The sequence below is a fragment of the Amblyraja radiata genome, chromosome 28 (genome assembly GCF_010909765.2).
Source record: "Amblyraja radiata isolate CabotCenter1 chromosome 28, sAmbRad1.1.pri, whole genome shotgun sequence".
Taxonomy (NCBI): Eukaryota; Metazoa; Chordata; class Chondrichthyes; order Rajiformes; family Rajidae; genus Amblyraja; species Amblyraja radiata.
The window spans coordinates 24922229-25210586 of NC_045983.1; the positions used below are offsets into that span (position 1 = coordinate 24922229).

At 41.7% G+C, this 288358-nt stretch overlaps 3 protein-coding genes across 6 annotated transcripts; 1 reads left to right on the plus strand and 2 right to left on the minus strand.

The window, feature by feature from the left end:
* The first annotated feature begins 5638 nt into the window (after positions 1 to 5638).
* Positions 5639 to 35122, plus strand: LOC116989172 (eosinophil peroxidase-like). The gene is made up of 13 exons (XM_033046397.1): positions 5639 to 5655; positions 6104 to 6276; positions 9991 to 10123; positions 11433 to 11562; positions 14318 to 14524; positions 19445 to 19787; positions 20412 to 20572; positions 21717 to 21975; positions 24728 to 24898; positions 25199 to 25436; positions 30301 to 30506; positions 33498 to 33659; positions 33811 to 35122. The coding sequence occupies exons 1-13, from the start codon at positions 5639 to 5641 to the stop codon at positions 33930 to 33932; spliced, it is 2322 nt and encodes a 773-aa protein (XP_032902288.1). The 3' UTR covers positions 33933 to 35122.
* A 1628-nt stretch (positions 35123 to 36750) lies between these two features.
* On the minus strand, positions 36751 to 73055 carry LOC116989007 (eosinophil peroxidase-like). 3 transcript variants are annotated; one of them, XM_033046120.1, is made up of 15 exons: positions 72991 to 73055; positions 60324 to 60467; positions 58918 to 59011; positions 56977 to 57152; positions 55069 to 55201; positions 52882 to 53011; positions 51706 to 51912; positions 49666 to 50014; positions 47674 to 47834; positions 45094 to 45352; positions 44384 to 44554; positions 41361 to 41598; positions 40598 to 40803; positions 38647 to 38808; positions 36751 to 37143 (listed from the first exon to the last, which is right to left on the minus strand). In XM_033046120.1, exons 2-15 carry the CDS (start codon positions 60394 to 60396, stop codon positions 37121 to 37123), a joined length of 2382 nt encoding a protein of 793 aa, XP_032902011.1. In that variant the 5' UTR covers positions 60397 to 60467; positions 72991 to 73055; the 3' UTR covers positions 36751 to 37120. The 3 variants fall into 3 exon arrangements, with proteins under 3 accessions (XP_032902011.1, XP_032902012.1, XP_032902013.1); XM_033046121.1 differs by having other exon boundaries at positions 72907 to 73016; XM_033046122.1 differs by lacking the exon at positions 72991 to 73055 and adding an exon at positions 72643 to 72773.
* A 5665-nt stretch (positions 73056 to 78720) lies between these two features.
* tspoap1 (TSPO associated protein 1) lies at positions 78721 to 224730 on the minus strand. 2 transcript variants are annotated; one of them, XM_033046124.1, is made up of 32 exons: positions 224037 to 224730; positions 184165 to 184272; positions 183601 to 183729; positions 173558 to 173734; positions 168742 to 168876; positions 160978 to 161052; positions 155969 to 156052; positions 154898 to 154987; positions 150514 to 150636; positions 149438 to 149542; positions 148278 to 148328; positions 144611 to 144643; positions 139472 to 139676; positions 136592 to 136851; positions 133588 to 133697; positions 132913 to 133022; positions 131896 to 132768; positions 129109 to 129260; positions 127732 to 128181; positions 125345 to 125761; positions 121920 to 122093; positions 115926 to 117254; positions 112052 to 112175; positions 111379 to 111393; positions 110621 to 110817; positions 100772 to 100940; positions 97047 to 97115; positions 96824 to 96859; positions 91546 to 91649; positions 88083 to 88154; positions 84748 to 84882; positions 78721 to 79214 (listed from the first exon to the last, which is right to left on the minus strand). In XM_033046124.1, the coding sequence occupies exons 1-32, from the start codon at positions 224190 to 224192 to the stop codon at positions 79032 to 79034; spliced, it is 6450 nt and encodes a 2149-aa protein (XP_032902015.1). In that variant the 5' UTR covers positions 224193 to 224730; the 3' UTR covers positions 78721 to 79031. The 2 variants fall into 2 exon arrangements, with proteins under 2 accessions (XP_032902015.1, XP_032902016.1); XM_033046125.1 differs by lacking the exon at positions 111379 to 111393 and having other exon boundaries at positions 115926 to 117257; positions 224037 to 224729.
* Between the last annotated feature and the right edge of the window lie 63628 nt (positions 224731 to 288358).

The window sequence follows — 288358 nt, forward strand, 5'->3', positions numbered from 1 at the left end:
CCCTCTTGGGCCTTTCACTTTCCTCTATATTAATTATGTGACACTTATCTTGAAGCCATCGGCACATTTATTAAAATTATAAGAATTAAGATAGTTTACATCATTTGTGAAAGATTTGAAGAACATGAAACCTCAAGTAAATCCCCTGGTGATTTCTCCCTGGTTACAGACTTATTTATTAATCATTAATTAAATAGCCGTGAAATCAACATTGTCTCATAACTACTCGTTTCTATAATAAGGAAAGAAAGTAAATTGCATTTTTTGAAACGTGTCAGTGTCAGATAATAAAATTTCTAATCTATTAAATAAGATTACACTCGTACTTTGTTCGGCCACTTCATAAGTTTGTAAGTACTAGCAGCAGAATTAAGTCATTCAACCCATCAAGTTTACTCTGCCATTCATATAACCATATAACCATATAACAATTACAGCACGGAAACAGGCCATCTCGGCCCTACAAGTCCGTGCCGAACAATTATTTTCCCTTAGTCCCACCTGCCTGCACTCATACCATAACCCTCCATTCCCTTCTCATCCATATGCCTATCCAATTTATTTTTAAATGATACCAACAAACCTGCCTCCACCACTTCCACTGGAAGCTCATTCCACAATTCAATCATGGCTGATCTATCTTTCCCTCTCAACCGCATTCTCCTGCCTTCTCCCCTTAACCCCCGACACCCAAACTAATCAAGAATCTGTCAATCTCCACCTTAAAAATATCCATTGACTTGGCCTCCACAACTGTCTGTGGCAATGAATTCTATAGATTCACCACCCTCTGACTATAGAAATTCCTCCTCATCTCCTTTCTAAAGGTATGTCCTTTTATTCTGAGATTAAGGCCTGTGGTCCAAGACTCTCCCACTAGTGGAAACGTCCTCTCCACTTTCACTCGATCCAGGCCTTACACAATTCGGTAAGTTTCAATGAGATCCTCCCTCATTACTGGGATCATTCTCGTAAACCTCCTCTGGATCCTCTCCAACGCCAGCACATCCTTCCTCAGTTATGGGATCCAAAACTGCTCATAATATTCCAAATGAGGTTTGACCAGTGCCTTATAAAGCTTCAGGGTATCATCCTTGGTTTTATATTCTAGCTTTCTCAAAATAAATGCTAGCATTGCATTCGCCTTCCTTACTACTGATTCGACTTGCAAAATAACATTTTGGGAATCCTACATCAGCACTCCCAAGTCCCTTTGCAATTTCCAATTTCTGAATTCTCTCCCTTTATTCCTTTATTCCTGCTACCGAAATGCATGACTTCACACCTTACTATGCTGTATTCCATCTGCCATTTCTCAGCCCACTCTCCCGACCTGTCCAAGTCTTTCTGGACATTACCTGCCCCTCCACCTATCTTCATATCATCTGCAAACATGGCCACAAACCTTTCAATTCCCTCATCGAAATTGTTGATATGTCCATACCATGATGAGTAGCGGCCCCAGCACCGATCTCTGTGGAACACTGCTAGTCGCAGGCAGCCAACTAGAACAAGCCCCCTTTATTGCCACTCTTGGCCTTCTGCCATGCTATCCATGGTAGCATCTTCCCTCTGATACCATGGGCTCTCCTCTCCTTTAGCAGCCTCACTTCCACACAAACCAAACATTTGGTTCCCTGGGCATGTATAGGTGCTGCTCTCACACCAGAGATCCAATCAAGCATGGAACTCAATTAATTTCAAAAAATAGATCTGGACTCTTTCAACAGTAATTTCCACAATGGCCCATGTGCCATTCCTGTGCCTTGAAGCCACTTCTTTGCCGATTCCATATTTTTGTAGATCTCAGTAACCATTTAAGAAACTTTCTGTCCTTGTTAAATTTCAGCGAGCTTGAAATCCTCAATGTTTAGAGCATCAAAGGATAGCAGGATAGATAACAAGAACTCATCCAGACATCATAGGTTGAAGGTCTCGGGTGGAAGGATTTAATGAATACTAGACCAAGTGCAGACCCGTTGGGTCTGTATCCCCAACGGCGTTTGCGGGGGGGAAGGGGGGGGGGGGGCTGCGGCATCACACTCACATTAACCACCCCCCAAACACACAGGTGGGGGGAGGGGGATGAGAAGAGGGGAGGGAGGGGAGAGGAGGAGGAGGAAACGGGACAGATTTGGGAGGGAAAGGAGAGCGGAGTAGGGGGTGAGAGAGGGGGATGGGGAGAGAGATGTGGGGGAGATGGGGAGGGAGGGGAGGAGGGAGGGAGGGGGAGAGGGGTGGGGGGAGAGAGGGGAAAGAGTGGGGAGGGAGAGTGGAGGGGGAAGGGGGAGAGGTGGAAGAGTGGGGAGAGAGGAGGAGAGGGGTAGGGGGAGTGATGGAAGTGGGACAGAGGGGTAGGAGGAAGGGGGCGGGTGGAGAGAGGGAAGGGGGTGGGGTAGAGAGGGAAGGGGGGTGGGGGAGAGAGGGATGGGTGAGAGAGGGAGAGGGGTGAGGAGAGGGAAACATAGAAACATAGAAATTAAGTGCAGGAGTAGGCCATTCGGCCCTTCGAGGCTGCACAACCATTCAATATGATCATGGCTGTTCATCCAACTCAGTATCCTGTACCTGCCTTCTCTCCACACCCCCTGATCCCTTTAGCCACAAGGGCCACATCTAACTCCCTCTTAAATATAGCCAATGAACTGGCCTCAACTACCTTCTGTGCCAGTGAATTCCAGAGATTCACCACTCTCTGTGTGAAAAATGTTTTTCTCATCTCGGTCATAAAAGATTTACCCCTTATCCTTAAACTGTGACCCCTTGTTCTGGACTTCCCCAACATCTGGAACAATCTTCCTGCATCTAGCCTGTCCAACCCCTTAAGAATTTTGTAAGTTTCTATAAGATACCCCCTCAATCTTCTAAAATCTAGCGAGTACAAGCCGAGTCTATCCAGTCTTTATTCATATGAAAGTCCTGACATCCCAGGAATCAGTCTGGTGAACCTTCTCTGTACTCCCTCTATGGCAAGAATGTCTTTGAGCATTGGGCATTGTGACATCACACGATGGAACGTTCACCAGGGGCTGGGGCTGGGGCTGCTTCTATGGGTGAGAAGCCAGATTTTTTTTAAATATTGGGGGGGGGGGGGGGGGGGGAGAAGGATTTTATTTAAAATGTGTACATAAACACGATGAAATGTGATCATTCTATCCAGTCTTTATTCATATGAAAGTACTGACATCCCAGGAATCAGTCTGGTGAACCTTCTCTGTACTCCCTCTATGGCAAGAATGTCTTTGAGCATTGGGCATTGTGACATCACACGATGGAACGTTCACCAGGGGCTGGGGCTCCTGCAAAGGCATATGTAAATGGATCCATTCCGATTGGACATATGTGAACATTGGGCATTGTGACATCACACAATGGAACGTTCACCATGCGCTGGGGCTCCTGCAAAGGCATATGTAAATGGATCCATTCCAATTGGACATCTGTGAGCATCGGGCATTGTGACAACACACGATGGAACGTTCACCAGGGGCTAGGGCCGGGGCTACTTCTATGGGTGAGAAGCCAGTTTATTTTTAAATATTGGGGGGGGGGGGGGGGCGGGGGGAGAAGGATTTGATTAAAAACGTGTACTTAAACACGACGAAATGTAATGAGGAGCGGATACTTAGAAAGAAAAGAGAAATCTCTACCGAAATGGAAAAGATGTCAGCGATTCTGCGTCTGGTTTCGGAGTTGCAGGGAATCAAAGGAAGAAAGGCAGCCGGCAGCCGGACGGACGGACGCCGGCAGGCACACAGTTTTATATAATAACTAGACCAAGTGCAGACCCGTTGGGTCTGTTTCCCCAATGGCGTTTGCGGGGGGGGGGGGAGTGGGGGCTGCGGCATCAAACTCACATTAACCACCCCCAAACACACAGGTGGGGGGAGGGGGGGTGAGAAGAGGGGAGGGAGGGGAGAGGAGGAGGAGGAAACCGGACAGATTTGGGAGGGAAAGGAGAGCGGGGTAGGGGGTGAGAGAGGGGGATGGGGAGAGAGATGTGGGGGAGGGGGAGGATGGGGAGGTAGGGGAGGAGGGAGGGAGGGGGAGATGGGTGGGGGAAGAGAGGGGAAAGAGTGGGGAGGGAGAGTGGAGGGGGAAGGGGGAGAGGTGGAAGAGTGGGGAGGGAGGAGGAGAGGGGTAGGGGGAGTGATGGATGGGTGGGAGAGGGGTAGGAGGAAGGGGGTGGGTGGAGAGAGGGAAGGGGGTGGGGTAGAGAGGGAAGGGGGGTGGGGGAGCGAGGGATGGGTGGGAGAGGGAGAGGGGTGAGGAGAGGGAAACATAGAAACATAGAAATTAAGTGTAGGAGTAGGCCATTCGACCCTTCGAGCCTGCACCACCATTCAATATGATCATGGCTGATCATCCAACTCAGTATCCTGTACCTGCCTTCTCTCCATACCCCCTGATCCCTTTAGCCACAAGGGCCACATCTAACTCCCTCTTAAATATAGCCAATGAACTGGCCTCAACTACCTTCTGTGGCAGAGAATTCCAGAGATTCACCACTCTCTGTGTGAAAAATGTTTTTCTCATCTCTGTCCTAAAGGATTTCCCCCTTATCTTTAAACTGTGACCCCTTGTTCTGGACTTCCCCAACATCTGGAACAATCTTCCTGCATCTAGCCTGTCCAACCCCTTAAGAATTTTGTACGTTTCTATAAGATCCGCCCTCAATCTTCTAAATTCTAGCATGTACAAGCCGAGTCTATCCAGTCTTTCTTCATATGAAAGTCCTGACATCCCAGGAATCAGTCTGGTGAACCTTCTCTGTACTCCCTCTATGGCAACAATGTCTTTGACCATTGGGCATTGTGACATCACACGATGGAACGTTCACCAGGTGCTGGTGCTCCTGCAAAGGCATATGTAAATGAATCCATTCCGATTGGACATATGTAAACATCGGGCATTGTGACATCACACGATGGAACGTTCACCAGGGGCTGGGGCTGGGGCTGCTTCTATGGGTGAGATGCCAGTTTTTTTTTTTGAAATATTGGGGGGGGGGGGGGGGGGGGGGGGGTGGAGAAGGATTTGATTAAAAATGTGTACATAAACACGGCAAAATGTAATCAGGAGTGGATACTTTGAAAGAAAAGTGAAATCTCTACCGAAATGGAAAAGATCTCGGCGATTCTGCGTCTGGTTTCAGCGTAGCAAGGAATCAAAGGAAGAAAGGCGGCCGGCGGCCGGCAGCCGGACGGACGCCGGACGTCGGCAGCCACACAGTTTTAAAGATAGATAGATATTGCAACAAGTGAGTTGGACAAACTATGTGGATATTCATGGTTGCTAAGCCCCAATTTGTCAAAGTACCTCACAAGACTAAGTAGTTGAGGAAGATACTATGACAGCATTTAAAGGACACTTGGACAGATACATAGATAGGAAAGGTTTAGAGGGATATTTGCCAAATTTGGGCAAATGGCATTAGCTTAGATGAGGCATCTCGGTCGAAAGAGATGGGCCAAAGGGTTTGTTTCCCTGTTGTATATCCCAATGGTCTGTGGCTCTAAGTAAAAACTAGGGAGAGAGTGAAGATTGAAAAACAGTTCCAGTAGAAGACATTTTACAAGATGTGATCCTAGTACAGTTAAATTTAGATAATCCAGTACCCAACCATTTGGAAATCCAGATGATTTGGCTCACCAGGTAATATTTCCCACGTTCTTCCGACTCGCCAGCCCCCTGCTTCCAACACGCCCTACTGACTCACCGAGGTACCAGTTGCCATGCTCCCATTTAACTATCTGGGGCCCCATTTTCCAAGCTCTTTTCAAACTGATCAGGGTCCTAGGAAACTTGCTGAATTCGCTGAGAAATGTATTATATAACATTGTAACCTTAAAAAGTGAATTCAAAATATAGTCCAAATATCTGGCAGTTTGGCACTACTAAAGTCCCAAGAATGCCAGATTATTTGAAATCTTACTGAATAATAACATTGTTGTAAAACAGCTTTGTTCATTCTGATCAATTACAATAATCTCGCAGAGACAGAGGGCTTTTGAAAAGATTGAGTAATCACAAAGCACGAGGTTGTTCAATGTATTCATTGCTATCCTGCAGTCCATCTGATTGTTCTTTTCTATTTTCGTAGCAGAAGAAGCAATACTAACACATCGTCAGCACATTCTCATCTTCTGACTTTCTTCAAGCAGTTTACAGCAAAGAACAAGATTGAGGTGCAAAATGCTGAGAATGTGCAGATTTCACTGAGGCCCAAACAACACTGGGTTCATGTGCCCAGTCAATGGGAAATCAATATAACAGGTCAGTTTAAAATTGAATCAAGTATGTAACAAATAGGAGCATCAATGGGCCACCTACCCCTTCAACATTTTCAAAGAACACAATGACTGAGGCCCCTTGGCTGAATCAATATATTCTCAGTGAATACATTTCTCAGTTCTACGTAGCCTACTTATTCTCAAACAGTGCCCACTGGTCCTAGACTCCTCAGTCAGGGGAAACATTCTCCACACATCTGGATAGTTGAGCCCTTTAAGAATCTCACAAGCTTCAATGAGATCTCAAACTCTTCTAAGCTATACATAATACCATCCCAGTCTTCTCAATCTATCCTCATATGGAAAATGCACCATCTTTGGAAATGAACTCCTAGTGGCAAGTACATCATTTCCTGGATAAGGGGATTGAAGCGACCCACTGTACTCCAGGTCTGGTCTCTCCATGATGTGTACAATTGCAATAAGACTTCCTTACTCCGATGGTGCTCCAATTCTCTCACTGTAAAGGCTAGTATACAACTTGGCCTAATTACTTTGCTACTCATGCACATTGGTATTCTGTAATATGTGTACAAGCACATCCAAGTACCATTAAAAAGCTACACTAACCAATCTTTCACCATTTAATGGAAACCTTTCTTATTTTTGTTATGTGCACCAAAGTGAAATGGCTGAGGAGCAGATCTCTAGGTGATGTTTCAAGTCAGGACCCTTAAACAATGGTCCCACATTTACCCTCACTAAACTTTTTCTTTCTACCACCTATTAAAGTTCTGGCAGTCTGCTTTAAATGTTTCTCACCAATTTATGCTCATATTCTACCTTTATCAATGTCAGGTCATTTCTCAGGCCTACCGCTTTTTCTGGAAACTAAAGCATCATTTGAGTTAGAACATTAAGTTTTCTGATAAGCCATGGATAATTAGTTATCCTTTTGGGTGTTGTGCCTTAAAGGATTTTCTTTTCAACGTATGAATTATTTTTTTAGATATGGGTAATTTTCTGTCTCCTCTCATGCCTTTCAATGCATTCTCCCTATTAAACACACCCGACACTTCTCACATGCAATCATAGTGTCCATTGTTTAGATCTAAGACACTAGATGCTCATTGAATTACATCACTTTCAAACTCAATGTAAAATTCTATCACATTATTGTCACTCTCCACCAAAGGCCTCGTGATAACAAGATTATCAATCAACCATTTTCATTGCACAAAACAAGATATAAAATAACCTTTATCCTCGTTGATGCCTCAAATATTGATTTTGAAATGTGTCTCAAATACATTGCATGAATTCATCTTCCACCATATTCCATGAAATTTGATTTGTTCAGTCTGTGTGTAGTCGGTCGTCCATGATCATTGTATTACCCGGTAACAGGCAGCTCTAATCTCTTGATCTATACTAGTCCAATATTACAGTTACTATTTGGAAGCCTATAAATAACACCTACCTATATTTCCTGACCTTTGCAACATCTTAGTTTGACCCAAATTTATCTAATGCTATATCATGATAGCTCTTGCCATGATCATTCCTCACCACTGCACTAATCTTCTATTTTGTTAATCATACTACAACACATAGCTTCCTCATCATTTTTACTTATCACATAGCTTCCTATCATTTTTGTCTTTTCTTCCTAACTATAAAATACCCTGGAATATTTAGCACTCAGCGTTGTTGACACGTCTTGAATAATATATTCCCGCTATTTGTGGAGGAAATTAATTTGCCTTGTTGAAAATGAGGTGAACATTCAGGTACAATATGCTTTTAATGAACTGTAAATTTTCATTTTTCTCTACTGTAACCTGGTTGTGCTGTTCAACTATTTTTGACACCTATTAATTTTACTAGCTACTTTTCTAACTTCACCTTCCTGTTTTATCTTTATCCTTTCTCAATACCCTGTGAGGTTTCCATTGGCTGTCAGACTAGTTTAAACCGACTACAATAGTAACAGCACAATCTTCCTTTCTCTACACATTAGCCCAAGGCGTAATCCTGAGATCACAAGGAGGTCCTACTTTTTAAAATGTTTCCTAGGTCTGTAAATTCTGTCTACATAATCTCATTCCCTTTTCTACCTGTTTAGTTGGTACTAATGTGAACCAGGACCTCACACAACCTTTTCAGAGTGCTCTGTAACTTATGGCGAGACACACGTTCAGAATAAAGTGATCGTTATTGGCAGATACAGAGTCACACACTCGCGCGCTGAGAGTGAGGACTAACTGGGTCCTTGCAGTTGCAGTCTAGCACACCCATGACGCATGACGTAATCTTCCCGCCAAAGCAGTCACGTGCCCGTTCCAGTTCTACTAAAGAGGGTTCGGTCAATAAATGGCCTAACCACCAGATGGCGCCACAAACTTTTCATTGACATCCTTGATCTTGGCACTAGGGGACCAACGTCTACCACAGAAATGCATCAGTCACTATCCCTGACTGTTGAATGCCCGATTACTATTGATCTCTCACTTCCATTTCACTTCCCACAGCTCACCCCTCACCCCGGCCATGACATTGAGCCATTTTCAGTACCACATTCAAGGCATGGATAGGAAGGGTTTAGAGGGCTATGGGCCAATGTACATAAACAAACTTAGCCTGGTATGCCAACTTGGTCGGTATGGACAAGGTGGACCCAAGGGCTTGTTTCCGTGCTCTACAGCTCTTTGGCTCTGACTATACACCTCCAATGAACCATCACCCCCAAAAGAAAACATCTGTTAGAGAGTGAGGTTGACTCAGAGGACTGCAGCACCATTAGCCTGCTTCTCCATTAGCTGTCATCCAAAGCCTCTCTGCCTGCTCTTGGTTCAGCTGCAATGTGACCACTTCCCTCAATAGACTATTCATGAAGTTCTCAGCCTCACAGATGCACCAAATTGAGTACCGCCACTTCTCCAAGCCCCATGCAGATCTCAAACTGCTGCAGCTGGAGACACTTCTTGCATGTGCAGGTGGCTGGACCACTGGAAATGTCTGGGACATCCCATCTGTTTGTGGAGGTATATTCCACCCAGTCAGTTGCCCTGTCATACCTCACCCTCATTAATGACCAATGCACTTTCAACACATCAGAAAAGACGTCACAACCTGCCTGATTTGCACCAGTGTAACCCACCTCTTAAGACTGTTAGACTCCAAGGACCACTGTGTACAAGCAAGACACTGGGTATCTCAATGAGTTGGAGCTCAACTGTAATAGATATTGATGGAAAGTTATCTTGTTATTCTGGTATGCCTCAATTTTCTAAATTATTTACCTGCCAATTGAACCCAGGAAAGATTTCCTTTCTTCTGGAAATACTGTATATTCTGTTATTCTAAATCTGAGATTGTGGATTAAATCCATACCATAGGCTTAGAAAAAATGATAGAATGGGAATTAAATCAGGCATTAATTTGGGTTTTGTAGACTGAGTGATTAAACCTAGAAACAAATTTCAAAAGATAAATATTCCAAAGAAAGGGTTCAGCATGAATGATGGTCACATTATAGGTACATTCGCTAGTTTTATGATGGGCAAGCAACAAAATAATATCTACACAACCAGAACCAATTTGCAACCTTAACCTTCATGGAAATGTGATGAATCTGTCATGAATTCACTAAATATGTCATTCAGCATTGATACTTATGGTAAACATAAATCCATTATCAGTCTCAATAAAATATTATATTTCCAGACTCTTCCACTCATGAGAATTTGTTCTTTAGATCGTCTAACTGTCAGTGAGCTGGACAGGATGATACATGCAGCAAAGAGTTCAAGAGTTGTCCAGCCTTCTGTCTGTGAAACTGGCTGCTGGTCCAACCGATACAGAGCTATCAATTCCATGTGCAACAACAGGTAACGTTAAAGTGATCTTCACTCAATTATGGAATGAGATAATTACATCTTTCTAAAGAAATGAGGAAACCAGCTACGTATATGAATTATACAATTATGTAGGCTACATTAAAATGGAGTCAAATGAAAAAAACTATTTTTAATCCATTAGTTACATAATCTACAGAAACTACATGGCCAGTAACCATAAAACTTCTGCACCCAATGACAACCTGCATTCAAATTGCTACGTTAGTATTGTAATATGTTCCAAGGTCCTTCTCAGAAGGTACCAAATTACCAAACAAACTTTGATACCCAGGCTTTTAAGGAGATAATAAGATGTAACCAAAGACTTGTTCAAGAAACTGAACCTTCAGGAAGAGTTGGAGGCAACAAAAGCAGCTGTAGATACTGGTGGAGGAGAGGGGGAGGACATTTGAGTTCCACAGATATCCAGAATTGGAGCACAGAGGGTGAAGCTGTTGAGGGAGTGGAAAACTAGATTAAATTGTACTGTGATCAAGCAGAAGTCAACCAAGACAGCTATAGTAGAAGAGGGAAATCTCACCCACTTGCTCAATCTCCCATCCACCAAAGTAGAATCAAGCATGTATAGGGCTGAACCTCCGAGGTCTAATGGAACCACACTCAAAAATATCATCCTAGAATCACCCGAACATCACTGAATAATGAGATTACTATAAAACATACTTACTAGCCATCTCTGCTATGTAAATCTCCATATATCATGATGACGTCCTGATGCGCAAGTCAGCCCGTGTGGTGGGCAAGTTCACATTATTTTCTAAAGGCCACACAATCTACAGTTAACAAGGTATACCAAGCCGTCTGAAAATTCAGGGAAATGCCTGAGGTTTTTAAAATCAGATTATAAATATGTTGGGACTTCCTAACTTGCTGAAAGAGTCTGACAGAAGCTCAAGATTACACGTGACAATTAAATGAAGGAGTTAATGATCTGGCTTGCTACAGGACAGGTAACCTGCCCTCGAAACAGCTCAACGACATTATTCGTCAAATGGGGAAAGGTATTGTACGGACCCCAAACTCACTTAATTTCAGATAATACATAGATGTGCAGATCTGGCTGTTTGCTGGAGATATTATTTGCAGTTCGACAATATCCATTACCCTTTGACTCCATTCACAAGAAAGAGAAAAGTGCAACGGGAAGGATTCCCAATGACATCTTTGGAAATTAATTTAACAAGGCATGAAAATAATTTCTGACTTCATTTTACATGTATAATGACTGCAGGTGTAGAAATTGTGGTCAAAATGATATTTCCCTTCTGCTCACTTCCAGGAGGACTCCGTATCTGGGAATACCCAACATGCCATTTACTCGTTGGCTTCCAGCTGAATATGAAGATGGATTTTCCCTTCCAAAAGGCTGGATACAGGGGAAACTTTACCTGGGATTCCCTCTGCCACCGGTAATTATTGGCACTCAATTATTTCCTCTGGTAGTTTGTTCCATATATCCACCATCGTCTATGTGAATAATTTGTCCCTTGAGGTCATCCAAACTCTTTCTACTCTTCCATTAAACCTATGCCCCCTAGTTCTTTATTTCCCACTCAAGGAAAAAAAACTCTGTGCATTCACCCTGTCTATTACCCTCATGATTTTTACACCTATCAGATCACCCCTAAGCCTCCTGCGCTCCAGGAAAGAAAGGTAGTTCAATAAGGAAACAGTGTTCGCATAACATTGTCTCGATTTTAAATCCTGTGAACTGTTAATATGAACAAATAAATGGCTCTATGTGTTTGAAGCTGGTGTAATTGCCAGATTTCCCAGGGATAGCGGCCCAACACTTTGTTCGTTGGCTGGTATTGCTCATATGAACAGTCATGGGAAACAAAGGGCTTTTGGCACCAGAATACACAGAATTTATGATTTAAGATAAATGGTGATGGTGTGAGTGCTTTCTGTCCAGGTAGTCCTCACACATTACCTGCAATATTAAATATACAATACCGCACACCTACAGCATGCAGAATTCACTTCCGAGTTCCTCTCAATTTAGAATTTTATATAACAAAATTTAAATTAAAATGTTTCTCATTGTGTAAGTTTGATTTAGGTGGTACAGATAGACCAAGATTTCTTTAAATTAAATCGATTCTCGTTCATATAATCAATATCAGGTATTAAGATATATAAGACATAATCTTAAAATCTAAATAATTGGTGGTTAATCTATGTTATATACTTAGTGTTTTATCTGTTTATGACCAAATAATATTGGATGTTGTACCTAAAAATCAATGCTGCAACAACAGAGGGACTGTTCGATGCTCAAACTCTGATGTTATTGACTGTGCCTCTGAGGCCAAGGAAAATGGCAGCCACTGTGCTTTTCACTGTTGGACCAGTTCCCCAAAAGTTACAAAAATGAAATCTTGTGAGGTTGAAGATATTTGTAAACACTCCAGGTTTTTCAGTCATTAGTCAAACAGAAGTCCAGATATTTGACTGTAACCACTATACTTGCTCTCCACAGAGGGCCACTGCTACAAAGACGGCTCTAAGTCATTTTTCAAATGAACTGAAACAGTGCCATTGCAACTGTGAGGTTAAAGGTCTAATTGTGTCTGTAACCGGAAAGTGGCCTTTACAACCCATGCATGAACAGAAATGTTTTTCTTTCATCTAAGGAGCTGCCAGAGGAAGCTGTAGAAGCAGAATCAATTACGACTTTCGAAAGCATTTGGACAGATATATGGATAGGAGGGGTTTGGAAGGATATGCAGCCAATGTAGATAAATGGGTCTAGCGCAGAATGGCAACATGGTTGACATGAACACGCGAAGCCAAAGAGCATTTTTCACTACTTTATTGCTCTATGAATCCAACTCTCAGTCAGAAATCTGAAACAATGTTAGCCTCAATATTATCAAGTGATTATTTTCTAAAATCAATTTCAGGTTGGTGATTTATCTTCATGTGGAATTGTTAATGCAAATCAATAAATATAGAAAACCATTTAGGTCAGTATGCATTTAGTGCCAGTGCTTTTCATCTGTAAGTTAATTGTTTGGGTGACCAGTAATTTTCATCCGTGATTTGGGAGAGGGATGGAGCACTGGTGGAAAGATATAAATAAAATGGCAAATTAACATGTGAATTTAGCATTATAAACTTGGTCAAATAAATAAAATTTAAAACGATTAAAATCAAGGGGCAAAATGATACATTTTAACAGGGACTGACCCACGCAGAAGAACATTATCCCAGTGAAATCCCACAAAGTGCTGAAATAACTCAGCGGGACAGGCAGCATCTCTGGAGAGAAGGAATGGCTGCCTGTCCTGAGTTACTCCAGCATTTTGTGTCTATCTTCAGTGTAAACCAGCATCTGTGATGAATCCACTGTGTCTGTGGTACAGTGCACTGCTGATGTGGGTATTTGGACCACAATACTATTAGATTTTCCCTCTACAGAGAAATTCCTTTAATGCATGTTAGAGAAACTGGGAATTAATCAGGAATCAAAACAAAGAGACAACATTAAAAACCTGGAGAAATGTTGAAACTAATAATATATGTCTGAAAAAAGCACTGAGAATAGCTAAGGACAAACTGCACCCCCTCCACACACACATCTGGTTCCCCTGCCATCAGGCAAGATATACCGTAGCATCAAAGCTCGGACTACCAGACTGCTAAACAGCATCCTGCCACAGGCTGTGAGGCTGCTAAACAGTCACTCCACCTGATTCACTGACAATTTAATAACTCTGGCACTGGCCACTCAAATCAGCTGCCCTGGATATTTTAATGACAGTTTTTACTGTATTTTAATGTTGCTGTTTTACCTGCTTTTAACTATTTATTACTGTTTCATCAGGGACTGGATTGTTTTTATTGGTTTATTATGTGTGAAATGTTTAAGATTTATGTGCGATGCTCCGGTATTCCCTGGGAAACATCTTCTCATTTTGCACTGTACAATTGTTGCTTTGCAAGATGACAATAAAGGTTGATTGATTGATAAATCCATTCCCAAATAATGTTTTGTGGAATATATATATATATATATATATAATATATAATATATAATATAATGAACAATTTGTAATCAGTACTTGATATATCCTTATATATATATATATATATATATATATATAAGAGGATATATCAAATACTGATTACAAATTGTTCATTATTCTGATTCATCTTCAGGTCAGAGAAGTTTCCAACAAGATCCTGAAAGCATCCATTGAAAACATCGTTTCAGATTCTGAAAGAAGTCGATTATTTGCACAATGGGGCCAGTGGATTAGTCATGACATAAGTTTAACTCAACCATCCAACAATATCCAGGCCTTCAGCAATGGCATCAACTGTGCGACTTCATGTGTTCAGAAAGCTCCTTGTTTCCCCATTAAGGTACAGAATTTATTTTCCATTATAGACAGCTGAATCCAAACAGGCGGCAGAGACTCGGATTCGATCCTGACTACGGGTGACGTCTGTGTGGGATTTGTACATTCTCCCTGTGACCACGTGGGTTTTCTCCAGGTGCTCCATCTTCCATCCACATTCCAAAGACGTGCTCGTCTGTAGGTTAATTTTCGTTTACAGCTTGCCCCTAGTTTGAAGGGAGTGGATGCGACAGTGAGATAACATAGAAATAGTATACAGGTGATCGATGATCGACGTGACCAGGTGGGTCGAAGGGCCTGCTTCAATGCTGTATCTCCAAACTTAGATAAGCAAACATGTTCTTAAGTGGAACATGTAGGAATTTCATTTAGTTCCACTACAATGCTTTCCAGTCTAATTAATGTTAGCTGTCCTAATTCTTACAAAATATAATGGTACAATGTGCCAAAATAATTTGCAGCAGCAATTAGAAAGATCCTGAAAGCTCCTAGTGCAGAATTCAAGCCCACCCTTGGACAAGTCATGTTAGTCTCTTGTATCTATTTTCTTGTCTTCTTCTCCAGTTGTTTCTTCATGTTGAAGAAGTGAGCATGTTGAAAGATTATACAAGAGAGTGCCGTGCTAGAACATGAATTTAAAAAAAAAACAGACTGATGGAAGAACTCAGTGGGTCGAGTGGCATCAATAGAGGCCAAGAGATGATTGTAGTATCGGGTCAAGATCCCCGCATCAGGAGCGTAGAGGGGAGATTGCCAGTACAGTATATAGAAGTGAGAGGGAGGGGTGAGGCAGAGACTGGAGGGTGATCAGTGGAATCAACTGAGGTGGGAAGGTGGGGGAGGAGGAGAGATGATAGCTAGATGGAGCCAGTGGGGATCTTGAGATGGTGGCTGGTTGTTGTTAGGAGAAACAAGTTAAGGGAGGGATGCTGAGCAGAGCAAGGCAGAGCAAGTAAGAATGTTAACCACAACCGAAGGACGTGCATTTCCCCATTGATAAATGAAATATTAATCTGGGTGCATTTAACACTGCCAGTGGTGGTATGTTTACCTACTGAATTGGCAGGTATGCCAGCATTGAACAAAGCAAGCTGTGATCTGTTCCTGAATGCACTCCAAGTCAAATTCCACAGCTGCTGGGTACATCATCCTTTGTTCTGCTTACCACACAAATTGATTGGACGTTCCAAACACTGGCGAGTTGCCCGAGGTACGTGATCGCATGTCTTCGGAATTCCGCGGTTTCTTCCAGTGCGCTGCCAGGCACAATCTCCCAACAGGTGGTTGCGTGAAGCCCTGTACACAACCATGCCTGATAGAAGCATCACAGAACTCTGAGAAAGTACTTTGGCAACGGTGTTTTGCATTCAATAGACAGATTGTGCAAAAATTATACTGTAACATTTCCAATGTTTCCTTCGAATCTACCTCCACCAAAGGACAAAGGACAAAGGACATTTATTGTCACGTCCACCAATTGGTGCAGTGAAATTTGAGTTACCATGCAGCACACAAATAAGATAAACACAACACTATAGAATTTAACATAAAACATAAAACATCCCCCACAGCAGAATCAACGTTTCCCACTGTGAGGGATGGCAACAGAGTTCAGTCCTCTTGTTCACCCATGGTCAGGGCCAATTGAGGCCTCCGCAGTCGCCGCAAGGGCGGCCCAATGTTTCAGGCCCTCTCGCTATGATGGTGAAATTCCGACGACGGAACGGAAGAACACTCTCAGTGGCTTGGAGTTTCCGAATCGGCTGCTTCATACCAGAGACCATGGCTTCCGAGCTGGGCGGAGCTCCAACACTGGCGATCCTCAGCGATGTTAGAGTCAGCGCCGCCCGGGGCTGGAAGCACCGCAGACCACAGCTCCACGGTGTTAAAGTCGGCAGGCCCTCCGGAGCTCCACAGGGCGATCACGGAAAGGCATCGCCCGCTCCACGATAGAATTCGGTGCTGCGCCACCGCTGAAGCTCTGACCGGTCTCCGGCAGGAAAGGCCGCGCCAATCCAGATGGTAGACCACGAGGAGGGGCCGAAGGTGCGGCTCGGAGAAAAGAAGCATCCTCGACCAGGTAGTGACTGAGAAAAACAATTTCCCCCTTCCTCACCCCCCACCCCACACATAAAAAAGACTAAAAGACCTCCAAAAGCAAACTTTTAAACTAAAAATAACAAAAAGGATGAAAGGACAGACAGCTGCTAGCGAGGCTGCCACACTCGATGGTGCCACCACTTGCGCATGGTGCAAGATGGCGCCACTTGCACCATCACTCCTGGCAGCACGTTCGAGGCGCCCACCCACTGTGTAAAATAAAACTTTTCCTGCACATCTCCTTTAAGCTTTGCCCCCTTCACCTTAAACCCATGCCCTCTAGTCTTTGACATTTCCCCCCTAGAAAAAGGATTCTGACTATCTACTCTATCTGTGCCTCTCATAATTTTATGTGCCTCTTAACATCCTGTATATTAAATATCATAGATATGTACAATGCTCAGTCTATTGATCCAGAGCTTCACCTAATGTGAATCAATCCCATAAACCTGGAGGCAATTTAAAAAAAAACCTCAGCTGAATAACTGAGCCCAGACATTTAGGCTAAACCTTTGCAGGAATGTGTGGGAAGGAACTGCAGATGCTGTTTATACACCGAAGATGGACACAAAATGCTGGAGTAACTCAGCGGGGCTGAAGAAGGGTCTCGACCCAAAACATCGCCCATTCCTTCTCTCCAGAGACGCTGCCTGTCCCGCTGAGTTTACTCCAGCATTTTGTGTGAACCTGGCTCTGATGGTCAGAGGCCCTGATGCGCCCCCTGCAGATCAGCTCGCTCAGCTGCAAGCTGCGTGGTGGATCAGATCCGGGAGCATCTACTTACTTGGATACTCGGAGCTCAGCGCTCCAACGCTCCTGGATGCTGCTTGTGGATCAAGCGAATTCACTCCCTCGCCCTTCCCTACTCCAATAGTTTCAATAAGGGAAACCCAGAGGTATCAGTTGAAGATATGCTCCTTTGTGATTAATTTAATTTGGAGCCGCCATACATTCTGATGAATTGTTGATAGAAAAATTAAATCAATCTTTGAAATCTTTGTATTTTCCAGAGCCTGTTTATTCTTAATAGAAATCTCATTATGATCCTCTTTCACATAACGATGACACCGTGTATACATTTGGGGAATCCAATGCTTACATTGGAAGAATATCCAGGTCACAGGACTTAAAACTGTTTTGGGAAAGCCAGGAAACTGGGTGACGAGAATAGGGTCCCTCCATCAGTTGTTCCAACCCATGGAGTCTTCATCTGTTATATTAGAAACATAGAAACATAGAAAATTGGTGCAGAGGTAGGCCATTCGGCCCTTCGAGCCAGCACCTCCATTCAATATGATCATGGCTGATCATCCAAAATTATTACCCTATTCCTGCTTTGTCCCCATATCCCTTGCTTCAATTAGCTCTAAGAACTATAACTAACTCTCTTAAAAATATCCAGTGAATTGGCCTCCACTGCCTTCTGTGGCAGAGAATTCCGCAGATTCACAACTGTCTGGATGAAAACGTTTTTCCTCCTCTCAGTCCCAAATGGCCTACCCCTTATTCTTAAACTGTGACCACTGGTTCTGGCCTCCCCCAACATCGGGAACATTTTTTCTGCATCTACCCTGTTCAATCCCTTAAGAACTCATAGAGCAGTGAAGTGGGGTCGCTATGTAGTTACAGGCAGTCGAGGGCAGCCATAGGCAATCTCCAACGATCCATTCTTTCATCATATGTCAGTCCTGCCATCCCGGGAATTAACCTGGTGAACCTATGCTGCACTCACTCAGTAGCAAGAATGTATTTCCTCAAATTAGGAGACCAAAACTGCACACAATACTCCAAGTTAGATCTCACCAGGACCCTGTACAACTGCAGTAGGACCTCCTTGTTCCTATACTCAAATTCTTTCGCTTTGAAGCCCAACATGCCATTTGCTTTCTACTCTGCCTGCTGTACCTGCATGCTTATTTTCAGTGACTGATGTACAAGGATACCCAGGTCTCAATGCAACTCCCCTTTTCCTAATCTGACACTTCAGATAATAATCTGCCTTCTTGTTCTTGCCACCAAAGTGGATAACCTCACATTTATCCACTTTTATCCACATTATACTGCAACCTCACATGTATCCACATTTTACTGCATTATATTAAAAACATTTATTGCTGTGATAATTTGCCCCTGGTAGCTCTTGATATTGGCAATGGAAGGAATGAATAACCATGTAAAAATAAAGTGACCTTAAGGGCAATACCTAAAGTGCAAAGTCATATGTCCTTTAACTTGCACGTGTATTAATGCTGTCTCATCTTGCAGCTGCTATCTTGGACCTTGAGCGAATAGTGCCTGACAAAATTATACAGTTAATGTTCTCCTTCTTGCATCCATTCCCCGCCTTTACTGCTCCCTCAAACATTGTGAAATTCCTTAAATGTTAATATACTCAGTCCTAGGGCGACCACTCCGTGTATTTTCCACCATCCACAGACGGTAAATCAATATGCACTGTGGCCACTTTGAGATTAAAAAATCAGAACAATTGCAAATTAATGCAGGTGTACACTGATAGGTGTCAGATGACAAGCACAAATTCTAGCCACACATGAGAGAAACACCCATCTTAAGATGCTGTTTGAAAAAATGTCCGATTTAATTTAAATGTGAATCATTTCTGTGCACAGGGCTCTGTCCTATAATTAACTCTAATTCTCTTCCCACAGATGCACCTGACCTACTTTGTATTCCAGCATTTTGTTATTATTTTAAATTGTACATTAAAATCATTCCAGACACTTCAATGGTCAACAGCTCATGTATTCATTAAACTGCTCCTCTACCCCGATCTATCACCCCTTCCCTTGTTGTTCATCCTCAGGTAACTTGTGGTGACCTTCAGGCTACAGACACTCGACAGTGCCTTCCATTCACCCGTTCGGCTCTCACATGCCGCTTGGGATTTGGGAACAGGAATGGATGTGAGCAGATCAATGAACACACAGCTTACATCGACGCCTGCAATGTTTACGGCAGCACAGAAAACCAGGCAAAGAAGCTCAGAAATTTCACCAATGATCTGGGCTTGCTGAAAGTCAACCCTACCTTTTCAGACCACAACCTGCAGTATTTGCCTTTCAGAAATGTTAGCCAGACAAATGTTTGTCCAATGGCCTACAACAAGTACTTATGTCCCAGTATTAATATTCCCTGCATGCAAGCTGGTAAGAAATTTTTGATGGTGATATAGAATAAATATAAGAGCATGGTGTCCTGGTGTTCAGGTCAAACTATTGAATATCATGTACACTGTTCCCTGAGCCATCATTAAGCCTGCTAAAGGGCCTGTCCCACTTTCACGACCTAAGTCACGACCTCTGCCGAGTTTGTCCTTGACTCATACTCGCAGCATGGTCGTCACGAGGTCGTAGGAGGTTGTAGGTAGGTCGTAGCAGGTCGTGATGCTAGTCATAGGTAGTCGTGGCATCAAGTAGGTCGGGGCGTTTTTTCAACATGATGAAAAATGTCCACGAGTAAAAAAGGTTGTGAATTAGGTCGTGAAAGTGGGACAGGGCCTTAACATGAATACTGCACATTTAGACCACTGGATCAAATCTGAGAACCTCTGCCTTTCTGATCAATCAGGCCATTTACCTGGTATACATTCCTCGAACCACCTCTGCTTTAACTAGTTATTTAGAAATTCATTTTGCCTTATTTGTTCACTCCTATTTGGTAATTTCAGATCCTCGGACTATTAATCATAGCATAAATTCAATCTCACCCATACATTTTGACCTCACGTTTTTATACTTGTGTAAATAATGCAATGATCCCATCAATCCTAGGCGATGGCCGAGCAAATGAAAATTTGGGACTGTTGGCATTCCATACAATATTTCTACGGGAACATAATCGTTTAGCGAGGGAGCTGAAGAGACTGAATCCACACTGGAGTGGAGAAACCATCTATCAGGAGGCGAGGAAAATCATTGGAGCTTTTCATCAGGTGAAGGCAAATTGGAGCATAACTGGAAATGATGAGAGGTTTTGTCAACCAGGTTTCCAAAGTTCATTCAGTTCTGGACTTTTCTAACCTGTCTGGAGCTACCATAGATTAATTGATAAAGATTGACTTCCAGGATCATTCCTGTTATATCATGTAATCACCAGGATGGAGAAAGAGAAAAAGCAAACCTTTATCCATCTAACAGTTTCTGTATTACTGTATTTCCTGTGTGATTGTAAATGTGGGACTGTACACATGTGTCCATCTGCACCTCTTTGCATGTGTCTAAGCAGTTCCTTATCACACCTTTCAATAGTGACTTTGCATCCATATGATAGAATTACGTAACTTTATGGATGCTGGGAGATTGGGTTGGGGAGCATTGATATAACTCTGGCTGGAGGTGACAATAAAAGCACGAATGAAGGTTCTATTATTGAGTAGACGAGGCAAGGACAGAGGCAGACTGTGTGAAATATAATATTTCCTTATAATTGGCAGAATGTGGAATCGGAAATCCAGCTCTGGTTAAGATATACATATTACTGATTATATTTCATCCGAGCCAGTAACTGGGACGGCGAATGGAACCTGTGGCAAAGCTACCAGGTTTGTGATGGGTTCAAAGAAGATTGTTTGGATTAGCTGAAAGAAAAGCTGGTGACATTCCTGTTACATCCCTGTACCCAAGTCAAGTCAAGTCAAGTTTATTCGTCACATACACATACGAGATGTGCAGTGAAATGAAAAGTGGAAATGCTCGCGAACTTTGTGCAAAAAGACAAACAAACAAACTACAAACAGAATGGAACAGAATCACATATCCCAGTCCATGCTCCTGCAGAGGAAGTCTATTTCAGAAAGTAGAGTAATGGAATGACAATCAGAAAAGAAAGTGAGAGAAATATTTAAAAAGCCATTTGGACAGATTCATGTATAGGAAATGTTTAGAGGGATATGGCAAACTCAGGCAGGTGGGAGTAACACAGATCTTGTTTGTTGTGGGCAAGTTGGGCCAAAGGTCTGTTTCTATACTGTCTGACTCCATGACTAAATAGTGGAGGAGAATTAAGGAGTGTGAATCAACAATTAAAACGATATATAATAAATGTTTAATAATTACTTTCTGCTTTTTCTCCAACAGATTATAACCTACAGGGATTATATTCCGCGAGTAATTGGAAAGCATGCAACAAGGAAGTACTTATCCGAATATCAAGGCTACAATGAATCTGCCGATCCCAGACTTGCTAATGTTTTTGCTACAGCTGCCATGCGCTTTGGGCATGTTACTGTGCAACCAATGGTGAAACGTTTCAATGAAATATACCAGGAGGACCCAAAATATCCCAGCAAATTCCTGCACAATACTTACTTTACTCCGAGGAATCTAATCGAGGAAGGTCTTTAATATTATTATTCCACGTGCAAATAACAGCAGCCAAGTTAAATTATTGTTGCATTTATGTGTTCAGTAATTGTGTCAGAGTGGGATTGATCATAGAACAGCTTTCTAAGTTATGCTTCTAAATTCCCAAACAGGTATAAATAAGATCAACTACAGGAACATTGCTTTTGTACTTTCACATCAATGGCCTAGGTCTACCACGAGTTAGATGCAGAGGTTGTCTCTGCCATGTCCCATCAAATACTCATTATTGAGATAAAGAATGAATAAGGGCAGCCGTAAGGGTGGCATGTGGCACAGCAGTAGAGTTGCTGCCTCACAGCGCCAGAGACCCCGGTTCGATCCTGACCATGGGTGCTATGTGTACAGAGTTTGTATGTTCTCCCTGTGAGTACCTGGGTTTTCCACGGGTGCTCCGGTTTCTTCCCACACTCCAAAGATGTACAGGTTTGCAGGTTAATTCGCTTGGGTAAAGATTGTAAATTGTTCCTAGTGTGTGAGATAGTGCTAGTGTACGGGGATCGCTGGTGGGCCGAAGGGCCTGTTTTCGCACTAGATCTCTAAACTAATGAATCTGAAATGCCTGTAGGAAAGTGCATGATCAAGAACAAGTCTGTGTCATAATGGATGATTGCTCTAATTTTAGTAGAAGGTGTTGTTTTTACCTTGTTTGGGGATGTGTTTACCTTGTGTTGGGACAAAAGATGGAAATTAGCTACTGGCTACAATCTTGCATATTACATGCAAATGTTTATTAATATGCACTGTCCCTAATAAAAATCAATTCAATTCAAATTCAGTTATAACTATACACAATATAGTTAGGTTCACATTCAAATGTACATTTCCTTCACATGCACTAAGTAGCCTTCTCTCACGAACTACATCAAACAACTATTTTTGGCTTAATATCTAAATGTACTGCCTTAATCGGAATGTACTTTACACACAAAACTTCTGTAGCAAGTAATTACATTTCTTTATCGTTTGTCCTGTAAGCTTAAGATATATCCCCTTAATTTAATGTAAGTAGATATTCTGAACGTATTTTCATATTTGATATCTAATACCCTTGAAATCAGATGGAGAATATTTGATTTTTAATGATGGCACTATTGCAGGAAGTCCATTGAGCTCCAGGCTGCAATGGGAAATGTTGAGTGTACGTCTATCTCATCGAATCATAGAAAAGTTATAGCTGAGGGAAGGCAATTTGGCCCATCATGATACTCACTCGTCTTCAACGGAACATGTGTCCTGTTCCATTCCATCCTTTCTCCATAGCTTTATACAGTTTTCCCCATCATACCTTTATCTATTTTTTTCTTATAAACCACAATAAAACCTGTCTCCATCACATCCACTGGCAGTGCATTCCAGATTTCAACCATACACTGCATTAAAATGGTATTCTTAATTGTCTTCCCCTTTAATTTATACCTGTAACTCCAAATCCACAATTGCTCCACCTATCCATTATCCCACTATTTAATCCAACTGGATGACATGAGTTCTGAATTTTGTTGCTACACCTATTATGTGGCACCTTATCAACAGCATATCACCTCGACTTCATCACCCTTATTGGCGCTATCTCATAAGTTCATAAGTGATAGGATCAGAATTAGGCCATTTGGCCCATCAAGTCTACTCCACCATTCAAATTATGGCTGATCTGTCTCTCTTTCCTAACTCCATTCTCCTGCCTTCTCCCCATAACACCTGACACCCATACTAATCAAGAATCTATCTATATCTGCCTTAAAAATATCCATTGACTCGACCTCCACAGCCTCCATAGAAACATAGAAGCATAGAAAATAGGTGCAGGAGGAGGCCATTTGGTCCTTCGAGCCTGCAATGCCATTCATTGTGATCATGGCTGATCATCCGCAATCAGTAACCCGTGCCTGCCTTCTCCCCATATCCCCTGATTCTACTAGCCCCTAGAGCTCTATCTAACTCTCTTTCAAATTCATCCAGTGAATTGGCCTCTACTGCCTTCTGTGGCAGAGAATTCCACAAATTCACAACTCTCAGGGTGAAAACGTCTGTCCTAATCCTGTCCTAGATCAATAATTCTCATCTCAGTTTTAAATGGCCTCCCCTTTATTCTTAGACTGTGGCCCTGGTTCTGGACCCCTCCATCTGCGTCTAGCTTGTCCAGTCCTTTTATAATTTTATACATCTCTATAAGATACCCTCTCATCCTTCTAAATTCCAGTGAATACAAGCCCAGTCTTTCCAATCTTTCCAACTATCTGCCATTAACATATGACAGTTCAAGAACCTCCGCGATGGAGACAGGTAACAATCTTTCCATCTGCGATATCTATCAAAATGCCCCATCAAATATCCCTGGGGGACTATTAATCCTGTCCTAGATCAATAATTCTTAAAGCTTTTCTACCACTGAGTTTAAGTGATTGGGCTATAAACTTCAATTTATCCTTATTCCTATTTTGTACAAGGGGGTAACATTTGGGGGTAACGAGGGAGTAACAAGGAGGTAACAAATCACACAAAAGTTTAATTAGTACACACTTGATTTCCTTCTGTACCTCATCTCATTATCCTAGGAAGTCTCCCATACTCTCTTGGTGACTTACCTACAATGATTTAGTTACATTTTTCTAATAACTCTGTCCCATTTAAAAAAAATAAAAATCTGATTTACAATCCCATTTTCATTTAAATTTAATCAGGCATTAAATGTAAACAAAATATAACTGTTTGTTGTTGTTTAGGAGGTATTGATCCAATAATCCGCGGTTTATTTGGTTACCCGGCCAAATTGCAGACCCAAGATGCAATGATGACAGATGAGCTGAGGGAGAAGCTGGTTATATCAGAGCATCAGATGAATCTGGACCTATCTGCCATTAACATACAGCGATCCAGGGACCATGGGCTCCAAGGTAATAGAAGATGATTTCAGTGAAGGTCCTGACTTACTGATTCAGCTCCTTCAGCTTAATCGGTCATTAGGTGTCCGTGACTATTTTGCCACTCCGTGACTTATGCAATCCATTTGTTAAAAAAAATAGATGATGAATCATACAGGATGTTATATTACACAGACTCGATTTGTAATTTCTGAAATCCTCAGATTGCACAATTGTTGATGCTTTTTATTTTCTTGCACTTATTATCTTTTTTTTTGTTTATCTTAACTGATGAGGAAAAAATTAACCTCCATCTCCCAACCCCAAATCCAGGTTACAATGCATGGCGAAAGTTCTGTGGACTATCTGATCCCCGTGGTCTCTTTGATCTTTCATTCATCCTCAAGAATATGGAACTTGCATCTAATCTCCTCGAATTATATGGAACGCCAGAGAACATTGACGTGTGGGTCGGGGGAATCTCTGAACCCTTTGTGGAAGGTGGCAGGGTGGGCCCATTGTTTGGCTGCTTGATAGGACGACAGTTCAAGAACCTCCGCGATGGAGACAGGTAACAAATGCATTGAGATTTTCATAACAAACCTGTTGTGGAAACTGGCTCACCTGAATCTATCCAATCCAATGACTCGATCGGCTATACAGGTCCACCACTGATTTTCTGGCACCCTTGGTTCCAGCGCATTGGTGTATTGCCTGCTTTGCTGGACCAACAGAGGCCTTAGGGGGCCCACAATGTCATCCGCGGACGTCGGCTATGGGAACAGATCTGCCAGCTCCGGCCGGGTCAAGTCCAGAGCCCCAGCATCCAACTCACCGACTGGCCGCGGAAGTCCTGATGAGGTTGGGATCGGTCACCTCACCCAGCCTAGGTGCCACAAAATCAGGGTGACTTCCAGAGAGGGGGTTTTAAAGTGCGCTCTTGTAATTTTGTCCGGATTAAAGAAGGTGCTAGCTCACATTACTGGAAAACCGGTGGTGGTCCTGCAATTTTACTTCACTCATCTTATTCACAATAAAGATGAGCACAATACAGTTTTAAACAGTATTAAACACAATACAGGTCACTCTTACTGCAGTAGGCAAAAACAAGTATGCAAGATAGAAGAAACTACAGGAAAGTAAGAGGGAGTAAGGAGGGTGTTATGTAAAATTGGGGAATTTAATGTTGATACCATTGGATTGTAAGAAGAAACTGCAGATGCTGGTTTAAACCGAAGATAGACACAAAAAGCTGGAGTAACTCAGCAGGACAGGCAGCATCTCTGGAGAGAAGGAATGGGTCAAGTTTCGGTTCGAGAATGGTCTCGTTCCTCCCGTTTGCATGTGGCCTGGCAATGGAGGAGGCCCAAGACAGAAAGGTCATTATGGGGATATCTCTTCCTCTTTCTTCACAGTTCTTTGGCGACATAAATCCTTGTTCGCAAGGCTTTTCCCATACCCTTTTTCTAGGAGCAATGTTCTAATCCCGAGAAAACAAGTACATAGCAATGCAAGAGGTGGTGCGTAAGGTTCTGCTTCAGGGTTCCTGAGGTAGGAATAGGGTTGTGCAGGTCAGTTTTCAAAACCTGGTGGTTGTCGGAAAGGAGCCTGTTTCTGAACCTGATGGTATTAGACTTCAGAATTCTGTACCTCCTGCCCGATGGTGGCAGCAAGAAAAGGTGTGGCCCAGATGGTGGGGATCCTTGATGGTAGATGCTGCCTTTTTGAGGCAGTGCCTCCGGATGCCTTTGAGGGGAGGGAGAGCTGTTCCCATGATGGACCAGATTAAATGCAACCCTCTCTGCAGCTTCTTGCATTCCAGTGCATTGGAAATGGTGTAGCAGGCCATTATACAACCAGTCAGGATACTCTCTACAGTGTCACCTGGTGACATGCCAAATTTCTTTAAACTTCTAAGAAAGTTGAGATGCTGCCACATCTTCTTCATGATTACATCAATGAGCTGAGCCCGGGGCAGGTTACCTGAGATGTTAAAGCCCAGCAGTTTGAAGGTGACAATTCTCTTCACCACCAAAGAAAACTGGAATGTGGTCTCCTGACTTTCCCCTGAAGGCAACAATTAGTGCCTTGGTTTAGGTGAAGCTGCACGTTGTGAAGCGGCTCCACTTAACCGGGTTTTTGTGGTCTAATGTGGCATTTCTGCAGACTAGCTGGCCTTCAGAATGATTCAATTAAGAACTCAGGCAATTCATTAACCTAAAGATATTTTTTCCTAAGATTCATAGCCGGGGAAAGATTGTCTACATCAGGGAAAGATTGTCCACATATTGAAACAAACCCTGATTTGAAAATCTTTAATACCTTTGCATTTTTTTAAATAAAAGGCATGTTGGAATTCCTAACATAGATCTTGTGTAGAGGCATATTGGTGCTTCTTTCCAAAATAGAAAACCTCAAAACCCACTGCAAGTTCCAAGGGTGTTGAAACATTGGGAGCCCGTCAACATCTAGGATACAATGTGGCAATTTCTTGTGCAATGTGTGAATACATGGGGGAGTTTAGCAATCAATGGAAGACCACCAAATATAATTTGGTTTCTTTGCAGATCAGCTAGGGAAATTGGTATGTGAATGTGCTGGATCCATATTAGGCCTGGGAGAATATAATCACAATCACAATAATACTTTATTAGCCAAATGTGTTTTGCAGCATACGAGAAATTTCATCTGCCAAGTCAGTCATACAAATAAAAAGCAACGGAACACACAAAATACGCTTTAACATAAACATCCACCACAGTGACTCCTCCACATTCCTCACTATGATGGAAGGCGAAAAAAAAGTTCAAATCGCTTCCCTTCTTTCCTCTCCCGCCTCGAGCCCTCCGTTGACAGCACGATCTTGACTCCTGTAGCCAGCAGCGTTTTAGCCCTCCGCATCGGGGCGATCAGCTCCTGCATCGGGGGGATGTCAGCTACCCCGCGTCGGGGCTGGTGATCGAATCCCGCGTCGGGGCTGGTCAAGCCTCTGCGTCATTGGAGCTCCCGACTAGCCTCTCCCGAGACTACGAGCTCCCGATGTAAAGTCCACAGGCTGCGGTTGGAGCGATCCCAGGCAAGGGATCGACTCCGATGTTAAGTCCACGCCCTGCGGTGGGGCCAAAATACAGTCCGAGGAGGCCTCCAGCTCCATCGATGGTAGGCCGCAGAGCGACCGAAGATGCGACCCGGAAAATAATCGCATCTCCGGCAAGGTAAGGAACTGAAAAAAAAAATCCCCCTCCCCCCACATAAAACAAACCAGAGAACATTTACAAGACTTTTAAAATGCACTAAAAAAATTTTTAAAAGGCGAACAAACAGACTGACTGTTGGCGGGGCTGCCAGTCGTGTGGCGCCCTTGGTGGTACTGGCTCTTCCTTGTAATTGGATACACTTTACAAAAACAACTCTTCTCCCCTTTTGCTTCAGGCATTAAACAAGTCTGTGTTTTCAACATGTGACTTTATCTCTGGGTTTGCATGAGTAAGTTTGGTCAACATTTCCTTTCCTGATTTGCAGAAGCTCGTTATTGACGCAACCTGGATAATTGCAACAAGCCAGCTTCCTGCCCATGTCATCTCAATTTATAGTATCATCATTGTTTATTTGTAACAGGTTGCAGCCTGTAATGATAATAGAAACAGGAGTCACTTGTCTTCCCCATATAATCCTGATGATTCTAGCCTTTTAAATTTAAATTTTGTTGCCCGTATCTACACAGTGCAGTGTTCCTAGGGCATTCTGTAGAGTTTTCCACTGACTTGTTGACTCCGCTGAACCAACTGCGAGGGCAATGACAGGACAGCTGTGGACATACAACCACAGGAGCGTGCCTCATAGATCCTGGTCTCGTGTTGTGAATCATTTGCTCTGTTACATGTAGGATTTTTCACAGCTCTGTTCTAATCTTTTTATCTTTGTGTGGTAGATTCAAATCAACATATCAAGCCCTCTATATTTTTTCCAATGAACTACTTGATTTGTTAATAGACAATAGACAATAGGTGCAGGAGTAGGCCATTTGGCCCTTCTAGCCAGCACCTTCATTCAATTTGATCATGGCTGATCATCCCCAATCAGTACCCCGTTCCTGCCTTCTCCCCATAATTCATGACTCCGCTATCTTTAAGAGCCCTATCTTGCCCTCTCTTGAAAGTATCCAGAGAACCGGCCTCCACTGCCCTCTGAAGCAGAGAATTCCAGAGAAACAACTCTCTGTGTGAAAAAGTGTTTCCTTGTCTCCATTCTAACTGGCTTGCCCCTTATTCTTAAACTGTGGCCCCTGGTTCTGGACTCCCCCAACATCGGGAATATGTTTCCTGCCTCCAGCGTGTCCAAACCCTTAATAATCTTATAACTTTCAATAAGATATCCGCTCATCCTTCTAAATTCCAGAGTATACATGCCCAGCCGCTCCATTCTCTCAGCATATGACAGTCTTTGCTCTCTTTCGTGCTAATGGATCACCACCAATCCAGTATATCTTTTGCGGCTAGTTTCTAGAGCTACTTTTCTCCCTAACCTTTGACCACCTCCACCATTCGTATGCACCTTTTTCCAAGAACAAGGTGACTCTCTGCCAACTGCACCTTTTCGGTTTCCTGCCTCAATCAACGAGGTACGTCATAGCGTTGTCTTGCCAACAGCATGCCACTAACTATCAAATCTTGGCTACTGCCTCACCATTTTGCTGGAAGCTGATCCACTAAAACCTGATCCAATAATTTGAATTGAAATGCGATTATTTTCCGGATCATATCTCCGGTCGCTCTGCGGCCTACCATCGATAGATAGATTAAATAATGACATTGATTTTTACTCTGTATCTCCCGCCACAATTGCTGCCTGACCTGCTGGGTATTTCAAGCATTTTCAATTTTTATGTATGCACTGATCCAGATTTAGATCTGCCTGAGAGATGGAGAATGTGAAATGATTTGGAGATTCTTACGTCGCATGTAGTTGAAAGACTAACCCTGACAAAGCCAAGCCCCAGCAAAGCCTGGTCTCAGATAGTTGTTATCCCAGCACATTCCCCAAAACCTGTAGCACAATGGCTCAGCTATTTTAAGGTCTGATGTATAAGTTTGGACTTTTGGAATATTTTAAACCATAGAAATTTCTTTTAACTACATATAATACAATATATTTATTTTCAGTCCACCTAATGCCATTTTGCGTCCATGCACCAGAATGGAGAAGACCAGTTCTCAATATTATCTTTAACTTAAGAAAGTCAAACAGGCTATCACAGTAACGTCTCAAAAGTCTCACACATATGAATAACATAGGTTGGTGAAATTATTTAGGGAGACACAGTAGACAGAGCTCCACTAGGAAAATATCAGTTGTATTGGGATCCATAAGGGATAAATGTTGGCCTAAATCTTCTCACTTCCTAATATCAGTCTCGGTATTTCTTTGTTTTTTAGATTCTGGTGGAAAAACAAAGGAGTTTTTACTGCTAAGCAACAGCAAGCTCTTCAACAGGTCTCATTCTCTGCCTTCATCTGTGATAATACCAGGATTGAAAATGTTCCTAGGGATGTACTTACATTCAGACCATACCCGGAAGCTTTTGTCAGGTGTGATCACATACCACGGGTAGACCTGAGTGCCTGGAGAGAAATGGTTGATGGTATGTTGCTATTAAACCTTCAGTTAGTTCAGATGTTTGGTTTGAGTTATGCTGGCAGTGGAACCCCGTGTTCACCCTATTTATGCCCTAGACATAAATAATAAAAAAGACAGTAACAAATAAATAAGTAAATATAAAGATAGAAATAAGCCCTATTTTTGCCCCAGACACTAGACAGTGCATAAGTATTGTGTCTGGCGCTCACTGAAAGATTGGCAGAGCTTATTCTGTCAAGCTTACTATGCCACTGGACTCTACGTGGAGTCCTATGGCAGGGCTCTATGTTGTGTTCATTTCCGGTGTTTCACTGCAAAATTGTTTCTCAGGTTCCTCGCCAGTTCAGACTCAGTGTTGAAACTTGATGAGGTCATCGGTTTAAATGGGGATTGTTAGATAAAACGGCAGAAGGTAGTTGGGAAAATAAGTTATTTCACTTGATTTTAAATTTATTTTGCCAACTTGATCTTTACTTTCTAACTTATTATTTCAATGTGAATGGTTCTTAATTATCGCTAAATGTCATGGCCATTTAAAAATTGTTAAAATCTCTTCCAACTCTAACAGTAGGGAAAGCACATCTCTGGCTTTGTCTGTGGTCAGAGACAGGAGCTTCCCGTCAATGGTCTAACCATTCCCTGGAGGACATCATTGGACTCCACTGGGCAGAGAGCCAATCTGACAGCCTTCCGCATCCAGCCCATGGTCAGTGCAATCATGCGGTGACCACAGGCACCAAGTCTAGGTTGGCACAGTCATTCTTGTCCTAAAACGAAGCAAATGACCGATGTGGTCAAATGGTGATGGCTCTCAACGTTGAAGTAAATTCTGATTCTGACCTCTTGATGACACAAAGCTGGGTGGCAGAGCAGCGAGGAGGATGCTACAAAGCTGCAGGGTGACTTGGATAGGTTGGGTGAGTGGGCTGATGTGTGGCAGATGCAGTATAATGTGGATAAATGTGAAGTTATCCACTTTGGTGGCAAGAACAAGAAGGCAGATTATTTACTGAATGTTATCAGATTAGGAAAAGGGGAGGTACAATGAGACCTGGGTGTCCTTGTACATCAGTCACTGAAAGTAAGCATGCAAGTAGAGCAAAATGTTCCAGATATTGGGGAGTCCAGAACCAGGGGTCACAGTTTAAGAATAAGCGGTAGGTCATTTAGGACTAAGATGAGGAAAAACCTTTTCACCCAGCGCGTTGTAAATCTGTGGAATTCTCTGCCACAAAGGGCAGTGGAGGCTAATTCATTGGATGTACTCAATGAGTTAGATATAGCTCTAAGAGCTAATGAAATTAAGGGATATGGGGAGAAAGCAGGAACGGGGTACTGATTTTGGATGATCAGCCATGATCATATTGAATGGCGGTGCTGGCTCGAGGGGCCAAATGGCCTACTCCTGCACCTATTTTCTATGGTTCTATGTTTCTTGATTATCCCCAGTTTTTAATGCTGCACTATAAGCTTTGTTTTGAAATTGCTTCCCTAATTCTCTCTATCTCTCTTTCCTCCTGTAAACACTCATTTAAATTAACTTCTTTGATGAAGCATTTGCCTATCCGTCCAATTGTTTCCTTTGCTAATCTTCTGTCTTTCACGATGTTAAACTCACTTGTTCAACTTCAATATTTACACAACTTTTCTGAAGTGTTCTTTCTTACATTTAGAACATTCAGTCACTTTCCAGATCACTTTTCAAAACTTTAATTTAAGTGGTTGATATGTAACTGAAATACTTTAAACTACTATTCAATTCTATACTTCAGATGATTCCAACAACAATGCTGACAAAATCAGTTAAATGGATTAGGTTCTAAGATATTATCTAGCTGAGTACTATGTAAAAAAAAATCAGCATTTTATTCTACTTTATAAATTATCAGTAGTATTTAACTTTAATCCTGTTCCTTTTCACTCTGTATATAAACATCTTCTCAAGTCTGAGGTAATCTGTCAAAGACCCACGAAACACTTTACTTGTTGTCTTCTTTGTATCTCTGCCTTCTTTGTCAGCTCATTGGAATTAATGATATATCACTTCCACTTTATTCTCTGTATTTCTCAGTGCCCAATTAATGCATTCTGTAACCTGCAGAGTCTGTGGTGCAGCAAATGTGTAACAGAGTGAGTTGGAGATAATTTTGGAGTTGGCATAATGTTTCAACCATCTATGTCGGGTACCTATGTGCTCAGGATGAAAGGACGAGATTCTCAGAGCCACCAAGATAGACTCTTCTCCACTTTAAATAGTCACGGGTCAATATCACAGTCAGTGATAATATCACAGTTTTTTTCAAGGAAGATATAGGATTATACTTAACTAATTTATTCTATCCACTTCATAATCTCTGCTATGACAGATCTTGGAGCAGAGTGTCTGTTTTGTGAGCCTGGTGTCAGGCATACAAATAAGATGGACTGTCCAAGAGACCCAGCCATATGTAATTAAGCCTCAGCCACACTAACCTTGGTTCACATGGTCTGCCAGTAGATTTGTAAGATTTTGCTGAGACAGTATCAGTGATTCTTCCAGTGCTTTGAAGTGACTGTTGTGTTTTATGTCTCAGAAACATAAAGGAAGGCACAGATAACAGCTGCCTTGCAGCTCGGGAGCCTTCAGTTGAGGTTGAGACCCCAGTCTCACACACTCTTCTACTCAAGTAGCTCAGGTTGCATTGAGGCACTGTGAGGCAATTGTGGAATTCATCACCAGTGGCTGCCTTTGTTCTTTCTGCACTGACAGCCACTTACACTTATTTTCCAGAATCACCTACATCTAAACTGGAAAAAACTACTATTTAATTTCAGTCAGTCTTATTGATAGTCAAAGGAGAGAGTTCCTGTTAAATATTCAACAGCAGTTCAGATTATATTGATGTAAAGTCCATATGATAAGGACAGTGCTTATAATTTGACAAATGCTTGTTCAGCTATTCCTTGTAACTCTAAACCTCTCTTTAATAACAGCTTCTGTTTCTTTTCTTTACAGGAACCTCTTGTGGAGCCATCCCTTTGGTCTCTCATGCCCATTTTTCAGTCTGCGAATCCTTGGTCACATACACCTGCCGATCTGGATTCGAACTGGTGGGAGGAGACACAATAAAATGCCTGAGAAATGGACTGTGGCACTCTGCACCGCCTACTTGTACTGGTAAGACCAAACACCCACTGGGGAAGGAAATATATGTAATCTTGCATTCTGCAATAAATTCTCTGTCACGTCACGATAAACGTTAAGTATCTTTAGCATGTAACAAATTTGATAGGCATAACCATGGTCATATTAAAAAATATATTTTCAGAACTTCCTGGAAACCTGGACAAAATACAAAAAGAAGATGAAAATGAACCTGGCTCAGCAGAATTGGACCAGGTTACAGACTTTGTTGACGGTTCAGGAGATAGTCATTGGGCTGCAGTCTAACGCCACATGTATTCAGCCTGGCAGAAATGAAATAAGGGGGGTGGAAACTGGATTAAAGCTCAGGGTTTCCTGGACGAAGATGAAATTTATCACTCGTTATTGCAAATACAAACTCAGGTGCTGAGGTGCAGTACATGTCTAAAAAGACAGGAATTTCCCACACTCTATCTGTAGTAGGTTGATCATTAGCAGTCCACTCAGTCACCAGTTCAAAATCTTTTGATTCCAGATCTGGTATTTTATGTTCATTTGATCCAGTGATATGAGTAACACTGACAAGGCAGCAAATATTGTGCATGGTAGTTGCTGGGAGAGGATGGTTGGCCTTTCTGGAACCTCTGCCTACTATGGTATGCTACCAATCACCCAATTATAATTTTAGTTAATCTCATGATTTTCACCCAGAGATATTGAAGAGACTGTTTACACCAGTGAGTTGTATGAATAAATGGGAGATTGGAATTCTGGTGATCTCAAGGTAATGCTGCTGATAGCTTTCTGGGATATGTTGGTTGCCTGTTCCCTGTAATTTCACTACAATAAAACCACCAGGAAGTTAAGACTCAGTTCTTCCCAACCTATTACTCCAACACTTGCAGAGAGTTGATTCCAAACATTTAGTGTCCAGTACAGAGTGCTATATAAAATGTATTCTCTGAATGTGGTTACTTCCTCTATGAAATTAACCCCCCCTGAACTCAACAAGAACACTTTAAAGCAGATGATGAGATTCATGAGGCATCAAACTCAGTTAGAGCAGGATAGATGAATTGGAGCTATTATACAAGGCACTTCATGTAATAGTCATAAATGCAGCATTTTCAGTTGTTTCTATGTGGATGATATATCAAACTGAAGCTGCATCATTCTAATTAAAACTGAGCTCTGTTCTTGTGTCTCCTATGCCGTGTTCCCTCCTCCATCAATGAAACTCCTGCTGTTTGTGAGAACTGGCTCAACGAGACTTGCATGCCTCATTTGCCCTCATAGTCATGACGCAAGTTCAATAACATGTAATCTGCTGTTGTCTAATGCATGTAATCGTATTTGTAATTTGATTAATTAATCTATTCTTACTCTGCATTAAAGTTGTTCCAAGCTAATGCTCTGCCTTTTTAACTATGACGATAAAATTCCATTGTCATTATCTCTGCTTGTCAACGCTATAAAGTGAAGCAGCATTAAACAATATATTGAATGATGGAGTGGAAGTGTTCCTGGCATGATGACGCACTCATTCTGATAGCTAAGGTAGCATACTCCCTTTCATTCCTTTCTTCATTTCACAAATTTTAAGGTGCCACACCTGACAATTTCCCATAGAGGTTTTGCACCATAGTTGCAGTGATTCTGGACTGCCTCACAAGCTGACTTGGTGCAATGTTTAATGAAAAGCTTGTTCAATGGAAGTTAAAGCTATTGTTTTTGTTTTTTAAGGAAGTCCAACCAAGCAGAAAGAGCGCTGCACAATTAGTAAAAAAATTGTTTTCATTATCTTGGATTTAATGATGCTTAATGGGCCTGTCCCACTGAGGCGATTTTTCAGCGACTGTCAAGTTGCCAGCAGTCACCTGAAAAGCCGGGAACTGGAACGGCGATTGTCAGAGTGGAACACACACACACACACACACACACACATAAACACATCGCTTCCTTCATCAGCCCGTGTGAATTTTTTAGACAGCGCTCCCCCCGCTTGCCCTGTCTAAAAAAAAATCACACGGTGCAAAGCCAAGGTGATATACAGACACACACCGTGATAAACAGGAAGGTTGCCGCTGTAAAAAGGCGGCTAAAACACAGTGTACGGTAAGTCCTTTAAAAGAGGGGGGGAGAAGGAGGGAGAAGGAGTGGTGACAACTTTTAAGAAGCCAGAGATACACGACTGTGAAGCTCGGCGGACATTTAACATTACCGGTCGCTTATCCTTAATTCTGAAAACTACAGCTTACCTTTTTTTCCCCAAAGAGCCAATGTCTCTGATCAGATGTGAAGATGGCCTGATTGTCCATGTCTCATGTCCATTGTAAAGGTACATCCTTTTAATCTGGTCTCTGGTCCTAGACTCTTCCACCACTGGAAACATCCTCTCCTCATCCATTCTATCTTGGCCTTTCCATGGTTAGGTAGTAATGTAATTCAATGCCAAGGATTGTTTTTTTGGACTCTCTCTTGTTGGAAATGTTATTGCCTAACTCTTCTGTTACTTTCCACTATCAACCTCTGCCTGAATGTAGTTTTGCTCTTGCTGCATGCAGGCAGAGGGAGCTTCATTTGGCAAGATTTGAAAATGGAATTGAACATTATGTAACCATCAATGAACATCTTCACATCTGTCCTTAAAATGATGCTGCTGAAGATAGTTGGGCCCAAATTCACTGCTGCGAGGAACGCATGCAGTGAGTCCTGGGACTAGGATGACTGGGAATAGGATGATAATGGAGGAAGCTCCGTTAGTGTGAGGTTTGACTCCAATCATTGGAGTGTTTTCTCTATGCTGCCCATTTATCAGGTCATCTTCACACCATCTTCTCTGCAATGGAACTGATGTTGCTCTTAATTAGCAATGTATTCATTTCACATCCATGCAAAGTATCATATTTCATTTACCAAGGTGCCTTGTTGTGGCTGCAGGGTGTATCATCTACAAAATGCACTGCAGATATTAGCCCTGGCTACTCTGAAGCCACCTCTCATACCTGCAACCTCTATCATTAAACACTCGACTTAATCTACCCTTTAACCCCTGACCCTCATCCTTCTCCACATCAACAGTCTCATCCAGTTAGAACTTTTCAAAGTCAAACTATTCATACCATCAGTGAAGACAGGGTTTTTATTGGGCTAATTCCACAACAGAATTACATTGCATCTCAGAAGCATAATCAGATGTGAATTAATTTGTTAATTCTTGATTCGGTATCAGTGAGAACATTAATACATTCTAGAATTTTACAATTCTGTTAACATAAATAATCATTTCATCTTATTTCCACCTAAAGCCTACGCGCGTCAGCAATGCTTAAGTTGAAGTTGTACTATAAACGTCATGAGGTGGGGTTGGAGGTGTTTGGATTGGTTGTGTGACATTGTCTTCCAACCCTAATCATACTCACAGGGATTGGGAACAGGAGATGTTGCCATTCTTAATTAGCAATGTATTCTTTTGAAATACAACCAAAGAAGTATCATATTTCATTTGTCAATGAGCCTGCAGGATAAAATGATTTAAAGCAAGTTAGAATGAGCTGTATCCATATAGTTGTTACAAAAGAGTTGGCTTCTCTCTTAATTTCTCATATTCACGTACAACATTGAAGGATCTATTCAGCCCATCAACCCCATGTCAGCTATTAAACTAACCCATCAGTCATATTCCCCCACATGTTTCCCTGTAATCTATTCTCTTTAACATGTCAATTAAATCCCCACTTATTCAGCTGCTAATTTTCCAGCACTAGGAGCAGTTTAAAATACCCAATTAACCAACCAACCTGCTCATCTTGAGATAGACACAAAAAACTGGAGTAACTCAACAGGTCAGACAGCATCTCTGGAGAAAAGGAATAGGTGACGTTTCAGGTCGAGACCCTTCTTCACAGTCTGAAGAAGGGTCTTGACCCGAAACGACACCTGTTCCTTTTCTCCAGAGATGCTGTCTGACCCGCTGAGTTACTCCAGCTTTTTGTGTCTATCTTCGGTTGAAACCAGCATCTGCAGTTCCTTCCTACACATATCTCCTGCTCAACTATGGGATGTGGGAGGAGTGTGCCAAGGAGAACATGCAAACACCTCACATACTTCACCGGGAGGTCAGGACTGAATACGGATCTTTGGGATTATGAGGCAGTAGTATTAGAGTCATACAGCATAGAAACATGCCCTTTGGCCTAACTCGCCCATGTCAACATAGATGCCTATCTGAGCCGATCTCATTATTCTGTGTTTGGCTATATCCTTCTGTACCTTTCCTATCCCATGGTATATGGGACTAGGGGAGAATACGTGTTCGGCACGGACTAGAAGGGTCGAGATGGCCTGTTTCCGTGCTGTAATTGTTATATGGTTATATGGTTATATGGTACCTGTTCATTTATTCCTGGTTGTAGACAGGAGAGTAATGGAGATACTCTATAACATCTCCACAGAGAGTATAAGGAATATCAAGAAGAGCTTGAAGGAATACCATTGATGAAGTTTTGCCCTATGGCTGATCAATAGTCTGACATGACAACATTATATGATGATATATGTGCCAAGTTACAGAAGTAAAAAGGTGGAGGACATACCAATATTTAAGAAATAAAATTGGAAAATAAATGTTTTGCTGATCACTTGTTTTACTTTTAAGAAGGAACTGCAGATGCTGAAAAATCGAAAGTAGACAAAAATGCTGGAGAAACTCAGCGGGTGAGGCAGCATCTATGGAGCTCCATAGATCCATAAGCTCCATAGATGCTGCCTCACCCGCTGAGTTTCTCCAGCATTTTTGTCTACTTGGTTTATTTTGTTGTGTCTGTATCTTAATACCACCCACAGTGAGGAAGCTGCAGTGATTATAGTAAATCTTTGAAGAAAATTAAATATATGAAGCTGCCTAGCAGATATGTTGTATTTCTGACATTTTAACATCGGATGACTAAAGTCATTAAATAGACACCAAAGACAACATCCCATGGTTAGTATCCGACTGATGCCTGGGTTCCAGCCCTACCTGTGCAGCCGGGTGGAGCTGGGTCCCACTGTCCATCACTCACACACATTATTGTATCCGCTCCCACCAGCATGTATCCGCACTCACAGGTGTATCTGATTGAGGATTTACAGATCGTGAAATGGGCATGAGCCACAATGGGGACGGATCCACAGGGAATCACTGCAAGAAGAAAATGTCATTCTTACATTCATGAAGATAACACCAAGGTACTGAAATTCTAGGGTTTTAGTGGTTTTGAACTTCTTCTTCTTGCATATGACGTGCTCAGCCTAAAGTTGTAGGACAACTTGTTCTATTTGATCTTATTTGATTGTACACGCCAGGTTGATTGCATTTGTCGAAACAGGGTGGACCACGTGAAGGCTGCAATCTCCATCCCCAGTGGTTTTGATCAACGAGGAAGGACAAAATAGGACTTTGGCCACAAAATGAATGAAGAAAGTGTTTATTAAAGGACATGAGAGTGGGAGATGATTCAGCTCATCATATCTCACTTGCTCTTGAAAACTGACTATCCAATTAATCTCACTCTCCTGCTCTGTCCTTATAGTGCTGCAATTTTCTCACCATCATCGACCTGGATCCCATTTATTGTATCTGCCAGTTCAACCAGTGCATCCCAGGTGACAACTCATCTATCAACAAAAATCGCTTCCCATATCTGGGTCTTTTGACAATTATCTCTCCTGGCACCAGTAATTGTGCTTCCTTTGGCACTCCAAGGAGAGCCACCCCGGTTCTAGATCTCTGGTACCGCTCTACAAAATCTTTTCTTTGCTCTCTCTCAGGGGTTGACTTCCTTCCAAAGGTGTGGTGCCCAGAATTGGCATGATGCTTAAATTGCAACTTATTCGCTAAAATAATCATTTATATTGCCAACGGGCTCAAGAGGATTGTGATCAAATTTGAGAAAGAGTGTTAGTGGAAATGAGCTGTAACTTGCTGGATTTTATGGGAGAATAACTTAATTGTCAAGCAGCTAATAGATGGCAGACACCTCTTATCATCACATCACATAAGCTTGCTCTATTCTAAGCGTTGGCCCTGTTACCAGATCAATGGTGAGCTCGGAACAGCTCCTGGCTTTAGCTCATGACCTTCAGATTGATACACAATCAGGGCACCTAAAGGTCTGAAGTAGGGACCTGATCCGAAACATCAGACCTATCCATTTTCTCCAGAGATGCTGCCTGACCTGCTGAGTTACTGCAGTACTTTGTGTATATCTTCACCTAATGGTCAAACTGTTTGATCAGGAGAAAGGACCAGAGGAAAACAGCATCAGTGGTGCCAGAGACAGCATTGGGCCTAAGGATTACTCCAATAATTACCTTGCACGATAAAAAATATTCTTAAGCTTAGTGTATTGTTGACTTCTTCAAAGTTGCATCTTCACATCTCGTCTAATTTCCATCAAATATCTAGTAGGCTCCAACATAAACCCAATTTATATATTGGGCATCATAGACACAAAATGCAGGAGTAACTCAGTGGGACAGGCAGCATCTCTGGAGAGAAAGAATGGGTGACATTTCGAGTCAAAACCCTTCTTCAGACCTCAGTCTGCAGAAGGGTCTCGACCCAAAACATCACCCATTCCTTCTCTCCTAAGATGCTGCCTGTCCCACTGAGTTACTCCTGCATTTTGTGTCCATCTTTGGTTTAAACCAGCATCTGCTGTTCCTTCCTACACATTATATATTGATCACCTTTGCAAAGACATCCATTCATCGTTCTATTGGATGCTGTCTAATTATCATCTGAATCAATGTATTTCTCGCTTTTCGGGTGACCTTGGCAAGGCTCTTTAACCCAGTACTCATGTCACTGTGTCCAGCAAGACTTCTCCAAAGTGCTCTCACACCTCTAATTGGTATAAACATAACACAGCACACGTTTAGCTCAGAAAGACTGAGAAAAACATTGTTCTATCCCAAGGATACTGTACCTTCCACATTCTCCTTCCAAGCACTCAGATCTACTCTTGAAATCTGCGTGCAACTCACATATCCTTTTGGATAGGACCTAAACCTAAATGCATCACGAGGGACTTCTTCAATCCTGGTGTTATCACAGATGACTCTGGAGAGTGAGACTTGCTTCAGAGCTTTTTGTTGATCGATGGTAAAAACTCCTTGGTGTTCCCACCAGAATCTAAAGAACAAAAGAAGGAATATAGTGGCAGGCATTTCTGAGATTCATTTGTCAATACAGTTTATAGGGAGACAGTTCTCAGCAATGCCCAATGGGCATTTTCAGTTGAATGCCAGAGAAATTGTAGCTGCTCAATATCTAGTTGCTCAATATCTTCTCCTCCTCCTATTTCAAAAAGCGTTAAATTTAATTAAATCAAAAATTGTACAAACTCATCTGAAACAGCAGAAGATGGCACCCAAGTCAGGCAACTCTGTGCTCATTACAGAAGTGGATCTGCAATCACATATTACAATAGCTCAACTCTTTACTCTGCTGTACACTGTGGATGGCTCGATTGTAATCATGTATATTTTTTCTGCTGACTGGTTAGTAGGCAACAAAAGCTTTCCACTGTACGTGACAATAAATTAAACTAAACTAAACTAACAAACTAGAAGAGTTTTAAGGCTTCAACATTGAGCTCAATAATTCTGACCAGAGATCTATTTCCCCTTTGTGAAGAAATGATGGATATGATTCAATCTTCGATCGTGTCTTGAACTGTGATCTCTTACCTGTCTCCATCTCTCAGGTTTTTGAACTGCTGCCCTGCCAAGCAGGCAAGCAACGGACCCAACCTTCCACCTCTCACTGATGGCTCTGACACTCCCCCTAGCCATGGCTCGATGTTCTCTGCAGTTCCATACAGCTTGAACAGGTCCCTTGCCAGACGAGAATTTCTGAGGATTGCTGTGAGATCCTTTACATTCTTGGGCTCAGCGAGACCACAGAACCTCCTCCAAGCATTATAGCCTGTGTTTATTGGTGAGAAGGGAAACAAAGAGTACTATTTGGATTTTACTTGATGTCCTTTTCTTTTGACTACTCCTTCTATGCCAAGCCCCTAACACTCCCACTCCCAGATCCAATAATGAACGAGTCCCAGCGGATTGGCTGCTCAATGACCATTCGTTCTTGGCAGAGAAATTTCCAGTTTGCACCATGGTCAGAAACAAAAGTGTTCCCTCTGTACTTCATAATCAATGACATGTCCACTACCATTACCCCTACCACAGTAGTCCAGAACACTACTGAGAAAGCAGTAGACTGAGGACTAGATCTGATATGTGACTGGACAGCTACATGGCATATAAGAATATCTCATATATTGTATGGGGAGATGAATATAAACATATGTAGAAGATGGATACAAGGTGGTGGAGTAACTCAATGGGTCAGGCAGCATCTCTGAAGAAAGAGCATAGGTGACGTTTTGGGTCAGAATTCTTCTTCAGACTGAAAGTAAAAGGGAGAGAACTGAAGGTAGGAAAAGGCCAGAACAAATCATAAACCAACAGTTCCTTTCTACACATAAACATATGGAGTTTCTGCTTCAGTTATTTGGGGATTGGTGATTCCACTTCTGGAGTATTGTGTGCAACATTTTTTCATTACGTCAGGAAAGATGTAACTACATTGGAAGTAATTTCGAGAAAGTTTACTAAACTAAGAATAGATGGATTATCTTATGATTAAAGATTTGATAGGCAATGATCCAACCAGAGTCTCTCACAACCACCTACACTAGGGGTACTTTATAGTAACCAGCATGGTTTTGTGAAGGGGAAGTCCTGTTTAACGAATCTGCTTGAATTCTTTGAGGAAGTAACAACCCGGGTGGATAAAGGGGAACCGGTGGATGTGGTATACTTGGACTTCCAAAAGGCTTTTGACAAGGTGCCACATAAGAGACTATTGCTAAAAATAAAAAATTATGGGATTGGGGGTAATATATTAGCATGGGTAGAGGATTGGCTAACAAATAGGAAGCAGAGAGTGGGGATAAATGGTTCATACTCGGGATGGCAACCGGTAACTAGCGGGGTTCCGCAAGGGTCGGTGCTGGGACCCCAGTTGTTCACAATTTATATAAATGATTTGGAGGAGGGAACCAAGTGTAATATATCAAAATTTGCGGACGATACAAAAATGGGAGGAAAAGTAGGGGATGAGGAGGATAGGAAGAGTCTGCAAAAGGATATAGATAAGCTAGGTGAGTGGGCAACAACTTGGCAGATGAAATTTAATACTAATAAATGTGAAGTCATTCACTTTGGGAAAAAAAATGATAGGGCAAGTTATTTTCTAAATGAGGAGGAGCTGCGTTGTAATGCAACGCAAAGGGATCTAGGGGTATTAGTACATGAATCACTAAAAGTTAGTATGCAGGTGCAGCAAGCAATCAGGAAGGCCAATGGAGTTTTGGCCTTTATTGCTAGGGGGATTGAGTATAAAAACACGGAGGTCTTGCTGCAGCTGTACACAGTATTAGTGAGACCACATTTGGAATACTGTGTACAGTTCTGGGGTCCATACTTAAGAAAGGATGTACTAGCCCTGGAGGCAGTGCAGCGAAGGTTTACAAGATTAATTCCTGCAATGAGGGGATTGACATATGAGGAAAGGTTAAGTAGGCTGGAACTCTACTCTTTGGAGTTTAGAAGAATGAGAGGCGATCTCATTGAAACATATAAGATCGTGAGGGGCCTTGATCGGGTGGATGCACCGAGGATGTTCCCAATGATCGGGGAAACTAGAACTAGGGGACATAGTTGCAGAATAAGGGGGGGCTCTTTTAAAACTGAGATGAGGAAGAACTTCTTCACCCAGAGGGTGGTTAATTTATGGAATTCACTGCCCCAGGGAGCAGTGGAAGCAGAAACGTTAAATATATTTAAGTCTAAAATAGATGTTTTTTTAGCTGCCAAGGGGATAAGGGGCTACGGGGAGAGGGCAGGGATATGGACCTAGGTATGGTTAGTATAGTAGACCTGAGTGATCTCCTGGACAAGTGTCGATCGCCTGGATTGGGGTCGGATAGGAATTTCCCGGATTTTTTTCCCGAATTGGACCTGGGTTTTTATCCGTTTTTTTGCCTCCCCCAGGAGATCACGCGGTTCTTGGGGTGGAGAGGGGTGATAGCGGTATAAAGGGGAGGGTAGTGTCTTGTGTTCTGTGTCTTGTGTCTACTGTTTGTGGGTAAGTGTGTCTGTTTAGTGTTCAGCCATGAGCGAATGGCGGTGCGGGCTCGACGGACCTGGTGGTCTACTCTCGCACCTACTTTCTATGTTTCTATGTTAACCAATTAACCTTCCAACCAGTGTGTAGGAAAGACCTGTGGATGCTGGTTTAAATCAAAGGTAGACACAAAATGCTGGAGTAACTCAGCGGGACAGGCAGCATCTCTGGAGAGAAGGAAAGGGTGATGTTTTGGGTTGAGACCCTTCTTCAGACTCAGTCTGAAGAAGGGTCTCGAGCCAAAACATCACTCATTCCTTCTCACCAAAGATGCTACCCGTCCCGCTGAGTTACTCCAGCATTTTGTGTTAACCTTCCAACCGAGACAATTTTGGGAAGTCGGAGGAAACTAGAGCAATTGGGAAAATCCTACATCCAAACTCTACACAGACAGAACTGGAAGTCAGCATTATTAGTTTGCTGTAGTTGTAAGGCATCAGCATTGCCTCCATGTATGTAGGTATATCAGAGAAGACCATGTGTTCACATGTGCGTGGACAAGTTCCTCATCTCTCAGTACCTGGGAGCCCATGATCCCGGGACCGTTGCAGGTTTAATGAGGCCAGGTCCAGTGGCAGCCGATTCGTCAACTCAAACAGGTGTTGGCGCAATTCATCCACTATCATTCGATTTTGCTTCTGCCTTTTGGCTGGATTGGCCAGTAATCCGCGAAGAATTGGTTCAATTCCACCTGGCAGAGTAAAATATAACTATGAACATGCGAGTTGAGAGGCGGAGTAGGCCACTTGGTTCTTCAAGCCCACTCAAAGAGATCATGGATGATCTGATTATCAGGCCACTCCGTATTCCTGCCCATCTGCGCCTCCAACTCTCCATCTCGCTAATGCTCCAAATATGTCTTGCATGTGTGTAATGCCCCTGTCCCACTTAGGAAACCTGAACGGAAACCTCTGGAGACTTTGCGCCACACCCAAGGTTTCCGTGCGGTTCCCGGAGGTTTTTGTCAGTCTCCCTATCTGCTTCCATTACCTGCAACCTCCGGCAACCACCTGCAACCTCCAGGAACCGCACGGAAACCTTGGGTGGGGCGCAAAGTCTCCAGAGGTTTCCGTTCAGGTTTCCTAAGTGCGACAGGGGCATAAGGCTCAACACATCTCAAATGCATCTTCAATTGCTTCACGTACATTGATGCTCTTATAGAAAAAGTGCTATTACACTCTATAGTGAAAATCTGTAGAGAATTTATAATGATATTGAAATATTACTTACCCTGATGCACAATTCTCCAGGGAGAGAAGAAGGAACTGCGCAGGGGTATGTTTGGATATTGTGGGTGTTCCTGATAGTTTTCGTTGAAGCGATGGACCAGTGGCTGAATGGTGACGTGTGCATACCGAAAACAAGCTGTGGCAAAAACGTTGGCAATTCTGGGATCAATGGAATAATTGTAACCAACATAAGGTGGGAGAAATTTCCGCATTGCTGCTGGACCAATAAGTTTAGGGATGTAGTCTCGAAAGGTTATAATCTGCCAGAGACAAGATGGTAAGAGAAATGGAAAGGAAATTCAGAGAATTTGGGATTTCAGACAATAGCAGAACACTGAATTTGTGCAAAGTTAATAACAACTTGTTATACTTGATATTATGAACAATTACCACAATTCCAATTATAGGTCTTCAACCTGAAATGTTAAATCTGATTCTTCCACTACAGCTGCCACCTGACAAGCTCATATTACTGTTTACATTTGTCATTTGTAGCACTTGAAGGTCTTTTACTTTCCATTTAACGCAAAGATCATTGGTGTCAACAGTCCAGGAAAGGCCAATGGTAAAACATCTTTTTTTTTTAAATCAATGGAAAATTAGAATTCTCCAAGGTTTTAGAATATCTGCACTTTACCTTTTTTCACAACATTCTGCCTTTTTCTTGGAACTTATGGGCCTGTCCCACTTAGGCGACTACAGGCGACTGGGCCGTCGTTACATGGTCGCCGAGGTGTCACCCGTCTTGTCTCCTCAGTCGTCCAAAGAGTGGTACCTTTTTTCTGGTCGCCGCTGGATTTTGGAATGCTCAAAACTTTTTGGTGACAGTCGCCGCCCGTGGGCTTGACGTCAATGATCGTAGCCTGACGTAGGTGCTGTCGCCAGGATGACGTAGGTTGTCGCCAGGTGATGTAGGTTATCGCCGGTGCTGACTTTGGTGAATTCCATTGGCGACTACCTACGTCAACCTACGTCAACCGGCGACAGGTACCGGCGACTGAATTGTCTTAAGTTGACTTCAGTTGGCGCCAACAGGGTCGTACCTTGTCGTTGCTTGTCGTGGGTGGACGTAAGTTGTCGTAAGTGTGGTCATAGTTGGACATCCTAATGGGTTGCCAGTTGTCGGTAGCTTGCCGTAGCTTGACGCCGACTAGGTGGTAGGTTGTTGTAGACTTTGTTAGCATTGTCGTCAGGGGATCCTGTCGCCGGTTTTTCGGCGACCTGCTACGACTATGACTGTCGCTGGCAGTCGCCAAAAAAATCGCTGAAGTGGGACAGGCCCATTACTAACCCAAGAAGTAATATGTGTCAACAAAGGGTGAATCAGTTAATGATTCACAGCTCCAGGGATTGGGATTCAATCTTGACCTCAGCGCAATCTGTGTGGAATTTGCGCTGGAATTCTCGCCCTGATCAGCTGGACTTCTCAGGTGCTTCTGTTTCCTCCATAGCTAAAGATGTGCTGGTAGATGCATTGATTTTTGTAAATTTCCTCTTAGTGTAGTAAAAAGAATCAAAGGGCAGCTGAAGGGCATTTGTGAGAGGGAATAAGATGCAGTGAAATAAGGACAAAGAGAATGATCCTAATAGGAAAACTCCTCTGGGAGCTATAAGGCTTCCTTCTGTCTCATTATAAGGATAAGATTTAATGAATTATGTGAAAAGGTTGAGATTTTAACTTCAATGACTCTTGCCTCTGAAGTAAATGGATTATCACCATGTCATTTCCACTTCAGTGAATTATGCATGTCCATTTTAACCCATTCTATCAGTTGGCAGAAATGAGTTGGAATGTTAGGTGGCTGCTAAAATGAGGCAGGATACAATATAAGAAATATTCACATTATTTTCCAGCCGTACCCAATCACAACACTCTGGTGTAGTTTATTGAGTTGCTGCCTCATAGTGCCAGAGACCCAGGTTCAATCCTGACCTTGGGAGCTATCTGTGTGTAGTTTGGACCTTCTCCCTAAGACTGCATAGGTTTTATCAGAGTGCTCCAGCTTCTTCCCAGATCCCAAAGGGGTGCAAGTTGGTTGGTTAATGGTCATTGGAAATGACCCCAAGTGTGCAGGTGAGCAGTAATATCTGGGGAGAGCTGTCAGCAATGTAGGGCGGATTTTAAAAATAGGATTAATGAGGAATTAGTAAAAATGGTCGGTGTGGACTCTTTAGACTTTAGAGAAATAGCGAGGAAACAGGCCTTTCGGCCCACCGAGTCTGTACTGATCAATGATCACCCCGTACACTAACACTATCACTTTAGGAACAATTTTTACAACTTGCCGAAGTCAATTAACCTACAAACCTGTACGTCTTTGGAGTGTTGAAGGAAACCACTGCACCCGGTGAAAACCCATGCCTTCATAGGGAGAACGTACAAACTCCATACAGACAGCACTGTAGTCAGGGTCAAAGTCGGGTCTCTGGCGCTGTAAGGCAGCAGCTTTACCGACCGCTACGTCACTGTGCTGTCCTAGGTGACTCGGTGGGCTAAAGTATATGTTTCTGTCCTCAATCTCTCTATGACTTCATGATTCGATTCTTACAACATGCATCTCTTAGTAGAACGATATTTTACTTGATGAAATGCTCCCATGATTTTCCTCGCCTCCTGGTACGTTGTTTCACCACTCCAGTGTGGGTTCAGTCTCTTCAGCTCTCTTGCCAAGCGATTATGTTCCCGTAGAAACAACACATGAAAAGATAAGAGCCCCAGGTGCTCATTCACACGTCCATCTCCTGTAGGCCCAAGATAATTATTACATTGATTGCAATTTCGCATTATAGAAGAAAATATCAACATTTTCTCAGTTACATTTCAGCCCTAGATTGTAATTGGTTCTCATCATCCTTGCACAGTTTTCATTCTGATGTTCACTTCCACCTTCATCTGGAATAGAGTCATAGGGTCATGCAGCATGGAAACAGGCCCTTCGGCCCAACTCATCCTTGCCGACCAAGGTGTCCCCTTCTAAGCTAGTCCCATTTGCCTGCGTTTGGACCATATCCCTCTCAATCTTTCCTATCATTGTACCTGCCCAAGTTTCTTTTAAAGAAAATAAAAACTTCTGTGAGATGAACCAACACAATTTGGTCAACAAAATGTCAATATCAGAGATATGTATATTGACCCTCCCTAACACCAGAACGATCAAGCATATTTAGGTATAGTGCTGAAGGAGTTTCATCAATTGGGAATAATCAAATTGGAAAGTGTATCAAGTTCATGACAAGGTATTCTCAATAAATAAACATGATGAAAAAGTCAGGAGATTTTTTAAAGCTTCCTATAGGAATTCAGATTTACCTGTTGGCAGCAAGAGACAATACAATTTTAACCAGAGGTTCCTTTAACAATTTCTAGCCGAGATTGAATTAGATGAGAATTTTTTTTAATAAAATTGCCATAGTTTGGCTAAGTGTGGAGGAGGGACTCCTAGGAAAGTGCCTCCTGAGAAGATAGGTGTGATCAATTAATTCAGAGGATGTATAAACATTTCTTGTGGGGCACTCAGGAACATCATACCAAAGGACTTTCCAAATTAACTTATATGGCCTCCTCACATCTTTCCTGCATCAGCTTAAAAAACCATTGCTCACTCAAGCCACATATTAATACTGTAACAATGTCATTGGACTCAGCTCTGCTTGCTGTAGAAAAATGACAGGTCAATGGTTGGATCCAGATGGAAAATCAGAATAAATTGATTGGCCAGGTATGTACATATACAAGGAGTTTGACTTGGTGCTTTGCTCTCACGTGGTAAATCACAATACACAGCAGACGATTTAAAAAAAATTATACTTAAATGTAAAAGTAAAGTGCAAGAGTAAAAAGGGGCAGCTTTGCTATATGCTGCATGGCTATGCGGTTACCAATTTTAACTGGTTCCTCACTGGGTTTATGTGAGGATAATTATTTATTCCTGGTAATGAATTCCATTATTTTACTCAGTGCTGAAGATAAACCATTTGTCCCTGTCTTGCTGAATGAAGCTTTTTTTTGGAAATCAGGACCATATTAACCAGTTTCAAACTTGCTGCTAACGCCCCAGCATCCACTGTCTCCTTCACACTGATTCCAGACAAATCTCCTAACCTCTAGATCCCAACATAAATGAGCATTGGCTTCCATCCATTGCTGGGAATGTATTTATTTTGAGCCTCTGTATAGGACTTTAATGGTTTATGTTGACAAATTAATTCTGCTTCATTTATTTCCCTTTTGAGTTTTGTATGTCATTCACTTCTACCTGATTCAGTGAATCAAATGAGCAATTCTTTATTAATAGAAGAATTTATCTTGTGAAGTCACTCTGGGTGTTTACTTGAAGCCATAGATTCAACACAATGATACAACATGGAAATAAGCTGATCAGTTCCTTGGATATCTCCCACTTTCTTGAAAAGGGTATCCAGTTAGTATATTTTGGAGATATGGGCGGAAACCCACATTATCATGGGGAGATCATGCAAACTCTGTGCTGATAATTTTAATTACAAATATAAGATGATCCACAAAGAAGGAATGTTCTACTTTCAATAGCATGATGTGCATTGGAAGTCTCACCTGCCATGAAGCAAGGAACTCCAGTGCTGTTGGGATTCATAGTACATGGGTTCTCTAGCTCACCACTGCTGAATGGTAAGTACTCCAGCCCATTGTCCGAGTAGTTTTGGTTAATCATCAGCATTCCCAGATCAGTGGTATGGTTTCGGATTCGATTTGCAACAAATCTGACGCTCCCGTACACCATACTGGAATCGATAAAGGCTGTTACAGCATTTAGTTGTTCCCGAACGTGATTGTGAAAGTGTCCAAAGGATGAGCCCAGATCACCGATGCCACATACAGGAGCTGATCGCAAGAAAGGCATGCAGCCGACACTGCTATTGAACCTGTAGTCATTCCTAGGTATCTATTAATGACAGCAATAAAACCAATTTCAGACATCTGAGCATACACATGCTAATTCACAAGATAAATCAGCATCTCTGATAGATAAAGCTTCCTCACTCAGAAACACTTGCACGCATGCGCACACTTCAACTGAAATAAATCACTTTCCAAAAATTCAATGTTGCTATCAGTGGACATTTAACATAACCTCCTGGTGCATTACATTTGTAGGTCTGTCCAGGAATCCCCATGAATTTAAGATTCATCTCTTAAAAACTGCCTGCATGCCAACAGGACAAAAAGCACTGTGACTTAAAATAGTCTTGCTTTTTAAAAAAAATCAATTTTGTGTGTTAGTAATAAAAATCCCAAAGATGTGAGACAGGCTGAATGATTACTTGTGGAGCAAGGAGGTTTTAGAGGGTTCCTATGTTCAATTCTTCAAGGATATAACTAAACAGATTTGGAAATCTTCACAATCATGAGGAGATATGTGGCAAAGTTCAGGACAGCGATCTAAGGTTAGCTGCTTAATTTGAGTGTGAAGCATAATATAGTTTAAATGCAACATTGGTATCTGTGGATAGCTCTCCTGTCAGGTATCACTGATAATCTTAAAGGCGACAAGGAACAGGGTGGTATTTTGTTCAGCAAGGGCTGCCAGTAACAGTAACAATGCAATCATTTTAGATGACTAAATTATCTATAGACATTAACGGTCAAATTCTCAGCAACTAGTTAAATGAGGTCAGCCAATTTATGTCAGGTTATATTCAAGTTTGCTCTGATTCATCTTCTAACACAAAATGACTAGCAAAAAACATAGAGGATATACAGAAGAGGCCAATATAGTCTGAGAGCGTATCCTTCTCGACCATCTCCAGTCACTAGTGCTTTCAGAAATACAGAACTACTGATCTGTAATCATTAGAGTGAATGTTAACATCAACATCCAATTTAAAGCTGTGGGTGTTTACTGTGTATATTTCAATTACAAAACGAGACCTTATGGGTTCATAGTGGCGACATGTAATCCTGAATATTAGCAATGTCCTTATGTCAGCAGAAACAACTCACATTTATACAGAGCACTGAGAAGCATGTGAACATATCAGAACAAAATGGATACATGATCAAAGATGAAAGTAGTGGTGACAAAAAAGTTAGATAAAAGAGGCAAATGTTCAGAATGGATTTTAAGGAGAATAGATTTGTGGGAAATAGTGGGCTTTTGGGTGGAAATTCTAGTGCAGAGGAGCTAATCAATGAAATAATTGGTCTTTAATGGTTGGATGAAGGGAAGGAGCTTGCAGAAGAAGCTCGAGGAATGCAGAAATCATGGATTGGGGTATTGAAAAGATAAAGGAGGTTGCAATGGCATGAACGAATTTGAACACAGGAAAGTTGAAGTTGTAGGTAAGACAATCCTACATTTGTGTGGGGTGAAGCAGTAGTTTAGAATAACATGGAACTAAGGTTTGCACTATTTGTTGAGGAGAAACATTGTTGTTGACTTTAAAAGATCGGAGGAGAAAATAATTTCTCAAAAGTTTTGATATGTCAGCTATCTTCATGCTAATAGAAATGTATTGCATTATTGCTGAAAGCTAGGCTATTTTTAAAATAATTTCTTTGTCAATATCTAAGGAATTGGTTAAAACTCTACTGTGCTTATTCCACCTCTGTATATCAAGAATAAAGTATTCTGACCCTGATGGGAAAACATGGACTTCTCCGTGCACATGTTTTATCACAATGAATGCCTTCGTTGAAAGTTTGGATGCTGCCTGATTGAGGGGCTAAGTCCAGGTCATGATCAAGCCATTGGCCCCATTGCACAAAGATGTGAGCATAGTCCTGGTCCAGGGGTATCATCTGGTTGGCCACCTGCAGAATTTTATTCGATACTCTTCGCACCTGAAAAATAAAAATGGAAATAAAATATAAAACCATGTTAGAGCTTGTGTTTGGAAAAATGATTCTTGGCTCCTTAGAGAGTATCAGAATCTACCAATATAAAATCTTCATTACTGTATCTCGAGTCACGAGGGCTTTTGTTATTAATATAAGGCTTCCAGCTGCTAGGAGAAAAATAACATTAGGCCAGTCAGGTCAGACCCAGTCTTTAGTGATCCATTAACCATTCAATGGGTCTTACACTGTTGTCCCAAGGCCAGTGTACTTCATGGAATACCTGTGCGGAAGATGCTAAACTGAAGCAAAGGACAATCTTGAGCTTGAGAGCCCTATTACCTTGCTCCCACCTCTCCCATTGCCACATTTAGTGTGTGAATCTCTTTCGGGTTGACAGTGATTCTTCCCTATGCAAAGATCACAATAACTGGAGAAGCTGGGTGCCTGATCTGCTGCGTCCTCGTCTGATTCATGAGCCTTCGGTCACATCTTTATCTTACTTGTGACAGGAATGCACTATTAACACTCGTGCTGACTTATTCTTCAAATATTATAGATTTTCCTCTTCAATGTATCAGTGATATGAGTGTGTATCAGGTATGCCATTGGAGAACAAAAGCCAGAGGAAATACATATGACAGTTACGTTCCCCAGAACTGGATGCAGTGATGGATGCAGTGATGGGACTGAAAGCTGGAAAGGAAGAAGTCTACCGTCCCAGTATACGGACAGTATAATCCAGCATGCGCAGTTCCTTCCTACACAAGGAAGAGGTTTCATTCATTAGGGATTCTTGTTTTCAATTGCTTAACTTAAGCCTCTTTTTATATATTGTGCCACCTGGCTCTCCAAAACTGGAAATGTGGGAAATGATTTTTCCTTTGATTGCTAAGAGTGATATTGTGAGAGGGCGTGAGTGAAAAGAAATTCTGCGCTGACCCTAATTATCCATCTGAAGAATAACTTGCTTACCAGCGGCAGACGAAATCCTGAATATAACGTCCTTCTGTTCCAGCCCTTTGGAAGTGAAAACCCATCCTCATATTGAGCTGGGAGCCAGCGGGCAAACGCACCATTAGCTGCTCCCAGACGAGGATTCTTCCTAGAAAATTGACAAAATAAAACAGGTGAATGTATTTAATCTTATTTTTTCAAATTCTGTCTGTCTCTATGAGTCACAAGTGATAGGAGCAGAATCAGGCCATTTGGCCCATCATGTCTACTCTGCCATTCAATCACGGCTGATCTATCCCTCCCTCTCAACCCCATTATCCTGCCTTCTCCCCATAACCCCTGACACACGTGCGAATCAAGAATCTATCTATCTCGAACTTAAAAATATCCATTGACGGCCTCAACATCCTCCTGTAGCAATGAATTCCACAGATTTGACACCCTCCAACTAAAAAAATTCCTCCTCCTTCCTAAAGGAACGTCTTTTTCATTCTGAGATTATGGCCTTTGGTCCTTGGCTCTCCCACTTGTGGAAATATCCTCTCCACATCCACTCTATCCAATTAGTACAGGACTGTCTGTCTTTCCAATCTATTATTGATGGCCCAATAATACTATTCTCCAAACTCTACAGTCCCTCAGGGCTGTCTTTCTAACTCTCTACCTATCCCCATTCTGACATAGTACTATCTTCCACTCCCATGATATAGATATAGACCTGTTCTTCTAAGGGCCAACACATATTTTTAAGATTAACCTTCTAATTCCCACTGACCTTGCAACCAGCATGGGATCACGCACTCACTGCCCTGAATAATCTGATGCTGACTCTTTCACATGCAGTTTTATCAATTCCTGCCTCAGGGAAAGACCCTCTTCCTCAGTGGGTGCCAGGAAACAGACAATACAAAGAGATAACAACTCAGACAAGTATACAATCGTGCACCAAATTCAGTACTGACAGTGAGCCACAGGGCTGCGCTGGTATAGATGGCTACCATATGCCTTTGCCAAATCTCAGTGTGTCTGGTAGTTTCACACATGTGGATGGTACCACAGTTGTGTAAAACACAAATTAATATCTAAAGCCTTAAGAGTTCAACTCATAATTGCCTCTTCATTGCACCTCCATATGCACAAACTTCTTATCATTCCTCATCAGACTAACTCCAGGTGTGAGTGTGGCACGATACCAAGTGAAAATACTGTCTTGTGGGATTGAGCTCCATTATCAGGCTAGAGTTTGTCCCAGAGCCAGCTAGGAATCCTGTTCATTACCAGGTGAGAATGGAATCCCGTCCCAGAGAGAAGTGCAGCCTAATGATGGGTTCAGTGCTGGGTACAGTGCCAAACAGGGGTATGCATGAGAGCTTGGTAATTGTAGTTTAGCTCCAGATCACCTACTATGCTTATCATTTCACTGTAGGATATCCAATATTCTGAAATTAATCCAACAAAGAGATATCTTCATCAAATGTAATGGTTGGGTTCAACGACACTTTTGATATTTCAGTGATTAATGAGTTTTGGCGTTGAATTTTGTCCCTAATGAAAAATTCATCAACTTTGTATTGTAATTACTGGCTGTCAACAACAGTTCTCACTTTCTGGCTGTGAACAACAGTTCTATTTGATAATTGTTTGAATTGATTGAAAGATACAGCATAGAAAGAGGCTCTTCAGTCCACTGAGTCCACGCCGACTATCAATAACTTGTTCACCCAAGTTCTGTGTTATCCCACTTTTCCATCCGCTCCCTACACGCTGGGAGTAATTTACATAGGCCAATTAACGTACATCCTCCTCGTCTTTGGGATGTGGAGGCAACCAGAGTACCCGGAGGAAACCCGTACAGTCACAGGGAGAACATGCAAACTCCACACATTCAGCACCCATAGTCAGGATCGAACCCAGGTATCTGGTGCTAGGATGCTGCAACTCTACCAGCTGTGCCACTGTGCTGTTCTTGCACTGTTGTGCCACATCATCAATATGGTCACCAATTTAAGGGTTGTGTAATGCAACTGACTGCTCTGTAGACTGCAATGTTTACATAAATTCCTGCAACAATGTGTGACAATCCATGGATTCAACCAGGCGTTTTGAACCTTCTGCTTGTGGCTCAGGTATAACTCAACAACAGGCTTTGCTAGAGGATAAGAACTCAGCGAGCGCATGTACTTTACAAGCGTTTTTAGTGCCTACCTGTTGTTGCACTGAGAGTTGATGGTCCTATATCTGTTTGACCAACAGTCACCCCCACAAACTGTGGGCAGGGATGGAGCTGAGCAGCCAGTGATCCTCGAGATGGTGTCCATATCTGTCTGCGTTAATAGATCTGCACAACACACAAGGGAGAACACTGTAAACACTGAAAGATGGTCCACTTCAAGGTCCCAATGCTCCAAATGGTGCAGTTTCATCGTGTATGTCAAATGATGTGTAAGATCGTAAGATCATTAGTGATAGGAGTAGAATTAGGCCTTTCGGCCCATCAAGTCTACTTCGCCATTCAATCATGGCTGATCTATCTCTCCCTCCTAACCCCATTCTCCTGCCTTCTCTCCATAACCTCTGACACCCGTACTAATCAAGAATGTCTCTGCCTTAAGTATATCCACTAACTTTGTCTCCACAGCCTTCTGTGGCAATATGTACAAGAGAGTACATTTATTTCCAAACAAAGGTGTATTCCACAGCTCAAGTTTCAGTTGAGATCATTATAAAGCTAGGTTTGGGGATTATCTATTAGGTAAGTAGAATCTTTCCAGGGGACAAATTCAAAGAGTGAAACATTTTTATACTATGCAACACCAATTACAAATTCACAAATTTCAAGTCTCTGACTGAATTAAAATGTAATGGGAAAGCAGAAGCCTGCAGGTTCATTCATTAAACGAGACTGTGCTTACCAGTTTCATTGGGTCAATATTCGTGTAGTTGAGTTCTTTGTAAAATATTTTCCTTGATATACAATCCCATCACTACTTCACTACCACATCCTGACATCACTGTGTCTTTTCGGCCTCTTCTATAATGCTCTGCCATCCGACCCAAACTCAGATCAATTGCCAGCCTCTCATGCCCCCATGACTGCATGATTAATTGTGCCTGCCAACTGAATCACATTTGGGCTCCTGATACCCTCTCCCATACAATCATTGCCACAGAGGGCTGTGGAGGCCAAGTCAGTGGATAATTTTAAGGCAGAGATGGACACATTCTTGATTAGAATGGGTATCAAGGGTTATGGGGAGAAGGCAGTAAAATGGGATTAGAAGGCAGAGATTGACCATGATTGAATGGCAGAGTGGACTCGATGGGCTGAATGGCCTAATTTTGTAACGTGAACTTGTGAACCACTCATCTCTCAGTATCGCATCATCTGATGCTATCACTTCCCCAAAGTGGAGCTAGTGGAGGAAAGACATATTTGCTCACACAGGCCAAACAATGTCTTTGTATTCATACTTGATAGAATGTCCCTGCCAGAATACCCTTCACAAAACTGGACTGGACTTGTCTGGCCTATTAATGCCTATTTATTCGGCCTTTTTTCCACCTTAAATGACTTTCAAAGATTTTTTTTTTTTTTTAATCTGAAAAGAAAAGATAGTTTTCCTGACCAGGGGGCAGTTGCTACTATTAGTTTAGAGATAACGCGTGGAAACTGGCCCTTCGGCCTCCCGAGTCCGCACACAAACCAACGATCACCGAGCACACTACCACTATCCTATACACACAAGGGAAAATTAATTTTTTTTAGAAAGCCAATTAACCTACACACCTGTACGTTTTTGGAGTGTGGGAGGAAACTGGAGCACCCGGAGAAAACCCACGCAGGTCACGAAGAGAACGTACTAACTCCGTACAAACAACGCCTGTAGTCAGGATCGAACCTGGGTCTCTGGCACTGTAAGGCAGTAACTCTACCGCTGCGCCACCATGCCGCACGATGAAATAACGTGTGCTAGTGTAGATATCAGCAGTATTTGTATGCAACAACTAGAAGATGAGTTCAGTGATGCCTGCCATTCTGAACTATCTCCTGGAGCAATAACAAGTGCAAGCCCATCATTGCTCTCCTGTGAGCCTGGCACTTTTCTAACTCACCTGTTATATTGAGCCGGTTTTTGTAGAAGCCCTTGACATTGTGCTGGATGAGCTTTAGTGCAGTTTCCATGTACTCTGCAGACCGCACCGCAGTTCTAGTTTCTCCCATAGGCTGCTTAAAATAGGCCAGCAGGTCAGCTGAAGTCAGGGCCCCTTTTGCCAGTTTAACCTTGTGGCTGAATAAAGTAACAGTTTTCAGATAAAGCAAAATTGTATAAGAGATAACCAGAAATCTTCATTTCTGTGACATTTTTTATGAAGAGTAACTTTCCAAGATCTTTCACATAGGCACAAAGAACAAATGAAAAGATAAGGGATTGAGAATCAGCAGACAAATAGGAAAGACATTAGGCCCAACATTAGAAAGTTCCGATCATCTCCCCAACCCCTTGCAACAACCAATTTAATTTTGAGATACAATGTGGAAACACCGAGTCTGCACCGACCAGTGATCCTCGCACTTTAAAATTACCCTCCAAACACTAGAGACAATTCACAACTATACCAAGTCAATTAACCTACAAACCTGTACGTCTTTGGAGTGTGGGAGGAAACTGAAGATCTCGGAGAAAACCCACGCGGTCAAGGGGAGAACATACAAACACCATACAGACAGCACCCGTAGTCGGGTTCGAACCCAGGTCTCTGGCGCTGCAAGCGTTGTAAGGCAGCAACCCTACTGTTGTGGCACCGTGCCGCCCTTATTAAATTGTTTATTAAATAATTCCAAGAAATTCATCAAGTTTATTCTATGGTTTTAGTACAAAGATATCAGTCCTTAAGCTGCCACATATAAGTTTTAACCTGCATAACGTTACTTATTTTCAATTCATCCCATAATGTCTGAGCTACTTTTCCCAATTCCCAATTTGGTCAATTTTGATTCCACCAGAAAGTTGACAAAATGATATTGAGCTTATATATTGGATGTGACTTGGAAAAAATAATGCTTCCAACATTGAATTCCTGCTGCACTGCTGAAAGTTTCACTCCAGCCTGACCTTGATAGAGAATGCATAACTGATGAAATTCAGCAAATAAAAAATTGCAGAAATTAAATAACAGGACAGAAGGAATCAAATGTAGGACAGAGGAATCAGATACAGCACTAAATTATACGGATGATCAGATCCAGATGATCACAGATTCAAAAGGCAATGAAATGGTGAGGAAATATTACATTGGTAAAGATTCATCTACATTGTGGGTGATTCCAGGTCGTAAGCCATCCATCCCAAAAATCCTCTTGTCCCTTGACCATTTTAAAGTTGCCTTTTTCCTCCTCACGCAGTTTTTCAGCCGTATTATCTGATTTCTTCTTGTTCAGCCATGATACCTTTTGCGCACCCATGTCAGAGTTAAAGTTCTCCTGAAATCAGACTAAATTTCTAGGGTAGACACACAAAGTTGAAGTAATTCAGCGGGACAGGCAGCATCTCTGGAGAGAGGGAATGGGTGACGTTTCGGGTTGAGACCCTTCTTCAGACTAAATCGTGCTGCATCTCTCAATGCCACTGCGGGTTTCAGCATCGTGGCACTCGGGTGCATGGCGCAATCCAGCGGTGGGTTTGACCGAATCCATGCTCTCCAGAGATGCTGCCTGACCTATTGACTTACTCCAGCAATTTGTGTCCTTTATCATTGCACAAGTGTTGATTGAAGGAAATGTTTGTCAATTTCACTGGCCTCCACAGTGTAACTAGCAGCCTGTTCTTAGAGAGACATTGGTGACCAATTACTGTGGGACACTCAGTCCACTATAACCTATATCCATTATAAGAGGTCCATAACAACAAGGGTTTACTATAATTCTCATTACAAAACTCCCTTTTTCATCTGGATCCAAGAGTGTTGGACTTATCTGATACAAATAAATATTAAACCAGTGTGCATGGTGCAGCTGCCTCCTGTATGAAGTTTACTTTTGAGGTAATTACTTACTCATCTCTGCTTTCTTTGTATGCTCTGTCCACCATTTTGATCGCTTGCTGTACAGCATTGTGAACAACCAAATTGCCTCGGACTTCCCCAGAACCTGTGCATTCAATAGGAATAGAGAAAGACACAGAGTGCTGAAGTAGCTCAGTTAACACAGGTTATGGAGAAATGTGATGATCGAGATTGTGGCAGACCTCCTATTGCAGGTGAATAAGGAATGGAGCCCAAAGGCACACCACAGCAGTTGGGTGAAATAAAAGGTGAAGCAGGATGCAACAGAACATACAGTGATACATCAGTTCAATCAGGAACTCTTTCCCAGTTTAGTTTAGTGTAGTTTAAAGATCCAACATGGAAACAGGCCCTTCGGCCCACCGAATCCGCGCCGACCAGCGATCCTCGCGCATTAACACAACCCTACACTCACTAGGGACAATTTACAATTTTACCAAGCAAATTAACCTACAAAATTGTGCGCCTTTGGAGTGTGGGAGGAAACCAGAGTTTCCAGGGAAAACCCACTCAAGTAACAGAGTGAACGTACAAACTTCATACGGACAGCGCCTGTAGTCAAGATCGAACCCGCGTCTCTGGCACTGTAAGGCAGCAACCATACCATTGCACCACCGTGCCACACTGCTTTTGGCAAATATGATGAGCAAGGCTTAGTGTAAACGAGGGATGGAGACCAAGAGTGTACTGCTGACTGAATGATGCCAGTTCAGCAGCAGACAGCATGTTATCTATGACAAGGTTGGGATCAGCAATTAAACTATTTCTGGAGCAGATATTGGGAGCAAGAATATTCCTGTGCATTCATTCCACTCTTTGATAAACTAATTTATTTTGAATTCCCTTTTGAATTTATTAGTGGGTGACTAATATTAATGACTTATTATTTTTCTACCTTCTCCCTGTCAAACAACTTTGTAAATGCTGAGAACTCGTTGAGTTACCTCTTTGCTATCTTTTTGCTGGTGAGAATGTCAGCCTTTCCAAATAAATGTATCCTCTCAGTTTAGGGACCTTCATCTGGGGTGGGGTGTGGTCTTGTTGATTACCTCCAGATTATTATTTTTTAATCATGTAGACGCCAGGTCTAAGTGAGTAATATAATACTTCAGAACAATCCAAAGACAACGTAGTATGTTTTTAATGCAGCCAGACTGCACTTTGAACTTGTGCTGTCTAGAGACCATGTGCAATATGTCAAAGTGTCAATAAAAATGTACAAATGCTGAATTGTAAGTACAACATCGCTGCTTCCTCCGGTTTTATCGTACGGGCATTAGTACCAGGAGAGCATTTTCATGTGGATTCAATTCAAGAAGTTTGCTTCAAGAGATAATTTCAGAGAAGAGTCTTTGGTGTTATCAGGCACATTGGAGGGTTCAGATTCAATTTCTCACCTGCATTTATTTCATCAGTCTGAAGCACAAAAAGTGCAGTCAGGAACATGTTCAGAATCCACAAAGGCACCATTCTGAAAACATTCAGCAAATGAATCTAGCTGTCAATGCAGAGATGGTAGAAGATGGATGTGATCCATTTTACTGCAAACGGAGAAAGAAAAAGTTATTTAATGACCGTATCAGCCCAGATGCTGCTGCAAGCAAGGTTTTTATTGAACCTGATTGCAGGTTGCCAAAAATTACAGCGGGATCTGGACCAATTGGGGTAAGTAGGCTGGGAAATGGCAAGTGGTATTCATTTAAGATAAATGATTCATTTAAAGGGAAAATCAAAAAAGGGTATGAGTTTCACAATGAACCTTAGGGACCTAGGATGTGTTACAAAACAAAGGAACGGAGTTGTACAAGTGGTTAAGAAGACATTTGGCACACTCAGTTTTTACCAGTCAGGGCATGGGACTGAGTATGGGAGTTGGGACATTATGTTGCAGTTATACAAAATGTTGGTGGCTGGTGTACAAATATTGCTATCCTGTTACAGGAGAAAATTAAAATTAATAAGTGTGCAAAGAAGATTTATAATAATGTTGGCAGCACTTGAGGGTCTGAGTTATTGACAGAGTGAACAAGCAATGATTTTATTCCCTGTAGGAAAAGTGTGACAGAGGTGTAACCTTATAGAGGTTTATGGGATTATGAGGGGCATAGATAAGTGAACAAGGTAGTGTGCCTTAGTGACTACTCTCCAGTGGCTCTATTATCCACCATCATGAAGTGCTGCAAGAGGCTGGTCATGGAACACATCATCTACAGCCTTCCAGACTGCCATGATCCACAACAATTCACCCATTGCGATAACAGATCTGGTGCAGAGATCATCTCCTTGGTCCTAAATTCCTGGGCCAAGGAATTTGAAATTGGATCCTTGACCTCCGGACCCATATGTCATGATGAGTAAGGATAAGTGACAAAACATTCTCCGTAATAATTCTCAACCCCAATGCCCCACAAGACTGTATTCTCTGCCCATTAGTGTACTCACCGTACACTCTTGACTGCGTGGTCAAATTCTGCTCTAATTCCACTTACACATTTGCAGATGGCACCAACATACTGGGCTGGATCACAAACAATGTCAATACAGAGTACAGGAAGGAGAGTTAGGAATTTAGAAGCATGGTGTCAAGACGACAACCCTCAATGTCAGCAAAATGAAGGAGCTGGTTATCGACTGCGGAAAGCATGATGGAGTGCATTTGGACGTTGATTACCTACAGATCATTTATGGTGGACAGCAGTTATGGTGCTGAGTGGAGTGGATAAGGAGTTTCAAGTTCTTAGGCATAAATATCTTCAATAATTTATCCTGGGCAACCACATTGACACTGTGGCTAAGAAAACACATCACACCTCTACTTCCTCAGAAGATGAAGGAAATTAGACATGTCTCCAATGACTCTTCCCAATATCTACGGATGCACCAAAGAAAACATTCCAAATGCTGGAATCTTACCTGAAAAATAAACCGCTGGTGAGTCAGGCAGCATCTGTGGAGGAAAATGGACAGATAACCCGAAATGTTGCTGCCCATTTCCCTCCACAGATGCTGCCTGACTCGCTGACTTCCTCCAGCTGTCCTTTTGTTACTCTAGATTTCAATCTCATTCGTGACCAGGAAACTGTAACTATATTTGACCTACAACAAAATGTTATCCGGTCACAACATAATTCCAGTACACCTCTCTCAACCATACTGCTCTTTGTCGAATTTTAGTTAAATTAAAACAGGGCAAATATAAATGCCTGTAAGAACATTTTTAGCTGTAAAGATAAAGGCAACTGTAATAATGCAAATCAGCTAGTTCTTAATGAAATACTCTGGCAGAGGCAATAATACATAGTACAACACAGGAGCAGGTCCTCCAGCCCACAATATCCATGCCTAAAGATGATGCCAAATTAAACAAATCTCCTCTACCTGTATGTGATCCATACCCCTCCATTCCCTGCATATTCTTGTGCCTGTAAAAAAGCCCCGAGGGTAAATGTCCCCTTTGTATCTGCCTCCACCACCACTTCTGCCAGTGCACTCCAGTCATCCATCTATGTAAAAAACCTGCCCAGCACATCTTCTTTAAACATTACCCCTCTTATCTTAAAGCTATGCCCTTTAGTCGTTGACATTGGGAAAAATGTTCTGATTGGCTTCCCTACCTGCGCCTCTCATAATCTTATAAACGTCCATCAGGCCGCCCCTCAACATCCGACACTCCAGAAAAAACGACCCAAGTTTGTCCAACTTCCCCCTATAGCTAATCCCTTCGAATGCAGACAGCATAAGAAACATAGAAAATACAGTTGGTGCAGGAGGAGGCCATTTGGCCCTTCGAGCCAGCATTACCATTCATTGTGATCATGGCTGATCATCCACAATCAGTAACCCGTGCCTGCCTTCTCCCCATATCACTTGGTTCCACTAGCCCCTAATGCTCTATCTAACTCTCTTTTAAATTCATCCAGTTAATTGGCCTCCACTGCCCTCCGTGGCAGAGAATTACACAAATTCAACTCTCTGGGTGAAAAGGTTTTTTCTCATCTCAGTTTTAAATGGCCTCCCCTTTATTGTTTGGCTGTGGCCCCTGGTTCTGGACTCCCCCAACATTGGGAGCATTGGGTAAACCTCTTGTGCCCCCACTCCAAAGTCTCCACATCCTTCTTGTAATGTGGTGACCAGAATTTCAGACAGTACCTGAAGTGCAGTTGATCCAATGTCCTATAAAGCTGCAACCTGACTTCCTGACTCATAATCAGGGCACTGACCGCTGAAGGCAAGTACCGCAATTGGCAAAATCGAGATAAAGCGACACTGCACCGAAAGACCAAATATAAACTAAAACTAACCAAGACATCCCTCTATTTAACTAACCAACCAAGTGGTAGCTGTGTGGAATGAGCTTCCAGTGAAGGTGGTGGAGGCAGGTTCGTTTTTATCATTTAAAAATAAATTGGATAGTTATATGGATGGGAAAGGAATGGAGGGTTATGGTCTGAGCGCAGGTATATGGGACTAGGGGAGATTATGTGTTCGGCACGGACTAGAAGGGTCGAGATGGCCTGTTTCCGTGCTGTAATTGTTATATGGTTATATATGGTTAAGACAACATTTCACCACTTCTGAAGAGACATGGAGACTGTGTCTACATCTGCCAGTCACTGTGGTAACTCCCATATATTTAGAGTGGAATGAAGGGTAAAGTCAAATTCAACAATTTACTTTTCACATCGAAGTTCATGGCCTGAATTTGGCAGCTTGATTTCAGCTGCTGTGACCATTCCTTTCAATGGTAATAAATGATCTACAGACGTTCCCAGTCTTAAGCCAGGGTCATGTCCTGTGGACCCTTGCGCAAGTCAGAGGTTACGCAAGTCAGAAACGCAAGTGCTACCGCGCACGCGTAAATTTACTGTTCATTGGGGAGAACACGTGAAGTTGGTCTTCAGATGGGAAGATGGGAGTTACGACATGAAAAGGTTTTGGGAGTATCCACGCAGGGACAACATGGGAACTGCGACACAGAGACCACGTGGGAGCTCTGATGTGGAGACCACATGGGAGCATCCAATGAGAAAAATCGACTGGCATGCGACAGCAGCAGCGCACTGCTACTGAGATTACCGAGACACACAACTTGGAAATAAAGAAGTGGACTTAAAGAATTTCTCATGCAAATAAATTGCCTATTATAAATCAGAGATTTCTGTACTAAAGGAAAGAGATAAATTTTCTGTTATGCTAAACAAAACAAGTCCACATGAAATGTCAATATAACTAGAAAATTTATAAAATTCAAATACTGTAGTCACACAAATAAAATACACATAATGCTGGGGTAAAATATTCTTACTCACCTCGTACAAGTTACAGACTCACTGGGAGTGTTGTTCTCACTCATCCCCCTATTTAATGGCAGGGCCACTCCCAAAGAAATCGTGGATGGATGCCCCTTCAGTGGCCACTCAAGTTTCAAATGTAGCAGTGGTGTTAAATCTACTCAATATAGGTGCGGCAGATTTACTTTAATCTAGTATTTAGTGTGAACACATCCAAAGGTTGACAAAACATCAAGAATGAAAGCCAAATGGTGGAGGTAGTACCAGCCCTGAAGACTATAATTACTGAATGGATTCCATGGCCTGCATTTTCTCCCACTTCATCAATGGTCGGAGCTCAATCTGGTGCGGTCATGCCCAAATCAATTTGGTAAAAAGGATTGTGTAATAGTATAAAGCAGGAAAAATCAATTGCCTGTGTGGCTTCTCTCTTGGTTTCAAATAGGCTGCACATTCACTGTCACATACATTACATTATTGCACAAAGTCAACATCTATTCCAATATGTTTCCTCCCATTTTGTTGGAAGGCTTGCAAATTTAAATTATTTACCATATGTTTGTAATGATGCCCTACAATAAGCTACAAAACGATGGTGGTTTGCTGTGTACAAAATTGTCCATGATAGCAATTGGAAATAAGAATGACAAATATAAAGTGAAATCCACCCCAATAGCAAACTATTTACCGATTTATAATGCACTCTGCTTGAAATGCTATGAAATTGATTTTGGTGGCCTGCACTCTGCTAGAAATGCAATTAAATTGAATTTGGTGGCCTGCACTCTGCTTGAAATGCAATTCCAAGGAATTGCCGTGAGTGAACTGCCAGCCCACCAGCCCTGAGTGACTGATCTGCCAACCCACCAGCCCTGAGTGACTGAGCTGCCAGCCCACCAGGCCTGAATGACCGAGTTGCCAGCCCACCAGGCCTGAGTGACTGAGCTGCCAGCCTACCAGGCCTGAGTGACTGAACTGCCAGCCCACCAGGCCTGAGTGACTGAACTGCCAGCTCAAGAATCCATTTGGCCCACAATGTCCATACTAGCCCTCTGGAATCCAGTCCCTTCATCCCACAACACCCATACTAGCGCTCCAGAAAGCCCCCATTGGTCACCAATATTGGAATTGGTGGAGAGGTGGAATATTGCGTTGGGGGCCAGCCCTCCTGGGTGAACATGGGACCCAACGGGTCCCACTTAGTGTAGTAAATGTATAAATGCATGCTTGAGTGTTGGAGATAGATTGTGCATGGGTATTTATGCCTGTTATGGCATGTGGATCATTACTAACGGGTTTGCACATATGATAGCTGTGTAGATGAGGTGAGATGTATATGAGTCTTTATGGTTATATTATTTCATGATTATGTCTCAATTATAGGGCATTCAGATCTAATTCCAAATCTTGCTGGAATACATGTATCATCTCTTTCATCTCCAAAATAAGTCAAGAGTGCTTTATTGTCACATGTCCCGAAACAGACATTGCAGCAGCCCAGTAGATATGTAAACATAGGACACTGAGAATAATTACCTGAAATTAGTGGTGGAACAACGTAAATGTTGAACTAGAAATACCAAAAGCGCTCTATTGAACTCAATGCTCTCTAGAAAGTTGTGATGACTTAAGAGAAAGTAGAAGGTGCTGTTCCTCAGGCACACATCAGAGTTAGAAGTCTGGTGCAATTGGCAAAAGTTGGTGGGTTAAGGGATGGGAGATGGTGATTGCAGAAATGGGAATATGAATCCTGAGATCAGGCTTTGTTGGACGTTGATTTCAAGAGTGGACTGGTTAGTTAGACAATCTGAAGATCTCCCCGAATCAAGCTTCCTTCACTTGAACATTATGCACTCAGTATGGAGTTACAGAGTTATAGCATTTGCTTTAATCAATGGTTTCAGCCATTTTTGACATCATTTTTATTGTGTAAGGGTTGTGGATCGTTGTGCGAGTCAGCATGTGTGAATTGTTAGCTGAGTTGGTGTCTGAATCCATGTATCAAACAGAGACCGGTTTCTGGTGGGTTTTGATCATTGCGTGAATCGGCTTTCGTAGATCCTTCAGTGAACTGATGTCCAATGATATTGGGTGAGTCTGTGTTTGTTGATAATTAGGTGATCTAGTGTTTGTGGATGAGGGGTTTCACATTTGTAAATTGTTGGCCATCGACACCTCTTGATCAAATGTCTCAAAAGAGATTTTTGCTCAAATCACATAATAAATAGTTATGGAGGATGGTGGAGTTGTGGAATTTACGAGTGTCTGGATGTGGGCGCAACAGTTCCAATGCTGCTCTGGCCCAATCTATTTGCCACCAGATAACATGGCCCATTGATAAACTTCCCTGCTGTGAGTGAGATCTATAGATACCTTGGTTGGATCTGTCCATCTTACAAATAAGGTGTCCACAGCTTTATAAGAAAATAAAGCTACTCGACACTCAAACATCCCTCCGTCAGGAATACCTGTAAATGGTGCATGTGGAAAGTGAATTGCAAACAATTGAAACAGGACATTAAAGGACCTGTTCCACTTGGCAATTTTTTCGGCGACTGCTGGCATCATTGACTAACGTATCAGGTCACTGGAAAAATTTGCGGCGTAATGCGGCGTGACGCGCCTGCGACGCAGCGTGATGATGTAATGTCGCAACATTTTTTTGTAGCCGCTGGATTTTTAAATGTTCAAAATCTTTTGGCGACACTGATATGACAACGGCAGTCGCCGAAAAAATCGCCAAGTGGGACAGGCCCTTAAAGAGGTTACTCACCTAACCAAATGACAGGCTTAGCTTATCATACTTAATCATTCCAATTTTCAGGAGTCCCCTGTCAGATATGTTAGATCCCCATTGAAGAGAGAGTAAGTTGTAACTGCTGACATGTTCAGAGAGATAGACCTGTAATTGCAGCGGCATTAGGAGAGCCAAACTTGTAACTCCTAACCATCTTTAGCGAGTTCCAAAGGCAGAGCCATTTGTACATAGGTTGGAGTTCATGGATCAGTTTTTAGGCTTCATTGTTCCAATTGGATACACAAAAGAAACAAGATGAGAAAACACTGGGTTGGACTAAGTGTCAAGAGGCATTTCTTTAATAATGGGAGATCAACAACTGAAGCAGTTTGCAGAATGGCTGGGTGGTTTCATGACAGAAACATTATCTGACCTGACAGGGAGCAAAGAATCTTGGATACCATTAGTCACACAGAAAATTCATTAGCACAATGCATAACTTTTCATTATTTGATCAATCTTGTCAAAGAAGCTTGCATTTCTCATCTGGCTCTGACCTGCTTGAGTAATCTCCTGCTTTCTAATTACAGAGTTGGCTGGATGGTTATGGAACTTGTTGCCGAGCATGATAAATTGATGGGAATCTAAATTACTCCCTCGAGATAAATGGGACTTCTTTCATAGCAGTTTTGCCTCACCTTTACATTCCTTGTTGCAAAGTCTTATGACATGCAAAACACCAAACATCTACTTCAAAAATTCACACAATCCAGGTTATTATACCTAACATGATGCCAAAGCTCCTCAAAAGCCATCTCAGAGGATTGTCATTACTCTGAAGGAGCGCAAATGATCAGATTGCACCTAAATTATCAGTTTGACAAGATGAGGAATTATGAGATCTGTGTTGAACATAGTTGTGATTGCTTCAGCACTCACATGCTGCCTCTCACCATCATGTATGATGAGCATATCCCTTGTGTCTCCTTCACGAATGGTGTTTAATCACCCACATTCATATATGACTTGGTGTCGTAGGGCTGCACAGTTTCAGTCTAATCCATTGGTTGTGAATACAGTTGTACAAGTCATTGGCAAGGCCCCACTTGGAGTGTTGTGTTCAGTTTTGGTCACCTTACCTTAGGAAAGATGCCATTAAACTGGATAGGGTGCGGAAAAAAAAATAGAAGGATGTCGCCAGCACTTGAGGGCCTGATATATAGGGAGAGGTTTGGGCAGGCTAAGACGTTATTCCTCAGAGTGCAGGAGGCCGAGGGGTGATCTTATAGAGGTGTGTAAAATCATAAGGGGAATAGATTGGGTAAATGCACAAAATCTTTTACCCAGGTTGGGAGAATCAAGAACTAGAGAACATAGGCTTAAGGTGAGTGGGGAAAGATTTAATAGGAACCTGTGGGGCACAGAGGGTGGTGGGTGCATGGAACAAGCTACCTGGGGAAGTAGTTGAAGTAGGTACAATAGCAACATTTAAAAGACATTTGGATAGGTACATGGATCGGAAAGGAAAGGTTTATAGGGATATTGACCAAACACAGGCAAATGGGACGAGCATAGATGTGGCATCTTGGTCAGCATGGATGAGATGCGCTGAAGAGCCTGTTTCCACGCTGTTTGATTCTAACTCAATGGGGCAACAATGATTCATCAGCTATAGGTGGATGATAGATAGTAATCAGTAGGAAGTTTCCTTGTCCATTTTTGGCCTTGTTGCCACAGAACCTCATGGGGTCTGGAGACAACATTGAGGATTCCAATAAATAACCCTTCCGCCCTGAACACCATTATGCGGCTACCTATGGTGGACCAGTGTTGGTGATGGAGGATGGAGGTGATGGGTCTGGTACATTCTCTGTAAATTACGATTCTGTGAGTATATTTATGTCAAGATGTTGCTGGATTAGCTGTGGGACAGATCTCCCTCTCTGGACAACAAGTGCTTATGAGAAGGGCTTTTCCTATATATTGACTGGGCTGGAACTGACTTTGCTGTGTTCACATTCAGTGCGTAGATGGGTGCCAGATGGTGCATCTGGTTTTAATCTTTCTCTGAACACAGCTGTAATGGTCCAGCTGGTTGACTTCTGGAACTGCCTCAAGAACATTTAAAAGTTAACCACATTGATCTGGAGTCTTACATAGGCCAGACGATTCATGATGAGACACATCCTCCTCTGAAGGTCACTGCTGAAGCAGAGGGCTTCTTATGATAATCTGATACTTTTTTCAGATCATTACAAAAAAGACTAGTCGTTGTTTTTCCAAATTCCAGATAATTAACTGAATTTAAGTTCCACAGCTGCCGTGGATTTGAACTTGGATTGCTGCATTGTTATTCCAACTCCCTGGCAATTTACTTGCTTGTAATTTAGGCCAGTGGGAATTTGGGTCTATTTTACTAACTTCCATATAAGCACGTGCCTCATGCTGTGCATGAAAGCAGATGGTGAGCATGGCAATAACGGCTAAGAATCTTGTCGATATCTCTTCACTATAGAGCATTAATCTGAATACACACTTTGAGCATAGTTACATACCAAACCTTAATGCAAAGCAATCACTAAATCATTGCAGCACAGTGAGAGGCAATGTGTCTATTGAATTCCAGATCATGATGGGGATTGAATGAGAAACTATTTCCTGGTCTGCCAATGTTTTTGATAAGCCTTTAAGTTCATGTCCTCTTCTTTTCAACCTATCAGCTAACTGTTTGGTTATCACTTTTTGTAGTCCCTTCATGACTTTTAACATCTCTATTATAGTCATCTCTCAACAATCTGATGTTATAGGAAAGATATTGTCAAGCTTGAAAATGTGCAGAGAAGATTTACGAGGATGTTGCCAGGACTAGAGGGTCTTAGCTATAGCGAGAGGTGAGTAGGCTGGGTTTCTATTCCTTGGAGTGGTATAAAATTATGAGAGGAACAGATCAGGAAGATGCACAGAATCTCTTGCCCAGAGTAGGGGAATCAAGGACCAGAGGACATAGGTTCAAGGTGAAGGGGAAAATATTTAATAGGAATCTGAGGGATAACCTTTTCACACATAGGTTGGTGGGTGTATAGAACAAGCTGCCAGATGAGGTCGTTGAGGCTGGGACTATCCCAACGTTTAAGAAACAGGTACATGGATAGAACAGGTTTGGAGGGATATGGACAAAATTCAGGCAGGTGGGACTAATGTAGTTGGGACATGTTGGCCAGTGTGAGCAAGTTGGGCCGAAGGGCCAGTTTCCACACTGTATCACCCTATGACTTTAATCTTTGCTCCAAGAAAACATTTGCAAATTTCTTCATTCATGTAACTGAAATCCCTCCTTGCCAGGAACAATCAACGATATCTTTTTGCTTCCTCACTTAGGCCTGCATTCCTTTTTGTGCACTGACAAGAAATGAATGTAATCCTTTGTACCTGGGGCCAAATCAGCATTTTATAAAGATTCAATAGAGCTTTCGTAACCTCTGCCACTGTATATTATCCTGAATGTTTTTTTAATTGTTTCTCAATTGTCCAACCATATCCGATAATTTATGTACATATATTTCCGGTTTTCTTGCATTCTTTTAGAACGGCATCCTTTACATCAATTGTTTTTCCTTGTACTTCCTTCTGTGGCATTGTTAAATTCCAATTGCCTTGTTCAATTGCTTTGCATATTTCAGCAGTCTAAACTTCCTCGAAATTTATTGCAATTTTCCCCACAGATTACCACACTTCTATCTGCTGTGGCAATTTTTGAATTGGTACGCTTTACACCCAAAGGGTCCAAAGTATTAAAATATATCAAGAGCAGCTGTGGTCATAATACAGACTTTTCTCTAGCCATATATACAGTTGATTTCATATCCATGCTGACACCAACTCTCTTATTGCAAAGGCTTCAGTTCTGCCGATGTGGCTCTTAATCAAAATTAAGCTAATTGCTGGAAATGTCATATAAAAGGACTATATAAATTTAAATAACATTTATGAAACTGGAGAAGTTTAATCACCTCATCTTGTCTGAGCCGACTTCAATCCAACCTAACCAACCCCCTCCCCCACTCCAGCATTGGGTCGACAGCCTTGCAGGTCATGAAGTCCCCAAAAAATACATCCAACCACTTTTTACATTGAATGAAAGTTTTTCCCCTTTGCTAGGGGGAACAGATATGCTAACCTCAGCATAGCTAATACCCACAGATTCTTTAAAGAAACCACATCCAATCCAGATCCCTTTGATGAGCAATGTATTTGCAAGCCCAAGATTCCCAAGACTGTTATCAATGAAATACGTGGCAGCCTAGAGGAAGACAACATTAATCCTGTTTCCCCTCAATCTCTGATGTTCTAGAGAAAAGTAAGGCACCAGTGTTACTTGATACACTATTCTACTGCTTCACACCCGTTTACACTCCCAATTTACGTGCCCAATTTATGGGGTAACAGCTATGCTATTTTTGCCAAAATAAAGCTGCAGTAAGGAAATTGGACCCTGAATATTCACATGGAGTAATACTGTGCCACGTACACTGAAGAAATAGAGTTCCTCAGAGCTTATTCACAGGGTAATGGTTGTGTGTCATGCAGAACACAGACATTTACCCTTTTGCTTTCCATATATCTTACAACATTTGAGTTGAATATTTACTAGTTTCCCAAGTTGATGATTTTTCTGGATCTTGTTTCACTGATTTCCTACAGGATGTTTCCGCTGTTAAAGAATTAAAGGATGTTCCTTTGGGAAGGAGATGAGGAGGAATGTCTTTAGTCAGAGGGTGGTGAAGCTGTGGAAGTTATTGCCACAGAAGGTTGTGGAGGCCAAGTCAATGGATATTTTTAAGGCAGAGCTAGATAGATTCTTGATTAGTACAGGTGTCAGGGGTTACTGTGGGAGATGGCAGGAGAATGGGGTTAGGAGGGAGGGATAGATCATCTATGATTGAATAGGCTTGATGGGCCGAATTATGAACTTACAGCATCTTACTCATGCCCATTTTTCAAGCAGGAGCTTATATAATGAGTACCTGCAACATCCCAATGGACCAAGCATAATTCTTTCTAAGCTCAACATGTATATACAGGATTTTCTATATTGCTTACTTGCCATGGCCAGTATGTTTGTTAGCTGTAAACAATGGGAGATGTCAGTGGAGAGAAGGAATATATTTTAAAATGAAGCATTGCAATGTTGGGCACTAATATATCAATGGGAAGGGCCTGTTGATGTGGTAAGGACACAGAACCTTTGTTCAAGTTACAATTATTAGCATCAATGCCTGAACAAATAATCAGTACCCTGTGGCAGTTTATTCTGAAACTAGCAATTTTAATTAGCTGGTGAATCTAAAGTTACAAAACCGGAACCATTCTTTTGCAAAATAATTTAATGTAATTTATGATGTAAGAATTCTATATTAAAAACAAAATTTTTATCATTATAGGTACATTTAGAAAATACTAGACCAAGTTTGGACTCGTTGGGCCCCGTCCCCAAACGCAATATTCCACCACTGACTCATAGCCCCCAACTGTGCAGGCGCGGCTGACGGGTTCCCGTTGTGATGCCAGAGATCCCCATTGTGACGCGAGTCACGGCAACCCTCCCCCAACTGCGCAAGCGCCATTATAGGTACATTTAGAAAATGTTTCATTGGTTGGTATTATTTTATTGATCATTAACTTACTGACCTTACAGCCAACAGGGTTAGACAACTTCATTCTTTAGTGAAATGGGCCCTTTGATGACAGAGCCACTATCATAAGCAGTCCAGGGTAATGTGTAACCCATTCTCACAAGCAATCCATCTACAGCTAGAATTCTCTGCCTGTGCCTGAATTCTCTGCCTGAAAACCAGTTCTGTCATGTGATCTGAATACTGAACACTCTAGTGCAAGACTTCAAATAAATTATGAATACAGACCAAGTACACAATATTTGTCTAGGAACCATACCTCTAAAAATAAACACTAGACGTAATTCTAAGAACACTCCAACCCACATTCATAGAGGGATCCTTATTTTTAGAATAAACTCACGTGGATCAAGGTCAATCCAGAAAATCTGTACGAAGCATATACCTGAATATGTCATCGGTCCCATTTCCACAGCGAATGTAACTGAGCTGAATGGTCTAGAAATAAATGAATCTAAACGTGAATTAATCAGGTCCCACAGATTATAATCAAGTAAAATTAAATTGGATATATGATACACATATTGCATTAGGTTGTTCTCGTGCTTTGAATTTGTCGAACGTCAGACAAGAGAAAATCATGTTTGCAATCGTGCAGTGATGCATGATTTATTAGATTATGAAGAATGCCGGTAATTAAATTTATTATTAACCTAGATATCATTGTAAAAGGGATTCAAGAACAGCGCATAATATAAAACAGGCAATGAAAAACGGGAAAAGTTCATTGTAAGTCCAGGGCTTTTTAAAAAATGTGCGTAACCAGAGGGAAGGTTGGACAGGCAAAGGATAGAGTTTTTGCTTGGATGAAGGCAAGGTGCTCTAGGAGTACTTTGCATCTACATTCACCATGGAGCAGGGCTCTGATGGAAGTATATAAAACATGAGAGGCACAGGTAGGGAAGACAGTCAGAACTGTCAGTCAGGTGTAAATGTCATAGACTACGGGGTAGAGTTTTAAGGTGAGAGGGGCAAAGTTTACATGGCTTTTTACACAGAGGGTGGTGTGTGCCTGGAATGGCAGGGTCGATAGTAGCATTTAAGAGGCTTTTAAACAGGTGCATGGATATGGGAATAGAGGGATATGGATCATGTGCAGGCAGATGAGATTAGTTTATCCTTGCAACATGTTCAGCACAGATATTGGACATCAATGTGGGGATTACTAACATGTTAGGGCAGCTTGAGATCAAGAAGGATGCGGTGTTCTGTCTCTAGAAGAGCACAGATAAATCAGTGGTACACAAAAATGCTGGAGAAACTCAGCGGATGCAGCAGCATCTATGGAGTGAAAGAAATAGGTGACGTTTCGGGCCGAAACTCTTCTTCAGACTGATGGTGGGTGGGGGGGGGAGAAGGAAGGAAAAAGGGAGGAGGAGGAGCCCGAGGGCGGCGGGGGATGGGAGGAGACAGCTCGAGGGTTAAGGAAGGGGAGGAGACAGCAAGGGCTAGCAAAATTAGGAGAATTCAATGTTCATGCCATCCGGACGTAAGCAACCCAGGCGGAATATGAGGTGCTGTTCCTCCAATTTCCGGTGTTGCTCACTCTGACAATGGAGGAGACCCAGGACAGAGAGGTCGGATTGGGAATGGGAGGGGGAGTTGAAGTGCTGAGCCACCGGGAATTCAGGTAGGTTATTGCGGACTGAGCGGAGGTGTTCGGCGAAACGATCGCCCAACCTTGAAGAAGGGTTTCGGCCCGAAACTTCACCTATTTCTTTCGCTCCATAGATGCTGCTGCACCCGCTGAGTTTCTCCAGCATTTTTGTGTACCTTCGATCTTCCAGCATCTGCAGTTCCTTCTTTAACACAGATAAATCAGTGCCTGATGGGATCTATCCCGGGTTATTGAGATAGGCAAGAGAGAAAACTGTAAGGGCTTGAAGAAGACCTCTGTATCTTTTCTAGCCACAGGCAAGGTCTCGAGGGACTGGAAAGGAGCCAATGTTGGTCTTTCGTTTTAGAAGGGAAATAGGGAAAATCCAGGTAATGAAAGGCTGGCGAGCCTCATATCTGTGGTAAGGAAAGTATTGAAACGACTTCCTAGGATATAGGTTTACTCTCATTTGGAAGAGAACGGGCTAATTAGGGTCAGTCAGCATGGCTTTGCTCATAGCAAGTTATGTCTTACAAACTTGTTCGCATTTTATGAGGCGACAAAGGTGATCAATGAAGATAGGGCAGTAGACGTTGTCTATCTGGATTTTAATAAGGCATTTGATAAAGTCCCTAAGGGGTGGTTGATCCAGAAGGTTAAGATGCATGGGATAGGTGATGATTTGGTTCTTTGGATTCAGAACTGGCTTATTCGTAGGAAATAGAGGATTGTTCATGAGTTCATAAGTGATAAGAGCAGACGTTTCAGGTCGAGAAAGTCTGAAGAAGGATCTCAAACCAAAACATCACCCATCACCCAGGCTTGTGCTGGCCAAGCTGAAAAACTCTCACAAACCCCTTGCTGGACCCTCTGCAGTTTGCATATCGGGCCAATAGATCTGTGGATGACGCAGTCAACCTGGGCCTGCACTTCATCCTCCAGCACCTAGACCGCCAGGGGACCTATGCGAGGATTTTGTTTGTTGATTTTAGCTCTGCATTCAACACCATTGTGCCAGAGCTACTACACTCCAAACTTTCCGAGTTAACTGTGCCTGAACCCCTCTGTCGGTGGATCACCAGCTTCCTGACAGACAGGAAGCAGCATGTGAGGCTGGGAAAGCACATCTCGGACCCGCAAACACTCAGCATAGGAGCACCGCAAGGCTGCGTACTCTCCCCTCTCCTCTACTCTCTCTACACCAACGACTGCACCTCCACAGACACCTCTGTCAAGCTTCTCAAGTTTGCGAACGACACAATCCTGATTGGACTGATCCAGGATGGGGAGGAATCTACCTACAGACAGGAAGTGTCACAGCTGGTGTCCTGGTGCCGTAGCAACAACCTAGAGCTCAATGCTCTTAAGACAGTGGAATTGATTGTAGACTTTAGGAGAGCTCCCCCTCCCCTCACCCCACTCACCATCAACAACACCACAGTCACATCTGTGGAGTCTTTTAAGTTCCTGGGAACCATCATCTCCAAGGACCTTAAGTGGGGTCTACCATCGACTCCACAGTCAAAAAGGCACAACAGAGGATGTACTTCCTGCGGCAGCTGAAGAAGCACAATCTGCTACAGGCAATGATGGTCCAATTCTACACGGCCATCATATAGTCTGTTCTCACCTTCTCCATCATGGTCTGGTTTGGCTCAGCCACCAAGCACGACACCTGGAGGCTGCAGCGAATCGTCCGATCAGCAGAGAAGGTTATTGGCTGCAACCTTCCCTCCATTGATGAACTGTAGGGCCAGGAAGCGAGCGGGCAAGATCATCTCTGACCCCTCTCACCCTGGCCACAAACTCTTTGAATCACTTCCGTCTGGAAGGCGACTCCGGACTGTCAAAGCTGCCACAGTCAGACATAAAAACAGTTTTTATCCACGAGTAGTTGCTCTACTCAACAGCCAAAAATCTGTAGCCTCCCTTTGATCTGGTATTTTGTTGGTTCACATGCTTGATCAATGGTGTTTTATCATTAATGTTTTATTATTATTAATGTTCAGTGTTTCCTGAGTCATTCGTAACTGTCATGTTGTTACTTACTTACTTACTTACTTAATGTTTCAGGTTTGGCATCCTTTGGTTTTCTCTCTTTCCCTGTTCTGATGAAGGGTCTCTGACCTTAAACATTAACTATTCCTCCTTTGGATGGATGCTGCTTAACCTGCTGAGTGCTGCCAGCATTATCTGTGTTTTTAATATTAAACATTTTATATAACTTGTTTTGATTAGAACAGTGGTTGCCAAACATTTCTTTAAAAGATGAAACAAAAAGGCTTGTAACTGCTGAGTTTTTGATAATTCAAAAGCAAAACATGGAAATTCTGTGGACTGCAATAGTTGCTTAGTCATTGTATTAGATCTTATCCTGTAGTTTGAGTCAGTCAAGCACAGATAATAAAAGCTTTCATGTTCCAGCTGCAGCTCTTATAGTACATCCTGTAATCATTGCACAAATTCCCACCTATCCCACCCACCCCACTTACCATGTCACCCCCACCATCCTCGTACTATCCATTGTCTTAGCTCATTGCCCAAGTTGTTCATTGTGCTGCCTGCACATCCTCACTATCCTCTGAAGAAGGGTTTCGGCCCGAAACGTCGCCCATTTCCTTCGCTCCATAGATGCTGCTGCACCCGCTGAGTTTCCCCAGCTATTTTGTGTACCCTCACTATCCTTACCTGATAAAGTCTGCAGCAATACAAAATAAATCATTGTACAATGGCAGTTACTGTGAAAATAGACTTTATTTCAGTAAAAACATTTCTATATAGAAATAAAGGTAAAGGTTTGACTGTAAGAACTTAGGCTCTGCTCACCACTACACTCCATGCAGAGCAGTCAGACACAATCCCGATGACACATGCAAAACAAGACGTGGAAATATTTACAAATGTCAAAATCAATCATATAAACTCTTCTTTACAAAATCGTTTGATTGTATCTTATAAAGCCACGTGCTATAATTTAAACATGATGGCTTATCTTTAACGTATGAAAATAAGTTCTATTTTATGTCTGACAGCTGCTTAGAAGCCTGGAACACAAAGCAGGTATGTTTCCCAACTCAGGGTGTCAGCTCAACACTGGCAGGGTATTGCGATTGGCATCTGAATTTCTGTTTTCACACTCAGTAATTCATTAAGTTATCTTTCTTGAATAAGGCAGAGGTTAAACCTTCCCGTTGCCTGTGCATAGGCATGTAATGGATCAGATCTCAAATCTGTGGGCAGTTGTGTCAATAGATGTGATCTACCCGTTCTGCACCCAGCCCGATCGTTGGAAATCTCTGCAATGTTCACAGAACTTCAGGATCTGGTGTCAGATGAAGAACAATGAGTTTTCATGTTACTTGTCCATCTAAATTTGCTTTTCATTCCTGATTATTTTTTTTAATGTGTTTTCTTGAGTGACAAAGCAAACAGTAGAACTGCAGTCCAGATTGTAAACCCCTGTGCTGCACTTGTTCCAGTTTGGATTTGGTAAATAGTGGCAAGCCAAGAATAATCCTAATTATGTGAACACTGAAGAAAGGACATAAGTAAACTGAACACAGCATGAAATTCAGAGATATGCTAAGTAGCAAAGACTTATCTGATAACCAACATGAGATTACCAGTCAAGTACATTGCTGTTGTTATTGTTAACACAACTAATCAGTGGGGCCTTAGCACATCTCTGGTTATGTGCTCGAGACTCCACAGCCTGCCTGACTATTATAACAAACTGAGAGATTTATACCACTGCAAAGCTAAACAATACTGCCACATAGTTAATTGAAGAAAATGTTCTGGGTTGTTAAACAGTCACAGATACATCAATGGATGAAAGTTATTAGTCACTTGTCTTCTTACAGTTATAGATGAGAAGATGTGGATATTTCCAGCAGGTTACAAAATTCATTGATTGCAGTCATTACCGTCTGTGGAAAGGCATTCTCTTCTATCAGTCACTGTGGCTACTGCTCAGCAAGTAATCAGGACAAATTATAAGTGTTGGCCAAGTAATTGGCCAATTGCAATATTACAATTAATGGAGAAATGAATTTTAAAAAGGCAGAAAGGAGGGTGGGGGTTTCTCCAGAGTTTCACAGCAGGAACAATGTTCTGCATGTTTGGATATAATCTCTCTTCAATGGTGACAATTTGCTGAGCGCGTTGTACACATCAAAAGCTTATCATCATGACTTCAGAATTAAGGGACAGAAGTTTAGGGGTAACATGAGGGGGAGCTTCTTTACTCAGAGAGTGGTAGCGGTGTGGAATGAGCTTCCAGTGGAAGTGGTGGCGGCAGGTTCGTTGGTATCATTTAAAAATAAATTGGATAGGCATATGGATGAGAAGGGAATGGAGGGTTATGGTATGAGTGCAGGCAGATGGGACTAAGGGAAAAAAGTGTTCGGCACGGACTTGTAGGGCCGAGATGGCCTGTTTCCGTGCTGTAATTGTTATATGGTTATATGGTTATATCATCCGGATGATCTTCACTCTGGTCTTACATGGGAGCTCCTTTGATTTACTGGAAGTTGGATGGAAAATTTTCCTCTACTTATTCCAACTGAGTGTTGTTTACTTTCAGTGGTAATCACCCATTCACTAAATCCCAGATCTGATATAGAATTCCACTGTGGTTGGATCCAACTTGCACTATTGTTTGTATCCTAGGTAGAACTTAATCCATTTTGGTGGAACACAGATTGTTCTCTTCGGGATTCTAGATGAGTTACTCATGTTTACTGAATCACGTGGGAGTTTCACACTTTTAATGGATTCCAGGTGAATTATTCTCTTTTACTGGATCCCAATCTTTTGAATAGTTTCTTTCCTTTTGAAAAAAATCCCTTTTTTTTCTTGCTGTTGGAATTCTCGTTGTATCCGTGATTGTCCAAACACCCTGCTGTTACGTTGGGATGGATGTTCAATGTTCCGACACGATTTGAATCCTCTTCCTCGTCCAAGCTCAGCTGATTAAGAAAATTTTAAAAAGTCATTGATATATTGCTGTAAACAGCATAGAAATATTTCACATCCACTGTGATCTTAAGACACACAAAAAACCCACAGCCAACCTCGGCCAAATTATCGTACAGGTGAATGTGCCCAGTGTCAACAGTCACACTGCTTCTTAAATGATCAAATCCTGGAAATCTTACCACAGTCACCACTGTGTCATTCAAGATTGTTCTTCCAAATAAAAATCTTCACAAAGAATAGCTGATTGGCATTTATACAGCTGGTTAACACATTGCTCAGAATCATAAGGGCTTCCTAATCAAAAACTAATTATTCTTACCTGAGAATATATTGCTACTAAATTATATACTGCAGTGTCCCCACATACAGCAGATAGTATTGAACAGTTGATTTCTCTATAATAGCTGTGATTGAAGTGCCTCATGCGATAACAGAATTATCTGCACTTCAAAATAAGCCTGGCATCACTGCTATCAACTTGAAATATAAGCACCATGACTCTGAGTAACAGAGAATGGTTTGATTTTATTCCTGAGCATCACCCAAATGAATCATCTGGCCCACAGAGGGATTTTTGCCAGTTATTACTTCTGTCAAGTGCATGTGCATAATTTGTTGAAGATTACTAGAAACAGAACAAGAGCATTTAGTTTTAAATCTTGAAAACTTAGGGTCTCAACAAGGACATCTGCAGTGCACAGCATAAACATTGCTGATCATAGAGGGGGCTTCATAAGTTATTGCTCCCATCTGCATTAAGTTACACATGCCAAACTGCTTGGATGATTTTCAATTAATAATATTTACCTAGAATTTGCAAATGAACATTACAAAATCATTTATGGTGGATATGGAATTAATTTTATCCTATTGCCCTAAATATTTTATTTACGTTAATTTTAATTTATTTTATAAATTAATTTAAACATAAGAAACTCTTCTAAAATCATTTTTCATATTGATCCTATTGATCATATGATCAGATTTTATATGATCATATAGAGTTAGGAGGGAGAGTTAGATCAGACATGATTGAACGGCGGAGTCGACGATGGGCCAAATGGCCTAATTCTGCTCCTATCACTAATGACCTATGACTTTATGATCTCTGTCGTGTGAAAGTGTCTCAATGCTGAATGCACATCATTTGTCTTCCATTGTCAATTAAACTTACTCCGCTTTTTCCGTCTCCGTCTCTACCTCCCTGTCACTGTGAAATGAAAACTGTTTTGCATCAGTTAAATTGCAGACAATACAATCCCCTCCAGTGCCACTTACACCACTGCCACACACACACACACACACACACACACGTGCACAAACAAATACTGTCCATTGACGTGAATTCACTGCCATCAAAATAATGATGTTTAAAAGCCGCCAGTGTTGGAGGAACGGAGACCTGGGATTGTATAATTTTGATTTACCTTGAATGAAGCGGCATATTAATCATTTAGCATGTCCATTTTTGTTTATTCTTATTTGCAGTTCACTTGTCATGGCACAAATGCAAACAATGGGCCAAACAAGAAGACAGTTGGAATGGGCATAAAAATGACATATGGTGTTAACAGTTGGCCACACACCAGTCGTGTAAATATTGCTTTGTATTGTGTACACCACAAATATGAGATAACAAATGGCATAGATGTAATCCAAGATAGATGTAGCCAATCTACTGGGTGGCAAACATACTCAAGGTAATGAAATTAGTCATTATGATGATTTAACTAGGCCATTACTGTTCCAATATACAACCACCCAAGATGAGCCAGATGGATCATGTTCTGCACAATAACATTCTGATAATTCAGCATCCTTGGATATCTGGACTTTTGGATATTAGCACACTTATAATTTGCTTTTTTTAAAATCAGGTTACAGGGTGGTATAATTTTATCAGTGAACTGGGTGAGTATAAAGAATACCCAGAAAAAAAGCAGAGTGAATTTAAAGAACGCGCAGGAAACGGGCCCCGGGTTTATTGAAAGGGAACGTGGGAAACCAAACCAGATGAGCTAGATCCTGAATTATCAGGATTTCCAAATCAATTGGATACCGCATTATTGGAATTTACTATAGTCGTTTATGCTCCAGTGACTAGGAAAACAGACACTACCATGTACTTTGTGATGCTATTTTTTCCTTCTGACTAGACATGAAAATATTTGCTTGGAAAATGTAATATTTACTTGTTTTTCTTTTTTATGAATGTATCATTAAACATCATGTGTGAACCTTAAGTATAGACGAAGGTCTATCTGATGGCATGATAACTGTGCATCACGATCACTTGACGCTACTTATTATTGAAAAACTATAGGCTGAAGATTGTTAGGCAATGGCAGCTAAAGCATGCTAAGCAAACAAGGAGGTATGAGCAAGGAACAATCAACCTACAAATCAACCTATTTCACAAATAAGAGACATCAACTATAAGCAACCAGATATAAGTGAACATACTGTGGCTCTCAGCCCTTCCGTGACATATGCCAGCTACTGTCACAGTCCAATTTTCCCACCTTCAGCAGATCGTACCTTTCCTAGATCTCTGGGTGGCACGTTAATAAAGCGGCAAAATTAAGAGAAAATTGCATGTAAAAGTTGAATACATGCCGCCCCCTCCTCTGATGCTGCTCTGATCCCTATCGCCGGCAGCCAGACCAGGACAGGCCAATCCTCAGCATGATTGAGGATGTGTCCAGTTAGCAGATATTTGGAGTGGCCCACCGAATCTCACCAGTCTACTCCTTATAAACCCACGTGTTGCAGCCAAAGAGGAAAAAGGGAGGGAGGGAGGGAGAGGGGAGGGAGGGAGAGGGTGGGAGGGAGAGGGTGGGAGGGAGAGGGTGGGAGGGAGGGAGAGAGTGGGAGGAAGGGAGAGAGTGGGAGGGAGAGAGAGGGTTGGAGGGAGAGAGAGGGTGTAAAGGAGATATTGGGTGGGAGAAGGAGGAAGATCTTAGTGGCCAAGAGTGAGCTAACTGGACAAGCCTGAGACCACCAGTGCATCCTCTTCAAGGCAGAGACTGAGCCGTCGGGCCAAACCTGAGGCAACCAGTATCTCTTCTTCAAAGTAAGAGTGGACTACAGGGACAAGTCTGAGTGTCACGCCTCCTCCTTTAAGATCAGGATTGAGCTGCCAGTATAAGCCCGACAAGGCAAGAGTGAACAGCAGGGACAAGCCTGAGATCATCGTGCTTCCTCCTTCAACACAAGGAATGGGTGACCTCTTCTGGTTGAGACTTGTCTGAAGAAGGGTCTCGACCCGAAAGGTCACCCATTCCTTCTCTCCAGAGATGCTGCTTGTTCCGCTGAGTTACTCCAGCATTTTGTGTCTACCTGCGAGTTCCACTAATTTTTGCACAAGATTCCAGCATTTGTAGTTTCTTGTGTTTCCAAACCAGCTATCCTTATCTGGTCTGGTGTGACCCTAATTGCATCAAAGAGGTTGAATTGTAACTTCCCCCTCAGTTTAAGGGGAATTAAAGATGGACAATAAACACCGGCATAGTCAGACATATTCACATCCCAAGACTAAAAAGAAATACAGAAAAAGCACCTATTTTGATGGAAATCACGATTAAACCTAATATAAAGATAGGTCTTATTGCAGCTAATTCAAGCGTGAGTGACACAGCCAAGCATATCTACTATGCCATTAGTTATCCAACGTGACTATAGGTGTGATGCACTATGAAGACCTACATTTACAAACAGTGCAAAGGACAAAAGGTAAAAGAGCATAGTATGGGCAAACCTGCCAAAAGCCTCCTGTAAGCTGTTGTCAATTATGTTTTTAATTCTTTTTCTATGAATTGCAAATGGAATCCAAATCTTTCAGTTAATTTCCCATAATACGGAATGTCTTTATTCTGGCTAGATAATAAATGCTTGAGGGTTAAATAACTTTGTATCTCACATTAATATATTATACATTTGCTGAGTGACACCACCTCTCAGTTTCTCTCTGGCAGTGGGAGGTGGATGAGATTAGGATATTGTTGGGAGAGCTGAACCGAATCTGTCAACTTGAAGTGCTCAGGCTGAAGAAATACCTCCTCATCTCCATTCTAAAGGTACGTCCTTTAATTCTGAGTCCGTCACCTCAGGTCTTAGACTCTGCCAGTACTGGAAACATCCTCTCCACATCCACTTCATCCGGACATTATGGATAGTTACATTACCCCAAGAGTAGGTTCATGTTACGAATTGCTAATGTCTCCAATTATGAAGGAGCATGGCCGTTTTACTATTTATGAATGTTTCCTGAGGTTGGGTCTGCCTCCTGTAACTCAGTCCTTTGCACTGGCCTTGTGCTCCCTGCAGAAATGCAGATCCATCCAGTGTGCATACTGTGATGCAAATGACAGTATTTGAAAGTAGCAGCAGTATCTTCAGTAACACACACTTACAAGCCTTCTGGCCGCTAATTACCGCTTGAAATGAACAGCCTTCCTCTGTTGCCATGGAAAAAGGTAGAGAAAAATAATTATAAATAAAAGAAAGTGAAAAAAATGAACAAAAAAAAATTTAAATAATAATTAGCTGCTCCAATCAGGCCTCCAACAGTATGTAGCTCAGCTACAATGAACTGTACTACTGCAGCATGTGAATATTAACAGAAAGATTCATATTGGAGGGTTCTGCATTAAACCCTTTAAAATTACTCATATTTACAATCCAGGGTTATTTAAACGACAATTAAAAGGGAAAAGTATATGTTATATATCTGTTACGTAATAAAATGGAGCACGATAAAAGTTTCCAAATGCAACGCATTTGTCGGCAACACTGTTGGAATAAAATTATATACGACTTAAAGGCCTAGGAACAACTATGATAATAAATGAACGGTAACTCACCTTTAGAATCACATGAGAGAGGAAAAAAGGCTTTCAAAGAATATGTCACTCACAAAAGAGATCGAAAGGCAATTATTGATATAAGGAAAATATACATCAAAATATTTCACAAGGAAAATTTTAGATTATATTTTAAAATTGAAGATTAGATTACAAACTTTAGGTAATTGAGCCACTTAAATTATATTCACACCCTACAAATAGCAGAACGAATAATCAAAATACAAGTATAACCAGAATAATGTCTTCTTTAAGGAAACACAAAGTTTGCCTGACCCGCTGAGTTACTCCAGCACTTTGTTTTGATTCCAGCATCTTCATTTCCTTGTCTCTCCCTTCAATTATCAGTTGGCCACACTCACTCTATTTAACCCTTCTCTTTCACTTTTGCCTTCTCTCGCGTCATATAACTTCATTTCAAACAATTCCCATGACCTTCTTTAGTTCTCTCCGACTGCTCCTTCTCTCATCATTTAATATTTCCCTTCTTTCGCTCTTTTATCATTCTTTGACTACTTTTATGTCATTAATCCTGTCTTACCTGAAAAGTGCCCTTGTCTTGACTTCTTGCACAATTTCTACAAGTTTGGCATAAACATTGGATGCATATTCCAGAATTTCACAACAGGAGAATACACAACAGAGGATCTCTTTGTCTCACCTGTTTTTCCTTCTGAACTGCATTCTGAGGAAGCCTTAGCTGGGCATTCCCCATAGTTGTGTCCACTGTCTCCTCTGCACTGATCAGCTCCAGGAAGTTGGATGGTGCTAGTCCATATACTCCATTCAGGTCACCCTGACATGCAAAAAACAGAACCTGTCACCTATAGCTCTGCCAAATAAATCATCGTCTGACTGAATAGTGAAAAAAATTAAATAAAAATTGCAATAAGTGCAAATTAAGGATTACAATAAAAGGAAAAACAATGTCGTAAAATCTGCTTTGTCCAAACTGTCATCAAGAAGTAATTCTATTTACATTTTTTGTTATTCCCTCATTTTTCTAATATTGGAGTTTTGGAAGAAGTTGTTTTTAGTTCAATTACTTTATTGATGGCTTAATACATTGAAACATAAGTAGTAGTCTGAAGAAGGGTTTCGACCCGAAACATCATTCCTTTTCTCAAGAGATGCTGTCTGACCGGCTGAGTTACTCCAACTTTTTGTGTTTATCTTAGGTTTAAACCAGCATCTGCTGTTCTTTCCTACACTAGTAGTTCCAGTAATTTGGGATAAATTAAAATAAATAGACAAATCAATTTGTCTCTATGTGGATAGTGAGACTCTGTGGTTTATAATCAACTGATGAAAGAGGCCAAAACCCCTTCTCTGAAATTTCAAGCTGGGCCTGTACTTTAGACTATTTTACTTCAACTATGGATCAGGACCTTAATTTGCAAAAAACCTTCCTTATTGATTAGACCAGAGGCACATTGTATTTAGAATCCTTTACTTCTTGTTCATGCATCACTGCTTTCTCAAGGTTAATACTGTATCCTGAACTACAAAGTGTGAAAGCATTGATTTTAAAAATGGGATTGGCTCAATAGATCATCTGCTAAAAACTGCAAGTGTTACTGACTTTGCCAGAAATTCATTAATGTGAGAGTGGTTGAGGAAAAGAACATATGATGATGAAATTGACCCACAGACAGAGCTTGGGCAGAATAATGGGTACTTTCCCTAATGAAAAGAAGGTTTAGGACGACATAGGAGTTTGATGCTGTAGATATACAAAGGACACTGGAACCTATGTGCTTATTTAAAAACATTTATTCATGGGTAGTGGACAACACAAGGCATGCACTATATTTATTGCTCTTCATTATCCTTATGAAAGTTATGGTGGTCCAAGTTCATGAATCTGGCAGGCCCTCTGTTGAACATATTCCCACTGTGCTACTTGATGAGGGAATTCCATGATTTTGACCTTATGAAGATATCATTTCAGAAGTGATCTGAGGGAAATTTGCAGATATTGGTTTCCATATGCCAAATGTCGAGTTCTACTGGTGGTGGGATTAAATATTGATTCAGATGGATGGATATTAATCAAGTAGGCTGCTTCATTCTCACTGGCATCAGATACCTCATTAAAATTTATGGAATAATGAAAGGCATTGATAGAGTGGACGTGGAAAGTCCAGGTGGGAAAGTCCAGGACCAGAGGTCATAGGCTCAGAATTAAAGGGCGCTTTTTTAGAAAGGAGGTGAGGAGGAACTTCTTTAGTCAGAGGGCTGTGGAGGCCAAGTCAGTGGATATTTTTAAGGCAGAGAGACAAATTCTTGATTAGAACAGGGTGTTGAGGGTTATGGGGAGAAGGCAGGAAAATGGGATTAGGAGGCAGAGATCAGCTATGATTGAATGGTGGAGTAGACTCGATGGGCAGAATGACCTAATTCTACTCCTATAACATTAACTGGTGATACATTCACCCAGGAAATATAGTCCGTGCTTTATGAATGCTAGAAAAGATGTGAGGTTTAATCAAAGTAGTTATTGGTCAGCCTCTTGACCTATTGTTGAAATATTTGTGAGTTGTACATTGGTTGATATTATTCTTCATGCATGGATTAAAAAGTGATCGACAGACAAGAAAGATAGAATGGGAATAAGAGATTGGAACAATTGGCCTTATATTCACTAGAGTTTAGAAGATTGAGAGTGGACTTGCTTGAAACTTATAAATTCCTGACTGGTGCAGACAAACTAGATCAGGAAGGATGTTTCTGATGGTGAGGAAGCAAGAACTCAGCGTCACTGCTAAGAGGTACATTTAGAACTAAAATTAGGGGAAATCTCTTCAACCAGAGAGTGATAAACCCGTAGCATTCCCGACCACAGAAGGAAGTTGATGTCAAATTTATTAAATACAGTCAAGAAGGAGTAGGATATATTTTTAATGGCTGAAAAGAAAGCAGGATCATAGTTACTGTGTTTGGATGATCAACCATAATCAAACTGAATGGCAATGCAAGATCGAAGGGCCAAATGGCCTGCACTTACCCCAATATTCTACTTTTCTATGTTTCTGTGCAAAAGTCCTTCTGGAGAATTGTGAGAAAATTAAGTTCATGATTTCCCAGGAGACACCATTGTTGTCTTTCTATGGATAACTATGTCTTCCCAGCATATCAATGAATTGAAAGGATAATTGCCTTACATCTTTCATCCTTTGAGCCACCATCCCTCCACCTAATCTGCAATGCACTGATCCCTAACCCCCTCCTCTCCGTCTGCCACAAATCCAGAATTCCCCAAAGATCTTGATCAACAACCCCGCCCCCTCCCCCCACCTCTGCTCTCACCCACCCCTTATTCCTGAGGCTGATCCTCAACATGATTCCCATTCACCATTTGTCCCAACCCACCAAGCCCACTCTCTCAATCTTGAAAAGGTCTATTCTGCCACTCCATTTGATGCACACCTCTTGTTCCCAATCCCTCCCACCCTATTTAATAATTCCTCCTTCTCTGCCTCAAGGCATAGTTCTCTGCCTCAAGGCATAGTTCCCAATCTCTCCCTCTCTGCACATCGCCCTCATCCTCTGACCCCTCCCCTGATCCCCCATCCAAGGTGCAGACTACATATTTTCCATCACTCTATGTCTCTTCTTCCTTCTCCAACTAATTTCCGTGTTCCTCCTATCTTTCCCTACAAACCAGAGTACAGGCCTCAAATTCTCTCTCCCCTGTCCAATCACAACAGGCTTTGATGACTTGTATTATCATGGCCCTAGTCACACTAACATAGGGTCCTGAAAAACCTCTCCCTTTCCCAACACAAATCTCTGATACTTCTCTCATCACATCACAAGACTCCAAAGCCACTCCACCCTTACTTATGGCCCTTCATCCGGCCAAAGCATGGCTTTGTTACAGATTAGCAGGTAGTACGTTATAAATTCTGAAGTGAATGTTTACATTCCACTTAAGCACCTCCACTATATTTTTACTAGAATGTTTTGATCATAGATACACTTCCGGAAACTCACATAATAGAAACCGTCCTCATCCATGTCCCCGTAAACAGCAATGATATCACCAGCACTGAAAGTCAGCTCAGCCTGTTAAAGAAGGAAAGCAAGGATTAAATCGAGCAATTCTAATTTCAATTCTAGCTTTGGGTAAAGCACTCTCAGCCTTTTCAACCTCTTTGGCCTATTTTGGATGAGAATAGATTAAATTTGTCAATGTTCACAATATTGATGGTACGTATTTAGTACAAAATGCTAAATACCATTCAGGCCATATAATTGAGTAAAAGAGGCTGGAAGCCATTTGATTAACCAATCTTCAGAGTTATAAGAAAAAAGAAGGGTTTGCAAGCAAGTCTGGAAAGTTGTATGCAACTGTTATTGGTCCAATTTTAAAGATCAAGGTGGAGACTAAGAATTATGTTAAGAATTTATAGTGTTCTTGGAATTACTCCTGGCAACTTGGTGCCAGCAATTGATCTGGGGCGATACGTGCTTTTCATAAGTTTACATAGAAACATAGAAAATAGGTGCAGGAGTAGGCCATTCGGCCCGTCGAGCCTGCACCGCCATTCAATATGATCATGGCTGATCATCCAACTCAGTATCCTGTACCTGCCTTCTCTCCATATCCCCTGATCCCTTTAGCCACAAGGGCCACATCTAACTCCCTCTTAAATATAGCCAATGAACTGGCCTCAACTACATTATGTGGCAGAGAATTCCAGAGATTCACCTCTCTCTGTGTGAAAAATGTTTTTCTCATCTCGGTCCTAAAAGATTTCCCTCTTATCCTTAAACTGTGACCCCTTGTCCTGGACTTCCCCAACATCGGGAACAATCTTCCTGCATCTAGCCTGTCCAACCCCTTAGTTTAGTTTAGTTTAGTTTAGTTTAGTTTAGAAAAAAAAAAAAAAAAGTTTAGATATACAGCATAAACCATGCACACCTTTGGAATGTGGGAGGAAACAGGAACGCAGGGAAACAGGGAGAATATGCAAAGTCCTCACAGACAGCACTTGACGTCGGGATGACATCCGTGTCTCTGTGAAGCAGCAGCTCTACTGGCAGTCCTGCCCCTTGGAGCTAGCAATTGATCAGGAGGGAAAATTAGTATTTCATGACACCATGATTTGGTTGATATTAGTTGCAACATCGTGGCATAGCAGTAGAGCTATTGCCTTACAGAACCAGAGACCCAGGATTGATTCTGACTATGGGTGCTTGTCTATACGGAGTTTGTATGTTATCCCCGTGACCTACGTAGGTTTTCTCCAAGATCTCCTCCCACACTCCAAAGATGTACAGGTTTGCAAGTTAGTTGATTCGGTATAATTGTAAATTGTCCCTAGTGTGTGTAGGATAGTGTAAGTGTGCGGGAATCGTTGCTGGCAGTGCGGACCATGTGGGCCATGTGGGCCAGTTTCCCATGCTGTATCTCTAAAAAAACAGCACGTCAAACAGCTGGAGAAAATCCATTTAAAACGGTTCCGAAATCTGGGACAGGAATGGTATAACAGTAAAGGGACTACAACAGGAAAGGATCACTGGTAAATGTGGGATTGAAATGGATTCATCTGAAGGTAGCTTTTCAGATGAGGTCAGTGAGGGCAGAATGAAAAATAGTGCGGAAATGGGAGTAGAATTGCTTCAGGAAAACCCAGAGACAACTGAGATGCCAGGTCTTCTAACTGAACTCAATTGTACTGATTAATTTTGGGTTAGAGGTTTTTCAGTGCCCTCCATAATGTTTATTTATTTATTTATTTGCCTCTGGATTCCACAATTTGAGATTTGTAATAGAAAAAAATCATATGTGGTTAAAGCGCACATTGTCAGATTTTAATAAAGGCCATTTTTATACATTTTGGTTTCATGAATGATGGGTCTTTGTCCCAAATATTATGGAGGGCACTGTACATGGCTCTGGTGCACAAAATGCTATTTATTTACATGCATGATCGGTTTTGAGTAATATTTTCTGACTTAGTACAATTGAGTTCAGTAAGAAGATCAAACCTCTCAATTGGCTTGGGTTTTTCCCCAAACAAATCCCATTTCATCACCATCTCTTACCGACAAAATCTACTTGAAAAACTACCTGTCATCCACAAATGAAAATAGGTGCTCAGTATGCATAATAAATACTGAGGAAGGTCAACACTAAGACATAAGGTTACCTCTGTGGTACAGTCAACAGGATGGATAAATTAAACATTTCATCAGTAATGGGAGAAAGGACAATCTACTCATTAAGTTGGCGTGCTTCAGTGAAGTTCGATGTGGGAGTAACCAGTAGGAACATTGTACCCAGTTCACTGATGCAGTGTAGGAGTTGGATTAATTACATAGTCAGCAAGTGACTACATTTTCAATACAAATGCTTTAACTGCATTGTCCTGCTATTATCAACATTTCTGTTCTCAATCACATCGCTCTTCTTATTCATTCATCACTCAATTTATTGATAGAGCTGCTGAAATTCACTCTAATCCTCAGGCCACATAATACATGTGTCTTCTAGTATCACCAGAAACATTGTATCTTACCCTTAAATATTCATTTTTATGGGCCCGTTAATTACCTTGCCCCTTATGGGAGAGTTAAACATTCAAGGGAAAGGGAATGAACTGAAGACCGATCACCGCATGTACCCCAGCACATATTTGCAAATAAGGTTATCCATGAGATACAAAAACTCCCTTTCTGTTGCAAATGTTGGGGGAAGGAGCTTGCAGACAGCGAAAAATACACGTATTTCCTGTGTGTGTGTGTGTGTTTTGCTGACAATTAGAAGGTTCTGTGAAAAGACTGTGCAGGATGATTCTCAATACTGCTTGTTTACTAAAAGTAAATTAAATCTCTTTCATTCGTCTTTGTGCTTTTGAGTAATTTAAATGGCATTTTGGTTCAGAAGAGTCCCATTACTCAAATTAATGGGGATACAATGCAGACAATAGTATTATGTTTTTTTATAATGGCGTGAACATATTTGAGATGCATCATCGCTCAAATTCCGTAGTGTTTTGTAACCAGGAATTGCAGGTGAGAATTAGGTCTCCCATGAAGACCCTACCCCTCCCACAAAAAATTCAGTTATTGTATTAAATCATATGAGCGATCCTCTATATAACCTTGCCACTCTAACATTCATGTCACTGTATTTCATACATGTTGTGTTTCAAGTATATATTAAATGCCATGGTGAACTTCCCAAAGGAGATATATGAAGAGCCTGAGTAATATTCGGTGAACTCTCCCAAAGGAGATATATGAAGAGCCTGAGTAATATTCCTATCTTCCATGTCCAGGAGGCAACTACTGTAAATCTGCTCGATTGTGGACATAAGTAAAGAAGGCCATTGGTACGATTGTGGACATAAGTAAGAAGGCCATTGGTTTTCTGCCTGAGTTTAATACACTTAACCGGCTAAGTTCCCATCCCTGACAAATGTACAACATGGGCTCAGATGTATATTACCTCAATATCCACATTAGGAGAGCTTTCCCTGGGATCGTAATCAAAAACAGCCATCATCCTTTTCATCGGCAAGTTCTGCAGTACGCCGCTAGGTCGATTCCATTCTGTAACAAAAAGTGAGTTTTGTGTTGAATATCATACACACAATTAGTCAAACAAGCCTTACAACCAAAGTTGATATGGAAAAGAAAATCAAACATTGGGAAAGAGATTTGTTTTAATTTCTATATTGAATACTAATATTGGGAGAATTCTTTATACCTCTGCACAAATATACATAACATATGGCATTTGTGGATTCACAATAAATTCTGGCATAGCTAACAACACCTGGATCATAAGGTCATAAACGATAGGAACAGAATTAGGCCATTTGGCCCATCACATCTACTCCGCCATTCAATCATGGCTGATCTATCTCTCTCCCCTAACCCCATTCCCCTGCCTTCTCCCCATAACCCCTGACACCCATACTAATCAATCTTAAAAATAATAAATATGAATGTTCAAGTGTGGTTCAAAATAGCTGTACAAGACATATTGTGTTCAATCTTGTTCTCCCTGTTATAGGAAAGAGAAGATTTATGAGGATCCAGAACTCAAAAGCATGAGTTATAGGGAGAGGTTGTGCAGGCTAGAACTTTATTTCTTGCTTAGCAATAGGCAGAGGGGTAAACAGACAGATGCTTTTTTCCCCATGGTAGGGGAATCAAAGATTAGAGGGCAAAGGAACCTATTTCCCTGCTCGATTACTCTAAAACACTTGCCACACAAGAACCATATAGGATGTCAGAATCATTTTTGATGAGCAAAACTGAATTCACTGAAATTACTTCAGAAAAATAAGTGGCTTATAAATGATTCAATGAACAAGTGTTTAAAATAGAATGATACAAATTGCTTGCATTAATGAGATGCCTAGTAACTTTTGGGTTTGACGATGAGGATAGAACTCACAGCACTGTGAAGACCCTTCTGTTTATTTATATTACATGAAAATTAAGTGTCATGTTCAAAAAACATCAGTCCAATTATACCGCATTAACATTCAAACTTCCTGGCAGGATACATCATTTGCTTATTTTTTAATTTGATACATCTTGACAGGATCACTCTGGATAACTAAATTATGATTTAACTAAAGTTCTAGGCAGTCACTATTATAAAACAGCTACTCGTATTGAAACCAGTTGTGTACATGTATTGGAATAACTGCAGTCTTTTTACTTATTATGAGTGGAGTTTCAATTATAGAGTTAAATAGCATGGAAACAGACTCATGAGCCCATGCCAACCAAGGAGCTAGTCCCATTTGTCTGTATTTGGCAAATAATCCATCTCAATCTTTCCTAACCGTGTACTTGTCCAAATGTCTGTTAAATGTAACTATGTCTGTCTCTTCCATTTCCTTGCACCCATCATCTTCTGTGTGAAAATGTTGCCTCAGGTCCCCTCACCTTAAAATATATCTCTTGTTTTAGACTCCACTACCTTGGGTTAAAACTGCAGCCATCCACCTTAAAAGAATAGCTCGGGAAAATATAGGTCCCCTTAAAAATCAGCAACAAGAGATGGGGGAAAGATTACATTTATATTTTCATCCACTTTTACAGAGAAGTTCATGGAAGCTAAGGAATTGAGGCACAGGTTGTGCTCTCAGGTCATATACTAATTATTAAAGAGAAGGTATTGGTGATTTTAAAGCGCATTTAGTTGGATAAATCCCCAGGGCCTGACCAAGTGCACCCTCAGATTGTGCGTGAAGCTAGGGAAGAAATTGGAGAAGTCCATGCATATTTGAACAATCTTTAACCGCAGGTGTAGTTCCAGAAAAATGGAGGGTGACTAATGTTGTATTGTTATTTAAGAAAGGCATGAAAGGACAAGCCATGGAACTACATGGCTTCCGTGAGCCTGCCATGATGGGAAAGTTGTTGGATGGGATTCATAGGGACAGGATCTATCAGCATTTGGATAGGCATGGACTGATTAGGGATGGTCAACTTGGCTCTGTGATGGAAAACATTTTTTAAAGAGGGCACCAAGAGAATTGATGAGGGTAGGGAAGTGGACAATGCCTATATGGACTTTAGTAAGACCTTTAACAAGTAGGCCAGTCTATGAAATTCCAGGTAAGCTGCGAATTGGATTCAATATTGGCTCAGAAGGGGGATTCAATCTGTATTTGTAGTGCGTTGTTTTCCTGATTTGGAGGCTTGTGATCAGAAGAGTGTTGTAGTAGCCAGCGGCAGGTCTCCTGCTGTTTGTTAAATAAATTCATGATTTCGTTTAAGAAAGAACTGCAGATGCTGGTAAAATCGAAGGTAAACACAAAATGCTGGAGTAACTAAGCGGGTGAGGCAGCATCTCTGGAGAGAAGGAATGGGCGACGTTTCGGGTCGAGACCCTTCTTCAGACTGATGTCAGGGAGGGGGCGGGATGAAGATGGAATGTACGTGGAGACAATAAGACTAGTGGGAGAACTGGGAAGGGGAAGGCGAAGGGGATGGAGAGAGAAAGCAAGGGCTATCTGAAGTTAGAGAAGTCAATGTTCATAGCGCTGGGGTGTAAGTTACCCAAGCGAAATATGAGGTGCTGTTCCTCCAATTTGTGCTGGGCCTCACTCTGGCAATGGGGGAGGCCCAGGACAGAAAGGTCAGATTGGGAATGGGAGGGGGAGGTGAAGTGCCGGGCCACCGGGAGATCAGCTAGGTTAAGAAGGACTGAGCGGAGGTGTTCAGCGAAACGATCGCCGAGCCTGCGCTTGCTCTCGCCGATGTAGAGAAATTGACACCTGGAACAGCGGATACAGTAGATGAGGTTGGAGGAGGTGCAAGTGAACCTCTGCCTCACCTGGAAAGACTGTCGGGGTTCTTGGATGGAGTCAATGGGGGAGGTAAAGAGACAGGTGTTGCATCTCCTGCGGTTGCACGGGAAAGTACCTGGGGAGGGGGTGGTTTGGTCTCTGTGGAAAGCAGAAAGGGGTGGAGATGGGAAGATGTGGCCAATATTGGGATCCAATTGGAGGTGACGAAAGTGTTGGAGGATTAGATGCTGTATGCGACAGCTGATGAGGTGGAAGGTGAGGACAAGGGGTACTCTGTCCTTGTTACGAATGGGGGGAGAGGGAGTAAGAGCGGAGCTGCGGGATATCGAGGAGACCCTAATGAGAGCCTTATCTATAATGGAAGAGGGGAACCCCTGTTCCCTAAAGAATGAGGACACCTCCGATGCCCTGGTATGGAACACCTCATCCTGGGCACAGATGCGGTGTAGACGGAGGAATTGGGAGTAGGGGATAGAGTCTTTACAGGAAGCAGGGTGGGAAGAAGTGCAATCAAGATAGCTATGGGAGTCGGTAGGTTTGCAGTAGATGTCGGTCAATAGTCTGTTTCCTGTGATGGAGACGGTAGATCGAGAAACGGTCGGGAGATGTCGGAGATGGTCCAAGTGAATTTGAGTGCAGGATGGAAATTAGTGGTGAAGTTGATGAAGTCAGTGAGTTCTACATGGGTGCAGGAGGTAGCATCAATGCAGTCGTCAATGTAGCAGAGGTAGAGTTCGGGGATAGGGCCAGTGTATGCCTGGAACAGGTATTGTTCGATGTACCCTACAAAGAGGCAGGCATAGCTAGGGCCCATGCGAGTGCTCATGCCTTGGACTTGAATGAAGTGGGAGGAGTCGAAGGAGAAGTTGCTGAGGGTAAGGATCAGCTCTGCTAGGCGGAGGAGAGTATTGGTGAATGGAAATTGGATGGTTCTGCGGTCGAGGAAGAATCGGAGGGCTTTAAGACCCACTTGGTGGGGTCTGGAGGTGGAGAGTGACTGGACATCTATAGTAAAGATGAGGGAGTGGGGGCCTGGAAAACTGAAGTTATTGAGGAGACGAAGAGCGTGTGAGGTGTCTTGGACATAGGTAGGGAGGGATTGGACCACAGGGGATAGGATGGTTCGAGGTAAGTGGAAATTAATTCGGTGGGGCATGAACAAGCAGAAACAACGGGTTTGCCAGGACAGTTCTGTTTGTGGATTTTGGGGAGAAGATGAAATCGGGCCGTGCGGGGCAGGGAAACGATAAGATTGGAGGCTTTAGGGGGCAGAGAGCCGGAAGTGATGGTCAGTGATGGTGCTTGAGATTAAGGCCTGGTGCTCGACTGTGGAGTCATGGTCCAACGCTAAGTAGGAGGAGGTGTCTGAGAATTGTCGCCAGGCCTCAGTCCGGTAGAGGTCAGCCCTCCAGACTACCACGGCACATCCCTTGTCAAGCCCGTAATCAAACCCGCCGTCAAGGGAGGTGCCGACCCGAAACGTCGCCCATGACTTGGTTTAGTTTAGTTTAAAGATATTGCGTGGAAACATGCCCTTCGGCCCACTGAGTCTGTGCTGACCAGCGATCCCCGCACACTAAAGCTATCCTACACACACTAGGGAGAAGTAACAATTATACCAAGTGAATTAAACTAAAACCCTGTATGTCTTTGGGAGTGTGGGAGGAAACCAGAGATCCCAGAGAAAACCCATACAGGTACAAACTCTGTAGACAAGCACCTGTAGTCAGGATTGAACCAGATCACTGACGCTGTGAGGCAGCAACTCTAACGCTGCGCCACTATGTTGCCTCTCAAAATGTAGTTAATATTCTTTGTAAATGTACAGATGACATCCAAATTGGTGGTACAGTGCTTATGGCACTTTGCTGCATCAAGCCAGGCAAGACTTGCACAGTAAATGGTAAAGCCCTGGAGAGCCTTCATAGAACAGAAAGATCTAGGAGTACAGGTGCTTGGTCCCTGAAAATTGCCTGAAAAATCATCCCTCAACCCCTTACGTTTCAGAGAAAACAGTCCCAGCCTATTCTATCTTCCCTATTATATCAAGGTCTTCAATCCAGGTAACATCTTTGCAATTTTTTTTCTGCACCCTCTGGTACCTTTGTTCTCTCTATTCAATCATGCTGTCCAGGACCCTGTCATTCACTGTGTATGTCCTGGTTTAAGTTCCCAACATGCATCCCATTGCACTTGTCTTGAGTTAAATTCTATTTCATTATCACTCCGTTGCTTTGCTCACTTTCCTTATTGACAGAGATCCTGTTGCAGTCTTAGATGAACCTCTTCACTGTCCTCTATCCCACCAATTGTGGTGTCATCTGCAAAGTTACTAATGTTGCTTCCTACATTCTCATCCAAATAGTTAATAAGTATGACAAACAGTGGACTCTGCACTGATCTATTTGTTATCGATTGACAAAGTAGAACATGAGAGAAGATTTTACTGACCTCGCTGCCGAGCTTCCTTCCACGTGTTGGAATGCACTGAAAGAGCAGAAATTATTTAGTTGACCCTTTTCTTTCATGTAGTACACATGTACTATATACATTCACACACTCAGTACTACATGTATTAGACAGCAAAAAGAAAGAAGCAATTACTGTACGACACCGACATAGAAAAACTTTAAATGGAAGAAGCAACAAAAGTTAAGCATGATGCGAGACAGACCTTTTTTGGATCGCCTTGGCTTCAAAGGAGGGGCAGAGCGGCGTGGCGGCTGAGAGAGCATGTGGCTGCCTTCATACAGCAAAGGGCGAGAGAAAAAAAAAAGAGGAAATAAAGCAGCACAAAGGAAGCTGAGACAGACAGAGCAAAATCATATCAGGTTAGTAAATCAGAGACCAGTGGGTCTGGCAAGCAGCACTGTCGGGTCTGGGCGATTCCCACAGGCTGAGGCAAGCCTAGCAGAGTGCAGATGGCGTGTATGAGCCCCACCATTGAGGCTTGTGGAGGCAAAGAGTAAAATGGAGCACAGTAACGTTTACAGGTTGGCCAACCACAGATTCCAGTGGCAGAGTTCCATTTCTGATGCCACTAGGTGAATAGCTGTAGATCAAGGGTTCCCAACCCGGGGTAAATTTACCCCCGGAGGTAAATTTCACCAACCCAGGGGGGTAAATTTGGTGATTCTGGATTTGTACATATTTTTTCGCATTGACTGACTGTGTTTAGTTCTGGTATACCGTATAATTCTGTTCATCCTTAGTTGTTCATAAATATGTGAAATAACATTGTTATGTACTATTAAAGTTGCCAGGGACAAAAAAGGTTGGGAACCCCTGCTCTAGATCATCAGTCGGGCACCCACAGGCTTCAAAAATTAAAAACAGGCTATTCTACGTCTTTTCAAAAATAGAGCTATACTTTTCTTGGAATTGAAAGATGGATACGTGCTTACTAGTTATTAAATTTTTAGTAATGCATTCTTCCCATAATTTATTTTACTGCAGGTAGCTGCAGGTATTTATTTTACCTGCATCAATACCTGCAGCTAACCTCCTGCTCTGCTCTGATCCGTTTCATTGCCTTGACCTTAATCTGCTCCAAACCCCTCCACCCCCCCCCCCCCACCCCCGCCTCCATCTTCATTCTAGCACCTTCATCATTTCAACCCATCTTGCCACTGCATTGACTTGCACAGAATCTGCAGCACAGAAGGGCATTTGATCCAGTTTGTTAATGTCAGAGTTCATATTTCTCAAGATGGTCTTCCCTTTTTAAGAGTCTCATTCAATCCTGCCCACCACTGGTCTACATTTACTTTTCCACTAAAATCTGGGTACTGCTAGAATGACCGGCATTCACTTGCTCTCGTGAAGTTGATGGCGATCTGCTGACTTGACGATTGCAGTTGTTGAGGATAAGTCCACGGATCTATTACATAGGCCATTCCAGCATTTAGGTTCCGTATTACGTACCAATTGTTTGTTGAAGGATGCTCAGCTGGGGTTTCACTGGCTTATGGCCGTATTCTTGGTTTCAACATGATTTTAAGTGTTGAATTCTAGAGGCAATAAGCGAGTGACTGCCCTTGACATCAAGTGAATATTTTAGCGTGACATCAAGGAGTACCAATAACAGTGGGGTCAATGGGTATCAAAGGTAAAATACTCCACTGGTTGAAATTATAACTTGCATAAAAATGATGAGTCTGGTTGGTAGTTCATCATCTCATCTCCAGGACCACCACCTACTCAGGGCAATAAAAGCTGATTGAGAGAATTGTGGCAATAACGGACTATTTTTGTTTGTCCTAGAACATACCTGGGCAATATCAACATTGATGGGTAGATGCCAGTGCTGTAGTTGAATTGGAATAGTTTGGGTGGATGCAGCTTGCCCTGGAGCCGAGTCTTCATCACGCCAGCTGAGATCAAGTTGGGTCCTTCAGCCTTTGCTGCATCTTGTGCCTCAGCCATTTTTTGATATCAAATGATACGGATGGCACTAACTTTTCAGGGTAAGGTTTTACAATTAAAGAAGCATTTTCAATGGAGTCAGCAGCATGCTTTACAGTGGTTTACAACCAGTTGTTTCAAAATTATTTTTAGTTAATGGAAATTGAAAATTAAATTGCAGGGATCCATGCAGGAAGCTATGGGTACTTCCGCCTAGAGCAGGGCGCCACGGAGGCACAGCAGTAGATTTCTGCCTTACAGCGCCAGTAGATCTGGGTTCGATCCTGACTATGGGTGCTGTCTGTATGGAGTTTGTATGTTCTCCCCGTGACCATGCGGGTTTTCTCCGAGATCTTCGGTTTCCACATTCCAAAGATGTACAGATTTGTAGGTTAATTGGCTTGGTTTTAGTGTAAATTGTTCCTAGTATGTGTAAGATAGTGTTAATATGCGGGGATCGCTGGTTGGGGCAGACTCGGTTGTCTGAAGGGCCTATTTCAGCACTGTATCTCTAAACTAAATGCTTCAGCCTTGTCTTTGGCACTCTTTGTGCTTGAGTTCACCACAATTAACAATGAAGCTGTTCATGGATCTAAGTCCACTGCTAGTGGGCACTGGAAAGGGAAACGGACAATGAAGTTTAGCATCAATAGAGCCTGAAATACATGGGTGTAGCTCAAACGTATGCAAGCTAAATATAAGATCAGGTCACTCATAATTCAAAACAAGATATGGTTCCCAATACAATTTGGACAAGGATATAGTCCATGTTCAAAACTACTTTTTGTCCACTTTGTGTTTTAGTACTTCAGAATAGTGGTTTAAAACATGTCATAAATGCCAAGGAAACCATTGCTAACAAGCTGTCAAGCTGATTGCAACAGTTTGTAAGCTTTAAAACAAGATTCTGATGAAGGCTGAAAATAATTAGAGCATTACCAGCTGTGATCTGGAGCCCCATTGAAGACTGGCGCAATGCCACCTTATTTAGGGAACTCCAAACCAAGCAGTGGGTATGTACTGGACACATGTGCAGGTCTGATACTAATGTCTCATTTCATCAACAAAGATTACCATCTTCTAACTGGGTATCTATATTACTACAAGCAGCTACTGATTAAACAGGTCATGTATTAGAACTTGGTTATTATGGATAATAGTGTCTCTGACATTTGCATACTGGAGGAGCCATTAATTTTCCAGTCAGCACAGATGCAAATAATTTGAACAAGCACAATTTTCAATTAGGGCACACCTGTTACTGATATGCCAGCAATTCAGAATTTATATATTTAGTTAGGTTTAGTTGAGAACTGCTAATATGCTTGAAGCTCATATTTCTTCCTGGATGACATCACAATACAGATATTCCTTGATTTATGATTTCTATTTATAACTTTGTGCTGAATAACTCTATTTTCCTCTCTTATGGATATCAAGCTAGTCTCCAAATACCCATAAAGCATTTTGCCTAGCCTTTACGATTTATGATTTTTTTTTTCATGAAATAGTTTCAAGAACATAAGCTTTTCATTGACCAAGGAATACCTGCTTACCTAATTCTCTCATTCTAAACCATGCCCAATTATGCTTCCACTCTCAAAACAATAAACATACATTCACTTTCAAAATACCCATTTGACAACATCTTCCGATTACATTGAACCCAGCTAATCCTCTTTCTCAATCTATACAATAATATCTATTGCGGCATTAATTTAAAAAAAACACTAATCTTGTGTAGAGTGCTAACCAAATTGTTGTATAAGAACATTATCGTATCATCCTCTGGGTGGAAAAAAAAATCACCTTAGTCCGGAAAGACATTTGTTTTGAGACTATAACATACAGTCACCCACTCAAGGAAAATATTATTCCGACCTCTACTCTCCCAGATTCTGTGCTTAGTATTTTACACCAAATATTCCATCTGCGCTCTTTGAAACCCAAAGGTAATAAAATGAAGAAGCACCATCACTGCAATGCATCACTCACTCAGCTTCTCCATGGATGTACTGGGGGCCAGGTAACCCCGCAGTAACAGCTGCTCCATCACATCATCATCATCCACCTGGATTTCTGAGACCATGTTACATGGTACAAAGCCGGTCTGGCCATTTGCCTCTCCACGGTAAAACCCATCAGCATCCTTATCACCATATACCTGTAAAGAGATTATTCAGAATGGAGATCCATATCTCAGTCTCACGTCAGGATTAACACACTATTGCTGCTCCTTTCCACCGTGGGGTCCTGAGTCTCCCCTCAGGACGCCATGATCCCATTTCGCATAATAGAGGAGAGATACCCAGACAGAATATTTCCACAATTCTTCCTCATGTTTTTCAGTAGCAAAGATGCTCTCATAGAGTAGCAACTTTATCCCTTGTCTTTGCATCTATTTCATTTGTGAACTCTCCTTAGTACTGGTGCTTATAATCAAGAAGGGAAGGGCACTACACAGAAGGTTTTTCCACCAGGTGGCGCCGCGAGCCGGCAGCCTCACCAGCAGCGTATTTATCCTTTCGACTTTTTTTGTTTTTTAATATGCCTAAATGTATGTCTAACTGTATGTTTAGTGTGGTGGATGGTGGGGGGGGAATAGGGGGAAATCGTTTTTTTAGTCACTTACCTCGACGGAGATGGGACTTTTCTCTTTGTCACATCTTCGCCCCGCTCGCAGCCTAACAACTGGTTTGGTGCGGCCTTTCTCGGAGACCGGCCCAGAGCTTCAGTAGCAGGCGCGCCGGACTTACCATCGCGGAGTGGGGCAATCCCTTGCCGGGGATCGCCAGAAGAAATGCTCTGACCGCCGGCCTGCAGACTATAACATCGCGAAGCCGTTGTCTCCGGTAAGAAACTGGGCGATTCGGGAACTCCGAGTGTGTGTTCTGATCCGTCCCGACGTCGGAGTTTCGATCATCCGGACGAGAGGGCTTGTACATCGGGCCGTCCGTAGTGGCTACTACGGAGGGTTCATGGCCCCGACAACGGTGAAGAAAGGAGGAAGATTGATTGAACGTTATTGCCTTCCATCACAGGGGGCGCCGTCCAGTCGGGTATGGCTGCCCTGCCTGCAGCTGTCCATCCTTTCATTTCTTTTTTTAATTTTTAGTACGTTAAAATGTGTTTTTGGAGGTCTATTCTTTTTATGTGTGGGGGGTTGGGGGGGAAGGGGAAAACTGGATTTCTCAGTCCCTACCTGGTCGGAGAGGCGGCTTTCCTCCGAGCAGCAACTTCCACCTGTCCTCGCGGCCTACCATCGGGGCCTGGAGCGGCGTTTCTGAGGGGACCGGCCAGAAGCTTGGCTTCGGCGGCGGCGCAGCACTGGAGTGCTATCGCGGAGCGGGCGATGCCTTGCCCGGGTCGCCACGCTGGAGCTCCGTATGCTGAGACCTGCGATGAAACATCGCGGAGCTGCGGGACTGTGGAGCGGCCAGCTGCGCTGACTTTAACATCGGGAGCCTGGGATCTCTCGCCAGGATCGCCAGTGGTGGAGCTCCGTCCAGCAAGGCCTGTCGGCTTCGGAAGCCACGGTCTCCGGTAAGGAAGCGGCCGTTCCAGGCATCCCAAGCCGCTGAGAGGGGTCTCCCGACGCCGGAGTACCATCACTCAGCGAGAAGGGCCTGAAACATCAGCCCCGTAGCGGCGACTGCGGAGGCCTCAATAGGCCCAACTATGGGTAGACAAGGGGATGGAGACTGGACTTTGTGCCTTCCCTCACAGTGGGAACCATTGTGGGGGGATGTTTTTATGTTTTATGTTAAATTCTCCTTAATGTTGTGTTGCAATGGCAACTTGAATTTCACTACACCAATTGGTGTATGTGACAATAAATGAACCTTTGAACCTTTGAACCATAGTGAAGAATGTTGATTCCTCTGTGGTGGATGTTTATGTTAAATTCTATTGTGTATTGTGCTCTTTTTGATTGTATGGCTGCATGGTAACTCATTTCACTGTACCTGAATTGGTGCATGTGACAAATAAATGTGAACTTGAACTTGAAGAACTTAGTCAATGACCCAAGGATTACTTGATTTGTAGGCCAAATTCCAACACCTAACGATTTGGAAAGGATGAAGATTTCAAACTTTAGATAATGTTTTATGGTTTTCTCACAGGTAAATTCCCTAATGCAGTAATAGAAGTGTTTACTCTTTTACTCTCAATCACATGTTACACAGAGATAAAGTTATTTGCCAAAATTTTTAAACAAAGCCTAGAGCACACTAAAAATAAGATAAATCCATTTTTGTTTAAGTTTTTAAAACAAATTTTCTTTTAAATGGCTTCAAAAGGTGAACCGGTTGCTTAAACCTCAAGGTTACAAAGAACGTGGGTGAGAAAATTATAGATCTTTATCCATAATCTTCCAAAGTTCTCTTGATTCAAGAAATGTCCTGTGCAATACAAAATTTTATCTGTAACTCCATTGTTTAAGACAGCTGAAACTGTACATTATACGTTTTTATAAATACTTTTGAAGTTGGTGTCTGGAAGTTTAAATTATAAACTGAACGACTCGGCACATAAAAGATATTTGTGCTGGTTATGAGAATCAACATAGATTTTACTTCGGAGTCACGTGAGTGACTACGTGAAGAACCCCGCCACGACGCATGCGTGTCATATCGCTTCACGCTTGCGAAACGTCAGGCGGGGGGAAGCGTTCCCCCGCAGCGGTAAGTTTGAAACCGCGACCTGCAGGTAAGAAATTTACTCTGCGGTAGTTTTGTTCCCGCGCTGTTTTTTCACAGGGGGGGAAGCTGGACAAAATAGTGTCCACAAGTGTTGCGAGTGAAGCTGGCTGGGGAGGACCGCGAAGTTGCGGGAGCCAGCAGCAGCTGAAGGCACAAGCCCCGTAAGGGATCAGCTGTGCCGACTTTTGGTCCCGCGCCGGCCAGAACACCACGGCCGGGCGGGAGACTATTCAGAATGGGGCCGTCGACTTTTGGACAAGTCAAAAACGGCAGGAGACGGGGTGGAACGACGTTCCCCCATAGCGACAATTTAAACCTGGACCTGCAGATAAGAGCTGCGGTCTTTTTGTGTTTTTACCATGCTGATTACAGGTGGAGAAACCAACGGGCTGCGACAAAGCTGGTGGGCTAGATGGGATCAGCTGTGCCCGATGTCGCCTCCGCACCGGCCAGATCCACTCCACGGAAGGGCAGTAAGGACAAAGCTGGTGAGGGAGGACCGCGGAGCAGCGGGCAGCCAGCAGCAGCCAGCGGCACTCGGATCACCGATAGTGGGATCAGCTGTGCCCGATGTCGCCTCCGCACCGGCCAGATCCACGCAGCTGGGCGGTAAGGCTAGACACAAAAACACACAAGGTCGTGGACTCAGAGGAGTCCGACTTTGAACAACCGCAGGCGGCCAGCGCCCGAGAGCGCTGGAGCCGGATGAAGCGGTGTGTTGGAGCATTTGCTCCAACGTGACAGACTCCGGGAGATGGAGTCGGGTCACTGTGGGCCCTATGATAAACCCACAGCAGTACGTCTTGAAGGGCTGCACAGTGCTTCTACCTCATCAGAGGGGAGCACTGCGGGTCAGTTCTGGGCTGACCTGGAAGACGGGTCCGCAGAAGGAAAGACAAGTGTGCAAGGGGTGCAGGAACAAGAGAACCTACTGGAACCCACTACAGCCAAAGACAGCACCCCACGCAGCCACCAGCAGAACTGGTGAAAGCTCGAAGGCCCGGTACTCAAAACATGAGTCTTTTTTAGGCCATGGCCCAGGCCGGCCTTCTTGGAAGATGCGGGGACCTCCAACGCTAACCAAACCGAAAATCCAGACACCAGCACAACAACAACAGCGAAGAACCTACAAAAAGAAGTAAACCTGCCACTGGTAACTATGGAGGTAGGTGGCTCTGGTTCCCTACAAAATACAGGGAGCATGGAGGTGGGGTGGGAGATTACGCTCTTTTCTGAAGGCATGGAGCATGTTAACAGCCGATACTTACATCTTAAGCAGTATCCAGGGATATACAATAGAGTTTATACACAAGTACAGCCCTCCAGTTCAACATATACTGAACCGAATGTTCGTGCCTTCTGATAAAGAAAAATCAAAAGCGCAAGCTGAACTGGAGCGGCTTTACATAAAAGGTGTAATTGAGAAAACTCAACACGAACCATTAGAATTCGTGTCCAATATATTTATCAAAAACAAAAAAGATGGTGGTTGTCGCATCATCATAGATCTGACAAAATGGATACCTTTGTTACTGCTAAACAATTAATTTCCAAAGGTTACTTCATGGCCAGCATCGATTTAAAAGATGCTTACTATTCAGTGCCTATATGAGGTGAACACAGATGTTACTTAAAATTCAACTGGATGGGACAACTCTGGCAGTATAAAGCACTGCCAAATGGTTTATCATCAGCCCCAGGCAGTTCACAAAAATTTTGAAACCAGCCCTAGCGTCTCTACGGAAACGTAAACACATGGTCATGGCATATTTAGATGACATACTCATTGTGGGCAAAACTTTGGAATTGGCCAAACAAACTGTAACAGCCACAAAACAGTTATTTGAAAAACTGGGATTTATTATCCATCCAGTTAAATCTAAACTAACGCCTTCCACTACTATGGACTATTTGGGGTTTCACCATTGACTCAGTTTACATGTCGGTGACTCTGCCTAAGGGAAAGGCTAGAGATTTAATAGAGGCTTGCAATAACCTCATTGACATCAGCAAACCATCCATCAGATTGGTAGCAAAAGTAATTGGCAAAATGGTGGCTGCCTTTCCAGCACACAATTTGGACCTCTACATTACCAAAACTTACAGAGAGCAAAAATACAAGCACTCTAAATTAATGCAGGTCACTTTGACAGACCTATGAAACTACCAATCAAGCTAAAATGGAACTAAAATGGTGGATAGATAACATCTGGCTTTGTTCCAATCCAATCATTGTCAGTAACCCTTCCATGGTACTACAAACTGATGCCAGTGCACTTGGGTGGGGAGCCACCAATACCATCACCAGCTGTGGAGGTAGATGAACTGCTCAGGAGGCATCATTATTACTCACACTGGGCATAAACTACCTGGAAATGTTGGGTGCATTACATGGCCTAAAGTCATATTGTACTCGGTCATATCACCAGCATGTTAGACTACAGATAGACAATACCACCGTGGTAGCATACATTAACCACATGGGTGGAAACAAATTGACATCATGTGACAATCTGGCTAATACAATTTGGCAATGGTGTATCCAGAGAGATATTTGGATATCAGCCACTTACCTACCAGGAAGACTAAATTTAGTGGCAGACACCAGGTCACGCAAATTTAATAAAAACACCGAATGGATGTTGAATAAAAAAGTATTTGCTGATATTACAGCAAAATATGGAACACCAGATATCGATCTATTCGCATCCAGACTTAACCACCAGTTATCAAATTATGTTTCATGGGAACCAGACCCTGGGGCAGCGGCGACAGATGCATTTTCGCTGCATTGGGGGGGGGGGGGGGGGGGGAATTGTTTATTTACGCATTCCCTCCTTTCTGCCTCATCAATCGGGTATTAAGGAAAATACAACAAGACTCTGCGTCTGGTATTGGTAGTACCCGATTGGCCTACTCAACCATGGTTCCCAGTGGTATTAAACATGGTATTAGAACCATGTATCACCATCCCACATAGACCAGATTTATTGCTACATCCCGTAACAAGGGATAGCCACCCATGCCATAAACATTTGAACTTATTAATTTGTAGAGTTATAAAAACACCTCTACTACAACTGGGACTGACGGACCGAACAGTGAACATGATCTCGGCGGCCCAAAGACAGTCAACCAAAAAACAGTATCTGGTCTATATCAGGAAGTGGGCGATGCACTGCCATAAAAACAACATCACCTACAGAGACATGAACATCCCGTCTCTTCTGGAATATCTGGCAGGCCTCCACTATGATGAGGGGCTCAGTTACAGTGCCATCAACTGCGCCAGAAGTGCCCTATCGACTTACCTATGGCAGGGGACAGAGCGTTACTCTGTTGGGACTCACCCACTGGTAACAAAACTTATGAGGGGAATTTTAATACTAATCCCCCAAGAACCAGGTACTCCCAAATATGGGATGTAATTATTATCCTGAAGATGCTCAGGAATTGGTCTCCAGCAACAGCTCTGTCCCTACACAGACTGACATTAAAAACAGTCATGCTAATGGCATTGGTCACGGCACAAAGGGTACAGTCACTGCATAAACTAAGACTGGACAACATGACTTCCTCAACAGAAAATATTACGTTTCATATCTATGAGTTAGTAAGCAGAACAGACAGGGATCAGCAGGCCTCAATATACAATTTAGGTCATACCCAACAGATGACCGTCTGTGTATAGTAAGACATCTGTCGTTATACATGGAGAAAACGAAAATCCTAAGAGGCAATGAGAAGGCACTTTTTGGTCAGCCACTAGCAACCACACAAAAGAGTGACGGTCCAGACCATCTCAAGATGGCTGAAACAGGTGCTAACACAGGCTGGGGTGGATATTAATATTTTAAATCTCATTCCACCAGGGCTGCAGCTACATCGGCAACGATACAGTTGGATGTACCAATGGACCAAATCCTCAAGGCAGCAGGATGGTCTGGGGGAAAAAACATTCCAATTATTTTACAATAAACCAGTAATGAAACCTGGAACGTTTGCAGAAACAATTTTAAGTTCTGTAAATTAATTTAAACCCATAAAAAGGGGTTATAATTTTGTGTTAACCAATTTTAATGATTTCAATGTCGAATTCATGTCCAAATTATGTTAACACAATTCCTCCTACAGTCATCAAGGCAGACGTGATGCATGGACTCGTTTCCACGGCATGAAATCACAGAGCTTTAAAATCTTCACGTAGTCACTCACGTGACTCCGAAGTAAAATAGTAAGATTAAACGAGAACTTCCCAGTTTGAAGTTTGATCTGTATTTTATGAGGATTTACGATGAGGGATTACGTGCCCTCCGCTCCCACCCTTGATCATATACTTAACTGGTATCTCTTCTCTAATCTTACTATGTTTAGTCATTACAGTTATCTGTGATTTCACACCGCTGCTTTGAAGAATGACACGCATGCGTCCTGGCGGGGTTCTACACGTAATCCCTCATCGTAACCTCATAAAATACAGATCAAACTTCAAACTGGTAAGTTCTCGTTTAATCTTACTATTCATCATCAATAGGTCACTTTGTTTGGGACAAAGACCCATCAAGACCCATCATTTATTTATTTGCCTCTGTACTCTGTACAATTTGAGATTTATAATAACAAAAAAATGTGGTTAAAGTGCACATTGTCAGATTTTAATAAAGGCCATTTTTATACATTTTGGTTTCACCATGTAGAAATGACAGCAGTCCCCCCCATTTCATAGTCCCCCCCCCCCCCCCATTTCAGGGCACCATAATGTTTGGCACACAGCAATGTCATGTAAATGAAAGTAGTCATGTTCAGTATTTTGTTGCATATCCTTTGCGTGGAATGAATGCTTGAAGTCTGCGATTCATGGACATCACCAGTTGCTGGGTGTCTTCTCTGGTGATGCTCTGCCAGGCCTGTATTGCAGCCATCTTTAGCTTATGCTTGTTTTGGGGGCTAGTCCCCTACAGTTTTCTCTTCAGCATATAAAAGGAATGCTCAATTGGGTTCAGATCGGGTGATTGATTTGGCCACTCAAGAATTTATCATTTTTTAGCTTTGAAAAACTCCTTTGTTGCTTTAGCAGTATGTTTGGGATCATTAGGTACACAAAAAAGCTGGAGAAACTCAGCAGGTGCAGCAGCATCTATGGAGCGAAGGATTGTTTGAGATCAATGTTTGGGATCATTGTCTTGCTGTAGAATGAACCGCCCGCCAATGAGTTTTGAAGAATTTCTTTGAACTTGAGCAGATAGGATGTGTCAATACACTTCAGAATTCATTATGCTACTACCATCTGCAGTTGCATCATCAATAAAGATAAGTGAGCCAGTACATTCAGCAGCCATACATGCCCAGGCCATAACACCCCCACCACCGTGTTTCACAGATGAGGTGGTATGCTTTGGGTCTTGGGCAGTTCCTTCTCTCCTCCATACTTTGCTCTTGCCATCACTCTGACATGTTAATCTTCGTCTCATCTGTCCAGAAGACGTTTTTCTAGAACTGTGGTTGCTCTTTTAAGTACTTCTTGGCAAACTGTAACCCGGACATCCTATTTTTGCAGCTAACCAGTGGTTTGCATCTTGCGGTGAAACCTCTGTATTTCTGTTCATGAAGTGGTCAGTGGTCATTGACAAATCCACACCTGACTCCTGAAGAGTGTTTCTGATCTGTCGGACAGGTGTTTGGGCATTTTTCTTATTATTGAGAGAATTCTTCTATCATCAGCTGTGGAGGTCTTCCTTGGCCTGCCAGTCCCTTTGAAATTAGTAAACTCACCAGTGCTCTCTTTCTTCTTAATGATGTTCCAAACTAGTTGACTTTGGTAAGCTTAAAGTTTGGCTGATGTCTCTAACAGTTTTATTCTTGTTTCTCAGTCTCATAATGGCTTCTTTGACTTTCATTGGTACAACTTTGGTACTCGTGTTGATAAACAGCAACAAAACATTCCAAAGGTGATGGAAAGACTGGAGGAAAGACTAGGTGCTGAGCGCTCTCAGATCTGCATTAAGGAGGCAATTACCCACACCTGTGAAGCCATGTGACCCAAACATTATGGTGCTCTGAAATGGGGGGGGGCTAGTATGTATAAACACTGCTGTAATTTCCACATGGTGAAACCAAAATGTATAAAAATGGCCTTTAATAAAATCTGACAATGTGCACTTTAACCACACGTGATTTTTTCTATTAGAAATCTCAAATTGTGGAGTACAGAGGCAAATAAATAAATGATGGGTCTTTGTACCTAACATTAGGGAGGGCATAGTAACTTGCAAATTAAAATCAAAATAACCGCAGATGTTGGCAATCTAAAGTGAAAACAGACAATGCCAGGAATAGTTAACACATCAGGCTGCATCTGTAGGATGAGAAGCAGATGAATGTTTCAGGTTGAAAACCCTTTCTCACAATTGGGAAGAAGGGTCGACCGGAAACGTCACCTATTCCTTCTCTCCAGAGATGTTGCCTGTCCCACTGAGTTACTCCAGCATTTTGTGTCTATAGTAGCGGAAAGAAGTTCATTAACCTGCAATATTTATTTCCACAATTTAAACAGAAGATTCCTTTAGAAATCTGCAGCATGGTGGCACAGCGGTCGAGTTGCTGCCTTAAGGCAGTTACAACGCCAGAGACCAGTATACGATCCTGACTTGGGGTGCTCTCTGTATGGAGTTTGTACGTTCTCCCCATGACTGCGTGGGTTTACTCCAAGATCTTCGGTTTCCTCCCACACTCCAAAGACTTACAGGCTTGTAGGTTAATTGGTTTGGTATAAATGTAAAAATTGTCCCTAGGATATTATTAATGTGTGGGGATCGCTGGTCAATAAGGATTCTGTGGGCCGAAGGGCCTGTTTCCGTGCTGCATCTCTCTAACTAAATGATTACATTTTTAACCCCCCTCGTTTGAAACTGAGTTGCCTGTTAAGGCATATGAACATTAATTCTAATCATCACAATTGACTGATATAGAGATAAATAACTGCAGTAGTTAGCTTATGGTTGATAATCAAAAGTGACTACTAACCCCTCCAGAATTTGTTAAAAGCTGTAATATTATAATCCAATTTCTCAGTTTTCTTTCTTTCTCTGTTCCTCGGGAAGGAAGCAAGATTAGAAATGATGATTGGATGCCATGTACTCACCTTTAGGATCTGGCCTTCTTTAAATGCCAACTCCTCCTCTGCAGCATCCGGGTTCGGTGACATCGTTGCAGGATCATAATCAAACAAAGCCACAAAGATGCGAACAAGTACACCATCCACCATTCCCTTTGGATCTATATCCTTGAATCCATCTAGGATTGAACTCTCTTGACTTCTGGAAGTCTCTGCACGTAAAGCTGAAATCAAAGGATTGAAAATGAGGAGCTGACTGACCTTATCAAGATTACTTTAGTCTAATCACATATTATCTAATTTCTCTGCAGAAATCAAACATGTCAGAGAGTATCACACAGCAGACACCCATGCTACTGGCTCTAATGCCAATACTTGTTCAACATCTTATTACTATTCCCTGCCCTAAATGAAATGCACCAGCTGCGGTGGTGTGGGTTGTGTTAATCAGCATCTGCAGTTCCTTGTTTCTGCTCTATCTGTGATACTTGTTTCAAATAACGTTCTTGCATGATCCATCACGGTTATGTGTGATATATAAGGACGCACCTTGGCATCTGAGCAAGGTAATTTTGACAACACCTTTCTCCTTTGTGATCTCCATCACATGAACAGTAAATGGCATTGGAAGACCATCAATGTTACGTAGCATGACATCCTGGTTTGGATGTATGTTGCAATGTCAATATCTGACAATTCTCTATCCATTAGAGGAATGTCTGTGACGCACGCTCAAAAAAGATATCCCAAGGGAAACTAAGAAGGGGCAGTAGAAGTAGCCTTACCAGTGCTGCCAATATCTGGGAGCAAATTAAAATAATGGAAATCAGCTGTTTCTTAGCATATAAAAACTACATTTAATTTTAAATATCCTCCATCTAATCACTCTCTAACTGTAACTATTGTTTAAGAAAGAACTGCAGATGTGGGAAAAATCAAAGGTAGACTAAAAAATTGTCTGCCTTCTACTCTAACTATAATAGGGCCTGTCTGTTTTTTTAAGAGGTGTTATGTTTATTATATTGTCTTCGGAGATGGTGAATAGTTGTTTTCTTCAATTTTCCCTCAATGTCATTCCTGTACCATGGAAACAAAAGCTGGATGCAGCACATCTATATTTACACTAAAGTTTTAAATTAATTCATTTGCACGCTGATTTTTATATTATATGCACCTTACTATTATGGTAACCAGATCCACTGGTTATTCTTGTTTTTATCGGAATAATGATGATATTGTTATTACAGTTGAATCTTCAAGGCCTATCATGGCCCTTTACCCTGTGCAATTCAGAAGACCTCATCTTCTGATCCTCTGACTTTTTCTTCTTTGTAATATCCCACAATGAATAATCTACGCCAGTATTTAACACTCTTTTCTGAAGGAAATACACGCCACGAGACTGTTGATCTAATTTTGATATGTTGAAAGCTGCTATGAAGAAGGGCAAATACATACCTTTGGAAACGAACGACTCCCCTCTACCGAGCCTAAGGGAGGAGCTATTTTGGGGGTTTAAAGCTCGTACTGCAGGTGAGTCAGGAGCACAATGAGAGCCTGAATCTAAATCTACCACAAAGTCCTGCAAAACAGAAAAGAAAGATCAAAGCCAGAGTATCTGAGGAATGAAATATTAGACATATATGCTAACTTTCCAATCTTTTATACACATACCTGAATACTAGTGTGCCTACTATACTCCAGCATTCTGGCACCTGCAAAATCACCAACTTTCATCGCAATTTCTCACACATCAATAAACTCACAGACTCTGGCATTCCAGTAAACTCACTGAATCTCTTGCACTCTCTCCTACGCAAAGAAAGCTCTACAATATTGTACCCACACAAGTAAAATAAACCAATGCAACCCAATAAACTCATACCAAATGCACACTAGAAAATTCTCCAGTCATTTGGATACTAACACACAGATTTCTGCTGATTCCCCACAAATTGCAGTTTCTCTGTACATCTATTCTCTGCTTTTAAATATAGAATTATTGTGATTTTCATATACACGCCGTATTGGCCAAATGGTGCTGTAAAGTAACACCTTCCCTTTAAAATGCTTAATGAGTATCAAAACATTAGTGAGATGTTTATGTCGTTGGAAGTTCTAGGAGTGAATCGGAGTCATTGAGGGCCTGCATGTGAAATGGAATATTTTCTTCCCCTATGAGCCAGTATTAGTGGTAGATTTCTCTGTCACATTATCACCCACATAGACCAAATTTCCAGAAGGTCCAAATTTCTACCCTGAAGCAGCACCCTTACATGTTCTATATAGCTCAGATTGCATGAAGCATCAAATAAACAATAATTAAAATTGTGTAGTTTAATGGAACCAAACTTTCCTGTATTCACACCGTTAAGAGTGAGTTGGCATGATAAACATCACGGATTAAGATTCTACAAACACAGTGGTGGAATAAAGCCTAAGCTTCAAGCTTTACTTTAATGAATCTCCATGCCTAACTCTGAACTGGAGCAATGTATGGTGATAACTTGAGGTGCTGAATGATCCTACAGATAGCAACAGCCAACATGGTGAATGTCCCACGAGTTCATCTAAATTTGGTTGTGCAGATACATAGAGGAGGGTTATCAAGGATATTGGAAGAGTTTGCAACCGTTTGAATCATACAGTAAATCTATCATACTGGTAATGGCCAATGTGGTAAATGGTGCACAAATCCAAGTCCAAGTCCAAGTTAGTTTATTGTCATGTGTCCCTGTATAGGACAATGAAATTCTTGCTTTGCTTAAGCACACAGAAAATAGTAGGCATTTACTACAAAGGGGAATCAGGGGAAATTGCAGAGAAATATGCACATTTTTCTCATTATTCAGGTTGTTCACCCTCTGGAAGGTAACCATCTGTACATGAGTGTCTGGGAATTTTTTTTTGTCAATTATATACATTTGTTAATTCAACAAGTTCTTTGCCCATCTCAGTTAGATCACCTTTTGCTATGACTCAGAAGTATGACTGGAACATTAAACCTAATATTAAATATTATATCTGTTACACTAAAACCAATGTCAAAACATTAACATGGAAACAGTTCTGGTTTATACGAAGCTCCTTAGCATATTTTGATTCCCATGACTGCTGTCTCTGGACCAAGTTTTCAGTAACAATCCTACTGAACTACATTTTATTGGACACCAGGTACTCTGGAAAGCCAATGATTGTTGTGATATAAACATGCAAAAGATTTTATTTACTAGGTCACTCAAAAACACTTAATAAATCTCATTGGTATTTGATGGCCTTGCCTTTTTTAATCTCTGTAAGAATTAGTCCGGCACATAACGGAATTGAGATGAGAACACCTCAGAATACAGAAATCTCTACAGAATACCTAGGATCTGAATGAACAAATATCCAATTAGGATGAATGATTGTGAAGTAAAAAAGTGCAAGGTGTGAACCAGCAAGTATAAATTTACATGTGTGAGTTTAATGTAAAAGCTGATATGAAAAAAAAAGTTTACAGAGAGAGAGAAAAAGGGACCAAGGTGTAAAAAATATATTTAATCAATGAATTTTCATTGTGAAAACTATAAACAATAATTAAAATGTAAGGGGAAATTCCGTGCTTGTATTAGTTAATTTTCAGTGTCAAAAAAATGAAAATTGAAGAACATCAAATGTTGACTTCAAATATCTTGAATTTACATGGTGAATTAATTTTAATATGATATATATATGATTTGGAAAGTGTGAACAAAAACTCTCAAAAAGACTTGTTTTCCTAGACGAATTGTAACGGGCCCTGTCCCACTTGGGCGTCATTTGTGCGTCACGCAGATGGCGTGCGAAGATTTTGTACATCCCAAAATCCTGGGTCGCCGCGCACGACCGCGCGTCACTGCCTACGTCACCATGCACCATGTGCGCGTCACAACTCGTGCCTCGTGACGTGTAACTGATGTCGCGTAAATGACGCGCAAATAACGCCCTAGTGGGACAGGCCCTTAAAGGTATTGTAATGTATTAAAAAAAACAGATTTATCAAATACATTTAACGAATCTCCATGAATGATACTTTTCAATTCAACTTAAAGGGCAAGATCACATGAATCTATTTTCAAAAGCTGACATCAGATGCATTGGTTCCATGAGAAACATTATACCCTGTTCTTAATTATGCATCAGCTTTTGCCTGAAGTCACTGCATCATTTGGATTTTCAGCGAGTGTTTGATAAAATGCCAAACAAAATGTCATTACACTAGTCATGACATTGGGGATAATTTATTTACATGGATAGAAGTAATCTAATAGAAAACATAGTCAGGATTTTCAGTGTGGCAAAGTATAGAATGGAGGTACAAATAGGATCAGTGCTGAGTCTCAACAACTTATAATCTATGCAAATAACATTGATGAAGGGACGCAAAGATTTGTTGTGGTCAAATTTGTTGACAGGTGAGGAAGCAGGTTGTGAGGGAGACATTGAGTAAACCAAGAGTGGCTGATGAAGAATGGATTGGCTTGGTCAAATAGAGAGGTAATAAATGCAAGGAAGAGAGCTTGAGTAGCAACCCAGATATGTAATAAAAACAGAAAACCCTTGAAACACCGAGAAGATCTTGTAGCATCTGTGAAAAGAAAAAATGTTAATGTTCATATGAATCCTTCATCATATGTGCTGACTTCGTGATTCAATGTGATACCAAGGTTGCTTACACTGATTCTGTGCAAGACAGGTGTTACAGAGAATCATGTTTCCAGATGTGAAACTGAATAGAACCACATGACCTGCAAGTTGTGTTAAATGAGGTTTCATAAACTAGCTATTAAATGTAGCTGAAATTCAAGTGTCATTTATGATCGGCAGACTGTTTATCATCACTCATAATCTGCTAACATCGAAACATGCATTGAATTAAATGGGTACCTTGAAGTTCCACTTCATGTTCTGATAAATTCAAAAGATATGCTGCATCCAATGCCAAAATAATCAATGACAAATAATTTTGTAACACTCTCAACTTGATTGAGAGGCTCAATTTTATTTGAGCCTTTCATTGAATTTATCGGTTGGCTAATGGATGCTGATGGTACACAAAAATGCTGGAGAAACTCAGCGGGTGCAGCAGCATCTATGGAGCGAAGGAAATAGGCAACGTTTCGGGCCGAAACCCTTCTTCAGATTGATGCTAATGGATGCTGATGCTGGGAGGACGTGCATGTTGCCCCCACTCCAAGGCAAAATGGAAAATGTACATCACTGACATAATGCATGAAGCACACAGGTGGTCAAACACTCTGACAGCCACAAAAAACAAAATAAGTAAATGAACAGTGAGATAAACACACACCGGTGTACATGCTGAATCCACATATTCTGTTCTTGTCCTTGCCCTTGTTCTGCCCAAGTCATAAGTCTCCATTTTCAAAGCCTCCAACTTTTTCTCCTCTGTAATTTTTCCCTTTAGTCTCCCTTGAGCACGATGCAGCTGATTCCTCGGGAGAGTGGCTTTATCTCTCCTTTTTTGACAATGGGGAGATTTAGTATAGCCAGAGTTCAAATCAAAAACTTCATATTTAACCGATGCTTGACTTTGATCATTTGAGTGGGTAGAACCATACTGGCTGCATTGACTACACTCATCTTCATTGTGTTTCTGGCCACCATGCGACCAACCTGATTTCATTTGGTCCAGATGAATAATATTTGAACAGAAATGCACGTTAGGAGATGGTATTTCTTCCTCCTCTTCAGTGCCATACTCTATGTCTATTTCTAGTTCTTTATGTGACGCCTGGTACATGTTGTTGTAATGAGTGCTCCCAGTAACTGGTACATTGAACTTTTCGGGAGTCATAGAAGTAATCTGAGTTCGAGATTGCATTTGCAATAAAGATGATGGATCAACGACAGTCATATCTAAAATATCCCTGTGGCTTTCCTCTGATTGTGATTTATCTGGAGTGCTTTCTAGGACATGGTCATCAATGGTGCTTTTATGTGTGTATTCTGAAGTCTTCCTTTTCCAATCCGGGGATCTGATACATTCCTTGGAATGTCTATTATGAAACTTGTAACTGGCCTCTTCACACCATTCCTTTTTCTTGAAATTGCTCCTAGGGTAGCGAGTGTGTTTTTCACTTGGTTCCTGCTTGTTACGCTGATCATATGTATTGTTAAACAGTAAGTCTTCCTCCCTGTCCATGAATTCCAGCTCACTTTGAGCACCATTCAAACCTGTGGCACCCTCCTCTAGATTTGTGCTTTCATGCAAATTTATTTTGGAGACTGGCTGTTTCTCCATTTCTTTATTTTTGGTTTCAAGATTTGAGACTTGATCTCTTGGACTCTGGTCATTAGAACTAGTTTGCATACAGTTAAATATCTGATCCTCTACGTGTACTTCATCCTGAGAGCAGTTGGAGGCCTCTATTCCTTGCTTTTGATTTTGAGTGCAATCTTGAGTCCTGCCAGAAATGGTTTCCTTGTCCTCCTCCTCCTCCTCTTCCTTCTTCTCTTCCACCATCTCCTTCTCTTCCTTTTTCTCCTCCTGCTCATCCTCCTCTTCTTTGGTTACTTCAGGAATGCTGAATAGTTTCTTACTGCAATGTTTCTGCAAAGGAAGTTCTAGAATTTTCTCCAAAAACTCCTCATCGCTATCAGTTTCATACTGTTCAGGCTGCTGAGACATGGTTAATGCGTACAGTGGTTCAGTGCATGCGAGGACGGAATGGGGAGGGGGAAAAGGGAAAAGGGAAAAAAAAAATTGAAAATTGAAACAAGATCAACTCAAAGCACAGCAAACCAACAGGAACACAAAGAACAGCCTAAAGTAAAGCACCAAAAATTATAACAATGTGAGAAACAGCTTCAAATACAAAGCCGTGCATATTACAACTCTGAAAAAAAAAATCATATCACAATAAACTCAAATACTCTAATTCACAAAATGCAATTGTTCACTAAAAGCAGTGATGGTCTACTGAATTACTCATGATGGGTGCTTGTAACATTCAAAACCGTAACACATTTTTTTAAATGGAAAACTATTTGGGGCCTGATGTACTGCGCACAGTTTTGGCTTCTTTTCTAAGAAAGGATATAGTTGCTAAAGAGGGAGATCAGAAAATATTCTCTCAACTCTTTCCAGAGATGGTGGGTTCCCCACGAGGAGAGGGTGTATGGATTGGAACTGTCCCCCAGAGTTTTGAAGAACAAGGGGAGATTTTATTGAGATTTACACAATTCTTAAAGATGTAAGGAAAACTTCTCCCATGGCTGAAGAGTCCACAGCCAGGGGCAGAGTTTGAGAATACATTTCCTCAACCTTAACATGGACTGTCCTCAAGACATCTCCATTAACTGTCCTAAGTTCCCCAGTATTCATGTCTTCCTCCACCTTGTCCATCTCCTGAGGCTCCACACAGAGATGAATGCATTGTAGAGCCCCCTCCATATTGCCTGAAGAAATCTTTCTGAACACATTTGACAAATTCCCCCCCATATAAGCTCTTGGTACTAAGACAGTTGCAATCGCTGGCCTGCTGCCTATAACATCCTGAAGCCTCAATGTGCAGAGCTTCTAGCAGCAGGCATGGAGCGGAATTTACCATCGCGCAGCGGGCCGATCCCTTGCTGGGGATCGCCGGAGAAGAGCTCCGACTGCCGGCCTGCGGCCTATAACATTCTGAAGCCACGGTCTCTGGTAAGGAAGTGGCTGACGGGAACTCTGAGAGTGTGTTCGATCTGTCCCGACATCGGAGCTTCGATCATCCCGACGAGAGGGCTTGCACATCGGGCAGTCCGTAGCGGCGGCTACGGAGGGTCAAGGCCCCCGACCACAGGTGAACAAAGGAGGAAGATTGACTGAACTTTATTGCCTTCCATCACTGCGAAGAATGCTGCAGTGAATGTTTATGTTAAATTCTATTGTGTATTGTGTTCTTTTTAATTGTATGGCTGCATGGTATCTCACTTCACTGTACCTTAATTGGTGCATGCGACAAATAAATGTGAACCTTGAATCTATAATGAGAAAGTTAAAATCTCCTACTAAGACAACCTTAATAGTCTTGCAGCTACCTGCAATCTCCTGGCATATTTGTTCTTCTCCCATTGACTATTTGGAGGCCTAGAGTACACTCCCATCAAGATGATCATCTCCTTTTTTATTGCTCATGGAACGAGCTGTCAGTAATTATTTCTCTCACTACTACCATGACATTCTCCTTAATCAATAAAGCAACAGCCCCTCCTCTGTTTCCCCCACCTTTATCTCTTCTGTACCACCCGTACCCAGGAACGTTAAACTGCCGGTCTCATCCCTCTCTTAGTCAGGTTTCCGTAACAGCTACAAGTTCCAGTCGCACTGTTTTTGTGAGCAAGCTATACCTAGGTGATTTTTCTTATTGTCAAGTTGACTGCAGCGTTGTTAATTCACTCCAATAGCTCTGCTCGAGGTGCAGCTAGTTCTGAAGCGCAGATCTTCAGTACCACAGCTGACTTGTAGTCTGGTCCTGTATCTTTTGTTGTATTCAGAACTCTCAGCCATTTTTTGATATCGTGTAGAGGGATTTAAATTGGCTACAGACTTTCATCTGTGCTAGTGGGGATTTCATGAAGAGATTGAGAATAATCCATCCATTTGCCACTTTTGGCTCAACATGGTTGTGAGCAACTCAGCCTTTCCTTTGGCAATCGCATGCCCAGCCAAGTGTTGCTTAATTGTCCACCGCTATTCATGACTGGAGATTATAGACTGCAGAGCTTTGATCTGATCTGTGGTGAAATCACCTGGCTGTCGATTGGCATGTTGGTTTTGCTGTGTTGCAAGCATGTTGCCCAGTTTTACAGTCCGAGTAGCTGGTACCTGCTATGCATGATACAGCTCATGTCATGCCCTTCTGCACTTCTCACTGAACAGTAGCTGATCCCCTGCCTTGAAAGTTATAGCAGAGTAACGGCGAGCCAGGTAAGTGGTTACAGATTGTGGTGGGGTACATTTTTGTTGCCGCTGATGACCCACAACAGAACATTATTGCCCAGTTTTTAACAGCTAGATCTGCCTCAGTTTGTCCCATGTAGCTCTTTGTAATAAAACACAATACACTATATTCTCAATGTGATGACAATACTTTGTACCTATAAGGGCTGTACAGTGGTCACTTCTACAAATGCAGTCACGGACAGATAGATTGGTGACATTAGGGCAAGTAGGTACATCCATCTTGTTAGTTCACTCATTCCCTGATACAAACCTGGTCTGGTATCCATATCCTTCAGGACACAGCCAACTCAGTCTGCAATGGTGCTACCAAACCACTCTCGTTGATGAGTAGAGTACATTCTGTGCCCTTGCTACTTTTAGACCTTGTTCAACATGGAGTAGCACTGATTCATCATGTGAGGTAGGATGATAGGTGGGAATCAGAAGCAACTCTCCTTGTGCACATTTGACCTGGTGCCAAGGGTGTCAGAGTCTATGTTCAGGACTCCAAAATGTATTCCCTCCTATCTTTATACTGTTACAAATATAAATTCCCTCCTATCTTTGTACTGATACAAATACAGTCCCAATGTAAACAAATCATTTGTATCATGAGTGAACATGCAGGGCCAGGTCAGTAACTATTTGAAGAGTCAAATGTTTATTTAGAAAGAGTAATTCCATTCATAAAGGCAGAAGAGTTCCAGTATCCCAGTAGCATACTGCTTCTTTGTCCACCACATCTCCGTTCAATCTGATTTTCCAAACCCACTAGAATAATAAGGTAAGTTGTGATTACAATATTAGTTTCTTATGCAGTTTAATAAATCAGTTATAAAACTGAAACTTACAATTGGCTACACAAATGCAGTTGATACCTTTATTTAATCTAAATTATCTTGATATACGTGGTAAATAAAAGTATGAAAAATAATGACTGGACTGGAAAAGGTAGAAAGCCAGAGTCTGTTTCAATGGTGGAGTGTTTAAGCTAAGAGGGCATAGGAAGGAGATTCAAAGAGGATTTGAAGTGTATATTTTTCAAACAAAGGCTATTTGAAATGGAATTGGCTGCCTGAGGTGGTGGTGGAGGCAGGAACAGTAACACCATTTTAGAGGCATCTGGATAAGTACTTGAATGAGTGGTATATAGGGATATGGAATTAATGCAAGCAAGTAGGATCAGTATAGATATGCATGATGGTCGGCACAGATGCGGTGGGCTGAAGGGTCTGTTTCTTTGCTGGACAACTCTTTGACTCAATATGCCCTGGGATCGTGACATCCTGTTCTCAAGTTAGTTCCGCATGGAGCTGTTCCCATTTGTCTGCATTTTCACTGCAATCACTAAACTGAGAAGCAGCCAACTACATATTATTGACTGAAGTAGAATACCTGCCCTGCCCAGCTATAAAAAGCTTATTTCTTTCCATTCCTGGGTCGTTCCCTGCTGCCACCAAAAGTCAACATAAAGCGAGTCTTGTCCAATTAATTGATCAATCGGTAACATCAGAGGAAAGATAGAGGCCAGGAACACTTGTCTATTGATACCGTGTCACCTTCTGAAATAAGCAACCTTATTGTTGGTAACAACACCTGAGGATTTTTGATTATATCAACAAACACATAAGTTATTGGATTGTCCACAACAAAGCAACTATTTATTACTTGGGGACAAAACACACTTTTTGTGTCATGAATGCCAAGTGTTCACGATATCGGACTGAAGTTGGGCTCTATTCTGCTAAAATCAGATAACAATAATGAGAAAAGATAGTTCTCCGGATCAGTGAGCTACACTGTTCCTTGCAGTTTGGTTTGCGGAATCAGCGATGTGCTAGAAGGAGTAGTCTACCAGGCCAGTGAATACCACTGTTCCTGCACATTTCATTCACAGAGCTGATGAACACCATTGTTCCTGCTGGTTCCATCCACACCACTCTTCCTGCAGGTTCCGAACACTGGTTTAGTGAGCATCACACTTCCTGCAGCTTTTGTTTACAGGGTTAGTGACTACCACTGTTCCTGCAGGTTTAATCCACTGAGCCACTGAACATTACAGCAATGTCTAAACATGTTTCCATGAATGTGCAACCATATTTGGGTGAGGATTATCTGTCAGAACGCAGTGATTCATGCATTTTGCTACATTCCAATAGTGCACTGTTTCTCATATGCACTCAACTGAGACTTATCTATACTTAGCCCCAGGAGAGATGTCAGAAAATTGAAGAAAGAGAAGTAACAATATGCTATTTAGAAATTACAAACTTCAATCTGAGGTCCCTCAGTTATCTTTGCATAAGCCTTTCTCATGTAACAGTAAATGCAAAACGTTAATGTCCAAATAGATGGTACCTTCAGTGAGTTCTCTCTGTTTAAGTTGTTTTCATGGTTCTGTAGATCGTCATTGGCTTGAGAGTCTGATCCCAGGTCTTCTTCATCTTCTTCCATGATATCGGAGAGGTCTGAGCCACGACTATTGTCTGGAGGATAATCCTCATTTTCATGGTTGTCAGCTTTAACGACGTGCTAGTTTAAAAAAAAAGATGTGAACGCACAAAATGTAGCAAGGTTCATTCAGTTGGGAAATTCGATGAGAACAGTGTGTCTGGTGTGCAGCTCAAGGAATGCACAACTCATTCCCTACATTTATTGTAGCTTCTTTCCTTCACAACTTAGCGTCTCAGAGTTTTGACAGAAAGGACAAAACACCGTTACAGCGAACTTAGCTTTTCTTCTTACTCCCAGGCATGTGGTAGGATTGTCCTACCACATGCCTGGATAAGGGGGAGAAGAGTGGAGCATGGAGAAGGGAGGAAGAGGGGGGGAAAGGAAGAAGGGGGGGAAGAGGGGAGGGGAGACGGGTAGGGGGGAGTGGAGAAGGAGGGATGGGGGCGGGAGGGGGGGAAGAGGGGAGAGGGGAGTTCAGTCTACACTCACTGAATCCATCCCTGTGAAATGTTATAGAGATGGTGATCGGACCTGGAAGCGGACCAATACATCTATAAATAAAACTGAACGACTCAGACATCTTTTCATTTGCACAATTGATGTTATTGTATTAATTTTAATATATTAATGTTTAAAGTCCATGCATTGAAGGAAGAATATTTTACAACCCATCTGTGGTCCCTAACCCCAACCCTAATCCAAACCCTAACCGGCCGTCACCCACAGGACAGCATAATCAGCGTGTGACAGGGCGCACGACGTGATGAGACACCCAAAAGTCGCCCCAGGATTTTGAACATTCCATAATCCTGGGGCGACAGGGAAGCACCGTGCATTACCATGCGTCGTGCGTGTGTCATCACGCGTCACGACCCGACCATGACGCGACAACCTCTTTTTAGGCTGTCGCTTAAATGTCGCCCAAATTTTTAATTTTGATAGAAATATAGGCTACAAGTCTGGGCCACCTGATGTGCACCAAGGGCATGTGGCCCAAAATAAGCAAAACACAGGTTGCAGGTGTACAGCATGGCGGTGATCCAGATAGTCAATGAAATTTCTACTACCTTAAGAACTTCCACACAATACAAAAGGTGGATAGTAGTACAGTACTAAGTTAAACTTTCGATCCTTATAGACATCTTCCATCATTTAAATAATTTCACTCACCTCTTTTTCTATATAGATAACTTTCTGCATTCAAATATTTGGGAAATTAATTTCTGCAAAAGGAAGCCTCTAAAGATAAACACCCGGTTTTCTCAGAATTACTTTCACCACCATTTACTGCAAGGAAGGCTTCTAACTTATTTTACAGGTGCAAAGCACTTTTCATTCATGTACTTGTCACACATGGACTCAAATGCATAGAACAAAATGTGATCACACCAATAGAAGGTGCACAAAAAAGCTGGAGAAACTCAGCAGGTGCAGCAGCATCTATGGAGCAAAGGAAATAGGCAACGTTTCGGGCCGAAACCCTTTTTCAGAATGTTTCGGCCCGAAACGTTCCCTATTTCCTTTGCTCCATAGATGCTGCTGCACCCGCTGAGTTTCTCCAGCTTTTTTGTGTACCTTCGATTTTCCAGCATCTGCAGTTCCTTCTTAATCACACCAACAGACTTGTCTTCTCTTTCCCCCCCAAGGAAAGAAGAGCTGAAAACAAGTATCATAAAAGAATAGACACAAAAAGCTGGAGTAACTCAGCAGGACAGGCAACATCTCTGGAGAGAAGGAATACCGTAGGCGACATTTCGGGAAAATAATAATTGTTTGAAGATTATCACAAAGAAGTCAGAATACACATCACTGAAAACGTAGAATCCACATCCACTGAAATATATAAATAGCAGAGCCTACAGAAGGTTGAGGTCTGTGGCCATTAGAAGTCTTCTCATTGTAAGTTTCTTCAGAAAATTATTTTTTTATGAGCGTAAAGGAATTCTTTGAGAGCAAAGGACAAACTGGCCTAGATTAGAAAGGATTTGAAAGGACAAAAACAATTGCATTCACCCAGTTTTAAATGGACACTGTCATTCTTCAACATCATCACTTCCTCTTCAAACCACACAATTCAAACATATTCTATTCTTTGTGTATAATTACAAACTGAAGACATCGTTCATCACATAACACATGAGAAGTCCTGATACCACTTTACATCCTATTCCTGATCCATGATTCTAGATATATAATCAATCTCTCCTTCTGCTAACTTTAAACTGCATTCCCATACCGGACATATTTTTATTCTGGAGAACATTCCTTGCTGTTGACAGGCTGCAGAACTGAGATCTTGAGTTCATCATACAGTGAAAGACGGACAATATTTGCTATTCCATTTTAAGATATGGCTTGCTGGAACAACATGCATCATATTATCAACACACACATTCTGCTAGTGCTGTAGTTTAGTTTTGTTTGGAGGTACAACGCGGAAACAGGACCTTCGGCCTACCGAACCCACGCCGACCAACACTCACCCATACACTAGTTCTGTCCTACACACTAGGGGAATTTACAAAAGCCAATTAACCTACAAACCTGCATGTCTTTCGAATGTGGGAGGAAACCGGAGCACCCGGAGAAAACCCACGCAGTCACAGGGAGAACGTGCAAACTCCATACAGACAGCGCCCATAGTCAGGATCAAACCCGGGTCTCTGGTGCAGTAAGGCAGCAACCCTATTGCTGCACTACTGTACTGAAGAAAAGGTGAAGAAGGGTGCCGACCCAAAATGTTGCCTATCTATTCCCTCCATTGATGCTACCTGCCTTGCTGAGTTACTCCAGTACTTTGTGTTTTGCACACATTCTGCCATCCAGTTTGTCATCTGCACTGTTTCAAACGTATTTAAAATCTACTACAGTTGTGGAGCTATGGTGCAGGACACATTGTGAATCGTGTTGATGTCAAATAGCTTAGCCAAACTCATTTTCATTTTATTCCTTGTGATCTGGTCTGTGTTTGGACAGGTTTCAGGTTGAGAGGACATGATTCAAGGGTAACTTATTTCCATGGCTACTTGAAAGCAGAATAAATCATAGGATTCTCATGTCACAAGAGGAGACAATTTATTTGTTCTATTCAGTCGATAAAGGATGACAACCTAATATACTAATTTCATTGTTTCACCCATATTGAAGTTTTCTTTTGATTAGTCAGGCCTGGATGTGTAAATGAGCCCTAAGATGACAGGAAATGTTGAACATGAATACTTCATAGTCCACTCTCATTTCACCTACCTTTCTAGCTCAATACAACTGGAACTCTCAGATAAATAACAGCAATTGTTGCTAGTAGGTTTGTAATATAATTCTGTACATACCAGATGGTTTACCTCAGATCCAAGCTGGCCCTCTTCAATCATCTTTTCATCCACAGAAACATGTATTTTTTCCTCCTTTAATTCGATATCTGACAGAAATTCCTCAATGGATGGAACCCTAATATTAGTCGGGGAAACATCACATTCTATCTCTTCTTTGCACTCCTGGGTTCTATTGATTGGTGCTTGTACAGTTCTTATCTCCATCATCTGATCCCTGGGATCACTTTCCAAATGGTTCCAATTAGAATCTTCCTTAATGTCAATATTTTCCTTCTGCTCCAAGTCCTCAAGGAACTCCTCAATAAAGGCGACAGACCTCTTTAGTTGAGCATTTTCCAAATGGTCTGTGACTTCTTTCAAGTGTTCTTCATCTTTGTTCTCTTTACTGTAATCGAATAAACCCGCAGCACCTGCCTGCAAAATAATGAATCGATTGTGTTAACTCACACCTATTTCTAATGCTTATTAGATAATATTCAATGTCACAATAAATAAAATAACAGAATTTTATGGGAAGCAAGCAATTAATCCCAGTTTTGAAAGTGGTTATTCATAGAGTTCAGATCAAGACCCAATGGCGAAAAAAAAGGAGTGAATAAAGTTTGAATATCAGTTAATTCTAGCTATTGAGGGAGTGCAGCGTAGGTTCAACTGGTTAATTCCCGGGATGGCGGGGCTAACATACGATGAAAGAATGGATCGACTGGGCTTATATTCACTGGAACTGAAAGGATGAGAGGGAATCTTAACCATATAACCATATAACAATTACAGCACGGAAACAGGCCATCTCGGCCCTTCTAGTCTGTGCCGAATACGTATTCTCCCCTAGTCCCATCTACCTGCACTCAGACCATAACCCTCCATTCCTTTCCCGTCCATATAACTATCCAATTTATTTTTAAATGATAAAATCGAACCTGCCTCCACCACCTTCACTGGAAGCTCATTCCACACAGCTACCACTCTCTGAGTAAAGAAGTTCCCCCTCATGTTACCCCTAAACTTCTCCCTTAATTCTCAAGTCATGTCCTCTTGTTTGAATCTTCCCTACTCTCAGTGGGAAAAGCTTATCCACGTCAACTCTGTCTATCCCTCTCATCATTTTAAAGACCTCTATCAAGTCCCCCCTTAACCTTCTGCTCTCCAAAGAATAAAGACCTAACTTGTTCACCCTTTCTCTGTAACTTAGTTGCTGAAACCCAGGCAACATTCTAGTAAATCTCCTCTGTACTCTCTCTATTTTGTTGACATCCTTCCTATAATTAGGCGACCAAAATTGTACACCATACTCCAGAATTGGCCTCACCAATGCCTTGTACAATTTTAACATTACATCCCAACTTCTATACTCAATGCTCTGATTTATAAAGGCCAGCACACCAAAAGCTTTCTTTACCACCCTATCTACATGAGATTCCACCTTCAGGGAACTGTGCACAGTTATTCCCAGATCCCTCTGTTCAACTGCATTCTTCAATTCCCTACCATTTACCATGTACGTCCTATTTTGATTTGTCCTGCCAAGATGTAGCACCTCACACTTATCAGCATTAAACTCCATCTGCCATCTTTCAGCCCACTCTTCCAACTGGCATAAATCTCTCTGTAGACTTTGAAAATCTACTTCATTATCCACAACACCACCTATCTTAGTATCATCTGCATACTTACTAATCCAATTTACCACACCATCATCCAGATCATTGATGTACATGACAAACAACAGTGGACCCAACACAGATCCCTGTGGCACCCCACTAGTCACTGGCCTCCAACCTGACAAACAGCCATCCACCATTACTCTCTGGCATCTCCCATTCAGCCACTGTTGAATCCATCTTGCTACTCCACCATTAATACCCAACAATTGAACCTTCTTAACCAACCTTCCATGAGGAACCTTGTCAAAGGCCTTACTGAAGTCCATATATACAACATCCACTGCTTTACCCTCATCAATACTGAGGCAAGCCTCTTATCAAGCCAGAAAGCAAAACAATTTGCCTCCTAAACCGGCTAGAAGAAACAGATTAGCAGCCATGTTGCAGAAAGCAAGCTTCTTTGTCTCATTCTTCATAAACCAGGGGGAAATACACAGACCAGGGTTTGGATAAAGTAATCTTTCACCCAAACTAGTACTTTAAAATGTCAACACCCAGATCAGTTGGCTAAAATAGCTACTGCTCCAAGTTAAGTAACTGAGACCAAAGCAATCAGAGGTAGTGGAACTGTTCATACATTTTTTTATTTTTTTTAACTACTTTCTATTAACAGAATACTGTAAAACGGCAAATAATGCACAAATTGTTTCAATGAAGTAATTAATTGAGATATAAAGCTCCCTATAGTCCAGCACACAGCTGCTCTTAAGTGGAACTTACCTTCAAATTTTCTGTCATTTTGATGTCTTCTTGGACACATGCTGGCTCTTCAATGTTTGGCTTTGTATCATCCACCTGACTTAAAGTATTAAATTCAGATGGGGTGTTTTCCTGTTGATTTCCATTACAGCTTGTGGCACTGTCCATAGTCAGAGCCTGGTCACAAGTTATCCCAGACAGAGATTCGTCACTGAAATCTACGTTGGGTAATTCATTACTGAGGGGAACATTTATGTCAGGATGGGGACATTTCTCAGGGGCAGTTTGTAATGGCATAGAGTGCGAAGGAAATGTAAACAGTGCTCGAGGAATTTTGATGGGGTTGGAGTCTATTGATTCACCATAAGGGGACATGGTACGGACAGCGAGTTCCGTAGACACCTGCAGAAGCTGAATCTGGCTGGGTCTGGCGAGCACGCTACCAGCTGTGGGGGACATCACTTCAATAATCTGAGAAGAAATCAAAGAAAGTTTTATTGTCCTGAGAAACCCAGCCTAAGTTATACCAAAACCCTTCTACTATTCCATTAATGAAAGTCAATGAGTAATGCAGAAAGTTTTCAATGAGTGGTACAAATGATAAAAATTTCTTATGATTGGCCATAAAACTGACAGATTTACTCGTCAAATACAGGCAAACTTTCCAGGTGATCTTTCTGTTTTTATTTTACAGCATGCTGTGCATGAGCATGCTCTATTTCATACAGCACAGCATTCACCTGGTGCCAATTAATGCAGCATCCGAAGAAATGCATTCTGACATTTCTACAGAATTGAAGAGTAATTTTCAATCATGGGGAAGTCTGCTTCAAATTACATAGCCACAAATTTGTCATCAAATCCACAGTCATTGCAGAAATGTAAGCAGTGGGAAAAGTGCAAGGGCAATTGTGATATTTGAATAGGAAGTAAAATGGGACCATGATTAATGTCGAGAAAAACTTTAAACTAATATTCTTCCTGCCCCAAGTTATGCTGCATTTGGTCAAATTAGCAATTGAAGAATAATGTTTTAATGTTTTCCTTGCTGTCACTTGTTCAAGAGCTATCAATGAAAACTCCACTCCACAACACACCTGGCAAGATGTTATGTGGAAACTAAGTTCACATACTAAAATTGCAATTGTCAGCACTGTCATTGCACGTTTGCAGCTAGTGTTCACCATGACATAGTGAGATAATAAGGAGTTGTACCCCGAAGATAGGAACATTCTGTATTGTTTTCTCACAAATATTTATTTCCATTGTACAACATAGAGAGTTGACATTGAGGATTTTGGGACTCTGAGAATGGCAGACAGAAACATAATGATACAAAACCAATGTTGAGATAGTTACCTACAGTATATAGAGCCAACCAAGAAATGTAAAGTTTACCTTTTGTCCATCAGCATAGACAGCATATCCAGTGACTCTCACACCATTGGAAGTCCCAGCAGCATCTATGGTGACTGGTAGCCAACTGATTATCACAACATCCTGGGTGGGGCCAGCTTCTATCTGAACATCCAGTGGGGCATCAGGAGGACCTACATCAGCAAGTGAAGTAGGTTGGATTGGTGCATACACCATTCAACAGGTACACATTTACATCTGCACAAATCGACACAGACAGGCTGGACCTGCACTAACTTGCATAAACGGGCATGCATCTATATCATTTAGCACAATCAAACTGTAATCCACATAAACTGAATTTAAAATATGCCATGTCAAATCTGTCCTATGCCTCCTTAAAAGAACTACATTCTGCTTAGCAGGATATCCTTTGATAAAACCATGGGTAATTCAGCTAATATCATATTTTTCTAAGTGCTTTGTTATCACATCCTTACCGGATTCCAACACTTCGCTGACAACTGATTGTAGGTTAACTGGCCTTCGTACATTTCTCTCTCTATCCTTCTTACAATGTGTGTGTTACATTGACGTTTTCCTATCTGAAACCTTTTCAGAATCGAAGAATCAAACAACAAGTCCAATATCTCAGCTGCAACGCTATTAGAATCATAGGATGAAGGCCAACTAGTTCAGGGTATTTGTCCATACCTTAGTTCCATTAGTTTGGTATTAATTGTTTTACATTTATTTTCTCTTTATGATAGCTCGATAATCATGTATTACATTGTGTGCCTTCTCCCAAGGAGATAAATAAAACCATTTAATGTATTTGTCATTTCCTGATTCCGTATTATTAATTCTCTTATCTCACCTTTAAATGAACCAATGCTTAGTCTTGCTACTGTCTTCTTCTATACATACTTGTAGATGCTCGTACCACTTTCCTTTAAGTTCTATGCTAGTTTATACATATTCTATTTTATCCTCATCAAGTGTTTAGCCTACTTTCTACAATTCTTGCAATCCTCGTAACGTCTACCATTATTTGCAAATGTAGAAACTTTTCTTTCAATCTAATACTATCCCTAAATTCTTTAATTGCCATGAGATGATGGAATGTTTATTTCTCAATGGAATGCATACTTGAGAATTAATCATTGCTGTAAATGCCTGTGCGGCTAATCTACCATTAATCTGCTAATATTACAATGTTACAAAATTTTGAGATTTTAAAAATCAAGTCTGCAATTTATCTCATCAGATAAAGCATAAAAAGAAGTTTAATTTGACACCTAATTCACTTTCATATCTCAAGTATTTAAAAGGTTATGGCCATTTTCATACTCGGAAATTAGCATCTTGTTCCCTATTGATTTTCTATGGACATAACAAAAAAGCTGTGATCGTGGACAGTCAAAAGCCCATAACTTTCTTAAAAATTAAGAGAACTGAATGAAATTTTCAGTTATCATAGATTGAAGCATTCTGAAACAAATATAAAATAATCTTACTTGGATGACCTGAAATTAAAGCATATAATTAGTTAGTTACCCAATTGTAGCTAATTTCAGACTTCAATTACTAGATCTAAACATCTATCCATTTCTTAATAAATGATTAACATTTTTAAATAGCCTAAGTGTCCAAATAATATTCACAAATAATTCACAATAAAACATGATTTTTAAATCTCATTTACATTAATTTATAGGCCAAATGGAAGGAATTTAGTGTTCAATTGCTGTAAATTAAAGTCCATTTAAATCAGCTTTCTAGTGGGATCCTGTGAACGCGCTGGTTTAGAACGTTCACATTGCGCTAGATTTGTGCCCTCAAATGCCCAGAAAAATACTGCGGGATATAATGGGGCCCAAATTAGCTACTCGCAACATTAAACTTTGTATAAAGGGATCTTAAGAAGCCCTTTTTAACGTAAAAATAAACAGCCTACCTTCCGTTTCCCCCTGTATGAGATCCGACCTGTTGTCGGCGGTCGGGGGTTTAGAGGTTATTTTTTAACCTACTATAACAAGTAAAGAAAGCCCTTAAAACTAAAAATAGCTCCAGCTACGGAATCTTCCAGCGATTTTTCGTTAATAATTGACTAGGCTGAAAAACCTCGATTTGAACAGCCTAGGGAAAATCGCGTTTTAAACCCGCCCCCCTCTAAACGGCGCCAAAATCGCGCACACGGGCTGGGACAGATTTTCAGCGACGCTTCAGGTAGGCTTTGCAACATACCTACTAATATGAACTCAAAACTGGTCCAGCACGCCATGACCTGAATTGTGCCCAGAAAATTCTGCGCTCCGATCATTTCTGTCTCCGCTAACACCCAATGGCTCCCGCTCTCACTGTACATTGATTTTGCTCTCCATGAACATTTTGCTTCCAAATATTTCTAGAATCCTCCATTCTGCTTCCCAGTTGACTGCATATTTTCTTCCTCTACTTCAGCCACTACATTTCTGCAATTCCACTTCAAAGTATCCACCAAATCTTAAATCTTTAATAATACTATCAATTTCCAAGCTCATGCTTAAGATCTTCTCCCCTGACTCAATCATTGAGTTTAACTGTGTAGGAAGGAACTGCAGATGCCGGATTAAACCGAAGATTGACACAAAATGCTGCAGTAACTCAGCGGGACAGGCAGCATCTCCAGAGAGAAGGAATGGGTCATGTCACCCATTCCTTCGTTCCAAAGATGCTGCCTGTACCGCTGAGTAACTCCAGCATTTTGTGTCTATGTTGAGTTTAACTTCCGCATATGTACAATAGAATATGTTTCTATTTAAATTCACAACTCATTACATTACTGACCTGCTGCCAAAGTTGCAAACTGTGTGTACACACATTTGAGTTGTCTTCGGTCTGGTGGCAGCTCCCATGGCATCTGATGTGGTCTGGCCTCCACTTTCACCTTGTACTTCATGTTCGGCCTTATGTTCATGAGTGCGCATGAGTAACACCCTGCCTTTACCACTTCGTACTCTTCCTCATTGAGGAAAATAGCATGGCTATAATTACTGTTGCTTGGCAACCAAGAAATGTCCGCTGAGGTTGCAGTGATACAATGGATTTTCAATTGTATTGGGGCAACACAGACATCTTTCCCCACGAGCATGCTGCTACATATTTCATCCGAGTTCCCTTTGTCTGTTACACACTGCACACAGATCCGGTAAGCTTTAGCATTAAGGTCCAGTCTCTCTATTACAGCTTTGGTCTGTGCACCAAAGTTTACATTCATCCGTAATTCTTTATCCACATAGATATTATAGCTGTATATTGTACCCCAGCCACCTGGAACGAGAGGGGGCTCCCAGCTAATAATGATACTTTTGGCAAGTTGTTTAATCAATTTCATTTTCCTGGGGTAAGGCATCACATCTTCATTATATTCAGCAATTTCGTCTGCATTCAGTTCAAAGCCATTGCTTACATGGCTCTCTGGCTTAATCTGTGAGTCATGCAGAGTGAGATCTTCATGGGGGCTGGAAGTCTCTGACATTTCAATGCTGTTCTTCTGTAGTGGGAGGCTCTGCTCACTACCACTGTGGAAACTCATCTCCTGGAATGAACTGTGAGACAAATCATTGGTTTCTGGAGGATGAAACGTCAACATGTCCTCATCAGATACGCGCTCAATGAAGTTGGAAGGAACCAATCCTCTTCTCCCATCCATTAGCTCTCCTGAAAATAAATCCAGACTACATTTTAGTAAAATCTAAAGCTTCATTTTGTTTTCACAGCTGGTCAGTCTGATACCAACCACTGGATAAAATCATCTCAACCCCCACAAATAATACACTTGCATAGTGTTAGCACCAGTCATACCTTCGTAGAATCCATCATCATCCATGTCTCCAAATACGTAGATATATTCTCCTGCTGTTAATGGCAGTTCTGCCTCTGGGTTTTCATTGGGCCCATCAAAGGGATTGTAACTGAAAGAGAGATACACAATTCAGAAAAAGTTATAGTTAAACTCACAGATGTGACACAATAATCCCAGGCACAGAAATGTCTCCAATCAGAACTGTATTTATTATTTCACAGAGGCTGGGATTCGGCCTAAAGATTAACTGCTCAAAATCAGAAATGGGTAGAATTAAAGGGATTAATGGAGAAAGATTTAAAGGGAACATAGAGGCAAGCTTTTCACACAGAAGGTGACAGGTATTTGAAAGGAGCTGCCTGGGAAAGTAGTAGATGTAGATATAATTACAATGTTCAAAATATATTTGGACAAGTACATGGATAGGAAACGTTTAGAGGGATAAGAGCCAAATGCAGGCAAATGGGATTAGCTCAGGAAGACACTTTCGTCAGATGGTTGAGTTGGGTTGGAGGTCCTCTGGGATGACTTCCTTTCACATATTTCCACCAAGTAGAAAATGCATATACATCCAATTTAGCATTAGGTCAAAAACTAAATACTTCCTTAGTTATCAAGGAATGTCATTGCAAATGATTCACAAGAAGGATGGAGCAAAAATTACAGCAATTTACCTGTACCGAGCAATGAACACCTTCAATTTTGCAGTGACTCTGCTCTCAGGCTCGGGAATGGAGGAGACATTATCAATGTCCAACTCCTCCACTTCACTGGCCGTATCTACCTGTAATTAATAAGTAACACACAATTACATAACGGTAGCTTCCCTTCGACCAATATGAAGAGCGACCAGTATATGTTCTTATTTTAATTCTTCATCCTGAGGCATCAAATGATTTTTCAACATAAGGAATATTTAGTGGTTATGGATTTATAATAAATAGTTTGTGTTTATCCTATTGAGAATCAGCTTCACTTAATACCTATATTAACCCAATATTAGTTCATTAGCGTGTAAAAAGGAACTGCAGATGCTGGTTTAAACCGAATATAGACAGAAAAAGCTGGAGTAACACAGCGGGACAGGCAGCATCTCTGGAGAGAAGGAATGGGTGACATTTCGGGTCGAGACCCTTCTTCAGACTTATTTATCCATTAGTTCCTAACTGAGCAGTCAGTACCTGAAGTCAAATATTCATTCATATCAAACTCATTCATGGCTAATAAGATACAACTCAGCCTTCTTTGCTGAGCAGTATCTCCCATTCAGCAGCTAGATCATTTTCAGTGATTAGCTTTATATTCGCTTTTAGTAGTTTTAAGTGACTTTTTTGTAAGTTTCTATTACCAAAAAAACAAGGTGTTGCATCTTTAATGGAGACAAAAGACACCGTAGATGTTGGAATCTTGAATGCAACACAAAGGGCTGGAGGAACTCAGCAGATCAGACAGAAAGATCTGATTGTGATTTAGCATAAAACTTATAAGGTCATAAGTGATAGGAGTAGAATTAGCCCATATGGCCCCATCAAGTCTACATTCAATCATGGCTGATCTATCTCTCCCTCCTAACCCCAATTTAGAACAGTACAACACACAAATGGGTCATTCGGCCCACAATGATTGTGCCGAATATGATGCCAAGTTAAACTCATCTCATCTGCGTGCCAATCTAGAAGCCTGTGAAACACCACCATCGTATCTGCCTCCACCATCACCCCTGGGCAGAGCATTCCAGGTCCCCACCAACTACTGTGTAAAAACCTGACTCACAAATCGATATAATTAAAAGTCTCATCTTGACCACTTCCTGTCTGCGTTTTATAATGATTTTTAGAAAAAACGCTACCAAATATCGCTATGATTTTTGGCCATATTACTCACAGTCCTCCTCTGCTGAGCAGGCCCAGAGGATTTTTCCCATCGATGAAAAATAAAAAAGTTATGAGTGTTAAAAAAAACCTTGAGATCCTCTCTGCTGTCAATCACTGCGATGAAAGTAACGCCCCTTGCGGGGCCGGGGGGGGGGGGGGGGGGGGGGGGGGGGGGGGGGCAGGACTATAAAACCACGGATCCCTATACGTGACTCAGTCACTCTGCAAGATCGCGAGGGAGAGGCCACGACCCTCATTCTAAGCTGTGAATCAATTGAACTGTGAGTCTGCAATGTACTTGCAATAAATGATATGTTAGCCCTTAATGACAATGCCATGAGTTGTTTGGACTGCTGCACTGCCAATGCTTGAAGCAGCAATGCTTTATTAGGTCCGACTGTGTTTAGAAGGAATAAATGCTTTATTAGGTCCGACTGTGTTTGGTTCAAAAGTCCCGCTCATTTCGTGACTTCCGCTTAGTGGACAGGTCGCGCTGATTGCGTAATTTCCGGTGAGTGCAGAGGTCGCGCTGATGGCGTAATTTCCGGTAAGTGCAGAGGTCACACTGATTGCGGAAGTGCCGCTGACTGCGGAAGCACCAAAGTGGAGAGGCCGTGCTCAGCCATGTGAGTATTGAAGAAAGTTTACTGCCATATATATGGTGTGAGAGTCAGTGAGTGTGTGTGTATGTGTTTGTGAGTGTATGTGTGTGTGAGTGTGTGCGCGAGTATGAGTGTCTGTCTGTGTACGTGTGTGCGTGTGTCTGTGTGTCTGTGTGTGTTTGTGTGTTTGTGTGCGTGTGACCACAATGTCCATACTAGCCCTCTGGAAAAGTCCCTTCGGCCCACAACACCCATGCTAGCTCTCCAGAAAGCCCCCCACCCCCACTGGCCAGCAATATTGGAATTGGTGGAGGGGTGGAATATTGCTTTGGGGGACCTGCCCTCCCGTGTGAAGCTGGAACCCAACAGGTCCCACTTAGTCTAGTTTACATTAAACTTTTCTCTTCTCACCTTATAGCTATGCTCTCTAGTGTTGGACATTTCTACTTTGGGAAAAAGTTTCTGACTGTTTACCCTACCCATGCCCCTCATAATTTTATATACTTTTATCAAGTCTCACCTCAACCTCCAACATTCTGGAGAAAACAGTAAAAGTCTATCCAACATCTCCCTATGTAGCTGAAACCCTCTAATCCAGGCAGCATTCTGGTAAATCATTTCTGCACCCTCTCCAAAGCCACCACATCTTTTCGGTAATGGGGCGACCAAATCTGCATCCAAAATTCTGCCCATCATCAAACATGGCTGAGTTGTCTAATTGTCTAATTCAGCCAGAAACAGTGGCAGAGACTTGGAAAGAAATTGTTAGAGCGCATGAAATTTGTTGGTGCAGATCTATCAATGTTTACACCATTTAAAACTGAATTGTACTCATGCTGCCTAACAGCAAAGAGCAAATATGGACAGATTCCAAATAGAATCACCACAGAAGTAGGCGGTGATCAGGCTTCTTATTTTCCTTAAGACAGAATGTCATACTGGTCCTTAATTGCCTTCCCTCACAGTGGGAACGTTGATTCCGCTGTGTGGGATGTTTATTGTGTATTGTGTTCTTTTTATCGTGTATTGTGTTATTTTTATTGTATGGCTGTATGGTAACTCAAATCTCACTGTACCAATTAGTGCATGTGACAATAAATGTAACTTGAACTTGAACTTAAAATGAAAGCAAATACTTAGAATTTGAGTGAACCAAAAGTCAGTCTGTGAAATAAGTAAACCAATCAATTAATTTCACTAACCTCTGGAGTTGTACAAGACTTTGGGCTGCTTTGTGATAATTCTGTTTTGGGAGTCTCTTTGCTAGAGCTCTGGTTTGATTCTGGTTGTATCTTGCTGCTGATGGTGCCAACTTCTGTTGCGATCTCTTCCTCTTTCTGGGAGACAGTGACTGACTGAACCTGCGGCTCATCGGGAACCTGCTCTTCCTCCTGTTCTTCCTCCTTCTCATCCTGAGGTGGACTTGGAGACTCACAAACTGATGGGGGAATTTCTTCTGCAACTAAAAGAAAAGAAAATTCTCATGATGGAGCATAGGTCTCTGACGCAGTGAGGCAGCAGCTCTACCTGCTGCGCCACTGTACTGCCCATAAAAAGCAGTGGGGTTGCCCAGTGCAGTATTAATCCTGGTGGCAGTGCATTATAAGAAGTTGTATTGGAAGCTATAATAAAACAGAAAATAATGAAACATATGCAGATATGAGTGCAGTTTCTTGACTAAAGCCATTTTATAGTTCTTCAAGTAAATAACAGGCCATTTCACAATAAACGTGAAAGATTTCATCAAAACTCCTGATCTCATGCAACTGGTCAATGGTGGGAAGGCATGAAATAGAACTATAAAGCAAGGTTCAGAGACACACTGAAAGGCGGTAATAAACAGAAGTGGTAAAGAGTGACTAGCAAGGTATCACAGCATTATTCCTTAGGTTTCTGTCATTTATGAACAATACAGATAATATGGTTTATATGCTATAGGATTGGGAGAGATTATAGAAACAAGCAAGGTTTTTAGAAATTGCGAGGAGTTTTAAATAAATGGCCATCGGCTGAAATGCAATACAAAGATTGCCATATTGGCTGGGAAGACAAGCCAAAAATGGCCAATTGTTACTGAATGTGAATGACATAATCAGTCAAAGATAGAGAAGATGGAGTTAACCAGAATGATTCCTCAGATGGTGGATTTGTCAGACAAGAAGAAATTAGGCAGGCTGGACCTATATTGTCCTGTGTTTACAAGAATGATTGGTGAAATATACGGAGTTGTGACATTGCTTCACAGGGTGGATTTTTCCCTTGGATAAGGTATTTGTAACCAGCTTTTTTTTTTATTTAGTATGTTTAAAAGTTTGTTTTTAATGTTTCTTTGTGTGTTATGTGTGGGGGGTGGTGTGGGGGGGTAAGGGGGAAACCGTTTCGGCCGCCTCTTCCATGGAGAGGCGACTTTTTCAGGTCGCCTCCCCCGTGGCCTAACAGCAAGGATCGGCGCGGACTTTCCCGGAGACGCGCCCGGAGCTTCAGCGGCGGGCGCAGCGTGGACTCTCGGCGATGAGCGGGTGAGACCTCGCTGGAGGGGAGCGCTCCGTTACGCTGGCCCGCGGCAGCCGGCAGCCTGAAGCCGCGGTCTGCAGAACTCCAGCTGGTGCGGCGTCTACAGCCCGGGATCTCACGTGGAGGACCCGGGGGAAGAAGAAGCTTTCACTGCCGGCCCGCGGCCATCTTCTACCGCGGGTGCGGCATGGACTTCCATCTCCCCTGGAGGGGAGCTTCGACCGCCGGCCCTGCAGACTGCGGTGCTTCCGGCTGCGGCACGGCAGGTACTTTAAAACTTTGTCCGCCGGCCTGCGGCCTACACCAGCCTGAAGCCGCGGTCTCTGGTTGGGAAGAGCCGATCCTGGACTCACCTTGACTTTGACTTTGTCCCTTATCATCTGGACGCCCGCAGCAACGGCTGTGGAGGGTGGTGGTCCCGACCACGGGGGAAAATGGAGGAGGACTGGCCAAGCTCTGTGCCTTCCACCACGGTGATGAATGCTGTGGTGGATGTTTGTGTAAAATTTTTATTGTGGTTGTTCTTTATTATTGTACCGCTGCTGGCAACCCAAATACCACCGACCTTGGTTGTGTGGCAATTAAATTATTTCAATTTCAATTACACGCTCAAAATAAAGGGTCAGCTACAGTATTCAGGCCATCAGAAGAAAGTTCTTCACTCAGGAGATATTGAACAGATAGAATTCCCTATCCAAATCAACTGTGAAGTAACGTTATAGAGTATATTAAAGGCTGAGATGAATAGTTTTGAGATTTTTAAGAGAATCAAGGGGTATGGGTTACTGCAAGAAAGTTGAATAAAGGGCCGAATGACCAATTCTTGTGTTTTATTCCAAATATTCTTATGAGACAACCCTGGTTAAAAAAAAACATGAATTTTAATTGCAATGCAATTGATCTTTACCCTGATAATGACAATCAGCTTATTCTTTCATTGCATCTAATCCAATTTAATGTTCTAATCATCTCAATAAAGCTATTAGATAATTATAGCTGCAAGAATGCATAAAGCATCATGCAAGTGCTACTATATTCCTCTGCCCTGGAAGAAGGAAATTGCTAGACTACAGAAAATAACTCAAGTTTCGTCAAAGAAGTACAATATTCTTAATAGCTCCTATGAACCATTCAAATCAGAGAAGGATATTTGGAATGGTATTGAGGATCTCAAGAACATGCATTAGCAGCACACAGGAGCCCTTTGTAAGCTGAAAAAGGATGACACCACTTCAGAAACCACCATCTGCCCACCCCATCAGGCATCTACTACCCCATTCGTGGAAGAGTTTTCAGTTTTCACATTTGCCTCATTACGCACCGCAAACCACAATCCAGCTGAAATCACAATCTGCCTGGAAATGTTGAACTTCAAATGTGAAAATTCAGACGGGAGGCACTTGATACAACTTGTACAATATTGTTGTCCGTCAAGATCAAGTGGGATTTGTCAAGTTCCTGTGCCTGAGATCAGATTGTAGTTCTGCATTTCAAAGGAAAATAACTTGATACCTCATATATTTTCTGCCCTATGGTTTGTAAGCCTGATCCCTTTCTCACTCTGTTACCTTTTTCCACTGAGGGTGGTTCCACTCCATTTAGGAGCTGAGGTTGGCTGTGGAAGATCAATCCAGATGTATCTGAGTTAACAAGCGTGTTCGTTAATAGATCAATGTTTCCAGTTTGTAGTCGGAAATGCTCCAATTCCTGGGAGAGAACACTAAATTGCGAGCTTTGACTCCGACATTTCTCCTCGAGATCTCGTACCTTTGCCTGGTGGAAGAGATAACAACGATTAAGCTCAATGTATAGAAGTTCTAAAGTGCAATTTCCAGTCTAATCTTATGCTGCATCACTATAGTTATAAATCTGGAATTTGTCTTACTTGGTTCTTAGCACTGCTGAGTATATATGCCATAGGCGGCTGTGAAGGCTAAATCATTGGGTATTTTTAAGGCAGAAATTTGATAGATTGTTGTTGGTAAGGGTGTCAAGGGTTATGGGGAGAGAGAGGAGAAAATAGATCAACTGTGATTGAATGGCGGAGTAGACTCAATGGGCCGAATGGCCTAATGCTGCTCCTATGACTTATGAACTATATAAGGTCTTACAGAGATATGCATATATTGCATTGTACACATAACATGGAGGAATTGAAAGTAAATGAGTTTTGATAGTTACATCCCCTTTGTTCTACCTGACCATCTGGAAGATACAAATAGAAATTAAGCTATAGGTTTCTTTAAATAGTATATTTCAGGACCTTGGGATTCCTCTAATTTTTGTTATAGCCAGTTAAGTACTTACTACTTTAAAGTAGGCAAAAACATCCAGTTTGTGAATGCCATGAGCCAATGAGATGCAATTGGATAAACAGCAGATAGCTCTTTTAATAACAATCAATGAGAGACAAGTATTGGGCAGGACTCCAAGGAGAAGCGTCTACAGGTCTTTTTACATTCATCTGGGTGGGGGCACTAATATCCACGGAACATCTTATCAAAAAGATTCTCTGAGAATGGAACCATCCCTGAGCATTGGGTGTCTCTGGTCTCAGGAGTGAGATTTAAGCCTCTCTGATTCAGATAGATATTCCTCCTAAGCCAAAGGTTGTTTTCCTGATTTGTATGGCACAAAATAAAAATCACAGTCAGTTCGACTCAATGTCCTCCTGAAATGAAGAACTCTTGCAATAGACCTTATTGGGTTGGTTTGTGTGATGAGTCCATTTGATTGTGACTCAGTCCTTCATTTTGAGTCATCGAGCATCTTTGATTTGTGATGCAGCTGGCCACATTGCCCATGGCCTATACATAAATTGTTCAAATAAATGCAATATCTTCAGGGAAAATCAAACTTGGAACTACTTCTCCAGAATGAGTTATGAGGCATTTATTCACTACACTTACACCTGTATAATGGGGTTGTGCCAGGTGCATTGATGTTATCAGCCGTTTACAATGTGATTTAGATGTTATTATGGATGTTTTGCGAAGTATTTTAGAATGGGGAGGGTGGTGGTGCCCACAAATTTTCTATCATGTTATGGACATTGGTATCAAGTTGAATGTAAAGTGGGTCATCATCAGTGTCCGTCATTGAAGGGATTAATGCTGCAGCATTCATGATAACTGTGCAGTAGGTACAGGATCATAAAACAGAATGGTATTCTGCAGCCAGGTATACAAGGGCCACTATTATGGTGGAGAGTGGACTAAAGCAAAGGTTCCTGGATGCATGTCCCTAAGTTCTCCCAGCCAGGTTTCAGACTATTCATCTTAATTTTAATTTTGTGGTTAATTTTAATTAGATGACAACTATATGTGAGAGTTCCATCTAGTTTGATGTCTTGATATATGGGTGAGGGTCATAAATAAAGTATCAGAAAGAGATTTAAATACATTTCCTAGCATCCATCTTGAACGGATGAAAATCTACATAATGCTAATCAAGATTGGGCCAAAGATAGCGGGCCAGGAAATAGCTTTCCAAAACATTCAACTTGCTATTAGCTTCTAAGACCATGGGTCCAGGTGTCAGCAGTCCAATGTTGACAGCATTAATAAGCTTCCAGGATCTAGTGTAAGACATTATCACTGTGTTGATGTTATAAAAAAAAAAGGCTGGGGCAAGCGCTGCCTCCTGAGGCGATCTATAGCCGAGTGTATGTATTCTTCAGGTCCTACATCAAGACAGACACACAGCTTATCAGTGCATCTGAATTCCTGTGGACAAAATGGATATTGTACGGTAACTTTTGGGATTATTGTTTTTCCTAATGAGAGCAATGACTTTAGGCTGGCTGATTATTTTAATGTCAAGGGTGCTGGAAGCAAATTTGACAAGTCATGCTCTTCCAGATTATTGAACAGTTTTGAGCAAATATCATTGGCCCCTGGTAGACTCTCCACAATTGGCACTCATCAGAACCACCATCACCATTTCATACGTGAACAACGTTCTGCATGTAACGTGAGGGATGGCTTTCTGCAGAGAAAGCTTAAGCAGCTTATTCAATCTATATTTGGTTTTGGTAGAAGTATCTTTGAGCTGGGTAGGGGTTTGGTTACATTGTTGTAATTATTTTTGGATTCACAAAAGATGATTCTGAAGCTGAACTAACCAAGCCAGTTTTCTTTCTGACTAACGTTTTCACGGGGTTGGTTATTTCTCATTCTGACCTTTCTGCCTATTGTTGTTCACATTGCTATTGATAACTAGGACTATTATTGCAGTGAAAAATTATCACAATGTAAATAAATGGGAATATTAAATCAATACAGAAATGCTAACAGTTAAGTGACAGCTTCCTATTGTGCACATATCAGACTTACAAGGCCTTCTACGCCCGCACCTCCAGACTCAGGAACAGCTTCATTCCCAGAGCTATAGCTGCTCTGAACCGGCCCTGCTGAGTGCCCCCCACCCCCATGGACTTTCTCCCTTGGGTGGTCACGTCACACAGACACATCTGTACTTTAGTCTGTTTGAACTGTTTTGACTGTTTTAATGTTCTTTTACAAACCATGTTCTCGGTAAACTTTTATTAGTTATTTAAGTTATGACATCGGATGGAAGCTGCATACCAAATCTCGTTGCACTTATGTGCAATGACAATAAAATATATTATAATAATTATAATTATTATTATTATTATTATTATTATATCTCCATTATTCTGTGTACAATATTCCACTTCTGCAATTTAGATGCCAGCAGAAATGTTTAATTGTCATATTTTCTAATTGTAAACAATTCTGAGTTTATCATGTACAATACATACAGAAAATATGTAGTGTATATATTTTCCTTGCTAGAGCTCTCACTTAACGCGCGTGGGTTTAACAGTTGTATTTGCCAATAAAGATCATTTTATTCACAACTCGTGAATTACTACAACATCACAAATAGAGAAATTATCCCATACTTTCAAAGGAGGGCCACAGCATTGTAGTAATGACTTGCATTATGAACGGTGTACAAAATGGGACAATGGGATTATAGAAACTGGTGTCCCATCATATTTCACAATGCATTGTCAAGTGGATCATATCAAAGTAATTATTGGTGCACACAATAGTTAAATGGAGAAGCAATAGTCAGTCTGATACCACGTACAATGGTAAATGAAAAGATTAATTTGTCTGGTTTTTCAGCGTTAGTTAGGAAAAGAATGCTGACGAGGGCGTTGAAAGTATTCCCTTTGCTTTAATAATATTGCAGCATTTTTACATCTGCCTCAGTCATTAATTAGACTAGCTGGTGAGACCTTGCTTTATCTTCTCTGATAAGCAATGTCACCAGCAACGCTGTATTCTTATGGCAAGGCACAACCTGTCAGCCTACATGATTTTCATAAGTTCTGATGTAAAGTATAAGTCTGCAACCTTCTGACTTTGAGCAAAATATTGTACCATTTGAGCCAAGTTGACAAACAGCTCTAGAGACAATAGATAATAGGTGCAGGAGTAGGCCATTCGGCCCTTCGAGCGAGCACCGCCCTTCAATGTGATCGTGGCTGATCGTGGCTGATCATCCCCAAACAGTACCCCATTCCTGCCTTCTCCATATATCCCCTGACTCCGCTATCTTTAAGAGCCCTATCTAGCTCTCTCTTGAAAGTATCCAGAGAACCGGCCTCCACTGAGGCAGAAAATTCCACAGACTCACAACTCTGTGTGAAAAACTTTCCTCATCTCTGTTCTAAATGGCTTACCCCTTATTCTTAAACTGAGGCCCCTGGTTCTGGACTCCCCCTACGTGTTCCTGCCTGGCGTGTCCAAACCCTTAATAATCTTATATGTTTCAATAAGATTGCCTCTCATCCTTCTAAATTCCAGAGAAATTACAAGCCCAGCAGTTCCATTCTCTCAGCATATGACAGTCCCGCCATCCCGGGAATTAACCTTGTAAACCTACGCTGCACTCCCTGAATAGCAAGAATGTACTTCCTCAAATTAGAGGACCAAAACTGCACACAATACTCCAGGTGTGATCTCACAGGGGCCCTGTACAACTGCAGAAGGACCTCTTTGCTCCTATACTCAACTCCTCTTGTTATGAAGGCCAACATGCCATTCGCTTTCTTCACTGCCTGCTGTACCTGCCTGCTTAAGAAACCATACTGTTATGTACTAGAAGATACATGGCTCAATATATGATCTCCCAGTTATATCAATAGCAGGGAGAGACACCGACTACTTTTAATAAAGATAATATTAAGAAACCAATCAATATAATACTCCTTTGGGTTGTTGGCTTCTACAGCATGAATCACTGATGATTACTATCGAATAGAAAAAATAGCAATTATTTAAAAGGGAGAGATAATGACTTGCATTCAGTAGACTATAAATTACAATTTTGCTTTAAAATAGTTAAAGGTTAAATATTATAGAACCAAACAGATTTATATAATTGCGTTTCTCATTTTGTAAGTGCAGTGATTCAAACTGAAAAGGTGCACATTCAGGTAAGCAATTATATAATGCATTTATTACATGGAAAGCCACAGAAAATGTTTCAAACACAAACACACAGGTCTACATGCTAAATAAATGGGAGTGGCGGTGGTAGTTGTACCTGCATGCAGTCCAATGTATTCTTTAGCAGGAGAAAATGGAAGACCGTTAAATAAAAGCATGCTTCGAAGCATTAGTCAAAGTCAATCCAATAAATTTCACACATCAATCAATCTAAAAATATACCAGCTCTCGCTGCAAAACTAGGTAGGTCAACGCCTATAATTTAATAGAAATTAATGATCAGTATTGTAAAGAATGATAAAATCTAACTATTTAAGTTAAACAATTTTGTCTCCAATGCATCTTTAAAACAATTATTCATAAAACAGTTCCATCTTAAATAGAGTTGGCCAGAGATTAGTAATAGCTTGCTGCCAGTCCTGCCTGTTTTTATATATTCAGAGGTAGTCACATTTCACAGAAATCGGGCACTCAAGATTTGAATGAGTGAAAGGATGTCATTGACCCTCACTAACCCTTGCTGCTTCTGATATTAAGATAAGAGGTTGAAGATTCCATTATTATAGCCTATCATGTTTCTGGTGCCAACAATGGATTTAAATTTAATGCCTAGTTCATGCCCCTGCAATTTATAGTTCTTCAAATGCTTATCCATGAACCTTTTAAATGTAGTAAGGGTTTCTCCCTCCATTATCCTATCAGGCAGTGAATTTTCAGAACTTCACACCCAATAAAATACTGTTCCCTCAATTTTACGTTCACATTGCTATTGATTATCTTTAGGTTTATGCTGTCTTATTCCAAAGCCTTCTGCCAAGGAAGTAGGTCATTTCTATTCATCCTTTCTAGCTGTCTCACAAGTTAATGCATCTTAATTAAATTTTCCTCAGATTCATTTCTCCAAAGAAAAATCTTCAGCTCAGACAATGTCTGCATCATAAAGTTCCAGCCAGGGCAGCATTCTTGTGAATCCTTTGTGCACCCTTTCTGATGGTTTCATGTCCTTTCTATCAGATGGTAACCAGAATCCTACACTATAAAAACTGTGGCCTAATAATGTCCCATAATGTTCTACTACCAATGTATTCTAGATGTCAGCCAGAAAAAGCTATTTTCCTGTCGCCCTTCTTAACTGCCTTAAATATATGTCCTGCTACGTATTTTACCCTTCTCATATGCAATACATCAATTATCTTGATTGAATTCCTTGTGCCATTTCCATGTACATCTAACTAATCCTTTTATATATTTATCAACCTATAAAGTTCTTTTTTATTATTGTTCACATTTTATTATTGTCCAATTTTTGTATCTTTAGCAAACCTCTTAATTGAGGTGTTTACATTAACATATGTCATAAAAAGCAAGAGGCCTGGAAGTGAGCCCTGCAGAATCCCAATGCATATAGCCTGCCAGTCATTAAAATTCCTGACCACCACCTGCCATTAAAATTCCTGACAACCATCGAACCTAGCTTCAATCCAGCTTCACAACTTCCCCTGGAGTTCTTGGGATTTTATTTTCTTGACCATTCTGCCCCTGGGATCTTCTCCAATGGCTTACTAAATTCATGGATACGTCTACCATTTTGTTTTAACAGTTGTTCACATGATGTGTGGGTGTCACAGATAATGTGATTTTTTTACGAACCATCCCTAATTACCCCTGCTTCAGAATCAACCACTTTGGAAGGTCTGATACAAGGACAATAAGGAAGTCAGGTGTCTTTTCATAAGAATACCAATGATGGTTGTTTTAGACATTCCATTGTGCTTAGAAGTGGTGAATTCCTGATTTATTCAATTTTAAAAATATATAGATTCCCCAGCTTCCATTATATAATTCAAATTCGTCTCAGGATCTTTGATCGATAACCTTCGCTACCATTTCAGGAATGTAACCAGTACACCATTATCCCTGTGCTCTAAATTCATAGCCACTCTACATATTTCCTCAAAGAATAAAAACAATGTAGACAGACAAAATCTTCCCTTAACAAATCCATGTTGACTGTCCTTGATTAAATTGCCTCTGATTATTGGAAAGGGTGCAGACCAAGGATATGTGGGCTTAAATTCTAAGGAGAGTCTGAATAGGCTAGGACTTTTATCTTTGGAGTGTAGGAAGCTGCTGGTTAACCTTATTGATATGTACAAAATCATGAGGGGCATGGACAACATTTTTCCCCAGAGTAGAGGGTTCTAAAACCAGATGGCATCGGCCTAAGATAAAAGGGTAGAGAGTTAAGAGGGACCTCATGGATACATTTTCCACTAAGAGTGTAGTCCATATCTGGAACAAGCTGCCAGAGGAAGCTGTCGAAGCTAATACAATTACAACTTATCAAAAGACATTTAGACAAATTATATGGATAGGGTTTGGAGCAATATGGGTGAAATGCAGGCAAATGGGACTGGCCAAGGAAGTCAACTTGGACAAGGTAGGTTGAAGAACCTATTCCTATGCTGCGACTCTATCTCGATATATGCCTTCTCTCAGAAATATTTACAACAATTTTCTCATAGATGTCATGCTCACTGCCCTGTAGTTACTGTACTTGCTCTTTCCCTTGCTCCTTTTTTTATGCAAACTGTGCCACATCAGTAACCTGCCAATTCCCATAAGCAGAATGAATTTTCAAAAATGACAGCCAGAGCTTATCCTATTTCTTTTCTTTTTTTCCCCAACATCATTATTTAGTGGTTGAAAATGCAACCAAACCTGCATGCTTATATTCACTGTCTGAAAACGTTGATAATTAAATGATTATTAATATCTAACAATGTTATTAACAAATCTCTGAGGTAATTTTTACAGTCATCATAGCTGACTAGAATATTTCATAATGCTTGCTTATATTCATTTTCACAATCTAAACAATGGATTAAATGGAGACTATAAAACCATATTAAATAAATTGTGAGCAAAAAATGGCTGGTAAAGGTGAACCAAAATTGGACAATGTCAAAATGTCTAGTGGTGCTATTCTATGATCAAATGCACTGAAATGGGGGCAAGATTTGAACGAGGATTCATGACATACGGTTTTTAAAAACACAGTTAATTAGTAGGTGTCATACAGACACTATTTAAACAGCATATCACGGCAAACAATCTGCAGAAACTGCATGGCCTACTGATAAAGTCCAGACTATCCTTGATCGGTCTTTGCTGGCTTTACCTTGCACTAAACGTTATTCCCTTATCATGTATCTAAACAATGTAAATGGTCAATTGTAATCATATATTGTCTTTCTGTTGACTGGTTAGCACGCAAGAAAAGCTTTTCACTGTACCTCAGTACACAATAAACTAAACTGAAACTGAAGACCCTTGTGGATTGTCCCAGCAGTAACAGACCCGAATGTCATTCCGCTATCATAGATCAGAAACTCAGATACTTAGATATTAAAATCACTGTCCTGAGTGCGGCCAACAGGTAGGATGTGGCCTGTTTAAAGAACAAGGCATTTGATGCACGTCAGAAAAAAAGTGTAAGACAGAAGAGGAATGCCCTCTACATAGAAGGACATTCACCATTAAGAATGAGCTAGTCAGGTGTCTCAGTAACCCCTGTGTAGAGAAAGTAAATCTCATGACCCCGTGGCTCACTTTAAACCAAAACAACGTGCCAGGATCATTAGTCAGAGGGGATAAGCCTGCAAACAACAAGGTCATTCATATGGTGTTGCAGGCAAGGCCATTAGTCTCCATTGATCCTGAGTGCAACAACAAACCCAATGAAGAGATGAGAGCAAGACCTGAAATGAGCACTGGAGAATAGTCAAATGCCCAAGTATGGATTTAACTTTCCAGTGCCAGGTTTGAAGGCATGCTCTGCATTCAGGTTAATATTAATGACAGGAGAAAGAAACAGTTGTTCACTTACCTCCAGTAACTGGACCATCCCTTCATGCTCCTTCTTTGCATCAAACTGGGCCTTAATTTTTTTTAAAACAACAATTAATTGAATTGTGCAATATTGTTTGAGAATTATTTACATAGAAGGAAATTATTCTGTGGGATTGTTTGGTCTGCTATTTTTAGGTTTTGAGTTTTAAGTTGCTTTAAACAGTATATTGGTAATTACTTTGTTGAGAGAGGGAATAAAACTACAGAGCACATGCTAGAGATTGAAATTACACTGGGTATCTGCCAATAGCACAGTTGACTTGATGGGTTAAGTTGTGTTAGAACATGTAATGAACCTGGACTGTGCTTGAAACTGTAACACCCTTGTTACAAGCAATAGGTAACCAAGCCTACACATCCTTGACATGAACACCAAGGTACATACAGTCCCAATAGGCAAACAATTTTGACGCATGCAATATTTGAAAGCAACTCGCATAGATATTTTGTCGAAGTGAAAATATTCAAATGCAACCAATATTTTAACAAGGAGTTTTATTACGGAAGGATATATTGTCTGTCGGACATGGAGTTCATCTTATGATTCAATTAATGTGCTATCAACTGATTTTCTTACAATTACTGTACAGCAAAATCTACTCATTCTGAACATTTAAATTCATTTGCAATAGCATGGACTGGAGGTGTAATTGAGGAAAATAGTGGAATGCAAACGTCCTACGGTCTGTTTGTAGTTACACTGCAAAAGATTGCTGTGGAATGGAGTCAAACGCGTCATTGTCAAGGGCACCGTCATGGTTGAGGAATTTTCAAAGAATTCCTTAAATGGGTGCTGACTGCTTATCTGTCCTCGAAGTTTTCACATCTACTCTTTTTTTCCTCCAGAGGGAAACCTTTGTGCATTTGCACTACACAGAAGAAAAAAAAGCTACACATGGTTCATGTCATCTAAGTTCTTATCTGTAACTGCTACAAAAGACATCTGTGTGAACACCGGTTGCGTGAGGACAGGATAGGGTCAGTTGCGATGACACATAGTGGTTATGTTAACAATCAATGATTGCACAGTAGCCCAAGACCAGGTGCAGATGACTGTGTTTCCAAGAGTTACACAAATCCGGTTTAAAAGCATATGACTTAAACAAAGGAAAGAAAAAACAAACACTATTTTCCTACCTGTTGCAGTCGTTCAACCTCATTCTGTTTGGCTTGCAGAATGGTCAGTGCTCCGTCATGTTCTAACTGCAGCTGGTGCCTACGTTCTGCCACCTCTCGCATGTGCTGCACAAAGAAACATTAATGATATCCCATCCGACTACGTAAGTGCTTCTCCTCAATACTAGGCCTGTCTTACTGAAGTTAACTTGCCCACTAAATGGGGACACCTCTAGACCAGGATAGGCTGCAGTTTCCTATATAGAGCGAGCTTTTTGAAAGCATGATGTTCTTTGCTAAAATCCGACAGCATTTTACTAGGGCCCAGCTAGAAATACGTTAACTTCTACGAGTGATTTGCTTGAATCAGGGCAAGATTGGAAACTGATCTCATATACCACCTATTCAATACCAAAACTTCCCACCAGTGCCAAATTTGCAGGTCTATTTCATCAATTCTAAATACCTTCCTCTGCAGTTTTATAATACTCTTAGTCTAGCTTTACAATCCCAGATGTGTTTATGATACACCCGCTACATACAATCGTAGGGGCGGCACGGTGGCACAGCGGTAGAGTTGCTGCCTTACAGCACTTTCAGCACCAGAGACCCGGGTTCGATCCCGACAATGGGTGCTGTCTGTAAGGAGTTTGCACGTTCTCCCCGTGACTGCGTGGGTTTTCTCCGAGATCTTCGGTTTCCTCCCACACTGCAAAGACGCACAGGTTTGCAGGTTAATTGGCTTGGTATAAATGTAAATTGTTTCTAGTGTGTGTAGGATAGTGTTAATATGCAGGGATCGCTGGTCCCGCAGTCTCGGTGGGCTGAAGGGCCTGTTTCCGCGCTGTCCCTAAACTAAACTAAACTAAACAATGAAGCAGTTAATGACATTTTCGGATTACACCTCTGCTGAAAATGCAGTTCCTGCACTTCAGGTTTGCTGGGACACTTGGCTTTACTTCTTTCTTTCTTTATGAAGGTCAGGACATGAGCAAAGAATCCTGAAAGTTATCTTACATACGCAATCTCCCACTGGATGTATATCCACATTCACTAATGTCTTACTCCTATATCTATGGTTCTACCAGAGGTCTCACCTTCAGGACTTGCTCTAGATTCTCCAGCTTGGCTTGGAGTCGCTGATTCTCCTTCAGAACTGAATCTCGTTCTGCTGTCACTACTGAGAGTCTCTCTCTCAGGTCATTGTTCTGAGCTTTAATCTGCAGCAGATACAGGCAATTCATTACATTCAGAAAAGGAATGAGAAACACAAAGTATTATGTCTCACAACTGTGTGAGAGCAACAATGAACTTGTCATAGAATCATGGAAGTCATAGTGTGGAAACCCACGCCGACCAACATGCCTCATCTACACTGGTCCCATCTGCCTGCGCTTGGCCCATATCTCTCTAAACCTATCCTATCCCTGTACCTGTCAAAATGTTTTTTAAGCATTTTGATAGTATCTGCCTCAACTACCTCCTCTGGCAGCTGGGTTCCATATACCCACTACCCTCTGTGTAAAAATGTTGCCCCTCAGGTTCTTATTAAATTTATCACTTTTAACCTATGTCCTCTGGCTCTTGATTCGCCTACTCTGGGTTGACAATTTCAAATTTCCCTCTGCTTGCTTTGGCGTAGGTATCTTCTGAGTGCAGGACAGTTAAAGATCTAGTCAAATTTGACTGAAATTTTAAATGATTGGAAAATTCATGGTAATATCATCAACTAATCCCCCCCCCCCCTCTTCTTGGTAGTGCCTTAAACCCAGACCTTTTTCATTGTTAGCTGCACAGCAATTAGCTGAACAAATACAATGAGATATTGGTTCTTGTGATATTTTAATTAAATCACGTAGTTTCCTGGTTATCTCGGCGGGGTGATGCTAGTTGCCCTCAGTCTTCAATGGATTTGTGAAGGGGAGATCTTGCCTGACAAATGTGCTGGAATTCTTTGAAGAATAGCAGGACAGACAAAGGAGAGTTAGTAGAAACATAGAAACATAAAAAATAGGTGCAGGAGTAGGCCATTCGGCCCTTCGAGCCTGCACCGCCATTCAATATGATCATGGCTGATCATCCAACTCAGTATCTTGTACCTGCCTTCTCTCCATACCCCCTGATCCCTTTAGCCACAAGGGCCACATCTAACTCCCTCTTAAATATAGCCAATGAACTGGCCTCAACTACCTTCTGTGGCAGAGAATTCCAGAGATTCACCACTCTCTATGTGAAAAATGTTTTCCTCATCTCGGTCCTAAAAGATTTCCCCCTTATCCTTAAACTGTGACCCCTTGTTCTGGACTTCCCCAACATCGGGAATAATCTTCCTGCGTCTAGTCTGTCCAACCCCTTAAGAATTTTGTACGTTTCTATAAGATCCCCCCTCAATCTTCTAAATTATAGCGAGTACAAGCCGAGTCTATCCAGTCTTTCTTCATATGAAAGTCCTGACATCCCAGGAATCAGTCTGGTGAACCTTCTCTGTACTCCCTCTATGGCAAGAATGTATTTCCTCAGATTAGGAGACCAAAACTGTACGCAATACTCTAGGTGTGGTCTCACCAAGACCCGGTACAACTGCAGTAGAACCTCCCTGCTCCTATACTCAAATCCTTTTGCTATGAATGCTAACATAACCTTCGCTTTCTTCACTGCCTGCTGCACCTGCATGCCTACTTTCAATGACTGGTATACCATGACACCCAGGTCTCGTTACATCTCCCCCTTTCCTAATCGGCCACCATTCAGATAATAGTCTACTTTCCTGTTTTTGCCACCAAAGTGGATAACCTCACATTTATCCACATTATACTGCATCTGCCATGCATTTGCCCACTCACCCAGCCTATCCAAGTCACCTTGCAGCCTCCTAGCATCCTCCTCACAGCTAACACTGCCCCCCAGCTTCGTGTCATCCGCAAACTTGGAGATGTTGCATTCAATTCCCTCGTCCAAATCATTAATATATCGTAAATAGCTGGGGTCCCAGCACTGAGCCTTGCAGTACCCCACTAGTCACTGCCTGCCATTGTGAAAAGGACCCGTTTACTCCTACTCTTTGCTTCCTGTCTGCCAGCCAGTTCTCTATCCACATCAATACTGAACCCCCAATACCATGTGCTTTAAGTTTGTATACTAATCTCTTATGTGGGACCTTGTCGAAAGCCTTCTGAAAGTCCAGATATAACACATCCACTGGTTCTCCCTTATCCACTCTACTAGTTACATCCTCGAAAAATTCTATAAGACTCGTCAGACATGATTTACCTTTCATAAATCCATGCTGACTTTGTCCAATGATTTCACCACTTTCCAAATGTGCTGCTATCCCATCTTTAATAACTGATTCTAGCAGTTTCCCCACTACCGATGTTAGACTAACTGGTCTGTAATTCACCGTTTTCTCTCTCCCTCCCTTTTAAAAAAAAGTGGGGTTACATTAGCTACCCTCCAATCCTCAGGAACTACTCCAGAATCTAAAGAGTTTTGAAAAATTATCACTAATGCATCCACTATTTCTGGGGCTACTTCCTTAAGTACTCTGGGATGCAGCCTATCTGGCCCTGGGGATTTATCGGCCTTTAATCCATTCAATTTACCTAACACCACTTCCCGGCTAACCTGGATTTCACTCAGTTCCTCCATCTCATTTGACCCCCGGTCCCCTGCTATTTCCGGCAGATTATTTATGTCTTCCTTAGTGAAGACAGAACCAAAGTAATTATTCAATTGGTCTGCCATGTCCTTGTTCCCCATGATCAATTCACCTGTTTCTGACTGCAAGGGACCTACATTTGGTTTAACTAATCTTTTTCTCTTCACATATCTATAAAAACGTTTGCAGTCAGTTTTTATGTTCCCTGCCAGTTTTCTTTCATAATCTATTTTCCCTTTCCTAATTAAGCCCTTCGCCCTCATCTGCTGGACTCTGAATTTCTCCCAGTCCTCTGGTAGGCTGCTTTTTCTGGCTAATTTGTATGCTTGTTTACCAAGATTTTCAGAAAGCCTGTGACAAGGTGCCACATGGGATGCTGCTACGGAAGATGAGAGCCCATGGTATCAAAGGGCAGATACTAGCATGGATATCAGGTTGGCTGAATGGTGAAAGGTAAAGAGTGGCAATAAAGGGGGCTTTTTCCGGTTGGTTGCCAGTGACTAGCGAAGTTCCATAGGGCTCGGTGCTTGGGCCGCTGCTCTTCACGTTGTATATTAATGATTTGGTGGCGAGGATTGAAGGCTTTGTGGCCAAGTTTGCAGATGATACAAAATAGGTGATGGGGAAGGTAGAGAAAGCAGGGATTCTGCAGAAGGATTTGGACAGGTTGGGAGAGTAGGCAGAGAAATGGCAGATGGAATATAGTGTAGCAAAATGTGGAGTCATGCATTTTGGAATAAAGGTGTAGATTATTTTCTAAATGGGGAGAGAATCCAGAATTGGAGGTGCAAAAGGACTTGGGAGTGCTGGTGCAGGATTTCCAAATGGTTAATCTGCAAGTCGAATCGGTAGTAAAGAATGCAAATGCAAAGCTAGCATTTATTTCGAGAGGACGTATACAAAAACAGGGATGTAATGCTGTGGCTCTGTAGGGCGCTGGTCAGGCCGCATTTGGAATATTGTGAACAATTGTGGACACCGTATCTGAAGAAGGGTGTACTGGCTCTGGAGAGTGACCAGATGAGGTTTACAAGAATGATTCCAGGAATGAGTGCGTTAACATATGATGAACATTTGATGACACTGGGCCTATACTCACTGGAGTTTAGAAGAATGAGGGGATCCTCATTGAAATGTACAGAATAGTGAAAGGCTTGGATAAAGTGGATGTGGAGAGGATATTTCAATTAGTGGGAGAGTTTAGGACTGGAGGTCATAGTCTCAGAATTAAAGGACATTCTTTCAGGAAGAAGATGAGGAGGAATTTCTTTATTCAGAGGGTGGTGACTGTAGAATTATTTGTCACAGAAGGCTGTGGAGGCAAAGTCAATGGATATATTTAAGGCAGAGATAGATAGATTCTTGATTAGTACGGGTGTCAGAGATTATGGGGAAAAGGCAGGAGAATGGGGTTAGGAGGGAGAGATAGATCAGCCATGATTGAATGGCGGAGTAGACTTGAATGGCCTAATTCTGCTCCTATTACCTATGATCTTATGAAGGGAACAGTCTAAAATCAGACAGTTTTCCATCTCCTATCACTGTTTTGTGCCCTTTACAGGAACCTGCATGCAAATGAACATTGAAAAATGGCATTAAGTGTTACTGATGAATGACTCCCAAGGAGGCAGGTTGGTGCCGTTCTTAAGCATTGGATGGGAGACTAAAACATTTTTTCTAATTTTGGCTGAATGCGGAGTATGCAACATTATGGCACAGGCGTAGACTAGTCCCATTGAAGGTAAACCCTATGTTACATATCAGTGTACTGCGACATATTGGTGGACAAGCAAACTCAATGCATTGAATAGAGACAAAGTCACCTTATCAGTCTCCTGTGCCTGTTGGGTGAGTCTAATTGTCTCTTCAGTTAGCCGTGCATTCTCACTCCAGACTTGCTTCAGCTCATTCTCCTGTAAGTAAAAGTATCAAACACCCTGACGAGGACAGTACAAACCATGCTATTTCAGCTGCTATAAACCTTCAATCTGTTTCCAAGCATTAACTCTCAAAGGGTTAAATGGTATTAAGCACGGATTTCCATATCACACTAACGCATTCTCATATGATATTCACTGTTATATTTTATATTAATTTTCCGGTTTTAACAGTCACAATGCACAATTCCAGGAATCAGAAGAACGCCATATATCCTTATGTGTAAGAAGGAACTGCAGATGCTGATTTAAACCAAAGATAGACACAACCTCATCTACTGTATCCGTTGTTCAAGTTGTGGACTCTTATACATCGGCGTGACCAAATGCAGACTGGGCAATTATTTCGCTCAGCCCGCCTGAACCTACCTGATCTCCCGGTTGCTGAGCACTTTAATTCTCCTTCCCATTCCTACACAGACCTTTCTCTTCCTAGGTCTCCTCCATTGTCAGAGTGAGGCTAAACGCAAATTGGAGGAACAGCATCGCATATTTCGCTTGGGCAGCTTACAGCCCAGTGGGATGAATATTGATTTCTCTCACCAGGTAGCCCTGACATTCCCTCTCTCTCTATCCCTCCCCCACCCAAGTCGCACAAGCTTCTCATTTTCAAACAGCTAACAATGGCCTGTTTCCTTTATCATCGTTACTTTTTTGCACATCTTTCATTCATTGTTCTTTATCTCTCCAAGGCAAATTCCTTGTATGTGTACATATTTGGCTAATAAAACGTATTCAATTTATTCAAAAATGTATTCAATCTCCGTCTATATCTCTCGTTTCCCTTATCCCTAACCAGTCTGAAGAAGGGTCTCGACCCAAATCTTCACCCATTCCTTCTCTCTAGAGATGTTGTCTGTCCCACTAAGTTACTCCGGCTTTTTGTGTCTATCTTCGCCATATATATCTTTACACTGCTTCATATTTATATATTAAAATAATTAGGTGCCCACATACCAAATCCTGACATATCCGCTGCCGTTTCTTTATTTCTTGCTCATGGCTTTCACATTCTTTCCGCTTTTTACATAATTCGGTTACCTGTGGAAAGTAAACAAGATCTAGTTAGGACTCTCGATAGAAGGGGGCATTTATTTTACAATTATAACTAGTCGAAAACCTAGACCCGACAAAGACGTTTTCTTACAAAACAATTTACCTCTCTAAAGATCAAGCCATAATTATGGTGCAGGTATTCAGATCCCTTAAGGGTTGACTAAAAGACAGAGATTCTCTATCTATGTAGTAGACTCTGTATTTTTGTTCAATCACTTCAGATGTTTCCTGAAATATTGTTGATAAATGACTAGCTAAACTGGTTCGTTAACAGCAGTGGGAAGTGATCCTGTTGCCCAGCTGAGGATCTTTTCCACTCAGTTCTGGATTAATTTCCAAGTTAATGGGCTGGACACTATTTAAATACCGGTACTTAGAATGCCAGAGGTCCGCTGGCTACATCTTTACCGGGGTCAGGACATTTAAAACTTTCTACATGTTGCAGGCCAGGAATACTGCAGGCATTCAGTATCTGTTCCAGATTGTCCTGAGTTGAGCATAGATACATCTGACCCTTCTATTTTATGCCATCCACAGTTGACACTTCTAGACTTGGATAGTAATTTCAAGTAAGATTTTTATTTTTGCTGTTTCACTTCATATTTCTGTCATTTGTATTTATGTTTAATCTTATTTAAGATTTAAAAATATTCTAGATTAATAAAAGGCATTTTAACAGAGACATTTAGAGACAGTTGAATAAGTCTCAGTCAGCAGAAGACCATCAGGGTGGTCTGGGACGGGATGCTCTGGTCGCTATTTATGGACAATCCATTAGCAGGATGGTTGCAGCAGTGAGGCCTCAAGGATTTAGGGAGCTGGAGAACTGCAAATGACAAGCGTGATTATGGGCATCTTATTCAGGGCAACTTCTCACAAAAGATACATTTGATATATTTTTCCACGTTCAAAGGAATGCAACCCGCTTTTACTGCATCCTTCACACATTCAGACACATTGGCCGATTCCAGCTTGGTGATGATTGATATGTTTAGTTTAGTGATGCAACCTGCATGGCTCATTATTGACGCACAGTTTGTCTATAAATCTTGGTGGTTCACGATAGAAACTGTTTGAACACAGCAAGTTCAGGACTTCCATACATGTGTAACCACATTTACTCGCCATTAGTTACAAGCAAAGGTTTCAAATAGCCGCTACTCTACTGGAGACCAGCTCCACCTACCTACCTATAAGTGTTGGTGACGTAACCAGGTGGGTGCTGAGGGTTATGAGTCTTGTTAACAAGGGAGGGTGGGAGAGGGATGGAAAATGGATGAACAAATGGAGAGACCCTGGGTGGACTGGTGCGAGTAGAATAGGAACACAAGGGGAGTGGGTTACCTGAAATTGAAAAATGTAATGCTCATGCCATTAAGCTTTAGGCTATCCAAGTGGAATATGAGACACTGTTCTAGTTTGCATTATGCCTTGCTATGGCAGTGGAGAAGCCCAAGTACAGGCCTAGGTGTGTAGGAATGAGAAGGGGGATTTAAAATGCATGCAACTGGAAACTTAGCAATAAACTTGAGGTAGGCGCAGAAAGACCAGATAAGCTTGAAATTAAAACTGAAAATACTGCAAATACTCAGCAGGTCTGGCTGCATCAGTGAGAATAGAAACAGATCTAATGTTTCAGGTCGAAAACCTTTCATCAGAACTAACTCTATTTCTCTTCCCACAGATTTTAGATTTTCAATATCTGCAGGATTTATTTTGATATTTACTCAGAAAAATTGCATGTTTTGTAGGTCTTTCTAAGTGTGGAACACCAGTAGAAATACCAAGGTTTCAGGAAAAGAGTTCAAAATAAAATGTAGAAAATTTGACCCAAGGATAAATATTAGCAAGAACACATTATGGGTTTGTAAGGGCAGGTGTTTTTTTGGGTTTTTTTTTTAACTCTCACCATGGTATCTTTTATGTCCATCTAACAGAGCAAATGGCCTTTAGTTTAGCTCCCCCTCAAAAAAACAGTGTAACACATCCTCCAACATTATACTAGAATATTAACTTAAATTCTTCTGTGCAAGCTCCTAGAATGAAGAACCATCTGACTGTGACTAACTGAGCCACATCTGACACTTTCTGTTATAACACATTAATGTAATAAAGCCTAAAGCCCTCTGGAATTATGCTATAATGGAGTCATTCACTGATTTGGCATGCCCCTGTAACTTGTTAACTGAACAAATTATAGTAGGTTCACCACCAAAGTAACTATACGCAAAATAAAACTTGCAAACATAAAGCACTAAACAACTTTGAATCTTCAAATTCAATCAGTTTTGACGTGATTTTATTTTATTAAGATATAAAACACAAATTTTCAATAAACAAAAGTTTTCCAAGTGATTATCTTGCAACAAACAGTGATATACAGTGCCCTCCATAATGTTTGGAACAGACCCATCATTTATTTATTTGCCTCGGTTCTCCACAATTTGTGATTGTAACAGAACAAATTCACATGTGGTTAAAGTGCACATTGTCAGATTTTATTAAAGGCAATGTTTATACATTTTGGTTTCACCATGTAGAAATTACAGCTGTGTTTATATATAGTCCCCCCATTTCAGGGCACCATAATGTTTGGCACACATGGCTTCAAAGGTGTTTGTAATTGCTCAAGTGTGTTTAATTGCCTCCTTAATGCATGTATAAGAGAGCTCTCAGCACCTTGTCTTTCCTCCAGTCTTTCCATCACCTTTGGAAACTTTTATTACTGTTTATCAACACGAGTACCAAAGTTGTACCAATGAAAGACACAGAAGCCATTATGAGATTGAGAAACAAGAATAAAACTGTTAGAGACATCAGCCAAACCTTAGGCTTACCAAAATCAACTGTTTGGAACATCATTAAGAAGAAAGAGAGCACTGGTGAGCTTACTAATCACAAAGGGACAGGCAGGCCAAGGAAGACCTCCACAGCTAATGACAGAAGAATTCTCTCTATAATAAAGAAACCCTGTGCAACAGATCAGAAACACTCTTCAGGAACCAGGTGGGGATTTGTCAATGACTACTGTCCGCAAAAGACTTCATGAACAGAAATAGAGGCTACACTGCAAGATGCAAGCCACTGGTTAGCCGCAAAAATAGGATGGCCAGGTTACAGTTTGCCAAGAAGTACTTAAAAGACCAACCACAGTTCTGGAAAAAGGTCTTGTGGACAGATGAGACGAGGATTAATTTGTATAAAAGTGATGGCAAGAACAAAATATGGAGGAGAGAAGGAACTGCCCAAGATCCAAAGTATACCACCTCATTTGTGAAACACGGTGGTGGGGGTGTTATGGCCTGGGCATGTAAAAGCACAGGATGTGAATTTCTCAAGTTGGTTCCAAGAGCTGTTTCATCAAACGGTAATGGAGGAGAGGCAACTTCTTCAAATGTCGCTGTCCTACCAGTTTAACATCCACAAATACCAACTGATGCAAAGGCCCATCAAGACTGAGAGCCCAGGAAAAATCAATCGTGAATACAGGACATTTTCAATTAAAGCAGATAAATTAGAAGCACACAGCAGAATCTTTGGCATTTGAAAGGATACATCTTATAGATTTCAAAAGAAAATGTTGTACTTTGGCTCTGACTCTTCATTGCATTTGAGAAGTGAATTTTCCAAGATGACAATGTGCATCTAAGAAATTAATTTTCTTTATCTGAAATGTTTATGAAAAAAATGAAGGCAGATACTGAGGCGATTGAAGGCACGTACCAAGGAGGCTCAAAATATTTGTATTCTGTAAAAGATTACAACTAATTAGTTCAGTTTAACGTTATCAGAATTATAAACGTCTGCTGATTTTATAGACTGGCAGGATGTGCCAAATAAATTAACTTGTTAAAGATGCTGGATCATTAAGTGGTAGTTGGATATTACTTCAAGCAAGGCATTATGTGAAAAGCTACAACCGCTGTCAGACGTAGATGCTGACAAGATGAGGCTGCGTATAGATGTTTAAGCCATTACAGAAAATCTGCCAATAAAACAATCACTGAAAATAAATCCCAGTCTTTTTGCAATTTATGTCACTGTTGAATACCATAGCTGTGTTTTAGAAAATGCAAATTGTTTGAAGTTGGGCTGTATGGCCTCCTTGCATGTTGCAAAAATAATATGGGAAAAAATGAGTCATGGATTAAACTGTAAACCATTCTGGCTGCCAAACATATCGAGGATTATCAACCAGGTGTATAACTTAGAACATCCTGTGGTAAATATTTGCACTTGGAAGTGATTGTTTAAAAAAAAAATAAAGCTGGGCAAGCAGAATATTTCCCAAAGCTTTCCATTGCATCAACTGAAAAGTTAATTAACTAACATTAGAAATTTCCCTCCCTCCAATGTATTGCCCACACAGTTGGTGGGCTGAAGCATCCTAAGTCTTTCAGGATCCTAAAGAAATCATCTGATTTTCATTAATATATAAGCATAAATGATGATTATTGCAATCAATGAGATTAATGGCTATAAGTAGTTACTCAGCTCATCTTGGCTGTGTTGATGCCACAAAACAGCTACAAATTGCCCTATTTTTCAAAATCTTTAATTAAGTTCCAACAATGAAATATCTACGCCGAAGCCAGTCCATCTGCTGGTGCAAGCACACGGCACATTAAGAGAAATAACACAGCAGAACAAAGCCCATTTGCTGTGCCAATAACGTTACGGGGATCATGGTCTTATGTTGTCCTTTCCCGAGATCGATTTTATACACCAGTTGTCCCAACAGAATCAGTGTTCTTAATTGTCCATCGCCAGATATAACAAGTAAAATGTCTTGAGTTTTCTCTTAAATTATGTATAATTAATTTCACCCAAACTGAATTCATCAGATGCCTAACCCACTTGTGGTGCTGATCTGAGCATGGGGCCAGAGGTTGTACAACAGATTCACTTGCCTCCGTGGTCTTGGAGAATTCTGTTGTATCTTGCAGGGATAGCAATGGATGCACTGATGATATTTCAGCTGTGGGCTGTCAAATAATTCGAAAAAAAATGACAGTCAATATATGGATCAGTGTCATCACAATTTATGTAAAATTTGTTTTCAAATTGATCATTTATGTTCATGCTCATGGAAGCCTAAAAACTTCTCTTTTTATAGAGGTAATTTGTTTCATATATATTTTCCCTGGATTCCAATGCAGACTCCAATAGCATATTGTTCTTCCTCCACTCCAATAATGTTCAGAATGACTGAAGCACTATATTGTTCAGTGCTTTCATCTCACCAATTCAAACATCCATTTTCTTTCAAAAAATAAAACAAAAATAAAAGATAAAATTGTGGAGGAGAAATCGTGCATATAATAGTGCACAGAAAAGCACTATGTGTTTAATATTTACAAAGGTTTTATTAATCGTTTTCAACTAAGCAGCTCCTATAGGGATAGATAAGACACAAAAACCTGGAGTAGCTCAGCGGGACAGGCAGCATCTCTGGAGAGAAGGAATGGGTGACGTTTCAGGTCGAGACCCTTCTTCAGACTGGTTAGGGATAAGGGAAACGAGAGATATAGACGGTGATTGAATACATTTTTGAATAAATTGAATACATTTTATTAGCCAAATATGTAGACATACAAGGAATTTGCCTTGGAGAGTTAAAGAACAATGAATGAATGACAGGCAAAAAAAGTAACGATGATAAATGAAACAGGCCATTGCAAGCTGTTTGTAGGGTGAAAATGAGAAGCTAGTGCGACTAGGGGGTGGGGAGGGATAGAGAGAGAGGGAATGCTGGGGCTACCTGAAGTGAGAGAAATCAAAATTCATACCACTGGGCTGTATGCTGCCCAAGCGAAATATAGGGATAGCCTGTGTAGACTTGATGAATACAGTCTGAATGATGAATGAGTCTGAAGAAGGGCATCTACCCGAAACGTCACCCATTCCTTCTCTCCAGTGATGCTGCCTGTCCCGCTGAGTTACTCCAGTATTTTGTTCAAGAAGGAACTGCAGATGCTGGAAGATCGAAGGTATACAAAAATGCTGGAGAAACTCTGCAGGTGCAGCAGCATCTTTGGAGCGAAGGAAATAGGCAACTCCAGTAGTTTGTCTACCTTTGATGAATACCGTAATCTGTTTCAGCACAAGAACATTTCATGATTCTGCAACTGTGGTAAGTATATATGAGGAGATTTCAGCAAGGTTTTAAGTCTTAATATACGGTTGTTTGGTGAATGTGTTAATCAACATGGCAGCTATTCTTTTGAGATGAGGGACTGGTACACCTCCATGTCCAAAATACAAGTGTTTGTCATGGAACTGAAGCCACTTCTACCACGAGTAACTTAAAGCCTGATAGACCTGAAAATGATTTGGGAGAATAGAGGAAAATTAGATCTTCTTGATATATGGTCCCTTTTTATGAGATGTAATTACTGTAAACATTCAGTTGCCTGGTTATGCAACACAGCAGAGTTCTGTCAACCTGTCTTTAATTTGAAACGTGAATTTATCTTCCTCTCTCTGCTGAAGCTGTCTGAGTTACTGAGTCTACTAATTTACCATTTTCATTACAGAAAGGGTATGAATATGTAAATAGTGTACTCAATCAGTCTCTCAGAGAGACATACGTGAGGGCAGGCAAAAATGCCTGCAAAGAAATTAAAACCTCTCTTGGATTTTTACAATGAATTTTGATTTGGATGACGGCATTAACGGAGAATTTCAGAGTTTACTTCATTGTGAGTGATGCGATTACATCATCGGTCTTAAAAACTCAGTCAGTGTACCATACAAATCCTGCCTTGCACAAAGGGCATCCAAAGGAGCCAGGTGTTGAGATGTATAAAATAAGAAAGACTAAGATTAGGAATTATTCAGAAGGTTAGGCAGCATCTGTGGAGGGATAAAATAGAGGTTAAAATTCAAGCAGATGATCTTTCATCAGACAAAGAATCATGCAACTGTGTTAAGATCCTTCCATTCTCTTCCATCTGTTGAGACCACTGGAGATGATACAGGAAAACATTAGGTACAGGGCTCACTGAGGCACCAATTGAATGTCTTGTTTCTGTTTCCACGGTGCTCCTGTGCTCCACTGAAGGAGGAGGGTTTGGAGAAATTAGATTATTTTTTAAATCATTAAAAAGCTTGAGGATAGTTCTTCTATCTAAAAAGAACTGGATCTGAGATTACTAAACACACAATAAAGATTGGATCTGTGGATCTGAAAGTCGAGGTTCCAACAGCAGATGGGTGTGCTGCTTCCTGGGTCCAGGAGTTCAGATGTGATTACGATGTTGTAGGCAGAGCTACAATCAATAAATACGAGTCTAATGTAGGAGTCCTTGTTGTCTAGGTGTTCCAGAAATGAGTTTAGGGCCAGGTAGATGGTGTCTGCTTGAACCTGTTGTGATGGTAAGCAAACTGCAGTGGATCAAGACTGGTTGAGGAGCTGGTGTTTATGTACGCCATCATCAGTCTTTGATGCAGTACACAATGGTGGATGGAGCAAAAGGGAGAATGTGATGGTGTTCATACAGGAAGCTGGATGAGGACTCTGTCAAGATAACTGAGTGCTTCATTTTCTGCATTTGCAATGGATAAGTCAACGTGGATAAAGAAGAAAAAATAAATTGTAGTGCCGAGTACATTTTACAAATAATGCATAACCAATGGGCCTTGAGTTAAGAAATTCATGAAAACCAATTGGTGGATCCTCCACCTTACTTTGAACATGGATGCTCACATTTGTAATCCTGCAATTGTCTGAAGTTCCTCTGATATTTAAGGATGATTAGAGGCTTGTGTTTGGAAACTGGTGTCAAGTTAGCAAAAGGGGAAGTACAACAGGATCTGGGGGTTTTTGTTCATCAGTCAATGGAAGTAAGCATGCAGGTACAGCAGGCAGTGGAGAAAGCGAATGGCATATTGGCCTTTATAACAAGAGGAGTTGAGTATAGGAGCAAAGAGGTCCTTCTGCAGTTGTATAGGGCCCTAGTGAGACCACACCTGGAGTATTGTGTGCAGTTTTAGTCCCCTAATTTGAGGAAGGACATTCTTGCTATTGGGGGAGTGTAGTGTAGGTTTACAAGGTTAATTCCCGGGATGGCGGGACTGTCATATGCTGAGAGAATGAAGCGACTGGGCTTGTAATCGCTGGAGTTTAGAAGGGGATCTTATTGAAACATATAAGATTATTAAGGGTTTAGACACACTAGAGGCAAGAAACAAGTTCTTTATGTTGGGGAAGTCCAGAACCAATATAAGAATAAGGGGCAAGCCATTTAGAATGGAGACGAGGAAACACTTTTTTTCACAGAGGTGTAAGTGTGGAATTCTCTGCCTCAGAGGGCGGTGGAGGCCGGTTCTCTGGATACTTTCAAGAGAGAGCTAGATAGCGCTCATAAAGATAGTGGAGTCAGGGTATATGGGGAGAAGGCAGGAATGGAGTAATGATTGGGGATGATCAGCCATGATTACATTGAATAGCTGGCTCGTAGGGCCGAATGGCCTACTCCTACACCTATTGTCTACAACGATATCTTCTCAGTCCCTTATAATACTCCCTCTACACGTCACTATTGAGCCAAATTCAGGTCTAATTCGATCTACAAGTTTGCAGATGACACCACTGTGGTGGGCCAGATCACAAATAATGAGACAGAGCTCTGGGATTCGCAAGCGGAATGGTTAGACTGGGAAGAGCTGAAGTAATTTGGCATGTCACCAATGACAATTAAAATCTTGCAGCCCAGTTCATCACACAAGCCAGTCCACCCACCGTTAACTCCATCTACCACCACCCCCCCCCCCCCCCCCTCCGTCCCCCCCCCTCCGTCCCCCACCTACCCGGTCATTTTTTCTCCTCGCTACTTCCATCCGGCAAATATATAAAAGCGTGGCTCACCAGTCTTCCCTTATTATCTGGCTTCTGAACGGTCCTTCCAAAAGCCAGGGTCCTGTCCAATTTACCTCTACCTCATCGCGGACATTGGACTTTGTCTTTGGAACTGATGCTCTAACAATGCTTATTCTGCATTCTGTAACTTCACCTTTGCTCCAGCTATTGTACTTGTTTGACGATTGTATTTATGTATAGTACTATCTGATCTGTTTGGATAGCATGCAAAACAAAGCTTTGCAATGTACCTCAGTAAACATGACAATAATAAACCTAAACATAGTAGAGTACTAAAAGTATGGTCATGCTATAAGTCTATACTTTTCTATGATCAACATAGTTATGTACAACAAGTTAAACCATAACTGATGCTGAACAGGATATTCTCAGCAAATTGTGGGATAAGATAAACAATTCAAACTGATTGAACTGCTTTCTGCAGTTATAGAAAAATTCTAATCTGTACTTGCTAAATCCATCTTTGCTTTATTGGTACTTGTACCAAAAAGGTTTATTTACAATATGCTTGTCGAATTGGTACACCAACTTGTTTCTCGTTTCCGATAATAGGTACAGAACATTGTTTACTCAGATTCCATCTGCTTCATGAAATATTAATGCAGGTATTAATTTTAGATAGTGAATTTATATCCGAGTATTTTTGCTGAGCTCAGAGCTGCACAATGTTTGGCTGCTGTGATCCAGGTAAACCAACAATGACCCGAGGATGCAGAATAAGGATGAATAGGCACAAACTGCTCTTAGGGGATACCTGACCCTGGCTCAGATAAATAACTAACATACAGTAGATTCCGGCCCCAGACTCAGATATGTGACGATCCCAATGGATAACCAAACCTCACACATAAATTGCTCCTCCCAATAAACATTAGCTCAGATTTATACTGCATTGAATAGCAGATAATGCAGGGGCTATAAAAAAAAATAAGCCGACTGATGTCCTTACAGAAACCCAGAATAATTTGAATAAAATAATATTAAGTAAATAAGCCAAATGTTTATTTCCAGCATTTCACCCTCTTTCGCCATTATTTAATGGTGAGGCCTATCTATGATGCTTGCTGCTGACAACAACATTATCACCTTAGATAGACACAAAAAGCTGGAGTAACACACCGGGACAGGCGGCATCTCTGGAGAGAAGGAATGGGTGACGTTTCAGTTTGAGACCCTTCTTCAGACATTCTTAAACGTTATAACCTTACACCAATTCCGATGTACACGCAATTGTCAGGCGTAGAGCAGCATTGTAAACCAAAACCAGAACACATCTACTGTAATTGAGCAAACAATAAACCTCTATATAACACTGTCCCTGGGAGACATGCATGCAGGGTGCACAACACAATGGTCATAGCCAGTTTTTATGCAAACTCTTTATGGGAGTCATAAGTAGTAAGTGCAGTCAGAGCAAGTAATACAATCAATCAGAAACATATTAAATATTAAAATGTTCCAGTTCTGTAATGGAGAGGCAGCAAGCCAGAAGTTAAAATATTCTCAGCAAGCTCTAGAGGAATCAGGCCCAAACTATTTCAACCCTCTCCATAATAAAATCCTTCTGTAATTTTAACACCATTGGAAAGAAAATGTTGAATATTACCGTCTTGTTCTGCGTGATTGAAGCTGGATGAACGCAGAGCCTGTGCTGACGACGCTGTACCCAACCAGGCAAAGCCCCAGCTGCTACCAAGCAACAGCTAAAGGATTTATAGGACAGTCTCACTGTCACAGATGGAGAGTGAAGTGTCATTTAAGCATTCAACAGGAAGACCCAGCCCATTTACTATCTTAAGGAGAAATGAGGATTAGATTTACTGTTACAGTTTTCTACAGAAGAGCAGATAGGAGATCAGCAGGTGATGCAGATACTGCAGTAATAATGGATAAATTGATCCAAACCTCCCCTTCCATTTCTGATCATGGTTGTGCCTAAATCCATATAACTGTCTTATCAGGTATCATCACTGCTTCCAGCCCTGCTGCAAACTCTCCTGCATTTGCCGATTGGGAGGGGGAGCATGTGCAAATCATGATTGATCAGTTAAAAGTAATATTTTAATATAAATCGTAAATTGCAGAGGAGTGCTGCCCAAATGAAATCATTTAAAATTTCAATTTATGTGATTTTTTAATCCATAAAAATGTTCAAGGCACTTCACGAATGTAATCAAACAAACCATACTGCGCAAAAGCGGGAAGTTGGTCAAGGATTCATCAAATGCTGAGTTACAGAGGTAGGTTTTAAGGACAGTCTTAATTAAAGAGTGGTGGAGAGTTCAGGGAGGAAATTCACTGGGGCAAAGATCGTTGAAAGCACTGCAGGAAATGGTGCTACAGATAGTTGGAAGCACTACATCAAATGGTGCAGCAGAGTACTGGGTCATGGTTCTGGCAGTGGCAAGCGGAGTGGTAGAATGGAAAATAGCCCAAAAAAAAAGTGCATTAGGGAGAGATGTTAAATTGACCTATTTGGCATTAAATTTTTAATTAAATTTTAGATGGTTGATTACGACTTGGGTTACACTGTAGGTCATTTGCAGATTCCATTCTCAGACTGGAAGTAGGAATTCGGCTCCATGTGGAAGGATAATGGATGCCGAATTGGGATGTAGATGGGAAATGGGCTGCAGCTACAGTGACTCAACATAAAACGACAGCTGTGTTTGAGGTGGTTTCATAGTAAGTATGAATGGCAGATTAGCACTAGCTGCAAGTGCGGGACTAACAATGATTCGCTATGATTTTGTTAAATCTGTACAGCCTGGTTAGTTATGATATTGAGTCGCAGGTGGAAGAAAATATGATCTAATAAGTACGAGACAATAAGTTGTTTATGAGGATGTTGTCAGGACTCAAGGGTCTGAGCTATAGGGAGAGCTTGAGTAGGATGGGACTATTCTTTGGAGTGCAGGAGGACGAGGGGTGATCTTATTGAGGTGCATAAAATCATGAGAGGAATAAATAGGGAAGTTGCGCTGTCTCTTGCCCAGAGTAGGGGAATCAAGGACATAGGTTTAAGGTGAAGGGGAAAAGATTTAATAGGAATCTGAGGGGTAACTTTTTCACACAAAGGGTTGTGGGTGTATGGAACGAGCTGCCAGAGGAGGTAGTTTGAGGCAGGGACTATCGCAACCTTTAAGAAACAGTTAGACAGACCCATGGATTGGACAGGTTTGAAGGGATATAGGTCAAACGCAGGCAGGTGGGACTAGTTGGGCAGAAGGGCCTGTATCACTCTGTGACTCCAAGTACTTTTCTTAGTCTGCAGGTCTCAGTGTTTTTAAGGCTATGTTCCCCTCGATGGTACCACTTGGTCAAACTCTCCTGCAATGTCCAAAAACGTACAATATCATCTGCATCCCTGCAGGAGATGATCTTGGTGTTCCTGAAACTGGTGCAGGCTCACCGGACAGGTTTCCCAACGGGTTGGGCCCCTTCAACTGTTTTGTTTCAGTTTCTTTGATGCTCTCAACTTCACAGACATTTCTAGGAATGGTGTTTTGGGTGGTGGAGGTTGCTTGGTCTTACTGAAGAAGATTGCACTCAACTGCTCTCGCTATGGTTTGTTCCGGTTTTTCCAGTCAGTAATTTTGTGTGTGGGGGGGATGAGGTGCGGAATGGTGAATGCATGGGGAGAGAAGAATAGGAGATGAAAAAAACAGGGTTACAGTTTGTACAAGATAGGAAAGAGAGTTGGTGAGATACTGCTGCTTGATCACACAGGCCAAAAAGAAAGTAAGACTGTTTCAATGAGAGGTGAACATTATGACATGTGTTTTTTACTCACTGTCCCTTGGCCCCTCAAGTGCAAAGATCCTTGCAGAGACACCACAGATAACTGTCTCTGCAGTCGCAATACTTCCTTCTGAGATTCCCTCAACACTCGCTCAAAGTCACTCTGCTTTAACTGATCTGGAGCCCCCTGTGAAGACACAAGCATAGAAAAGGTGCTCAGATTCATTCTGGGAGTTTAGACCTTGAAATGGGAAGTCAAAAATTTAATAAACGTGAACACACATTTTTCGATTGCTTATTATTTAAGATTTTTTCTTAGAAACTACTATTTATTTTTTTTAGTTTAGAGATACAGCATGGAAACAGACCCCTTGAGCCACCAACTCCACTTTGACCATCAATCACCCATTCACATTCATTCCATATCATCACATTTGTCATCCCCCCTCTACACACTAGGGGCAATTTACAGAGGCCAATTCACCTACAAACCAGCACACTTTCGGGATGTGGGAGGAAACTGGAGCACCCGGAAGAAACCCACATGGTCACAGGGAAAATGTGTAAACTCCACACGGACAGCACCTATGGTCAGGATTGAACCAGGCTCTCTGGCGCTGTGAGGCAGCAGATCTACCAGCGATGCCACTGAGTCATCTATGTACAGAGTAACCTAAATTGTCCAGATTTGGTGGAAGACAGTTGGCCTTAGAGAAGTGTCAATGCTTTTCACTGTCAGCATTTACTATTCTCAGAACATTAACTCACACAAAAATAAATCTGGCGGAAACTGCAATCCAGCAAAAAAAATGGAAAACACTGAAATAATACTCAGCAGGTCGGGCCACATCTGTGGAATGGGAAATAAATGTAACACTTCAGGTCATAGATCATCCGGAAGAATTGGAGGAGCTGGCAGTCAGTACAGGTCCAGGGTAAGGAGGCCGAATATCAACTGCAGGCAAGGAGGTGAGGAGGTGAGAAGTAGGGGGAATCTGCAAACACAAGGTGGCTGACAACACCAAAGAGAAACTTAATATTAGGAAAAAGGAACATGACACAGACACCACAAATAAACAGGACATACGATTAAACCTACTAATTGTATCACCTACATTGTCAACCAAGGTTTCCTCGTCTTGGTGGCACAGGTTGTAACCCTGAGATTATAGTCCTTGAGATTTTGCTTTGTAACCTTCTGCCTAATTCACTCTAGTCACATCTCTCTTGCCTAAGTGATTAGTGCCAACGTGGATCATGATCTCTGGCTGCTTTCAAAATGCCCTGCACTCTTTCAGACACATCCTTGATACTTTCACACACCACCTTGTAGTTTTGCTTGTCTCCACAGACATGCTAGTCTGTGCCCCTGACTACAGAGTTCCTTATCACTACCTTACATCTAGACTTTGACTTGCATCTAGACCTTCCTTACTATACAATAGTCAGTCGTGGTGCCAATGATCCAGCTGCTGCTGCTGCCTTTCCCCCAGAAGCCATCTCCCCCAACCATACCCAAAACAGTATACTTGTTAGAAAGGCTAATAGCCATAGGATATTCCTGCACCATGTGCCTTCCTCTCCTGGCAGTTGCCCAACTATCTGGCCTAACCTGCGATGTGTCCACCTCACTGAAAACCTATCTATATAACACAGTTTCTATGCCCTTCAGTAAGTCCAACTGCTGCTCCATGCACTGTGAGAGGAGTTGCAGTTGGATACACTTCCACCAAATGTAGTCATCTTGGCCACTTGGCTTTTCTCTCTCTCCCATATTTCACAAGAGGTGAATACCATTTGCTGACTGCCATTTCCACCTCTGAAGTTTGTATTGGGTTATAAGAAATAAAAATACCTCACCCTAACTTACCATACGTTGACAGTGTGGAACCTCATCAGAACCAGGATGACTGACTTCCATGAACCACAATATCTTTCTTTAGGGATGTATGACTAAAAACATTGGCATGTTTTGCTTTTGATGCTTAGTCAAGATACTGTCTCGATGGCAAAGGCAGTCCTTCTCACATCTTTGGAATTTAGCTCTTTAGTCCATGTTTAGACCAAAGCTGTGATGAGGTCTGGAGCCAACTGGTCCTCGAGAAACCCATACTGGACACCTCTGTGTAGATTATGGGTTGGGAAGTGCCCTTTAACATCACTGTCAATGAAAGCTTCCATCGCTTAGCTGATGACTGAGAATAGACTGACTGCGAGGTAATTAGCCAGAATAGATTATTTGTTAACCAGACATATGTGGGCACTTTTCTATATTCACACGTAGATGCCAGTGTTGCTTCTTTACTGGGACAACCTATAAATTCAATAAAGAATAAAGAAATCTGCTGATCTGCAGTATTGAATGAGAAATTAATCTTTGCAGTGGTTCAGGCAAATGGTATTTAAGGGGCAGCTCGATAGAGACACTGGGACAAAGCAATAGAATGATGCAAGATGAAGTGAGATAGCAGGAGGTACTTATGGAAGCCAAATACTTATTTTTCAACCTCAATAAATTCTATCTCATTCTGCACCCGGTGAGTGCTCTTCGGTAATAATGCCTCCATCCAGCAGAGGGTGGTTTATAACCACTAATGATTAGGCAGTGGAAAACCTGCAAAGGAATGATGCTGACACAAGGGATTGCAGATGCAGGGATCTGCAGCAAATAACAAAGTGCCAGAGGAACTCAGCGGATCAGGCAGCATCTGTGGAGGCAAAGGGACGGTTAATTTTTTTGGAAGATGGACTCAAAGTGCTAGAGTAACTCAGTAGGCGAGGCAGCATCTCTGGAGAAAATGGATGGCTGACATTTTGGGTCAGAATCCTTCTTCAGATTCCAGAGATGCTGCCTGATCTGCTGAGTTACTCCAGCACTTTGTGTCTATCTTCGGTGTATACCAGCGTCTGCAGTTCCCTCCTACACATTAATTTTGTTGGGTCAAGTCCCTACTTTAGGACAGTGTGTAGAAGAAAAATAGCCAGATTAAAGACATGAGAGAGAGGGGTCAAACAAGAGAGTTGTGAATCAAGAGTGTTTAATTGTCACATGTACGACAACGGAACAATGATATTCTTAATTGCTGCAGATTAACAGGTTTGTAAACACAATAACACAGATAATATATAATAATCAAAAGTACAATAAATTAATAACCATAATACAAAGGGAACACACTCTACCACACATTTCATGAAGTCGGTAACAACAGTGGTGTATTCATAAGAGTTACTCAAATGGAATACGAGGTGAGGTGTTGTTAGCTAGCCTACAACCCAATCGTATGAACATTGAATGTTCCAATTTCAGGTAACACACACCCACTGTATTCCTTTCCCACTGCTACTGGTCCATCTAGGTTCCCTCTCCCATTGTTCACTTTTTCCATTCTGTCCTCACCCACCATGATCTAGATGAGTTACTCTTCCCACCTGGCTCCATCCGCTTAGCACCTAGACCCACCTATCTCCCCACCAACCCGTCTCATCCCTCCCTCTCGCCTCTTTATATTGGTGATCTTAGAAACATAGAAACATAGAAAATAGGTGCAGGAGTAGGCCATTCGGCCCTTCGAAACTGCACCACCATTCAATATGATCATAGCTGATCATCCAACTCAGTATCCTGTACCTGCTTTCTCTCCATACCCCCTGATCCCTTTAGCCACAAGGGCCACATCTAACTCCCTCTTAAATATAGCCAATGAACTGGCCTCAACTACATTCTGTGGCAGAGAATTCCAGAGATTCACCACTCTCTGTGTAAAAAATGTTTTTCTCATCTCAGTCCTAAAAGATTTCCCCTTTATCCTTAAACTGTGACCCCTTGTTCTGGACTTCCCCAACATCGGGAACAATCTTCCTGCATCTAGCCTGTCCAACCCCTTAAGAATTTTGTAAGTTTCTATAAGATCCCCACTCAATCTTCTAAATTCTAGCAAATACAAGCCGAGTCTATCCAGTCTTTCTTCATATGAAAGTCCTGACATCCCAGGAATCAGTCTGGTGAACCTTCTCTGTACTCCCTCTATGGCAAGAATGTCCTTCCTCAGATTAGGAGACCAAAACTGTACGCAATACTCCAGGTGTGGTCTCACCAAGACCCTGTACAGTTGCAGTAGAACCTCCCTGCTCCTATACTCAAATCATTTTGCTATCTTGCCTCTACACTCTCAGTCATGATGCATCATTTACACATGAAACGTCGACCATCCCTTTGCGTCCACAGATGTTGCTCGACCCACTGAGTTCCTCCAGCAGTTTGTTTTTTGAAAGCAATGATTTTGCTACTTCAAGGAGCTTCAGATGTACAACATATCTGAGCATATAATTTCAAATGGAACTTCAGAAGCATTGAATTCAGAAGCATTGAAAACTAACATTTAAATTTGTGAAATACCTGTATTAATTTTCTATTATGTTAAAATTACTTGACATCTCCCCGTGACTTCTTTTTGTGCACATGTAATTGGGACATTACTCCTATAGTAGTATTTCCTCTACATCAAATAGTATTAGAAAGAGGTTTACATTTCAAATAATGTTGACATCAAATGATTCAGGCCTTTATTATCAATCTGTCTCTACAGTAAATCTACCTCACATTGTCTTTCATTCGTTATTGAATTGTGTTTATTGTATGTTTAATGCAGTAGGGGTGCTGCAAATACAATGAAAACAAACTCTACGGGCATGCATAAACATCTTACAAGTGGACTCCAGTTATCTTCTGAACAAAATTCACATGTCTAAAATTTGTGGCCTGTTTATTAAAGATACCGCAGAAAGTAATTTCATCTTCAACAAAACTGAAGGACAAGAATTCATCATGGAAAAGCAGCATTCCAAAGCACAAATTTTATTTTTACCGTTGATGGTCCCAGTTTTGCATGAAGGTCACGACATTCTTGCCTCAATTCTTCTATCTCTTTGTCTTTAGCAAGGATAATGTCAGCATGTTCGGAGAGATCTTTGGCACATTGTCTGGCAAAGGCTTTCTTGTAATGTTCCAAACTGTAGCCTTTAACTGGAGCAGGAGAGTTTACCTGAATGAAAAGATAAATGAGATGGTTAAGACACAAAAAGATCAGGGATTGGTTGCATAATGAGGGCAGGTCGGCATTAATTGATTTGTGTCTCAATTGTGCACATTTTTCCATGATTTATCAGCCTGACTTTAATTAGAAATGTGGCCCATTTTAACAGCTGTCCATCGCTCCTGCAGTTTCCCATTGAAAGTACCAATAATCAGCTTTGTGATCTCTAACTTTGATGAATTATTACATTCTGTAATTATACATTGGGAAGATTAACACCAGAATGTTTGGTCCACAATGAAAACATGAATAATTTTATCCATCTCCCTTACTATCGTTACAATATGAACAAGACTGCTCACACCAGGGATGTCTTGTTCAAAGAAACAACTGCCTAACAATGGTTAAAGCCACCTCTCCTCATCCTCTGGTGTTGAAACTCCATCCTATTGCAGTGTCAATTGAAGACTCAACTACGATTCAATGATTCTTTATATCACATGGACAGTGAAACGCTTTGTTTTGTATACAACCTGGTAAAATCATGTAGCAGACCTCACCTAAGCATTACACCAGTGTCATCACGTTTTGATCGGCGAGACCAAGCGCAGGCTCAGCAATTGTTTCACTGAACACCTCCGCTCAGTCAGTTTAGGCCTGCGTGATTAACGGTTGCTGAACACTTTAACTCCCCCTCCTATTCACACACTGACCTTTCTGTCCTCGGCTTCCCGTGGGCAGCCTTCAATCCAGCATTATTAATATTGATTTCTCTAACTTCAAGTAACTCTTGCTTTCCCTCTCTCTCCGTCCCTCCCCATCCTAGTTCTCCGACATGTTTCACTGTCCCCCTTATTAAATTTTACTGCTTTTATGCCTCCTTGTCACCTTCCCCTCAGCTATCAATGGACCATTCTACATTTCCTTAGCATCGTCTGCTTTGATCTGGGTTTCCACACCTTACCCTTCCATATGTTTATGTCGCCCTCTCCCCTAACTCTCAGTCTAAAGAAGGGTCTCAGCCCAAAATGTCATCCATTCCTTCTCTCCAGAGCTGCTGCCTGTCCCACTAAGTTACTCCAGCATTTTGTGTCTACCTTCGGTTTAAACCTGCATCTGCAGTTCCTTCCTACACTATCTGTTGACATGTCCTCCCATTCAGATTTATTTGCCTATTGATAAGGTGGACATACAAAATTCTAACATCACTTTCATATCACCTTTAATGTAATAGCGGTCTTTGGCCATCTGAATGACACAATCTCATACCTTGGACATGCCTCATGGTCTATCAGAGAGCAGAGATTCCTGTCTCCTGTATGGTTCTGATCATTGACTACCTATGCAAGCATCTCTACCAATGCACCAGAGAGCTCCAGCAATGCACTGCAAAATCCTCCCACATGCACTGGCAGGTTAACTGAATAAAACCCAAGTGAACTCTCCAAAGCCATAAAGTGCTGGAGTAACTTAGCAAATCAGCAGCTGAATTACTCCAGCACTTTGTGTTTGTTTTTGTAAACCAGCATCTGCAGTTCCTTGTTTCTCCAAGGGCAAGGCATACTGGGTGGGGTATGTTATTTGTAAACCTAAAATCACAATCACAAACATTTCATTCTGAGGTCCAAAAAGACCACAGATAATGAGCTGGGCAGAGGAAATTATTCAGGAATGTTCTATGAGCCTCCATGAAAAAGTGTAACATCTTCAACCACTTAAGGGAACCCTGGTGTGCGACTGAACAAAATAAGGAAGGAGCACTCAAGATAGCATTGAGAATCATGTCTATTTGTCTGGAACACAAACACACTCACATAAACGGGTGAACAGCACCTCACAAATCACCCCACCTGCCTAAAGGGGCTGTCCCACTGCGGCGACCTAACCTGTGAGTTTAGACGAGTTTGCCCTCGACTCAAACTCGCAGCAAGGTCGACACGAGGTCCTAGGAGGTCTTAGGAGGTCACTGGAACTCTCCTCCATGCTCGAGGGAAGTTCCCAAATACTCACGGCCTCGGCTAGGTCACGGAAAAATTTTCAGCATGTTGAAAAAATTTCCACGAGTAAAAATTGGTCGGCATGGTTCTTTTGAGCTCGTAGTGCAGTGCAGTGGAGTGGGGTCACTATGTAGTTACAGGCAATCGAGGGCAGCTATGGGCAATCTCCTTCGCTGACCGGGCATTTTAATTGGCTCATTGGAGTTTTCAGGACCAAGGAAAACCGAAAAAGGTAAAATGCCTGCTAAACTTTATTATACCTTAAAAATGCCTCCACTCCATATAACCATATAACAATTACAGCACGGAAACAGGCCATCTCGGCCCTACAAGCCCGTGCCGAACAACTTTTTTCCCTTAGTCCCACCTGCCTGCACTCATACCATAACCCTCCATTCCCTTCTCATCCATATGCCTATCCAATTTATTTTTAAATGATACCAACGAACCTGCCGCCACCACTTCCACTGGAAGCTCATTCCACACCGCTACCACTCTCTGAGTAAAGAAGTTCCCCCTCATGTTACCCCTAAACTTCTGTCCCTTAATTCTGAAGTCATGTCCACTCCTTCTCCCTCCCCCCACCCCCCCTCCCCTTCTCTCCCCTTCCCTCTCCTTCTCTCTCCTTCTCTCTCCCCTTCTCATCCCCCCCCCCCCCCCCCCACGCTCTCTAAAGGACTTACCGTACACTGTGCAGCTGTCTTTAACCTTCCTCTTCATCGCGGGTCTGAATTTCAAACAGCGCTCCCCCGCTTTCCCTGGCCCCCGCCTTTGCGATGTGTTTGTGTGTGTGCGGTCGGTCGATCCAGCTTGCGGTTTCAATGCTGATGGTCGATCCAGCTTGAGGTTTTCCAGGCGAGTGCCCTCGAACTTGAAGGTCGAAGACACTCTTCTTAACTCGCGGATTAGGTCGCCGCAGTGGGACAGCCCCTACCTCCTGTCCCGTCAGTGACAGAGTCTGCAGTTCCCACATTGGCCACCTCAGGACCCCACAGAATTGGAGTGGAAGCAAGCCACACTCAACACTGATGTACTGTCTAAGAGAGGTAGATGCAGCCTGATTTATCAGCCTGATGGTTGGATAGGTACTATTAAACACTATTGATGAGTTCAGCAGCACCAAAATACTAATTCTTTAAGGAGAATTGGGGCGCATTCTAACACGGAAGCAGCCGACGGCAGCATATAACGGTTGGTACACTGTGTGGTAAACAGTGCAGACTCGTTAGTCTATCAATATTTGCTGTCACAATTTGAGAGTTTTCTGTTAAACTCTTCTACTGGATCTGTTGCTATGCTTCCCAAATGTGTTAGTTCTGTTATTAATTATAAATTCCATTGTTGGATTATCATTATTAAAAATTACCGAGATCATGCAGTAGTTTTCCATGTCTATCTATAAATTGTGTTGCAATGTGTGTTACTGACCTTGTTAAAAGCAAAATAAAATATACAGGTTGATTCGGGACAGGAGACAGTATTATCTGTTCAGACTTGGATCAAAGCTTGATGTTTTGATTTTCAACCAAGAAGGCACAAGCAAGGCTCAGCAGGTTTACTGGAAAGCAATCTGCTCCTTTGAAACAATTTATTCCTGCTTCCTGTCCTGTGGCTCTCCCTCCACTCAACATCGTATACACCTCTCTTTCATCCTTCAATGCTCCAGATAAGCCAGGTGCTCCTCAATCTGCTGCTGCTTTATTTCAAATTCAGTTAGCATAAAGCAAAATTGCCCTTTCAAAAGCTCTAATGTGGCACAATACTGAAGGGAAAGCTGTGGTAACCTGCTAATGCCTTAAGGACAGAGCTGCTGGGTTATGCCAGTCGCAGTAAGTGAGGGAACTAACATGTGGGATCAGCAGACTTGACCTCCTCCTCATTGTCCATGGTATCGGTAGGAGCGACCATCGCACAATTCTAGTGAGGACACAATCTATCGTCCTCCATCACATTATGTAGCAATATCATCCTGCCTGATTGATTGCAAGTCCAACAAATCTCAAGAATCTCAACAATAGCCTGAACAAATAACATGCTTGTCTGGCACCTGATACATTGCCTTATATTTTAATTTCCTCCACCTCAATCCCTCAGCGTTGCAGTATGTATTGTCTATAAAATCCACTACATTTACTAGCCTAGCCTCCTCCAACAGCACCTTAATATGTAACCACCACCACCACCAAGAAGGACAGGGATAAAAGTCGCATGAGAACACCACCCTCCAAGTCATTCACCTTCCAGATATGGAAATAGAAAATAAACAGGAAGGATCAAAGTGAATCAATATAAAACAATTAAAAGCAACATGTTGCAAATTGTGCACACGGTTGAATTGCAATTCAGATGTCTGCTGGGGCTTCAGTGCCCAATATTACATAAGCCTTGGGAATTTACTCTGTTGATCACTGATTATAGTGGATGTACTTCACGGACTCATGGTGATCCCAAAGCAGAAATTTCAAACCAATTGCATTTATGATCAACCATAGTATTAATTACAAATAGATTAATCACTAATTAGAAAACTATGCACTCTCTCACTGAATTCACTCATAAGTGAAATTATGGAGAGACAATGCTGAGAAAGGAAAAAAATTGTTTGAGGACTATCCAATCTAATTAAACGTTTAATTTTTTTGAGGAGAGTGGCGCATGTTGATGCAGTCTACGTGGATTTTAGCTGAGCTTTTGATCGGGTCTCACATGGCAAGCCGATCAAGAAAATAAAAGTTTGTGGGATCCATGGGAGAATGGCAACTTGAATATGAAAGTAACTTCTAGTTAAGTGAAATATGGTTTTTTTAATGTATGTAAAGCTTTCACTAATGAGGATTTGTGGTTCCAGAAAGTTCTGTACTTAATCCCTTACTTTGCATAATATATAAAAGTTTGAGACTTGAATGTAGATGACATATTAAATTTTCAGATAATAAAATGATTAGCATTGTGGTTGACAGTGGGGAATCTGCAAGAATATAGAGATGATCTGGTCAGTTAAGGAGAAAAATAACACAAATGGTGGTAAAAAGAAGGTGAAACAAAACAAGTGATTTTACAATAAGTTGGAGAAAACTGAATGGTATAGCGAAACTAAGGGGCTTTGGAGTGCAAGTTCCTAGATCCTAAAAGGGTACAGGATGGGTCATTCAGATGATTAAAAAGGAATAGGGACCGCATTGCTTTATTAGCTATAGCACAGAAAATAAGAACTAGGAGGTTAAGCTGCCATTATGTGCAACGCTAGTTACACCTTAGCAAGCAAACTGTGTACAGTATTGGTCACCAGTGAGGTTCTGTAAGGTTCTGTACTCGGTTCGCATATAAATGATTTAGGCTCAAAAATGAAAGATACGAATGCATTAGAAAGGTGCAGATCTATTATATAGAGATGTCAATAACGATTTATAAAACAAGGGACATTTTAACTGAGGTGTACAGGGCCTAGGTAGAATAAACAGGAGGACCATCAATACAAATGTAAACAACCAGGGATTCTAGAAATCTTAACACTATTTGGATTTGTACCATTTTATGTGACTCATAAACTAATTTACCATTTCTTCAGGAGTTACATTTTTAAAGGAATGGATCTTTCAGAATATATTATGCTCATTTAACATTCATATTTAATCCATGCTCTCCAATATTTTTATAACAAATAAAAGTAATCGTAGAGTAATTGAGTCAGAGAATCATAATCATGCAGCATGTAAACAGGCCCTTCAGCCTATCTCATCCATGCTTACCAAGATGCTAGTCTACATTCCTCTAAATCTTTCCTATCCATGTATCTGTCGAAGCACTTTTTAAATGTTGTTACCGTACCTGTCTCATCTACCTCCTCTGGCAGCTCATTCCAGCCTCTAATTGAAAAGATTGCCCCTGAGGTCCCCAGTAAATCTTTCCCCTCACACCTAAAACCTATATCCGCTGGTTCTTGATTCCCCTACATTGGGGAAAAGACTGTTCATTCACCATGTCAATTCCCCTCATTATTTTATACAGCTCTACATAATCACCCCTTAGCCTCTTAAACTTCTATGAATAAAGCCCTAACTTGCTATATTTATCCCTGTAGTTCAGGGATCGACCTCAGAGCTCCAACCACGGGAGCCTGCAGACTTTAACATCGTGGAGCTCATGCTCCTTGGTTAGAGACTAACTTCGGGAGCTCCAAGCTGCAGGAGCTTCGACCGCCCCAATGGTGGATGGTTTGATTGGCCCGACCATGGGAGAGTAAAGAGGGATGAAGATTAGACTTTATTGTCTTCCATCACAGTGAGGAATGTGGGGAATCTGCTGTGGTGGATGTTTAAGCAAACTTTTATGTAGTTGTGTGTCGTTTAGCTTTTTTCTGTATGGCTGTATGGTAAATCGAATATCACTGTTCCTTAATTGGCACACGTGACAATAAAAGACCTTGGAACCTTTGAAATTCTGGAGTAACTCAACTGGTCAGACAGCATCTCTGGAGAAAAGGAATAGGTGACATTTTGGGTCAGAACCCTTCTTCCGGAACCTTTATACCATCAGCAAGTTGTTCTCTGCCTCCAAATTTCAATCCATTAAAGGTAAAATTGTGGTGGAGCTTCCTTATGTGTCAAATAATTGCTGAGTTAAGTATATCATTTATAAAAATTGTTTTTTCAGCAAAAAATTGAGATTCAAGAAATAAACCTGTCATGTAGCTTTGATGTATTGACCGCTACTTGTATCACTGATGCAACTTTTATACAGATCAACATACCTTACACATGGAAAATATGTTGAAACAAGAAAGGAAATAAAAAGATTGGTACAAAAGAAGGATTTTTAGATTAAGAATGGGAGAAAAAGAGCTGAAGGGGTTTAGAGAAACAGCTGCCAGTCGTAGCTGTGAGCACTAAATAGATCATATCTCTGACATCTTCAATCACTGGATTGAGTGGTAACCTCTTCATTTGTACGGTGCACAGGAAAACCATTCATGTAAGAACAATCCTATTAAAATTGACCAGATGTGCTCAGCATAGCCTGTTCTTTAAAACTAAGAATGGTGCCCTATTCCTGCTGAAGCAGCTGGTCGAGGCAAGGAATTATTTTTTTGTCATTCTGATTGAGCGACCAGGTAACTAGACTGAGAAATGAATGAATGAATGCATGAAACCATTGAACTGTACATAGTACTTGTCATTAAGCACATCTGGTGAAGCTCCGACTTATCCTTCACAAAAATGTAAACATGCAGCCAAAACAAGCAAAATAAAATGGAAAATACAAATGCTGGTCAAATGCCACAGGTCTGAAAGGTCTTCCTCATTATTGGTGTGCTACACTGCTACCATTTGTAAATGTTTATTACTTTTAATGAAAACAGTTTCTCAATGGCGACGTCATTAGACCAGAACCAACTCTACAATCCTTCGATGTGGTACAAAAGTAAAAATATTGATTTATTAAAATACATTCACCTTTTTTTCTTTTATTAAAGAACAAAGGAAAGCAACAAAGGATTATAATAAGGCAGCTATTCATAAGATAAGATAAGATAAGATAACCTTTAATGTCATTCAGACCGAAGTCTGAACGAAATTGAAGCAGTCATACATACAATACAATACAATAAAAAACAACAATAAACACATATTAACATCCACCACAGTGAGTCCACCCAACATCTCCTCACTGTGATGGAGGCAAAAGTCTTAGGTCTCCAGTCTCTTCCCTCCTCTTCTCCCTCTGCGCTGAGGCGATACCCCCCGGGCGATGTTAAAACCTGTCCCGCGGCTCAAACACCGCGGCCCGGGGTGGTCGAAGCTGCCGCCCACCAGTCCTGCTGACGCAGCCGCTGGCCCGCGGCCGAACCCCGGACTCAGGCCACCACCGCCAGAACACCGTCCAAGCCACCGGAGCACCGTTCCAGCCCTGAGCCGGATCGCCCTCACGTGAGTACTGCCACCGTCTCAGCCTCGCGCCAGGCCCCCTACCGGGCGCCGCTCCTCCCTCGTGCTGGGCACCCGGGAACCGGGCGCCGCTCCTCCTCGGGCTGGCCCCCCGACCGGGCGGCGCTCCTCCATCGGCTTGGCGCCCCGACCGGTCTCTTCTCCTCCCTCGTCTTGGCGCCCCGACCCGGGACGTTCCTTCCTCCTTCTTTCCCCCGCCGCCGCTCCTCTCTCGCCTCTGTCCCCCCGACTGTCTCCCTCGTCCTCCCTCTGGCTGGGCAGCCCCGACTGGGCAACCGCTCCTCCCTCGGGCTGGGCCGCCCCGACTGGGCGCCGCTTCTCCCTCGGGCTAGGAGCGCCGTACCTCCCCGAGCTCGGCCACTCCGACGGGAGCACCATTCCTTCCTCGGGCCGGCCGTCCTCACGGGAGCGTCACAGTCCCTCACGGAAGCCCTGTTCCAGCCCCGAGCCGGGCCGCCCTCACGAGAGCAAGCTCAGGGCGAGTCCTGGCGGGCTCTGCCTCCTGAGCCTCGAGGTCGCCAGCTCCGCGATTAGGCCTCAGCGCAGACGGAGGCAGAGAAGGGGAATACGACAAAAAGTCGCATTCCCCCGCAGGGAGAGACAGCAAGCCCCGTTTCAACCCCCCCCCCCCCCAAAACAGAAACTAAAAACCAAAACTAGACTAACCAAAACGAAAATAAACAACACAAAAAACACAAAACAAACAGGACTACACAAAACAAGCAGCACACCATGGGCCCTAATTAAATATAATTAATTAATGAAACAAAGGGGCTTTGGGGGTTCATCCATAGATCCCTGTAAGTGGTAAAACGAGAAGATGGAGTAGCAAAGAAGGAATACGTTTTCCTTCAAAGATTCAGGCACAGAATTAAAAGATGGGATGTGAAGTTGCAACTTTACAATGCACTGGTTATATCACACTTGGAGTATTATGTGCAATTCTGGTCTCCACATAATAGAAAGGACCTGTAGATTCACCAGGATTGGAGGACTTTTGTTATAGGGAGAGATTGGATAGGCCAAGTTTGTTTTGCTTGGAGCAAAGAAGGCCGAGGCGTGACCTGACAGAGTTGTATAAAATTATAAGGTATCACAGGGCAGATAGTCAGAATCTTTATCGAAAATAAGAGGGCACAGGTTTAAGGTGAGAAGAAGATGTTTTAAAGCTGATTTGAGGGGGAAATTGTTATTGCAGAATGTTTGATATCTGAAACTCACTGCCAGTGGAAATGGTGGAGTCAGATACAATCATTACATTTAAGAGAATTTCAGGAAGGCACTTAAATAAGCACGGCATAGAAGGATATGGACCTAAATATGGGCAAAGAGGTTGGCTTGGATGTGATGGGCCAAAGTGTCCACTTCTGCACTGCACACCTTGTTGACTCTGTGACCATATTATATTCTTGTATTTGCAATTGAGATCTTTCACGACTGGGACAACACTACCTCCACCATGTAATTAAGAGGAAAGACAGGGAAATCTATGTCCTGAGAAATTTAAGTTTGTGGGGTTGCAGTAAAGAAATTCTAAAATCTGCTTTGAGCCCTGAGTTAAATCTCTCTTCTCCAGAAGCTGCCTGACCCACTGAGTTACTCCAGATTTTTGTGTAAGAAGGAACTGCAGATGCTGGTTTAAACCGAAGATAGACACAAAAAGCTGGAGTAACTCAGCGGGACAGGCAGCATCTCTGAATGCTGAGTTACTCCAGCTTTTTGTGCCTGTCTTTGATTTGAACCAGCATTTGCAGTTACTCCCTACACTTCTTAAATCTGATGTTATTATGGTGCCGCATGTGCACTATAAAATATCATGGTTCAAAATGTTGAAAGCAGCATAACAAATACAATGGAAATAACCTAACAATTTTGATTTATAACTTTACTTAAGTGCTCTATCAAACTAATTCATTGCAACTGATAGACTCACTACTCTGAGGTTCGCCTCTTGCAGTTTCCGGGCTCGCTCCTCCAAACGTCGAGCAATGTTTGCCAGCTCAGCATTCTTCCTTTTCAGTCTCTTCACTTTCTCTTCAGTCTCTGGAGAGCTGCTTTTCCGCTGAACAAGAAAACATGTTTTAAGGCGATTACTCTCTACCTTGCTATCCTCCCAGCTGTAAGTAAAGATTAACCAAAACCGAACACCCTCTACAGCACCCCAGTGAGAGGTCCTTCTAATGTGCTAGCATAACAAGATATTGAACCATAACTTGAATGGGATTAATTGTCACTAATAGGGTTAAGTACCGAGATTCAAAAGTGAAAGCGGCTGAGATAGATAAAGACGAAGGATAGAGAAAATGGAAAAAGCATGGACGAGAAGAGATAGGGGAAAATGGGAAATAAAAACGTGGAGAGAGAATGATTAAACAGCAGAGAAAAAGATGTAATGAATAATAAAGACAGAGGAGCAAAGATTTTGACTCATCTCCAGAGATACAAAGGTAAGGGATAACAGAGGAGATTTCAATGTAAAATAATAGCTTTCCCTTACCAGTAAAGTGTTCTCCTCTCTAAGTGTTATGCATGTGCGCTCCAATTCTTCAACAGCTTTCAGCAGTTCTGTGTTGCGTCTCATCAGTGATTCATAACTAGTGCCATTCTGTAGGAGAGAAATACACAAACAAGAGTTCATTTAGTTTTGGTGAAATGGTTTCCTAGAAGGTTAAAGATGAACGGACTGATATGTAAGATCAAACAGTAGCAGTGATAAAGTTGATATTTGTAACTAGAACTGCATGTGCTTTTCATTGGAACTTTTAGTAACTGAACAAAAAGACAATCATTTATATTTTACTCAGAAAAGCTTTGTTACAATAGCACGATTTACTTAATACTCTGAAAATCAAAAACACAACAGATGCTGGTAATCTAAACCAAAAAAAGGGAAATGATGGAAAGAGTAAACAGGTCAGACGATGACTGGGAAATGAAAAAGAGTTAACATTTCAGGTCAAAGATCCCTCATCTGAACTGCGCATCTAAAATACTGAAGTGAACTGAAGATGGCTGGTTCTTAAAAAAATGTCAGCAGGTTATTGGTTTGAATTTCAGATAAGATGTTGCTATTTCCATTTATAGCTTCTCTTGACTTATCTTTTGTTATTTGTCCTATTACCACAAGCATGTGCCCTGCATCGCCATTTTGTCATCAAATCGCAACTTGTACTAAACCTCTCTACTCTCCTTTGCTGCACCTTGGAACATATCCATCTCCAACATTTACAGTTCTGATGAAATAAGTAACCTTTGTTAATAGTTTTTCCTTCCACAGATGCAGCTGGAGCTGCTCATTATTTCCTGGGTTTTTTTGCTTTTATTTCTTATTTTCAACTTTCACAAAATGTTATTACAACCTCTGAATTGAGATCTCTTCTCTGATTCATTTTCATTATGAAGCATGAGTTTTTCTCCCGATCAAAGTCCTGTCAGATTGCTCAAAGTAAAGCAGGACCCCTTACTTGCTTGTTGCTCCCAAGCTATTTACTTTGGCATCTACTGACTTTGCCTTTAAATTATTAAAATCCTTCAGAATCTGTCTGCTTTGCTTCTTTTTGATCAAATCATGTTTTTCAAATAACAATTGACAAATAATTGGATCAGTCAATCACTTTTGCTGCACTGTTTGAAATGATGGCTGTCCTGATTTTCCCCTATTCGGTGCTCAATGCCACTGAACATAAATGTTTCAAAGGGTGCAGACCAAGCTTGATATAATATTATGAGTCTGACATATGATCGAAAGAGTCTGCACCTCAAGTACAAGATACAACAGGGTGGTAATAGAAACACTGGAATGGAATAAATAGCATGCAAGGAGTTCCCATCAAATTCTCACCACTTCACAATAAAGTACTGACAGACTTTTTTTAATCCTTTTGTTATACTCTTGTCATTATTCATGCTAAAAAGATATTGGCAAATCTGAAGAAATTCAAAAGCAAACCATAGCAAAATACGTGATTGAAGGGTAAACAATAAATAAGTGAGACTGGGGAAACACATCTACAGCCACTGGCACAAGAGGTACACGTTTAATCAACGAGATGCAGAAGCATGCACATAATCATGATGTGAGAGTCACAAGGGAAATTATTGGCACAAGTGGCATACAAAAATAATAACCAAGATGTGGAAGTCTGTAGTGAGCCACGGAGATAATAGCATGCAGGTATTCAGTACAATAGACACACAGATAATCATTAATACCTGCGAGTACACAGGGAATCACTGAAACATCAGGGATCCACAGATAAAAGGGACATTAGGAATAAAATGTAGTCATTCATATATGAAGAAACAAGGATACACAGAAAATTGTGTACATTAATTCACAAGAGCACAGTTAATAGGGGTGATAACAGCTTCACAGACAATGCAGCACATTTGAAGGGAAAGCAACTAAGGGAAATGCTTGAAAACTAAACTGCTAAATTTGAGATACATTTTGCAATTTATTATCAAGTGGTTTTACATCAGACAATTAGGCCATTTTCAGAGTCTTTTTACACAAGTTTCTTGCAATCTTACTTATATCAGAGAAGCAGTACCAGGCTGTTCAGTTAGTTAGTTACAACAAAACCTTTTAAAAAGTAACTACTTCATGAATCTGTCAAACTGCAGGCAACTATAATTTATTTGATGTCCAATAAAGTTGATTCATTTTTGTGTTAGATCAGTTTCACAGCTAGTAAGATCAGCTCACTCCTGATCCATATAGCTGACAAATGTGTCAGTTTTCCAGGCCCTCACTCCCTCACCTTTACTATGGATGTCCAGTCACTCTACACCTCCATCCCCCATCAAGAGGGTCTTAAAGCCCTCAGTTTCTTCCTCGACCGCAGAACCAGCCAATTTCTGTCTACCAACCCTCTCCTCCGCCTAGCAGAGCTGGTCCTTACCCTCAACAACTTCTCCTTCGACTCCTCCCACTTCCTCCAAATTCAAGGCATAGCTATGGGTACTCGCATGGGCCCCAGCTATGCCTGCCTCTTTGTAGGGTACGTCGAACAATCCCTGTTCCAGCCGTACTCTGGTCCTATCCCCGAACTCTACCTCCGCTACATTGACGACTACATTGGTGCTACCTCCTGCATCCATGCAGAACTCACAGACTTCATCAACTTCACCACTAATTTCCATCCTGCACTCAAATTCACTTGGACCATCTCCATCACAGGAAACAGACTATTGACCGACATCTACTATAAACCGACTGACTCCCATAGCCATCTTGACTACACTTCTTCTCACCCTGCTTCCTGTAAAGATTCTATCCTCTACTCCCGCATCTATGCTGCATCTGCGCCTAGGATGAAGTGTTCCATACCAGGGCATTGGAGATGTCCTCATTCTTTAGGAAAGAGGGGTTCCCCTCTTCCATTATGATGAGGCTCTCACATGGGTCTCCTTGATATCCTGCAGCTCCGCTCTTACTCCCCCTTCCCCTTTCAGAACACCTTCCACCTATCAGCCATCGCAAACAGCATATAATCCTCCAACATTTTCGCCACCTCCAACAGGATCCCACTACTGCCCACATCTTCCCACCTCCACCCTTTTCTGCTTTCCGCAGAGGCTGTTCCCTCCGAAACTCCCTGGTCAACTCGTCCCTTCCCACCCAAACCACCCCCTCCGCAGGTACTTTCCCCTGCAACCGCAGGAGATGCAACACCTGTCCCTTTACCTCCCCCCTCGACTCCGTCCAAGGACCCAAACAGTCTTTTCAGGTGAGGCAGAGGTTCACTTGCACCTCCTCCAACCTCATCAACTGTATCTGCTGTTCCATTTGTCAACTTCTCTACATCGGCGACCGAGTGCAGGCTCGGCGATCGTTTCACTGAACACCTCCGCTCAGTCCGTCTTAACCTGTCTGATCTCCCGGTGGCTCAGCACTTCAACTCCCCCTCCCATTCCCAATCTGACCTTTCTGTCCTGGGCTTCCTCCAATGTCAGAGTGAGGCCCAGCACAAATTGGAGGAATTGCACCTCATATTTTGCTTGGGTAGCTTACACCCCAGCGGTATGAACATTGACTTCTCTAACTTCAGATAGCCCTTGCTTTCTCTCTCCATCCCCTTCCCCTTCCCAGTTCTCCCACTAATCTTACTGTCTCCGACTACATTCTATCTTTGTCCCGCCCCTCCCCTGACATCAATCTGAAGAAGGGTCTCGACCTGTAACGTCGGCCATTCCTACTCTCCAGAGATGCTGCCTCGTCCGCTGAGTTACTCCAGCATTTTGTGTCTACCTTCGATTTAAACCAGCACCTGCAGTTCTTTCTTACACATACATATGTGTCTTCTCCTGATCAAAGTCCAGTTTTTCATTTAATTGCATAGCTCTGAACTTAATTAAACAAATACTGAAAACAATACAAACTTCAATATGACTGTAAACAAATCTTAAGCAACTGCTTTAAATCTCACTTTCACCCTGGAATTAGGACAGCTTTAAACCAGTCTACCTCTGCTACAGTACAAACTGAATCTCTCACCAACAGTTTCATAGCATTCTCACTTTGAATGTACTCTCCAGGTGAGGAGAAGAACATTACTTTCACTATATGGACAGAGATGAAAAAGGTTCTTGGTCATTTTAAACACAGCAGAATATGTTGAGAATATTCAGTAAGTCATAGTCATACAGTACAGAAACAGGCTCTTCAACCCAACTTGCCCATGCCGACCAAGATGCCCCATCTATTCTAGTCCCACCTGCCCGTGCTTGACCCATATCCCTCCAAACCTTTTGTATCCTGTACTTGTCAAAATGTCTTTTAAATGCTGTTATGGTACCTGCCTCATCTACCTCCTCTGGCAGCTTGTTCCATTACTATATCCACCACCATGGTGGATAGATCAGCCATGATTGAATGGTGGAGTAGACTTGATGGGTCGAATGGCCTAATTCTACTCCTATTCCTTATGACCTTATGACCATCTGCGTGAAAAAACTGCCCCTCAGGCTCCTATTAAATCTTTCCCATTAGTATCTGTTTCTGATGCTGCCTGGCTTGCTGAGTTTCTCACGCATCTTCTGTTCTTATTTCAGATTTCCAGCATCTGCAGTTTTTAAAAATGTCATTCGTGATAATTGAGTTGGATTAGACTGTTTAAGAAAATAGTTGCATATATTCCATGCTCATTGTCTTGAAAGATTAATGAAATGTTAATACCACACTCCATAGCAAATAGAATAACAAATCCTCATGTGAACTGCCAATTCATTGATCCAGTATATTAAAAGTAATCTTTAAACTATTAACCGATCTTTCTTTTCCTAGGGGACATAGCATTGTGTGGCTTCAGTTGCAGTCTCTTCTATGACAAATCCCTAAATTGTTGTGTGAAAACCAAACAGCTACAAAATTGATTACCTCTCTAACCTGACTGTGAGCAGGAGGGAGCTATATTATACTCCACAGTAAGCATGTAACTGGCACAGGGTGAGATGGAAGAGAACCATTGTTTAATAGATTAAAAAACTAGGTTAAGGTTACCCAGAAGGCAGTTTTCTTAACTCTAAATATAGGTTTGTGCAGGTAAAAGAATTGGACCAGCTGCAGCCATCAGTCACTGCAGCAGCCAGTCCAATAAAGCAACACGTATATTCTCTATAACACAGCCGCTCAATAGTAATCAAACCACATGAACTTAAGCTGTAGGGCAGGGGATCCATATTAACAGAAATTTAAACATAAAATGCTGAAAGCACATGTCATGCAAGAGCTGAGGGGAAAACATTGCCCCGCAATGAATTCTGCTTGATCTACTGAATATTTCAGCTTTTCCACAGCCTCAAGAACTTGTATTTGTTTGATCATATAAACATCTCCCCTTATTCCCATATTCAAAGAAAAATCAAGAGCCCAGTTCCACATTGAAATACTGTGGGATGAATTTAAACTTTCTCCAAGGATGGGTTAAAGAGTCAAAGAACCTTACAGCGTGGAAAATGGTAGTTTGGCCCAACTCGTCCACGCCAACCAAGATGCCCCATCTAAGCAGGTCCCTTATGCATGGTTTGGTTCATATCTCTAAATGTTTCCGAACCATTTATCTGTCCAAATCTGTTATAAAGGTTGTTATTGTACTTGCTTCAACTACTTCCTCTGGCAGCTTATTCCGTATACCCACCAGCTTCAATGTGAAAAATCTGCCTCTCAGGTTCCTATGCCCTTTAGTTATTGATTCCTCCTGGGAAAAAGACTGTGTGCATTCATGCAACCTATTCCTCTCATGAATTTATATACCTCTATAACATAACTCTCAGCCTCCTGTCATCCAAAGAATAAAGTCCTAACCTGCCCAACTTATCCCTATAGCTCAGGCACTCTGGTTGTGGCAACATCCTCATAAATCTTCGATCTTTCAGCCCACCGAGTCCGCGCCGACCAGCAATCACCCATACACAAGTTCTATCCTACACACTAGGGGCAATTTACAGAGGTCAATTAACCTACAAATCTACAAATGCTTTGTTAGGTCCGACTGTGTTTGGAAGGAATAAATGCTTTATTAGGTCCGACTGTGTTTAGTCCAAAGGTCCCGCTGATTCCGTGACTTCCACTTAGTGGATAGGTCGCACTGATTGCGTAATTTCCGGTGAGTGCAGAGGTCGCGCTGATTGTGTAATTTCCGATAAGTGCAGAGGTCACACTGATTGCGGAAGTGCCGCTGACTGTGGAAGCCCCACTGTGGAGAGGCTGCGCTCAGATGTGTGAGTAGATTCAAGAAAGTTTACTGTCATATATATAGTGTGTGTCAGCGTATGTGTGTGTGAGTGTGTGTGTGAGTGTATGTGTGTGTGTTAGTCTGTGTGGGTGAGAGAGTGTATGTGTTTGTTTGTGTGTGTGTGTAAGTGTATGTGTGTGTGTGAGTCTGTGTATGTGTGTGTGAGTATGTTTGTGCGTGTGTGTGTGTGTGTGTGCATGCATGAGTGTGTGTGTGGTGGAGGGTGTGTGTGTGTGTGGTGGAGTGTGTGTGTGTGTGTGTGTGTGTGTGTGTGTGTGTGTGTGTGTGTGTGTGTGTGTGTGTGTGTGTGTGTGTGTGTGTGTGTGTGTGTGTGAATTTACTGGCCTGCACTCCGCTTGAAATGTTGTGAGATTGGATTTGCTGGCCTGCACTCTGCATGAAATGCTGTGAGATTGGATTTGCTGGCCTACACTCAGCTTGAAATTCTGTCAGACTGGATTTGCTGGCCTGCACTCCACTTGAAATGCTGTGAGATTGGATTTGCTGGCCTGCACTGCGCTTGAAAAGCTGTGAGATTGGATTTGCTGGCCTGCACTCCACACTTGAAATGCTGTGAGATTGGATTTGCTGGCCTGCACTCCGCTTGAAATGCTGTGAGATTTGATTTGCTGGCCTGCACTCTGCTTGAAATGCTATGAGATTGGATTTGCTGGCCTGCACTCTGCTTGAAATGCTGTGAGATTGGATTTGCTGGCCTGCACTCTGCTTGAAATGCTGTGAGATTGGATTTGCTGGCCTGCACTCTGCTTGAAATGCTGTGAGATTGGATTTGCTGGCCTGCACTCTGCTTGAAATGCTGTGAGATTGGATTTGCTGGCCTGCACTCTGCTTGAAATGCTAATAAATTGAATTTGCTCGCCTGCACTGAATGATGACTTTTGAGGTAAATTCTCAGATTTTCTTTGTTAAAATGTCACCGCTCAATCTCTGTATATTAAAATTGTCTCTTTTTTTATCAACAGCAAAGAGACATCAAGAGGCAGTGAGCAGCAGAACATAACAAGAGACACAACAAGAAAGAACTGAACTTAATAAATCTCATCTATAACATTTAAATTGTTGTTATATTTTAAGAGTCATTCACATTTTAAACTTTAATAAATCCTTTTTCCACTTGCCATGCCTGCGTGTTCTTCATCACAATGGGAACCTAAAAGGCAGGAATGGCTGCGCTGTTGGAGAGCTACTAATAGTGCATAGGAAGGTTGAGGGGAGATGGACTGAATGCCTGGGGGGAGGGGAATGGCAAGGAGCAGAGTGGGGGGTCAAGGGAGGAGGGGTGACTGAGTCAACTGCCACTACACCAGCCGTGAGTGACTGGAATGCCAGCCCATCAGCCAAGAGTAAGTGAACTGCCAGCCCACCAGCCATAAGTCACTGGACTGCCAGCTCACCAGCCATGAGTAAGTGAACTGCCAGCCCACCAGCTGTAAGTGACTGAAGTGCCAGCCCACCAGCCATGACTTAGTGAACTGCCAGCCCACCGGCCATGACTCACTGAACTGCGAGTTCAAGAATCAATTCAAACCACGATGTCCATACTAGCCCTCTGGAAACCGGTCCCTTCAGCCCACAACACCCATAATAGCACTCCAGAGATCTACGCAAGGACAGACCTTCCTCCTTCATTGCTGTGATCTGTAAAAAAAGATGAAAATGTCTAAAATTGATTCTCCACCCTCTCCCCCTTCTCACTGACAGAGTCTGTCACCTGTTTTGGGCAGGATTTCTGGCAGTTTCTGAGCTGCCAGCCTGACAGACCTGAGTGACTGAGCTACCAGCCCAATAATCCATTCAACCCACAATGTCCATACTAGCCCTCTGGAAACCTTCAGAGTAGCCCCGGCATTCCCTTCAGTCCCTTCAGCCCACAATACCCATGCTAGCACTCCAGAAAGCCCCCCCCCCCCCACACTGGTCAGCAATATTGGAATTGGTGGAGAGGTGGAATATTGCATTGGGGGACCAGCCCTCCATTGTGAAGCTGGGACCCAACGGGTCCCACTTAGTCTAGTATAAAGCACTCCTCTCAAACAAGGCTCTTCTTTACCTCTTTCCAGAAGAAAACACAGAAATTCAGGAGATGAGTGAAGTGAGTAAGCCATGCAAATAACTAGCAGGTCAAATGTGTGGCTGGGTGGCACCATCATATTTACACGGTGACAGAATACAATCTCGCCCAGTCAGTGCACACAACATTCACTCACAGTGGATCCAAAGATAGCAGCAATTGTGAAATTAGATGTGCATAATTATCATCCTAAACATTGTTATATTACACTTCTAACTCGTATGTTTAACCTTCCAAAGGGCCTTCAGCAATCCTGCAGCAAGATGATGATTCCTCCTTGGAGAAGGTTACTCACTTTGAGGGCTCACTGTCTTAATACTCATAGCTACCATGTGTCAGCACAGGCATTTTGCCGTGGTGGGTCTGGTGAAGACATTTAGCTTACACCTGGTGACTCAAAGTGAGCAGATGGTGGGGAGAGTGACATGAATGAAATTAAGGGAGCAGTACAATAAAGGTAATGTTACCAAATTAATTTTCAACAGTTACCTTCAATTTTCACCTTGGCAAATGTGAATTTTAATTGGAGATTAAATAAATCTGAAATGTAAGGTTCACATCAATTGTAATTCTGATGATCCCTGTAAATGGAAACAAAGAAATCTTCTATTCATTGAAAAATTGTATCTGGTTCATTAATTAATGTCTGTTTGGAAATGAAGGTTTCTGTGGAATTGGAACTTTTGCCACTATCTTGTCAAAGAAATTTAAGGGTGAGTGATTAACTAGCTTTGCCAATGACACCCATGTCCCAGAGGAGATGTTTTACCCGACCAAAGGCATTGGCATTAAATGCAGGGTTTGGAGGCAGCTTCCCAACTTGCTGTCACATTGGCACACTTAATGTCTGATCTACTTGCAAAACCACCTGCTCACTGAAGCGAGGTGGCATCTTTCTGCAGGGATCCTCAGAATTACAAATCTATGTTTAGTCCTATTCCAAGAAGTCAAATGTTCAGAGAAATGTCTGAATAATATTGCTCAGCTTTAGTCAGGTTTTACCCCCAGAGCTTGGAAATTGACAGTTTGGAGCTTTAATCAGCCTCTGTCCTCAGTGGGAGGTCTGCCCCTTGAGGCTAAAACTCAGTTGTCTCCAAGTTGAAGGTAATTATATATGATATTAAATCTTAGCCTAGTTCATTAACTTTTCCTGCTCCAGTTATCACTGCCCATGTTGCTATCTAATTATGTCCATAACTACAGTCCACATTTAAATTCATAGACAAGATCAGAATTTATCCAACACTATTAATGGTCGAATGATTAATCAATGTTTTCTGCCTGACATGGTCAGCGACAAGAAACCTTGAACTGTCTCAAATGAAGCAGCATACATCATGCCTACAGCGTGCATCATGTGTATTTGACTCTATGTCATGAAGCTAGCAGCACTTGATTAACCCTCTCGCCATACAGAGTCATGGATTCAGCAAAGAATAATTGGCACGTGCACAAAGTGATGCTGACAATGTCGCAGTAATTAGATTGTGGCCTCTTGTCACTAATGAACCGTAAAATTCAATGTTTTAGTGCAGTCCCTTCAAATGAGGAAAGAGGAGAGTAGGAAAAAATTATGTTTTATGTTTCTATTTGGGTTAGCTTTTTCCAGCAGTTAATTTCTGCTAAATGGGTTCACTGAGTACTGAGAGCTGGATCCAAACAGCTACAGTACGTTTAGGTTTAAATCAGCTGCAACAAATTTGATCAAGAAAAATTACGAAATAAATGTTTCTATTTAAATCTGAAAGTTTATACTTACATATGTAGCAAGTGCTTTAAAATATTTCACTTTTCTTTAAGCAGGAAATGGGAGAAAAGCTATTGAAGTTAAGTGACAGTGCATGGAGGGATGGTTATGAATAGAGCCAGGATTTTGCCATAAATGCCATGTGCCTTTTCATGCCTTTTTTGATGATTTCACCAAGATAACGCCTTTTACACAATCGAGTGCCTAAATCATCCTTTTTTTGCTGTTTCGTTAAAAGGTCGTGCTATTTTCTCTAGTTGTACCGTGATTACAATGACGTTTTCTATGTTAACACATATTTAAAGCTGCACGTCCCTGGAATGTGGCAGGAAATTGGAGCACCCGGAGAAAACCCACAGTCACAGGGAGAACATACCAACTCTGCAGAGACAGCATCCATACTCAGGATCGAACCCGGGCCTCTGGTACTATAAGGTAGCAACTCTACCGCTGCACCACTGGTTTATGGTCAGATTCCAGAAGATAGGGAAATATTGGCTGAAGTATAGGAAAAGGCACAGAAATAATGCCAAATACCAGATCAACTGAGATATATTTCAAGTTCTGAGACATCTAATTTCAACTGCTGACTTTATGAAGTATTGTGGTTTGTAATCCGAGTGTCATAGAGTGAAACAAAAAATGCTGGAGTAACTCAGCAGGTCAGGCAGCATCTCTGAAGATATGGATAGGCGCGATTCGGGTCAGGACCTTTCTTCAAACTGATCATACTGATCAGACCTACCCAAAACATTGCCTACCCATGCTCTCCAGAGATGCTGCCTGACCCGCTGAGTTACTCCAGCATTATGCGTTTCACTCAAGATTCCAACACAATGATGCAGCTAGGGTGGTGCAGCTGTCCCAGGTTTGTTGGCTAATTGGCTGCTGTAAATTGCCCATTATGAGTAGGGAATGGGTGCAAAAGTGGGGTAAGATAGAACTTGTGTGATTGGGTGATCGATGGTTGGCGTGTACTCAGTGGGCCGAAGGGCCTGTTTCCACGCTGTATCACTAAACTAAACTAATCTGCAGTTCCTTGTTTCTCCAGTGTTTTATGAAATCTGGATTGAAATAAATTTACAGCACACATCATAGCCAAGCGAGCCAAAAATGGTAAAATGTAATCTGGGCACATGGTAAATTTAAGATACAGGGCACACTGCAGTATTCAAGGCACGCTGTGGAAGTTGATACACACACACAGAGTGATGCAAAGGTTTGTCTGGAGGTCAGGATACACTGGAATAGAGGAAGTGCATTAAAGCCAAAGGCCAAATTCTAGCTGGTCAAGCTTAATAGGTTCCATAAACTGTGGGGATGTTTTACTGGTTTTTGCTAAAATATTCCTTTACTCACATGTTGGTGCATTTCTAATCAGCGTCATATTAGTAGTGTCATCATTAGTTATACAAATTCAGTGCTGCACTCACATGATAATTATCTGCCATATACTGAAAAATTCCAGTCATGAGCTCAATCACCAACTGGGTACCGAGTGGGATTCACAATGCAAGAGCAACCAGATAATCTCTTTGATTTCTTATTCTTGTTTTATCACAAATGAAATGGTATCTGTTTCAATGGAGTGTATATGGTCACACATAGCATCCATTCTGAGGAAGAGACAGTGTGCTTAAACAGATTTACCGAAGGTTCTCAGAATGGAAATTTAGAGAGCAGTCAATTCAGTAATGAAAAATATAGTCATGGTTGGGGAAAAAGGCTCCTAAGCTGTCACTGGAATGTCTAGTACGTAGAATTCATGGTTTGTTAAATTTTCATAATGTATCAATTTGATTTCTGAAAAATATCCAGCAGCATAATTCTACTTTAATTCATGGGTTGAATTGTGTGAAACTTATATCTATGCTCACGGTCAATCCCCAAGAACATTCTGTATTACCAAATCAATATTACCACTATGTGTTACCACATCAAAATGTAGAAAATATATTTTCATACAAAATCGTCTTTTTATGGTCAGTTTTCATAACAGGAGAACAGCACGAGTTGAGAATCATACTTCTGTGAGATGATACTGATGTCAAATCCCTACATGCCAGGTCATTTAGATTTTCAATACATTGTCTGTTTTGGATCTTTCTTACACTAGTAAAATGCAGTATATTACCATTGTAGAGCAGAATGCAAAAACATTTGTCTATAATACAGGGGTATAAATTCCTTGCAATGCAGTCAATACAAATACTGCCCCAGAGATAAAGGTATGATGCCTCCAAGTCCATCTATTGGATAACTGGAACATGAATCCATTGCTGTGCATTTCAACTGCAAGGAGATCATGATTTTAGACTGTAATCCTAATTTAAGAAGGTTATGGGTTTTAGGATGGTCATGTGAGAGAAACACACCAATCCACACTCAGACTGGCAGCCAGAAATGCAGATTAATAAAGTCAATTGGATTAATGCACTTCTTTGACTTTTACAAGAAACTAACAACTAGCCGAGTAAACAGTAGAGGGATTCCTTCAGCCTCAGAACTTAATGAGGCGGGAGGAGAGAATCTGCTCCTGATAGACAATGGTGTAAGCCAGAATCCTGTCGGGTCCCCCCATCGTTCTTGGCGGTCCCCCGCCAGGTAGCTGTCAGCAGCCCTCCTTGCTCTCGACGGCCCTCCTCGCTCTCGACAGTAAAATAAATGGTTGCAAGTAGTAAAATGTTTGGCATATTGTTACGCCTATCTGACATATCACAAGACCCAACAAGGAGCATTAAATAGTACATCTCCAACGTTGCACAGGCGTTTGTACAAATCCATTCTGGAATTGGGGTGCTGATACATTATCTTTCAAAGTCTTTGTGCCACCATAATTACTGGCTGATCCCATCAGACCTCTGATATGATGTTCTTCAGGGACAGAAATATGCTACCCAGAACAAACAGGAGGATGTTGCTGCTCTGTGCAAACAGAGAACTAACTACCAATATAATATAGTAATCCTTGAAGACCAGACACCTTTACTATAGGGTATAGTCATTGGGGTTGGCATGGATCTGGAGGCTTTAACAGTAGATATAAGATCTAATTTGGAGCAGATGGGCACCTTGCAGTCTGTCTGGTGCTGGGAGAATCATGCTGGCAATGCAGAACTTGAAAGTGCTTTTGTCCCTCAGGATGCCAACGTTCCTCCTACCACTTTTTCTCAGGAAAAGCCTTCACATTTACTGCCAGCTTTCACAGACACCAGCCACTCGTGGAAAAACATGACAAGCAAATGCCTGTCCTTCCAGGGCAAAAACTCAATGTGAGCTTCCATCAAGGGACATCTTTAGTGCCAACTAACAGAGGTTGGTGGCCTGGCAGCAGCTTGGCAATACAGAGAACATTGTGTCACAGCAGTAATCAAACGATGACAATGCCAAAAATTAAGCTAAATGATATTTAATCATAAAACATAAAAAATACAATGGTTCTTATTACTTGTATTAACTTGTAAATCAAAATGCCTTCTTTCAAACATTGTGGCAGCAACACATCAAAGCATGGTGCAAATAGAGTTTGCAGCTAATAAGTACTTTAATAATATGTTCTGTTATGCTGTCACTTATTGTAAGTTTCAACCTTCACTCAGATGTTCAAAGTTAATGAATGGATAGATAACACTAAGGGGTCAGCAACTAAGGCAATCTTCCATTTCACTTCATAAAGGACAATTTATTCCAGAAGGAAGTAATATTGGAAACATCTCCAGTGTGTTTAGTTTAAGGGAGATGCACACTTACCACTCATAGCCTTTATTTAACCAAAATTAAACATTATTTATTATAAAAATATACATCTTTTTTAGTGTTCTTAGTGTTTGTCTACATATTCAACGTTGCTGGATTTATACACAGTAGTTTAGCACATCTCTTTTTTCTTCATGCATTGCACCACTGCCACTCATTTGGTCCCCTGGGGTGATATCCCTTCCCTTTTTTACCATTCAAAAAATGGTAAAATCAAAAATTCAAAAGATCGAATTTCTTCAAGGCATACGTGGTCACAGCCCCTCATCCTGCCCCTGCAGCAATGATGCTGACTCGGGATGAATCCAGTCGGGGTGAGGAACTGGATTCACAGCTGACATCCACATCTATAGCTTTGTTTGTATGCAATCTCAGTTAGCATTTTACAACAACGTCACATTAGAACAGTACAGCAGCACAGGAACAAGTCCTTCAGCCCACAGTGTCTATGCCGAACATGAGTCCAAGACCAACTCCTATATGCCTGCACATAATCCATATCCCTCCATTCCCTGCTTACCTCCTTTAAGCTTTGCCCCTCACTTTAAAATTATGCTCTTTAGTATTTGATTTTTCCAACCTGGGAAAAAGGTTCTGCCTGTCTACCCTATCTATATCTCTCATAATTTTATATAATTCTATCACGTCATTCTGGTCAACCTCCTCTGTACCCTTGCCTGAGGTTCCACAAACTTCCTGTAATTGGGGCGACCAGAACTGCACACAACATTCCAGATATGGCCGAACCAAATTCCCATAAAATTGTGTTATGATTTCCTGACTCTTATGCACAATACCTCACCCTATGAAGGCAAGCATACGATGTGCCTTCTTTACCACTCTGTCTACTTGTGTTGCAACTTTCAGGGAGTTACGGACTTAGACCCCAGGATTCCTCTGTGAATCAATGCTGTTAAGAATCACGCCATTAATTGCATGTTTTCATCTGACATTCAACCTCCCAAAGTGCAACACCCCACACTGGCTTGGATTAAACTCCATATGCCATTTCCCCACCCATTTCTGTAGTTGACAATAAATTGAATTGTAATTGTAATTGTAATTGATGCATTTTATAAGCAAACTTACTGGCATGCTCTTACTAGCCACTCTTAACGGCTTTTCTAACAACTCCTCCAGTTTTTGTTATGTGATTATGCTGGGAGACTTAAATGTCAGTGTTTGATCTGCATTAGTATTGGTTAAATCTTTCCAATAAGTCTCGTAACCGCAGGTAACATTTTGTTAGCTTTTGATGTGCTAATATTGTGATCAGAAGCTGTGTATTGGTTTCACAACTGGTGCTATTAATAATAATGCTAAGTTCGAAATAAAAATGTTTGGCCTTCAAATAATTCAATTTGGATGATTGGATCGGACATTTTCATGATCCATCTCATTGCCAATTATACTTTGATGGAGAACACAAGTCCTGACATTCTTACCACTGCAGATCCCTCCAAGGCTCTTTATTTGATTGAAATCTTAAAGGATTTGTAATGGATTCATATGATTACAAAAAAAATCCTTCATCTGCTGTTTGAGCAAAGTCTGCTAAAATGTGTGGTTGATACAATCTTGTACAGTCGGATTGATGATCTTTCATAGTGTATGAGTATTGAAAACTTTTGTTGGTATTGAAAACTTTTGAAGGTAATGAGGTTCTGCATCTGTAAGTTATTTTTGTGTTCTCCGAGCTGCCCAGTAATGCTACAAACATCAGTAGAAGCTCCCTGTGTTCATGTCTAGCCCCATCCTTTCTTCCTGATAACCACACCAAAAAGAATGCAATACTTTCTCTCCTCATTGTGCCGGGGGCTTCAGGAATGTGCTCAGCTATCCTCTTTGCATTGGATATAACAATATGGAACATTTGGTGAATACAGGAGGTGTTGTCTGGAGTGGTATAGGCAATGGAATTGCATCTAAGGTTCCTGGTGGTTGTGTGGCTTTCACTGTATCAGTATTCCATCATAGTTGCTGAATTATGGAGAAGATTCAAAAGCTATGGAAGGAGGAGACAGTCCTTTTCCCCTCAAAATCCAGCCCTCGGGGCAGTGCTATCACTGAAAATTGCTGCGCAAGGTCGATGGTTGAAGTATGAGTCACAGAATTATACGATTAATTATTTAACATCAATTTACATCCAAACTCTGAATTAGTCATTTACATTCTCATACAGTGCATCAATATTGTGTGACCCCCATTATACACTGCGGTAAGCTGCACTATTACTGTTCAAAGGAATTCATAAAACTATGGTGTACCTCAGCATTATGAACCCTACACAGGTTTCATGCATCGTTACTTTGCACCAGTGTACTATATTGCTATTGGGCATGGTATGAAGGATTGTATCCTTCTATTAGACAACATTTTATTGCCTAGCAATTCTATCACTGCCCCTTTCATCACAATGCATTAGAAAGGGGATATTATCCACAGTTTATAAGGTAAAAAGAGGACACAAGGATCAATTTTCCTTTGTAGAGAAATCAATAAGCAGTGGACAAATATTTAATAATTTGAGGAAGGGATAGACAAGAGCAGAGGGGTTTTTTTTAACCAGAGGTAGTGTGGTCTTTAATACACTGTCTGAAAGGATAACAGAGATAGAAACCCACACAATTGAATAAGTGGTTGAAAGAGCACTTTAAATTTTGTAATGCTACAAGAACGTGTCTTAAAAAGACTAAAAAGGCATGAGAGGAGAGTTAATCTTTAGTTAGTAGGGACGCAGTGGACGCAACCTCATTCTGGCCCATAAATAGCTGTAAAAGCCCTGTCCCACTGTAGGAGTTCATTCAAGTGCTCTCCCGAGTTTAAAAAAAAAATCAAACTCGTGGTAAACACGTCGAATGAACGTAGAGGGTACGTCGGAGCTCGGGGATGTCTCTTAGCGGCTCGTAACGCTATAACGGCGGGTACTCGGAAAACGCGGTAAGCTCGGGAAGAATCGTAAAGATTTTTCAACATGTTGAAAAATGTCCACGAGAGCCCCGAGTACCTGCGAGCGGCCATTACCGTAAATCTCCGAGTTCGAATCAGGGCAAACTCGGGAGAACTCTTTGAATGAACTCGTACAGTGGGACAGGACTTTAACTCGAAGACTTGGGATTTTTCATCGACTATAGCTCTGCTTTTAAACCGTTATCCCAACCAAGCTCATCTCCAAACTCGTGGAACTTGGAGTCAGCACTCCCCTTTGCTACTGGTTCCACAACAATCAGTGAGGATAGGTGACAAATCATCCTTTACGATAATCCTCAACACTGGCACCATGCAAAGATGTGTTCTCAGCCCCTTACTAAACTCCTTATGTACTCATGATTGTGCAACCAAATCTACCGTCATTTACAAGTTCGCAGACGTCACCACCATAATGGGCCGGATATCAAATAATGACGAGACGGGTACAGAAAGGAGATTGAGAATCTTGGAACATGGTGCCAAGATTAGAACCTCTCCCTCAATGTCAGCAATGAAGGGGAGTGCCTAAGTGAACATATTTCAGTATTAAAGGCGCTCCCCATTCCATTAATGGAACAAAATACAAAACACAAATGTTTTATGGCAATCTTATGGGCCTTGGTGAGACACTGCCCAAAATACTGGATACATTTTTAGTCTCCCTGCCTAAAACGGATATATTTGCCTTGAGGAAATATACTGGATGTTTACTAAATTGGATCTCACGATAGTGGGTTGTTGTACGAGGAGATATTGAATAACTAAGCCTATATCCTCTTTCAAAGAACGAGAGAAAATTGCAGTGAAGTTTACAAAATTATTTATGGGCTTGGGAGAGAATGTTTACCTTACTTTTGGAATCTGGAACTAGGAATCACAGCCACAAAATAAAGGATGGACCATTTTGGATTGGGGCCGACATTTCTTCATGCAGAAGGTGGTGAAGCTTTATAGTTCTCTACCCTGGATTGCTGTGGAGTTTTAGTCACTGAATTCATTCAAATCAGTGATTGCAAAATTTCAGGAAATTAAGCAAATGAAAGGATTTGGAGATACTGATGGCAAATGGCATTGAAGTAGAAGACTGGCTGTGGTCTTGATGTATGAACAAGCCTGAAGAACTACATTGTCTGCTCCTGCTTTTATTCCTTATGCTAGTGTATAAATGTTTAACCTCTGTATGACAGTTATTTATAAATTTGAAAACAATACCCTTGAGACAATCGTTGTTCCCAATTACAAGGTTACCTCATGTGACTCTTGCACCTACTCACAGATCTCTATATGCGAAATGAACACAATAGGCTAAATATGCCAGGGGCAACACAGAGAATTAATGCATACCTTTTCTTACTTAAATGGTACTCTCCCCCAATGCACACTGAATGAACAACAAATCATTTTCCACAAACAAAAAAACTGACAATATGGTCACTTTTAGGCATAACTATTCTAGTGCAGTAAACCATTCAGGCTGAAGAAGTAAATTTGAACACCAAAGCTAAAAATAGCTAAAAGCTGGAAAATGTCCTCGAAACAGCAACAATATCATGGGTTATACAATACTGCAGTGTATGATACCACCTAAGGCCTTGGTTGTTGCTGAAAAAGGTTTTGAGCACATTACTGTGTGGCACCACAAGGAACTGCTCACAAATTAAATGGTTAGAGAAAGGAATATTGTATTAAACAGATTTCAAATACAGCCACAGAGTATGAGCACAGAAAGAGGTCATTCTATTCACTCCAATCCAATTTCCCTTTTTGTTCCCTAACATTTCAACATAATTTTTCACATGATTATATATTTTTTCTTAAATGTTGTCATTTAAAAAAAATATAACAATCATATACAGGTATTAGTTTAGTTTAGTTTAGTTTAGAGATACAGCGCAGAAACAGGCCCTTCGGCCCACCGAGTCCACACGTACCAGCGATCCCCGCACGTTAACACTATCCTACTACTAGGGACAATTTACACATACACCAAGCCAAATAACCTACAAACCTGTACGTCTTTGAAGTATGGGAGAAAACCCACGCGATCACGGGGAGAACGTACAAACTCCGTACAGCCAGCACCCATAGCCAGGATCGAACTCAGGTCTCCTGCGCTGCAAGCGCTGTAAGGCAGCACCTCTACCGCTGTGCCACCATGTCGCCCAGTTTTGTCAGTCCTTGTGTGAAGAGACAACCTTCTAATCAATTCCTTTTCTAGTAGTGTTTAAGAAGGAACTGCAGATGCTGGAAAATCGAAGGTACACAAAAAAGCTGGAGAAACTCAGCGGGTGCAGCAGCATCTATGGAGCGAAGGAAATAGGCAACGTTTCGGGCCAAAACCCTTCTTCAGACTGATCGGGGGTGGGGGGGCCGGGGACAAGAAAGGAAAAAGGAGGAGGAGCCCGAAGGCTGGGGAATGGGAGGAGACAGCAGGGGGACTGAGGAAGGGGAGGAGACAGCAAGGACTAACAAAATTGGGAGAATTCGATGTTCATGCCCCCAGGATGCAGATTCCCCAAGCGGAATATGAGGTGCTGTTCCTCCAATTTCCGGTGTTGCTCGCTGTGGCCATGGAGGAGACCCAGGACAGAGAGGTCGGAGACGGAGTGGGAGGGGGAGTTGAAGTGCTGAGCCACCGGGAGGTCAGCTTGGTTATTGCGGACCGAGCGGAGGTGTTCGGCGAAACGATCGCCCAACCTCCGCTCGGTCTCACCGATATAGATCTGCTGACATCTAGAGCAGCGGATGCAATAGATGAGGTTGGAGGAGATGCAGGTAAACTTCTGTCGCACCTGGAACGACTGCTTGGGTCCTTGAACGGAGTCGAGGGGGGAGGTAAAGGGACAAGTGTTGCATCTCTTGCGGTTGCAAGGGAAAGTGCCCGGGGAGGGGGTGGTACGAGAGGGAAGGGAAGAATTGACAAGGGAGTTATGGAGGGAGCGGTCTTTGCGGAAGGCAGATATGGGGGGGAGATGGGAAGATGTGGCGAGTGGTGGGGTCACGTTGGAGGTGGCGAAACTGACGGAGGATTACTTGTTGTATGTGACGGCTGGTGGGGTGAAAGGTGAGGACTAGGGGGACTCTGCCCTTGTTGCGAGTGGGGGGATGGGGAGAGAGAGCAGTGTTGCGGGTTATGGAAGAGACCCTGGTGCGTTCCTCATCGATGGTGGAGGAGGGGAACCCCCGTTCCCTGAATAATGAGGACATTTCAGATGCCCTGGTGTGGAACGCCTCATCCGTGGAGCAGTTGCGGCGTAGACGGAGGAATTGGATGGAGTCCTTACAGGAAGCAGGGTGGGAAGAAGTGTAGTCCAGATAGCCATGGGAGTCAGTGGGTTTATAGTGGATGTCGGTCAGAAGTCTATCACCTGCAATGGAGATAGTGGGGTCAAGGAATGGTAGGGAAGTGTCGGAAATGGTCCAGGTGTATTTGAGTGCCGGATGGAAGTTAGTGGTGAAGTGGATGAAGTCAGTTAGCTGTGTGCGGGTGCAGGAGGTGGCACCAAAGCAGTCGTCGATGTAGCGGAGGTAGAGGTCGGGGATGGGGCCCTGGTATGTATTGAACAAGGATTGCTCGACGTAACCGACAAATAGGCAGGCATAGCTGGGGCCCATGCGTGTGCCCATAGCTACGCCTTGTATTTGGAGGAAATGGGAGGAGTCGAACTTGAAGTTATTGAGGGTAAGGACCAGCTCCGCTAGGTGGAGGAGAGTGTCAGTGGCTGGGTATAGGTTGCTTCTCTGGTTGAGGAAGAACCGGAGGGCTTTGAGACCATCCTGGTGGGGGATGGAGGTGTAGAGTGACTGGACGTCCATGGTGAAGATGAGGGAGTGAGGGCCTAGAGAATGGAATGCGCGGAGACGACGGAGAGTGTCTGAGTGTCTTGAACATAGGTAGGGAGGGATTTAACCAAGGGGGATAGGATGTAGTCAAGGTATTTGGAAATGAGTTTGGTGGGGCACGAACAGGCAGAGACAATGGGTCTTCCGGGACAGTCAGGTTTGTGGATTTTTCTAGTAGTGTTGCTGAGGTTATTTTTTATTTCCGATTATTAATAATGAAAATAATCCTTATAATTACTTTCAAATCTTTTCTAATATAATTTCCGTTAACCCACTAGAATTGACTACCTTGAATCCCTATCCCTCTTCAAAGTATTTGGGCATCGATAAAAAACCTCTTCAATTCTTCTTTCATAACATCTGTATGTCTGTGTAGGAAGGAATTGCAGATGCTGGTTTATACCGACGATAGACACAAAATGCTGGAGTAACTCAGAGGGACAGGTGGCATCTCTGGATAGAAGGAATGGGTGACATTTCAGGTCGAGTACCTTCCTCCGACTGAGAGTCAAGGGAGAGGGAACCACAGAGATAAGGAAGAGTAAGGTACGAAAACAAGATATCAAAGGGGATGCGGATCAAGGAGAAAGTAGAATAGATCGTTGTTAGCTAAGAGAAAGTGTCAACTTCTATTCTACTTTTTCTTTGCTTGATAAAGTCATACAGCACGGGAATAGGCTTGTCGGCACACTATGTACTTGCCAACCAGTGGGCACATACCTATTTGTATTAATCCTATGTTCCAGTATTGACCCTCAGCCTTCAATGCCTAAGTGATTCAAGTGCTCATCAATATACCTCTTAAATGCTGCATCCACCATTCTCTCGTATAGTGCATTCCAGGTACTCAGTGCTATCTGTGTCAAAATGACCTCCCCTCCAATCCTCTCCAAATATCTTACCCCTTACCCTCAATCGAAATCCTCTAGTTTATTCACCTCTGATGAGTGGAAAGGTTTCTACTGTCTATCATCGATATGCTTCATAATTTTATATACCTCATTAACGACCCCTTGTAAACCTCCTCCACTCCAGAGAAGTGCTTCAGTCCTGCTCATACCTAAAACACTTCATCCCTGGCAATGTCCTCCTGGTGAATCTCTTCTGCACTCTCTCCATCGCTATCACATCCTTCCTGTAGTGAGAACTGTACCTGTGACCTTCATAACTTAGAAGGGAAAAGGCAGCAGGAACATGGAAACATCACCTTTGTGGGCAACTCCTCAAGTCACCTACCATCTTGGCATGGACGTTATCATCTTTGCTTCTTTGTTGGGTTTAAATCCTGGTACTACTCACGACCGCAACTTTGAGGAAGAAAGACTATGGCAGTTTCAAAGAGGCTACATTCTCAGTGGCAAATAAGGATGGGCATCTAAGGTTACTCTCGCTATTGACACAACATCCCAAACAAAATGAATCAATGTCAAATACTGTGAAGGGACCAATATAATACAAAACGTATGATTAACAAGGTTCATCTCAACCATGACCAGAATTTTTCTTTTTAAATAGAACTTTACTACGGCTTGGACAGCAAAACAAGAAAGTAGGACACGTACAAAATTAGCAAATCTCAAGTGAAACGTAGCGGAAAATCGCCACAGCTCCAATAAGTACAAGAGACAAACACTTATAATCCACTTTTGTGAGGAAGGGCAGGGACTGGTGTACAAGCAATACAGATTTGTGTTTATTTATAATCACATCCCAGAACCGCAGTGGTGAATAAAGGAGTCCAGTGATTTTGCTCTATTTATAAAGATATAAATATATTTAGGAAGTGGCACTTAAAGCAAAGTTAGTGTGAATGATGCCAATCTGAATAAGGAATAAAGTATAAGGAATACTGACATGGACTGAGAAAGATTTGTAAATTCAAGATACTGGTTTACAAAAAAAGACACGAAGTGCTGGAGTAACTCAATGGATCAGGCAGCATCTCTGGAGAACATGGATACGTGACTTTTTGGGTCGGGACCCTTCTTCAAACTAAGGCGGTTTAGAAGGGTCCCAACCCAAAACATCATCCATCCATACTCTCCTGAAAATGTTTTAGTTGGTTTGGGTTCATCATTCATTCAATCATTCCCTCTCGACCCCATTCTCCTGCCTTCTCCTCATAACCCTGATACCCTTGCTAATCAAGAATCTGTCAATCTCTGTTAAAAATATCCATAGACTTGGTCTCCACAGCCATCTGTGACAATGAATTCCACAGATTCACAGAGACACTGAGGTGGTGGCCGGTTCCGCTGTCCGGTCCCGGCGGCCGCTCACAGCCACCCGAGCTACGTCCTTCCCCAGACACAATACGGTGGCTCCGCACCCGGAGCGCCACGGCAACGGTGAGTGAGTGAGTTGCTGGCTTGATCCCCGACCGCCTCCTTCTCAACGCTCCTGCCCCGCAACTTTACCCCTGGATGCCCAGCCAATTTGTGCAGCCCAGGCCAGGGCCAATCCGGGCCAGACTCCCCACACACTGTGAAAGGAACTCCCCCCTTCCCCCAGCGGTGCTGTCCTTTTACAGCTGCTTCCCACTTTACAGCCGCTTCCCATCAGCTGCCAGCAATGAGGGATAGACTTGGCTATCCCTCAGTACAGCAACATTGTTCTTGATGTTGCTGTACTGAGGGATAGCCAAGTCTATCTTTCTTGGCTAATAACCTAACCTTCGGCCTCCAAGACACAGGTAAATTTTCGAGCCTTATTTTTGGGTAAAAAATAGCATCTTCATTGCCGGGAAATACGGTAATAAAATGAGTTCCGTGGATTCCAAATAATCTCCATTTTCTCTGCCATACTTCATACGCGACATAAAAAACTAATCAGCTCAAAGCAGCATGCACGTGTGCAGAATGTAAGAGTTAAAACCGTGGAAGCGGTGTACCTGGATTGACATGTTGGCTCGATGCGTCAGTGTCAGCATTCTGGGGCACATATATCATAGCCAGCAAATTGAATAAAATCTATCAAAATCAGCAGTGTCCAGAACATGCTGTGAAAATTACATGAGCTTACGGCATGTCGGGGCTGGTAATTAATGAGGTGAAGAATTTACAGGGTTTATGATCATTCAAGTCAACTCAAATTCTCCTTGCCAGAAAAGGAACAAATGAAACTGCTAACTCTTATTTCCTCAGGTAATAAATTGTTGGTATCCCTTAAGGAGTCATAAAGCATAAAACCAACAGGAAAATTAAAATTATTCTCTTTTTTTTTAAATCAGAAAACTGCAAATTCTTATAATCAAAGAGAAAAAAATTAAATGATGGAAACACTTAGCAGGTCAGATAGAAATGGGAGTTCATCTTTCAGGTCAAAGACCCTTTGTCAGAAAAAATAACTCTTATTTCCCTTTCCACACGTTCTTTAACCTGGGGAGTGTTTACAGTATTTTGTTTCTATTCCATTCAGATTTATTACTTAACGAATATAAACAAAAAATGCAACATTTAATGGACGGGTAGGGGCGCTGGGAGAATACCACTGGATTTCATCTTTATGGAAAATATAATAACAGGAGAATGGCATCTGCAATATTTATGACATTTTTCTTAACCAGTTTTAACTTCAGTTTTAATGCTCTCAGGTACTCAAGAGATGAATGCAGAATCTTGTGGACAGCGCTTTAAATTTTCATGTTGTATTTACGTTTTCTTCTGCACACACAAACATATAAACCGTGCAATGGAATATGATCTTTTTTATTCTTTAATGGGATTTGGGCCCCGCTGGTAAAGTCAACACTTATAGAAGCTAGAAACAAGGACCTGGTTTCCACAAAAGGACACAAAGTTCTGGAGTAATTTAGCGGGTCAGGGAGCAACTTTAGAGAATATGTATATGTAATGTTTCGGTCGGGACGCTTCTTCAGCCTGATTGTGGGGGGGTGGGGGGAGGTAGGACCAATCATGCAGGTAGTGGATGGACACAGATGTTGCGACAAGGGCCAGAGATTGAAGTAGAAGGTGTAAGACAGACAGATTGAAGAGTTGCCAATTGTGGGAAAATAGAGCCTGGGTTTGGTGACCAAGTTATTGTTGAAAAAGCCTAATTTTAAAGGACATTGATCCTTTCTACCAATTTACCAATGATTTATAATAAGTGGGATGTCAAATAAATACATTTTCTTTGTCTTAATTTTTGTAGGACAAAGATATACCAGGACAATTTTTCATTTAATCAACTAAACGCTAACTTTATAACAAGAATGGAAATACTGGTTAGCACTGCTGCTGACTATGGAGTCCATCTTTAGAAATATACCAGGGATATCATGTCTAATTCCAGGCCTATCACAAAGAACCTCAGAGAACGCTAATAGACTGATAACGAAAAGATCATTCAAAGCATAGAAATGTTTCAGTACCGAAAATTACTTGTAAGTAATTGCCACTTTGTGCAATCTTTGTTATTCCCAGAATTCACATTTGAGCAAAATAATCCAGCAATAAATGAACTTCAAATTATATTTGTCATGGTTAAGAGATGCATTGATTTACCCGTTATCTTCCATCTCTGGAGACTCACCATTTTGTTTTAGTCTTAATCTGCCAGTTAATTTGATGAAAAGATTGTAAACTGTAGCACTCAAAGGCTTTATGCAAGCGGTGGAATTCAGTCTGGTGTAAATACTGCTGTCACCCACAGACAGTATCGATTTTGTGATTTCCCTCTTGAAAGGAGACACCCAGAACCATTACCTTTCAAATCTCATCGGGGGGAAAAAAACCAAAAAGACACAATCTCATTAAATCTTAATGCTAACCTAGGATCACTTTCAATTCACCTAAACCTCCTGTCTTCGTCAGAGAAGCATATTATCCTCCCTCAAAGCAGAAGTGATAATGCCACACATTAGCAGACAAATGCTATCACAATACCTAAACTATATTAGACAGATAGCAGACCATTCCTCTAATATGATCTTTTACCTTAAATTCAGAGCAGGCAGACACATATTGACTGTCATGAACTGTCACCAACTGCACTTTTCACTGGTCTCCTTATTTCACATGTATTGCTCTACATAAACCTGCCGCTTAAGGAAGCAGCAACATATGTCAGATGAGCATACAGCCTCCCAATTCTCCTCAAGTATTCTAATTTCAGATTTGTTAATTCATGAAACCTGCAAAAACCTGACAGCCTATATTCTGTTACTGCACTTCATAGTTCACTTTATTCCTGTTAGCTGTGATGTGATGGGATATGAGGCCGAGCAAAACTGTGCTGATCTATTTAAACTATGTCAATTAACACTGTTGCTTCCAAATGCATCTCATCTACTGTCCTTTGCCTAATAGCTCCCCTGGCTCACACAGCTATTTACTGCCCATCGCTAACCATCCAGAACTGAAGAGGCAGTTAACAGTTCAGCAACGTACTATCATGATCCACACTGGAGAAAGTTGGTATATTGCCCTCTGAAATGACATTGCATTCACAATATCAGGAACAATTTAAAGGAGGACCGTAAAGACAGGGTGACACAGGGCAGTGAAGGCACAACACATGTATTGAGCCTTACACCTCGAGAGCCTGTTCCCAAACTGCTGGCTGGAAGTACCACTGACAGTAGTTTGGAAAAAGAAATGGTAGTTGCAAAAATAAATCAGTACTGTCTAAAACTGGAATTTACAGTCAGGCACCAACTATATTCCTCATGGTGACATGGTCTGCTATTCTATAGAACAAGATCCAACCACAAAAGCTGTCTAAGTTACAGCTCCTGGTACATGTTTTGATCTTATAAATCTCACCTATCATTATAAAAATGTATAAAAACCTTTATAACCATTATAAAAACAGTGACCACCTCAATACAAGTATGTACTTTATTTCAACCAAGCCAGTGCATGTCTGCTTGAGTCTGCCTTCAGTTCAGCAGTGTCCTCTGCACCAGCTGGCACATACCTTGCCCATTTCGTCTCAGTTTTAACTCTACCATCTAAAACGTTTTCTTCAGCTTTCCTCTCTCCCTTCCAAAGCATCAGTTATGACTTTTACCCACCCGTCTGCCTTCTCACTCCAATCATTTTTACACCTCCCTCGAATGTCATGACAATTCATCTTCCTAGTTAAGGCGATTTTCCCCACTGAATATACTGTAAATTAAAAAATATTTTGAAAATAAATAAAATTCCTATTTACATGGAAATTCCAACTCCCACTCAAAAGCACGAAATGTTCAGAGAAACGTCACCATCCCGTGACATTCCCCAAAATGCTGATCAGTGAACTGTATACAGCTGGCTTATATACTTGCAAATTCAAACTATATTCACCTGCCAATACCACAAGGTCTTTGGGGAGATTAAAACCCCTGATCCAACACAGAATACATCAAAAGAGAGGTTTCCTCACTGTTGCTGAGGGCAGCCCACAACACACAAATCAGCAAAGATCAAAGGCACACTATCTCCATGTCTAGTTTGCAGATTCCTGGTGCACCTGTGAATCAGCACCAGGATGGGAAAGGAAGGATACTTTCATGCACTTCCCCCTGTCAATATTTATCCACAGCTTTTTCATCAAATTAACCTATTGATTCCCAGTGGGTGACAGAGACTATTGACAGTCGTTCTACATTTTGTAAGGTTTGCAGGTCAGAGTGTAGATCATGAATTATTTCAGAAATGTAAATACTTTGCAATTACGTAGGACCTTTAAAGTAGTGAAGTATCCCAAACAATTCACAAACAAGACAGTCAAGTTAAAATCTGATTTAACCCAGACTGGGAGAAAGGAGAAGAACGGGGTGGAGAGAGAAAGACAGATCAGCCATGATTGAATGGCAGAGTAAACATGATGGGCCAAATGGCCCAATTCTGCTCCTACAACTTATGAACTTATATTGGGCAGATTGACAATTACTTAGTTGAAGAATTTGATTTCAAGCAGGGTCTTCAAGTAGACAAATAGACGGAGTCACGTTCGGCGAAGGTATCCTAGAATTTGGGGCACGGGCTGCTGATAACAAAACCATCAACAATAGTGCACAGAAAATCCAGCAAAATACAGGTCTACTGTAAAACAACACAGAAATCTTACATGTCTGTGACGCTGAAAAGATTGTAGAAGTTAGAGAGGGATGGGAATTTAAATATCAAAGAATGGGCAGATTTTCCCTTTGACCAACTAACAAAAGTGAAGGAGCACAGGAATGATGTGTAAATGGGATTTGTGCAAGTCAGAATGCAGCCAGCAGTGTCTTGCATGGGTGTCAATCAGAAAAGATGATTGCAGGCTAAAATATCAGGAATAGATGGGTGGTCCGGCAGCAGATGAGTTGAAGCAAGGGAGGAAAAAGACAACATTACAGAGGAGCAATTAGAGTCCAGTTGATAGAGTGGATGTTGGTTTGAAAACTCTATGTCAGAATTAATTTGGACTCCTAGATGTGAACAGTCTAGTTTAGCTTCAATTGCAGCCAGTGATGGGAACGCAGTTGATAGATGTGTTACAACATTTCTGTTTGAAACCAAGGACAGGAAGTACACTGGGAGATAACTCAGCAGATCTATCGGCTTTCTTTGGAGATAGAGAGTAACATTTCAGGTTACTAAGAAACTAAGAGATAAAAATGTATATTTATATCAAGAGGACATTGTGTGCCTGAAAGTAACATATTGGGAATGCAGTAAATGCAGTAACCGTTTGCTACTAATTGTACCCAAGTTAGCAAAGAACTCAGTCATGTATTCACTGGGATTATTTTTTTCCCTTTAAGTACTGAAACATTCACACTTTCACAACCCTGCTGCTGAGGAAAGATTTTACCTGAAGTTAAAAATGGAAATGTAGAGGAGGTACTGTTATGTCAGGCAGTATCGTTGGAAAAGTAAACCAAGTAAACATTTCAGTTCAAAGTCACTTTGTCAGACCTTTACAGTTTTGTGTAGCGTCGTTGATTTGAAACTTCAATTATGTTTCTCTTTCCCCTGATGCTTCCTGGCCTGCTGAATGTTGTCAGCATTTTCTGCTTTTATTTCCATTTTTATTTGCAGAATCGACTATACATATTCTGTTTTTATTTCAATCTTCTCTCCTGTCCTCTCACTAACACTACATGCAATTTTATCCCCTAACACTTCATCACAATTAGCATTTGATGATCAACTTCTAGCCTATACTCAACACCTTGAGATTACAGCCATTGGTCAGTTCTCATTTGCCAATAAATTCATATTTAAGATATTTAAGAAAACATGGAATCACCTGTGGGATTTAAAATAACACTTTACTTTAAAGAACAAAGAGCTTCTTTTTCTTGCGTATGGCGTGCACAGCCTAAAGTTGTCGGACAAACTTGTTCTATTTGATCTTATTTGATTGTGCACGCCAGGTTGATTGCATTTGTCGAAACAGGGCGGACCACGTGAAGGTTGCAATCTCCCACCCTGAACAAAGAGCCAGAGACCCGGGTTCGATCCTGATTACGGGTGCTGTCTGTACGGAGTTTGTATGTTCTCCCTGTGACCTGAGTGGGTTTTTCTCTGGGATCTTCGGTTTCCTCCCACACTCCAAAGATATATTGGTTTGTAGGTTAATTGGCTTGGTATAATCGTAAATTGTCCCTAGTGTTATGATAGTGTTAAGGGCCTGTCCCACTTACGCGACTTTTTCGGCGACTTGCCGGCACCCGTCACACTCACAGCAGGTCGCCGAAAAATTTCAAAATGTTGAAAATCCAGCGGCGACCAGAAAAAGGTACGACTCTTTGGGCGACTACTCACGACCAAACAGGCATCACCCCGCGAAATATCTAAACATTTTTTCTCCGGGATCTTCAGTTTCCTCCCACACTCCAAGGATTTACAGGTTTGTATGTTAATTGACTTGGTATAATTGTAAATTGTCCCTAGTGTGTGTAGGAGAGTGTTAAGGGCCTGTCCCACTTCCTCCCACATGTAGCGGGGTGACACCTGTTTGGTGGTGAGTAGTCGCCTAATGAGTCGTACCTTTTTCTGGTCGCCGCTAGATTTTCAATATTTTGAAAATTACCGGCAAGTCGCCGAAGAAATCGCGTAAGTGGGACAGGCCCTTTAATGTGCGTGGATTGCTGGTTGGTGTAGACTCGGTGCGTTGAAGGGCCTGTTTCTGCGCTGTATCTCTAAACTAAATTAAACTAAACTTTACTGGAATGTCTAAACATTTTCCAATATCATGGGTAACAATTATTGACAGTACCTGCTTTTCACGAATGGCCAGCCACAGAATGTCGATAGAATGAAAATTATATTGTGGCTTAAAGACAAGGAACAATTAGAGATATGTGGAACAGAAAATATCATCTGAAAAACGGCCCAAATCATTCCTGAAAAGTACAGCAAAGTGTGTTTCTCATCTCTGAATCAAGGTTTCAGAGATCATTGTTAACTTCTCCTGGGGATTTAAGTTATTTATTGCTAGACATTTTTTTTGGAAGCAAAATAAGGCAAAAAATTGTCATGGGGTTCTATATACTAAACATGGAGAAAGATGCAATAAAGACTGCAAGCTCATATAATTATGAGGAATCTCTCAAAAGAGATAGATGAGAATGTAGAAATTCTGCAAGAAGTTACTTCTATAAGAGTGGCTGAAGCAGAACTCATTGATGACCTAATGCGCACATTCTGGAGAAGGAATATTCTGCGTGCGAAATGATGTAGAGCAGTAATTGCAGGAGGAACATTGTGTACCATACTGTATGTGTAACGGGTATAGCTTGGACCCAATAGCAGCACAGAATCAGGCAGGTATAGTTGGTAACGAACTTTATTACGATACTGTAACACAGAGTAGTAACACAGGAATGGGTACACCGTACTCACACAGAGGCTCAGGATTGAGCGAGGGTTCCGAAGAGGGGCAGGCAGGAGACGTAGTCGGGGTAGCGGAAGGTCCGGTAACCAGGAGATCCAACACACGATGCAAACAAACCAGCGAGGGACAGACGAAAGGAGAGTCGAAGCCAGGCAGGAAGTCGGGAAATCGCTGGAGAGTCTTGCATGAATGCTGGGAACAATCTGGCACTGTGTGCCCGGTGAGGAGAGTCTATATACCGGGTTAATAGGTGATCAGAGACAACTGAGTGCAACAGGTGAGGAGAGTTGGGCTGATGAGAGGGGAGTGGCAGGCAGGTGAGGAGAGGGAGGGACCGGTGGAAAAGTACTGGGAGGTGAAGTGGATGAGAATGAGGAGAGGGCAGACTGTGACAGTATGTGTATTATGCAAGAGAAAAACTAGGCCAAGTAGCCTAGCACAGCGATGTAGATTCAATGTAATTCTGAAATATTAATCTCTGTCAAATTGTAAAATGAAGATGTCTTGATAACAACTACTACTACAAGCTATAACATAATGGATACTCACATACCACGATTGTTAATGCCATTTCACGTGAGCTTGCAAAATTACATTTTAACATTAACAATTCTGAACGTATATTATAAACGTTAATGGATCATGACAGTAATAAGATGGAAATGTGTTTCTTCAGGCATTAAGAGAAAATATTTTTTTATCAAACAGTCAATTTATCAATATCTTACACAAATCTTATGGATAGTTTTCCAGATATGCTCTGAAGAAAATAGCCATGCTGCAAAATGATCAACAAGACTCTCAATTCATTTTCATCACAAAGAAGAGTCTCCAAAATTAAGACTTTGTTACTACCCACCATGTTCTCTTGTGTTTTACTTTACCCGTACCATTCTTCGACAAAGGAAATGAATGAATACAGGTTAATTACTGATACCTGGAGTTATCACAGGTTACGTCCTATCAATTTGAGTAAATACCCTAAATCCCTACTCTATATTCAACCCTAATTGATTCTCCATAGAAAAATACCACAGTGACCAAGCACTGCATTTATTAATGATCCAGTAACGTTCCATGGCACTTTGGGATATCTGCATTCTTCAACTAAAATGTTGTGGTTTGAGGTTTGTTCCAGAGACATGAGCAATCTTTTAAGATATGAGCTAAACCTACAAAAGTAATGAACAGGAAAGCCAACTGCTCCATTTATTTAGGAAGAAACAGTGAGGCAGATTAACATGTAGTTTTGTGGGACCCATGTCCAGCAGGCCCCTGTACAAAGGAACATTGGGCACATAGCCTTTCATCTGAGTTTATAACCTGTGCCCAGAGTGATCCAGACCACCACATTTTTAATGAAACCAAGAGTGGTGGACTGGTAATCCCAAACACTCCTTAAAAAGAGTGGCCAGTGATGTCATTATTCAGTTGAAAGCATATGGTGACTGGGGGAAGCACTGTAGAAATGTAACTACAATCTGGAGATAGCCCATTCCCTGAACCCATGGTCACTCAACCCATAGAGCCTCTTCTGCCATTCAATTAGTTCAATGTTGATCCAGATCCTAATTCCAACTTCTTGCCTTGTTTCTTTAACCACAGTTTTCACTCATCTAACAGAATCTTTGACAAACCTAACTTCACCGGCAGGGTATTGATATAGCAATTGATTTCACCTTTATGCAAGTAAATGCTTTCTAAAATTACTACTTAATGGTGCTAATTTTTATTTTAGGTTCCTTTTTACTAAACCCTCTCAATTCAGAACATGATTGTGGTCCTGCACATGGATGTGCAGAGGAAATGGAGGAATATGGCTGGTGAGATTAGTTTATCTTAGCATTATTTGGCACAGATATTGTGGGACAAAGAACCTGTTCCTGTGCTGACCTTTCTATGTTCTACCTGCTATGTTTAACATATTCTCCATGGAATCTACCATGGAAGATTTAGAGAGTAGATACAGAGTGCAGAGACTCACTCGCCCATCTGATGACATTTCTCGCATGCAAGGTGTGAAGCAGGTGTATTTAAATTACCCCTTGCGCCTGTGAGACTCATTTATGGAGCTGACAAAGCATGTACTAGAAATGTGAACCCAAGAATAGGAATTCTAACTGTGCAGCACGGAACCTGCTGTCACCTCACCTGTTGTAGTGTTCAGTCACTGTTTTGTGTTAATATGCAACCCTGGCACATTCACCCTCTTCCTTTGGTGTTGTGCAATGTAGCAACCTCTTGTGGAACTGCACCACATCCTCACTCTGCTGCTCCATATGTTGCAACAGGTTAGTCTGTTCAGTACAGTTCAGGCTTGCAGCAGGGCATGAGATGAATTCAGTGCACATTATCAGATCAAAGCAGCTTAAAGCAAAGACAACAAATTATATTGCAGGAAAATGGAATAAATGCCTGGTGTAATGGTGGCAGGAAGTTAATTTAACAGGCTCAATGGCATGTGTATTTTAACAAATTGTCTACACAATTGAGTTTTCAAATATAGTAATTTTACCTTTGCTGCATCCAAAGTAGGACATCAGGATCATGTTCAAAATAACCTTGATGTCCCATTTGCAATATGAAAGAGTGCAAATTGTCCTTGGAACTCAGCCTGCTGAAACCCACAGTTGCTGTTTAACAAAAGACTAAATGGAAAGCTTTGTAGAGAGTTAATGTGAACTCAAACCATAAATCTAAAACAAAGAAGAAAATGAATACTCATTTCAATATCCATTGAAAACACGATTAGCTACTTTTGAGAGAAATGCACTTAAAAATTTGATCAGATGCATCATCCCAAAAAAAAATTCTTGCTTGAGAATTTAACAATTAAAATTATTTAAGAAATTAATCGGGACTGATTAAAGTTAATTAATGTCAATGGAGTTGCCCTGAAATCCTAACATATCAGCCATTAGTTTTACAATTATGCCCCTCAGTTGTCAGATCTGCAATGCCTGGCTAGATTCCTATTTCAAGCCTCCAAACCTATAACTATAATAACTATCCATAATAAAGCTGATCCTGATTTTGATGCTCAACTCTACAACACCTGGCTACACCAATAGCTTTGTTAACCACAATATAAGGGTTGCATTCATATCTCTGTAAATCAACTCCACAATATGCTGGTATCTCTATGCTATGATACCTGGCTTTACTTGTACCTTAATTATCTATATTACTAAATCTCTGTTCTTGACCGCTTTTGGCCTTCGGTGCTGCGATTTCCGAGAGAAGGCCGCCACCTACGGCCATCAGTTTTGGCCACCTCGCTCAGAGCCCCCCTCCGCCACATGTGTGCCGAGAATTTTTCCCGTCGGTATTAATGTTTTTTCAAAATTCCCCATTTTCTCTGCTGCCCCTGCTGGAGGGAGGGGGAGGGACTATAAAACCAGGAAGTGGTGTGCCTCAATCAGTCTCTGCAAGTGGTGTGCCTCAATCAGAGCTCCGAATAACACTGAACAAATGTCTCCGCAGCCGTGAGTACCCATAATGTGGTTTGAAAATGAAAATATGGTTAGGTTGAGGAAAAAAGCACTGCCTGCAAATGGTTGTTTGGGTTGAAGTAAAAGGCACCCTCTCTCTCTCTCAGAAGAGGCGAACAATAAACAGCTCTCCGAGACACTATATCCTAATCCCTCTCCTAGTAACAACTGTACGACATCACTCTCCCCTCCTCCTCACACCCTCTCCATCGACAAACCCCCCCTCTCCTCTCGCCCCCCCCCTCCCTCATCCCCCCCCCTCCCCCTCCTCTCCTCCCTCCTCCTCCTCTCTCCCCCTCCTCTCTCCCCCCGCTCTCCTCTCCCCCCTCTCTCCTCTCCCCCCTCCCTCACGCTCTAACCCCGCCCCCCCTCTCTCTAGATGTAACTGCAATTTGGGGGCTATGCGTCAGTAGATAGGGTGGTTATGGGGTAAAAGGAGCAAATTAATAATATGAATATAATATCAAGGGGGGTAATTAGCGTGTGTGTGTGTGGGGGGGGGGTGGGATAGTTAGTGTGTATGACGCTGCATGCCGCCTCCCCCCCCCCCCCCCCACAACCGCACGTTGGGGGAACAGACCCATCAGGTCTGCACTTGGTCTAGTTCAATATAAAATTCACTTCATGGTTCAAGCCTTTATGAAAACACATTTTGGAGACACATCAAAAATGGCAGGAATCAAAATCTACCTCATGTCTTCATAGTACATAGTTATTTTTGTGCAAAATCAATCTGCTGGAGGAATTTAGCAGGTCAGGCAGCATCTGAGGAGGGAAATGGACAGACAGTGCTTCTGGTTTCTTTAGTTAGAAGAGTCCTGACCCAAAAAGTATCCTTTATTCTATGACCGTAATCCCTGCTACTAGACTTCTCAGCTAGGGGAAACGTGCTCCCCATAACCTGCTAGATTTTCAGTGAAAAACCATTAGGAATAAAGGATTGGAGAAACAAGGAAATGTAGGTGCTGGTTTACAAAAAAAAAGTGCTGGAGTTTCTCACCACGTTAGGCAGCATCTCTGGAAAACATGGATAGGTGATGTTTCAGGTTGAGATTCATCTTCAGACTGATTGTGATGGGGGGAGGGGGTGAGGAGAAAGCTGGAAGAGAGGAGGGCAGAACAAAGAGTGGCAAGTGATAGTTGGATACAGGTGAGGGGGGAAGTTGATAAGCAGATGGTTGGACAATGGCCAGAGATGAAAGGACAAAAGATGTGAGGTAAAGATAAAAGTGTGAACACTGAATCCAGAAAAAGTAATATAGGTGGGAGGTGTGGGGGAGGGGAGAAATGGGTACTGGTCCAGGATGGGCACAGGAAAGAGCGGGAAGGGCTAGGTAAGGGGCTAGAGAAAGTGGGGGTGTTGTAGGTTCTATACCTAAAATTGGAGAATTCAATGTTCATGCCATTATGTCGTAAGCTACCCAAGTGGAATATGAGGTGCTGTTCCTCCAGTTTGTATGTGGCCTCACTCTGTTAATGGAGGAAGCCCAGGACAGAAAGGTTAGCATGGAATTGGGAAATGGTGTTAAAATGGTTAGCAACTGGCAGACCAAGCACAAGTGTTCAGCGAAACAGTCACCAAGTCTAGGCTTGGTCTCCTGGTGTACAGGATGCCACATGGGGATCACAAGATGCAGTAGATAAGGTTAGAGGAGGTGCACATGAACTTCTGTCTTACCTGTAAGAACTGCTGGGGTCCCTGGATGGATGTGAGGGAGGTGGTATAAGGACCAATGTTACATCTTCTGCAGTTGCATTGGAAAGTACTGTGGAGGGGGTGGTTTGGGTGGGAAGGGACGAATGAACCAAGAAGGTGTAGAGGGAGCTGTCTCTGCACAAGGCAGAAAGGGGTGGCGAAGGGAAGTTGTAACTATGGTGGGATCATGTTAAAGGTGGCGGAAATGTCAGAGAATGATGTGTTGGATGTGAAGGTTGGTGTGGTGAAAGATGAGAACTAGGGGAACTCTATTCTTGTTCCATCAGGGGGGAGGGGGAGTAAGAGCTGAACTACGGGATGGGGGAGACACCGGTGAGGATCCATATGACAACTCCATCTCTCTGAAACCAGTCTAATAAATCTTTACTGCACTCCCACTGAAGCAATTACATATTTTTATAGGTAAGGACACCAAAAACCATACTCAACGCTCTTGTAATGTGTCATTGCAACTGAAATGAAATGTCCTTACTTCTGCAGTTTCCACACTACAGACATTATGCTAACAGATCAGTAACTCCTGTTTCTTCTCTCCCTCTTTTCTTAATTAGCAGAATTACATTTGCTACCTCAAATCTACAGGCAATTCCAGAAAATACTGAATGTTGGAATCTGAGCGACCATTATCCCTACAGTCACCACTTCCAAAACGTTGGGATATAAATCCTCGGGTCCTTTATTGGAAAATGATTTGTCTGCCAGCATCTTAAATACTATGTGTGGATCTGATCTCCCAACCTAAGGAAGGATATTTTTGCAATAGAGGAATTGTTAAAGATTTGCAAGATTGATTTCTAAGGGTAGCTTTCTCATACAGTATAAAGAGATTGCACATATTAGCCCTTTACTCTCTTAGGTTTAGACAAATAAGAGGTGATCTCATTGAAAAGTACAACATTCATTTGGAACTTGACAGGATAGATGCAAAGTTGGTGTTTTCCCTGAGCAGGGTGTCTAAGACCAAGGAATCACAATTTCAAAACAATGGGTTGGTCATATGGGACGAGAATAAATTTCTTCAGCCAAAATATGTTAATCTTTGGAATACACTTCCCATGAGGACTGATGTGGCTTAATCATTGAGGGGGGGATTGATAGATTTTTCAACATTAAAAGAGTCAATGGATGTGGGGCTAATGTAGGAAAGTTACACTGTAAAAGATCAGCCATGAGCTTTCAAAGCTGAAGAATTTAGTAGATGAAGGCATATCTCCAATGATACACAATTAAATTTGGAAGCAGGCAGAGGGTCGGAGCAGTGCAAGACTTTCAACCCAAGGCACTGCTCAAATCTTAATGCAGGGTGACAGGTGAATAGAATTTGGAGCATATTATGACAAAATTGGCAGAATTTTTTATGACCTCAAGCTCTCAAAGGATAGAATGTTGGACCCTGGCCAGGAGTTCAATAGAATAGTCAAGTATGGAGGTAACAAAGGCATGAGTGGGTGTTGTGCAGTCATCAAAAGATATTTACTGCCCTGTTTTCAAAAAACTAAAATTTATCATCAATTTTAAGGTGGTAGGATTAGAAAGAGTAGAGTGGGGAGTAATCTTTGTGAAGGAAAAGCATTGTCCGATTAAATGGGTTCATGTTTGCACTTAGTAAACTTGTGCCATTATTATATTATCCTACCAGCAAAGATATGGCAACACTTCCATTAGTGGGCAAAATGCAGTGTATTGAGATATTTGCACAGGTAGGATGCACTATAGATTTAAAAGTTGGCATTTAATCCAAAAAAAAATCAGAGTTTAGATGCAAACACAAGATCTTATATACAGATAGATGTTTTTTTTTTAACTTACATTGCCTCCTACTCTTTTACATTGGCTAACACAATGCTCATTAAGAAATGTGACCTGAGATCAAAGTTACATCCACAATATTGTAAACAGATTGTGCTACAAATGTACAATGCAGGGTTTAAAATTCTTTGTCAATATCCATTATTTCAAATAAACGATATCTCAGATGTGATTTAACTCCTCTACGTTGAGTAGAGGAAAAAACACACAGTACAAAGGTTGGATTTAGAGGGGTGAAGTGAAGTTGCAAAAATAGGAAGAGAATATTTCTGAAATTATTTCAGTAAATGCCAGCAGATATAGAGGCATGTCTAGCTGTGAACTATGCACTTAGGGATTATGTGTGAACCTTGGCAGCATCAATGCTTCCAGCAACTTGCAAACCCCACACAAATTCCCTGATATAAGCATGTACATCTGCTCTTCAAAAGCAATAAAACCTTCAGACTTATAACTATATCATAATGCTTCCTTGGAGCACTATTAAGCCAGTTCGATTTACCTCATTTCATTCAGCAGATACGGATATAGTATAAACACTTCCCCAGGGAGTGCTGTGGCCAGACACATGGAGAAAGCTCGTCACCACTTATAAATTCATCAGCATTGCCTTGTTTAAAAAAGCTGCATAATGTATGTAATAAAGCATACAGCTGCAGTGCACTGTAAGGGCAGGAGACTCTGTATGATATGACAAGAGAATACTGATGTGACTGGACAGACACTAAGGGAATGAAAATTACAATGCTGCACTACTGGCATGGAGCTTCACTGTCACAAGCGTGTTTTAAAACAGGGATAAAATATTAGGCCCGGTCTGGCACCCACAAATCTGCATTTTTGCATGGCTGAAACCAGAGCCTAAAAATTTCTGCCCAAAGGCAGAGACACATATGTTGTATTTAAGCACATACATCAAAATAAGATTAAAGCAAAAAGGATGAACATATAGCCAAGGGGACACATGATAAAATGTATATCTAAATATAATTATGTTCAAATATAGTGTCAGTAAAGTGCACAGAATTAAAGTGTCAGTAAAGTACAGTGAATAATTGATTATCTGGACATGATAATCAAGCGGTTTATATGCTATCTTGAAATGCTGCAGCGAAGCTCCAATGTACTATAGCAAGTATTACAAATACAACAAGGTTGTTGGGGAGCATTTTTTGTGCAGTTAATTTTCTGTTATCAGTGCTTTTGTCAATTACATGTGTAAAGGCAGAATCAGAAGCACAGCCAAAGCAATAGACAATTTATTTCTTATGGCTGATTGATGATCTAATTCCATATAAATATCTTTGACCCTTATTTCCTTAGCCCTTCGATTACCAAAAATAGGAATATATCGAAGCCCAATGAATGATATTCTTTGTAGCCGTTGCTTGATAAATTCCACTCAGGATTGTATTGCAATATAATCATTACGAGTCCACCAAATATCATCAGGTGTAAGTGACCAAATGTATTTGGTATACATTGCACATACTCTTTTATGATTACCCAGATGGCTTGATAGTACTATTTTGACATTCTACATTGTGATATGCAGCTAATCAATTGGTTAACATGTTGCGCAGTGTTATCTCACAAGTCATTCTTTTTTTTTTCTGGCCCAATCTTTGACAGTGAAAGGGTTTTCTTAAGCTCGCCTTCATCCCGTTTTGGGCGGCAGTGGCTGCTACAATTTCAGGATTACATTTTACAATGACATGCACTGCTACATCAGAAACTACAATGTTGGATCATGGTGTGCTTTAAAACTGCTGCACCATATACTTCGATGAAGAAATGTCGCTGTTCAAGTGTGACAGATGGAACTGCCAGAATTTTTTTTTAAAGCAAAACCTCCATCAATGCCGCAGAATGAATGAAGACTAATATCTATACATTGAACATCTTGAGTTTCTGTCCATTCTGTGCTAAGTCGAAGATGATGGCCTGCCTTCATGGGCACACTGCAGGGTGTTTCAGCATTCACTTCACATAGTTCCACAGAATCCTTCAATTCACTTGTAAATGAAATCTACCTGAGAAAATGTATTGTGTGGTACTTGTGGAATACTAGAGTTTTAACTAGTCAGCCATAACATTTTGTGAGGGGGAATACCCCTGCACTTTAAGATTATTAAATGTTAAAGTAAAAATACTTCCACAGTTGTGCAACGTTTCCCAATAGTGGGCATCAAACATCTCCTGCTGAGTGATGCAGAAACAAGGAAGCAGTCACTTTAGTTGAATTTACCTCCAGCACCGGGCATGCCTGTGTCAGACAGGCTTTGCGCAGTCCCCTGCAGCTGGGACAGTGAGTCACCCTCAGTTCAAACCCTGCATTAAACAAGGTGACGTAGAGCTGTCTATCAGGCACATCAGCAATGTAGAGCTCTTACCTGCTGCAAAGCATCCATTTCCCATTCTTTAATGTTATTGCACGAGTGAGATGCTGGTGTCCCCTCAACAGTGACAAAGAGATGCTGCGATGATGACCGGCTCTCCTCTTCCATCCGTGCTTCCATTCCGAGGTCTGGTACTCGCAGTCCCTGCATCAGCTGCCGGCTTCTACTGATCCCATCATCAACAGAAATGCGGGGCACATCAAGCACGCAACTCCAGGTTTCTTTCCGTCGGCAACACAAAAGATGACAAGCTGCAGTTTCTATAGTGAGAGAGTGTGCCTCGGCAGTGGACTGTGCTTTGATTGTGTCTCGGCCACAGCTGATTTCTTACAAGCAGCTAATGTGGCTTCACGTCTGCCTATTTATTCAGCACGCTCCTATCCATCATTAGACAGGCTGCTCTCTCTTCAGTCATGAAGTACGGCTAACCCAAGCTGCAGTGCAGTCTCGGAGATGTACCTGCTTTCCCACTGCTCCCCTATTTGGAGCAAATCAACATTAAAACCCAATTCTTCATGGCCATCTCTGCAAACCACCAATCCGGCGTTCCCCTCAGATTCTGGCCTATCAGCAGGCAATTGTGCCCGTTGCCCTAGTTACAGTATTAGAATGCTGTGTTTGCTATTGATTAGAGAGGTGAGCGCACTGCAATACAGAAATACAGTCCCCAGCACACTTCAGGAATGGTCCTGGTCACAGCAATCTCTCCTGCTGACATCCCGGAGAACAACGCAGCTTCCCACTGCAGTCCTAAAAGGAGCATGTGTAAACAATTCCAATCCCCACAGACAAATCACGACAGCCTGCAGCAGGAAACTTATCAGTAATCTACGGACTGTTCACACAGCAGCTTCAAAATGCATCCACTGCGGTCTGCAGCTTCACGTGCACTGCTGGGACTCCTCTGCTGCACAGAATAAAAATTAACTTAAGCTACAGGATCAGCATTCTATTTAAAGCATCCAAAAGTTATTGTCAATTAAAGACGTTCTTCCCACATCACCGCCCAAAGATAACATTATATGATGGAATTGATTCAGTTCTCAGAAACAGCAGCTGTAGATTCTCAACCATGTGCAGTATTTGGCTGCTTTATCCACAGGCAGCTATTGGTACAATGAACCACAATCACCGAGATGCTGCTCCTGCTCTGTCTCTGCACCCCAGCTATGAAAGGAGAATAGGGCACTGAGAGAAAGAATGCTTCAAGTGTGCATGTTACACTAAGAAACTGACTAGCATTACACAACCTATACAATACTGTCCAGAAAAACTGCACAGCACCTCTTCCAAATAATGGAACCCCTGCTGCATAAAATCACTGCTGGACATTTAGCCTAATTTGGCAATGCTTTTGTCAACTTTAAGTAAAGCATACCTAAAAGGGTGGCACAGTGGTGGAGCGGGAGAGTTGCTGCCTTACAACTTCGATCCTGACTACAGGTGCTTGTCTCTGTTCAGAGTTTGTATGTTCTCCCCATGACCTACGTGGCTTATCCCCAAGATCTCCAGTTTCCTCCGACACTCCAAAGACATACAGGGGTTTGTAGGTTAATTGGCTTGGTATAATTGTAAACTGTCTCTAGTATGTGTTAGTGTGCGGGGGTCGCTGGTCGGCACGGACTCGGTAGGCCGAAGGGCCTGTTTCCGCGTTGTATCCCTCAAACTAAAACTTAAAAAAACATACCCTACTTTTCTTCCATCCTTTATTTACTTAACTTTTCCTGAAGGGTATTTACCTTAAGTATATTGAGTTTGAATGCTAATTGCTCTGCAGGTCAAAAGGTTTCCCTGTACTGTCTAGTTTAACCAGATACAGATTCCTTGGATTTCAACTCTATTTTACAAGAAATGAACTCGGGTGCATATTTCTAACCTAGTTTGTTTGTGCAGTGAAAGAATTTACAACGTCCATGAACATAAAGGTCACAAATTGGTCATAAACATCAGCAGTAAAATAAAGGCACAAGGAACGGCAGATGTTTGAATCATGAGCAAAACACAAACTGCTGGAGAAACTCAGCAGGTCAAGCAGCATCTGTGGAGAAAATGGACAGATGAGGTTTCGGTCACTCCACCCATCGGCCAAACAAACCCTCCTCACCTGTATCTACCTATCACTTGGCAGGTTTTGTCCACCTCCCTTCCCTCTTTTCTAGCTTTCTGCCCCCTACCACTATCAGTCCGAGGAAGAGACCTAACCTGAAAGGTCGTTGGTCCATTTTCTCCACAGATGTTGCCTGACCTGCTGAGTTCCTCCAGCACTTTATACTTTGCACAGAAACATCAGCAGTTCCGTTTTTCACGTTTTCATAAGATAATTGATCCTATAGTTCAAATAGGGGCATGGGTAGCAGGCCAATAGACAATAGACAATTGGTGCAGGAGTAGGCCATTCGGCCCTTCGAGCCAGCACCGCCATTCAATGTGTCATGGCTGATCATCCCCAATCGGTACCCCGTTCCTGCCTTCTCCCCATATCCCCCATCTTTAAGAGCCCTATCTAGCTCTCTCTGGAAGGTATCCAGAGAACCGGCATCCACCGCAGGCAGAGAATTCCACAGACTCACAACTCTCTGTGTGAAAAAGTGTTTCCTCGTCTCCGTTCTAAATGTCTTACCCCTTATTCTTCTAAACTCCAGAGGGAGAAGAGGGGGTCTTATTGAAACATATAAGATTATTAAGGATTTGGACACATTCTCTTTAATAAGAATTTTCAGAAGTGTTGTCACATTAATAATGCTTGTTAATATGAGTAATCTCACTATCATAGCCAGCATATTTTGCCATTCCTTGATTATTCAGAAGAAGGGAGGGGTGTTGGTTTCTTGAACTGTTATAGTTCCTCTGGTGAAGGTACTTCCAGAGTACTGTTGTGTAGGGAGTTCCAGGATTTGTACCCAATGGCAAGGAAGAAAGGCAATATATTTCCAAGTCAAGATGTACTTGGAGTGTAACCTGGAAGCAGATGGAGTTCCCATGCATCTGTTTTCCTTTTCCTTCTCCTGTACAGGAAATGCCTTTTGGACGGGCTGAAAGAGTAATCAGGGCAAGGACTGCCAGTGCATTTAGTAAATGTTAAACACTGCAGCCATTGTGCATGAGAGTGAAGAGAATCAATGTTTAGCATGGTTTACCAATCAAACTGGAAACTTTGTCCTGGATGGCGTCGAACTTCATCATCAGTTGTTGGTATTGTACTTATCCAGCAAGGTGGGGGATATTCCATCACGATGCTCATGTGTACCTTGTAGATGATGGAAAGGCATTGGGGTATTGTTATATGAATCAGTCACTATAGTGAACCTTGTCTCTGACCTGCTCTTGCCACAGTATTTATGTGGGGTCCAATTGAGTTTCTGATTCATGGTTACAGTCTCAGGATATTAATGGTGGGAGATTTGCTGAAGCCTTGAAATGTCAAGGACAGGTGTTTGGACTTTCTCTTGGAGATGAATAGTGTCTAGTATTCAATGATGGGAATGTTAATTGCTACTTATCGATCATTATAAATAATATAATAAATCATTTAGTCCCAGCACGTCATAGTTAGACACCACCTGCAACTTTCTTCTATTTTTAATGCATTCTGATTATTTCTATTTCAAATTTCTAATTCATTTCCTATTTGCCTTTAATTTAATCCGTTTTACCTTTCGAAAACAACATTTATTGAATGCCCTCTGGAAAATGTTATCAACTTTCTGCATTAACATTTTCATTTAAACGAGTTTACTCTCTAAAAAAAAATCAGCTTAGATCTTGTGACATGACCTGACATTTGCAAATCTTTGTTGACCAACTCTAATCAGTCAACTTTCTGCAAGTGTTTTGCTATTCCTCCTTTAATTATAAATTCCAAAAACCTCCCCACAACATATGTTGATCAAGCTGGCCTAAATTTACTGACTGCTCCATTTCATCTGTCTTAAAAACCTTACATTTGAAATTGTGTATTTAAAGGGACAAATTCTTCATCCAATAAATTTGGAATATTACAGTGAAGTACCTACAATTTCTTTACCTATTTTGTTTAAAATTCTGTGGTAGAAACCATTTGGCCCACAAGATTTATTAGATTACTTCTAATACTATTTCTTTAAACCTAGTCCTTGATTCATTCTTAGTTTCAAGGAATATCAAGTTTGTATCCCATTTCTTTTGTGGTAAGACTAACACAAAATGCTGTATTTATTTTCGCTCACAAACTATCTGTTTTATTCTAATATAATTATAGAAAGTGTGTGATAACTTTGCCAACCCATTCAATTACTCTCACTATCCTTTTTGCAACTCTTAAGATTTTAAAAAGTTATAAAATATAAAATTATATCTCGTCAAATTCAGATTAAAATGTGTTCTTAAATTTGCCTTTAATTTTATGTTCTCTTATTTATTTTATCAGCCACGGTTACTTTATTTGTTAATCTGTTTGTTTGTTATAGCTCTCTCCCCTTGAAGATATACACTGGTCTAAGATTAATCTAAATTCCTTTCTGGGACTCAATGCCCATCTATCCGTTTACTTGCCAACAATTTTAATCAGTTTGGTATCATCTGCGTTTACGTGATCGCATTACAATTCTCCTTATTACGATACTGAATGATAAATGGGTCACTTTTCTCCTTTACAAATTTAACAATTAATTTGTTCATATTTTGATTGGTGTGAAACAAATACATTTGCTCATAATTAACATCATACACCAAATATGGCTAACATGCCAAATTTACTCTTTCCTGCCTTCTTGGTGTATGCTCAGGAAAATGGTTTGAGTGCACTCATCTTCTCAGTGGTTACAGTCTAATTTGGTCAATTGGTTGGGGGTTCAAGCTTCTTCCAGCAATTTAAACACAAAATCCAGGTTGACATTCCTTTGAAGGAAGACTATTTTGTGAAAAGTGTCAATTTTTAGTTTCGGTGTTAAACCATGGCCTCTCAGGTGGATATTAGAGATTACCTATATCTAGTTCAAAGAGCATTAATGTTGATTAGTACGGGTGTCAGAGGTTATGGGGAGAAGGCAGGAGAATGGGGTTAGGAGGGAGAGCTAGATCAGCCATGATTAAATGGGTCGAGTAGACTTGATGGGCCGAATGACCTAATTTTACCCCGATTCTTTATGACCTTATGTTCATTATGTCGTTGAGGTTTACAAGATCTTTCAACGTCCAAACCAGAAAAATACCTAAAGTAGTAACTTTTGGATGCTGAATGTTGTCTCTCCTTGTACAAAAAGAAATCCAAGGAAAGGGTTTTGAAGTCACATTGTAAATAGCTTGTTTTAAGCTTCCCCCAGTCTAGTTTCAGTCAATAAAATACTGAGTCAAGCACTTGCGCATCTAAACTTTATTTTGGAAAAACACAATAACAGTTCCCCACTACTATACCTAACCACCATGGGTTCAATTCTTGTATCTGCTTGGCCAAGCCCTTCTAGCCTCGTGCAAGCAGAGACACTCCAAAAGGTCACGCAGTCCTTAGCGTTCTCCCAGAAGATCGACACAGGACCTCGTGGGAGCTACCTTTTATAGGTCCCCGAACCTTGAGGGGCCGAACCATATGGGGGTGGTCTCTTTACAGTCCAATAACAGATATCGACCAACATGATAGACATTTCCCTAACCCAAAAATACAATAACCAATACATTGTACTCAAACGGAGCTTCTGGAAGGAAGCAAACATAGCAACATTTGCCCAGATATTCAAGAAACCCAGACAAGGCTCAACACTTAACCCAATCAACATCTAGCAACGTAAAGCCTTGCAACAATTTTTACAATGTGTATGTCTGGTTTGCATTCACCCAATCCGTTTCATGCAATTTACACCTAACTGTAAGAATCTGCAGATGTCCCATTCTTTCCCTGCAACCCTTATCTAGGTTCCAGACAAGCTGGCACCATTCTGCAGCTTGTCCCATTTCTGCAGAAGGTACATTTAAATTGACCAAATAGCCTAGCAGCCCAGAAGCCTTTACTCAATTTTAGTGTCCTGCCATCTCCAATTTGACCAGAATTAACAAGATGAGGTTTAGGAGTTTTAATGAGGTCCCAAAGGAGAATTAAGTTGATAGATTTATTATTGCTAACATGAAAATTATTTTTCTTCAGACAGTTATTTGAGATATTAGATATTCAATTGTATAGATGTGTGGCAACAGATAATAGAGTGCTATCTAGCTGCATGACAGGTAATCGTTGCAGGTCAATCTTTTCAGTGATATTGAAATCTCCCAGGAAAGACATCCAGTGCAACTCATCTTGAGTGTTGGCTGGTTGACATTTGGCCTTTCACCCTCCTGCTGCACTACTGCATACACTATACTGTAAGCATAGTAAGACCCTTAGTAGCTACCCCAAAATGTAGAAAACTGAAAAACAAAAAAACTAGATAGTCAGGTACTAAAAATCTGGAATTATAAAAATAATATGTTGTCAATAATTCTCAAATAATGGGCAAAAAAACAGAATTAATGTTTCACATCAGAGACTATGTTGAAAATTTCCCTTTTATCTTGTTCACTGAAACCAGGGCAAATACTATCCTGCGAACCATCGCTATTCAGCTTATACTCAATCATCAGCGATGGAAAGTGTTGCTGTCAGCAGTGCTATCAAACAGTACTTACTTGACAATATCCTGCTCAGTGATGCCTTGTTTGGGTTTACCAAGACAATTTGGCATCATACTTCATCAGAGGCTCAGTCCAAAACCAAAGAGCTGAATTTCAATGTTGAGCCGACAGCAACTGCTGCAAATATTCAATATAAGTGTGACATCAAGAAGCCTTGTAAAAATGAAGTCAAAGGCATCAATAGAAAAACAGTCCAATTAATGGGTGGCATGGTGGCACAGCGGCAGTTGCTGCCTTACGGTGCCAGACACCCGGGTTTGATTCTGACTATAGGTGCTGTCTGTATGGAATTTGTACATTCTCCTCATGACTTGTGTGGATTTGCTCCGGGAGCTCCGGTTTCCTCCCACACTCCAAAGACGTACAGGTTTGTCGGCCATTGGCCTGAAAAAATTGTAAATTGTCCCTAGTATGTGTAGGATAGTGTTACTGTGTGGGGATCGCTGGTCAGGCGCTGACTCGGTGTGCCAAAGGGCTTGTTTCCATGCTGTTTCTCAGAATCTGTTGCAATTGTACCTCATACATAGGAGGATGGTTGTGGTTGTTAGAGGTCAATCAACCTAACCCCATGAGATCCTCAGGGCAAACTCTTGATACCAACCAACTTCAGTTATTTTACCTATTACATTTTACCATTGTAGCTTAAGAAGGAACTGCAGATGCTGGAAAATCGAAGGTAGACAAAAATACTGGAGAAACTCAGCGGGTGAGGCAGCATCTATGGAGCGAAGGAAATAGGCAACATTTCGGGCCGAAACCCTTCTTCAGACTCCATAGATGCTGCCTCACCCGCTGAGTTTCTCCAGCATTTTTGTCTGCCTTTTTCCATTGTAGTGTAAGAAATGGGGACTTCCAGTAAGATTGTGTAATGTTGAATTCCATTTACAACTGCTCAGTAAATTAAGACGGCCATGCCTGGATGCCGCCCCAGACATAGGCAAAATGCAGACACGGGTTAATAAGTAGCAAGTAACATTCATGCCACAAAAGTAGCAATTAAATAGAAATCATATATGATTTCCATCACATTTACACTCAAAATGTGTGCATCAACTGATCTTACTATAATCACCCTTTCTTTCTCAAACATACATCTACAACTTCCAATCTATCAATGGCTTTTCCTTTCAGCTGCATCTCAATTTGTCCTACTTTCCTAAAATACTCTCTCACTCAAGACTGCTTAATTGTTCAATACCTCCTCTCCACTTGGAATAGCTTATAATATTCAGTTCCAATGTATTTAATTGTTACTTATCAACTGCTGACTGTGTGAATTCTAGTGTAGGAAAGAACTGCAGATGTTGGTTTAAATCAGTTAGACACTAAAAGCAGGAGTAACTCAGCGGGACAGGCAGCATCTCTGGAGAGAAGGAATGGGTGACGTTTTGGGTCGAGACCCTTCTTCAGACAGATGTCAGGTGAGTTGGCGGTAAAAAGATCAAATGTAGTTTGAGATAGTAAGACTGGTGGGAGAACTGGGAAGGGGGAGGGAATGGAGAGAGAGGGAAAACAAGGGCTACTTGAAGTTGGAGAAGTCAATGTCCGTCCCCCCCGCCCACCCCCAAAGCTGCTTGTTCCGCTGAGTTCTGAAGCAATTTGCTTTTTCGCTGTAGATTCCAGCATCTGCAGTCTTGTATATCCATCCTAATTTGAATTATTTGGGTCAAAACAGGCCCAAGATGATGGAATGAAAAATTGTTCTGAAGATTCTTTTCCATACGTTGTGATAAAAGAAAGAAGCTTGATGAGTCAAATGCCTTTTCTTTATTTCTTTATGCAGCCCAGATGCTATCATTCGCAAGCACAAATTGGAACTTAATTGTAATCTCACTTATGGGGGTCATAAAAATGGGTAAACTAAAAGCCAAGTATGCCTCATTGATGGATAATAACTCTAGAACAGATGCTACCAAAATATACATGAACATCAATAAAAAAACATTTTCTGAGATACCAACACACATCAGCACTGGAGGAGTAAACCACAGAGAATAATAATCATGGAGTCACACACGACACAGCATAAAAACAGGCCCTTCGGACCACTGTCTCCATGCCTGCCATCAAATACCCATCGATATTAATTTTGTTTTTCAATACCACCCATGGACTTCGTGGACTTGGTGTTAAGTACTTATCCAATTAGCTCCAAAATGTTTGTTTCAGATTTCAATTTTCCTCTGCATCAAAATAAACTTTCTTAAGTCTCTTCTAAATGCCTATTTTCCACACCAGGGCATCGGAAATGTCCTCGCTCTTCAGGGAACGGGGATTCCCCTCCTCCACCATAGATGAGGCTCGCACCAGGGTCTCTTCCATACCCCGTAACACTGCTCTCTCTCCCCATCCCCACACTCACAACAAGGGCAGAGTCCCCCTAGTCCTCACCGTTCACCCCACCAGCCGGCAAATACAACAAATCATCCTCCGCCATTTTCGCCACCTCCAACGTGACCCCACCACTCGCCACATCTTCCCATCTCCCCCCATGTCTGCCTTCCGCAAAGACCTCTCCCTCCGCAACTCCCTTGTCAATTCTTCCCTTCCCTCCCGTACCACCCCCTCCCCGGGCACTTTCCGTTGCAACTGCAAGAAATGCAACACCTGTCCCTTTAACTCCCCCCTCGACTCCATTCAAGCACCCAAGCAGTCGTTCCAGGTGCGACAAAGGTTCACCTGTATCTCCTCCAACCTCATCTACTGCATCCGCTGCTCTAGATGCCAGCTGATTTACATCGGTGAGACTAAGCGGAGGTTGGGCGATCGTTTCGCCGAACACCTCCGCTCAGTCCGCAAGAACCTACCTGAACTCCCGGTGGCTCAGCACTTCAACTCCCCCTCCCATTCCCAATCCGACCTCTCTGTCCTGGGTCTCCTCCATTGCCAGAGTGAGCAACACCGGAAATTGGAGGAACAACACCCCATATTCCGCCTGGGTAGCCTGCGTCCGGCGGGCATGAACATTGAATTCTCCCAATTTTGCTAGCCCTTGCTGTCTCCTCCCCTTCCTTAACCCTCGAGCTGTCTCCTCCTATCCCCCCGCCCTCGGGCTCCTCCACCTCCTCCAGTCTGAAGAAGGGTTTCGGCCTGAAACGTTACCTATTTCCTTTGCTCCATAGATGCTGCTGCACCCGCTGAGTTACTCCAGCATTTTTGTGTACCTTAAACCTATGCCGTCTGGTTATTGTTACCTCTGTTAAGTGGGAATGATTTTACTTCGGAGTCACGTGAGTGACTACGTGAAGAAGGGCCGTCCGTCTGCATGCGCGTCATTACGTCTGAACGCAACACGCACGACGGACTGGCAGGCATTGAGCCTCCCAGGCCGTCGGGATGAGCAGGTAAGGGAAGTTGAACTCACTTACCTGCGTTCTTTCGGGCTTGAAGTTTTTTTCAGAGCCCAGATGTCGAGGAGATGGCCCGCGGGGATGTCGGCTGCCGAAGACCGCAGCCTTCCAAATAGCGGGCGACGGTCTTGTTCCCGACATTAGCGCCGACAGCAGAATCGGCAGGAGACTTTGCGCGGGAGCAGGAGCTCCGTGGTTGTCCTGCGGGACGTAATGCCACCCACAAGTCTAAACTAACCCGTTGACTCAGATGAGTCCGGGGAAGAGGGATACCCTCCCTCAACGGAGAGCGTCTGAGGACGACTTCTCCCACATGGAGCAACTTATGGAGAAGTTGCTCCAACAATAATCTGCTTCAAAGGAGGGAGCAGCATCAGCGGGAGCCTCGCTTCCCGACATTAGCGCCGACAGCAGAATCGGCAGGAGACTTTGCGCGGGAGCAGGAGCTCCATGGTTGCCCTGCGGGACGTAATGCCACCCGCAAGTCTAAACTAACCCGTTGACTCAGATGAGTCCGGGGAAGAGGGATACCCTCCCTCAACGGAGAGCGTCTGAGGACGACTTCTCCCACATGGAGCAACTTATGCAGAAGTTGCTCCAACAATAATCTGCTCCAAAGGAGGGAGCAGTATCAGCACGGCCTACAGCAGTTCCGGTGGTTCTAGCCATCTATCAGGCAAACAGCGAGTGTAATTGGCAAATAGTAGCTGCATTCCCAGCAGTACGGGCCTTTACCAGAACTTACAGCAAGCAAAGGAATGAACACTCAAATTATATGCAGGCCGAATTGGCAAACTATGGATTGCCAGCAGAGGCCATTGTTGAATAACTATGGTGAATAACGAATGGGAGACAGCTCAGGGAAATTTTGCTCGAAAGCCATCGAGGGTTCTTCAGAAAGCGGCAAAGGATGGGGAGACACCAACACAGTCTAAAGCTGTGGGGGCAGATGGAATGAGCAGGAGTCTGTAATTCCCCAACACATGGAATCAATTACCCAGAATTGTTGGGGGCACAATATGGACTCAAGGTTCTCTGTAGCGATATGCAACTGGTGCTTGTTCAAATTCAGATTGATAACACCATTGCGGTGGCATATATCCATTAACAAGGGTGGTGTAAAATCTGTATCTTACGACAGATTGTCGAACCTCATTTGGCACTGGTGTATCGAGAGGAATATTTGGGAAATCTACGAGGTAGATATAACACGGTGACAGATGCTGGATCATGAATGTTTAATAACAACACAGAATGGATGTTGAATCAGACAGTATTTAACAAAATAACTACACGATTTGGCATACCAGATGTTGAACCGTTTGCATCTAGACTAACCATTAGTTACCCAGATATGTGTCCTGCGAGCTGGATCCAGGAGCAAGGCAGTGGATGCTTTCTCCCTCAATTGGGGAGGAATGTTTATGTATGCTTTCCGCCAATTTGTCTCACAAACCGATGCTTGACAAAAATCAAGCAAGACTAAGCCACAGGCATATTGGTAGTGCCAGATTGGCCTACGCAAGCCTGGTCAATTATAGTCCAGCCAGTAATGGCTGTACCCAAGAGCAGGGACCTCCTAGTGAACCCAGTTACAGGGAGCAATCATCCACTACATGAACGTATAACTTGTTGGTCTGCAGATTCTGAGGAGGCCATTTCAAGGCATAGGAATGTCCGAACAAATACAACACAGTTCGGATAACGGATGTCTTGGAGTTCCTATCAACTGTACTATAACTATAAACTAAGTTATAGTGCATCTATAGTGCCAGAGGCGCACTCTCCTCCAATCTGATGCCGGAAGCAGGGCACAGTTCGATAGGAACGCACCCCTTTACAACAAAATTCATGAAGGGAATTTACAATTTAAGACCTCCAAGGCTAAGGTACACTGACACATGGGATGTGAGTGTGGTACAAGCCCTACTTTGACAGTGGGGACCGCCTATAACTAACCCTGAAGGTGGTATGCTGACAAAGAGTCCAGACACTACAAAAGCTACGGTTGGACTACATGACCACCAATATGAACAACATAACATTCCTAATCAGGAACCTGATAAACAGAGCAGGCCAGGAATGCCAGGGATGGAGCTCCAGTTCTTGGCATATCCAGAGGACCAACGGTTGTGTGGGTGGTAACATACTAACACCACTATCTGAAAGTTACGGAGAATCTCAGAGGCACAGAACAATCGGTCCTCATCAGCCACATAAAAAATACACCAAAAGGTGTCAACTCAAACCATCTCCAGATGGTCAAAAGAGGTAATGGCGGTAGCAGGAGTAAACATTTATATGGTTAAATCTCACTCCACCAGGGCTGCATCTACGTCGGCAGCAAGAGCTATGGACGTGCCCCTTGACGACATCCTTGTGGCTGCAGGATGGACGAATGAAATAACGGTCCACCGGTTTTATAACAAACCTATAACCGGACTGGGGGTGTTTGCACGTACCATTTTAAGTTCTGTCCCTTAGTTTCCCCCCCAAGGTTGGGAGGGGTAACTTTTTTTTAAACTTTTCTTTCATTTAAAGCATCAGTTTCTTTACTTAACTACGTAATGTCTGAATGCTTTAATGATTACACGCATCCATGGTCAATCCATTCAGTGTGTGACGCCTGGATTCGTAACCGGCGTAAAATCAGAGCTTTGAAATCTTCACGTAGTCACTCACGTGACTCCGAAGTAAAATAGTAAGATTAAACGAGAACTTACCAGTTTGAAGTTTGATCTTGATTTTATGAGGAGTTACGATGAGCGATTATGTGCCCACTGCTCCCACCCTCATATTATCAAGGTCATATGGAAGTTCAAGTTTTTCACAATCTTACTATTCTCAGGTCTTCTTTTTTATCTGTGATTTAACACCGCTGCTTTGAAGATTGACGCGCATGCAGACGGACGGCCCTGCTTCACGTAATCGCTCATCGTAACTCCTCATAAAATCAAGATCAAACTTCAAACTGGTAAGTTCTCGTTTAATCTTACTATTCTCATACCTATCTTATCTATGCCCTTCATAATTTTGTACACCTCACTATGGTCTCCCCTCAGCCTCCTCTGCTCAAAGGAAGACAAGCTCAGTCTATCATTTTTGCCTGTCCTTATTAACGAGCGGCACAATGACGCAACGGTAGAGCTGCTGCCTTACAGAGCCAGAGACCTGGGTTTGTACTTTAATTGACTTTGGTAAATTATAAAATTGGCCCTAGTGTGTCGGTTAGTGTATGGAGTGATCGCTGGTCAATTCAGACTTGGTAGGCCGAAGGGCTGTTTACATGCTGTATCTCTCAAGTCTTAAGTAAAGTGAAGTTCCATCTAGCCACATACATCAACAACTGGAAGGCAGCTCATTGTTGTTTTAGAATATGAAGACTTCTTTGAAAAGAAAAAAGGCCTTTGGGGGAAATTAAATTGGCCATATCATCATCACAATTACAATTACAATAATACTTTATTAGCCAAGTATGTTTGCAACATACGAGGAATTTAATTTGCCAAGTCAGTCATACAAATAAAAAGCAACGGAACACACAAAATATATTTTAACATCAGCATCCACCACAGTGACTCCTCTACATTCCTCACTGTGATGGAAGACGAAAAAAAAGTTCAAATCTCTTCCCTTCTTTGCTCTCCCGCTGTCCGGGGCCTCGAGCCCTCCGTTGACGGGACGATCTTGACTCCCGTAGCCGGCGGCTTTTGGCCCCCTGCATCGGGGCGATCAGCTCCTGCATCGGGACAATGTCAGCTCCCCCGCGCCAGGCGATCAAACCCCGCGTTGGGGCTGGTCGAGCCTCAGCTTCGTTGGAGCTCCCAACTAGCCTCTCCCGAGACTGCGAGCTCTCGATGTAAAGTCCGCAGGCCGCAGTTGTGAGCGATCCCAGCAAAGGGATCGACTCCGATGTTAGGTTCACGCCCCGCAGTGGGGCAAAGTCAGTCCGAGGAGGTCTTCAGCTCCATCGATGGTAGGTCGCAGAGCGACCGGAGTATGCGATCCGGAATATAATCGCATCTCCGGCAAGGTAAGGAACTGAAAAAAGTTTCCCCCGACCCCCTCCCCCTCCGCCCACATAAAACAAACCGGAGAACATTTACACAGACTTTTAAAACGCACAAAAAAAATTTAAAAATATGAAAAAACAGACAGATTGTTGGCGGGGCTGCCAATCGTGCGGCGCCCCTGGTGATCATGTTCATGATCATGATCACGTTATTCACATCCATAAACACAAAAAGGGCTGCTCAAACTTATCAAGGCCGAAAGGTTCCAAACGCAGAAATAAATCGACACTGAATCTTGAAGACCAGCAAATTTATTATCGTGAACACTCTGAAGAAGGCCACGAACCAATACCATGACAGGCACTATTGAGCTACTGATCCACTCAGCAAAGTCATCTATCAATGAACGTTAACCTATGGCTATCAACATTAAGCACAGACACATAACACAAATGAGACTGAAATCTGCGGGGCCAATGCAGTGCACCTATGAACAGGTGAATGCAAATCCAAATTCCTAATCTACTCAATTACTTATATGTAGTGAGGTGTATGCAGTGGTGCCAAATACGAACAAGTCTTTTGAAGATGACTTCTGGCAATTAAAAGCAGGCATTGCTGACAGTCCATGAAGAAAGCCATCACTCTTCTGTTCATTACTAATCAATTGAGCGTGCTGCCGAGATTTCCAAAAGAGAAGGGAAACACAGCTAAGTACAGCTGAAGTATACAAGAAAATACCTGAGATCACATGACTTTGCAAAGTTATAAAGTAATAGTGTGGGCACAGGCCCTTCGGCCCAACTTGCCCACACCGATCAACATGCCCCCATCTACATTAGTCCCACGCCTGCTATGGCCTCTAAACCCATCATATCCATGTACCTGTCTAAATGCTTCTTAAACGTTGCAATTGTCCCTGCCTCAACTACCTCCTCCGGCAGTTCGTTCTATGCACCCATCACCCTTTGCGTGAGTTATCCCTCTAATTCTTATAAAATCGTTCCCACATCACCTTAAAACTATGCCCTCTGGTTCTCGATTCCCCACTCAATCGGCGTCCACCTGATCTATTCCTCGCATAATTCCATACACCTCTATAAGATCACCCCTCATCCTGCCTATGATAATTCTGGCTCGGTTTCCTTGTTCAATTCATCGTCAATTCATTCATTCCCTGCTTCTCAGTCCTGACAAAGTATGTTTAATGCAAATGTTTACTCTGTTTCACTTTCCAGATGCTGCTTGACCTGCTAATTATTTCCAGTATTTTTTGTTTGTTGCTGTGTGAAAGTACCTTCACCAGAAGTACGACTGCAATTCAAGAGGTGTTTTGTCATCAAGAACAAGCCTTCCCAACAACATCCATACCCCCCCCCTCCCCACCCAAAAGAAATTTAAATGTGCACATTACTACAATGTGAATTTTTGTAAAATAATATATAATAAACATGCCATAGCTCACTTCCCAGACTTCTCAAACATCTGCTTCTACTCCAGTAATTTTTATTAATGCACTCAGTAGGAACCACAGGCAACGTTTCAGGTCAGGACCTTTCTGCAATTCATTCTGAAGAAGGGTCTTAATCCGACACCTCGCCTGACCTGCTGAGTTACTCCTCCAGCATCTGCAGTTTCTCGTGCTACCGTTAAATATACAGCAAGGACAGAGGAACCTGAATCTTTTTGCTGTATGATCTGTAATCTGTTTGCTCTTCATACCTAATCAGACTGAAACATTACAAAGAACAGCAACATAATGTCCCAGGACTGCATGCAGTGACCTGGCTGTTTTCCAGTGACTTTTGAATTCTATTCACACACACACACAGATTATGTGGGGCATGTATTGTTTAAAATAAAACAATTACCACGCAGAATCCACAGCCATTCACTGGACAATTGGTGCTCTATCACTGATAGCAAGAAACAATGCACTTCCTTTTACTCAGTAATCACCTCAATGTTGCATTAAATGCTGTATAGAACAAACAATGTATTACAGTTATCTCTTATCGAAGAAGAATGTTGACAACGTGTTTTATTTTATCATAATATTCCACTAAGGATGCATGGTAATAAACGAACTGCATATTCTGTGTATTTCATTCCTTTGGTTCTTTTGCAGACATTCATTCTTTCCCCTAACTGGTTGCGTTAGGGCCTGGTTCAACTATTCGAATTTCCTGGGACGAAGGATGATAAGAAGGTGGTAGACATTGCCCAGCCCACCACAGGTACTGACCCCACTGTCAAAGGAATCTATGGGAGACGCAACCTCAAAAAGGCATCAAACACCATTTGACCACGCTTGCATGTCACTACGACCATCAGGAAGAAGGTACAGAAGCCTGAAAAACATGATCTCCAGGGTAAAGAACAGCTTAGTTCCAGCAACCGTCAAGCTTTTGGACACTGTGCAACACTAACCACAACCAAACCTTGGCAATTGTGATCATAAGCTAGGGGACAGTCAAATTCACATCTACCCCATGTGGATATTGGATGTTGTCTGCGGAGCTCATACACGACAAAGCTGAGTACTATATTCTGTTCTCAGTACCCTACCCGTTGCTCTATCTATTGTATTTATACACTGTATTATCTAATTGATTGCACAGCATGCAAAATAAAGCTCCACACTGTCATTTGGTACACGTGACAATAATAAACTTAAACCTTTATTTTGGTTACACTAAAGGCTGAGTAAGAGTCCTGACCTGAATTGACATCAGTCCATTCCTTCCACAGATGCTACCTGACCTGCCGAGATCCTTCAGCAGTTTGTGTTTTGGTTGCCCTATGTATTTCAGTTTTGCACTGTTATGGGCTGGTCATCTAGTATTATTGATAATTAATTTGTTGTACTATTGTTTATTGTATATTCATTTGTGTATTCAACAACCTTTGGAGCCCGAATGAATTCCATTATTTGCAATCAGAAATATGTCCACAAAGGAGCCTTTTCACCACACATGATCAACTGCTTCTTTAGGGAAATGTGGAAATTATTGAAGGGATGAGATTGCTCTGTGAACTGACATAGAATCAAATGGCTTTCTATTTTATGAGGAAATATGGTATAAGCATAATAGCTGGAATTCTCTTATAAACTATATGGAATGAATGTGCATCACATTGAGGCATGCTCTAGGAGGAACTGCATAATTCGTCCAGTGCATTTGTTTAAAAAACATTTGGACTGGTATATGGATAGGACAAGTTTAGAGAGAAGTGGACCAAACGCGGGCAGTTAGGTCAAGTGTAAATGGTACATTTTAGCTGGTGTGGTAAGTTGGGCCAAAGGGCTGTCCACGCTGTATGACTCTTTGACTCTCTGCAATATCATTACACAGATATGGCACTAGAAGCTGGAAACATTGAAGAAGGATGCAGATGTTGGAGGCAGATACATCATTAAAAAGAGGAAATATTTGTCGAAGAGAATGAGAGGGGTTGATTGTTAAGGAAAAGTGGAAATATCCCATCCATGATTCTGATGAATCCACATCACAAGGGTATTTTCCTTCTATAGCACTGGAAAATAACCATGCAAAATGGGGCAGAGGATAAAGATGACAAAACAATTGTATAAAGAAAAGGTGATTTTTTTAAAATTCAACTAAAAGTATATTAATTGTGGATTATAGGTACTAAAATCTATTCCTTTTTGCAGTAAATACGAAAACATTTCCAGGATTCGCACCCGCTTCAAACAAGAATTTGAATTTTTTTGGATTTCCTATTCATACTTCATAAGTATACTTTATCTCGCAAGTATGAGTGCATAAATCTTGTAAATACAAAGCACTCACAATTCAAAGCTTGTGTAAGCATTTATTTTTGCAAGTAACTGTTATTCAAGCTGTCAGTTTTCTTTTGAAGCCATTGATCAGATTTTGCAACTCTTCCAGGTTGGCATGTGTATTAACATCCTTGTCTCTGGAGTTACTGCAGCCATTAAACCATTTGAATACAAATTCACTGTGTAAGAAGAGTATATACAGGAGATGTTTTAATCATAATCATCTACGAGCAAGGGGCTATTCCATTTCGGCAAACTACACAGGAATGTTATTGCCCTTTGAAATCCATTTAACCATCAGCAATGCTATACTGCAGCCCCTGATTCTGAACAATTGGTACACCAAGCTCTGGCCCCAATGCAAATTCACCAAGGTTGTGTCCTTGCTCCAAATGCTTTCTCTATCTTTCTTTCCACAATATTCCACCACAACTCCAAGAACCTTCCTACTGGAGTAGACTTAACCATCTCAATCTACTTCACCCCCATTCCACAATCGAGAACACACTAATCTCACCCATCGAGATGCATTACACTAAAGCAATGCTTGGTTATGTGCAGTTTAAAGAATGAGTTCAAAATCATCATCTGCTTGTTCACTGAAGCATGCAAGAGAATGTGCCTATGCTAAACAGGGCCAGAAGAAAGATACTCTTCAAATCTATCCGTTGTACAATTTGATCCCCTGCCTAAAAGGAGTCAATATGAGGGAAAATGCATCCCACTTTCTACATTGTCAGAGCCGGCTCTCAGCAAAGCAAGATATCAATGTTGAAATCCATAACTCCCTCCAAACCACCACCACGGCCTTTGATTAGCTTAGGAAATGCTCAAAGATCAAGACCTCATACCCAGCACAGAGTAAATTGTCCACAGGATAGTACTGATGCCCAACTCCTGTATTCTTCTGTGACGTGGACTACCTATAGCAAGCGCCTCAACTCACTGGAGAGGCACAGCCAATGCTATCTCAATAAAATATTTCAAACCATTTGCAGAATACACAAATCAACATCCCTGTATGCTGCTAGACCAATATCACCAACGTTGAGGATCTAATGAATCTAAGTTGGCAAGGACAGGCTCCACGATTCACATGTCCAATACCAAACTCCTGAAACAAAACTCTACGCTAAGTTCCAGCTTGGTAAGAAATACCAGGAGGACATAGGAAACAATTCTGGGAGGCCCTCAAGACTGCCCTGAAAATTGCAGCATCATCCTGGGAATCCCTGAGCCAATAAAGCATCTAGGATGACGCAGAACCTTGAGCTTCTTCATCGGGAGCATGCACAAGCACAGTGAAAATTATAGAAGAGTGGAATGGAAGTAAGTCATCCTCAACTCTGGAGGTACATCCTAAGGTAAAAAGAAATTAGCTATTTTAATTTTTCCTCCTTCTCTGCCTACCTACACTATCCAAGTCTTCTCGCTCACTACCTAAATCCACATCCCCTTTCCTTCCATAATTATTGTAACACTGTGCCACCCCTGCTCCCTCCTCTCCAATTAGACTAATAGACCCTCTCTCTCCACTACATTTACAATTTCTCGCTTCTCGCCCTTATACTAACAAACCCTCCCTTTTCCTTTCATACTAGTAATCGAACAACCCAAACTACAACCCTATTTCAGTAATGAACCACTGCGGACTTTGCTCTATGTAGTTTGTTTTTTTGCATTATCATGCTTTAGTTTACTCAAAATATGTTGGAGGGAAACTTGTACCCTGTCTGGGTTTCACGTGGTGCTCAGTCAACCTCTTAATTACAGCTCAGATAGGAACAGACACGAAAAAAACATCTTGTAGAGCAATGGAGAGCTTCTCGAACAAGTCGATTTATTCAAGGCCTTAACACTATGCACTGGGAAACGTTCTGAGAGAATCCAAAATGTTTTCAAAGATTCTTAACACCCACTACATTTTTATATTCTTTTGACACAATGGTTTCATATGGATTCTACATTTTTGAAATAATGCATCATTGATCAACGTTCCTGCAGCCTTTCTTCTTTGTGTTTTCCCAGAGTTATCTTTAACCTCATGTTCCCTGTTACAGTATTTGGAAAACCACTCTCGCATTTGTCTAACAAATGGGCGCAGTGAAAAATCACTACTCCCTGATCAGTTTTATTGCTCTCAGCTTAGTTTACAACCCCCTTTGTTTGTTTTAACTTAGCAAGCTATGCTGTGGAATCTAAATACCATGATGAATCTATTACCTGCCTCTCCTAACATCCTTATGTTCCCTTCACTGTGTTGGCCTCTTTTCCCATCATGCTTCCCCAGCATGTAAACTCTTGGGTTAAACATCTTGGAACCTGATCATCTTCCTTATAATTTTCAGAATTTCCTACAACAAAATAACATTTGTGAATCTAGCTTTCTTAAATGACTATTCAATCTATTTACAGTAGCAATTTCTAGTCTTAGACAATAAATTACGATATTTACTGAAATAAATCTGAATTCTCCATATCTGAACAGCTATCTACTTCCACAGCCTAAATTATCATGCCCATAAATCAGTAGAAAATGTGCAAGCAGGCAGAAAATACAAAGGCAGATTAAATTTCATACATTCAGCAAATATGGCACACCTGAAAGGAAACAAGGTAATCTACATGTTCTGTGAATGACACTGCAGTGGGTCAGGGAGAAATTAATGCAGGTTCAGAAGCTTTTGGTGACTCCATGCTCCAACAAAGCAGAGAGGTAATGAAAATGACCGACAGAGATTGAACTGTATAGCCAAAGCAGGCTCTTCCTAACACAAATTTGATAAGAAATTGAAATATTTTTCCAGATAAAGGACAGCATCATTTAAGAATTAAGATGATACAATGGGAGGATTATGGATGGATGTTTCTATAATTCCAGTACTGCTACAATGTTAGTTATAAATTAACTGCAAAATGCTTTAGGCAGATTAAACATGAAGGAGGAGGAATTTCTTTAGCTAGAGGGTGGAATTCATTGCCACAGACAGCAGTGGAGGCCAAGTTACCGAGTCTGAAGAAGGGTCTCGACCCAAAACGTCACCCATTCCTTCTATCCAGAGATGCTGCCTGTCCCGCTGAGTTACTCCAGCATTTTGTGTCTACCGCCAGGTTACTGGATATTTTTAAAGTGGAGATTGGTAGGTTCTTGAATAGTAAGGGCGTCAAAGGTTACAGTGAGAAGGCAGGAGAATGGGGTTGAGAGGGAAGAAAGATTAACCATAGTGGAGCAGACTTGATGAGCTGAAGTGAATGGCCTAATTCTGCTCCTATGTTTTATGGCCTTATGATTAAATATGGTCTTTTCATAAAAGTACATATTCAATTATGGGGGCAAAGGGGAAATTCCAAAAAATGATATCTACTATTGGAGACATTGGGAAAGATGGAAACAGCTTGCTACCTCATTGACTCAGATTCAATTCACTATGATTCAAATCCCATACAATGTGGATGAATCAGTGTGTTCAAGACAATCAGCTACAGACAAAAAAATTGTACCTTCCCCTTAATTCTACTTTTCAGTTGCCAAAGAAGATTATCTTTTTGAAATGCGTGAAAATAACAAATAGTATACTGAAGATTTTTTTAATAAATACATTTTAAGTTAAAAAAAAATTTATAACATGAGCAAACTTAAGATATCAGAAAGCACTTCGACAAAAAAAAGAACAGTTGAAGCATATTCCCAGATAAAGAACAGCAACCATCTAAGAATTAACTGGATACTGCAATGGGAGGACTGCTATTCTGGTATAAATGGAACTGTCTTACCCGCAAAAAGAATGATAATTCAATTGATTTAACTTCCAGAATCAAAGGCAAAGGAGGCAGCCCTTCAGTTCCTCATGTCCTTGTTGACTACTTGGCGAATAATTCATTCACTTGCATTTCCTCAATTTTTCCCCATAGTCCCATAAATTATTTTCCCTCTGGCTATCCAGCTTGCTTTTGAAAAGCCCAAATGACTCTCTTTTCACCACACTCAAAAACAATGTTACAGTTCATGACCACTTATTGTGTAAAAATGTTTTCCCCCTCATTCCCGATGAATCACTATTAATCTGCGTCTCCTGATACTTGAACCATACTTGAACAGGTATGACATTTTTTTGTGTCAGAGACAAAGAGTCAACCAGCTCAAAAATATTCATCCCACCATGTCCATGCCAACCCATATATACTAATCCCATTTCCTAGCACTTGATCCATAGTGATTTTTCACCAGTTCACTCGCCGTTCTCCTGTGTTGCGATTGCACCTAGTTTCGTTCCGATCGGCTGAATGTCGTAAAAGCTAGCGAGGTTTAAAAATCTTATAAACCGTGCGTGCGCAGATCGATCTCTTCTCCTGCCAATCAGCGCCACGCGGATTAGTCTCTTCCCCTGTCACTCCCCAGGATGGTCCGCCCCTTCCTGGGCCATCGCGTCTTTACTGGAGCTGAGGTTTCCAACCGGAATTTCGGAGGGACCCAAAGCAGCCCAGCCCCAAGTAGCCCAGCCCCAAGCAGCCCAGCCCCAAGCACCCCAGCCCAGCCCAGCCCCGCCTCAAGCAGCCCCGCCCTAACCAGTACCGCCCCAAGCAGCCCAGCATCGGAGACCCTGCCCAGCCCAGCCCAGCATGGGAGACCCAGCCGAGATTCGGAGACGAAGTCCAGAGTCGGAGACCCAGCCCAAGTCAAGTCAAGTCAAGTCAAGTCAGATTTATTCGTCACGTGCACAATAAAGTGCAGTGAAATGAACTTGCCAGCAGCGGTATAATAAAATAAAACAACACACAATACACAATATAAAATTTGACACAAACATCCACCACAGCATTCATCACTGTGGTGGAAGGCACAAAATTTAGTCAGTCCTCCTACATTTTCCCCCGTGGTCAGGACCTCCGCAGTCTCCGCTGCCAGCGTCCAGATGTGCAGACAAGGTAAGTCCTGAATCGGTGCTTCCCTACCGGAGACCGCGGCTTCAAGATGGTGTAGGCGGTCGAAAATCTAAAGTCCCCTCCGCGCCGCAGAGTGAAGCACCGCAGACAGCAGGACCGGCGGTCGGAGCTCCTTTCCAGGGATCCCCGGCGACGGACCCCGCTCCAGATGGTAAGTCCCCACCGCGCCCGCAGTTAGAAGTAGGCAGCGGGCCGGCGGTCGGAGCTCTTCTCCTCCAGGGTCCCCAACGAGGGATCCCAGACTCCGGACGCCGTGCCAGCTAGAGCTCCTCAGACCATGGCTTCCGGCGTCCCCTGGCGAGGGCTCGCCCGCTCTGCGATGAAAAAGTCTACGCTGCGCCCGCTGCTGAAGCCCCGGGCGCGTTTCTGGGAAAAGCCGCACCGATCCTTTGTGTTAGGCCGCGAGGGAGGCGACGTGAAAAAAGTCACTTCTCCGTGGAGGAGGCGACCGAAGCAGTTTCCCCCTTACCCCCCAACACCACACCCACAAAACACACACCGAGAAACATTAAAAACACACATTAGGAAATACAAAAAAAACAAAAAAAGTAGAAAAAATTAACACGCTGCTGGCAGGGCAGCCGTCTCGCAGCGCCCCCACCGGAGTTGGAAATGTTGCCAAACGGAAAGCGGGGACTCTGATCCCGGCGGAGGAGAATGACCAGCGACCAGCACCCGCTGTGAGTCCCCATCGCACCGCCAATTCCAGCCACTACCCCTCTGGTCCCTCTAGCTGGCTCTCCCCCCCTCCCCCGTGATGCCTCCTCTCCCCCATGGCTCTTCCCTCATTTTTTCTCCGAGCTCTCCCCCCACAACTCCCCCTGCCCACACAACCGCATATGGAATGGGTTGCGTTGGGGAACCAGGCCTCCCGTGTGACTGGGACCCAACGGCTCCCACTTAGTCTAGTCAACAACATAATATTCCTTCCACTTCTACAACCACAATGTTTAAAAAAGGTTTGGGCAGGTACATGGATAGGATAGGGATGTGGGCCACATGCAGGAAGGTGAGACTAGTGTAGGTGGGGCATTTAGGTTGACGTGGGCAAGTTGGGTGGAAAGATCTGTTTCCATGCTGTACGACTCTATGTTACTTATCATGCTTGAAACTTCCATTGGAACGTTGAGTTACAAATCCTACCTTCCATTCAACCATGTCTCAGTGAATTCAATATCATATTCCCTCTGTTTTTATAAATCAGTCATGAATTTCTACAATGAACCTTGTCTTCAACGCTTTGGTGAACAATCCCAACTTCCCCGCTCTATCCTTCCAGCTCAAGTACTTCATTCCTGAAACCAACACAGTAATTTTTTCTGAACCCTTCAGAAAGGCTCAAGGTAAACTCAAGGATTTTGTTATCTATATGTCTCTACATACCATATGCAACACAGGGTTCAGTATGTTTTGCCAATCAATCTCTAACCATGTCCTGCAACATTCATAGACTTAGGCACAGATAAATCCAGGCCTCTTTGCATATCTTTAGAACTCTGCAATTCAGTCTGTGATGTTTCTCCTACGACAAAATGTATCACTTCATGCTTTACACCGTGAAATGCCACCTGTCACTTGTCTGCCAGTCTATTTATGATCCTTGGCAATCGATTGCTTACCTTCTACTTGCTAAGTTTCCAAGTTGGATAAGGTCTGAACAATTTGATTTTACTCCACACAGCATTAAACGTGATCAATACGCACAGAACAAATAAACGGTTTTTACCCAGCCCTGTGGAATACCACGATCTGCCATTCTCCAGTATAGACCAGTATAGGTATAGATGCACCCGTATAGATGCACACTGCTTCTGTCTTTGCGCCATTTTCTATCCAAAACACGATTGATCTCTTTAATCTTCAATTGTGCAAACTCGCCTTTAAATGAGATGCCTTGAACTTTCAAATCCCTGTGACAAACTACTGGTGTTTTCTGCTGATCACAAAATCATAAGTCAGGTGACTGTGAAAAATAACATCCTTAAATCATTCTGGTGGGAATCAGCCAGAGACTAAATCCGTGGAGATTTGGTACTTGGTCAAGAAAATTATACAGAAAACTGGGTACCTGCACTGATGTCGTGTGTGTGGGGGGTGGGGGGGGGGGGGGGAGGGGGAGGGGGTGGGGGGAGGGGGGTGGGGGGGCATTTTCCAGCCAAAATTGTGAATACATGGCTCTGGTATAATCTTTGTTTGCTTATATGAAATGCATTGTCCAAATTGTCAACAGTACATTGGACAGGAAGGAAATAAATGCATAATTCATACACTCACTTTTGCAGAGAAACATTATGAGGTAGATCCCAAATACCAGCTGGTGTAGGATATTAAATTCTCTCTTATTTAAATACTCAGATTGTCTCCATTACCCATTTTGTTTTCCCTTTGCCTCATTCAATCATTTTCAAAATAACTCGAGGCTTTCGTCTGCAGTGCTCACAGGAGAGCACATATATTTTAATACCACTGAAACATAATCACATTTTTCCTTACAAATCACGTTCCTTACAAATCACGTTCCTTACAAATCACAGCACTGTAATGTACACCAGCAGGAGTTTGGATCCCGGATGGAATTGCATCATTGCTCCGAACCCCAAATCATGAACATAGTTAAAGATGAAAATTATCAATAAAATATTAGAATACAGGATCAGGTTGAATGATTATGATACCAGTTGCGTTGTCAACTGTCACACAGCAGAAATGTTATAATTGTTTTAATAATACATAAAATAGAACGACAAAATGTAGAGAAACAAGTATTCCTCTAAAAATGAGTGACTATGATATCCCGTCCATTGTCAGAGAAAGAACCACTTCATTAGTTTTTGACTATAGTTTTAAATATCAAATTATATTTGAACTGAAAATTATTAGAAACATTTCAAATTAAAATATTCTCAGGGTCCAATAAAACATTAGCAGATGGAGTGCATGGTGCGTGTGGATTTTCAAATTAGCCATGTACCATGTTATAACCAAGAGATATATTGCCTATCTAAAAGATTCAGTGCAATGTAAAATTAAAGATAGTAACGCAATGACTTGTTAAATTGAAGCAAGAAGGAGTATTAGATGGACTTTAAGATGTCTAATACACACGAGTGTTAGAGTGTAGGATGGAGTGTAAGTGGGCAGAGAAGTGGCCGATGGAATATAGTGCAGCAAATTGTGGAGTCATGCTTTTTGGTAGTAGGAATAAAGGCGTAGACTATTTTCTAAATGGAGAGAGAATCCAGAAATTGGAGGTGCAAAGGGACTTGGGAGTGCTGGTGCATTATTCCTAAAAAGTTAATCTGCAAGTCGAACCGGTAGTAAAGAAAGCAAATTCAATGCTAGCATTTATTTCAAGAGGGCTTGTATACAAAAACAGCGATGTAATGCTGAGGCTCTATGAGGTGCCGGTAAGGCCGCATTTGAAATATTATGATCAATTTTGGGCACCATATCTGGGGAAGGATGTGTTGTCTCTGGAGATGGACCAGAGGAGGTTTACAAAAATGATCCCAGGAATGAGTAGGTTAACCTATGATGAGCATTTGTTGGCACGGAGCCTGTACTTGCTGGAGTTTAGAAGAATGAGGGGGGACTTTATTGAAATATACAGAATAGTGAAAGGCTTGGATACAGTGGATGTGGGAAGGATGTTTCCACTAGTGGGAGAGTCTAGGACTAGAGGTCGTAGCCTCAGAATTAAAGGACGTTCTTTTAGGAAGGAGATGAGGAGAAATTTCTTTAGAAACTTAGAAACACAGAAAATTGGTGCAGGAGTAGGCCATTCGGCCATTTGAGCCAGCGCCACCTATTCAATATGATCATGGCTGATCATCCAAAATCGGTATCTCGTTCCTGCTTTCTCCCCATATCCCTTGATTCCGTTAGCCCGAAGAACTATATCAAACCCTCTCTTGAAAACATCTAGTGAATTGGCCTCCACTGCCTTCTGTGGCAGAGAATTCCACAGATTCACAACTCTCTGGATGAAAATGTTTTTCCTCAGGTAGATTATTATCTGAATGGTGGTCAGACTGAAGAAGGGTTTCGGCCCGAAACATTGCCTATTTCCTTCGCTCCATAGATGCTGCTGCACCCGCTGAGTTTCTCCAGCACTTTTGTCTAACTTTGATTTTCCAGCATCTGCAGTTCCTTCTTAAACACAATGTTTATCTTCATCTCAGTACTAAATGGCATACCCCTTATTCTTCAACTGATGCCCCTGGTTCTGGACTCCCCCAACATGAGAATATTTTTCCTGCATCTAACCTCTCCAATCCCTTAAGAATTTTATGTTTCTATAAGATCTACTCTCATCCTTCTGAATTCCAGTGAATATAAGCCCAGTCAATCAATTCTTTCGTTATATGTCAGTCCTGCCATCCAGAGAATTCACCTGGTGAACCTACGCTGCACTCGCTCAATAGCAGGAGTGTCCTTCCTCAAATAAGGAAACCAAAACTGCACACAATACTCCAGGTGTGGTCTCACCATGGCCCTAAACAACTGCAGTAGGACCTCCTTGCTCCTATACTTAAAAATCCCCTCGCTAAGAAGGCCAACATACCATTTACTTTCTTCACTGCCCACTACCTGCATACTTATTTTCAGTGACTGTTGTACAAGGACACCCAGGTCTCGTTGCACCTCCCCTTTTCCTAATCTGACACCATTCTGAGATGCTGCCTCACCCGCTGAGATGCTGCCTCACCCAGCATTTTATGTCCACCATTCAGATAATAATCTGCCCTCTTGTTCGTCACCAAATTGGATAACATCACATTTAAATCTACATTATACTGCATCTGCCATGCATCTGCCCACTCACCCAACCTATCCAAGTCATCCTGCAGCCTGATAGCATTCTCCTCGCAGCTCACTCTGCCAGCCAGCTTTGTGTCATCCGCAAACTTGGAGTTTACATTTGATTCCTTCATCTAAATCGTTAATATATATTGTAAATAACTGGGGTCCCAGCACTGAGTCTTGCAGCACCCCACTAGTAACTGCCTGCCATTCTGAAAATTACCCGTTAATTCCTACTATTTGCTTCCTGTCTGCCAACCAATTCTCTATCCATGTCAATACCCTACCCCCAATACCATGTAGTCTAATTTTGCACATGGTATTGGGCAATGTGTGGGACCTTGTCAAAGGGTGGTGAATCTGTGGAATTCGTTGCCACAGAAAGATGTGGAGGCCAAGTCACTGGACATTTTTAAGGCAGAGATAGATAGTATCTTGTTTAGTACAAGTGTCAGAGGTTATGGGGAGAATTCTATTCCTATCACTTATGACCTGATGACCTTTTAATTGCCAAATGAAGATCAAAATTATCCTACAATGCAAAAGTTGGAAACCATTACAAATATTGCAAGAGGTGTTCCTGGTGGCGGCGCGACTCGTTGCAGCGGCTCCTACAGCCTGTCTGTCTTTTTTTATTTTTGTCTAGTTAAATGTAGTGTTTGTGTTTTTTTAAGCTTGGTTTTAATGTGTATGTGTGGGGGGTGGGGTGGGGGGGGGGGGGGGAAACCGTTTTAAATCTCTACCCTGTTCGGGAGACCCGACCTTTTCCCTGTCGGGTCTCCGTTGTCGTTGGGGCCTAGCACCGTGGAGCGGCCTCCAACCTGAACGACCCGGGGGCTCGGGAGAATGCGGATCTGCGAACTACTCACCATCGTGGGGCTGGCCGGCCTCGGAACGTGGGGAGCGGTGGTGACTCGCTGCTGCGACTCGACTCCTGGGGCTCGGAGGCTCCAGAAACGCAGCCGCAGGTCCGGTGGAATGGGACATCGGGAGCTCACGGGTCCGGGGGGAGAGAGAGACCGCTTCCCGGAGCTCCCGCAACGCGACTTCTCCAGCCCGTGTCGCGGGGTTGGAACGACCCGGACCGGGACCGTACATCATCTGGCGCGGCTTCATGGCCGTGGGACTCACCATCGCACGCTGGGGCTCCGACCTTGTACTTTCAGACCGGGAGCGGGGCCGTAAATCGCCCCGCGCGGCCTAAAATGGCCGTGGGACTTATCATCACCCGCCTGGAGCTTGGACATCGGGAGAGAAATTGAGAGCAGGGGAGAGAAAAGACTTTGCCTTCCATCACAGTGGGTTCACTGTGATGGATGTTTGTGTGAACTTAATTGTGTGTATGTCTGTAGGACATTGTTTTTGTTTGTATGGCTGTGGAAACAAAATTTCGTTTGAGTCTCACTGGGGCTCAAATGACAATAAATGTGTATTGTATTGTATTGTATTGTATACAGAAAAAGAGGAAGAAAGTTTGGTCTCAGAGGCTACTGCTGCATTAAATTCTTATTCAGCTTCATATAGCTCCTTGGCAGATACTGTTCATGAATTTTTAAAGGAGGGCCAATGAAATCATCAGTTGAACCAGAAAACTGCTGTAACTAAAGGGAGCTATTTGTTATTACAAGTGGGCAACGGAGTGAAATAAAAACCTGATTATTTCATGAAATGAAGTCAGTAAATTATAGTAACCAAGTGTGAAATTGTTTCAATGTAACACAGTATCAAGCTGTTTATTTACTACATATTTAATTCCAAATAGGCAATACATGGCATGTCATACAACCCCGATGTACTGTGACAATTCAGTATGTCGCATTATATTTCGTCCTGAGTAGAAAATAATATTTATTCCCAAATGGCAACTGTATAGGGATTTCTTGTAACAAGACAAGATAAATATTTAATGCCATATATATATATAGTATTGAATCCTAGCCAAGTAATCAAGCTACAGACATTTCAATATGATACATTGGCTGCATTAATTTTGTTATTTTATTGTTACAATAATGAAAATCTAGATAAATATGACCAATTCTTAAGGAGTTGGTCTCCTTTCATCGACTTTTTGGAATCATGTGATGCAGCGGTACCATAAGGATTGCTGATTTCAGTTCATGACGTGGATAGATCTACATCTCCGAATATAGATTTGAAAAATTCTCTTTTAAGGGGCCTTCTCTTCTATTTCTACTTTCCACCTTTTCTTTTTTATTTTATTTTTTTATTTTTATTTTTTATATACACACTTCACATTTTTCCACTCTTTCCCCTTTCTATTGTTTTCTTTTTCTTGTCTTGCTTACTTCCTTCTCATAACATAAAACTAGAGGTTGTACATAGAATGGATTACGGTATGACATAGTTGGCACCTAAAATTAGGTGCCACTGTATTGTTTTGTATTGTATTAACTTCTAATAAAATAAACAAATAAAAAAAAAAAACAATAATGAAAATCTACACGTATATAAATCACCTTTTACGTACATTGGTTACAACAGAATTATATATGGCGAATTTGCAGTAAGTTGCATGAATTTGCATGTAAGTTGCAGCAGGAGTTAAAACTGGCATGTAACAAAGGTAATGCCACTGATGTGATGGGGGATTTCAATATGCAGGTAGACTGGGAAAATCAGTTTGGTTCAGGACCCCAAGAAAGAGAGTTTGTAGAGTGCCTCCGAGATGGATTCTTAGAGCAGCTTGTAATGGAGCCGACCAGAGAAAAGGCAATTCTGGATTTAGTGTTGTCCAATGAACCCGATTTGATAACAGAACTCGAGGTAAAGGAACCACTTGGAGGTAGTGATCATAATATGATTAGTTTTAACCTGCAATTTGAGAAGGGGAAAGTACAATCGGAAGCGTCGGTGATGCAATTGGACAAAGGGGACTATGAAGGCATGAGAGAGGAGCTGGCCAAGGTAGACTGGAAAGGGATACTAGCAGGAATGACGGTGGAACACCAATGGCAGAATTTTCTGGGCATAATCCGGAAGACGCAGGATCATTTCATTCCAAAAAGGAAGAAAGATTCTAAGGGGAGTAGGAGGCAACTGTGGCTGACAAGAGAAATTAGGGATAGAATAAAATTAAAAGAAAAGATGTATAACACAGCAAAGAGTAGTCGGAAGGCAGAGGATTGGGAAACTTTCATAGGACAACAGAAGAAAACAAAACGGGCAATACGAGCTGAAAAGATGAAGTACGAGGGGAAGCTGGGCAGGAATATAAAGAAGGACAGTAAAACCTTCTTTAGATATGTTAAGGGAAGAAGAGTACCAAAATCAGATGTGGGTCCCTTGAAGGCAGACACGGGTGAAATTATTATGGGGAGCAAGGAAATGGCAGAGTAGTTGAACAGGTACTTTGAATCTGTCTTCACTAAGAAAGACACAAACAATCTCCCAGAAGTACTAGAGGGCTTAGGATCAAAGGGGGTAGAGGAACGGAAATAAATTATCATTAGGCGAGAAATAGTATTGGGTAGGCTAATGGGACTGAAGGATGATAAATCCCCTGGACCTGATGGTCTACATCCCAGGGTCCTCAGAGAGGTGGCTCTAGAAATAGTGGACACATTGGTGATCATTTTCCAATGTTCAATAGATTCAGGATCAGTTCCTATGGATTGGAGGTTAGCTAATGTTATCCCACTTTTCAAGAAAGGAGCGAGAGAGAAAACGGGGAATTACAGACCAGTTAGCCTGACTTTGGTGGTGGGAAAAATGCTGGAGTCAATCATTAAAGAGGTAATAATGGGGCATTTGGATAGCAGTAAAAGGATTAGTCCAAGTCAGCATGGATTTATGAAAGGAAAATCATGCTTGACTAATCTTCTGGAATTTTTTGAGGATGTAACAAGCAAAATGGATGAAGGGGAGCCATGTGGATGTAGTGCATCTAGACTTTCAGAAAGCCTTTGATAAGGTCCCGCATGGGAGACTGGTGACTAAAATTAGAGCACATGGTATTGGGGGTAGGGTGTTGACAGGGATAAAACATTGGTTGGCAGACAGGGAGCAAAGAGTAGGAGTGAATGGGTCCTTTTCAGAATGGCAGGCAGTGGCGAGTGGAGTGCCGCAAGTCTCGGTGTTGGGGCCGCAATTGTTTACCATATATATTAATGATTTGGAAGAGGGAATTAGGAGCAACACTAGCAAGTTTGCAGATGACACAAAGCTGGGTGGCAGTGTGAACTGTGAAGAGGATGTTAGGAGGTTGCAGGGTGACCTGGATAGGTTGAGTGTGTGGGCAGATGCGTGGCAGATGCAGTATAATATAGATAAATGTGAGGCTATCCACCTTGGTGGAAAAAACAAGGGGGCAGATTATTATCTCAATGGGGTTATGTTAGGTAAGGGGGAGGTACAGCGAGACCTGGGTGTCCTTGTACACCGGTCATTGAAAGTTGGCGTGCAGGTACAGCAGGCAGTGAAGAAAGCTAATGGAATGTGGGCCTTTATAACAAGAGGACTACAGTATAGGAGTAGAGAGGTTCTTCTGCAGTTCTTCTGCACTCGAAAGGCTTGTGCTGGCCAAGCTGAAAACTATCACAAACCCCCTGCTAGACCCTCTGCAGTTTGCATATCGGGCCAATAGAACTGTGGATGATGCAGTCAACCTGGGCCTGCACTTCATCCTACAGCACCTGGACCGCCAGGGGACCTATGCGAGGATCCTGTTTGTTGATTTTAGCTCTGCATTCAACACCATTGTGTCAGAGCTACTACACTCCAAACTTTGTCGTTGGATCACGAGCTTCCTGACAGACAGGAAGCCGCATGTAAGGCTGGGAAAGCACATCTCGGACCCGCAAACGCTCAGCATATGAGCACCGTAAGGCTGCGTACTCTCTCCTCTCCTCTACTCTCTCTACACCAATGACTGCACCTCCACAGACGCCTCTATCAAGCTTCTCAAGTTTGCGGACGACACAACCCCGATTGGACTAATCCAGGATGGGGAGGACAGACAGGAAGTGACACAGCTGGCGTCCTGGTGCCTTCGCAACAACCTAGTGCTCAATGCTCTTAAGACAGTGGAATTGATTGTAGACTTTAGGAGAGCTCCCCCTCTCCTCACCCCACTCCCCATCAACAACACCACAGTCACATCTGTGGAGTCTTTTAAGTTCCTGGGAACTATCATCTCCATGGACCTTAAGTGGGGGGCAACCATCGACTCCACAGTCAAAAAGGCACAACAGAGGATGTACTTCCTATGGCAGCTGAGGAAGCACAATCTGCCACAGGCAATGATGGTCCAATTCTACACGGCCATCGTAGAGTCTGTTCTCACCTCACCATCATGGTCTGGTTTGGCTCAGCCACCAAGCACGACACCTGGAGGCTGCAGCGAATCGTCCGATCAGCAGAGAAGGTTATTGGCTGCAACCTTCCCTCCATTGATGAACTGTACACTGCAAGGGCCAGGAAGCGAGCGGGCAAGATCATCTCTGACCCCTCTCACCCTGGTCACAAACTCTTTGAATCACTTCCCTCTGGAAGGTGACTCCGGACTGTCAAAGCTGCCACAGCCAGATATAAAAACAGTTTTTATCCACGAGTAGTTACTCTACTCAACAGCCAAAAATCTGTAGCCTCCCTTTGATCTGGTATTTTGTTGGTTCACATGCTTTATCAATGGTGTTTTATCATTAATGTTTTATTATTAGTAATGTTTAGTGTTTTCTGAGTCATTCGTAACTGTCACTGTATGTCATGTTGTTACTTGTGTGCGGAGCACCAAGGCAAATTCCTTGTATGTGAATACTTGGCCAATAAACTTACTTACTTACTTATATGGGGAGAAGGCAGGCACGGGTTATTGATTGGGGACGATCAGCCATGATCACAATGAATGGTGGTGCAGGCTCGAAGGGCCGAATGGCCTCCTCCTGCACCTATTTTCTATGTTTCTATGAATTTGAAAAAGCACATACACCTTTAGCAGCAGAACTTGTGCACCATAACGACCAACTGTTAATGGTGATTTTCCATGAAACATCAGATAGCTGTAACAGCAGATAATTCTAAGCAATGTTTTCTCAGATATGAATATAAAAAAATAAAAGCCAGTGTTGGCCATTGACCCATCACCCCTGTTCCAGTATTTTATAAGCTCATGGCAATTCTTTATCATCAACAACCTTTTGCTGCATTTATTCTTTATACCTCAACTCCTCAATATCCAAACATGGAACATAGAATAGTACTGCCTCCATTACGGAACGAGCCCTTTGGGCCACAATTTTTGTGCCAAACATGATTCCAAGTTAAACTGATCTCATCTGCCTGTACATGATCTCTAACACTATATTCCCAGCACTTCCATGTGCCTTTCTAAAAGCCTCTTAAACATCACTATTATTTCTGCCTCCTCCACCATCCCTGGCAGTGCGTTCCAGGTCCCACCACTCTGTGTAAAAGACTTGCCCCACACATCTCCATTAAACTTCCCCCCTCTCAGCTCATATCTATGCCCGCTACTGTTAGTCATTTCCTTCCTGGGGAAAAGGTTCTGACCGTACCCCATCTATGCCTAATTATTTTATACACTTTTATCAAGTTGCTCCTCAAACTCCGACACTACTTACAATGGTTTCCCACTATCTTATCTATTCTAGCAGGTATAAACTTACGAAACTTTAATAGTTCTGTCAAACATAATTTCCATTTCTTAAATCGTCATATTGATTCTGCCCAAACCTATTAATATTTTCCAAATGCCCTTTCCCACTTCCTTGATGATGAAATCTAGCACATCCCCTACCACTGATGTCTAACTGGTTTATAGTTCCTTAGTCATAGAGTCATAGAGTGATACAGTGTGGGATCAGGCCCTTCCACCCAACTTGCCCACACCGGCCAACATGTCCCAGCTAACCTGGTCCCACCTGCCTGCGCTTGGTCCATATCCCTCCAAACTTGTCATATCCATGTGTCCTTGTTTTCTCTCCTTCCTTTCTTATGAACTGAATTTGCTCAGACATGAAAAATGATATTAAATTGATGGAATTTTGGAAGATAACAACCAGGGCACCCACTACCTTCATATCTGCCTTTTTGAAATCATTAGTATGCAGAGCATAAAGGTCTTGGTATTCAGCATCTTTCTATCTCAGTGATTTCTCCAATTTCTTTTTGCTAATAGTGATTGTTTTTTAGCTCATTCACCTGGTCCTATTATTTTCTTAATGATTCTGTGAAGATTTTATTTTATTTTACTTTATTTTATTATTTATTCCGAACAGAATAAAAGAATAAAAAGCAAATATGAAACAGCATACAAAAAACAAAACAAAAATATTTATAAAATGTCATAAACAATATCTATAAATAAATGAAATCATATGTGTCCGAAAAGGAGCAGGAAGAAGCCAAAGCTTATTAATTCCCACCCCTTATTCAACTGCTTGTAATTATCTTATACAAATTTAGCAGCTATATGTACACCATATGTACACCAGCCACTATATGTACACCAAATTATTTGAATACTAATCAAATATTTACAAAGCCATACAAAAAAGAAAAAAAGAAAAGATACATGAATTGTATGTTTAATTTATCTGCAAATTCTTTATTTTCCAATATTATTTCTCCAATGTCAGGCAGTAAGAAACCCACAATAACTTTTGCTAATTGTTCCCTTTTTAGAAATTTTATTCTTAGGTTATTTTTCCACTTTTTCTACAATTTATTTCCTTTCAATATCATTGTCCTCCTTTGCTCAAAAATGGATAGGTCCCAGTCCTAAAGCTTACTGCACTTTGTCAACAATAGAGGAGTTTTTCTTTTATTTGATGCTGTCTTTAACTTCTCGTTAGCTACGGTTGAACCTTGCCTTTTGTGTTTTTATGCCTTAAAGGGTATATATTTTTGTCATAACTATGTGTTAATTCATTAATTTTTAGCCATTGCTTGTCTTAAAGCACATCTTTCTAAAGGTTATTTCCCAATCTTCCGGTCAAATCAGGCCTCATAATGTTTTATTAATTCATTATTTTTTAAATCAGAATCTGGGCTCAACAGGCACAAATTGTGTTCATTCACTTTTCTTATTGCTCTTAAGCGTCACCGAGTTATAGAGATATACCGCATGTTTAAGTATTATTATATGGAAGAGCACTTGAATTAACAAGGCATGAAACACCATGGGCCAAATACTGGTAAGTGGGATCTATATTACTGGATACTTGATGGTTGACAGGGATTTGGAAGGTCTGTTTCTGTGCCATATGTGTTGTGCAGACTGCAAAGCCATATAATAGTAGGATTAAACGAGAACTTACCAGTTTGAAGTTTGATCTGTATTTTATGAGGAGTTACGATGAGGGATTACGTGAAGAACCCGCACAGCGCGCATGCGCGGCATACTTCCAAGCAGCGATGTGGAATCACAGATATTGAAGTAAACATAGTAAAGAAAAGGAGACATCAGTTATCAGTTTGACCTATATTATGAGGGTGGGAGCGGAGGGCACGTAATCCCTCATCGTAACTCCTCATAAAATACAGATCAAACTTCAAACTGGTAAGTTCTCGTTTAATCCTACTATTTTACTTGGGAGTCACATGAGTGACTACGTGAAGACTTCAAAGCTCTGTGATTTCAAACTGTGTAACAATTTTATTTCACTCACTGCCGAAGTTCTTGAGGGAGGAAGTGTGTTATCGTAACCAACCAATGAATCTGTTTTCGAGAAACAAAAATGGTATTTAGTAACAATAACAAATTAAATTGCTCCCCCGGGCTTAAATTAAATATTTGAAGTTTGTAAAATTTTTCTGCAAACAAGTCAGGTTTCGTCAACGGCTTATTGTAAAAATTTCTGAATGTTGTTTCCGTCGACCATTCTGCTGTCGTCAGAATATGGTTTACCGGTACGTCCATTCTTTCGGCCGTTGATGTAGACGCTGCCCTGGTGGAATGAGATTTGAAAAAAGTTAGTGTCTATTCCGGCAGCCTTTAGTACCTGCTTGAGCCATCTTGCAATGGTTTGGCTCGTTACCCGGCCATGAGGTTTTTTGTGGCTGACCCATAAGGCTTTTTCACTCCCTCTGATGTTATAGGTTGTGTCTATATAATATAGTAGATAGGTCATGACACACAACCGCGGCTCTGGCGGGTAAGCCCGGAACACCACAACTGGATTGGCTATACCTGGCCTGCTCTGTTCTACCAGACCCTGGATGATGAACGAGATCTGGTCTGGGGTGGTCACCATGTTGTCCAGTCGCAATCGATGTAGTGACTGGACCCTCTGAGTGGATACAAGTGCCATCAACATGAGCTTTGTCAGGGTAGTTTGTTCGAGGCTGAGGGATCTGGCTGGTGGCCATCCCTGAGGTACGTCAGGACCACACTGGCATCCCATAAGTGGGTATACCTTGGTCTAGGGGTTTGATGTTATAGATGTCCTTCATTAATTTGACCACCAGTGGATGGGATCCCATCGGCTGTTGTCCTGGTGCTGGTTTCAAATAAGCAGACAGGGCACTCCTTGCTGTGTTGACGGCACTGTAGCTGATTCCTCTTTGTGGTGTAGGTAGGCCAGGAACTCCAGTGCGTTGGTGACTGTTGCTGTTGTGTACGTGGTCCGTTTCCTGGCAGTACTTCTCCCATTTCTTGATGCTGGTTAAGTACTGCTTCTTAGTGGATGTTCGAAAGGGATGCTGACATGGTGTTGATGGTTTGTTCTGACAATCCCAGTTCCAGATAAGGTCTGTTTAAAACCCTGCAACCCATGAGTTTGATTTTCCCATGGCATGGGTGGCTTATGCCTGATACCGGGTGAGTTAACAACTCTGGGTCACTGGGATACCATCGGTGTTTCAACAAACATGTCATGCAGTACTGGGAACCATGGCTGTGTAGGCCAGTCGGATACTATCAAACCCTGATGCAGAGTCCATCTGTATTTTTCGTAGTACCTGACTGATGAGACAGATGGGAGGGAAAACATAGAAGAAAGGATTTCCCCAATCCAGCGTGAAGGCATCTACTACCACTGCTGCCTCTGGGTCTGGTTCCCAAGCGACATGCATAGGTATCTGGTGATTTAGCCTTGATGCAAATAAATCGATATCTGGCGTGCCATATAGCTTGATAATTTTTGCAAATACTTTGGGTTTTACATCCATTCGATGTTGTCATTGAATTTGCGTGACCTGGTGTCTGCCACTGTATTTAGCTTACCTGATAGGTAAGTTGCTGACAGCCAAATATGTCTTTTTGACACACCGTTGCCAAATTGTGTTGACCAATTTGTCGCATGATAACGATTTTATGCCTCCCATATGGTTAATGTAGGCCACCACCGTAGTATTATCCATTTGTAACCGTACATGCAGTGATGCATATTTGATGTATATGCTTTTAATCCATAAAAGGCACCCAACATCGCTAAATAATTAATGCCCCGTGTAAGTAGTAATGATGACTTTAGGTTAGTCCATCTACCACCTGTTAGATAATGATAGGGCTGAAACTATGCCAACTGTTTTGATATAGTTTCAGTGGGTAATTTCATGACCCGATCATAATGACCTGCATGATATTTTAATGCCTGTACCTTTGCTCTTTGTAGATTTTATAATGCAATGGTCCGAATTGTGTAGCCAGGATTGCTGCTACCATTTTCCCAATTACTCTTGCTACTTGTCGAATAGTTGTTTGCTCGTTGACCATTAAATTGTGACATAATTGTGCCAATTCAACCGTTTTGTCTTTTGGCAAAGTTACAGTCATATGGACTGAATTAATTGTGAAGTCTAAGTAGTCCATGATAGTGGATGGCTTCAACTTTGATTTATCTGGATGTAAAACAAACCCCAGGGTTTCGAAAACTGTTTTGTAGCTGAAAAACAGCTGACATAGCCAATTCCATGGTCTTCTTATTAGTTTTGCCAGGGCTGGTTTTAGTATCTTGATGAATAACCTTGAGCTGACGTTACCCCATGGGGTATTGCTTTAACTGTCATAGTTGCCCCATCCAGGTAAATTTTAGGTATCTGCGTAGATCCTTTTGAATGGGTACTGAATAGTAAGCATATTTGAGGCCAATGCTTGCCATAAAGTATCCTTTGAAATTAGATTCCTTATTTTACATATTCTTGTAGGCACCAGACCCACCTACCTCCATGGATATGGGCATTTCTTCTGTCTCTTCCCAGACCAGCGGGTCTGGCGCGTTGTCTGACGTGGCGGTGATGTTGGGGGGTGGCGCATTTTCCATGCGGTCCTGCTCTAAAAGACTCCCGGGCATAAAAAAATGCAGTCCCCGAGCTTTCACCAGTCCCATATGGTAGACGTCGACTGGTGGACGCGATGGGGTGCTGCCGCTTGTATTGTATTTTTGGGGTTTGCTCGTCCTGGGGCCTGCCCTCATGAGGCCGAAAGTTTTTATTCCCATGAGGTTTTTTGCCAAAGAGCAGTGAGGCTGACTCAGTGGCTGGGGTTTAGCACAACCCAAATTCGGGATTTAGGGCAGGTCTTATGATTTATATACGGAGGTAATTTATCTCGCTCTGCGTGTTGCACAACAGTGCGAGAGTGATTTGTTAGTAAGTGGTCATCTCCGTATTGTCCAGAGAAAACGAGCAAATGGTGTGATGGCTGACGTCAGGAGCCTGAGGATCCGCTGCAGTATCAGCTCCTGGTCCGAGTATTTGTCACGACGTGCCCCCAGATTTGGCTGTTGACTGCCGGCACTTTGAAGGACTATAATTTATTGGAGCTGTACATTTTAAAGCCTCATTAACCACCTGCTCCTGTAGGTGCCTGTCGGAGAGGTGGTCAACGCTGGCCATTAGTTTTTAGGCTCTAATGTCCTTCCTGCACGTGGGGTAGCCACGTAGCGGTCCACACACACCCAGCAGCTCTTCCTGTTCCTGCACCCCTGGCATACTCCCGAATTCTTCAGCCAGCGACCTCCTCTTCATAACCAGCCCAGCCCTGGTCACCCCAAAGCTAACCACACTAAGGAGGAAGCGATGGGCAGTGCCTAGGCACTGTGGAGGGTATGCCTGAACCCTCCAGCGAGACTTCCCCTCACATAGCATGTCTCGCAGGAGCTCCTGCTCCAGGAGCCGCTCCAGCGGCTCAGGCGGCTGTCTCTCTCCCATGCGGGTGGAGAGCCGTCCCCTCCGACAAGTCGGAAGCCACCGGCCGGATGCCTCTTCGGATGGCTAAACATCCAGCCCGCAGCTCAGGCACTAGCGGGACTGGGCTCGGCGCGGTGATGGGGATAGCGGAGCGCCCGGTAATTGTTGCTGTTCCCCCTGCAATGGAACGCACCTCCGCTGGAGTCGAGCGGGGGACAGGTTCTTCTAGAGCTTTTGTGCCTTGTAGTAGCGAGAGCGCCCCTCAAGCAGCGCGTCTCGCAGGCACCTGCTCCGAGAGGCACACCAGCGGCTCAGGCGGCTCTCTCTCCCCCCGTGCAGGTGGAGAGACGTCCCGTCTGAAATCGGGAAAACACCTGCCGGATGCCTCTTCGGGTGGCTATGCATCCAGCCCACTGCTCAGGTACTAGTAGGTATGTTGCAAAGCCTACCTGAAGCGTCGCTGAATATCTGCCGCTGAGGTTGTGCGCGATTTTGGCGCCGTTTAGAGGGGGCGGGTTTAAAACGCGATTTTCTCTAAGCTGTTCCAATCGAAAATGTTCAGCCTAGTTAATTATTAACGAAAAATCGCTGATAGACCCCGTCGCAAAAGCTATTATTAGGTTTAAAGGCCTTGAATAATAGTTATAGTAGTTTAAAAATCAATCTTTAAACCCGCGACCGTCAGCAACCGCAGGGTCTCATAAAGAAAATAGCAGAAGGTAGGTTGTATATTTTTACATTCAAAAGGGCTTCTAAAGATCCTTTTATACAAAATTTAATATTGCGAGTAGCTCAATTTGGGCCCATTATATCGCGCAGTATTTTTCTCGGCATTTGAGGCACAAATCTACCGCAATGTGAACGTTCTAAACCAGCGCGTTCCACAGGGACCCACTGGAAAGCTGATTTAAATGGGCATTTATTTACAGCAATTGAACACTGAATTCCTTCCATTTGGCCTATAAATTAATGTAAATGAGATTTAAAAATCATGTTTTATTGTGAATTATTTGTGAATATTATTTGGACATTTAGGCTATTTAAAAATGTTAATCATTTATTAAGAAATGGATAGATGTTTAGATCTAGTAATTGAAGTCTGAAATTAGCTACAATTAGGTAACTAACTAATTATATGCTTTAATTTCAGGTCATCCAAGTAAGATTATTTTATATTTGTTTCAGAATGCTTCAATCTATGATAACTGAAAATTTCATTCAGTTCTCTTAATTTTTAAGAAAGTTATGGGCTTTTGACTGTTCACGATCACAACTTTTTTGTTATGTCCATAGAAAATCAATAGGGAACAAGATGCTCATTTCCGAGTATGAAAATGGCCATAACTTTTTAAATACTTGAGATATGAAAGTGAATTAGATGTCAAATTAAACTTATTTTTATGCTTTATCTGATGGGATAAATTACAGACTTGATTTTTAAAATCTCAAAATTTTGTAACATTGCTAGTACTAGCGGGCTGGGCTGGGCTCGGCACGGTGTCGGGGAATAGCGGAACACCGGGTAAACGCTCCTACCGCCTGTTGCTGCCCCCCTCCCCGACGGAAAACGTTACTCCTCGAACGGGGGACAGTTTTGTTCCAGAGCCTTTTTCTCTGCCTGTAAAACACAAGCAGAAAAAGGCTCCCCTGTAATAGAAACCCGACCTCAGGGTACTCACCTGACGGTCCGTTTCATTCTGTAGCGGGAGCGCCTAACTCCCGTTGCAGCCGCTGTTGCACTGCTGGCGTTAATGCCGCGCATGCGCGCTGAGCGGGTTCTTCACGTAGTCACTCATGTGACTCCGAAGTAAAATTATGCCCAATTGCAGCATACTTCAAACCAACCATATTTATTAAATCAAAAAGTAGATCTCCTGCAGTGCTTGTCACAATGACTCAGAGGATATGTACTGTTAGAATGATTATCGTGCCCTGTAATGCATATTACATAATGTCAAGAGTTGTACTTATACCTGCTCACCATTTTTTTAACAGACATAAAGAACCTAATGTTCGCATGCATGCAGGGAGGGAGGGAGGGATTGTTGGGGAAGGAATACCCCAGAAACCCTGACCGACATACTAGCTGGCTTCATAGTAAGAAGGACAATAGAAAAACTGTGGCAGATAAACACAACTTGGAGAGGAATGAGGGAGGGCGTGGGTGTAAGGGAGAAAGAGCACGTGCAAGGAAGTGATTGGTGAGTCTCAGAGATGGGCAGTTAAGAGTGTGGGAGGTAGAGATGAGTTTGGAAGGGAATGCTAGCCAGCATCTCACAGCAGCTAGTGAATGTAATGATTACAGAACAGAGGGGTTCACCTCTCAACAGCAGGAAACACAAATGTAGACATAATCCACGCATATTAAAAAGGACACAGATCCACACGCAGGCTTTGGGGTGGAGGTTGAAGAGGTCACAACTTTTAATTCCCTTCCCACCACCCGCTGGTCTTATATTATCTTACAGAAAGTTGCTGCAATTATATTGTGTTTAAGGTGACAATATTCACTCCCTTTTAGGCGTGCAATGAATACCACATCCTGGGCTCATTAACATGGGAATTGCTGATACTTCATAACTGAAACTTGATAATATCCAAGTTTTAGGCTGTTTATTACAACCTGAGTTGGCTGATTTAGCTTTTAAGCAGGAAACAATTTGTGTCTGAGTTCTATACAATTTTAAGATTTCTTAATTCTAATTTCCAGTTGATTGTAATTTCCAGTTAATTGCATTTGACAGTCCAAAACAAATCTTATACTGCATGAGGGTTTTGAATTATTAAAGACCACAGGTTGTTTGAATCATAGTAATTGACCAGCCTGAACATAGGTTCTGTATTTGGAGCAGCCACAAATGTGCTACGTATTGATACTGCTCAGATGCTGAGTACTTACCAATGACCTACGCACTCCCAACTCCTCCATGTCTCTCTCCTAAATGTTTGGCACAGTTCATCATGGAATATACTCCACTAAACTATCAAGAGGTTTAACGCCATCCAAGAGAAGGCAGATCATTTAATCGCAACTCGCCTACATCTGCATGTCGACCCTCCATCACACACTATCACAAATTCTAAAAATTCTGAAACCGTTTTGTGAGAGTATCATTGGTGCACCAATATTTACGACTGACTACCCAAGAGCAACTAATAGTGACTCAGACCTTCCTCACAATGACCACATCTTCGAATGTTTATTTCAAATTCTCATTATATACAAGCATCAAGGTATTATTTTTGCAAAAAGGAAGAAATTACTTTAAAATCCTTTCCAAAGGTTAATTCAATTAAGCAATGTCACACGAGTGGTCATAAAAATGTCACTATTAGTATTTAAAAACTAAATTAAAAAGATCAATAATATGTCTAATACAGAAACAATTGATGAAATGGTCACTAGCTGTTAAACTTCCTATGGTTATAAAGTTGTTGGACTACGAGGTTTAATTGATGTTCTTCTTGCAAATGAAACATAAACCAAAGGAATAGTTAGATCTCAAGCCGGGTGTCGAGCAGCCAGGTTGTTGTCTCTGCGTCAATGTCTGCCAGGCCCTGAGCTCCATTTGGTGGGTGGTAGAGCAGGCACCCAGAGATGACATGGTTGGCTGTCTGTTGTTCTGCTCCGTATTCACAGGCTGGGCTCTGGCGGAGCCCCCATCCCCACATGCTGGCATTGAAACGCCCAACCCCTGTTGAGCTTCACCCATGCTCCTCTGGGGAGGTCAGATCCTAAACAGCTTTTATCTGGTAAAGAGATGTAGCTGCGTAATGGAGATAAGGTTGCCTTCCACTCACGTGACCACTTGGTGGCTATCCAGTGTGCTTTTGATTTATGTTTCGTTTTAATTGATGAAATGGGAAAATAATCTTGAAGTTACTCCATAAATGAATCTTAATTGTACATAAGAGTTTTCTTTAAAATAGTTTTCACAGCAGAGAAATTGTAATCAGTTAATGTTCTCAGTCCCACTGATTTGCAATTAAATTCACGTAAGGACTAATAACTATGCAATTCGTAAACATCTACATAAAAACAAACCAAATGATACCTGCTTATTGTCCAAATTATGAATGATTACCACATGCATTATTTAGGATTTTATTTTTTAACATCCCACTGTGGACGGCACAGCACCAGCAGACCTGCTGCCTCACAGCGCCAGACACCCGGGTTCGATCCTGACCTTGGTGCTCTGTGTGGAGTTTGAACATTCTCCATGTAACATTCTCCAAGTTTCCACAAACTTCACAAAGATGTGTGGGTTTGTAGGTTAATTTCCCTCTATAAATTGCCCCTGATGTGCTAGGAGTGGATGAGAAAATAGGATAACATACAGGTAGAACTAGTGTGAATGGGTGGTCAACGGTCGGTGTGAACTTGGTAAGCCGAAGGGCATGCTTCAATGTTGTAGCCCTGAAATAATGGATAGCATTTCCTACAGCTTTAGTTCAATAGTGCTTTATGTGTCACATATGCAACCACCCAGTGAAATTATTTTTGCATATGTTACACATGCAGGCGCTGCCATTTTTAGCGTCATTATTTTTGTGATTTTTGGCGCCCTCAAAGTCCACCGTCCGGTCAGCCCACGTGCTCAGAGTACTGGAGCAGTTCCCGTGAATCGACGTCTGACTGCTCTCCTCACCTGGGCATCTTTGTGTCAGGGGGGCACCTCCTGCAGCCTACCTTAAAACCTATCCTGGATGCATTATCCCGGTTCACCATCCTACTGGCCGACTCCTCGCACCCAACGTCTCCAGGTCCCTCCCAGACCCGCCGACTAATGAGTCTTCAAGCGGGCCTGAAGTCCCTATGAGCGGTTACCCGGTCCCGCCGACCGAAGAGCCTTCAGGCAGGTTCCCAGTCCTGCCAACCGAAGAGCCTTTGGGCGGGTTACCGCATCAAATGGGCCCCTGGTTATGCCATCCAACTAACCACTTTCTACCACAAAGATTCCCACATTCAATGGAATATCCTCCTCAATTTCTATCATCTATAATGTGATCTGACACTCGGCATGTAGAGCTAGAGTCATACAATACAGAAACAGTCCCTGTTCTCTGTGTCCTTGTCAGCCCAATTTCCAGCACGCAGTCTATAGCCTTCAATACCATGATGTTTCAAATACTCATCTAAATTCTTCATAGATATTATTAGAGTACCTATTTCCATCATCCACTCAGAATGTGAGCTCCAAAGATCAATCCCTCTCTGGATGAAAAAAAATCTTCCCAAAATCTCATACGTCTTACCATAAACATATGCCCTTTAGAAATGAACACCTCTGCAAAAGGGAAAGGTTTCTCACTATTTACCCTTTTTTTCCACAAAATACCTCAACAACGTCACCCTTCATCTTTCTCTACTACATGGATACAATACAGTATCTCCTCATAGCTGAAACACTGGACCTCAGGCAATATCCCAGTGCATGTCCTCTGCACCTTTTCCAGTGCAATCACATGCATTTGGTGACTAGAACCGAATGCAGTATTCCAGCTGTGATCTAACTAACATCTCATATGGTTTCACTATAACTTGCCTCACACATCTGCTTAAAACTTGGCCCATCTCATCTTCCATTCTGGGAAAAGTTTCTGACTGTCTACCCTATCGAGGCCTCTCATAATTTAATCTATTTCTCTCAGTTCCCCCAACCTCTGAGGTTCCAGAGAAAACTATCCAAGTCTGTCCAACTTCTCCTTATAGCTACTGTCCTCTAATCCAGGCCTCATGATAAACACAATGGTTTAAGAAGTATTTAGTGCCCAGTCAGATGAATGCATGGAAAACACTAATTTCTACATGGTGAAACCAAAATGTATAAAATGTAGAAATCTCAAATTGTGGAGTACAGAGGCAAATAAATAAATGATGGGTCTTTGTCTCAAACATTAGGGAGGGCACTGCAGCTGCTGTATAAGTTGTATTTGTGATATAAATTAAACATACCACTATTTTAGCTGCTCCAAAATTAATTCTACATTGAAAATTAATATTTCTACTGGATGTTTGCATGTGTGAAATGTTGCATGTGTAAAATGATTTAAGTTTCATGTGCGATGCTCCGGTATTCCCTGGGAAACGTCTTCTCATTTTGCACTGTGCAACTGTTGCTTTGCAAGATGACAATAAAGGTTGATTGATTGATTGATTGGATTGAACTCTCACTAAATGCATTGATACAGAAAACCACACGTCAAACACTCATGAAATGAGACACTGCTCTGTACCATGAAGACAAAAAATATATGGATTTAACATTAAAACTACAGATTCCTTCACATCACTTTCCCACCCTGAACCAGGCAGAAGTGTTCCTCTGGGATTTTATATCATAACCTAATTTAAGACTTTTATTGTCCAACTGGTCCATGCTGAATGCATGCCTCCTTCAACCATTTTGTCCTATCCCAATATATCATCCTATCCACTTCTTTCCCTTATACTCACCGAACTTTGTTTGAACGGTATCTATACAACTTGCCTCAAGAACAGCATGTATTAATTTTATGACCTTCATTTGGGTCTCATCACCCCATTCCAGGCAATATCCTGGTAAACCTCTCCTGCACCTTCTCCAAAGCCTCTACATCCCTCCTGTAGTGTAGCAACCAGTGCTGCATACAATATTCTAAATGTGGCATAACCAAAGTTTTATACCGCTGCAACATGACTTCAACCAAATCAAATGTTTTCATAAACTAAAAGATAGCTTCGAAAAGCCTCTCAGGCTTATCATTCCAAGAGAAAAATACTTATTGTGTTTCGTCTTACAAGATTAATATGGGCTCACAGTTCTGTTATCACACCAGTAAATCCTTTTGCACCACCTCCATTGCTAATCCAAATGTGTTCTATTGTGATGCCACAATTCCTTCCCTGATGCCACAAGATAGAGATCAGGAACAAGTATGTTTAACACAGTGCATTTCTAAATGTACCTGAGGGATAAACAAGTAGCATCTGATAAGTGCAAAGGGATTTCCCTGTCGTTTAAATTTACATGCCCTCTTACATTTGTGAAAGCATTTTCTTTTTGTTTGATGTTGAATCCTGCCTCATTTGCTGAACACGGTTGTTTAACTACAATGTCTGAAATGTGTTAGAAGATATACTTGGAGAAAGTAGATATAGATCTAAGAAATGATTTACTTTAAACACATTTTTGACACTAATTAATGCAAATAAAAATGGAGCTTGCATGTATAAAACTCTATCATATCTGCAGAAGATTCCTAAAATGCTTTACACGAATGAATTGCTTTGCTTATGCAATCACCATTCAACAGACCAATACAAGTACATTTGCACACTGCAAAATGCTACAGGTGGAGTATGAATTACAAAATATTTATTTTAATGCTGATAAAGCAAGCATTCCTCCTTAAAAAAGGTGAATTTTGTTTTTTTTTAAAGTATCTTAACAATGTCATCCAAAGTAAAAAATAACTCAATCTGATCTGTGATAAGGAGAGAAAGAGAGCATCTTGTTGTAAATTAGAATCTAAAATCATCCAGAGCACAAACCTAAAACAGGCTCTGTACCTACTAAAGCAGGATTGGATTCAACAAACTCTTCTAAAATCTATTTGAGGCTTTATCTCTTGTTTCTGGCCAAATAGGCCAAATTAAACATACTTCAATTGCACTCTAGATAGACACAAAATGCTGGAGTAACACAGCAGGACAGGCAGCATCGCTGGGTAGAAGGAATGGGTGATGTTTCGGGTCGAGGCCCTTCTTCCGACTGTGTCAGGGGAGAGGGAGACACAAAGATAAGGAAGTGTAAGGTGTGAAAACGAGACATCAACGAAAAGTTCAAGGAAAATGTAGAATAGATCATTGTTAGCGAGATGACAACTAAGCATACAGAGATAAGATTTAATCAGGGGGACAGTCAGACTGGTTGGAGAACTAGGAAGGGAGACTTCCTTCCACTTTTCCAATCTTCTGCTTATTTGGCCACTTCAGATTCCATTTTGGATGCCAAACTATTACCTATTTGATTCTCACCTAATACGCTGATAATGACGGTTGACATCATGTAGAGTCTTCATTTTATGCAGTTATGAAAAATAGGCAACTTCATATCAATAGCCTATTTTATACACTGCCTGAACTTGCTTTTTTTTAAACTTCTCAAATCCATGCTAACTCTGCAGGGCTCTGATGATGAATTCCAGAAATTATCTTAAAATTAATAATTTACAATTATGTTAATTTGGCAAATTTATAGTTACACAGTTTCACTCTAGTTCTTTCTTAAAAGGAAGGAAATTTCTAATTTCTGGATCCCAAAACGTTTCAAAGTTCTGTTCCATACACCTACAATTCCAGCTTACATTGTTAATGCTCTAAAGTGATAGCAATAGGTCTTGATATTATAACTATTCCATTCTTCAATATATTCCACAAATCCCTCTACATTACTTATTTTTCAAACCCTTAAACTTACGGATATATTATCTTCTCTTACTTCCAAATTGAAACTGAAATACATATTCAACAAGTCTTTCACTAGCCGACTGTTCCTTGGACTCTCCCTATGTCTTATTACCTTATTGGTAAGGATGTCAATGGTTACAGGGAGAAGATAGGAGAGAGAGATTGAGAGGGAAAAATAGATCAGCCATAAATGAATGGCGGAGCAAAGGGCTAAATGGCCTAATTCTGCTCCTATGTGAAATAATCTTATCTTTAATGGATCCATATTCTCTTTTACCTTACATTCTTGATGTATTTATAAAATATTGGAATGCTTTCTTAATTTCCATTTTTGCATTACATTCTTTTTTGTTTGTTTCTATAGTTCTTCCAGTATAATGGATATAAAATATTGTTTTTGCATTTGTATAAATATTTTCTTTTGGATGATATTGTATCTAACCACAGTGAATTAACAACAAAAGCAGTGCTTTTGCCTTTTAAGATTGTACTGGCTTTGTTTCAGAGCACGTTTTCATTTGAATACCTTTTTGAAGTTTATCCATTAACATTTTAACCCCACTAATTGTATTTTATTAATTTCTTATCATGACAATTTGTTCCTATGCGACCTTCATTTCACAGATATACATAACTGAAAGGAATAAATGCAGAAAACATGGATACAATTTTTACTTCAAAACTGTCTGTAATCAACACGCGTACAATAAAAGGGCTATTCTGAGCAAGTCACAATGGGATGAGCTCGCACATCTGTTATATTTATACAGCATAATTATTGAAATTATACAGATTTGTCATTCACAGCATCGTTGACACAAAAAGATTAATGATTCAAAGTTGTGCTTTGCTACGTTCAATGCTTCTTTCTACATAATTAAACAAATAAGCTGTGGAAGAAATTTGAATGTCTTCGAGAAGCAAAATGAAACAGTTGTTACAAAAAATGGGCAATAATTAAACCGTGATATACAGCCACTAAACACTTGGTTGCTATTTTTTAATAAGATAGGTACATGCCAATAACTAACCCTGTAACAAGAGCACCAGGCAAAGATCTCAGTTTGATGTAGGCACAAAGGCAACGTCGCAACTCACTGGCATGGGACCAGTAGCATTACTATCGTCAAATATTATTTCCTCCACCGCTTTCTAGAATTCACCACATTGACGTTCAAAGGATGAATTGGTCTAGTTGCGTTCTCCACAGCAAAGCTTAGGGTTTCAACAATTGAAGACTCAGTGGTAAATAGCATTTCAATTCATCTCAAAGATGATTGAGAAAGCAAAATCAGAGGAGTGCAGGGACAAGGTTACAGGATTGGATTGATTTACAGAAATTGGGAGGGAGGAGAAGATGATGGAGAGATTTAAATACACAATGAAGATTTTCAAAATGAAATGTCACTTAACCCAGAATCAGGGTAGGTCTGCAAGCAAGGAGGTGGTAGGATTTGGAGCAAATTATGGGATGGTTAGCATATGGTTTGAAAACATCCAGTTCATGGAGGGGGTAAACAGGAGCCTGCCAAGAGTGCACTGGTATTGTCAAGTCAAGGGATAACAAATATATCAATGGTGATTTCAGCATCAGCTAAGCTGAGGCTGGGATATAGTCAAATGGTGTTAAGATGTACAAACGGGTGGTCACAGTGATGGTGTGGATTTATGTTCATAAAGTCATACGACACAGAAGCACGTGCTTTAGCCCAATCAGTCCATGCCGACGATAAACCATCCATTTATACTATTCCTACATTAATTCAATTTTTATTCTCTCATCAATTTCCTCCAGATTCTTCCACCCACCCTCACGAGACAATTTATAAAGAACAATTAACCAACTCACACATCTTTGGGTTGTGGGAGGAAACCAACGTAGTCACAGGAAGAACGTGCAAACTCCGCACAGACAGCATGTGAGCCAGGATTGAACCCAAGTCTCTGGCACTGTGAGGTAGTGGCTTGACCAGCTGTGTCACTGTGCCATCCAAAACTCTTAAATGTGATGAAAATTCCAAAAGTCTGGTTGGGTATTAGCAAGCTAATTTTAAAGACTGCATCATGTTTCATACCACAGATATTAAGCTAACTGGTATGTAAATACACACACTGGTCCTCCAATTCATTAGCATGCATCTATTTTTTTTAAATACATGCAATACTAATTCCAGAGCCTTTTGTTTCTATTTCATTTCCCCCTAGATTCCTTGACTATATCCCATTAGGTCCCAGCATATATTCTGTCTATGGGTTAATTACTCTGTTTTATCTTTCATGGATTATAATATGATTCATTTTGTTTTTAAACAAATCCAAACTATTGCCTCACATTTCTGTCAGTCTCTTTCACACTGTTCACCCTCACTGGTTTCTGTTTCCTTTCATGTCTTTGATAAGGTTCTGACCAAAACTTGCTGCCACGGCCACATTTCTTTCCAGTGAATGTCTCCACCTCCAGCTCGTCCCACGTAGATTTCAACTCGAATTTCACCCCTTCACATTTCAGACCCAGTCAGGATCAGATGTATGCTCGCACCATTTATCGTTTCTCGAGGCAACGTTGGTATTTGTTTCCATAGATCCTGTTTGACTGGCTGAGTTCTTCTAGCATTTCTGTTTGGTTCCAGAATTTGCAGTTTTATCTATTTTTTCCATCTACTTCATCCTTTTCCTCTTTAATTACCATTGAACCGATGCACTCTGTGTGTATTATTACCGTTTCCCATTTATTCTCCGTGAATCCGTCATCTCTGTGGGTCCCATCTTATTGTATCACTTCTCTTTTTATACCTGTGAAATATACTAAACTTTCTTCAAAAAGAATTGAGATATTTTTCTTATACTAGCTCTTTTTTCCCTTTGTACATTCAATATCTTTCTTTATTTAGTCACGATCTCTCACAATCAGCATACCAACCATGAATGATTGTGCCTTCAATTGTGAAAGATGTTAAGAAACAATACAGAATATTCAATGTTCTTGACAACTCTGGCAGATGACAAATGTTGGGCATCTGCCTTAGCCAGCCATCAAGGTTTTTCAGCCAGAGCTTTACATTTTGTAAGGCCATGTACTACAAAGAACTACCCATACCTACCAAGGTAACTCTTTTGGCAGTATATATGTTGGTGGTGTCCAACATATACTCTCCCCATCCCAACTAAAACTAAGATACATCCTGGTTAAGGTAAAGATCATTTTATACCCAAGACCATGAAGAAAACAAAATCATAGGAATTCCTTTCAAATTCAGCTAAGCTATCAAAACCAGTCCAGCAGATTGCTCTGGTTTCCTAACTAGCTTTTTTATGGAAAATCTCTTCAATAATCAGAAATATGTCAAGCTCATGCTGAAAATGAAAAAAACTGCAGATGCTGGAAATCTGAAATAAAAACAGAAGATAGTGAGACACTCAGCAAGTCAAGCAATAATATATGGCAAGAAAACCAAGAGAAATGTTTCATGTTAAAGACCCTTCATTGGACCCTTCAATTACAATGAAGATTCTTTGACTTGAAATGTTAACTTTGTTTTTCTTTGTTAACCAGTTGAGTGTTTCCAGCATTTCTGATTTTATCTAGTTTAAAGGAATTCAGCAAATTAATGTCCCTTGGAGAAATATCTCAAAATATGGATGTGGCCTTAACAGATTCAAATTGTGACTCTGGTTCTGAATATCTATTTAATTATTAAGCTATTTAACTCGCAAATAAAACATAATTAATTTTGTTTACCATCTTGTGAAATTCAGATTACCCCAGATCTATGCTTTTTCTCAAGATATAATTTCAAACCTTTTGGTCCTTGATTATCATAATCCTTTATAAGGGAAAATTCGTTTGCATACCTCCCAAAGCTTTGTGGCAGCCGTCTCATGTGCGACCCGGTAATGCTGTAAGTGAGGCATTATCAATGTCATATACAAGGACAGAACAGAATGCCTTCATTTCAAACTCAATTGTCCTTTAAATGAAACCCAACCCTATTTGCTTTAGCTACTTCTTCATGGTGCGGCTGATGTACCTTTAAAGCTGTGTGACTTTCAATGGTCAACTCTTTCTCCATCATCTCTATTGTTTTTTTGTTGAAGGATATGTTAAGTTAATATGTATAATATTGCACTTTTTTAAATCATATATCATTTGCCAAATTCACCATTACCTGAAGCAGATGAGCATTGTTTTTCACACTGAAACGTATTTGTTTCATTTGGAAGTTTGAACATATTAGATACAACATCTGTGACTTAATAAACATAGTTAAGAATCAATGGTCCCAAAACTGAACCTCGTAAGATATCATTATAATCATACTCCATCTATAATTAATTATACCTTATTTCGGCTTGAGCCGCGATGGTATTCAGGGCCTGCCAGTCACCTGGAATCGGCTTGATTGAACTGAGCCCAGAGCTTGTTTTGGAATCCCCACTTGGCATCCCTGACAGCCTTGCAGAGTTCATACTTGGCCTTCTTGTACAATGCGAGTTCATCCTTGAAAGCCACAGAGCTCGTCCTTTAGCAGAGAGTGATTCTCCCTGTTCATCATTGGCTTCTGGTTAGGATCGATCCTAAATGTGTCCAAACACAGTCATCAATGCAGTTCTTGATGAAACTGATGATGTCTGTGGTATACTCATTCAGGCTGGATGAAGTGATCTTGAACATATTCCAGTCCATCGACTCAAGAAAGTCATGAAGTAGACCCTCAGCCTCCTCAGACCACAGCTGTATTATTGTTCTCAATGATGCCACAAGTTTCAATCGGCATCGCTAAGCCAGCAGGAGTTCGGACTGGTTGAAATGAGTGTGAAGATGGCACGATAGGTGTACTTAATGGTGGTGTAGCAATGGAAAAGAGTGTTGACAGCCCACATGGGGCAGAATGCATGCTGATGGTATTTGGGGAGTAAGTTCCTGAAGATCAAAGTCGCCGGTGATGATGAGCAAGGCATCAGTATTTGCTGTCTCAAGAGAGTAGGCAATAGAATAAATGTGTCTAGTGCCAACATGGCGTGTGCTTAGAGTGTAGACCACCAACAATATGGTAGATAGATCATTGGCTGCAAAGTATTTTGGGATTACTGGGAAAGATGCTATTTAAATGCATTTTATTTCTTGCTTTTTGTTCAATCTGGTTCATTGTCAAAATTCAGGTTCAAACTTAATCAGATGATGTGCAAATAGCAGAATCTAGCAGAATCATCAAAATCCTTGTCTATCCTCTACTAACCTTAAAATCCAGGGTTCAAACATTAAAATCCTGGATTAAAATCCAGGGCTCCAGTTATGACGTTCTTTTGGTCTGTTTCAGCATTGAATCGTATAGAATTACAGAGTTAAATGCTATTATATCAAGTGTAAGATACCTTTTAACTGTCAATTAATCACTTTTGCAGTGCAAAGGATTATTTCTCATCGAAAATATTACCATTATCAGTCAACGCACAATTATTTAGCAACAACTAAACACTATCTGAACTAAGAACCGGCGAGTTCCAGAGTTGACGCCATCAAAATCCAAATCTAAATAGTATTTCCAAAATTAGACATTGTATTTTGTATTTGAGGAAAAAACTTCACTGACACATTATATTGGTTTATTTGGGCCTAAAAATAATATTTTCTGTTTTCTGCAAGGTCTGCAGCTTAACTGACACAGCAGGAAGGTGGAGGGGAAGAGCTTCTTTGAGAGACACATACCAGGAAAGTGTGTCAGTCACACTCCACCTATGCTCAGTATAAATACAGCCACCATCCTGAATGGACAGCATGCAACCAGCAGGCAGAGATGCAATGGCTGAAATTAATTTTAGGGAAGTCCAGCAGACCACAAAGTAAGTGGTGATTCGCAGTTGGAACTGGCAAACAGCTCATGTACGTGGGATAATTAGACTAATAGGAGTTAGCATTCCTGTCACACCATCAGCAGCTGCCACAGCAGGGCTAACATTCCCAGAGGATTGCAGGCCTGTGATCAGTATGGCAGGGATTAGGGCCTCCTTCAGATACCAGATCCTATTAATAATCCCTTCGCTGCAAGATGCTTATTTCTGGCAGCTCCCATCAAGGTGACAGAGGGCATTTGCCTCCCTGACTCTATTAATAATGTATTCCTGCTCATGTAGCCAACTCCCAAGTTAAAAAATCTTACCTCTCCTGAATGTCTCATTGATGAAAATAAACTCCTAACTACACAGCCATTTGTGCACTGCAGTTATCTTCACTCACTCTCGTGTGCACAACCCCCCAGTGGATTCTGCAGGTTTTTGTTCTTGCTCACTAATGCAATGCTAGATTTATGTTTATTCAGATAAAAAATAAAAATGTAAATTAGAGTGCACTCAACATGAAGTTTCTAGTAAGCAAGCTAATGCTTTGAGCCAGCACTCAAAACAAATTTGATCTGAACCCTTCATGGAATGACATTCATAAGATGCGGAAAGGAATTCTTGAGGTGCTTTAAACATTTAAGTTTGCAGTTTCACTTTCTTTCTCCAGTCTCTAAATTGCTAATACTAAGGATCATTCTGTATGTTCAAGGTTCATTCCAATCCTTTAAATCAGCTTAACCATCAACCTTCTTAAGAATTCCATCTTTAGTTGTGCTATATGTGTTAAAATGCTAAAATATTCATTTTTAACATGCCAGCCATCTCCCGATCACTGTCATAACTAGCTAATCATCCAAACAGTTTATGTTTCCCACACTTGTGTTTCTCTAAACCATAGCTGGATGCACTTTAATGCTGTGGAGAAAGAAACAAGGCTGATCTTTCAGTGAAGAGCCTTTCCTTCCAACATTAACCCTATTCCACTCTCCACAAGAGCTGCCTGAACTGCTAGATATTTCCAGGATTTTCAGTTTTATTTTTGATTTCCAGCATCTGTTGTTTTCTGCTTTTAGATTATGTTAATCATTCAAATGGTCAGGTATCTGAGCAGGTTTTTTAATTAATACTTTGCCTAGATAGCAATATGGAGTACGGGTTGGGGATGGTTTAAATGAACATTCCAGCAAACGTCGGGAAAGAAGAGAATAGTCAATTGAAAGCTTCCAGACAGTGTTTATATCCTGACTTAGACTAAACCCTGTGAAACTTCATTTGAAGGAATAATCACTTCCATCCCTATAGAAATTAGCAACGATTCCTACCAATCTGTTGGTAACGTCCATCAACCATCATGACGCATGACGCTTGAATGTGGTAACTAGTATATATATAAACCGGTTGAAACATTTTTAAATTGACTCAGACATGCATATTTACATGACAGTAGAAGCTAAAGAATCTTTAAGATATAGCTTTTCATATAAAGTAATTATGGATTTCCTATGCCTGTGTTTGATGCATAATATTGGTGAAATAACATTTTAAAACTTCTCATATTTAAAGCCAAGAAATGTAATTATTTTTAAATATTCTGCATTGATGTAAATCCAATATTAATTAATCAGATAACCGTAAATGATCTAAGGCAATCACAAAAACGAAAGTAAAGGTTTCATTGAACGTTTCCATGTGAAAAATGTCCAGAGTCATTGCATTCATGTTCAAATGAAAGGAATGTCAGAATATTTTAGTGACTAAAGGGTTCAAATAACGCAGTGGGCTTCACATTAACGTTTTGGGCAGAGAGCAATGTGGGGCAAGAAGATCCAACATGTTCCTTATTCCAAAACAAAAATTAAAGATGGGCAAAAGTGAAGATATTTTTAACTCCAAATGCTGGGTTAGGAGTTTGCCTTTACCAAAGTCAGTTAATGTGAGATCCGATATTGAGAGATCATCTTCTTTATAACTGGTATTTTGATATCACAGTCTTTGCATTCCTAAGAGGTCCAGACAGTGACTCAGCCGAGATGGAGAATGAGCCGAACATTGTCTGGTAAATCAGAGCCACATTGTTAAGATAATTTAAGAGCAGATGAGTAATTCTCGCCCAAGGCAGTCATGTAGTAAAATCGATACAGCTTTCTCCCTTCCCATTCAACACTAGAAATGCCTGGATTGCTGGACAATGGGTTTGTGAGCCATACTTTATAACTATTTGTGTGTCATTCTTTTTATTTAGTGTAATCTGATGTATTATAACACCTTTCAGTCAATATGTTAACATCTTGTTCAAATAAGGACTAAATCATGCAGCTTTATTGTTGGCAGACTATTTATGGCGATAGTGCCTGTGGATAACATCCATTATCATCATTGCTTATTTTCTTAACACATCCTGTGTTTTAGTTTTTAAATTTTAATGATACAGCACGGAAACCGGCCCTTCGGACCACCGAGTCCGTGCCGACCAGCAAACACCCCACACACTAGCACTATCCTGCACACTAGGGACAATTTACAATTTTTACGGAAGCCAATTAATCTACAAACCTGCACGCCTTTGGAGTGTGGGAGGAAACCGGAGCACCTGGGAAAACCCACCCGGTCACAGGGAGTACGTACAAACTATGTACAGACAGTCCCCATAGTCAGGATTGAACACGGATCTCTGGCGCTGTAAGGCAGCAACACTACCGCTGTGCCACCGTGCCACCCTGTCACGTCCTAGCGCTCTGTTATGCCCAGAAATCCATTTTTGTTTTCATCAGCTCCTCACCAACATCCTGTATCTGTAAGAAGTTAAACTTCCACTCGTATAGTAAAGCCAATGTACATTTACAAACACCCCTATTGGATCTGGATTTACAGATGCCTCACAACTTCAACCCCAAGGATGAACCATATCCGAGACTCAACATTGCTAATAATTTGCTGGCATTCCTGATGTCAAGTCACAATAAATGCATTGATTATAACACAAATAATCCAATTAATCTCACATTTTCTTCAGGTAAAACCTCTGGACTGATCTTACAATCCTTGTCTCCAACCAAGCCTCTTATCTGTTTTAATCTGGAGGTTTGCATCTCACAACTTCATTTCTACTTTCCCCTCCATGTCCTTTCTGACTGTAGCCTGAGAACTCTTCCTTCAAGGCCCTCATTGTGCAATTTTTTCAAGATTGTTGAATAATTTGAGCAATCTCAAAATACACCACCCATTCCTTTTCCTCTTCATTCACATCATGGAGCAGTCTAAAACAGTCCTTTAAAATAAAACAGTGATTCATTTGTATTACTTCCAATATAGTGATTGCCATCAGTGCTCATGATGTGATCTTATCCACAATGGAGAAACCAAATGTAGAATGGGCGATCATTTTATGCAGCACCTTCATTCAGTCCGTGGGGATCACATGGATCACCGTGTGCCTCTGGTCCCTGTACTTTAATTCTCCATCCAATTCCCAATCAGACCTATCTGTCTGTCTGTGGCCTCCTGCATGTCTTAAAATTATTGGGTTAATTATTTAAGCAAGGCTTAAAATTAGCCCGAGGAACAGCACCCCTTTTTCCATTCGTGCATATGCAACCATTGGGGGTCAATAGTGAATTTAACAGTTTCAGGTAACTGATTTTCTTTAAAGCCAGACAGGTTTTCCAATTGTAATAGTACAATAGTAACTGTTTTCCTCTCTTCTCAGACACTCCCTAATATGCTGGATATTTCCAGCATTCGCCTTTTACTTTCCTACAATACCTCCAACCTGCATTCCACAGCTTTTCCATGCTTGTTTGCTTCTCTCCCCAACTGTCCCCATTAATAAATAAACCAGACAGCTTTATAAAGAGCTTAGTACCCGGGCAAACCTGACCTAACCCAATCAAAATTATTCCCATTGTCCTCGTCATCCCTCCCCTCACCCTCACCCCCACCCCCACCCCCACCCCCACCCCCACCCCCACCCCCATCCCTTTGTCTGCAACTTAAAACTCACTTGTTATTTCACTTTGCCAGTTTCCTCAGGCCCTTCAACCTGAACCATTAACTCTGTTTTACTTTCCATAAAATCTGCCTTATCCATGAGTGCTTTCATTATTTCCTGTTCATACCCCGACAGCTAAATTTAAACATTCCCAAATATATTCTTCTCACAGCCAAATAACATAACTGTCATGTCCCCTGACATGAAGCAGCATTATCTAAATGCACCTCACACAAAACACACTTGCCAACAAATTATGTAGGAGGTACAAACACAAGCACCCAATATTTTGTTGGACACAATGAAACAGATAATTAAAAGCTCTGCCTGATAAAAGAATCAACATAATTTCTAGTTCAAAAATGCTATTTAATTATCCTCTGCTATTTAAAACGGGAGCCCAGCTGGAATTACAAATGTTCTATCATGACTATTTCTTGTTGGATACATCAGCAAATGTAGATCAACTCCAAAAGTCTCACCCTGCAATTAGAAATGGGGCATGAGTAGAGTAAAGCATAAAGGCGATTCTAAAAAAATCAAATACCCAAACACCAGAATATATCCAACATTTGCCACAGAGGGTCAGGCAGAATATGAATGGCAAGAAATCGAGCAAAACAACTCTGGTAAGAATTGAGGATTCATTAACATCTGGATAACAATTATTTTAATACATTTTGGACGGAAATATTATAATGTAATAATTTTCAGCAATGTGTACATGTTGGATTAATCTGATAAACTACAAAACAAGCAAACTCAGAACACCACCAACCAAGAGACACGCAGCAAAAACAAACACAATGATTTAAGAAATCAGCAGCAAAACCAAATCACAACTTTCCACCAGTGGTCAGAAGAAGGATCCTGACCCAACACGTCACCTATCCATGTTCTCCAGGAATGCTGCCTGACCCTCTGAACAACTCCAGCACTCTTGTGTCTTTTTTTTTTGTAAACCAGCGTCTGCAGTTCCTTGCTTCTAGGCAGTTTGATTTGTCTGACTCATTGCTAGTAAGTTACAAGGACTATGATGCATTTACTTCATGCCTTTAACATGGCAACATGTTGTCAACTTTGATTGAGCCACATAAGGAGACGCCTGATGACCAACGGTTTGGTTTAAGGGCTTTTTTGGAGAACCTTAATCACAAGCAGCAAAGTATAGGGAGATGTAAGGGCCTGAGGGTAGCATAGTGTCACTGCGGGTAGAGTGGCTGCTTCACATCACCAGAGACCAAAGTGCGATCCTGACATCAAGTGCTGTCTGTGTGGAGTTTGCACGTTCTCCCTGTGACCACATGGCCTTCTTCCGGGTGTCCGGTTTAATCCCACATTCTAAAGTGCTGGGCGGTAGGTTAATTAGCCTCTGTAATTTGCCCCCAGTGTGTGCGTGAGGGAGTACATCTGAGGGAAGTTGACAAGATTATGAGTAGAAAAAAATGCCTAAATGCAAATGGATGGATGATGGTCAACACAGACATGGTGGGCCAAAGGGCCTGTTTCTGTGCTGCATAACTCTAACTCTGAGGGCAGAAGAACGTTGTTAATGGTAATGCATTGAGGTTATTAACAAGCACAGAAGGTTTAAGTTGGAAAGGTCTCGGGAGAAAGAAATTTGGGCAAAGGAGGGATATGAACACAAAGATGAAGATATTAAAAACAACCACTTCACCTGAGCTCATATCCTATTCATCTAACTTTACCTGTAACTTTGATCGACATTCTGACACCTCACGATAGCCCATGGCCAACAGATGCACTATATGAATTGCTGAAAAAAACAGAACATCTTACCGTGCTACTTGTAACAAAAAGTGGTTGAGAGGGAGTCTGCAGCTGCCATCTTCCTGTGGACATGGATGAAGGGAATAGATGCCACAAAGGAGATCTGTAACAGACCCTGAAACCACCATGTGGGCACCTGGTGCTGTATGACTGTATGTATACTGTTCTTGTCAGTAAAAAGGAATCGTAAAATTACTTAAGAGTAACGTAAAGCCATAGAGAAGAATAGCACGAGCAACGTCTTGTTTCGGTAGTTTCTGAGCAGTTGCTAAGAGTTAGTTTGCTATTGTGTGTCCCTTGGACATGTTACCAGGAAACACAAGGTCTGTTACGATTAGAATATCCCTTACTCATTCAGAAACATATCCCTTGCTAATTCAATGGAAGATATCCGCTCTGTATAATTTCTCTCAGGTTTTCAACAGAGGCAATTCCTTCCAGTAGGTTACAAATGATGACTATTTTGGACAGTTTCGCTGGAAAGTCATTGGTGGTTGTCGAATTAGGAATGTAGATTGTACAAGTTCACAAGGAGGTACCTGTTTGGCAGGTATTTCCCCAGTCCATTCAATCGTATACCTCTGATATGTAGAGAAATCCGTCAGCAAAGTTTCTCTCTTGGCTTGCATCTATTGCTACATTTCCTCCAAGCTGTAGGTGCACCATCGGGATTCAGTCAGTAGTAATGTTCTTGTATTATTTTCCTTTTGTGTCTTCCCCTATTGTCACCAACAATCCAGATTCCGGTTTTCTTAAATGAAAGATCAAACATATGTACAAATCTGTTTGGAGACACAAGAGCAGCAGATGCTGGAATCTGGAACAAAAAAGCTACTGGAATGACTCAGTGGATCAGGCAGCACCTCGGGAAGACGTGGATATTCGACGGTTCGGGACAGGAGCATGCTTCAGACTAATAGTGGTAGGCAGGAGAAAGCTGAAAGATGTGCAGTGAGATAAAGCCCTGTAAGTGATAGATGGAAGGTAGACACAAAATGCTGGAGTAACTGAGCGGGTCAGGCATCATGTCTGGCGAAAAGGAATGGATGACATTTCGGGTCGAGACCCTTCTTCAGACTCTTCATCAGTCTGAAGAAGGGTCTCGTCCCGAAACGTCACCCATTCCTTCTCCAGAGATGCTGCCTGACCTGCTGAGTTACTCCAGCAGTTTGTGTCTACCTTCGATTTAAATCAGCATCTGCAGTTCTTTCCTACACAAGTGATAGATGGATACAGGTGAGGGATTTATTTATCGGTAGATGGGTGGACAAAGGCTAGACATTAAAACGAGACAAAAAGATGTAAGATGAAGGGTAAATTTTGAAGCTAAACAAAGGGACAAAGACCCATCATTTATTTATTTACCACTGTACTCCACTATTTAAGATTTGTAAAAGAAAAAAAATCACATGTGGTTAAAGTGCACATTGTCAGATTTTATTAAAAGCCATTTTTATACAATTTGGTTTCACCATGTAGAAATTACAACAGTGTTTATACATAGTCCCTCCATTTCAGGGCACCATAATGTTTGGGACACAGCAATGTCATGTAAATGAAAGTAGTCATGATTAGTATTTTGTTGCATATCCTTTGCATGCAATGACTGCTTAATCTCTGCGATTCATGGACATCACCAGTTGCTGTGTGTCTTCTCTGGTGATGTTCTGCCAGGCCTGTATTACAGCCATCTTTAGTTTATGCTTGTTTTGGGGGCTAGTCCCCTTCAGTTTTATCCTCAGCATATAAAAGGCATGCTCAATTGGGTTCAGATAGGGGTGATTGACTTGGCCACTGAAGAATTAATCATTATTTAGCTTAGAAAAACTCCTTTGTTGCTTTAGCAGTATGTTTGGGATCATTGTCTTGCTGCAGAATGAACCGCCGGCCAATTAGTTTTAAGGCATTTGTTTGAACGTGAGCAGATAGGATGTGTCTATACACTTCAGAATTTATTATGCTACTACCATCAGCAGTTGTATCATCAATGAAGATAAGTGAGCCGGTACCTTCAGCAGCCATACATGCCCAGGCCATAACACCCCCACCATCGTATTTCACAGATGAGGTGTATGCTTTGGATCTTGGGCAGTTCCTTCTGTCCTCCATACTTTGCTCTTGCCATCATTCTGCTATAAGTTAATATTTGTCTCAACTATCCACAAGACCTTTTTCCAGAACTGTGGTTGCTCTTTTAAGTATTCTTGACAAACTGTAACCCAGCCATCCTATTTTTGCAGCGAACCAGTGGTTTGCATCTTGCCGTGTAGCCTCGGTATTTCTGTTCATGAAGTCTTCTGCGGGCAGTGGTCATTGACAAATCCACACCTGACTCCTGAAGAGTTTTTCCTTTATGTCGGATAGGTGTTTGGGGATTTTTCTTTATTATAGAGAGAATTCTTCTGTCATCAGCTTGGAGGTCTTCCTTGGCCTGCCAATCCCTTTGCAATTAGTAAGCTCACCAGTGTTCTCTTCTTCTTAATGGTGTTCCAAACAGCTGATTTTGGTAAGCCTAAGGTTTGACTGATGTCTTGTTTCTCAGTCTCATAATGGCTTATTTGACTTTCATTGGCACAACTTTGGTCCTCATGTTGATAAACAACCATAAAAGTTTTCAAAGGTGATGGAAAGACTGGAGGAAAGACTAGGTGCTGAGAGCTGTCTGGTCTGCATTAAGCAGGCAATTAAACACACCTGAGCAATTACAAACGCCTGTGAAGCCATGTGTCCCAAACATTATGGTGCCCTGAAATGGGGGGGGAGACGTATAAACACAGCTGTAATTTCTACATGGTGAAACCAAAATGTGTAAAAAATACCCTTTAATAAAATCTGACAATGTGCACTTTAACCATATGTGATTTTTTTCTATTACAAATCTCAAATTGTGGAGTACAGAGGCAAATAAATAAATTATGTGTCTTTGGCCCAAACACTATGGAGGGCACTGTTGGTGGAAGGGGATGCAGGGAGGTGGAAATGGTGTCTGGATAATGGGTGGGGCACAGAGAGTAGAGGGAGGAATAGGTTTGATGGGTGCCAACCCAAAACACCATCTGTATATTCCTTCCACAGATGCTGCCTGACCCACTGAGTTCCTCCAGCACTTTCTATTTTAAAAATCCGTTTTATTCATTTTCCTTCGATGGTATTCATTCCATGCAGGACTGGGACTAAAGCAAATGATTAATGCTAGCGTGCACAAAAATTAAAGTGGCTTCCCTTGGAATAGACACTTGACTGAGATGTCAAAAGAGAGGTGTTCAAATGATAACATGGATATGCAGTGAATGGAGAGATGTAGATCAAGTACTGACAGATGAGGTGAGATGGAAATATGTTCAGCACAGACATAGTGGGCTGAAGGGCCTGTTCCTGTGCTGTACTGTTCAATGCTCTGATTGTGGGGTTGGAGCAAAATGAGTGAATGTGGAGAGGGCACAGCCGCAGAATAAAAGGATGCACATTTAAAATGGAGTTTGAAAGGAATTTATTTTGCCAGAGGGTGATGAATCTGTGGAATTCATTGCCACAGAAGCTAGTGGCCAAGTCATCGGGTATTTTTAAAGCAGAGATTGATAGGTCCTTGATTAGTAAGGGTGCCAAAGATTACATGGAGAAGGCAGGAAAATGGGGTTGCGAAGGAAAAATAGATCAGCCACGTTCGAATGGAGGAGCAGACCTGATGGGCTGAATGGCCTAATTCTGCTCCTATGTCCCATGGTTAGGATTAAATACTATGTCTAGTTCTGGTCTATAGGGTGATTTCACGAAAGGTCACTGGAGCGTAAATCCCCACTCACGTGACCGAAAATTTTAACTGGGGGACAAGCGTCACTTCCGGTACATGTTAGTGAATGGGGAAACACGCACTTTCACACCCGTTAAAAACATCGAAAACGGCCCGTTTTTGAGCTGCAATTTACGGAGCCAGTCGGGGTGACCGTGAGGAACAGCTACCTAAATTTACAGTCCAAAAAAAAGATAGAAACTAAGGTAAATTCAAGAGCGAGCTGAAGGTGTAAAAAAGGCGGAAGTGCTAGCAGACTTTTTTCTTGGAGATTTAAAGATCCAAAATATCGGGAATTATCGCGTTTGCTCGCTGCATTTCATCAAAAGTGGCATTATTGACTTTGTTATCTTTATTCATTTGTTATATGAAAAGTATTAAAAGTTAGAAACCCGTCAGTAAAATTGCAAAATCGCCCATGGTTCTCGGGTGGGTTTTAACATGCAAAATGAACACGCTTCTGAAGCTCCATTTACCATTTAAATAATCGTAAACTCTCAATGCGTTTGGAAATCAATTTTACTGAGATGCAAGCTTACGATTATTTAAATGGTAAATGGAGCTTCAGAAGCATTTTCATTTTGCATGTTAAAACCCACCTGAGAACCATGGGCGATTTTGCAATTTTACTGACGGGTTTCTAACTTTTAATACTTTTCATATAACAAATGAATAAAGATAACAAAGTCAATAATGCCACTTTTGATGAAATGCAGCGAGCAAACGCGATAATTCCCGATATTTTGGATCTTTAAATCTCCAAGAAAAAAGTCCGCTAGCACTTCC

Bases quoted from the DNA above. Each gene is read 5' to 3' on its own strand.
- LOC116989172 (XM_033046397.1), top strand. The intron at 10,124-11,432 runs GTAACGTTAAAG...GCTCACTTCCAG, and splicing joins AATTCCATGTGCAACAACAG to GAGGACTCCGTATCTGGGAA. The intron at 14,525-19,444 runs GTACAGAATTTA...GTTCATCCTCAG, and splicing joins CTCCTTGTTTCCCCATTAAG to GTAACTTGTGGTGACCTTCA.
- LOC116989007 (XM_033046120.1), bottom strand. From the start codon at position 60,396: ATGGTGCCTTTGTGGATTCTGAACATGTTCCTGACTGCACTTTTTGTG. The intron at 59,012-60,323 runs GTGAGAAATTGA...TTGAATGCACAG, and splicing joins GACTGATGAAATAAATGCAG to GTTCTGGGGAAGTCCGAGGC. The intron at 50,015-51,705 runs GTCAGAATACTT...TGTCATTAATAG, and splicing joins GTCCATGTTTTCCCATCAGG to ATACCTAGGAATGACTACAG.
- tspoap1 (XM_033046124.1), bottom strand. From the start codon at position 224,192: ATGCAGGGACTGCGAGTACCAGACCTCGGAATGGAAGCACGGATGGAA. The intron at 183,730-184,164 runs GTAAGGGAAAGC...TTTCTTGTTCAG, and splicing joins GAGAGGAGAACACTTTACTG to CGGAAAAGCAGCTCTCCAGA. The intron at 117,255-121,919 runs GTACCATCTATT...ATGTCTCAGCAG, and splicing joins ACAGAGAGAACTCACTGAAG to CCTGAACAGTATGAAACTGA.